General features: G+C 38.0%; 1 protein-coding gene across 1 annotated transcript; it reads right to left on the minus strand.

The window, feature by feature from the left end:
* Positions 1-75,764: 75,764 nt before the first annotated feature.
* Positions 75,765-236,809, minus strand: LOC128648123 (cubilin-like). The gene is made up of 21 exons (XM_053700786.1): positions 236,635-236,809; positions 215,574-215,692; positions 211,415-211,508; positions 194,689-194,829; positions 193,189-193,286; positions 191,728-191,863; positions 178,919-179,116; positions 169,942-170,163; positions 160,217-160,357; positions 154,363-154,599; positions 153,211-153,396; positions 152,577-152,686; positions 142,096-142,196; positions 137,087-137,364; positions 131,071-131,234; positions 124,809-124,995; positions 112,730-112,948; positions 105,715-105,855; positions 86,014-86,250; positions 85,658-85,840; positions 75,765-76,044 (listed from the first exon to the last, which is right to left on the minus strand). The coding sequence occupies exons 1-21, from the start codon at positions 236,762-236,764 to the stop codon at positions 76,040-76,042; spliced, it is 3,327 nt and encodes a 1,108-aa protein (XP_053556761.1). The 5' UTR covers positions 236,765-236,809; the 3' UTR covers positions 75,765-76,039.
* Positions 236,810-288,358: the final 51,549 nt, after the last annotated feature.

Raw genomic sequence — 288,358 nt, forward strand, 5'->3', positions numbered from 1 at the left:
CTCTGGTATTTAGAGTTAAAAAAAGACCATCTAACGATGCTCCTAACGCGTGTATTTCACACGCGGAATCCTGCCCGCGTTAGACAGTCTCCCATAGAGATCAATGGAAAAGCAAAATAAATAGCTTTTTTCACCTAACACTCGATCTCGCGAGAAATACGCACAGCTCGGTCATATGACGCATACCACATCATGGACAACAATAACACGCCGCAAATGTCACAACAACAATCACTCAACAAAGCACACAAGCATTACACATTCACAAGCGGGGGGATTTTTAATAAAACTTAATACAGGGAATACGCATATACTTTAAGATGCGGAAATACGCTAAATAACAACAAGGAAAAAAAAAATACATACACTAGCAAAATAATCGCATTCAATATCACTATATATTAGGACAAACATACATATACAACACTTCACTAATAACACACCATCGCAAATTCACATTTAAACAGAATACTATTGGTCAATGTTATAGAAAACGAGCACTATGACATCATCGCATTCTACACATTCCACAAATACTAACTCAAAATGAGCATGCGCAAATTCACACACCTAATACACATTGCACAAATACTAATTGCTAATAAAGCACACATGAACACCATTTACAACGCAAATAGGTACATCATTAAACATTTACACAGGGTATATAAGCACCACACAAGCATGGCTTCTTTGACTGTGTTGCTGGTGGGTCTTTGGAGATTGGAGGTTTAATATTAGAGAGTTTGTGCATTATTGTGAGTGAGTTAGTGTGAGAGAGTCAGTTGTTAGTGTTATCGTGAGTGAGTTAGTGGGAGTGGGAGTTAGTGGGAGTGGGAGAGAGTCAGTTAGTGGGAGCGTGAGTGAGTTAGTGGTAGTGGGAGTTGTTAGTGAAAGTTAGTGGTAGTGTGAGAGAGTGAGTTAGTGCTAGTGTGAGTTATTGAGAGTTAGTGGGAGTGTGAGTTAGTGAGAATTAGTAGTAGTGTGAGTTAGTGAGAATTAGTAGTAGTGTGAGATAGTGAGAATTAGTAGTAGTGTGAGTTAGTGAGAATTAGTAGTAGTGTGAGTTAGCGAGCGAGTGATTTTTCTGTACACTTAACACATTTACACGCAAACACATTCAATACATACATACACTTATCAATAACACTACATATACTCCATACCCCATACCCCCTCATACTACACTCCATACCCCATTCCCTGTAGTCCCATTCCCTTTCATCCCATTTACTCTTATCCCATACCCCATCCCATACCCATCCCCTAGTTACATTTAGTTTACATATACTCCTTTTAGTCTTCTTCTTTTTGTTTATTTAAATACTCCTTACCCTCTTTGTTTTTTTAGATCCCTCTCACACTTTCAGCACTTATTTTGTCTTTTTAGTTCTTTATTTTGAACCCCTTTCATTTCATCACACTCACTTTTTGTTTGATTATTTGGGGTTTAGTTTAGGGAACAGATGGAGGGCAGGCAGGGGAGAGGTAGAGGGGGGAGGAGAGGGAGGGGGAGAGGAACAGGGCAGGAAGGGGGGCAGGAAGCGGGGTTGGAAGCGGTGGGTGGACCCAGCCACTTGGTTCAAGATGAACAAGTGGCTGGGCCCAGTGGCGGACAGAGTAGGGCTTCACAGTCCGGGAAACAGAGGGCATCGTCACAGGGGAAGGCCAAGGCGACTAGGGAGGCGAGGTTTTCGATGGAGGAGAAGGAGGCCCTTGTCGAGGCCTATATGGCCAGGTATAGGAGGCTGCAGCACCAGAAGACCACCCCGACTGAGAAGAGGAAGCTCTGGCATGAGATAAGGAATGCAGTTAATGCAGTGGGTGGCCGGAACAATGATATGGACCTGGAGGCCCGACATGCCGCAGGAACCGGTGGCGGCCCTGCCCTGGAAATCGAGTACTGCAGATGGGAGGAAATGTTGCGGCCCAGCATCTCCGAGGTGGATGTAGTCGGTATCGGAGGAATTGATACCGGGAACCTGCCATTCTCATCTGACGGTAAGCTCATTTAAGAATAAATTCACATACGAATGTATTTCAAGGGACACTATACGCAAACCTTTACTTTCATGATTAAGGTAGCGAATACAATTTTACAAAACATTCAAATGTACTTATATTACCTAATTTGAATCATTCTTGAGATATATTTTAATGAAGAAATAGCCATGCACACGGTGAACCAATCACAGGAGGCAGCTATATTCAGCTAACAATCAGCATCTTCTAAGCATATTTAGATATGCTTTTCAGCAAAGAATATCCAGAGAATGAATCTTAATTAGATAAGAAAAGTACATTAGAAAGTTGATTATAAATGTATGCTTCTAAATCATGAAAGATAAAACATTGGGTTTCATGTCCCTTTAAGGATCAGATTAATGCTATTACGCTGTTTACACGCATTCACAATTACTTTGTGGTTACATCAGTATCTAGGCTATAGGTTAGGTGTGCATTTAAACAGACTGAAAACAAACGCTAAAACATTCAGATTGACCAGAGATATCACAAACACGGTTTAGAAAATGCGGAAATCGTATTGATTGTTAGATTTCAAAGTGGATTAATGATTCTGCATTTGTAATTGTATCGTAAGCCAAGTCATTTAAAGCTTCATTTGGAAATATGCTAATATATACATTTATTTCTTTTTCAAATATACAGAGTCTGGGGAGGAGGCAGCACAAATACAGCCTCCTCCATCTCCCCGGGATGAGAGTGGTGGGGAGGAATTTCCACTTCGGAGGGAAGAGGCCCCCGTGACGAAGAGGGCACGGAAGCAGATGAAGTGGCCCCGGAAGCAGAGGAGGAGGCCGCGGAACCAGAGGCCCCTCAAGGACCCGCACACCGCCGTGCACGGGCACCCCGCCGTGCACGGGTACCCCGCCAAGCACAACAAGAGGAAATAGCGGAGGTGCGGGTTCTACTGGACTACATAGACCAGACGCGTAACTCCCGGATACAAAATATTGAAGGCTGAACTCGAATTCTTGATGGACAAAACCAAATAATTGAAGGACAAAACCAAATAATAAACATACTTAATAGAATAGAACAAGGGCAAAACAGAATCATTAATCTACACCAAGAGATGTTTAATTTTTTCCGGGAGGCGCATGCTGGTCTGCCTCCTGGTCCGCCTCCTGCTGCTGGGCCTCCTGCTGCTGGGCCTCCTGCTGCTTGGCCTCCTGCTGCTGGGCCATCTTCTCCTGTCGGCCCATCTTCTCCTGCCGGCCCATCTTCTCCTGCCGGGCCATCTTCTCCTGCCGGGCCATCTCCTCCTGCCGAGCCATCTTCTCCTCCTCAGCCATCTTCTCCTCCTCAGCCATCTTCTCCTCCTCACCTTGGTCATCCCAGTACTCTTCCTTCCACTCTTCCCACAACATCTCCAAGGAGAACTCGTCAGAGTCGGCAGTTGCCCCTCGCAGAGCCTCAGCCCCGTGGGAAGAGGGGAAGGAAGAGGAAGTAAGTATTTGTTTTCATGTTTAATGTTTTTTTTTTATTTAATGTGTAATGGATAGGTATGTGATGATGTGGTTTTCATACACTTGTGGACCACACTCTGTATATAATCTACTTCTATGGGACCGGGTCCATGGAGGCAGATTGTTTGCAGAGTGTGGGTTATAAGTGTGTGAAAACCACATCATCACATACCTATCCTTGTTCATGATATTGATTGGTTTCTGTGATGTGATGTCCAAACTGTTTCCCGAATCGCAAACAAAATTACCATTACAATTATCCATGATGGCATATTACTGTTTGAATGCCAATAACACAGCTTAAAGGGACAGTCAGAAAATTATTGATTACAAAGAAAACACTGTATTACGCATTATCAAGTTGGAAACAACAAAACATGGAGAAATACGTGTGACTTATGTGCTTACCCTTGTATCTATGACTATGAAAAATGAACACTTATTTGTTGTTCTGACATAACAACATTTTAGATATCAATGATCAATACATGGTAAATAATATGCTGTATGAGCACAAGGTTTAACATATACAAATGCTATCCAAATGCCCTCTAGTGGTCAAATTGTATAATGATTACATGCACTCTTCAAGCTCTAAGAAATGAGCACACGAACCTCATAGGTTTAGCTAGCAAATTAAAATAAACACAGACAAATGATTAATTGGTGAGAAACCTTTGATATCATTGATATTACAAAATTGACTTTTAGAATAATGCAAAACATTATTTGTTTTCTAAACTGTCCCTTTAACAAAATTACATATGCTAACATATATTTGAAGATTGTTGGTATATCTACATGTACTTGTTCAAACAATAAATATTGAAATCAGATTTATATTGACGTGTTAAATAAAGTCTATTTTCTTAAAGAGACATTATTGTGTTCATTTATTTTCAGAAAGACATTTGTTTTAACAATGAATATGGTTTAAAGTCCTTTTAGGAGTGGGGGGTGAAAATATGCTAACAATAATATATTTGGAGATTAACCAATGTGGAACTCATACATGATACAAAAATAAACATTTGCATTAAAGGGACAGTATACTATATTTTTAACAGAACTGTATGTAATAGACACTACTAGAAACAACAAGATTAACATATACTGATATCAATATTACAAAGCTTTAAACACTTTCAAAGAAAATAGGGTTATCTCTATTGAAAATATAGATGAACCCCCATTACAACCGTAAAACAAGACAATACCCCATCATTAACATATGAAAAGACCCTTTACACAAACAGGAGAAAGCTGGAGATGGTACTCACATGAAACTCAGAGGCTTGGCGAGGAGTCAGAAAATTACTTACATTTTCTTTGAACAGAAGCAAAATGAAACGTGTTTGTTAAACAATGGACTATCTAACTAGAGACAAAATAAAAAGTTTTGATTTATAATGTGAGTGTCTAATGAACCTTTAATAGAATATACGACGAAATTACATTTAGAAGAAGTCGGCATCATATATTTAGCATATGATAAAGATAAATGCATATTGATTACTTGATTCTAACACAATAGCGCATATTTATGAATTAGATATCTTTAACATTAAACACAACAGTCATTTTACATAAAAAGGAACATATTGTTGACAAACATATTAAACAACATGGACTATAGAGATTTGCACTTGCCTCGAAATATCTTATGCATGAAAACATTTTGCTTTTGTTCGTTTATTCAACCAGACATCCAGCAAAAGAGAATGTGGTGGTCTTTATCAGTTATGGTTCAACAATGTAACATGATGCAAACAATCCATATTCGCAATGTTTTTAAACTTGGCTTCATTCACAAACGTGTTTAACGTGCACAAACAAATATTGCGGGACTACGTAATACAATCAGACTTTTTTTTACCTTTGCATGTGACGTCTTAATTAACATAGTGCTTCCTTGATCACGTAAGAACGCAATCCAATAAAAGGCACATTCCTGATCACGTAAGAACGCAAACAAAAAAAAGGCGCATCCTTGATCGCGTAAAAACGCCATCCAATAAAAGGTGCATCCTTGATCGCGTAAAAACGCCATCCAATAAAAGGGGCATCTTTGATCGCGTAAAAACGCCATCCAATAAAAGGTGCATCCTTGATCGCGTAAAAACGTCAGTCAATACAAGGAATCATTGGACAGCCTGGCAGGTGACGTCTTAAGCAACATGGCGCATCCGCGATCGCAGAAAAACCGCAGCCAATACAAGGACTCAGTTGACAGCTTGGCATATCACTAAGAAACGTATTTATATTTTTGAAACTAGTATGTGTCTAGATTGATATCTAGGAATGTCACGAAATCATGATTCATCTTTTCGGACTTGACTGTCCCTTTAACTATAGCTATGGTGTATATCTTTAACATTTAAAAGATACACATGAGAAATACATATGCCATTGATGTTTTAAGATATGCTTAGATTGTTTGGGAATAACAATAATGACACATGTATTGATCAAACGGGTCATTTATTCAAGTTGAAATATGGTCAGACTACCTATAGCCATATATGAGAGGAGAAGTATTTTTTAAAAATATTTTGAAAAACATAATCCTCATATAAAATATGCGCATTACACACAGAGATTGATTTGGTTACACTTTTACAATAAGATAGAATAGAAAATGAAATACATGTGCTGTCAACATTACAATAAGATTGTTTATTATTAAGATTATATGTCCTTGTTCATGTAAAAAGGACAAAAACGCTTTAGAAATGGAAATACATTCATTAACAATTGTGCTCACCATCCCTTAAAGGGACATGATTTTTATTTATAAAAAGAGGATACACAGAGACAATACTATTTCAATAAAATGAACACTTTACAGGGATTATATCATTGTATCAATCATCAGATCATTTGTTAAAGGTGCATCAATTCATGCAGAGTTTATAAATACACACATGGATGTGAAATTTGAAATATATATATATAACAATCTTTATATACATATATAAAACAATTACTATGCTAATCATAATCATGCAATGATAAAGATTTTAGATAACAATATAAAGACAAAAATAAAAATTACATTGGAGATGTTAATCTTAAAGTCATTTAGAATTGTATTACATATATGATTCAGGAAACAACATTATTTTGGGTATGTCCCTTTAAGGATCAACCAGATAAAATAGAGATTTCAATCAATGACATGAATAAGGAGGACAAAGAATTGTGCAATGACATGTCTTTTATTAGTATGTCAGAAAACAACAACGTTTATAAATAATATGGTAAAGATCAGGAAAATGGAGACATATGACAAGGTAACAGAGTGCATCACAGTCCATGAAGAGAGTTGCCAAGGGCCACCATAGCCCCATTGTAGATATATGACAAGGTAACAGAGTGCATCACAGTCCATGAAGAGAGTTGCCAAGGGCCACCATAGCCCCATTGTAGATATATGACAAGGTAACAGAGTGCATCACAGTCCATGAAGAGAGTTGCCAAGGGCCACCAAAGCCCCATGGTAGATATATAACAAGGTAACAGAGTGCATCACAGTCCATGAAGAGAGTTGCCAAGGGCCACCATAGCCCCATTGTAGATATATGACAAGGTAACAGAGTGCATCACAGTCCATGAAGAGAGTTGCCAAGGGCCACCATAGCCCCATTGTAGATATATGACAAGGTAACAGAGTGCATCACAGTCCATGAAGAGAGTTGCCAAGGGCCAGCATAGCCCCATTTGAGCCATATGATAAGGTAACAGAGTGCATCACAGTCCATGAAGAGAGTTGCCAAGGGCCAGCATAGCCCCATTTGAGCCATATGATAAGGTAACAGAGTGCATCACAGTCCATGAAGAGAGTTGCCAAGGGCCACCATAGCCCCATTTGAGCCATATGATAAGGTAACAGAGTGCATCACAGTCCATGAAGAGAGTTGCCAAGGGCCACCATAGCCCCATTGTAGATATATGACAAGGTAACAGAGTGCATCACAGTCCATGAAGAGAGTTGCCAAGGGCCACCATAGCCCCATTGTAGATATATGACAAGGTAACAGAGTGCATCACAGTCCATGAAGAGAGTTGCCAAGGGCCAGCATAGCCCCATTTGAGCCATATGATAAGGTAACAGAGTGCATCACAGTCCATGAAGAGAGTTGCCAAGGGCCAGCATAGCCCCATTTGAGCCATATGATAAGGTAACAGAGTGCATCACAGTCCATGAAGAGAGTTGCCAAGGGCCAGCATAGCCCCATTTGAGCCATATGACAAGGTAAAAGAGTGCAACAGGCACAACAATAAACTTAAAAAAAGGCCAAATGGCAACAATAACAAAAACATCAACATGTGGACGGAGGATTCTTATCTGCGACCTTGGAGCATCTCCAGATCCTCCACTTACTGGTCATCCTCTTCATCGTCCTGTGCATGTCCAGCTCCAGATTCAGGCCTTGAATTTAATCGCATGATTTGACGCAGAGTCAAATCCTGAACCCGGAGCTGGGCCTGCATGGTGTCGTTCATCCCTCTCAGGACAGCTGCGTTCCTCAACACGGCCTGCTCTACTTGTGCTATACCTTCTAGCATGAGCCATGCTGAGTCACAGCCTAAAATAAAGAATAAATCAAATATTAAGGATAATTACACAACAGAAGAAAAAATAAGCAAAGATACATTGTCATCATAAAGACAAATCATTCTTTACATCAATTTGTTAAAATTGATTCTTTACACATTAGATATGTTATTCAAACAGACCGAAATCATTAAAGGGACAGTTTACTCAAACATGTTGTCCCCTTTAATTGGTTTTCGATGATCCACTTATACAGCTTGAGTGTATGTAATCTTGTTAAAGGATTTACATTGTACTTACATTAGCAATTTAAATATTTTAATTATACTGTGGTAGGCACACCTATCCTTAAACATTTTGGCGTTGAGGAAAAGCTGTGTAAACATATCAACCTGAAGAAATTACATTCCCACTGGGTTAGACAAGAGATAATGTATCAACATTTGTACATAAATTGTTGGATCCAAGTATTGGTGATTGGTATATGTAGTGATATCAAATTAAAGGGACCCTGAACCTAAATATTTAATTGACTGATTCAGATAGAGCATGACATTACAAATATTAAAAAATTACACATATTCTTTAAATGTTTGAATTCTCTAGCTAGATTTGGAATGCAAGAATGTAGGTTTATAGGGCAGGCCATATTTGTTTATCAACTTTGGTTGTCCCTGCTGGTTGATGGATACATTCATCCAACAATAAAGAAATGATGTCCACAATTATTTTCTATTTAAAATTAATTCTAGGCATTTCTTTGTTTCAATAAAGATAGCAAGAGAATGAAGAATAATTGATAAGAGTAGTAAATTATACATTTGATTAACATTGCATGCTCTATTTGAATCACAATAGAAACAATTTGCCTTCAGTGTACCTTTAAGTATCTTATAATGTGGATTTTGAATGATACTTACAGCTGTGCCTGGGAAGGACAATCTGACACCCAGGACAATGAAGGTTGAGACAGGGGGGAGGGATGGGATTGTATTGGGGAGGGATGGGATTGGGTTGGGGAGGGATGAGCTGCTGCTCCGGGGTAGGCCGTACAGCTGGGGAGTGGTGAGTTGGGGTCTGGGCAGCTGTACGGCCCATAATACGGGGAGAGCGGCGAAGGGGGACGAAGAGACGTTTTTTAGAAGGGACATGAAAGGACAAATGGGAAGAGCCGGCAGGGGTCTGGGCCTGGGCAGGGGTCTGGGCCTGGGCAGGAGTCTGGGCCTGGGCAGGGGTCTGGGCAGGGGTCTGGGCCTGGGCAGGGGCAGAAAACAGATGACCAGAGGTGGATAATCCATCTGAAATAAATAATACAAATATATTAACATCTCATACATCATGAAATCAAATCAACGCATTTAAAATTGATTATGTTTTCAATATACTTAGAAGTGTGTTTGAATTTCTAAACAATTATGAAATGAGGATATGGTATGCATATAGGCACTCAGATGAATATCAATGACTGTCTGTACAATTATAACATTATTATTGTGTTTTGGCCTGGAATATGCATGTGACATAATGATGGCATGAATTATAAATTTAAAAAAAAACAAAAACATCCAAGCATATTTTCATGCTGATATAGAAAGGGGGCAGTAGTGTATTTGAACAGACAAATAATATTCCTTTTTAAAGTGCAAAAGCTGTAGACTTTGAATGTCTTCAATAAAATGATTTCCAATAAAGCAACATGTTGGAAACATGATAGATATATTTCACATACCATCAGACTCCAAGGCAGCCTCTTCCTCCTCCGTCACACATGTTAAATCAATCTCTGTAAAACATAACATGTTGTGTACACGTTAAGATCAGATATTATAACATATGTTACTGTTGATCAAAGACACACATCAATGTTGCATTAAAGATATACACACCCAAAGTTGTGATTTACATCATTTTGATGGAGCATACAAATGACATTAGATTTGTTATTCTCAATTATTCAGATTTTCGATGTATTGTTTGTATTAATTTTAAAATCATAAAAGCATAGTACATAGAACATTTAAGATTTCTCATGTGTGTATCACTTGATGACTGTTGTCAAAAATGAACATGGAAACAAACATATGCTATACATCTTCTGAATAACAAAGGTGTAGACTAAGAAAGTTTTAATTATTAATCTTTCAATATTCCAAGAAAATTAATATATAATCAGAGGAGTAAATTATATGTTTGTTTCAAATGTTATGCTTCATCAGAATCATGCTCATAATATTGATTACCAATACTCCTTCAATGACATATAAATGAGTCAATGGACTTACCAGGAGACCGCAAAGGCGTCTCTGTGTCAGTGCTGGATTCCTCTGGGCTCCCCACACCAACTCTCTCTATGAATGATATAGATATATATTAGTGAACACATTTGGGATAGCACTAAATCACATCTGTAGCGAATTTTAAGAATAATCAACTTGAAAATGTGAAGAATAGAGCAGTCATTAAACAAAAAAATGCTTGATTGAATCAAGGGGATTCTGTTAAAAATGATGTATTGAACATATGTTTAATTTCTGACTATATTAGACATCAAACTCATCTCATACGATGCTATTGCATATCTAAATATACCCATTGATCAATGTTCTTAAAAGAATACACACAAACCATATTTTGAATAACAGCTGTTGACAAATATAAACAAAGACATGTGGCACATCGAGCCATTTGTGCAATGTACAGTAATCTTGTTTAGGACACAACACATATTGATCACAATACAAAACCAAATGGATTAGTACAAATATGTAATCATGGTGCTGTTAGAGTATGCTGATATCTATAAAGTAACTCCAACAGTGAATATGTGAATTATATATCAATATTGTCTAATCCAAAGAATGTAAAGATGAATGAATATATTGTTTATTAAAGGGACACTGACATGATATATTTCAATCATTTATTTCACTGTTCAAACTGTTCAAAATGATTTAACATTTACTCCTATTATAATTTGAATGTTGCTACATTTTAATCTTAAAGGCAGATAAGCAATATTGGATTCAATAAATATTGTTTGTTGAAGGTATCCACCAATCATCAATCAAAACCCAGGTTGGTCAACCAAAATTGAGCTGCAGATAAACGTACATTCTTGATTTTAAAATACATTTAGCAATAGAATATTTCACATATGATTATAGTATTATATTTAAATGTTGATTAATATTGCATGCTCTATCTGAATGACAACATTAATAATTTTAGCTCAGTATCCCTTTAATATAAAATTATATTGATTTGACAATGTTGGTGTTAATGAATTCTCTACTCCATATGTTGATGTAATGAATGGAATTGAGCATGCAATTCCAATCTAATATGTTATTTAAGGATATCCTAAGAATTATTTAATTTTCATCTATTAAAGGGACATGAAGCTCTAAATGTGTAATTGTATACATTTTTAAACTATGTACTACTGTTATCTGAACACATGATTTTAACTTTTGTAAATATGCCAATTTATGCATAGAAAAACAGCTGGATAATACCAGTAATGCATTGTTTAACATAAACCAAAATCCATTAATTTTTCTAAGAACTAAAACAATAGACTGAACCAATGTAGCTCATAAAATGTTTAAACAAAACAATAAAATCACGTTTAAAAAAATTCTATGTAAAATTTAGTTGTCATGTCCCTTAAATGACGTGATCAATTTCAAAAATGGAATCTATATTTTTAAAATCTAAACATATGCAAAATTGTGTGTATTTTTACAAAATGTATACAAATAAGATTAAGCAATACACAAGGGAAGAATATAAATTGGACATTCAGAGAATCTTACATTAAAATTAAGACATCCAGAATAGATGGGATATCTTAAATTCCAAACAAAATCAGAGTAGTCTTACAATGTAATCCTATTTTTTGGTTTTATTTATTCTTATTTGCAAAAAGTTTTAAAATCCATTTTGAAGATACATATAAATATTGAACAATGTGGATTTAGTATGTAATGTTCTGTCCATGTTTCTAAGACAAATGTCAATTAAAATGAGACATACCATACTGTGACAAGCCCTGCCTTGAGGATCCAGCACCAACATCCAGATCTGTAATATATTAAATGAGGATTGGATATCATTAATACAAATCATGCCATGTTTAAAATCTTTACATTATTAGCAAATCAATTAAAAAATATTAATCCTTTGGTAGTCCCATGAGTTAATTTTTTCCTCAATTCTATTCATGATAAATATATCCTGTACTCTTATTTTCAATCAGTTGTGTTGTTGACTGTAGCTTAAATTATTTTTTTGTGTTATTTCATTCTCATCAATTGATGGGCATATGTTATAATTTATTTGGATTCTTCTTTTTTTATTATGTATAATATTGAAAATAAGAATACTGTATTCTTCACATATATAATAATTCACATTTCATTTTGACCAACATGTGTAAAGCAATGCCACTTACAGCAAACCCATGTTAGCGTGTATGCGCAATTCCATTTTCGCGATCATTGCGCAATGATTCCAAGCGGAATTACGCATCCGTCATTTGACCAACGTGTATAAAGCAATGCCACTTACAGCAAACCCATGTTAACGTGTATGCACAATTCCATTTTCGCGATCATTGCGCAATGATTCCAAGCGGAATTACGCATCCGTCATTTGACCAACATGTATAAAGCAATGCCACTTACAGCAAACCCATGTTAACGTGTATGCGCAATTCCATTTTCACGATCATTGCGCAATGATTCCAAGTGGAATTACGCATCTGTCATTTGACCAACATGTATAAAGCAATGCCACTTACAGCAAACCCATGTTAACGTGTATGCGCAATTCCATTTTCGCGATCATTGCGCAATGATTCCAAGTGGAATTACGCATCCGTCATTTGACCAACATGTATAAAGCAATGCCACTTACAGCAAACCCATGTTAACGTGTATGCGCAATTCCATTTTCGTGATCATTGCGCAATGATTCCAAGCGGAATTACGCATCCGTCATTTGACCAACATGTATAAAGCAATGCCACTTACAGCAAACCCATGCTAACGTGTATGCGCAATTCCATTTTCGCGATCATTGCGCAATGATTCCAAGCGGAATTACGCATCCGTCATTTGACCAACATGTATAAAGCAATGCCACTTACAGCAAACCCATGTTAACGTATATGCGCAATTCCATTTTCGCGATCATTGCGCAATGATTCCAAGCGGAATTACGCATCCGTCATTTGACCAACATGTATAAAGCAATGCCACTTACAGCAAACCCATGTTAACGTGTATGCGCAATTCCATTTTCGCGATCATTGCGCAATGATTCCAAGAGGAATTACGCATCCGTCATTTGACCAACATGTATAAAGCAATGCCACTTACAGCTAACCCATGTTAACGTGTATGCGCAATTCCATTTTCGCTCTGTGACGCATATTCTGTAGAGCGCAAGAAACATCATTCCTATTTCATGTGTCACTAATCTAAAATCAGATATCTAAACATCATATGTAGTGTATGTTGTGAGATCTGTATAGGTTTAGTATCTGACTATATACACATTTTTAAAAAATAAATCAAATATTAAGATATTATATGAAGTTGGATAGTTACCTGGTTCAGATTCTCTTTCATCTCCTCCCAGGCCACCGGACGGAGAAGCAGCTGCCCTGGCCCCCGCGTCAGGACTTTCAGATCCCGCAGCTGGGAGGGAAGAAGAGGAGGCCGAGGATGGCGAGGATCTAAATCTTTTGGGGACCCGGAGATTGAGGAGCTCGCATAAAGTCACCTCATAAGGGAGTAGGTATAGTTTCCGCGGGGCCTTTCTTTGGCCCCCTCTTTTACTGGCTTGTACCCACTCCCTTATGAGGTTGACTTTTTTTGTTAAGCGCAACCTCATATCTCTGAATCTCCTCATGATTTGATCCTGGCTCCTCTGGACGTCACACACCAATCTAACCGCATTGGTGATAGACTCCCAGAGGGCCTTCTTAACAGGTGCATCTGTCGAACTCCTCTTGTTCCCAAACAGCTGGGGATAAAAGTCCTTGACGGCGTGGACCAGTGCAGCGCTCTCCTGCTTGGTGAACCTGGGAGGTTTCATGCCTGCCGAGATGTTTGTAGATAGATAGATAGAATAATATACCAGCAGGCATTAGAGAACTGACAAAGATGGCAACGTGTAATGGACTTTTATATGGTGAAGTAAACATGAGATGCACCATGGGACAAGTTATCTGTACATCTGATTGGATAAAAGTTTGAAATATTGTTAGAATGTCTGTGAGACCATCCTGACTCAAGTTGTGTTTGTGTGATGAACTCTGATTGGCCGTTCCTTAATGTTTCATATCTTAGCAACTTCCATACACATACCTCCTGGTGATGCTGTAACTTCATTTTTCATGTAGACTTATTTGTAACTCATGGGCCTGTCATGCGGATATGTGTGACGCAGATTTAATATCCGTGATCCGTTAAATATTAATGACTAAATTCTCTTTAAAATCTAATACTGTCACATTATTAAATGTTGTAGACATTTCTCGGTTTAATAACGGTCTGTTTCTTTAATACAAATACACATTTAATATTGTATGTCTTTATTGTTCATAAAATCAATTTCTTGACTTATTGTGAAGTATTGATATTGCTCTATTAAATGTATTTATAATGCACATTGATTGTGTGCTATTGCGTGACATTAGACTCTAATGTTTAAAGATGCTAATCTGGTGTTTCAAGATGCGTTTCCCACGCAATATTTCTGAATGTTCAAATTCAGGTTATAATGTCAGTAACTTGGATAATCTGTTTATAAATGTTAAATTACAGGTTTGTTTGTTATTAGTAAATAAACCTCGAGCTTGTATTTGTCTGAAGTGCTCATATATGTTATTGTGCAATGGCGTCTTTATTTTTAAATAGACATTACAAACAATTGTATCAAATGATCTGTAGAGATAGAAAATTGTTTAGACTTTAAAATGTAACTCAATTTATCTTAGTATTTAGATATCCTCAACAGAAGAAATTTAAATGCACATGGTTGAGCCAATCACATAAGGCATCTCTGTGCATCCACCAATCTTCATCTACTGAGCCTATCTCGATATGCTTTTCAAGCAAAGTATGTCAAGATAAGAAGAGAAGTAAATACACTCTTTAAATCTCTTAAAGGGACACTGTCCAAACAAATTTAGCGTTCGTGATTCAGATTGAGCATGAAATGTTAAGCAACTTTATAATTTAATCAGATTCTCAAATGTTAAGAATTATCTTGTTATCTTTCTTAGCAAATCAATAATGATATTTTAGATTACGGACAATTGTTTCCAAAAACCTGGGTTGTCCTTGATGATTGTTGGATAAATTAATCCAACCAAAAAAAGTTCTGTCCAGAGTACTGAAGCAAATAAATTATCTATTTAATGCCTTATTTTTAAAGTAATGATAGCAACATCACAAGGAGCATTCATAATATGAGACAATTTTTAAAGTTGCTTAAAATAGAATACTCATTCAGAATGTATAAATCATTAATTTTTTAACTGTCTCCCTTTAAGTATATTTTGAGTTCATGTCCCTTTAAAGAAACATTTCACAATAATGCTTGAAAAATCAGAAACCTAAGCACCTTCCTTTTGCTAAATTAGTATAACATATGAGTAAAGCAAATTTAGATTAACTTCTGGATTGTTTTACACACTGACTGAAATATATATTGTAAAGGAGGTATTTCGGAGTCTTCAGCTTAGAGGGACATTAAGCTATATGTTATGTATGCATTTTGGATAAGATTATAATATTTGAACAACTTAATATGTTTTGGTATTCAATCATTAGATTGTAATTATATATTCTTGTATTAAATACATATCTGCATCGGCTATTTTGATGCTGATTGTTGGTTGCACATAGATGCCTTATGTAATTGACTAAGATATGTGCATTGATGTATCTTTTTAAAAGTATATTTAAAGACTGAATGTAATTCTATAGTACTTTATAAATATGTTTAAATTCTTTTATGAATTATTGAAAAATCAATACACAATATACTTTGTGAATGTCCCTTTAAGGACCAAAACATTTTGAATGTTGATTTAACATTGTCAAAAGAAACTAAAGGGGAATGAAAATTATATATAGATATGTGATGTCTAACCCAAGAGGTAAGATTTTAAAAACTACATAATATTAATAACTATAGTTAAATGACTCCACTAGAAAATTAAATCGATTAACCTGGCATCCAATAACTAGCTTGTGAAAAATATCAAGTTAAATGACCTAACATTTATAAATGTAAAAATTAAAAGAATTTAGAAAATAATGTTTTGAGATACCTAAGGAAGATACAAGATCTTATAAAATTAATTTTACATTCAACAACACTGTCACTTTAATGTAATTGAACCACTTCCCCTTCTTAAAAGTGAAAAAAAATAATTTATGTCAAATTTTGACTACATATCCGAAATTATTTTAACATCTAAGAATTTCAAAAGAAAAGCATCGATGGATATCACTCCCCAATTAATTTAAAAAAATATAGTTTAATGTAATATTCTCTGAATCAGTGGATTTTCTAAAATTAATGCATTATTTGATCTTATGCATGTGCTTGTCAAATAGCCAACTACCAGTCATGGGAGTCAAATTGTTTTTTATTGACAGATTATCTGGATATTTATTATAATCTGGTCAAAAGAGTGTATTTAATACTAAAATGTTTATTATTACCATTTAAAAAATTAAAAGTTTCTGAAAGAAAAACAAAAAAATATTCCTGGAAGTCATCAGATGACAATCTGAAATAAAAAATAAAAATTTTAACAAAGTTAATACACACGTTGTCAAATATTCATAAAATACATTTACAATCATCTTGTGTCTATGCTCTAACTTTGTTCAACATTTTATCAAGATATTTATTAATTAAATTTAAAAAAAAATAAAACATACACCATTCTATTGTGTAATAAAAAATAAATTTAAATATCTTAATTTCTAATTCTACATAATAATGTATATCACATTTCAATAATATATATGTATGCTGAACATAAATGTAATATTTCATGTCCATTCAAATACCTCTATATCAACTATAATATGTATTCCTTTTTCTGATTGTGATCCCTAAATATCTAATTATGAAATAAGTATGACTAATGTATGTAAGCTACCAATATTCAACATTATTCCTGTGATTCTTAACTAGCATGCATTGGTACACCAACCTGGATAATGCATGGTCCTTGAAAGTCAATTCAGGGGTAAACAGTTGATCTTCAATAGGTGTGTTATTCACCATTTCCAAAATAGAGGACTGTGAAATACCATCTAAAAATTAGAAAATCATCTAAGTGTCTCCAATAGGATGCCTCCACAGCCTTATTCTATCAAATAGTTGGCACTTACCATGTGAACATGTCTTTGTATGGTTTTCAAGGTCAGCAGATTGGAAAGATAATGCCATACATGATCCCATTGGTAGACTTCAATTTCAATCTTGGCTTTTTCCACTGTCAGTCTGGGCAATCTTCACTGTCAGGCTTCTAATTCTTCCCTTTCAGTCTTTAGATTAAGTCAGCTCCCTAATGGCAGAAAAAGTTTATTAAAAATTACTACAAGTGTGTGAATCAGTTCTGTACCCCTCTCCCACCCCCCATTTCAGAATAAATTTCTGTCACTAGCTTACTAAGCGTGTGTAACATCTTGTGTTATGTTCTATCAAGTGTGAAGATGAGTCATATTAAGCAGGACGAACCTCTAATGTGTGACATTGAACCATAGTCATGCTAGAGGATAGTTATGCTAGATGATCCCTTTCTGAGTATTTACATTTTAAGTAATGTGTAAACTAAGTACTAGTTTAGAAAATGTATGCCATATGATGTATTTGTGTACAATTCATGCCAGCAACAGTCCATACATTTATACTTACCATCCTCTTTAAAAACCAGGTGGCAAAGACTCGCTACAGGACCCAATGCCCAGAGCATCACCTATATTAATAAATGAAACACTTTTTTAGCATTTGATGAACAATCCTAACATGTTTGCACAATTCTCTACTTGTCATTTCCCTAGAGTTCACATCTATTGACAATACTCCAGTCTAACTTCTATTATTTACCGTCAAAAGTGGCGGTTGATGATGTCTGCTCTGACATTGAGCCCCTCGTCCCGGAATGGCCCCTCTAGAACAGGATCATCCTCCTCATCTCTGAGGAGGTTTCGGTGCGCCGGGACGCCCTGCAGCATCCCAGCCCGCTGTGCAATATTATGCAGGACGCTACAGGCTACAACGATCTTAGCCACCTTCTTTGGGTTGTACTGGAGGGCTCCTCCTGACCTGTCCAGGCACCTGAACCTCATATTCAGGAGCCCGAACATCCGTTCAACCACCGCCCTGGTTCTCTTATGAGCCCTATTGTAGCGCTCCTCAGACACATCAGTCGGGCTACGCAAGGGGGTAATGAGCCAAGGCCGGCTCATGTACCCAGAATCACCTATAAATTATGAACAGAACATAATTCAAACAGAATCCTCAAAATAGTATTTTGAGTCCAATAAAAAGTTTTGTACATGATAATCCACTAACAAATGTTTATTTTTTTTAAAAATAATCTAGTTCAATATTATTCTCTATCTTCCCATTTCATCTAAGACATGCTACATATGCGTATTTCTCCTAAATCAAACCTTGTGTAAAATGCAAACTACATGGTTACATTGCATTCTCTATCTGAGCATTTAAGGTAAGACATGCTACATATCTGCATTGAACTAAAAGTAGACATTAGCGGAAAGAGACAATGACATGGTTAAATTGCATTAGCTAATATCTTGCCATTTCAGCTAAGACATGCTACATATGCGTATTTCTCCTAAACCAAACCTTGTGTAAAATGCAAACTACATGGTTACATTGCATTCTGTATCTGAGCATTTAAGGTAAGACATGCTACATATCTGCATTGAACTAAAAGTAGACATTAGCGGAAAGAGACAATGACATGGTTAAATTGCATGAGCTAATATCTTGCCATTTCAGCTAAGACATGCTACATATGCGTATTTCTCCTAAACCAAACCTTGTGTAAAATGCAAACTACATGGTTACATTGCATTCTCTATCTGAGAATTTAAGGTAAGACATGCTACGTATCTGCATTGAACTAAAAGTAGACATTAGCGGGGGAAAAAAATAAATGTTTAAATTGCATCCTATAGCTGAACATTACGCTAACATTTTAAAACTACAGTGGCAATTGTCAAACTAATTAACCATGTTGTGCACAAATACTCACCAACGAGATAACCAGGGGGCATTTGTCTTTCCTCAAACGGTCTCCACAGGGACGACAGAGAGAGGATGCGGGCATCATGACTAGCCCCTCCAAAATTCGCACACACATGCATAATCCTCATCTGTGTGTCACAAACATACTGCACGTTGAGGCTATGAAAATGTTTGCGATTTCTGAAGGGCAAGTCATCAATTGGAGCACGCAGCGCAATGTGGGTACAATCTATGGCTCCCAAGACATTGGGCAATTCAGCAATATCAAAGAATTCCCGCTTCAGGCGCCTCCAATCACCATCATTCTGTGGGAATCCTATGTATTGCTTACTGATACGTACCATGGCGTCCAGAAAGTTATCAAACACCACAGAGAATGTACCTTGAGCCAGGCCATGCATGTACAGTTCTCCGGATTGAAAACTCCCGGAGGCCAGGACGTATAGACAGCTTAGCATCTTACTCATGGCGGGAACAGCAGTCCTTATTCTTATACGTGGCTCCAAATGAGGTTTAAGAAGATCGTAAAGGCCAATGAGCTGTTCGCGATTGAGCCGATACTTATCATAAACCTCAAAGTCGCTCATGTTTTCCAAGGTGGGTCTCACCCTGTAGACACGAGGACCTCGAACCAGATGACCCCTTCGTCTCAGTCTGAGCCGCCGAGGCTGCCTGATTCGATCAACAGCTAGTTCGCCAATAGCAGCACCAGCAGCGTCTACCATGTCATCGTCATCCATCTTTCAAAACAGCGTAACAAGGTATGCACTTGATCTGATGTGGATCACAAATGATGCATTGGCCATGTTGTTTGGGGGATTTATAGTACAATTAGTCCAATGGTAGTGAGTTTGTAATGATTGCTAATTGTATTCACTTGTTTGTATGTGAGCGGCGCGAATGCTTTCACAGTGGGCGTTTTTTGGTTGTTTGCTGAAATGTTGTTTTCCAACAATGAATCTCAATGTGAAAGTGTCAAATATCACACATACAGTGCATGTTTGTAATGTTTGATCATATGCGTAATCAATATTTCTTAAACGCGATCTTATAGTAACAAGCACACGTCCAGGCTAACATGAATGAAAGTGCATAGTTGTGTATAATGTGCATCGAATGTGATCGATCAATGTTGCTGCAATATTGTTTGTAAACGATAAATTAACATCTGCCATCTGTAGTATTGTATATATAAGTGATTGCCGAGCTGTCAATATTGTACGCGTCCATTTAAAATCGCAATAATAATTCAGAACTTCCCGTCTGCCATCTGTAGTATTGTATATATAAGTGATTGCCGAGCTGTCAATATTGTACGCGTCCCTTTCAAATCGCAATAATAATTCCGAACTTCCCGTCTGCCATCTGTAGTATTGTATATATAAGTGATTGCCGAGATGTCAATATTGCATGCGTCCCATTCAAATCTCAATAATACTGAATAACTTCCGGCTGTCATCTGTAGTATTGTATATATAAGTGATTGCTGAGATGTCAATATTGTATGCGTCCCTTTAAAATCGCAATAATAATTCAGAACTTCCCGTCTGCCATCTGTAGTATTGTATATATAAGTGATTGCCGAGATGTCAATATTGTATGCGTCCCTTTAAAATCGCAATAATAATTCCGAACTTCCCGTCTGCCATCTGTAGTATTGTGTATATATAAGTGATTGCCGAGCTGTCAATATTGTATGCGTCCCATTCAAATCTCAATAATACTGAATAACTTCCGGCTGTCATCTGTAGTATTGTGTATATAAGTGATTGCCGAGATGTCAATATTGTATGCGTCCCTTTAAAATCGCAATAATAATTCCGAACTTCCGGCTGTCATCTGTAGTATTGTATATATAAGTGATTGCCGAGCTGTCAATATTGTATGCGTCCCATTCAAATGGCACTAATACTGAATAACTTCCGGCTGTCATCTGTAGTATTATATATATAAGTGATTTGCGATCTGACAATATTTATTAATTGTCCCATTCAAATCTCCCTAATAATGCTGTTCCAAACTGTTATTTACGTATATGTTGTATTGTAGTATTGAGTGTTAAAGTTCAGAAAGGGGCGGTACAGTGGTGAATCTGTGATGTGTATGGTTGAATCTTCTAATGACGTCATGATATTATTAACCTGCCTATGTAGTTCTGAAATCCTCATTGTGTTGTTGTATTGTGCTACATTGTTATTGTGTGCTGAATAAAATCTAAATGTGTGCTTTGTGGTTGCGTGATGGGTGATGCGTGTTTTGAGTGTCGGTAACTGAACTCTAAATACCGGAGTCCGTAAGAAACCCGCGTTAGGAGCCTCTAACGCTGGTTTTCACGGCTAACGCCAAACTCCAAATCTAGGCCATTGTGTGTTCTGTTGTAAAACTATCTCCCTTTTGAATGTAATAGATCACAGCTTTCATATTGTGACATTGCTTCAATAGTTTCACACACTTTGTTCAAGTCATAGCTTTTCTCTATAAACCTCTGTTTTAGTATGTTGGCCTGTTGTAAATATACTTCATTTTCTGTACAATTTCTTCTAATTCTGCATAACTGTCCTTTAGGTATATTAATGTGTCCATGTCCTATGATAGAAAAACAAAGTAGTGGAGCACCGGTAAAAATTAACAAAAAGTCTTAATTTCTCCAAAAACAGTAGATAAAACAAAGTGATAACAGTGGTGGTATTGTCCTGATAGGAGTCAGTGCATACAGCTGTATGAGCTGACTCCTATCAGTACAATACCATCACTGTTTTCACTTTGTTTTATCTACTTTTTTTAGAGAAATTAAGACCTTTTGTTCATTTTTACCGGTGCTCCGCTACTTCGTTTTTCTATGTATGTTTTTGGCCATACATAGCGAGCAAGCACGGTGGATTGGGGGATTCCCCTTACTATTCCCCGGAGCCAGACATGGCCTGACTGCATCACAAGCTGTACCCAATAAGAAGCCAAGAAACAGATGACACGTCCCCCTCCTCAAAACGTCTGAAAGGGGTTGGATTGGATTGGCTGGAAGGGATGTCCGGAAACCTGAGCAGGCACAACGGAGAAAAGTTTACTCAAGCCATGGCACCTGTTGCAGAGGGAGTCACCGGACAAAGCCTTCTTCCCCAGGATCGGACCGAGCGCAGGAGAGGGGGTAAGAGTAGGAATACTCGTTACTACACGCAGCACAGAGGCAGTGCTGTAGAGGAAATTTGGGACTGTTTGTGTTCGCTAGCATTTAAGCAGCGGTGTTACACTACATAATATCACACACAGCACTATACATACAGAGGGGAGATTCCACACTTCATGCATGTCCTATGATGACAGCTGTTAACGTTGATGTAATTATTTACATGGACTTGTATAAAGAAATTCTTTGTTTTCAACTTTTCCTGTTCTATATATATTTCAAGGTCGAGAAATTATTTTTTCTTTACTCCATTTCCATGTGCATTGAATATTCCAATCGTTATTATTCAAGTATTTAAGGTAAGTTTCTAAATCTTCAACTTCCCCCTTCCAGATAAATATATTATCTATATGTGAAAAAAATAAGATAAAAATCAGATGCGCCCTCAAAATAAACCAAAATATACTTGGTATTAGTTGCCAAATAAAATATCTAGACTTAAATGTGTAGTGTTACCAAATCAATTTCAGATTATGATATTACACATAATAATGTTATTGTGATGCAAACAATTTTAAGTTAAAAATAGAACCGTCTCAATGAGAAAGATATTAAAATACAAAAATAAAATGATAGAACCATCTCTATGAAAAAAGATGCAAAAGTCCACACTAAAGGAGATGTGTCACAATCCTCCAGGCAGCAAACTCATTCCAGATCGATATTGGCGGTCGCAAGTTCTGTTAGAAAGGAGAAGAGAAGAGGCGCCAAATAGTGTGTACCGTTATGCTATAAGAGGCCAAAACCCCATATATAAATCTTACTTACAAGATTTTCAGCACTTGAGAAGTGCCAAATAAGCCTTCTGAACAATTAGCAGCCGTCCAGCTAGCTGTATTAGCAAATATAACCTCCAGTTGCGGGCTGTATGTAAAATAGAAAAACACAGAAGCGCCACAATAGTGTGTATCAGTGAGAACAATAACTTGTGCGCAAAGTATGAAATATACTCACAAGATATAAAGCACTTGATAAGTGCCACAAAAACCTCCTGGACACTTTGCAGCTGTCCAGATCACTGTGTCCTCAAGCAATCCTCTGTGCATTCAAATCCAAATGAACAAGATGTCACCGAAAAAGCCACAGGATTCACTCACCAAAAACATCAAATGATTGTGGTAGATAAAAGCTAAAAAGCTGTGTTACTAAATATATAAAAAATGTTTATTAAAAACAATTGTTATCACAGCGCGTTTCCCATTTTCTAAGACCGTTTCATCAGGTGTAAATTATAAAACAAAGTAACACAGCTTATAAAGCCCATGTCGGCGTCTAACTCGACAAAGAGTGCATGCATGAACAACCTCAACACTGAATAGCCAATCATCAACAATCAACATACCGGCTTCTTGTTGATAGGTTACTAACCAAGGGGCTTGGTTGACCCAGCCTTACTTTTCGTCCAATGGGCCGAGTTGCTGGTGGTATTGTATACCAGATTGACAAAATAATAATAGCGCCCAAATGTAAACAATATTGTGTATTGATAGATAAATAGACCATTGATAGATTTTCATTATAATATAATTTGTTACCTGCAGGACTGTATACCAACAAAACTAGTTATAGCGATCCTGTCGATATTGTTACTGATTAGATATCTGTTTGTTGTTCAAACATTTACATAGATACATCAGGCAGATATCCTGAGGTCTAGATTTCTAGAAAAAAGGTTATCCTAGTGATTTGGTGGAAGAAGGGTTTAGAAAAGCCAGAAATACAGATAGGTCTTTATCAATAAGAATAATGTGGCTTTTATCTACCACAATCATTTGATGTTTTTGGTGAGTGAATCCTGTGGCTTTTTCAGTGACATCTTGTTCATTTGGATTTGAATGCACAGAGGATTGCTTGAGGATACAGTGATCTGGACAGCTGCAAAGTGTCCAGGAGGTTTTTGTGGCACTTATCAAGTGCTTTATATCTTGTGAGTATATTTCATACTTTGCGCACAAGTTATTGTTCTCACTGATACACACTATTGTGGCGCTTCTGTGTTTTTCTATTTTACATACAGCCCGCAACTGGAGGTTATATTTGCTAATACAGCTAGCTGGACGGCTGCTAATTGTTCAGAAGGCTTATGTGGCACTTCTCAAGTGCAGAAAATCTTGTAAGTAAGATTTATATATGGGGTTTTGGCCTCTTATAGCATAACGGTACACACTATTTGGCGCCTCTTCTCTTCTCCTTTCTATATTATCTATATACCTACAGTGTAGCCCCAAGTTCTGCCCCAGTCATGTTCACCATAAACATAAAGGTATTCCCATACTGACATGAACATATTCACTGTAAGAAAACCTGGTATCCATCACAGTTCCACTTACCTGTAAAAAATGTTCATTATCAAACCAAAATGTGTTTGTGTCTAAAATAAGTTCTATACCCTCCAGCAGATATTCCAACTGCTCAGTATCAACCTTTGTTCTTATGTTCTTAAGATCTGTTTTACTACATTTCTTCCTTTTTCTTTCTGTATATTAGTATAAAGTGATGTAACATATCCCATAATTAGAATATAGTTTTGTATACATTCTACCCCTTCCAACAGGTTAATTACACTGATAGTGTCCTTTAAAGTCCTTTAAATATGCTTTAGCTGTTATTACGAATGGTTGTAAAATTCGATCAATATAGCTAGATAGATTACTTGACAAAGAGACTATTCCCGACACAATTGGTCTTTCTGGGGGGTTATTGCAATCTTTGCAAATTTTAGGGAGAATGTAAAAGGTTGGTAATTTTGGATATTTATTATTTAGATATTGATATTCCTCTTTATTAAGATATTTTTTCTTTTAATACTTTATTTTTTTAGATAATTTTCAAATTTTTTAAAAAGAAAATTTTTAAATTAAATTAAAAACACTTGATTTACTGACAATATACCACTCTGGCTTCACTATATAGATTAATTAATCTTCCTATGGTATGGTGGAAAAAATCAACTTGATGAATTTTTGACAACTTTGAATAGTAACAATTTAAATATTAAATTAACTTATGAAGACAGTCAGGATAAAATAACTTTTTTGGATTTGACAATTTACAAAAATCCAGAAGGTACAGTCCGTACAGATGTTTATAGAAAGAGTACAGCTACTAATAGCATCCTCCACAGTTCCAGTGCACATGCACCTAACACCATAAAGGTTATCCCAATAGGAGAATGATTAAGAATAAGAAGGAACTGTTCTACTGATCAAAGTTTTGTATGGAGATCTAAAGCATTGAAAAGCAGATTTGGTGAAAGAGGATACCGTAAAAGATCCATAAAGAAAGCATAATATAGAGAAAGAAGTACTACACACGAAATGATTTATTAATGAAAAAATAAAAATCTGCAGATAACCAGACCAGACTTATTGTAACATATAGCCCTCAGATAAAAGATGTAATCAACATCTAACAAGACAACTGGCACATTTTAAAATCTGACCCCATCCTCGCAGACATAACAGGTGACAGAATTCAAGTGGGCTACAGGAGGACACATAGGGGCCTATTTATCAAAGGTCTTGCGGACCTGATCCGACAGTGCGGATCAGGTCCGCAAGACCTCGCTGAATGCGGAGAGCAATACGCTCTCTGCATTTAACTTTGCACCAGCAGTTCACAAGAGCTGCTGGTGCAACGCCGCCCCCTGCTGACTCGCGGCCAATCAGTCGCCATCAGGGAGGTGTCAATCAACCCGATCGTACTCGATCGGGTTGATTTCCGGCGATTCCTGTCCGCCTCATCAGAGCAGGCGGACAGGGTTATGGAACAGCGGTCTTTAGACCGCTGCTTCATAACTGCTGTTTCTGGTGAGTCTGAAGACTCGCCAGAAACACGGGCCCACAAGCTCCGTTCGGAGCTTGATAAATGGGCCCCATAGCCTCAAAGATCTGGTTAGCACAAGACATTTTTAGGTCCCAAAACTAACACCAAACTCACTAAAGGATGTTTTTGTTGTGGATAATGTACTACCTGCAACCATATAATGAAGACAAAACCCATTACAGATAGATTTGGCCAAACACACAATATTAAGGCTCACATCAATTGTAATACTGAAGGGATTATTTACTGCCTACAGTGCAAAAGTAACCAATTTACAAGAAAGATGAGAAAGAGAATACAAGAGCACCCAAGGAACATGAGAAACGCAACCAGGGATGTTAAAGAAGGAAAAAATATAACTTCAGTAGCAAATAATTTCTTGAAATTTCATCAGTCTAAACAATCTGATTTAAGATACCTTGGAATTTGAAAAATCCAGCCAGTATTAGAGTCGGGAATTTAGAAAAATAATTACTTCAAGCAGAATGTAGATGGATTTATTTGCTGAATTCAGTCCAACCATTTGGACTTAATGAACATAACAATTTCAAGCCTTTTTTGGGGAAATATTATAAGAATATAAGTGGAAACCAACATATATGAAGTAAAATATTGTGGATGTGTTACAAACTCAAGTACATTTGTTATAATATGTGACAATAATTTGGAGAAGTTACTGATCATTTAATAGAAGCAAGTATATTTAATTTTATTCACAAGAATATTGGCAACATTAGTAAGCACTATATCATACAATCAAGATTACAATGATAATATGATTGTCATTGTAACCATTATGTCTTACACATGTCAATCACACGTGGGTGTATCACCCTCATCAGACACAACATTTTAGTTTCCCTTTTTTTAATGCTCAAATCACTTTTATTTATATACAAAAAAAGTTTCTTCATTTATCTTGTATCAACAAGAACAAAATGCCACTGAATTGGTATTAGTATTAATGAACATCACTATCAGAATTTGTTTTCACCACAATTCATCACTCATTTTATTTTCCCCCAAAAAAGTATCCAGTATCTCACAATAATGTCACTATCATATGTTTCTAAATTTTAATATCCAACTACAATATTTTTTGCAAATATCAAGCCCATTCAAGGGTTAGTAGGATATACAATTATTTCTCTGCTTATTTTTTCAATACTACCTGGGATGTCCAACATCCAGACTGGATTGTGTTAAAAGACAATATCATCATTATGAGTGTCATTTTCGGACTTTGCAGTAAAAAGATGCCTGAGCCACTGGCTCACACCCTTTGAGAAAGCCGGCAAAATATAATAGGGTTCTAGCGGGAGCTGATGGGGGCTCTCAAATTTTAAATTACCTTTCAAGCATCTAATATCTGACGATTTAATAATTTAGCCTCTAAAGATTAATAAGCATATAGGCTGAGCGATGTGGATGAATTTATGCCTGCAGTTTAAATTACTCTATATATGAGGAGCTCCTCTTTCATAAGCAGTCATAGCCGTGTGCCTTATGTTTACTGAAGCACTTAATGTTAAAGTGATTGTAAATCCTTGCGTTTGTGAAACGCTAGGATTTATAATTGGAACAAATAAAGGGGACTTTTATTCATGAAGTATAAAATACTTAATGCTGAAATCTCCTTTATTTGTTGGAAGCGTTCGCCGCACTGAGCTGCTCAGGCTTGGCGCAGGCTGGCCCGCACGGCTGTTTGCTAAGAGGTGGAAGCGTCACCTCTAAGCAAAATAGTGTTCTGCCGTGGGCTACTTGAGCAACTCAGTGTGGCAAAGCTTCCAACAAATAAAGGAGCTTTCAGCATTAAGTATTTTATCCTTCATGAATGAAAATCCCCTTTGTCTTCCAATTGTAGCGTTTTACAAATGCAAGGCTTTACAATCTCTTTAATAATTGTTAGCAAGTGCTAATATAGTAGATATCTATTGGCTTTTTTACATGTGAATAGCTACTGAAAATGAATTTGCCTACTATAGATTTATACTATTGGATAACAAGGGGTAGCTGCTGAGATTCTTAAGCAGCTTTGTTACATTTGTATCTATTAACATTTGGGCATATAGCCAAACCAGCTAAAGTAGCAGAGGAAACTATTTGTAAGCATGTTACAATATTTGTTATTAGCTCTGTAAGCTTACAGCTGATGATTATTACTTGGTAACATAAACCTAAAGATATTATTAGATATGTAACAGCGGTTGATGTTTAATTCAACCTTGGCTGATTTGTAAGACTTCGCAAATCTATTTATCCAATTTGTTGAGCCCGATTCTATTTGTATGTATGCAAGAGCATTCAGGCACATACATTTAAAGGGGCTCTTTCTATCTATTAAGGTACTTAAAGGGACACTGAACCCAAATTTTTTCTTCCGTGATTCAGATAAAGCATGTCATTTTAAGCAACTTTCTAATTTACTCCTATTATCACATTTTCTTAATTCTCTTAATTCTTAATGCTGTATATCTGTATCCTTTGTAGTGGACTCAAAACCACTATTCGAGTTTATCCTGAAAATCATATTTTTACTTTATCAAAATGGCAAATAATCATGTTATATGTGTGAACACCGCATGGAACAAAAAAATTAAAAACGGCTGTTCAAAAAAACTGTTATTTGAAACAGGCCAAAATGGGTAGAGGTCAAACGGAAATTCACTTATACTGATTCTTTTAATGTGGGTTTTGTATGGGGACTTCTCAGAGACTGAACAAAGTTTAAAACCACAAACTATGCATTTAGCATAACTTATATAAATTAAATAAACCTGTAGATACATGTGTGACAAAACCGTATATACAAACAGACCCAGAAACTTATACATTGGATCCATATGGGGCAAACATAAAACACATAAATCTTGGGGGGGGGGGGGGTTGTATCTTGTGTCTAAAGGTAATTTATTTGGTGTTTTAGGGCTGGGGTATCCTTTTGTAGCTTATCAACTTAGAAAGTTATTTTTTGTTATTTGCACACATCTGCAAAAGAGGCAGTATCATCATTACACTAATATTCTAATACACTTTGTTTGTTCTGGTTTCTTATTTGGAGTATTACTGAATGGAAGCAATAATCAATTCTTGAATAGTTGAATTCTGCCACTATACTGTACCTTAGCAGGAAGGTTACTATAAACCCTGATATTTTTTAATTAAATAATTTCAATACAGTATACATTAGTTGTAACAATGTTATACCTTGTTGCAAACACTGCTCCTTGTAGTGCTTAACAATGTATAATATTTTTAAAAACATTATTAAAAACGCTGCGGTCATGCAGTGCTCAGGACAAATGCACGCTACTGTGCTTACCTATGTATAATCTTCAGAAAGGATATCTAGATAACTAAAGAAAAATGATAACAAAAGTAAAATGTAAGTCAAATTGCATGATTTATCTGAATCACAAACCTTTAATTTTTACTTTTATGTCCCTTTAAGAGAGAATAACTCATCTTCATTTTCTTTGATTGAGATGTTAAATTCTAGAATAAATGTAAGCACATGTAGACATTTGTTTAAATCATATTGGTCATTATACACATTATGCAGCTGCCTATGAGCAATTTACTGTTAGGCAGCAATACACATTAGTTGTAATATTTCACAATGTTTTCCAGTGGGTTTTAACACCTACTTAGTCATTAGATTATGCTGCTGTAATGCTAACAGCCAGTACCGCTGTTATAATGCTCCCTCAGGGTCCTTATTGCCTGCAATTGGAAGGAGTTGACATCACATCTAACAAAAGCATTTTATTTTAATACGGGCTCCTTTTTGCAACAAGATTGGAATCTAGAAACATGTATTGGCTGTGCAATAAAACATTCTTAACAAGTCATCTAGTGTTAATAAAAAAAGTGTGATGTAATGGCGCCCTCTAGTGGAAAAATTAAGAATAGTAACTCCAAAGTTTTTTGTTTTATATAACAGAAATGGAGGTAGAAAATGTGATATTAAGGGCTAGATTATGAGTGGCACGCTCACTGTTGCATGAGAGCTATATAGGGTAGTTTATGCACACAACGGAAATATCGTGTGTATTACGAGTTTAAAGTAAATGCATTCACTTGAGCGCATCAAATTTAATGCGGGTTAGTGGGACTTCAGATCTCTGGTTTACTATTACGCTAGAAAAAAAGTTACACAAAACACATCAAAAATATATACAGTATCTCACAAAAGTGAGTACACCCCTCACATTTTTGTAAATATTTTATTATATCTTTTCATGTAACAACACTGAAGAAATTACACTTTGCTACAATGTAAAGTAGTGAGTGTACAGCCTGTATAACAGTGTAAAGTTGCTGTCCCCTCAAAATAACTCAACACACAGCCATTAATGTCTAAACCGTTGACAACAAAAGTGAGTACACCCCTAAGTGGAAATGTCCAAATTGGGCCCAAAGTGTCAATATTTTGTGTGGCCACCATTATTTTCCAGCACTGCCTGGAAAATAATTGGGCATGGAGTTCACCAGAGCTTCACAGGTTGCTGGAGTCCTCTTCCATTCCTCCATGACGACATCATGGAGCTGGTGGATGTTATAGACCTTGCGCTCCCCCAACTTCCGTTTGAGGATGCCTCACAGATGCTCAAAAGTTGGAATACTGCTCTGCGGCTCAGTCTCCGAAGGGAGGGGATCATTCTCTTTTTCAGTTTGTCACAGTACATGTTGGCATTCATGGTTCCCTTAATGAACTGTAGCTCCCCAGTGCCGGCAGCACTCATGCAGGCCCAGACCATGACACTCCCACCACCAGCCTTGACTGTAGGCAAGACACACTTGTCTTTGTATTCCTCACCTGGTTGCCGCCACACACGCTTGACACCATCTGAACCAAATAAGTTTATCTTGTCTCATCGGACCACAGGACATGGTTCCAGTAATCCATGTCCTTAGTCTGCTTGTCTTCAGCAAACTGTGGGCTTTCTTGTGAATCATCTTTAGAAGAGGCTTCCTTCTGGGATGACAGCCATGCTGACCAATTTGATGCAGTGTGCGGTGTATGGTCTGAGCACTGACAGCCTGACCCCACACCCCTTCATCCTCTGCAGCAATGCTGGCAGCACTAACATGTCTATTTCCCAGACATTTTCTCGATATGATGCTTCTTTGATCGACCATGGCAAGGCCTGTTCTGAGTGAAACCTGTCCTGTGAAACCGCTGTGTGGTCTTGCCCACGGTGATGCAGCTCAGTTTCAGGGTCTTGGCAATTTTCTTATAGCCTAGGCCATCTTTATGTAGATCAATAATTCTTTTTTTCAGATCCTCAGAGAGTTCTTTGCCATGAGGTGCCATGTTGAACTCCCAGTGACCAGTATGAGAGAGTGTGAGAGCGATAACACCAAATTTAACACACCTGCTCCCCATTCACACCTGAGACCTTGTAACACTAACGAGTCACATGACACCGGGGAGGGAAAATGGCTAATTGGGCCCAATTTGGATATTTCCACTTAGGGGTGTACTTACTTTTGCTGCCAACGGTTTAGACATTAATGGCTGTGTGTGGAGTTATTTTGAGGGGACAGCAAATTTATACTGTTACACAGGCTGTACACTCACTACTTTACATTGTAGCAAAGTGTCATTTCTTCAGTGTTATCACATGAAAAGATATAAAATATTTACAAAAACGTGAGGGGTGTACTCACTTTTGTGAGATACTGTATATACATACACGTCTAAATATGTATATGTTAAGTATAAGTATTTGTGTTTAACTGTATATGTACTGTACATATTTCACATTCCAATGTTCTTCACTTACAGGATAATGTCCTTAATATTGTAAATATATATATATATATATATATATATATATCTGTATATACCTATACCTGCATATCTATTCCTATAGATATATAGGTATAGATATGTATTTTACATGAACAGTATCATATATATATATATATATATATATATATATATATATATATATATATTTAATAACAAAAAGTACATTATTTTCTATGTGAAGAACATAGGAATCTAAAATATGCGTAACGGGCATCAAGGTTCGCAGCTTAGGACTACTGCAGTAAGGTTAGCGCACATGAAGAATTGCCTTCTTCAATGCGCGTTATTGAAATATTAAATATAAACTATTTAAAAATATTAATAAAAATTATTTTAAATGATTATACATACTGTAAATAATATAGATATACAGTATTCTACGGATTGTTTAGAATATTTTACAGTATGTAAAATAATTTAAAATATTTTTTATTAATATTTTTTAATAGTTTGTTTAATATTTCAGTTATGTGCATTGAAGATAACGTAAGTCCTAAGTTGCGACCCCCGATGCTCATTGCCCATTTCTTTCATATAGGTAGCAAGAGTCCATGAGGTAGTGACGTATGGGACATACATTCCTACCAGGAGGGGGCAAAGTTTCCCAAACTTCAAATGCCTATAAATACACCTCCCACCTCACTCATACCTCTGTTTAAAAAACTTTGCCTCCTTAGGAGGTGGTGAAACATGATGTGCTTGATTTCTTCAATGAAAGGCGCTTCTAAGCATATTGAAGCCCAGTTCCTCTCTAAGTACAGTGTTTGTCTGAGGGATGTGAAGGGAGTATTGTCTGATACTATGTTTTCGCCTATGAGAGAACTTTTCATAAGGCTCTCTGTAAATCGGTCGCAGGGATTTATCTGCTGCCTCCCTTTTATAGATCGACAATTTACTCTTGTACCATTACCTCTGCTGATATGTTTCAGTAATGGTTTGACTGTCTGCTATATGTAGATGGGTGTCTTAAAGGTAAGTATGCAAATGTATCTTTTTTTTAACAAAGACACTCTCAGCTATAGATTAGGCACTTTTTAAGTAAAGTTGTTATATATTGTTTATATATATATATATATATATATATGCCTTGAGTCAGTTGTTTAGTGGTCCTTATATATTATAGCTGCAAAACAGGTTTATTTGAGTTTGAAACATATCTTTGTATGTCTTAGCATGTCTTGACATGTTTGGGGATAATACTACGTCCCCAAATTGCCCTGTGTTTTTCAGTTTTTTGTTAGAAAGCTATATGCAGCACTTGTTATATCACTGCTTTTTTCAATGCTTACTTTTTTATATATATTAGATATATTAGCACTGTTCCCACTCTCTCAAGCCTGCTATATATAGAAGCATAGATATAAAATTGCAAACTATTTATATATTTTTTTCTATTTTTTGTTTTTTTCAACTATGTCTCAAACTGAACCTGCCTCAGAAGTTACCATAGAAAATAAGCTGCTTGAACATATCTCTACAAAAAGATAAGTGTGTTTGTTAAAGGCTGATCTGATAAGACATGGTTGGAGGATCAATTTACCAAAGAGTTTCTTGATTCCTCAGACAAAGGTCACCTTCTTACGTTTCCAGATAGATCCATGACTCTTTCTCTAACAGACAAGAGAAAAATGAAATTGGTATTAGCTTGTCTAAACCTGCTGTCTCTATCATTCCCTTCAGTGGCTATCTGCATGGAAGTTTTAGGTCTCATGATTGCAGCATCGGATGCAATCCCCTTTGCTCGTTTTCATATGAGACCTCTACAGCTTTGCATGTTGCACAAGTGGTGCAGGGATTATACTCGGATATCACAGTTGATATATTTAAATCCCAACACTCAACTCTCTCTGACTTAGTGGTTAAACCTTCACCTTATTGTTTAAGGGGCCTCCTTTGTTCGTCCTTCCTGGACTGTGATGACAACAGATGCAAGTCTTACAGGTTGGGGAGCTGTCTGGGGGTCTCTGACAGCACACAGGGTTTGGAATCCTCAAGAGGCGACATTACCAATCAATATTTTAGAACTCTGTGCTATTTTTAGAGCTCTTCAGGCTTGGCCTCTATTGAAGGGAGAACTTTACATACTTTTCAAACAGACAATATCACAACAGTGGCATATGTCAATCATCAAGGGGGACTCGCAGTCCTTTAGCAATGAAAGAAGTTTCTCTAATACTTTATTGGGCGGAATCCAACTCTTGTCAAAGCTCTGCGATTCATATAACAGGTGTAGACAATTGGGAAGCGGATTATCTCAGCTGTCATTCTCTACATCTGGGGGAGTGGTCTCTCCATCCAGAAGTGTTTTTTCAACTTGTACAGATGTGGGGTCTTCCAGAAATATATCTGATGGCCTCTCGTCTGAACAAGAAACTTCCCAGATACCTTTCCAGCTCCAGGGATCCTCTGGCAAAAAAATGATGGATGCTCTAGCAGTTTTCTGGTTTTACCAACCTGCTTAGATTTTTCCGCCTCTGGTTCTTCTTCCAAAGATGATCTCCAAGATCATAATAGAACAATCTTATGTGTTTCTGATAGTACCAGCATGGCCTCACAAGTTTTGGTTTGCGGACCTTGTCCGAATGTTCAGTTGCCAGCTGTCAGGGATTTATCTCTTTTCACGCTGTACCTTTAAGAAAGTGAACTCACTAGCCCTATTTAAGGCTCCTCCCAACAGAACTCATTGCTTGGTAATTTGTTGCTCAGTGACAAGCTGCTTCTGAAGAGACCTAGCCGTTTATACAACTTTGTATTTCAACTTATTGCTTTCTAAACTCACCCTGAGTTTCTGCCTACTTGAATCAACCTGCAGATGCTCTTTTGTGCCTGAAGATTTTCACCGTTTATTCAGTCAGAGATTTCTCAGTCTCTCTCCTGTATTGAAGTTACTCCCTGCAGCGTGTGACGTCACGCCCGACATTCTCCCGCCGCGTTTCTCTGCCAGGCTCACTGTGATACCGCTGGGACTTGTTGCTGTCTGGTAACAGTATTACTCTGCTCAATTGCCATCTCCTGTAATACCGGTCTGTATATATTGCATTGTATGAACTGTGTGTATTGCTGCAACTTCATTACACTTACGCTTTCTATATATTATCTGTGAAACTCTCACTTGCTGGAGATTCATATTCGCTTCAGATATCAAACATGCATTAAACTTTTACTGCTACTTACCAACTTGCATACAAATAACTGTGACAAAGATTCATACTGCTACCATCTTTCATTAACGGACTGCCTAAGCATACTTCAATCTTTGTAACAATTAACCTCCATTCTGCTTGAAATGAACTGTTTGCTTTAACTTCAACTTTATCTGTTTCATGAGATAAACACAGCTTCTTATACTCTGATTGAACAAGTTTGGAAATAACTAATATTCATTATCAAAGTATGGTTTACAAAATGCCCACAGCTTGATTTATTTAGATAACAAAGTACTGTGTGAATTTCAGTGTGTTTGCTAAAGCCTGCTGCATAAACTATTTTCACTGCTTGTGGGTGTGTATCAAGGCACCTGCACTAATTAACTCTTTCACTACTGTTGAAATTACATTCCTATAAGACTTACTCTCTTTTCTGCTGCAAGCAGTTATTGTTGCGTGAAGGTTCCGTATTCACTCAGCTACCCTGCTGTAGTGACCCTCAGATCAATGAGCATATCAGGGTTCCCTTAAGTTAAATCTGTGGGAATCCGAGGTAAGGTGTGAGACTGAGTGGTCCTGCATAAAGCAGTAAGCTGTAATAGTAGTGTTCTCTAAAACAACTAAACATATCTTAACATATTACCAAGCCTTAAAAAAGGAATACTACTAACAGCTAAAATCATGGATGTAAGTGAACTGTCCAGGAGAGTTGGTTCTTTAGCTCAGAGTATGGATCACATGATTCAAGGCTTAAGGGATATACAACTAGAGAATCAGAATATAATTTTTTTTATTAATGATCATCTTGCTAACAAAACTCCTAATGTTGAGTCAACCCCAGAACCCATTGTTAGTCCACCTGAAAAGTTCTCTGGGGACAGATCTATGTTCAGGGATTTCAGGAATTCCTGCACTCTGCTTTTTACTTTGAAACCTAAGTCATACCCAACTGACAGGATTAGAGTTCTAACTGTAATTTCATTTCTCAGAGGTGAGGCCAGGTCTTGGGCCAATGCTTTTTATGAAAAAAATGATCCTATCCTAAATTCCCTAGAAGATTTTTTTTCTGCTATGTCTCTCTTATATGAAGATCACAATAGAAAAAATACTGCTGAAACTGCCATTAGGTCTTTAAGGCAGGGCAAAAGAATGGTAGAAGACTACATTACTGAATTCAAAAGATGGGCTCCTGATACCCTGTGGAATATTCCTGCTCTACGCAATCAGTTCCGTCTGGGACTCAATGATGCAGTTAAGGATGAGTTGGCAAGGGGTGTGATTCCAGAGGACTTGGATGCCTTGATGACTCTCTCTATTGGCATAGATTGTCGACTTAGGGAAAGGAAGTCAGAAAGATCTTATTCGGAGAATACCACCAGAAGAACCCCCAATTATTATCACTCAACTCCTTCCACAGCAATCACTAGACCCATAGAAGAACCCATGGATGAAGAGAAAGCCTGAAGAGAAAGCTAGGCGCAAGCTACTAAACTTATGTCTATACTGTGCTGAAAAGAACCATGCAGTTAGGCACTGTCCCTCTCTGATTCGACAAAAGAAGGGTAAGACTTCATTCAATGACCATACAGTTAATTTGGTTGACAGCATAAAATCTCATCTATCTATTTATGTCTCCTTACAGTGGTCCCATCAGAAGATAAACGTTCAGGCCATAATTGACTCTGGGGCTTCTGGGAATTTTGCTGATAACACTTTTGTTGTTAATAATCACATTCCACTAATAAAAAAGAGTGTTGCACTAGCTATTCGTCTGGTTGACGGTTCATTCTTTAGCTCTGGTCCCATAACTCACCACACTATCCCACTCAAAGTGGTTACCCCTTCAGGACACACAGAGCTTATTTCTTTTGATGTTCTTCCATCTTCTGTTTATCCACTAATCCTTGGACTGAATTGGTTAATAAAGCATAATCCCACTATATCATGGTCCACAGCATCAGTAGTTTTTGATTCAAATCACTGTAAACAATCCTGTTTTGGGGTACACACACTTTGTCATATCACTGAACATAAGTTACCAGAATGCTATAGTAAATTTGCTGATGTTTTTGATAAAAAGGAGGCTGAGTCCTTACCTCCACACAGAGACTATGACTGTCCTATTGATCTTATACCTGGAAGCTCCATACCATATGGTCATATATATCCGTTGTCACAGCCAGAGTTAAATCATTTAAAAGAATATTTAGATGATAACTTGAAAAAAGGCTTTATTAGACCTTCCACCTCCTCTGCAGCTGCAGCAATGTTCTTTGTAAAAAACAAGGATGGCAGTCTTAGGCCTATCATCGATTATAGGCAGTTGAACAAATGCACAAAAAAGAACAGATACCCCCTGCCCCTCATACCTGAACTTATTGAACGTTTACAAGGTGCCACAGTTTTTACTAAACTTGACCTCAGAGGTGCTTACAATTTGATTAGGATGAGGGCAGGGGATGAATGGTTAACTGCATTCCGTACTAGATACGGTTTGTATGAATACACTGTAATGCCCTTCGGGTTGTGCAATGCCCCAGCGACATTTCAATGTTTTATAAATGATGTCTTTCATGATTTGTTAGATGTCTGTATTGTCGTATACTTGGATGACATCTTGGTTTATTCAAATTCTCTACAGGCTCATATTGTACATGTCAAACAAGTATTAACACGTTTAAGGGCACACCATCTCTATGCAAAGCTTGAAAAGTGTATTTTTAATACAAACACCATATCATTCCTTGGTTACTGCATCTCACCAGCTGGAATTTCAATGGAGTCAAGCAAAGTGGAAGCTATCACTAACTGGCCTATTCCACGTAATAAAAAAGATGTTCAAAGATTCCTTGGCTTTGCGAACTTTTATAGAAAGTTCATTAAAGATTTTTCTCTTATTGTCAGACCTCTCACTACGCTAACACGTAAGCAAGTTAAGTTTGTTTGGAATCAAGATGCTGATCATTCCTTTAATATTCTAAAAACTAAATTTGTCTCAGCCCCTATTTTACAATTTCCAGATCCCACATGTCAATTTACGCTGGAAGTCGATGCTTCTGAGTTTGCTGTGGGGGCTGTTTTATCTCAAAGACGTTCTGAAAAAGAACCTTTGCATCCTGTCTCCTATTATTCTAGAACTATGAGTTCAGCAGAGATTAATTATGGAATCGGTGATAAGGAACTTCTTGCAATCAAATCAGCTTTGGAGTTTTGGCGACACCTCCTAGAGGGTGCAACATATCCAATCACCATCTATACTGATCACCGTAATTTAGAATATTTAAAATCAAACAAGACCCTTACTGCTCGCCAGGTTCGATGGAGTTTGTTCTTTTCTCGTTTTGATTACGTTATAACTTATAGACCAGGATCCAAAAATATGAAAGCTGATGCTCTTTCTAGAAAAGACCCTCGTCCTACTGATGTGGTTTCTCCTTCATCTATCATACCTCCGGATAGAATTATTTGTCTAACAACTGATTTTAAAACCATTTTACAAGAACATTTAAAGGATGATTCATCTTTGGATCATTTGGATGTACTAAAACATTTGGACAACTTATACTACCATGGCACTCTGTTATATATACCTCCTTCTCTCAGGAATGAGATACTTACCTCTGCCCACGACTCTATGTTGGCTGGTCATCCTGGAGTTCATAGAACTGCTCATTTGATTAAAAGGAATTACTGGTGGCCCAAGATGCATGATACTATTAAACAGTATATTGAATCCTGTATGGTATGTACAAGTAAGAAACATCAGCATAAGAGTCCCTATGGTTACCTTCTCTCTTTACCAGTACCAGACAGACCTTGGGCAGCGATTGCTATGGATTTTATCGTTGATCTACCTTCATCAGCTAATTATAACACCATATTAGTAGTAGTGGACTTATTTTCTAAAATGGCACATTTCCTACCACATAGAGGATTGCCTACATCTTCAGAAACTGCTTCACTTTTTTTGAATCACATTGTAAAACTACATGGTCTACCTGAGACAATTACCACAGATAGAGGTACGCAATTCACTTCAAGGTTTTGGAATCAACTGTGCTCCTCTCTTAACATTACCAAACGTTTGAGTACCGCTTATCATCCACAAACGAATGGTCAAACAGAAAGAACAAATCAAACATTAGAGCAGTACCTTCGTTGCTACTGCACTCAACAACAAGATAACTGGCATTCTCTACTTGCTACTGCAGAATTTGCCCATAATAATGCCGTAAATTCATCAACTAAAATGACACCATTTTACATCAACTACGGATTTCATCCCTCATATTACCCAAATCGGATCAACAATTCCGACATGCCTATAGTTAATGATGTTGTTAACACCATTGCCACCAATTTCACAACATTGAAACAAGTCTTACTAGAAGCTCAGGCTGTTCAGAAACACCATTATGATTTACGTAGATCCAAGCCCCCAGATTACAAGATTGGCGACAAAGTCTGGTTAAGCACTAAACATTTACGGTTACAAGTTCCATCTAAAAAACTCGCTTCTCTATATTTAGGGCCTTATCCAATACAAAAGGTCATCAATGTTAATGCTGTAACACTTAAGCTACCAGACTCTCTAAAAATACATCCCACATTCCACGTTTCTCTTTTGAAACCGTACAGTACAATCAGAGACACGACTCAGAATGACACGGTGGATCCTTCAGTTATTGATGGCATGGAGTATGAGATTGAGTCTATCCTAGACTCTCGTTACCATCATAATCAACTTCAATATCTTGTCAGTTGGAAAGGGTTTGGTCCTGAGGAGGACTCTTGGGAGCCTTCCACTAATGTCTCTGCACCACGTCTTGTCTCCTTGTTCCATCGTAGAAATCCTGATCGTCCTGGTCCTTGATCCGCGGAGCGGCTCCTTGGGGGGGGGTGTCCTGTCAGGGATTTATCTCTTTTCACGCTGTACCTTTAAGAAAGTGAACTCACTAGCCCTATTTAAGGCTCCTCCCAACAGAACTCATTGCTTGGTAATTTGTTGCTCAGTGACAAGCTGCTTCTGAAGAGACCTAGCCGTTTATACAACTTTGTATTTCAACTTATTGCTTTCTAAACTCACCCTGAGTTTCTGCCTACTTGAATCAACCTGCAGATGCTCTTTTGTGTCTGAAGATTTTCAGCGTTTATTCAGTCAGAGATTTCTCAGTCTCTCTCCTGTATTGAAGTTACTCCCTGCAGCGTGTGACGTCACGCCCGACATTCTCCCGCCGCGGTTCTCTGCCAGGCTCACTGTGATACCGCTGGGACTTGTTGCTGTCTGGTAACAGTATTACTCTGCTCAATTGCCATCTCCTGTAATACCGGTCTGTATATATTGCATTGTATGAACTGTGTGTATTGCTGCAACTTCATTACACTTACGCTTGCTATATATTATCTGTGAAACTCTCACTTGCTGGAGATTCATATTCGCTTCAGATATCAAACATGCATTAAACTTTTACTGCTACTTACCAACTTGCATACAAATAACTGTGACAAAGATTCATACTGCTACCATCTTTCATTAACGGACTGCCTAAGCATACTTCAATCTTTGTAACAATTAACCTCCATTCTGCTTGAAATGAACTGTTTGCTTTAACTTCAACTTTATCTGTTTCATGAGATAAACACAGCTTCTTATACTCTGATTGAACAAGTTTGGAAATAACTAATATTCATTATCAAAGTATGGTTTACAAAATGCCCACAGCTTGATTTATTTAGATAACAAAGTACTGTGTGAATTTCAGTGTGTTTGCTAAAGCCTGCTGCATAAACTATTTTCACTGCTTGTGGGTGTGTATCAAGGCACCTGCACTAATTAACTCTTTCACTACTGTTGAAATTACATTCCTATAAGACTTACTCTCTTTTCTGCTGCAAGCAGTTATTGTTGCGTGAAGGTTCCGTATTCACTCAGCTACCCTGCTGTAGTGACCCTCAGATCAATGAGCATATCAGGGTTCCCTTAAGTTAAATCTGTGGGAATCCGAGGTAAGGTGTGAGACTGAGTGGTCCTGCATAAAGCAGTAAGCTGTAATAGTAGTGTTCTCTAAAACAACTAAACATATCTTAACACCAGCCTTGGTTACTTCCTATAAGACCAGACCTTCTGTCTCAAGGCCCAGTTTTCCATCAGGATCTCAAATTTCTAAATTTGAAGGCATGGAAATTGAACGTGTAGTTCTTAGTCATAGAGGTTTCTCTGACTAAGTAATTAACACTATGATACAGGCTTGTAAGTCTGTTTCAAGGAATATTTATCATAGGGTTTGGAAAACCTATATTTCATGGTGTTCCACTCATGATTATTCTTGGCATTCTTTTAGAATTCCTAAGATTCTACAGTTTATTCAGGATGGTTTGGATAAAGGTTTGTCTGCAAATACTTTGAAAGGACAAATCTCTGCTCTTTCTGTCTTATTTCATAGAAAGATTGCTAAGCTTCCTGATATTCACTGTTTTGTTCAGACTTTGATTCGTATCAAACCTGTTATTAAATCAATTTCTCCTCCTTGGAGTCTCAATTTGGTTTTTAAAGATTTTGCAGGCTCCTCCTTTTGAGCCTGTGCATTCTTTGGATATTAAACTACTTTCTTGAAAAGTGTTATTTCTTTTGGCTATCTCTTCTGCTAGAAGAGTTTCTGAATAGTCTGCTCTCTCTTGTGAGTCTTCTTATCTGATTTTTGATCCAGATAAAACAGTTTTTTGGACTTAGTATAATTTTTTTCCTAAAGTTGTGAATTCTAACAACATCAATAGGGAAATTATTGTTCCTTCCTTGTGTCCTAATCTTCGAATACTCTTGAAAGGTCTTTACATTCTTTGGATGTGGTAAGAGGTTTGAAATATTATGTTGAGGCTACTAAAGATTTCAGAAAGACTTCTAGTCTATTTATTTTTTCTGGTTCCAGAAAAGGTCAGAAAGCCTCTGCCATTTCCTTGGCATCTTGGTTGAAACTTTTAATTCAAAGCTTATTTGGAGGCGGGGCAGCCTCCGCAAATTACAGCTCATTCTACTAGATTAGTCGCCACGTCTTGGGCTTTCAAGCATGAAGCTTCAGTTGATCAAATTTGCAAAGTAGCAACTTGGTCTTCTTTGCATACATTTACTACATTTTACCATTTTGATGTGTTTGCTTCTTCGGAAGCAGCCTTTGGTAGAAAGGTTCTTCAGGCAGGTTTGATTCTAGTGCCTAAACCTAATTATTTTTTGGATTTAATTTCTTAGCGTGAATAGCTGTTTTTATTTTCTCTCTCCCTCCCTAGTGACTCGTTGACTTCCACATCTTGGGTATTATACCCCAAATGTCACTAGCTCATGGACTCTTGCCACCTATATGAAAGAAAACATAATTTATGATAAATTAATTTCTGTCATGGTGGCAAGAGTCCATGAGTCCATGAGACCACCCAATTTTGGGGGGGTTATAATTTTTTTTATATAAAGCACTTTATCCTGTTCCTCTTTTTTATGCTTTTACTCCTTTTACGCCTCACTAACTTGGCTATATGTTAAACTGAGGTATGAGTGAGGTGGGAGGTGGATTTATAGGCATTTGAGGTTTGGGAAACTTTGCCCCCTCCTGGTAGGAATGTATATCCCATACGTCACTGGCTCATGGACTCTTGCCACCATGAAAGAAATTAATTTATCAGGTAAGTTCTTACATAAATTGTTATTTTACATTCCTATGTGCTTCACATAGAAAATTATGTACTTTTTATTATTATTATTATTATTATATATACAGTATATATATATATATATATATATATATATATGATACTGTTCATATAAAATAGATATCTTTAGCTATATGTCTGTAGGAATAGATATACAGGTATAGGTATCTATAGATATATTGGCACCCTTTGTAAATATGAGTAAAGAAGGCTGTGAAAATGTGTCTTTATTGTTTAACCTTTTTGATCTTTTGTTCAAAAATACTCTGCTCTCATGGATGTCAATTGCAAACACAGCACAGGTTTATCAAAAAAATAAATAAATATATGTGTGGCACAATTATTGGCACCTTTTAGTCAATACTTTGTGTTACCTCCCTTTGCCAAGATAACATCTTTGAGTCTTCTCTGATGCAGTTGGAGAATACATGGCAAGGGATCTGAGACTATTCCTCCACACAGAGTCTCTCTAGATCCTTCAAATTTCGAGGTAGATGCTGGTGGACTCTCTTTTTCAGCTCACCCCACAGGTTGTCTATGGGGTTAAAGTCAGGGGATTGGGATGGCCATGGTCAGATGTTCATTTCATATCTGTTGATATTTGATAGAGTCCAGGATGTTTCCTAACAAAATTTCCAGGTCCTCTGGCAGAAAAACAGCACCAAAATAGAGCCACTGCCTTATTTAACCGTGGGCATGAGGTACTTTTCCATATGGCTACCTTGGGTGTTTATTGTCAAAAAGCTCTATTTTGGTTTCATCTGACCATAGAACCCAATCCAATTTGTAGTTCCTTTAGTGTCTGGCAAACTCAAGATGCTTGAGTTTGTTTTGGATGAGAGTATAGGCTTTTGCTCTTGAAACCCTTCCAAACAACTTGTGGTTATGTAGGTAATGTTGGATTGTAATTTTGGAGACTTTCTGACCCCAAGATGCAACTGACTTCTGCAATTTTCCAGCTGTGATCCTTGGAGATATTTTGGCCACTCGAACAATCCTCTTCACAGTGTGTTGATAATATAGACACATACACATATCCTCTTCCAGGTTGATTCATAACATTTTCAGATAAAGAAAAAGTACAAGGACTATTGAAGGATTTAAAGGGACATTTAGCACCTGATAAAAAAATGCTAAAACCTACTTTATCTTGTTAATAAAAATAATATAATCACTGCTGTCTATTTTATCTGTTCCTCTTACTCCAAACTGTTGCCAAAGATTGTTTTGAAGTACAGTGTTGATCCAGTGCTTGATTCTACTATGTAAGCTGCCATATTGTAAAATACCTTACAGGGGCACAGTAGTCACAGGCTCATGATGCAGTCACATGACACGCACAGCATATTACTTAGAGAATCAAATCTGTTTGCAGTGTGTGAGCTGCAGTCTTTGAACATAAATATTTACAAAAAGTATCAAAAAGAATAAAAGTCAGATGCGCCTGAATGTGCACGTGTTAGTGCCAAAAATGATTACTAATCTAAATGTATAAGAAAAATAAATAAAAAAATAAATAAAAACTAGAGTGTTACTAAAAATATGTAAATATCGCTACAACCCCAGTGATTATGCCTAATAAAAACTATATAATATAAAAACAATATACATCTATAAACAGTTCATAATGTCAATTTTTTTTGCAAACAACAGTATAAATGATTGCAAACAAAAGTTACATCCTAGTGTCAAGATGAAATGAAAGAAATGACATAAAAATATATATAGTTCACGAATGACCTTTACAGTCCACACTATATCAAGAGGTAAAGTTCCCCAGGCAGCAATGCTTCTCCCAAAGGTTTGAAGGCAAATCAAACTAGACGAATCTATAGAAACAAAATAAAAGAAGAGGCGCCACAATAGTGTGTATCATCCAGATATTCATACAACGCATCCCCCGTATGATGTTTACTTACAAGATCCAAAGCATTTGATAAGTGCCACAAAAGCCTCCTGGACCATCAGCAGCTGTCCAGATCGCTGAGCACAAACACAATCCCCAGAACTGTATCTACAACGATAGAGGAAAACAAAAGGACACCACCATAGTGTGTATCAGTAAATAAGGGAACCACACACACAGCGATAATACCGTACTTACAAAATATAAAGCACTTGAAAAGTGCCACAACTGCCTTCTGGACAATTATCAGCTGTCCAGCTCACTGCGCCCGCTAACAACGGAGAGATATTTTCATGTGGAAGCACGGGTATATGATTCACCCGTCCCGGTGTCCGTTGTTATCCTAACAGCGAGCTTCAGTGCTGCTAAATATTACAGTTGAGTGACTGAAACTCAGTATCCCAGCAACAGTCGTGGATATAGTTCAAAAGTACAGATAAGCCATGATGTATACTTATAAAAGATTTATTTAAAATCAATAATACCACAACGTGTTTCCCGGTAACTAGTACCGCTAGTTACACCTGATGAAGCGTATGTTACACCTGATGAAGCGGTACTAGTTACCGGGAAACGCGTTGTGGTATTATTGATTTTAAATAAATCTTTTATAAGTATACATCATGGCTTATCTGTACTTTTGAACTATATATATACACGACTGTTGCCGGGATACTGAGTTTCAGTCACTCAACTGTAATATTTAGCCGCACTGAAGCTCGCTGTTAGGATAACAACGGACACTGGGACGGGTGAATCATAGACCGGAGCTTCCACATGAAAATATCTCTCCGTTGTTAGCGGGCACAGTGAGCTGGACAGCTGAATAATTGTCCAGAAGGCGGTTGTGGCACTTTTCAAGTGCTTTATATTTTGTAAGTACGGTATTATCGCTGTGTGTGTGGTTCCCTTATTTACTGATACACACTATGGTGGTGTCCTTTTGTTTTCCTCTATCGTTGTAGATACAGTTCTGGGGATTGCGTTTGTGCTCAGCGATCTGGACAGCTGCTGATGGTCCAGGAGGCTTTTGTGGCACTTATCAAGTGCTTTGGATCTTGTAAGTAAACTTCATACGGGGGGCGTGTCTCTGGGCAGCACCTTGAATGGAAGCAATATCAGTTGCTCTGAGTGAAGCATCAACAGTTTGCCTTCTATTGTTGCTTATGAGGACCATCCAACTACCTCACCCTGATATCTAAAACCTACTCATCAAGCTGATTTGATTGATATCAAAATATTGGGGCTACCACACTGAGCTACCGATCCAGAACGTTGAGGCCTAAGGCAGTCACTGGAGTGAGAGGCCCTCAACACCCCCCCCGGTATCTTGCAAGCCGGGTATGCAGTGCAAAGACACTGTCAACTTTAGAAACATGGAATCTGAAGCAGCACTTCTAATTGAAGAGATATGCGATCTCTTAAACGAACACTTTCTGCAGCTAACGAAGAAGATGAAGGTGGCATGGGCATATAAGAGAAATAACCCCATTGCTGAACCTGATCTAACAGTGGCAGAAGGGGTTAGGGACCACGGACTCTCCAAGCGGTGGGCTGATCTGAGCCTGACCAGTACACAACTAAGCAACAGTCTCAGTGACAAGCCGAAGGGCGACAATGAGGACATGGAGGTAATTAAAGCATGCAGCCTACCCACAATTGGGCCTAAGGCGGACCCCGACTCCACTGACAGTGAGGTAGATGTCGGAGAGCTAGGAGCACCCCGGGCTCTTCAGAACACTCCACTACCTACAGGCGGCTATCCGGACCTTCAGTCGCATCCCTCAAAAGGAAGCAACTCTGGCCCCTACAGCGGTGTGTCAGCAGAGAGCGGGTACGTGCTTGCTGGGTTTCTCCCCACACAAGATGGCGCCGTACCACCACTGTGTACTCTGGTACCCCTGACTGCTGGAGAACGAATCCCTTACCGGCTCAAACTCAGGGATGGGCGACATCGGCTAGTAGCCAGAGAAATCCACACAGTATGGCCTATCCGGAGGAAATCTCCCAATCCGACAGCCCAGAGCAGACACGAGAAGAAGAGGGCAGTGTTCGGTCTGCAGCCATCGCCTGGAGGTTCGTATGGTTGCTGGATCTGTCTTCCTTGCAGATGTGGGAGTCGCACCTTACACAGCGGAGTGCTGTCAGTCCCCAGGTACACTCTCTGTTTTTCGGGCACCCGAGGTGCAGTACATACTTTCCGTACCGGCATTGGTTAGGAGAAATTGGCAGGTGGGGATTGCAGGAGATGAAGCCTCTGACCGATGGCTATTAACCCATTCGCTAGATTCTTTTGACTTTCAATAACGGGACACTGCTGAACTGTTCCCCTAAAGCCAAAGGATGATCCTGTCCTCCGTTTTATCTGTTTGCCCCCCTTAGAGGCCGTGTACGCCATCAGTTTTAATTAACACTTACCTAGCCCTACTGCGTCTTTTTTGCACTTGTTCAGATGCAGCATGTATAGGTCGAGGGGTCATTACTTACTAGGACATTGCAGTATTACATATAATCTCACTCGAGAAATGCTTGCAAAACCTTAGGTCAGATGTAAATGGTTGTTCTTTATTGATAATGTTTTGTGCTATATGCTACTTTAGATGTCACAGTTTCTACTTTTCCATACCAGCCCCTTAACAATATGTATTTTGGGGTCATATAAAAGGCCCTAACTAATGTTTTACTAGTTCCTCAGCACACATGTTAGATATCCCCTATAACATGTTTTGCAGCTACTCAGGAGAGCCCAAGCTGCCAGATATTAGTTGGTATGTTTTTCGATAGTGCAGATCCAACAGGTTCCTATAAGCAATGTGTTTTATGTGTTGGTATTATGAACGTTAAACTCATAATCTGAGCCCAAAAGTAGCACAGCGATTCTCGTCCCTCACAGTCCCGACACCCTAATCCCACCTGATAGTCAGTGGTCCAAAAGTGGCCAATATGTTTCTTAATGGGGAGAAAGTGTGTCATGAAGTTTTATTACACAATAGGCGAGACACCACAATGTTCTCCCAAACAAGGAAAACATCATAAAATAGAAAAAGGAGGAACTTCATGTACAACTGGTGTGATATATCATTTGGTAATATATTTGTTGTATGTACACTCAGTATGTAATGCATTTCTATTAATCAAATACTGTTTACTTGTAAGAGCGAGATGCTTGTTCATGTACTTCCTTTTTCCTAAAAACTGAGGTTTTCACAGTGAGACCCAAAAGTGGTCTCTTCAATTCATTACACCTTCTTCTTTATATGTTAAACCTATGAGGCCCAAGAGAGGCCTTCTAAGATCATTCTGGAGGGTTTCCCTGTGGTCAGGTACTGTGAATGAGTACTCTGTTTTATGTGATGTATTGTAACTTTCTTTGCATGTTTGTTTACTGATTTGTAAGCCTGATTTTAATACCTCAATAAAAACAAAATTAAAAAAAAAAAAAAAAAAAAACTTCATACGGGGGATGCGTTGTATGAATATCTGGATGATACACACTATTGTGGCGCCTCTTCTTTTATTTTGTTTCTATAAATATTTATTTGTCACTCACAGTATAAATGTATTAGCCTTCCCTATCTATTTATATACACACATATTATGCAGCACAATTTAAATAAAATGCTTTATAAGCACTGTTTATGTTTTTAACGCCTCACAGTTACTCTTCAAACTGCCCACAAGTTTTATGCTCTAAGCAAAAGCCGTTTGCAGTGAATGGCTTCAGGCACTATTGTCGTAAATCATTTGTAAACTGAGGGAGGGGGAGAGGGAGGCTCTCAGACAAGCTATATATACTACATGCAGAAGATTTCTGCTTCTCATGACCTCTCCTGCTTATGTAAAGCACTTGTGCCAAGTAACTGATCACTTAGTAATGATCACACTGGTTAATAAAACAGACGATCATTACTAACTGATCAGTTAGCTGGCAAAATAATAATGTATGTTCAGACACTGTAGCTCACACGCTGCAAAAACAGATGTGATTCTCTAAGTAATATGCTGTGCGTGTCATATGACTGCATCATGAGCCTGTGACTACTGTTCCCCTGAAACGTACGTTACAATTTGGCAGCTTACATAGGAAATAAAGCACTGGATCAACACTGTACTTCAAAACAATCTCCTTCAACAGTTTGGGGTAAGAGGAACAGATAAAATAGACAGCAGTGATTATTTTATTTTTATTAATAAGAAAAAGTAGGTTTTAGGGATTATTAGAAGACAGGTGTTAAGTGTCCCTTTAAGTATCATTAATCTACTATTCTCTTACAGATTATGACACTTAAAGTGACAGCAGTCTAGTCAAAATTAAACTTTCATGATTCAGATAAGGCATGCAATTTTAAACAACTTTCCAATTCACTTTTATCATCAAATTTGCTTTGCTCTCTTGGTATTCTTTGTGGATTTTTTTAATTTCACTGTCTAAAGGATTATGTTTTGCCCCAAGGAAAACGTCACTCTTTTTGACACTCTCTTAGATCTTGGCAAATTTGTATCCAATATTACACTGAAAAGATACTTCAGGAAGTCAAATTTAGCGAATGTCAGTCTGAAACTTTTTACCACTAACGCTAACATCAGCTTAAATAGTGAACAAATTTACAACTTGAAAATCTGTGTAACTTAGTTGCATTATTATTATTGGAAAGTGGAAACGAGATATAATGAAGATATTCTTTGTATAACTTACAAACAACCAAGGGAGAAAAAGGCATCATTTTACCCTGTACAAATGAGAGGTGACTTAGTACAGGCCTTTCATACTATTGTTAAGAGAGAGTTAGTGAACTTAAATAGACAGGTCTCCAACAGGCAAAAAGATGTTGCTACCAATTTGAGTAGCAATTTAAGGAAAGCATTAGAAATGTTACAAATAAATACGTGTTTAGTTATTCTCAATTCAGATAAACGTGGTTCAATCATTATATGCAGATCAATACTTAAGTGATGCATATTGGCAACTTTATGACAGTGACAAATGAAAAGCTGACTTTTAATCCAACAAGGACTTTCTAAAAAATTACAAAAGCTTTTAACTAAAGCAGTTTTCAAACACTTACCAAACATTCGCAAAAATCCTATTCAACCCCCTTCGAGACCTATTATATCAGGTATTGCACACTAGGAGAATAATTAGGAGCTTATATAGAAATTGTATTGCAATCTGTAGTTTCTGCTTGCCTGGGTTACATTAGGGACACAAAACGTCTATTGAGAATGCTACGATATTTAAAAATAGCTAGCCGTTGTATTCTGGTAACCATAGATGTGTCCTCACTGTATTCCAGTATACCCCATGTTTAAAGGGACAGTAAAGTCAATATAAAAATAAAATGTACCAAAAGAACAAAGCAAATTTGATAATAGAAGTAAGTTAGAAAGTTGTTTAAAACTGCATGCTCTATCTGAATGATGACATTTTTTATTTGACTTTACTGTCCCTTTAAGGTTTGGAATCTTTGTCGGTTATGCTGACAATTTTCACTAACTATGATGACAAATTCATACAGCTCATACTGGACTCAGTAGAGTTTTGTTAACTCACAATTGTATTTTCTATTCAAAGTACAGTATTATTTACAGAAATGCGGTATGGCTATAGGGGCAGAATTTGTACCTTCATATGCCACTATTATCTCAGTCATTATGAGTTTGAGATAATTTTCACACACAATAATCTATTCAGGGAATTCTTAAGAGTCTTTTTCAGGTATATTGATGATCTGCTAGTTGTTTGGACTGGAACAATCGATAAACTGAGAAGCTTCATAGTGTATATTAATGAAAATAATAGATATTTTCATTTTACTTATGAATCTCCAACAGTCAAATTCCCGTTTGTTCAATTTTGTTAAAGTTTGACATTTTGAAGGAGGACATTATATCAGATACATATTGAAAGCCTATTGCTGGCAATACCATTCTAAGAGCAAATTCCCATCATCTCCCTCACTTGAAAAAAGCTATAACAAAAAGCTAATACATGAGGTTAAGGTAAAACTTTACTAGTCTTGAGGATTATAACCTACAGGCATTTGATCTAACAGACAGATTCATTGCTAGAGGTTATGGTAGGAAGCAATTAATGACAACATCTCATGAAGTAGCTAACATGGACAGATCAATCCTTTTAGAAGACAAATGCAAAGTTGCGAGCACATTCTCTGATAAAATAATTTGTTTCTTTACCAGCCATAGTAAACAGTACAACCAAATAAATAGAGACATAATCCCATTTTAGAGAAAGATCATCTGTTAGATAAAGATTTGATCAACAACATAAGATTTGTGTCCACTAAAGCTAAGACGATAGTGAAAAGGCTGAGTAGAGATTTTAGCAGAAGATCATCTAAGCCGACATCTTGGTTCACTCCTAAAAGTGGTTTTTTTTTTAATATATGGAGATTTAGACCTTGCCAGTCTTGCAAATTTGCAATCATTGGAGATAGATTCCGTTCCCCACAAATTGACCTGTAATACAAGTCATGTTGTTAATCTCACCACGTGCAATTGCTGTGGAAAACAATAATCCATGAGAGCAGAGTATTTTTGTGTATTTTTTGAACAAAAGATCAAAAGGTTAAAAAATAAAGACACATTTTCATAGCCTCCTTTGCTCATATTTACCAAGGGTGCCAATATTAGAGGTGGGCACTGTATGTATATACCGTGAACTCTTGCACATACTCAGTAGAAGCTAGGGCCCCAGAAAATGTGCAGATAAAAAGATTTTCATCATTTAAATGGCATGCTCTGAACCATCAAACTTTAATTTTGACTTTTGTGATCCTTTAATGAGCAATTTCTTTCATGTAATTAGCAAGAGTCCATGAGCTAGTGACGTATGGGATATACATTCCTACCAGGAGGAGCAAAGTTTCCCAAACCTTAAAATGTCTATAAATACACCCCTCACACAAACTTTGCCTCCCATGGAGGTGGTGAAGTAAGTTTGTGCTTGATTCTACGTTGATATGCGCTTCGCAGCAGGCTGGAGCCCGGTTTTCCTCTCAGAGTGCAGTGAATGTCAGAGGGATGTGAGAGAGTATTGCCTATTTGAATACAATGGTCTTCCTCTAGTGGATCTATTTCATAGGTTCTCTGTTATCGGTCGTAGAGATTTCTTCTCCTACCTCCCTTTTCAGATCGACGATATACTCTTATATACCATTACCTCTACTGATTCTCGTTTCAGTACGGGTTTGGCTATCTACTTTATGTTGATGAGTGTCTTAGGGTAAGTAAGTCTTATTTCTATTTATGACACTCAAAGCTATGGTTTGGGCACTTTATATGTAAAGTTCTAAATATATGTCTTTAAACTTATATTTCCCATGATTCAGGATAATCAGTATTCCTTCATTCAGACTGTCAGTTTCTTTTTTTGGGAAAATGCATATAAATTTATTTTCTCTTACCTTAATTTTCAATTTAACTTTTTTAAAAAAAAAAATTTGCGGGCTGTTAGGCTCGCGGGTGCAGAAAATGCTTCTATTTATTGCGTCATTTTTGTCGCGAGATTTTTTGGCGCAAAATTTTTTCGGCATTTCCGGCATCATAGTTGGCACCGGATGTTTAAACGTAATTGCGTCATTTTTGACGCATGTGTATTGCAGACTTTTTTTGGCGCCAAAAATTATGGGCGTCATTCTTGGCGCCAAAATGTGTGGGCGTTATACTTGGCGCCAAAAATATGGGCGTCATTCCTGGCGCCAGTTTTTTTCACACTATTTCAGTCTCACTATTCAGTTGCTTCTGGTTCTCTAGAAGCTTGTTTCATTTTGCATTTTTTTCCCATTCCTGAAACTGCCATTTAAGGAATTTGATAATTTTGCTTTATATGTTGTTTTTTTCTTTTACATATTGCAAGTTTTCACTACCTGACCCTGGATCAGAATCTACTTCTGGAAAGACGCTGCCTGATGTTGGTTCTACCAAAGCTAAGTGCATTTGTTGTAAACTTTTGGTAACTGTTCCTCCGGCTGTTGTTTGTGATACTTGTCATGATAAGCTTTCAAACGCAGATAGTATTTCCATTAGTAATAATCCATTACCTGTTGTTGTTCCTTCAACCGCTAATGTTCAGGATGTTCCTGTTAACGTTAAAGAATTTGTTTCTAAATCTATTCGGAAGGCTCTGTCTGTTATTCCTCCTTCTGCTAAACGTAAGAGGTCTTTTAAAACTTCACATATTTCAGATGAATTTTTAAATGACCGCCATCATTCTGACTTATCTATTTCTGATGTGGATCTATCTGATTCAGAAGATTCTACCTCAGATATTGACACTGATAAATCTTCATATTTATTTAAGATGGAATTTATTCGTTCTTTACTTAAAGAAGTGTTGATTGCTTTAGATATGGAGGAGTCTAGTCCTCTTGATATTAAAACTACTAAGCGTTTAAATGCAGTTTTTAAACCTTCTGGGGTTATTCCAGAAGTTTTTCCAGTTCCTGATGCTATTTCAGAATTAATTTCTAGGGAATGGAATAGTCTGGGTACTTATTTTACTCCTTCTCCAAGGTTTAAAAAATTGTACCCTTTGCCATCTGACAGATTAGAGTTTTGGGAAAAAATTCCCAAAGTTGATGGGGCTATTTCTACTCTTGCTAAACGTACTACTATTCCTACGGCAGATAGTGCTTCGTTTAAAGATCCTTTAGATAGGAAGCTTGAATCCTTTCTAAGGAAGGCTTATTTATGTTCAGGTAATCTTCTTAGACCTGCTATTTCTTTGGCTGATGTTGCTGCAGCTTCAACTTTCTGGTTGGAGGCTTTAGCGCAACAAGTGTCAGACCATAATGTTTATAGCATTATTAAACTCCTTCAACATGCTAATAACTTTATGTGTGATGCCATTTTCGATATCATTAGAATTGATGTCAGGTACATGTCTTTAGCTATTTTAGCTAGAAGAGCTTTATGGCTTAAGTCTTGGAATGCAGATATGACTTCTAAGTCAACATTGCTTTCTCTTTCTTTCCAAGGTAATAAATTGTTTGGTTCTCAGTTAGACTCAATAATTTCAACTGTTACTGGGGGGGGAAGGGAGCCTTTTTACCTCAGGATAAAAAATCTAAAGGTAAATATAGGGCTGCTAATCGTTTTCGTTCCTTTCTTCAGAATAAGGAACAAAAGCCTGACCCTTCCTCTAAAGGAACAGTTTCCATTTGGAAACCTTCTCCAGTCTGGAATAAATCCAAGCCTTTTAGAAAGTCAAAACCAGCTCCCAAATCCGCATGAAGGTGCGGCCCTCATTCCAGCTCAGCTGGTAGGGGGCAGGTTACGATTTTTCAAAGATGTTTGGATCAATTCGATTCAAAGTCTTTGGATTCAGAACATTGTTTCACAAGGGTACAGAATAGGTTTCAAGGTAAGACCGCCTGTGAGAAGATTTTTTCTTTCACGCGTTCCAGTAAACCCAGTGAAGGCTCAAGTGTTTCTGAAATGTGTTTCAGATCTGGAGTCAGCTGGGGTAATTATACTAGTTCCAGTTCTGGAACGGGGCCTGGGATTTTATTCAAATCTGTTCATTGTTCCAAAGAAAGAGAATTCTTTCAGACCGGTTCTGGATTTAAAAATATTGAATCGTTATGTAAGGATACCAACATTCAAAATGGTGACTATAAGGACTATTCTGCCTTTTGTTCAGCAAGGGAATTATATGTCCACAATAGACTTATAGGATGCATATCTTCATATTCCAATTCATCCGGATCACTATCAGTTCCTGAGATTCTCTTTTCTAGACAAGCATTACCAGTTTGTTGCTCTTCCTTTTGGTCTAGCTACAGCCCCAAGGATCTTTTCGAAGGTTCTCGGTGCCCTTCTCTCTGTAATCAGGGAGCAGGGTATTGCGGTATTTCCTTATTTGGACGATATCTTGGTACTTGCTCAGTCTTTACATTCTGCAGAATCTCACTCAAATCAACTTGTGTTGTTTCTTCAAAGACATGGTTGGAGGATCAATTTACCAAAGAGTTCCTTGATTCCTCAGACAAGGGTAACCTTTTTAGGTTTCCAAATAGATTCAGTGTCCATGACTTTGTCTCTTATAGAAAAGAGACGTCTGAAATTGGTTTCAGCTTGTCGAAACCTTCAGTCTCAATCTTTCCCTTCGGTAGCTTTATGCATGGAAATTTTAGGTCTCATGACTGCTGCATCGGATGCAATCCCTTTTTCTCGTTTTCACATGAGACCTCTCCAGCTTTGTATGCTGAATCAATGGTGCAGGGATTATACAAAGATATCACAATTAATATCCTTAAATCCCAATGTTCGTTCTTCTCTGACTTGGTGGTTGGATCACCATCGTTTAGTGCAAGGGGCCTCTTTTGTTCGTCCAACCTGGACTGTGATCTCAACAGATGCAAGTCTTCTAGGTTGGGGAGCTGTATGGGGATCTCTGACAGCGCAGGGGGTTTGGGAATCTTAGGAGGTGAGATTACCAATCAATATTTTGGAACTCCGTGCAATTTTCAGAGCTCTTCAGTTCTGGCCTCTTCTGAAGAGAGAATTGTTTATTTGTTTTCAGACAGACAATGTCACAACTGTGGCATATGTCAATCATCAAGGGGGGACTCACAGTCCTCAGGCTATGAAAGAAGTATCTTGGATACTTGTATGGGCGGAATCCAGCTCCTGTCTAATTTCTGCGGTTCACATCCCAGGTATAGACAATTGGGAAGCGGATTATTTCAGTCGCCAGACGTTACATCCGGGCGAATGGTCTCTTCACCCAGAGGTTTTTCTTCAGATTGTACAAATCTGGGGGCTTCCAGAAATAGATCTGATGGCCTCTCATCTAAACAAGAAACTTCCCAGGTATCTGTCCAGATCCAGGGATCCTCAGGCGGAAGCGGTGGACGCGTTGTCACTTCCTTGGAATTATCAACCTGCTTATATCTTTCCACCTCTAGTTCTTCTTCCAAGAGTGATTTCCAAAATCCTAATGGAGCGTTCGTTTGTACTGCTGGTGGCTCCAGCATGGCCGCACAGGTTTTGGTATGCGGATCTCGTTCGGATGGCAAGTTGCCAAACTTGGACACTTCCGTTAAGGCCAGACCTTCTATCTCAAGGCCCTTTTTTCCATCAGGATCTCAAATCATTAAATTTGAAGGTATGGAGATTGAACGCTTAATTCTTAGTCATAGAGGTTTCTCTGATTCAGTGATTAATACTATGTTACAGGCTCGTAAATCTGTGTCTAGGAAGATCTATTACCGAGTCTGGAAGACTTACATTTCTTGGTGTTCTTCACATAAATTCTCTTGGCATTCTTTTAGAATTCCTAGAATTTTACAATTTCTTCAAGATGGTTTGGATAAGGGTTTGTCTGCAAGTTCCTTGAAAGGACAAATCTCTTCTCTTTCGGTTCTTTTTCACAGAAAGATTGCAAATCATCCTGATATTCATTGTTTTGTACAGGCTTTGGATCGAATCAAGCCTGTCATTAAGTCAATTTTACCTAAAGTTGTGAATTCTAACAACATTAGTAGAGAAATTGTTGTCCCTTCATTGTGTCCTAATTCTAAGAATTCTCTGGAGAGATCTTTGCATTCTTTGAATGTAGTTAGAGATTTGAAATATTATGTTGAAGCAACTAAAGATTTCAGGAAGACTTCTAGTCTATTTGTTATCTTTTCTGGTTCTAGGAAAGGTCAGAAGGCTTCTGCCATTTCTTTGGCGTCTTGGTTAAAGTCTTTGATTTATCATGCTTATGTGGAGTTGGGTAAATCCCCGCCTCAAAGGATTACGGCTCATTCTACTAGGTCAGTTTCTACTTGCTGGGCTTTTAGGAATGAAGCTTCTGTTGATCAGATTTGCAAAGCAGCAACTTGGTCTTCTTTGCATACTTTTACTAAATTCTACCATTTTGATGTTTTCTCTTCTTCTGAAGCAGTTTTTGGTAGAAAAGTACTTCAGGCAGCCGTTTCAGTTTGATTCTTCTGCTTATAATTTCAGTTTTTTTCATTATAAGATTAAAACTTTTTGATTTGGGTTGTGGATTATTTTTTCAATCCTAACCTAAGTTACAATTACACCTAAACCTACACTATAATTAAATTAATTTCCTAAACTAACTACAATTAATTACAATTAAATTAAATAAACTAAAGTACGGGAAAAAAAACACACTAAATTACAGAAAATAATAAAATAATTACAAGAATTTTAAACTAATTACACCTAATCTAATCCCCCTAATAAAATAAAAATGCCCCCCCCAAATAATAAAAATCCCTACCCTATACTAAATTACAAATAGCCCTTAAAAGGGCCTTTTGCGGGGCATTACCCCAAAGTAATCAGCTCTTTTATCTGTAAAAAAAAATACAATACCCCCCCAACATTAAAACCCCCACCCACACACTCAACCCTACTCTAAAACCCACCCAATCCCCCCTTAATAAAACCTAACACTAACCCCTTGAAGATCACCCTACCTTGAGACGTCTTCACCCAACCAGGCAGAAGTGGTCCTCCAGACGGCCAGAAGTCTTCATCCGATCCGGGCAGAAGAGGACCTCCAGACGGGCAGAAGTCTTCATCCAGGCGGCATCTTCTATCTTCATCCATCCGGAGTGGGTCCATCTTCAAGCCATCTGACGCGGAGCATCTTCTTCCATCCGACGACTAACACTAAATGACGGTACCTTTAAGTGACGTCATCCAAGATGGCGTCCCTTCAATTCCGATTGGCTGATAGACTTCTATTAGCCAATCGGAATTAAGGTAGAAAAAATCCTATTGGCTGATCCAATCAGCCAATAGGATTGAGCTTGCATTCTATTGGCTGATTGGGTTTTAGAGTAGGGTGGGTGGTGGGTTTTAATGTTGGGGGGTATTGTATTTTCTTTTACAGGTAAAAGAGCTGATTACTTTGGGGCAATGCCTCGCAAAAGGCCCATTTAAGGGCTATTTGTAATTTAGTATAGGGTAGGGATTTTTATTATTTTGGGGGGCTTTTTTATTTTATTAGGGGGATTAGATTAGGTGTAATTAGTTTAAAATTCTTGTAATTATTTTATTATTTTCTGTAATTTAGTGTGTTTTTTTCCCCGTACTTTAGTTTATTTAATTTAATTGTAATTAATTGTAGTTAGTTTAGGTAATTAATTTAATTATAGTGTAGTGTTAGGTGTAATTGTAACTTAGGTTAGGATTTATTTTACAGGTATATTTGTATTTATTTTAAATAGGAAGTTATTAAATAATTAATAACTATTTAATAACTATTGTACCTAGTTAAAATAAATACAAAGTTGCCTGTAAAATAAAAATAAACCCTAAGATAGCTACAATGTAACTATTAGTTATATTGTAGCTATCTTATGGTTTATTTTATAGGTAAGTATTTCGTTTTAAATATGAATAATTTATTTAATAATAGTAATTTTATTTAGATGTATTTAAATTATATTTAAGTTAGGGGGTGTTAGGGTTAGGGTTAGACTTAGATTTAGGGGTTAATAACTTTATTATAGTGGCGGCGACATTGGGGGCGGCAGAGTAGGGGTTAATAAATAAAAAAGTAGGTGTCTGCGATGTTGGGGGCAGCAGATTAGGGGTTCATAGGGATAATGTAGGTGGCGGCGGTGTCCGGAGCGGCAGATTAGGGGTTAATAATAAAATGCAGGTGTTGGCGATGTCGGGGGCGGCAGATTAGGGGTTAATAAGTGTAAGATTAGGGGTGTTTAGACTCGGGGTTCATGTTAGGGTGTTAGGTGTAGACATAAAAAGTATTTTCCCATAGGAATCAATGGGGCTGCGTTAGAAGCTGAACGCTGCTTTTTTGCAGGTGTTAGGTTTTTTTTCAGCCGATTCTCCCCCATTGATTCCTATGGGGAAATCGTGCACGAGCACGTTTTGCCAGCTCACCGCTACCGTTAGCAGCGCTGGAATTGAGTTGAGATGTGGAGCTACATTTTGCTCTCCGCTCACTTTTTTTGCGGCTAATGCCGGGTTTAAAAAAAAAACTGTAATACCAGCGTTGTCTGTAGGTGAGCGGTGAGCTGAAACTGCTCGTTAACACCGCAAGCCTTACCAACAAAAACTCGTAATCTAGCTGTATGTTTGCCATTTGGAGTTTAAATCATAGCAAAGGTTGAAGTAAAAATAATATCTTATTTAGTGACTTTATTGTTACCTTTTACAACTGGCCATAGTAAATTTGAATAAATTATTTTAGGTGGATTTTGAATAGTTATTATCTGTCTAGTTAAACATTAAAGGGACTTGATACCCAAATGTTAAAACACATGAAAGTGATGCAGCATAGCTGTAAAAAGCTGAATAGAAAATATCACCTGCACATCTCAATGTAAAAAAGGAAAATAATTTACCTCAAATTTCCTAAGAATTCACACCCTACTGTAAAGAGAATTTAAGCAGCCAGTCAGGATGCTAGACCCAGGACTTGCAAGGGAGTGAGCATCTGTCAGTAAATAAAATACATTTGTAACTGTTATGTCCTGTATACTTTACCTAGCCACCTAGATGTACTGGACATTGAATGCCCCCAATCTATTACATATATAAGTTGACACATTCCATACAGCGAATCATGTCTGCTCGACTGTTGTTAAATCTACCCCTTTTGTTTGTTGGCAGCCAAGGGGTTAACATTTAATACAAATGATAAAGTGTAATAAGTGATGACACTGCCCTAGCTGTATGCCAGTAATATTATTTATGTGAATATAATGAATTGGGTTCATAACAATATAGATAAAGGATTTTGATGTTCTGGAATGAATGTATATTCTACATATGTTGTGGGGAAGGAAGTTACCGTATTCCAGGTGAATGAAGATGAATAGATCAAATCAGACAGTGATGTAATAGTGCTTTTTTTGTAAAGGGTGAAGGCTGATTTATTTACCTGTACAAGTCCTCTAATCTATGGGTCCTAACTCACCAGAGGTACTGAATTGTGACTGTGAGCACACTCTGTTTTGCTTTTTATTGCCTATATGCAAAAGCAAGCAACGTACGTTAGTGGCAGTTGCAAGTGTCATTTGCTACTTGGAACAATAGACACTACGCAATACACTATGCAAACCTCTAATATGCTTATTTTATTAAAGTTTACCATTAATGAGATATAAAAATGTAAATAGAAAATATGCTATTATGTTAGAACATTTTATTATTGCACTGTTGCCTGTATATAACTGTGTGTTTTAAAATCATTCACTGCTGGGAGCTAGCTGAGCACATCAGGTGAGCCAATGACAAGAGACAAATGTGTGCAGGCACCAATCACCAGCTAGCTCCCAGTAGTGTATAGGATTGGCAGGTGTCCAGCATTCAACAAGATAGCCCAGTATTTTATCAGGCTGTCCAGTAAAAGCTTCACAAAAATACTGGATACTTACACGTCTCTGAGTGTAACTTAAATATAAAAAGCCTCCTATGCCTCAATGTGTTACAAATATGGAGCAGGAAGATATGAGGGGCAATCAAGGGGGTCAAATCACTTCTGTTTATGTGTGTCAGCCAAAGATGTGAAATTATGTATTTATATGTTACTGGCAGCTAAGGGGTAAAAAGATTGCTCAGTTGTGAAAAAATATGCATGGTGGGATTAAGAGTGGGGGCTCAGGTGGAGTATTGGGTGGGCATTGTGTGACCTTACCTATCATCATGACCTCTCACCAACATATTGTCATGTATTTTTGTGGAGGACAGCTGGCAGCGGATACCAGGAGAACAATGTGCATTTGAAAATAGAAAAGAAATTAAAACCTTAACAAAGGGGGGGCGTGTCTAACCACCGACTGTGATGGCTGCATTCTAACTAGGGCTCTACAGAAGAGCATTTAAAACTGCTGTTTTTCACTCTTATATATCACATAACAAGCTTGATTTGAGATAATTAGTGCTTGTGGAACAGTATTGGTCATTATTTGCTGTTTAATCTTTGCCCAGCAGTCCAGAATTTATGAGGTACGCAAGCAGAGGCCTGTTGAACCTCATCCACCCCTCCATATTTCTGACGCTATCAGATATTACCAGCCAGTTGTGCTGAAGAATAAAATACACTCTACACATCATTCTACCACAAGGGTAAGAAGACAAATTGTGCCTTGACCTTTCCTGCAATATACTGTATACAACAGTGCATCTACAAGTTTTGCGTAATAAAGCCCTACTACTATCACTAAAGAAGTGGTGAGAACAATATGGCGGCGGCAAATAATTGGCGTGAGTCCAGTGGAGGCTCCTCTATATGTGCACTGTCGCACGTGAACCCCCAGGGGGCAGAGGAGGGGGGAAAAATGAGAAGAAAAAAAAATTAGAAAAAAAAAAATTATGAAAAATTTTATTTTTATTTTTTATTTATATTATTTTATATTATATTTATTAATAAATGTATTATTTTCCTGTGTGCTGTCTGTGTCTGTGAGACTGTGCAGTGTAACTATCATCATGCATATTAGGCTGAAACCTGAAAGTGGAAAGGGCTGTTTTGCCTATACTTCTATGTATCGCACATGCTGTGCAGTGCGATACATAGAAGTATAGGCAAAAGCACTTTCCACTTTAAAACTGCATTGACTGCAGCGCCACCTACAGGTCAGCCCATAGCCTTCCTGTTCGCACAGCTCTTAGTGTGCGGGAGCCAGCTGTCACGTGACACTCGCACACTAAGAGCTGAGCTGACTATGTGTGTGGGAGGAGTCTGGAGAGGAGGCAGGGGCGTAACAGTTACGCCGTAACTACACAACTACTTGCAGTCAGAATGCAGTCGCCATTGCTGAGACCGGACCGGGCCCATATGATAGTTGCACTTGCAGTACTTGTGTGAGGAGTGGACAGTGGACCTTAGGTAGGATAACTGAGTCTGAGGGAATATTGGGTTAAATTTAATCCACAGCACGTCCCGACCTGCCGACCACCACTTGCTAACATCCTCTAACATCCTCTTCCTCCCACTACTAACCCTCTGAAGAACCGCTAGTGCCTTTTGGTGTATTATAATATTACTCATCACTACTAGCATTAAATACATGAGTTACTTGAGTAGCTTACCAGATTGGCTTATAACATTGATCACGTGAGCACTCCATATTTCTATTGCTAGTTGCCTAAAAGTGTGCAACCTTAAATAATTTAAGGTTGCACACTTTTAGGCAACTAGCAATAGCGGTTTCCCAATTGTCTGGTTTAAACGCCTATGGCTCACTGGTTTGTGTAATATGTTGCCATGGCTCTTTAACTAACTCAGTCTCAGTCTGCGCTATGTAAGCGCTGTGTTGACGCTGGTCACCTAGGCAACGGTTATGCTGTGACGTTTCTTTTGGCTCCTCCCCCCAACTTCCGGGGTTTCGGTGTTGCTGCCGCCATGTTGCGAATGCGATGTCGTGTGCATTGGATACGCATTCCCAACGAGTTTGTTTGGCGATTCTTCTGGCAAATGGCAATAATCTGATTTAGCTAGCCAGGTAAGAAGCCATCTAAGAGGCTCGATATGTTATAAGTGGCATCTTGCCAGGTTACATTGTGATATGTTTTGCACGGGTTGTTGTATTAACATGAGATCAAATGAATAATAAACTGCCTGGTATCATATAACATAATATCAGCATACAAAATTCTACACTTGCTTTATTACTATAGAAAATATACAATATTGTGGTGAGGGCTGCAAGCTGTGTCTTAATATATATTATAGACTGAGAGTTATAAAAAAATGTTGTAAGCCCCTTAAGGACACAGCTTCCGTTTGCTCTAATGGCTCCATGGGGGGTGTTCACAAAAGAGAACGCACATGGTGCATGTGTGCAAGAACATTAGTGAGCCTAGGGGTATGTGTAAGAGTGTGAAGGGTGTTTGTAGGGTAGGAGACTGTCTGAGTTTATGTGTGTAAAGATAGCTGAGTGTCTGGGGGTGTGCTTAAGAGTAAGAGAGTGCATAATGTGAGTGTGTGTGAATAGAGTTATGTGTAAGGCAGCATTTAAGTGTAAAGATTGTACCTTAGGGTGGAAGAGTGCCTGGTTGATCTGCATTAGAGCATAAGAACACTAAATCAGCAGCTTAAGTGTGAAAAGAGCTTGTATAAGTTAGACCGTTTCTGGGGGGTGGGGTGAAAGTTTGGTGTGCATCTGTTGGCAGTAATTGTACTTTATTTATTAATGCATTACATTTGGTAAAGTGTTTCAGGGTCTACTCCTGTATATGTTGCAACCTTTTGGTGTATTATACTCATCACTAGCATTAAATACGTGAGTAGGTTATCAGATTGGCTGATTGTTTTGAAGAAAAGACTAGTGAGTGCAAGTTCTTGTTACCTTTATTCAATATTTACTAGCACCCTGGCATTTTGACTTTGAAGTGAGAGTGCTCTTCTGTGGGTTAAATATATATATATATATCCTTATACTGCCCCAGTGACAGGACTCTTATACCCAGCATATATATATATATATATATATCATATATTTTATATATATATATATATATATATATATATGGTAACTGCAGGGTGTATGTGGTGCTCTTGTGTTTCAATATACACAGGTTAGTTATTTACATACCTCACACACAGACTTTAACAACACACAGTAATTCACATAACACACTGCCCTCATCTTGTACATCAGGATGTGTTAAGGTAACTGGCAGAGAGTGTGTGTGTGTGTGTGTGTATGTATGTATATATATATATATATATATATATATATATATATACACACACACACACACACATTAAAATGGGCGGAGCCATCTGAGGGGCGGGGCTTGTGCTCCCCCATCTTCAAAAGTCACCAGCCGCCACTGCGTGAGTCGATGTTACAACTACTTGACAGACGCTTTGAGGAACTTGAGAGGAGCCTAATTAGTGTCCTATCATATGCTTGTGATCACTCACCTCATGTAGAGGGAAAGCGGAGTCCACAGATACAGGGAGTTTCGTCAGACTCATCGCCCGGTGTGGAGGCTATTTAGGGCAAGCAGTTGCAGTTGGCTGTGGAGTCCATTTATGTCTACCCAGAACTTTCTGTTTCCCTTCATGAGGAGAATCCCCTTTACCTACCTGTCGCTACTTGGGTGAGTCAATTACCCTGTTTTCTAGTCTCAGATGGAGGAGATGGGACCGGCCCCTTGAGAGAGGCCATGGAGACCCTGCATGCAGTCAAGGGGGTTCTGATTATTAAAACGGCAAGACACCCGACTTTCCAGCATGTCAAGCTCCTACCTGAAGATGTGCTATACTTGCTTGTGAAATACTGGGGACACTTACAGCAGCTGCTGGTTAACTCCTTCAACAGAGCAGGAGTAGGCTGAATTTACATCTTCAAAGTTTGATAGAGCCGCAAGTCCTTTGTTTCTTTATTTTTTTATTATTCTTTTTTTAAGCCATTTGACTCTTGCAATATGTTTGTATAGCCTTTGACTGGATGTGTCTGGCTTTGAAGGTGATGATTGTCGTTTTTATAGTGGGACACTGAGTTGGAGATCTGAACCAGAGTTAACAGCTACCGCACTCCCATTACTGAAGTCCATTACATTTATCTCCTAGTGCGCTAAATGCATATGACTATAACGTTTTTATGTGGATATCAGTGAATGTTTACAGAATATTATTGTTTAATAAGTTAGCATAACTTTTTACAGAGTTGTTTAGTGCAAAGGTTATTTGTTGATTATCTATCCCTCTGAATTTAGTACCTTTTAACTTTTGAATTTCTGACAGTGTTAATGATATCCTCCATGTTCTGTTATCGGCAGAAGGATCTCAGTATCACAGGTAGCCTGGCATTGTTTTATATTCTTGAAGGGAATTAGGGACTTATTTAGAATGTGGAGACACATAATTATTAGTCAGTACTGCCTACATTTACCTAAAAAAGCTTTCTCCCTATTCAGTGTTCCATTCAGTTCAAGCTATCTCTCCAGCCATAAGACGGACTAAAAAGTATTTCTTCACATGGTCTCCTGTCAATGCCGGAAATCTCCACTAGAGGGGAGTAGAACTCTAAAAAATAATCAAATAAGCCCTTCATAACATTACTCACTGAAGGGATAGTTTTAAAGATAGTGTGAAATCCCCACAATAGAGTGTGAAATAGCCCCTCCTGATTTATTTTCTATAGAGTACAAACAGGACCACATATAACTATATCTATAGACTGCTAAGGACTCAAGAGTGATATTACAGTTTTGTAGCTGATATATTGAGGGGTACTTATCAAGCCGTCTATTTTACCTGCCTTCGCCGGTCCAATACGCCCGCCTAAGCTCGCCTACCATCGCCGCCGCGGACCTGAATATGTTCGCCTAAGTTATCAAAAAAGCTGTCAAAAAGCCGTGCACCAAGTACCGGGCGATGAGCAGCGGACTGTGATAGTTAGCACACATCCGATCTCGCTGCTCTTCGGCTTTTTGACAGCTTTATTGACAAGCTGTCACTAAGCACCCACACTAACTATACTGTTCTACCCCCTATACCGGCGCCCCCGGAGCCCCCCGCAACTGAATAAAGTTATTAACCCCTAAACCGCCGCTCCTAGACCCCGCCACAACTCTTATAAATGTATTAACCCCTTAACCTCCGCTCCCGGACACCGCCGCCACCTACATTATACCTAGTAACCCCTATCCTGCCCCCCCATACCACCGCCACCTAGAATTAAGTTATTAACCCCTATCCTGCCGATCCCGTACTTCGCTGCACCTAAATAAATAGTTTAACCCCTAAACTGCCGCTCCCGGACCCCGCCACAACCTTTCTTAAACTTATTAACCCCTAATCTGCCCCCCTACACCGTTGCCACCTATAATAAAGTTATTAACCCCTATCCTGCCCCCCCTACACCGCCGCCACTGTAATGAAATTATTAACCCCTAAACCTAAGTCTAACACTAACCCTAACACCCCCCTAACTTAAATATTAATTAAATACATCTAAATAATATTTATCTTATTAACTAAGTTAATCCTATTTAAAACTAAATACCTTTAAAATAAACCCTAATATAGCTACAATATAAATAATAATTATATTGTAGCTATCTTAGGATTTATTTTTATTTTACAGGCAACTTTCAATTTATTTTAACTAGGTACAATAGCTATTAAATAGTTATTAACTATTTAATAGCTACCTAGTTAAAATAAAGAGAAATTTACCTGTAAAATAAATCCTAACCTAAGTTACAATTACACCTAACACTACACTATACTTTAATAAATGAATCCTATTTAAAACTAAATACTTACCTGTAAAATGTAATAATTACATTGTAGCTATTTTAGGATTTATATTTATTTTACAGGTAACTTTGTATTTATTTTATCTAGTTAGAATAGTTATTAAATAGTTATTAACTATTTAATAACTACCTAGCTAAAAGAAATACAAAATTACCTGTAAAATAAATCCTAACCTAAGTTACAATTAAACCTAACACTACACTATCATTGAATAAATTACCTACAAATAACTACAATTAAATACAATTAAATAAACTAACTAAAGTACAAAAAATAAAAAAAGCTAAGTTCCAGAAAATAAAAAAAATAAGTTACAAACATTTAAAAAATATTACAACAATTTTAAGCTACTTACACCTAATCTAAGCCCCCTAATAAAATAACAAAGCCCCCCAAAATAAAAAAATGCCCTACCCTATTCTAAATTAAAAAAAGTTACCAGCTCTTTTACCTTACCAGCCCTTAAAAGGGCCTTTTGTGGGGCATGCCCCAAAGAATTCTGTTCTTTTGCCTGTAAAAGAAAAATACAACCCCCCCAACATTAAAACCCACCACCCACGTACCCCTAATCTAACCCAAACCCCCCTTAAATAAACCTAACACTACCCTGCTGAAGTTCATCCTACCTTGAGTCGTGTTCAGCCAGCCGACCACCGGTGGAACCGAAGAGGAGATCCGGAGCGGCAGAAGTCATCATCCAAGGGGCGCTGAAGAAATCTTCCATCCGATGAAGTCATCATCCAGGCGGCGCTGAAGAGATCTTCCAACCGGGCGTTGTCATCTTCCAAGCGGCATCTTCAATCTTCTTTCTTCCAGATCCATCTTCATCCTGCCGACGCGGAACATCCTTCTTCCCCGACGGCCGACGACTGAATGAAGGTTCCTTTAAGGGACGTCATCCAAGATGGCGTCCCTTCAATTCCGATTGGCTGATAGGATTCTATCAGCTAATCGGAATTAAGGTAGGAAAAATCTGATTGGCTGATGCTATCAGCCAATCAGATTGAAGTTCAATCCGATTGGCTGATCCAATCAGCCAATCAGATTGAGCTTGCATTCTATTGGCTGTTCCGATCAGCCAATAGAATGCGAGCTCAATCTGATTGGCCGCCGGGGAAGAAGGATGTTCGGTGTCGGCGGGATGAAGATGGATCCGGAAGAAAGAAGATTGAAGATGCCGCTTGGAAGATGACATCGCCCGGTTGGAAGATCTCTTTAGCGCCGCCTGGATGATGACTTCATCGGATGGAAGATTTCTTCAGCGCCCCTTGGATGATGACTTCTGCCGCTCCGGATCTCCTCTTCGGTTCCATCGGTGGTCGGCTGGCTGAACACGACTCAAGGTAGGATGATCTTCAGGGGGGTAGTGTTTGCTTTATTTAAGGGTGGTTTGGGTTAGATTAGGGGTATGTGGGTGGTGGGTTTTAATGTTGGGGGGGGGGTTGTATTTTTCTTTTACAGGCAAAAGAGCTGTTTTCTTTGGGGCATGCCCCGCAAAAGGCCCTTTTAAGGGCTGGTAAGGTAAAAGAGCTGGTAACTTTTTCATTTAGAATAGGGTAGGGCATTTTCTTATTTTGGGGGGCTTTGTTATTTTATTAGGGGGCTTAGATTAGGTGTAAGTAGCTTAAAATTGTTGTAATATTTGTTAAATGTTTGTAACTTATTTTTTTTTATTTTTTGTAACTTAGCTTTTTTTATTTTTTGTACTTTAGTTAGTTTATTTAATTGTATTTAATTGTAGTTATTTGTAGGTAATTAATTTAATTAATTTAATGATAGTGTAGTGTTAGGTTTAATTGTAACTTAGGTTAGGATTTATTTTACAGGTAATTTTGTATTTCTTTTAGCTAGGTAATTATTAAATAGTTAATAACTATTTAATAACTATTCTAACTAGCTAAAATAAATACAAAGTTACCTGTAAAATAAATATAAATCCTAAAATAGCTACAATGTAATTATTAATTACATTGTAGCTATCTTAGGGTTTATTTTACAGGTATTTAGTTTTAAATAGGAATAATTTATTAAAGTATAGTGTAGTGTTAGGTGTAATTGTAACTTAGGTTAGGATTTATTTTACAGGTAAATTTCTCTTTATTTTAACAAGTTAGCTATTAAATAGTTAATAACTATTTAATAGCTATTGTACCTAGTTAAAATAAATTGAAAGTTGCCTGTAAAATAAAAATAAATCCTAAGATAGCTACAATATAATTATTATTTATATTGTAGCTATATTAGGGTTTATTTTAAAGGTAAGTATTTAGTTTTAAATAGGATTAGCTTAGTTAATAAGATAAATATTATTTAGATGTATTTAATTAATATTTAAGTTAGGGGGTGTTAGGGTTAGGGTTAGACTTAGGTTTAGGGGTTAATAATTTTATTACAGTTGGCGGCGGTGTAGGGGGGCAGGATAGGGGTTAATAAATGTATTATAGGTGGCGACGGTGTAGGGGGGCAGATTAGGGGTTAATAAGTTTAATATAGGTGGCGGCGGGGTCCGGGAGCGGCGGTTTAGGGGTTAAACTATTTAGTTGCGGCGGGGTCCGGGATCGGCAGGATAGGGGTTAATAACTTAATTCTAGGTGGCGGCGGTATAGGGGGGGCAGGGTAGGGGTTACTAGGTATAATGTAGGTGGCGGCGGGGTCCAGGAGCGGCGGTTTAGGGGTTAATACATATATTATAGTCGCGGCGGGGACAGGGAGTGGCGGTTTAGGGGTTAATAAGTTTATTATAGTGGCGGCACGGTCCGGGAGTGGCGGTTTAGGGGTTAATAAGTTTATAGTTGTGGCGGGGTCCGGGAGCGGCGGTTTAGGGGTTACTAGGTATAATGTAGCTTGCGGTGGGCTCCGGGAGCGGCGGTTTAGGGGTTAACATATTTATTATAGTGGCGGTGGGCTCCGGGAGCGGCGGTTTAGGGGTTAATAAGTTTATTATAGTTGCGGCAGGGTCTGGGAGCGGCAGTTTAGGGGTTACTAGGTATAATGTAGCTTGCGGTGGGCTCCGGGAGCGGCGGTTTATGGGTTAACATATTTATTATAGTGGTTGTGGGCTCCGGGAGCAGCGGTTTAGGGGGTAATACATTTATTTAGTTGCGGCGGTGTAGGGGGGGCAGATTAGGGGTGTTTAGACTCGGGGTACATGTTAGGGTGTTAGGTGTAGACAGCTCCCATAGGAATGAATGGGATGTCTGGCAGCAGCGAACATGAACTTTCGCTATGGTCAGACTCCCATTGATTCCTATGGGATCCGCCGCCTCCAGGGCGGCGGTTTGAAAACCAGGTACGCTGGGCCGGAAAAGTGCCGAGCGTACCTGCTAGTTTTTTGATAACTAGCAAAAGTAGTCAGATTGTGCCGAACTTGTGTGCGGAACATCGGGAGTGACGTAAGAATCGATCTGTGTCGGACTGAGTCCGGCGGATCGAAGCTTACGTCACAAAATTCTACTTTTGCCGGTATCTAGGGCTTGATAACTAAGGCGAATCAGCCTCGCCTCAAATACGCTGCGGAATTCCAGCGTATTTGAGGTAGACACGTTGATAACTACCCCTCATTGGCTATTAATGAGTACCCATGGTTCTGATTTTATGGCATAGATTTGCCTATCACAGTTTATAGCCATGTATATATTCTCTACCTGTGAACCAAAAATGACTAATACATTACTAGTGCCATATATAATTGTACAGTATAGTTTGCTTTATCAGAATATGCGCTATTGTTAATTTTCTTTTATACCTTGGAAAATTTATATATGCGAACAGCTATTGATATGTGGTTTCATGAATATGTGTGTATACAAGCTTACATTTATATGTGTTGCGCCAATATTATATATCCTTCCACATAAGTAGATGGGTATAATGTGGTTATCTAGTGGTTCTTGTTTCCTAAGTTTATAGTTTAGTTATTTATATCTATCATCTGCAATGCTGTGTATAAGAATGATGTATTTATGTTCTCTTATTTCTTACCTAGTTTATGGGCCCAAAAGTGGCCCTATATTGCAGGACAAATTATGATGGTTCAGGTTTACTCTGTTCTTTCAAATAAAAAAAGGTAAAATGAGGTTAATTATCCGGGACCCAAGAGTGGTTCCTTTGATTTCAGGCTAGCCTCTGCAACGTTAATAATTTTATGTTAATATGAGGTCCAAAAGTGGCTTTATCTATCATAGTGGGGGCTTATAGCGCTTGTGGCAACTATATATGTATACAAATGTTCAAGATAACGGTCATGTTAATGTGTAATGTTTATTCTGTCAGATCTACCTTACTTATACTTCTGGAAACATTTCTTTTGTTTTATGATGATACATATTATATGTATGCCTTGCAATATACCTCAATAAAAATATTTAAAACCTTAACAAAGTTTGTAATGGCAGGTTAAGAAGAGAAAGGGACTTGTCCAATTCTGCAACATCCCTAAATAACATTACTTAAGAATGATTCAATCTTTATTAGAATTTGAATCATTTCTAGATTCAGAACTAGTAAGACTATTGCACTATATAGCGATACTATTTTATTGTACTAATATTCTATGTTAAAATAAAGCCATTTGACAGATTACTCTCTTCCTTATGGTCCTATTTTGGTATTGGCTAAATAAATGATACTTTAGTTTGAAAATGGAACTTATTTTAAAACAAGTAAGCTGAGATTGTTTTGAAAACCACTTCCATGGTTGCTGGTTTGGCATTCTGTATTGCTAGGTGATGCATTACATCTGCAATTTATATTTGGTGAAAAATCCTTTAATAGATTTACTCTTGAGGGCTGATTTAACAATGTGCAGGTGGACATGATCCACCACACATCGATAAATGCAGACAGCATTCGCTGTCGGCATTTATCATTGCACAAGCATTTCTAGTAAAATGCTTGTGCAATGCTGTCCCCTGCACATTCACAGCCAATCGGCTGCTACAAGGGGGTGTCAATCAACCCGATCGTATCCGATCGGGCTGATTGCTGTCTGTCCCCCCAGAGGTGGCGGACGAGTTAAGGAGCAGTGGTCTTAAAGGGACATTTAACACCTGCTGAAAATGGCTAAAACCTACTTTATCTTATTAATAAAAATAAAATAATCACTGCTGTCTATTTTATTTGTTCCTCTTACCCCAAACTGATGACGAAGATTGTTTTGAAGTACAGTGTTGATCTAGTGCTTGATTCTACTATGTAAGCTGCCATATTGGAACATACCTTACAGGGGCACAGTAGTCACATGCTCATGATACAGTGACATGACACACACAGCATATTATTTGTTACATATAACTTAGAGAATCACATCTGTTTGAGCTGCATTGTCTGAAGATATTTATTTGTCACTCATAGTCTAAATGTATAAGCTTTCCCCAACTATTTATATTCACACATTTATGTAGCACAATTTAAATAAAATGCTTCATAAGCAATTTACTCTTGCCCACAAGTTTTATGCTCTAGTCTAATCAAAAGCCCTTTGCCGTTTTCAGACACTATTATAAATCATGAGGGAGAGGGTGGCTCTCAGACACGCTGGATATACTCTGTGGCCGTGCAGAAGATTTCTGCCTCTCATGAACTCTCCTGCTTATGTAAAGCTCTTGTACCAGCTAACTGATCAGTTAGTAATGATAATCTGTTTTATTTACCAGTGTGAACTGCTCCTGTCACACCCTCTGCCAAGACACAGTCACTAGAGCAGAACTGTGTCTGTGATCATCAGAGGGTGTGACTAGGGTTGCCACCTGTCCCTTAAAATACAGAACACTTATAAGTTATACATGTTGCAGGGTGTGCAGGGAGGAAAATGAATGAACAGAAACACAATACATGTTCCTCCCTGCACACCCTGCAGCATGTGTAACTCATAAGTGTCCAGGAAAACATGGCTGAGGTGGCAACCCTAGGTGTGACAGGAGCAGATCACACTGGTAAATAAAACAGACGATCATTACTAACTGATCAGTTAGCTGGCTCGAACAAGTGCTTTACATAAGCAGCGCAGGAGAGGTCATAAGAAGCATAAATCTTCTGCAGCGTGTCTGAGAGCCTCCCTCTCTCCCTCACGGAGCTTACAAATGATTTGCGACAATAGTGCCTGAAAACTGCACACAGCGTTTTTTAGCTTAGAGCATATATCTTGTGGGCAGTAAGAGTAAAACTGTGGGGGCATTAAAAACACTAACAGTGCTTATAAAGCATTTTATTTCAAATGTGCTGCATAATGTGTGTGAATATAAACAGAGGGAGAAAGCTAATTCATTTACACTGTGACAAATAAATATGTATCTTCAGAGACTGCAGCTCACACGCTGCAGATGCTGTGGGTGTCATGTGACTGCATTATGAGCATGTGACTACTGTGCCCCTGAAACGTGCGTTACAATATGGCAGCTTATATAGGAAATCAAGCACTGGATCAACACTGTACTTCAAAACAATCTCCTTCAACAGTTTGGGGTAAGAGGAACAGAAAAAATAGACAGCAGTAATTATTTTATTTTTATTAATAAGAAAAAGTAGGTTTTAGGGATTATTAGAATGCAGGTGTTAAGTGTCCCTTTAAGACTGCTGCTTCTTAACTCCTGTTTTCGGCGAGCCTGAAGGCTCGCGCAGAAGCAGGTGCATACGTGGCATGATAAATCGACCCCGCCAGATAGATTTAGATTGTAGGCTAAATGTATTTATAAAACCCCAAATTTTCTTTCATGATTTAGATAGAACGTGCAATTTTAATTGACTTTCCATTTAACTTCTGTTATCTTATTTACTTCGTTTTCTTGGTATCCTTTGTTTAAAAACATACCTAGGTAGTCTCAGGAGCAATGCACTCTCATTGGCACTGCTAACTTCCATAAGTGCATTATTGCTCCTTCAACAAAAGCTATCAAGTAAATGAAGCACATTAGATAATAGAAGTGCATTGTATAGTTGTTTAAACTTGTATGTTCTATTTGATTTATGAGAGAACAAATATGATGTTTCTTTTGAACATCTAATTAACCCAATAAGAATCATGCTTGGAAATTCCTGTATTTCATCCTCAGTTTTTGTATTAAAGATCAATTTTGAGTCTCTGACATATCTCATTCTATCTCCAGTGAAGGGGTGACATGGCTCTATTGCATTTTTTTGTCTGGTTCCAGTCATTAGAGCAGCCTGACCCACACTATGTAGTAGGAAAATAATCATCAGAAAGCTGCAAACTCGCAATCAGTAGGAGATTCAGGGTCAGGTGTGAATATGAGGCTAATGTAGGGACTGCAGGGCCAAAAGTCTGATTGGTTGTAGGCTTTTGGCTGACAGAGGAGCTGCAGGTTTATTAAGGTCTGCTCTAAGGTCCTATGTGACTTATAGCAAGGATGCAAGGACAGAGTTCTGGTCAGATGTAGGTGTGCAGCTGATGGAGGAGCCTGAGAGAGGCTACACGTAATAGTCCATAAGAAGTCTCATAGATAACACATTAGGGAAATCCATCCAATTAACCCATCCACTGCCAGCACAGTGTTGCATTGAAGGCATTCTGACAGCAGTACAGTTAATAACAAATTGTAAGTCTTAGAGTCAGCACATTCTGGTTTATAGTTGTGCTAATGGAGGGTAAAAATATATAGATCTCATGGCTACAAGGACAAATGAAAAAAGGTAGTCAAGGTCTATGTTGAAGCAGGGAATCACATATTTTTTGTTGTAGATTCAGCTTGTGAAAGGATAGTTATGCTAAATGTATCACCCTCTGATGGCAAAATCACTGCCTGACTCTATGAGGCAGAATTATCAAGCCATCAACTATGCTGACCAATACACTCACCTAACATCGCGGCCGCGGACCTGAATACGATCTCCATATTTATAAAAAAAAGCAGGGCAAAAAGTCACGCACCAAGTACGGGTGATTGAGCTTGCATTCTATTGGCTGATTGGAATAGCCAATAGAATGCAAGCTCAATCGTATTGGCTGATTGGATCAGCCAATAGGATGAAAGCTCTATCCTTTTGGCTGATTGCAACTGCCAATAGGATTTTTCCCCTTTAATTGCTATTGGCTGATAGAACTCTATCAGCCAATCGGAATGTAAGGGATGCCATCTTGGATGACGTACCTTAAAGGGAAACTTCATTCTTCGTTGACCATCGTAAGAAGAGGACGCTCTGCGCCGGATGTCTTGAAGATGGAGCCGCTCCGCGCCGGATGGATGAAGATAGAAGATGCCGTCTGGATGAAGACTTCTGCCCGCTTGGATGAAGACTTCGGCCCTGCTTGGATGAAGACTTCTGCTGGCTTCGATGAGGACTTTTGCCGCTTGAATGACGATGGATGTCCGGTCTTCGAAAACTGTAAGTGGATCGTTAGTGTTAGTTTTTTTTAAGGGTTTATTGGGTGGGTTTTATTTTTAGCTTAGGGTTTGGGCAATGAAGAGAGCTAAATGCCCTTTTAAGGGCAATGCCCATACAAATGCCCTTTTCAGGGTAATGGGGAGCTTACGTTTTTTAGATAGGGTTTTATTTGGGGGGGTTGGTTGGTTGGTTTTTTTACAAGTAAAAGAGCTGATTTCTTTGGGGCAATGCCCTGCAAAATGCCCTTTTGAGGGCCATTGGTAGGTTAGTGTAGGCTAGGGTTTTTTTTTTATTTTGGGGAGTCTTTTTTATTTTTATAGGGCTCTTAGATTAGGAGTAATTGTTTTTTATTTTTGATACTGTGGTTTTTTTATTTTTTTTGTAACTTAGTGTTTTTTTTTTTTAACTTAGTTGTTATTTTTTTGTAATTTAGTGATTTTTAATAGTAGATTTAAATAACTTGAGTAGGGTTAGGTTTTTAAATATGTGTTCTAGTTAATTTAATTGGTAGCTTAATGTAATTTTAGTACAATAGTTAGGGTAGGGTAATTAATAGTTTAATATAGTTTAATAGTTAGGGTAGGTTAATTAATAGTTTAATATAGTTTATTTTAATTCTAAAGGTAAGTTTAAATGTATTATAAGATAGGGATGAGGTAATTATAATGTAAAGTTAGCGGATTGTTAGGTTTAGGGGTTAATAACTTAATTTAGTTTATGGCGATGTGGGGGGCTGGCGGTTTAGGGGTTAATACATTTATTTAGTGGCGGTGGGGTCCAGGAGCGACGGGATAGGGGTTAATAGCTTTATTAAGGTTACAGCGGGATAGGGGTTAAACATTTCAGTATAGTGGCGGTGTTTAGTGACAGGATATAAATAAAGTTGGGAAAAAGCCGAATAGCAGCGAAATCGATGACTGTTAGTTAACAACAGTCCGCTGCTCATCGCCCCCTACTCGGTGCGCGGCTTTTTGCCGGCTTTTTTTAATAAATATGGAGATCGTATTCAGGTCCACGGCCGCGATGTTAGGCGAGCTTATTGGTCCCGGCGAATGCAGCATAGTTGACGACTTGACAATTCGGCCTCATAGGTTTCTATAAATGTGAATTGGAACCTATAGTTGAATACTACACTGATTCAGTTAGTTTAAAAAAACAAAATATTGTGTAGACAAATTGTCTTTCATAATGGGCATTATCAAAGCAATAATAATAATAAAACAGTCATGATTTATTTAATAACAGAAGTCAAATACTGTTTGAACTTTCTTTTTTAATAGTTTCAGCAAAAATAATTCAATTAAAAAGTAAATTATAATAGATAGATGTTTAAAAAAAGAATTCCAAGAGAGTGTAATGTATAAATATATCAGTCCAATCACATCGGCTCGTCTTTCTTTGCATCTTCTTAACACATAATCATCCTGAAGATTCCTCTCAGTAGGATTTGTTGGAAACCAATGAAAGTACAGGAACCAAACGAGCATTAACATGAAGAGGAAATCTCTGAACTGCCAAAATGTTGTCATTAAACTATGGATTGAAAGAAAAATAAAATAACCTTAGTATAAACATGAATACCAAAAAGTGTATGCATTTTTATCAGGCAATTTGTAAAATAAAATATATAAATATGTTCCTCCTTGTCTTTTATATAATAATTAATTGGTCTCTATAGCTAGGATCATTTCCCTTTTATTACAAGAATAGGAAAAAAACAAAACACATATATATATATATATAAAATAACCAACAAGACACTTTTGTGTTTACTCATTGATTATATTGTCACTTTTAATATTCTAAAAGCATTTTCTTCATTATTTTCAATCATTAATTGAGAAAGCATTTTATCTCATCTTCTAAAATGGTGTTTTAAAGGGACAGTCAAATCCAAAATAAACTTTCATGATTCAGTTAGGGCATGTAATTTTAAACAACTTTGCAATGTACTTTTATCACCAATTTTTCATTTTTTTGGGGGGATTCTTAGTTGAAAGCTAAACCTAGGTAGGCTTATATGCTAATTTCTTAGACCTTGAAGATCCCTCTTATCTAAATGCATTTTGACAGTTTTTCACCACTTGAGGGCATTGGTTCATGTGTGTCATATAGATAACATTGAGCTCACGCACTTCAAGTTACCTAGGTGTCAGCACTGATTGGCTAAAATGCAAGTCTGTCAAAAGAACTGAAATAAGGGGGCAGGTTGCAGAGGCTTAGATATAAGGTAATCACATAGGTAAAAAGTATATTAATATAACTGTGTTGGTTATGCAAAACTGGGGAATGGGTAATAAAGGAATTATCTATCTTTTTAAACAACAAAAATGCTGTTGTTGACTGTCCCTTTTAACAATTCTTAAGTTATAAATCTTGAAATTGCGATGTGAAAAGGATTCCTCCATTGCAATAATGAAGCCGGAATTTTTTTGTCAGAACTGTAAAACTGCACTGCCAAGAACACAGCTTGTCTTTGTGCAATTTCTGTTACTCTAAAAAAATGTCGACTCAAGGTTCTGCATATTGTAAGCCACAATTTTTAAAACCTTGACTCTTGCCCTTTCTTTTTTTTAATTTTTTTTTTTTTTTAAACAGCATCTCTGTTGCCAACAAACAGGACGAAAGGCAAATGGTGAAATCCCACTCACTTAGACGCCATTCTAATTGAAATCCCATTTATGAAAATGACAGTTCTGAAACTGACAATAACAACGTGTGTGTGGATTAGAAACAGGTTAGTAACCATGGTTACTGATTAGTTGATTATTTTTAGTTGTGCTCTAATTCAGCTATAATAACCTGGCCTGTTGGGGGTACTTGAGGACCGCGGTTGAGAAACACTGATAAACCATGTATACAAATGCATCTCTAAAATGTCACCTGTGCCCATTTCAGAGTGACTTGCACATGTGCAACATAAGATAATTATTCTAAGCCACCCTGGGAAATGTCCAAATATGTCAAAAAGGCGATTCAGGATGTCATCAAGTGCTTTTAGGTGTCATATTGGGTAAGTGTAAAATGTTCTGAAAAAACTGTATTGTTAGTATTGAGAAAATGGATTGTGTTTTCCAACAGCTTTTTTGGTTCCAAGAAATAACTGAAATCTCAAGATTGTGATTAGCCTCAAAATGAAATGCTGTTTAATGGATATTTCATTAAAATGTTCACTAAAGATTCAAAAACCTCCAAAAGGGACATTAAGCAAATGTATTTATTTTTTTTTGCCATAAATTGGGCATGTCCCATATTCCCTAGAGAGGCCAAAAAGCAAAATCTGTCAGCTAGGTTTTGAAATGGTTGCAAATTGGCTAAACCAGCTACTTGCTTTGCAGCATTTTGAAACCTAGGTTACAGAATGTGCTTTTTGGCCTCTCTAGTGTATTTAATGTTCCTTTAATAATATTTATTGTTGTATTAATAATTTTCTAAAATGTCGTTTCCTTTTTATTAAGATTATGCTTTATATATTTAAATGATATCAAACAAGGAGCTATGCAAACCAAATGATCGACTGGCAGATAAACAAACATGGTAATGTCTGTGTAGAAACGGCATGGTGGCTCTCTAGCTTAGGGCAATCTCTCCTTGCTATATCCTTTAAATATTTGTTTTTTATAGCTGGATGGGCAGCACAAGGTACTTACATTTTCCTGCCCCTTATTATTTGACAACCATTAGCCATATACATATATACTGTGAACTCTTGCACATGCTCAGTAGGTTTGTATAAAATGATTGCGCACATTTTAATAATGGAAGTTAGATCAGTCCTGTGAGAACCAACATCACAACATTTATTCAATGGATCAGTTGTGCTGTTCTATGGGAGAAGACTACTGAGTGTAGGGGTTGGCGCTTTAGCCACACTCACATCAGCTGCCGCGGTGTTACAGTAGGAAGCATTACAAGGTATGGCAGCTCAGATCAGTGGAGTGTGCCTGGATTTAAAGTCCACTTATCTCCTACTTTAAATAGAACTGAGGTGTTTTTCTCTTGAGTTTGTGTTGATGGTGTGTTTTACATGACCAATGTTAAGTTGCCTTGTTTCAGTTGTCACTCCTGCTGTATGTATAAGTACTGTAAGAAGGGACAACCATTCCTTTTTTAATCAGGAGCTTTAAGTTTTGATGTGCCCCAAAGCACTGAGACGACATATATACTCAGACTCCATGACATTATTTAAACTTTCCAGAGGTTCATTAAGTATTATTCTTTGGGTGCTGTAAATAATCTTTTCTGCCCACCTTCATATTATGTTAGGGCTTACACGACTCCCACAGATGTTCTTAGACTTCATTTATTTTTATATCTCAGCAGCTACGGAATGGTTAAAAACGCTTACAGGACTCGCCATGTTCCTTCCATTCTTTATGTGTACGTGCTCACTTCCATATCATAATATATGTGCTAAACAAATTGCCCTGTTTATTTTTGTTGGTTTAAGTATCTATGTTTTATAAGACCAATGTGGAGTGGCTTGCTATTTATATTGCCACTTCTGTTGTAGGCACTGTGAGACGGGACAACAATTCTTAATCAGGACAGAGCGTGTCAAGGTTTGTCATGTCTTACTATATGGCACTAGGACAACATATTTGCTCAAAAATCATCTACAATTATTTCAATCTCTCCAGGACTAACTTGATATTATGCTTTGGGTGATGGACATAGTCTCTTCTGCCCATGTGCTTATTATGCTGATCCTTTAACAATTACCATAGATATAGATATTTTATTAGGACTAGACAATTACCACCCTCATCTCATGGGCCATAGCACTGCCATTTAAATAACTAGATCCCTGGTTTTTGTCTGTAAGTAGACTTTATGAAATAATTTATGGATTTATCTAAGATGCGGAATGAAACACAATAGTTATAAAGTACACTATACTGTAACTCTTCCATTTTAAGTGTTTATATATCTGGATACATATTACATAGCAGTATGTGTCCTGATGCAAACCCAACTGTTCCTCTTTAGTTTAGTTAAATTTAGTTAAGTTAGATTATTAAACAACAAAACCCCAACAATGTGGATAAACAATTTATACATGGTAGTCTTTTTTTGTGTTGGAAGCATCTTAAAATTGTTATCTTTGCCTAGATATTACTAAAATTAAAATTTTGACTTTAGTGTCCCTTTAAAGGAATATGACACCCCAAATTTTTTTATTTGTGATTCAGGCAGAGCATATAATTTAAAAAAAGTTTGCAATTTATTTTTATTATGAAATTTGATTTGTTTCTATGATATTCTGTGATGAAGAGCTACCTAGGTAGGCATCTAGAGCACTACATGGCAGGAAATAGTGCTGCCATCTAGTGCTCTTACAAATGGATAACATTCTTGCAAAACCGCTGCCATATAGTGCTCCAGAAATGGGCCAACAAAAGATACCAAGAGAACGAAGAAAAATTGATAATATAAGTAAATTAGTAAGTTGGTTAAAATTACATGCTCTATCTGAATCATGAAAGAAACATTTTGGGTTTCATATCCCTTTAAGGAAATGTAGCTACCAGAAAAACATGTACAAACTCAGTCTACACGCAGCATAAGCCTGTTTAGCTTTGTTTAGATGTGACCAGGCTTTGTGACATTCCTCAACCATGTACTATATACACTGAGTTCAGATAACGCGCCACTTGAAAACAAGTATTGTTCTTTCCTCTTTATGTTTTATTTGAGTTGTTGTTTCAACAATATCCCTAAACTCTTTTTTAATTGAAACCATTTATATTATTGAAACGTTTGTTTTGTTTGTATAAAGTAGAAGGTCATATATAGAGGATTGTGTAAACCTGAAAGTCTAAACAAATTTAATGAAAGATAGAGAATGTGTCGCATTTGGAAACTTGCATGGGCCTTAACAAACATTTATTCAGATTTTTTTTTGTGTGTAAAAGGACACATGGTAAATATTCCAATGTTTGTAGCCATAGCAACCATCTAACACATTTTGGACCAGATTACAAGTGGAGCGCTAAATATTGCTTTTGTGGAAGCGATATTTGCGCTCCACTGAGTAATCCCAGTGCACGCTAATGTGCGCTGGTATTACAAGTTGACAGCAATGTAAACACGAGCTCGCGTTCGCATTGCTGGGAAGCATAGTGCTCATGAGAGCGTACTTGCATAGACTCTAATGGGAGCCTCGTGTGTGACGGCATGAGAAACTCCCACAGCGAAGGGGGTAAGTAGCGCAGTGATGGCAGCAAAGTTTAAATATATATGTATATGCTTATATACATATATATTTATGTGTATATGCACATACTAACACATATATATATATATATATATATATATATATATATATATAAAAGCATATACATATATATTTATGTGTTAATATGTGTATATGCACATACTAACACATATATATATATATATAAGCATATACATATATATTTGCAGGGAACACACAGTTACCATAGACCGCAATGTAAAGGCACTTTTAGCCCCTCCAAAAGAAAACTAGCACTTAAGTTTGGGGGACATTTATAAAATTAACCAGAGATTTGATCTCTGGTTAATTTTATAAGCACTAATTGCTCCCGCAAGCTCGCGGTAGCAATAACCAGCCACTTGTAATGGCTGGTTATTTATCTGCTCCTGCAACCGTTTGCACTCCACTTGTAATCTAGCCCTTTGTGTGTGAAAACTTTCTCAGAACATAAGACAATTCTATTGCAATAGTCACTGGCTTTTGTTGGCTTTGATTTATCAATTTGGATCAATTGTTAGTAGAGGAGCTACCCATCTAACAGAGGTTTTTAATAACATGGTGTGCTGCATACTCATGTATGCTTGTAAGCTATTGCAGAAGTGCCACTTGAATTAGAGGAATATAAGTAAAAATCCGGAGAGCTAACAAAAAATGATACAATTGGTTGGTTCAAGCACATAGTATCTTTGCTGCATTCTGTTAAATAAGTGGCATCTTGGAACTCCAAGTAAACTAACCAATATTGATTTAAAGTCAAAACATTTATCTTTGGCATCCTGTTGAGATACTTTACTGCAAGACTCTAACTTTTTATGAGAAAAAAAATGAAATCTTTGGGGACCTTACATTTGCTAGTGTTTAAATATTAGCTTTTATTCAGAAAACATAAACTGCTTAAAGGAACACTGAACTTTTAGCATATATCACCAAAAAAAACACTGCATTGTGAAAGAAATGTTTTAAAATCATTATCATTTTCTTAGAACAATTTGGAGGGCTTTTATAAATCAAGAGCAGTTCAGAAGACAAAGCCTTGAAATACCTGGTCTGAACTTGTGCTCTGAGCTAACCAATCGCTGTGTATATTGTTTCAGGATAAGTATGACCATACTTAATAGGATATAAAAGTGCAAAAAGAAAATGGTCTATAATGATAGTGCAAAGGGATTAAACATAGGGGTCGATTTATCAAGCTGCGGCAGACAGGGATGCACATACTGTACGTGCCCGTCTGCCACAGCTCGCCTCTGGCGGGCTGAATTCCGCTGCCGGAATTCAGCATTGCACAAAAGCGCTATTTTGCGCTCGCATAAATCCGGCCCCCTGCTCGCGCACAGCCAATCATGTGCAGGCAGGAGCTGTCAATCTCCCCGGTCGGACGAGACCGTGGAGATTGATATTCGCCATCTAAGAGGTGGCAAAAGGTTAGGAAAGCAGCGCTCTGATGACCTCTGCTTGTTAAATATGGACTGCAGGTTCTCTTGTGAGAACCTGCAGTCGTAAGGGGTGCAAAGCCTGCCGAAGGATTTGATAAATCAACCCCATAGATTTAAACATAGAAACATAGATATTGACGGCAGATAAGAGCCATAGGCCCAGCAAGTCTGTCCGATATTTTCTAAAAGTATAAACTTTATAGGATAGCCTTATGCTTGTCCCAGGCATTCTTAAAGTCCCCCACAGTGTTTTCCATTACTAGCTTTTGTGGAAGATTATTTCATGAATCAATCACCCTTTTTGTAAAGAAGTGCTTCCTCAAATTACTCCTGAATCTACTACCCTTCAGCTTGAGATCATGACCCCTTGTTCTTGAATTTTCACTTTTATGTAAAATACTCACTGGCTCAGTTTTACTAAGCCCTTTAATAAACTTAAAAGTTACTATAATATCACATCTTTCCCTTCTCTCCTCTAAGCTATACATATTAAGGTCATTGAGCCTCTCCTGGTACGTTTTTTTATTTTTTAGACCATGTACCATTTTGGTAGCCCTCCTCTGCACAGATTCAAGTTTATTTGTTTATATCCTTCTGAAGATATGGCCTCCAGAACTGCACACAATACTCAAGATGAGGCCTAACTAAGGATCTATAAAGTGGCATAAGAACCTTACTAATTCTGCTGCAAATACCTCTACTACTACATCCAAGCATTCTACTGACCTAACTCGCTGCAGTGCTACATTGTTTGCTAAATTTTAAATCACCTGAAATAATAATCTCTAAGTCCTGTTCCTCATTTGTAACAGTCAGTAAAGTGTCATTGAGTTTGTAATTAACGTTTTGATTTTTCTTCCCTAAATGCATAATATTATACTTTGCTGTGTTAAACTTTAGATCCCAGTCATTTGTCCAATCCTCCAATTGTTGTATATCACTTCTCATTTTGTCTACCCCTGGAACATCTACTCTATTACAAATTTTTGTATCATCTGCAAACAGACATACTTTCCCCTGTAGCCCTTTGCTGATATCTCTGATAAATATGTTATACAAAAAAGGCCCCAGAACTGACCCCTGGGGAACACTCTAGTAACAGCCCCCTCTGCTGAATGAACTCCATTTACTAAGACACTTTGTTTTCTGTCCTTAAGTCAGCATTCTACCCAGTTCTCAATTTTTGAGTCTAGACCAAGGAGATACAGTTTGTGAATTAGTCTGTTGTGTGGGACAGTGTCAAATGCTTTGCTGAAATCTAGATATGCTACATCAACTGTTTCACCCTGGTCTAATACTTTTGTTTCATAATCAAATAAGTAAATTAGATTAGTCTGACATGATCTCCCTGAAGTAAAACCATGTTGATTTCGGTCCTCTAAATGGTTTGTTTATATGTAAGTCATAATTATTTCTTTTTAAAGTCAGCTTCAGAGCAGCAGTGCACCACTAGGACCCAATGACACGAGACAAATGTGTGTAGCCACCAATCACCAGCTCACAAGTCCATGTACAATGCCTTGCAAAAGTATTCACCCCTTTGACTTTTTCCCTATTTTGTTACATTACAGCCTTAAGTTCAATGTTTTATTAATCTGAATGTTATGTGATGGATCTGAACACAATAGTCTAAGTTGGTGAAGTGAAATGAGAAAAATATACACATAAAACAATTTTTTAGAAATAGAAAATTGGCATGTGCGTATGTATTCACCCTTTGTTATGAAGCCCATAGAAAGCTTTGGTGCAACCAATTACCTTCAGAAGTCACATAATTAGTGAAATGATGTCCACCTGTGTGCAATCTAAGTGTCACATGATCTGTCATTACATGTGTCTACACCTTTTTTGAAAGGCCCCAGAGGCTGCAACACCTAAGCAAGAGGCACCACTAACCAAACACTGCCATGAAGACCAAGGAACTCTCCAAACAAGCAAGGGACAATGTTGTTGAGAAGTACAAGTCAGGGTTAGGTTATAAAAAAATATCCAAATCTTTGATGATCCCCAGGAGCACCATCAAATCTATCATAACCAAATGGAAAGAACATGGCACAACAGCAAACCTGCCAAGAGACGGCCGCCCACCAAAACTCACGGACCGGGCAAGAAGGGCATTAATCAGAAAGGCAGCACAGAGACCTAGGGTAACCCTGGAGGAGTTGCAGAGTTCCACAGCAGAGACTGGAGTATCTGTACATATGACAACAATAAGCCGTACGCTCCATAGAGTTGGGCTTTATGGCAGAGTGGCCAGAAGAAAGCCATTACGTTCAGCAAAAAACAAAATGGCACGTTTTGAGTTTGCGAAAAGCATGTGGGAGACTCCCAAAATGTATGGAGGAAGGTGCTCTGGTCTGATGAGACTAAAATTGAACTTTTCGGCCATCAAAGAAAACGCTATGTCTGGCGCAAACCCAACACATCAAATCACCCAAAGAACACCATCCCCACAGTGAAACATGGTGGTGGCAGCATCATGCTGTGGAGATGTTTTTCAGCAGCCTCAGAGTTGAGGGAAAGATGGATAGTGCTAAATACAGGGATATTCTTGAGCAAAACCTGTACCACTCTGTGCGTGATTTGAGGCTAGGATGGAGGTTCACCTTCCAGCAGGACAATGACCCCAAACACACTGCTAAAGCAACACTTGAGTGGTTTAAGGGGAAACATGTAAATGTGTTGGAATGGCCTAGTCAAAGCCCAGACCTCAATCCAATAGAAAATCTGTGGTCAGACTTAAAGATTGCTGTTCACAAGCGCAAACCATCCAACTTGAAGGAGCTGGAGCAGTTTTGCAAGGAGGAATGGGCAAAAATCCCAGTGGTAAGATGTGGCAAGCTCATAGAGACTTATCCAAAGTGACTTCGAGGTGTGATTGCCGCAAAAGGTGGCTCTACAAAATATTAACTTTAGGGTGGTGAATAGTTATGCACATTGACTTTTCTGTTATTTTGTCCTATTTGTTGTTTGCTTCACAATAAAAAAAAAGACATCTTCAAAGTTGTGGGCAAGTTCTGTAAATTAAATGATGCAAATCCTCAAACAATCCATGTTAATTCCAGGTTGTGAGGCAACAAAACACGAAAAATGCCAAGGGGGGTGAATACTTTTGGAAGGCATTGTATATGTGTACAGTGTGTACATATGCTTTTCAACTGAGAAAAAAACAAAACATAAAAGTTAAATTTTGACTTTCCTATCCATTTAAACATGATGGAGGAGCTGCAGCCTTTTCGTAGTGAGTGAATCTAAAATAACATTCAGATGTATTTTACAGCAAATGCATGAAAAAGTAGTGATTAATTTATGACAATGTTGTTTTATTTTCCCTAATTTAACATTTTTATAAAGAGATTAAATAGAAGTTGTTTTTTAATGTGTCTTTGACCATACCAGCAAACCAAACTCCACATAATGTATATTTGATGTAGACAAAAGACGACGTCTTTTTAAATTGCTCTTTACTTACCTATTAGATCACTATCCCATGGTACTGATGACCGCAGGGGCAAATTTGTGACATCTGTTAAATTAGTTGTCCAGTAACCACGGAAGCCCTTGCTGTTCCTTTCATAATTGCTAGCAAATTTAATAACAGCAATGTTTCCAGTTGTATTCAATGTGGATGGAATAGAAGTTCCACAGAATTGACCTGTAGTGGTGAAAAGGTTGAACTATTACATGTAAAGTCAAAATCAATTTAATGTCTCAAAAACGTTCTCTATATTCAGCGCAAAAGAGATAAATCTTTTCCCATACCAGAAAGTGAAATCAAAGCAATACCAAGGGGCATACTATAGTCTATCTATAAATATGAATACACACCCAGTTTAGAAGATCCAGCTTTGTCTCCATCAAAGACTTCCACATAGTCTTGACATGCTCCTAATAAATTGGCAGGCTGCAGATTAAATTCTGTGAAGACAATATGTAGTTGTTCTTTTTCACTGGCTGTGATTCTCCACGTGCATGAATGGCTGTTAGGATATGAACCATTGTCCCAGTTAGGTGACATAAAATCTCCATTATCAGTATTGAAATGACCTCCACAAAGTGATATGCCTGTAAACAAAAGTAAAATGATTAGAAAAGAAGCACAAACAACCACTTCTATTAACTTAACCGTTAAATAATAAAATATAATCATCAAAAAGATTAAATGTGTGGAGTCTTCTTTTATGATCAAAGCACCCATGAAACCATTTTCTTTATTCAACTATTGTGGAATATTTCTCCTTATATATAGAGAAGTGTTGCTATTGAATTGACTTTAAAGAGAAGCTGAAACAGCCAATATTCACTTTAAATTTTACTTTAAAGGGACAGTCTACTCCAGAATGTTTATTGTTTAAAAAGATAATCTCTTTATTACCCATTCCCCAGTTTTGAATAACCAACACAGTTATATTAATACACTTTTTACCTCTGTGATTATTGATTACCTTTTATCTAAGCCTCTGCAGACTGCCTCCTTATCTCAGTACTTTTCACAGACTTGTATTTTAGCCAATCAGTGCCCTCTCATAATAAACTCTACTGGCGTGAGCACAATGTTATCTATATGTTGCACATGAACTAGCGCCGTCTAACTGTGAAAAACAGTTGAATGCATTCAGATAAGAGATGGCCTTCAATGACTTAGAATGTAGCATATGAGCCTACCTAGGTTTAGCTTTTAACAAAGAATACCAAGAGAACAAAGCAAATTTGATGATAAAAGTACATTGGAAAGTTGTTTAAAATTGCATGCCCCATCTGAATCACGTGAAAGTTTAATTCTGGCTAGACTGTCCCTTTAAATTAATATGTAATAAATACAAAAACTAAATTTACTTACTTCATAATAAGCTTGGTTTGGGAACAAACAGAATATTTTACCCTGGAAAACACCTTACAAGATTTTCCTTGTAATATGTAAGGTGTAGGCTGTAGGTGGAGTTTAGGAAACATGAGTTTAAGTCAAGGTAGCTCTTTAAACCAGAGTCATTTTTTTTTTTTGGGGGTGCATGCCTGGGCAGGTTCTAGGAGCATTCCACAAAATATGGGCAGTTGTACGCTCTGCTGAACTTTTTAAATTGTTTATTTATCAATTTTTCCAACAATACATCAAAAGGAGAAAGAAAAACAGAACTCATATACAGCAAAAAAAGGAAAAGCAAAAAACAAAAAAAAAAAAAAAAAAAAAAAAGAAAATACACAAATAAACCATCCTATACATAGGAGCCTATATTATAAAGACATATTTCCATGTCACATTGTAACTCTCCTGGAGACGCAGCTCCACATCAAAAAAAGAGATAAAATAAAATATACCAAGAGGCCATTCTACTACTGGGCCCTTATCTTAGCTTGTTTCACCCTTCCTCTACTCTAACTTAGATCGGCTCTTTGTTAAAGTTTCTTCAGTGTACGGAAACAGAAAAGACAAAGGAAAAAAGAGAGGAAAGAAAAGAAAGAAAAAAAAAAAAAAAAAAAAAAAAGGAATAATTTTAGGGAGTTTGGCCTCTCCTTGTCTATTAATATCCTTTGGGGTATTATATTTTTGACCTTCAGATACTATTGAACCAATATAATTATTCTTCCTTCTGCTTTTGGAAATAGTCGCCAGCATTTTTGCTGATCTCGGAGAGAAAGTACCGAATATAGCTTTATTTTTAAGCTCTTCTTGTAGCTGATTTTGTATTAAAAATATCTCTCTCTCTTTCTTTGCCTCCTGATAGATAGTCCAATTCTCTCTACTTGAATTGTCAATATATCTCCTAAATTTATTTTTCAGTGCATTAGTTAATTGAAGATCCCTTGCTTTAAGCTTTCTTTTCCGTTTGACCATAAAGGCCTTTATCTCGCCCCTGAGACACGCCTTTGCAGCCTCCCAATATATTTCAATCTTGTGGAGATAGTCCTTATTCAGTGAGGCATAATCCCTCCATTTTGGATAAGTCAGTTCCTAAAATAAATATTTGAGTGCAAAAAGGAGGGGAAATTTTTTTTACCACAGAGGTTTTCTCTATTGTTCCTCAGCTGGACAGACAAAGAAATAATGGCATGATCTGATAGGACTATATTTTTGATATCTGTCTTAATTTCTAATTGTAGGAGTTTTTCAGACACCAGAAACATATCTATCCTAGAGAATGTACGGAAGGTCTTGGATTCACATGTGAACATTCTCTCGTCTGGGTGTTGTATTCTCCAGATGTCCCTGAGCCCAAGACCTTTCATAAAAGACTTCAAAATCTTAGCTTCCTTCTTAGATCTATAAGAGCCGCTTGACCTTAGTCTATCCAGCTGAGGGACACATACACTATTAAAATCACCTCCTATAATTATTTGAGAGTCCACTGCCTCAATTAGTTTTACATATAGCTTATCCCAAAAGTCTGGCCGACATTCATTTGGTGCATAAAGATTACATAACGTATAGTGGCATTTATTGATCTCTATTTCTAAAATGAGATATCTTCCATCCGTATCTCTATATTGGGATATTAACTGAAATTCTAAATCCTTGCTAAACATACATACTACTCCTCTCTTTCTTTTAACTGCCGGTGCTGCATATATCTCCCCGACCCAACCCATCCTTAGTTTCTCTGTTTCTTGCAGGCTCAGATGGGTTTCCTGCAGGAAAACGATATCTGGCTTATAACTTTTTAGATGTTGAATTATTTTTTTCCTTTTAACGGGTGAAGAAAACCCCCCGACATTCCAGGATAATAAATTAAGTGATTTTTTCATTTCTGATAGTGTTAGTTTTTAAAAAACTTTGGACCTCCCAAGGCAGGGTGGATCGAAGGGGGAGAGGGTGGGGGCGCCGAGGAGGAGAGCAGACAGAGAGAAAAGAAAAAAAAAAAAAAAAAAAAAAGAGAGAAGGAAAGAAAAAAAAACAGAAAAAGGGGGGGTTGAGCGGTACAGAGCAGCCCAACCAATATCCATCTGAATACACCAGATGATAACAGTTATACACATATTTAATTTAAGCTTTTCTCATTTTTCCAAAAATTGCTTGACCTCCTCCACTGTTGTTAATGTAAATATATTGTTATCCATAAAGATTTTAATTTTTGCCGGATAAATCATTGTGGCTTTATGTCCTGCATTAATCAATTGCGTGCACCAAGGAGACATCAGTCTCCTTTTATTTAAAGTCTCAGCAGAGAAGTCTTGGAATAAATATATACGCTCTTTATTAACCTCTACTATGCTTTTTTTTTCTATAGTATGATAAGATTCTCTGTTTATCCTGGAAGTTTAGAAGCTTCGCTAAAACTGGTCTTTTGTAATTTGGAATATTATCTTTCTTTACTCCCAGTCTGTGAACCCTCTCTACGACTATCTCTGTATTATTTGGTGGCATGTCTAGTAAATCTGGTAATGTAGTTTGAATAAAGGTCATTAGGTCAGCAAATTCTGTAGTCTCCGGGAGACCCACTATTTTCAGATTGTTTCTGCATGACCTATCTTCTAGATCGTCCAGTCGTGCTTGCAGCGTATCAATAGTCTTAGTGTGTGTATTTACCAGAGACTGTTGGGTATGTTGTCGGTCCTCAACGTCAGAGATCCTGTTCTCTATCTCCCCTAGTCTGCTTGATATCTGTTTAAGTTCGCTTGTCAGAGACGCTAATTCTGTCTTAGCCTCTCCAAATTATGGTAAAAAGAGGTCTGAGATTTGTTTCACTAAGTTGTTTGTGTCTATCATCGTGTTTGGAGCTGGGGTAGAGTCCCCTATACTTATCTCTGAGCTTCCTACACTTGACCTGGGTTTCCTATCTTTTGTTTTTGGTGGCATTATACCTGTATCAGCTCTACTGATTCCCAAAAATTTATCCATAAAAGGATTGGGTGTAAGAACAAAGAAAAAAAAGGCTGTAACAACAGCGTGACCTTACGTGAATCTTTAAAGGTGTAAAAAATGTGGTTATCAACTGTCTTCAAAAAAAAGGTGAGCTGCCCAGTGTGGCAGATTTTTTTTTTTTTTTATTAAATACGTATGAGGGTTACGTGTGGTGTGTGTCTTTATAGCTTATGTGTGTGTGTAATCTAACAATCCTATAATCTTGCCCGATTATATGAGCTCAGTAGTACCTATTAAGTAACGCTCTGCTGAACTAATGCTTCTTTGATAGCCTGGTCTATAAAGCAACTTAATGGCTCAGTGGGAAAAGTATGATTTTTTCCATACCAAAAGTCAGAAAAGGAAGATGGCAAGTCCAAATTTCAAACCAGTAATATTACAGCTAAATAATATAATGATTTGGTATTCCTTAGGATAATGGGGCAATCAGACATGAACTCCTTGCCTGCTGTGCCTAGAGGGATATAGCACCTCCAATGACCAGGCCTAAATAGGCTGGCATGTAGTTCTGTGGTGATCTGTAAAAATCTTTTGTTCATAAGAGAAGTGTGGTATTTCGGGCGGGACTTTTTTTACATAAAGTTTTCTTCTGTGAAAGGCTCATTACGAGCAAAAAGATGCAGCACCCTGAATGAGTACTACCCCATAGATCAGGCTACTGTGCACTGTTTACCCCCCAGTTGAGGGGGTTCTCTCCATTCTACTAAATAATATAATAATGCCCTTGTCTAAAGCTTTGTGCTTACTTCCATCAGTCCTCAAACAGCTGAGGTCTGAGTTACCATTTTCAATTATTAAAATCTCCCTTTTTTTAACAGAACATAAATTTGGTTGAATTCTATCCACCGGTTTGAGTTGAGCTGGAAGCTACAGTGTGGGTATTAAAGTTAAAGAGACCATATCTTAATTTGCAAGTTTTGAGAAGTAATGTGTTAAACATAGACAACAAGGAGAAAAACTTAATGAAGAATAAAAAATAAAGATAATAATCAAGTAGCTATACATATAGGGGCCTATTTATCAAGCTCTGTATGGAGCTTGATGCCCCGTGTTTCTGGCGAGCCTTCAGGCTCACCAGAAACACAAGTTATGAAGCAGCGGTCTAAAGACAGCTGCTCCATAACCTGTCTCCCTGCTCTGAGGAGGCGGACAGACATCGCCGGAAATCAACCCGATCCAATACGATCGGGTTGATTGACACCCCCTGCTAGCGGCCGATTGGCCTCAAATCTGCAGGGGGTGGTATTGCACCAGCAGTTCAAAATATCGGATCATGTCCGCTTGTACATTAGTAAATAGGCTCTTCAATGTAAACTTTGTGTGATTTGTTTTGGCTCAAAGTCTTTGTAAATAGGCAACATATATAAGAGATCATGTTAAAATGGTTTTAGAAGCAAAGAGTGAGCATGTGATTGTAGTCTCTTTGGAGCAGGGCCCTCCTCTTTGTTTAGTCTGTTTTGTGTATCTTAAAGAGACATAATACGCATATGCTAAATCACTTGAAACTAATGCAGTATAACTATAAAAAGCTGACAGGAAAATATCTCCTGAGCATCTCTATGTAAAAAAGGAAGATATTTTACCTCACAATCTCCTCAGCTCAGCAGAGTTAGTTCTGTGCAAAAAGTTATACTTCACCTGCTCCCAGCTGCAGGTAAAAATAAAAAAAAAAATGAAGAAATGAACAGCAGCCAATCAGCATCAGCAGTGCTGAGGTCATGAACTCTTACTGTGATCTCATGAGATTTGACTTAACTCTCATGGGATTTCATAGTAAGCTTCCTTTACCTGATTGGTGAAATAATATGAGAGTTCACGAGGCTCATCCTTTCAGCTGTCCCAGGACAGACACACTAATATGCTGCTTAGAAATCCTTTACAATGGGAGGTGGCTACTGAGGAACTTTTGAGGTAAAATATCTTTCTTTTTTACATAGAGATGTTCAGGTGATATTTTCTAGTCAGCTTTTTACAGCTATGCTGCATCACTTTCAAGTGTTTAAACATTTGGGTATTATGGCCCTTTAATTCTTTTAACTGTGACACAGTATCATTGGCCTAGATTTAATAAAACCAGTTCATGAAACTAATATCTCACGAAAAAAGTTGCTGCAAATAAAAATTTGTACTCGCCCCTTGTCACGTCCGCAAGTTAATCATTCTCCATTATAAAAAGTGGAGCATCATGAATCGTATAGAAATAAAAAATGAGACAACCTTATCAGGTATGAAATTTTGAGAAACGACCACAAGATGAGATTCACAAGCTGGGCCTAAGTGTATGTGAAAATCGTGACCATGTTTCCTAAATGTTGCAACTATGATTTTCCTGCATTGCTAGAGGTTGCCAATTGATGTAATGGATTGGACACCTCACACACTATATATGTTAATGGTAAGAACGCCCGCTAACAAATCTATGGATATTGGTGAAGTGGCGTTAAATTCATTTCGAACATGATCTCACCTTTACAGTGAGGTTCATCAACACCATCACAAGTGTTTATGAATTGAGGCAATTGTGTACCCCCACTTATGTGTCCAGGGCCAGGTAGTTTGTTGTAACTTTACAAATAAATAATAATTACTATAATAACAACAATAATCTAAAATGCACTTACTTGTTTACACTGACTGCTTTCTCAAATATACTATGGCAATATTGTACCCACTGGCAGTGGCGTTGCCAGGGAGGGTACTAGACCCCAAGCATAATAGCTGCTCCCTTTGCTTTTGCCACCACTTTTCTGCATATGGCTGTCCCAGCCCTGCCCATGCCACACCCATGCTATGCCCATAGGGTGCCCTGTCCACACACATAGTGCCCTGCTGCTCCAGCCCTGCCCACTTTACACCTTGTGCTGCCCCTCCAATGTGGCCCAATCCCCAAAATGCTGGTGGACCTACAACAAGTGCTCTCCTATTATTACTTTCTCATGACTACACTGCCCACTGGAATTGATGTTTTAGACATAGAAATTGAAATACACATGGTGCATTTCATTGCTTGACAAATCTTAAAGGGACAGTCTACTTGAAACTTGTTATTGTTTAAAAAGATAGAACATCCCTTCTATTTCCCATTCCCCAGTTTTGAATAACCAACACTGTTATATTAATACACTTTTTTAACTCTGCTATTACCTTGTATCTAAGCCTCTGCAGACTGCCCCCTTATCTCAGTGCTTTTAACTATTGCATTTCAACCAATTTGTGCTGCATCATGCATAACTCCACAGGAGTGAGCACAATGATATATATGGCACACATGAACTAGCACTGTCTAGCTGTAAAAAGCTAATAAAATGCCCTGAGATATGAGGTGGCCTTCAAGGGCTTAGAAATCAGCATATGAGCCTACCTATGTTTAGCTTTTAACAAAGAATACTAAAAAAAAAAAAAAAAATTATGATAAAAGTAAATTGAAAAGTTGTTTAAAATTGCGTGCTCTATCTGAACCATGATCTGTTTATATCTAATTGACGCAATAAAGGTTTGAGTCTAACCCACTGTCGTTATGCTCTTAGCATAAAAGTATTTGTTCATAATGACCATTAGCTAACTCCTAATTAATTATAAACCTTCAAAACTGCTATGTCCCAAAGGGGTATTTTTAATTATTTAGAAAAGCTTTTCAAGATTATATTTTCTGAAAAAGTCACCATTAAAGTCTAGGTGGATTTTTGGTAGACAAATCATTTCATAAGCTTTATTAAAAGATTAGAATAAACCTCTTTGCTATTTCTAGACCCAATGGAACATGGTTTAAACTTAATATGAATGTTTAAATAAGATAATTATTATTCTTTAAGGTAAATATATTTTACAGACATATTGTGTTAATTAGAGAAGACAATGCTGTGTTGCACCAGTTAGCAGGGCTAACATATTACTGCCTTGTATGTAAAAATGAAAGCTTTTGTAAATGTCAAATTAGTCAATTTATAAACCAACAAATAATTTCTATCAAAAACTATTAATTAGCCATAACATTTTTAGATCAATATGATCAAATCAAAAGGACAGTCTAGCCAAAATTAAACTTTTATGATTTAGATAGGACATGCAATTTTAAATAACTTTCCAATTTACTTTTAGCATCAAATTTGCTTTGTTTTCTTGGTATTCTTTTGTGAATGCTAAACCTAGGTAGGCTCATATGCTAATTTATAAGCCCTTGAAGGTCGCCTCTTATCTCAGGCCATTTTTATAGTTTTTACAGCTAGACAGGGCTAGTTCATGTGTGCCAAATAGATAACATTGTGCTCACTCCCATGGAGTTAACTAGGAGTCAGCACTGATTGGCTAAATTGCAAGTCTGTCAAAAGAACTGAAATAAGGGGGCAGTCTGCGGAAGCTTAGATACAAGGTAATCACAGAGGTAAATTATTAATATAACCGTGTTAGTTATGCAAAACTGGTGAATGGGTAATAAAACAGAATTTATGCTTACCTGATAAATTACTTTCTCCAACGGTGTGTCCGGTCCACGGCGTCATCCTTACTTGTGGGATATTCTCTTCCCCAACAGGAAATGGCAAAGAGTCCCAGCAAAGCTGGTCACATGATCCCTCCTAGGCTCCGCCCACCCCAGTCATTCGACCGACGGACAGGAGGAAATATATATAGGAGAAACCATATGGTACCGTGGTGACTGTAGTTAGAGAAAATAATTCATCAGACCTGATTAAAAAACCAGGGCGGGCCGTGGACCGGACACACCGTTGGAGAAAGTAATTTATCAGGTAAGCATAAATTCTGTTTTCTCCAACATTGGTGTGTCCGGTCCACGGCGTCATCCTTACTTGTGGGAACCAATACCAAAGCTTTAGGACACGGATGAAGGGAGGGAGCAAATCAGGTCACCTAAACGGAAGGCACCACAGCTTGCAAAACCTTTCTCCCAAAAATAGCCTCCGAAGAAGCAAAAGTATCAAATTTGTAAAATTTAGCAAAAGTGTGCAGTGAAGACCAAGTCGCTGCCTTACATATCTGGTCAACAGAAGCCTCGTTCTTGAAGGCCCATGTGGAAGCCACAGCCCTAGTGGAGTGAGCTGTGATTCTTTCAGGAGGCTGCCGTCCGGCAGTCTCATAAGCCAATCGGATAATGCTTTTAAGCCAAAAGGAAAGAGAGGTAGAACTCGCTTTTAGACCTCTCCTTTTACCAGAATAAACAACAAACAAGGAAGATGTTTGTCTGAAATCTTTAGTAGCCTCTAAATAGAACTTTAGAGCACGGACAACGTCCAAATTGTGTAACAAACGTTCCTTCTTTGAAACTGGATTCGGACACAAAGAAGGTACAACTATCTCCTGGTTAATATTTTTGTTAGAAACAACTTTAGGAAGAAAACCAGGCTTAGTACGCAAAACCACCTTATCTGCATGGAACACCAGATAAGGAGGAGAACACTGCAGAGCAGATAACTCTGAAACTCTTCTAGCAGAAGAAATAGCAACCAAAAACAAAACTTTCCAAGATAGTAACTTAATATCTATGGAATGTAAGGGTTCAAACGGAACCCCTTGAAGAACTGAAAGAACTAGATTTAGACTCCAGGGAGGAGTCAAAGGTCTGTAAACAGGCTTGATCCTAACCAGAGCCTGAACAAAAGCTTGAACATCTGGCACAGCTGCCAGTCTTTTGTGTAGTAAGACCGATAAAGCAGAGATCTGTCCCTTTAGAGAACTTGCAGATAATCCTTTCTCCAAACCTTCTTGAAGAAAGGAGAGAATCTTAGGAATTTTTATCTTATTCCATGGGAATCCTTTGGATTCACACCAACAGATATATTTTTTCCATATTTTATGGTAAATTTTTCTAGTTACAGGTTTTCTGGCCTGAACCAGAGTATCTATCACCGAATCTGAAAACCCACGCTTTGATAGAATCAAGCGTTCAATCTCCAAGCCGTCAGTTGGAGGGAGACCAGATTTGGGTGTTCGAATGGACCTTGAACAAGAAGGTCCTGTCTCAAAGGTAGCTTCCATGGTGGAGCCTATGACATATTCACCAGGTCTGCATACCAAGTCCTGCGTGGCCACGCAGGAGCTATCAAGATCACCGAGGCCCTCTCCTGATTGATCCTGGCTATCAGCCTGGGAATGAGAGGAAACGGTGGGAATACGTAAGCTAGGTTGAAAGTCCAAGGTGCTACTAGTGCATCTACTAGAGTCGCCTTGGGATCCCTGGATCTGGACCCGTAGCAAGGAACCTTGAAGTTCTGACGAGACGCCATCAGATCCATGTCTGGAATGCCCCATAATTGAGTTATTTGGGCAAAGATTTCCGGATGGAGTTCCCACTCCCCCGGATGAAATGTCTGACGACTCAGAAAATCCGCTTCCCAATTTTCCACTCCTGGGATGTGGATCGCAGACAAGTGGCAGGAGTGATCCTCCGCCCATTGAATTATTTTGGTCACTTCTTTCATCGCCAGGGAACTCTTTGTTCCCCCTTGATGATTGATATAAGCAACAGTCGTCATGTTGTCTGATTGGAACCTTATGAATTTGGCCTTTGCTAGTTGAGGCCAAGCTCTGAGAGCATTGAATATCGCTCTCAGTTCCAGAATGTTTATCGGGAGAAGACTCCTCCCGAGACCATAGACCCTGAGCTTTCAGGGATTCCCAGACCGCACCCCAGCCCACTAAACTGGCGTCGGTCGTGACAATGACCCACTCTGGCCTGCGGAAGCTCATTCCCTGAGACAGATGGTCCAGGGTCAGCCACCAACGGAGTGAATCTCTGGTCTTTTGATCTACTTGAATCATTGGAGACAAGTCTGTATAATCCCCATTCCACTGTTTGAGCATGCACAGTTGTAATGGTCTTAGATGAATTCGTGCAAAAGGAACTATGTCCATTGTTGCAACCATCAATCCTATTACTTCCATGCACTGCGCTATGGAAGGACGAGGAACAGAATGAAGCACTTGACAAGAGCTTAGAAGTTTTGATTTTCTGACCTCTGTCAGAAAAATCCTCATTTCTAAGGAATCTATTATTGTTCCCAAGAAGGGAACTCTTGTTGACGGGGACAGAGAACTCTTTTCTTTGTTCACCTTCCATCCGTGAGATGTGAGAAAGGCTAGAACGATGTCCGTATGAGCCTTTGCCTTTGACAGGGACGACGCTTGTATTAGAATGTCGTCCAAGTAAGGTACTACTGCAATGCCCCTTGGTCTTAGAACCGCTAGAAGGGACCCTAGCACCTTTGTGAAAATCCTTGGAGTAGTGGCTAATCCGAATGGAAGAGCCACAAACTGGTAATGTTTGTCCAGAAAAGCGAACCTTAGGAACTGATGATGTTCCTTGTGGATAGGGATATGTAGGTACGCATCCTTTAGATCCACGGTAGTCATAAATTGACTTTCCTGGATGGTGGGTAGAATCGTTCGAATGGTTTCCATTTTGAACGATGGTACCCTGAGAAATTTGTTTAGGATCTTCAAATCCAAAATTGGTCTGAACGTTCCCTCTTTTTTGGGAACTACGAACAGATTGGAATAAAATCCCATTCCTTGTTCCTTTATTGGAACTGGGTGTATCACTCCCATATTTAACAGGTCTTCTACACAATGTAAGAATGCCTGTCTCTTTATTTGGTTTGAGGATAAGTGAGACTTGTGGAACCTTCCCCTTGGGGGTAGTTCCTTGAATTCCAGGAGATAACCTTGAGAAACTATTTCTAGCGCCCAAGGATCCTGAACAGCAAAGAGAGAAAGTCTGCCCCCCACCAGATCCGGTCCCGGATCGGGGGCTACTCCTTCATGCTGTTTTGTTAGCAGTGGCAGGCTTCTTGGCCTGCTTACCCTTGTTCCAGCCTTGCATTGGTTTCCAGGCTGGTTTGGGTTGTGAGGCATTACCCTCTTGCTTAGAGGATGCAGAATTAGAGGCTGGTCCATTTCTGCGAAAGGGACGAAAATTAGGTTTATTTTTAGCCTTAAAAGACCTATCCTGTGGAAGGGCGTGGCCCTTTCCCCCAGTGATGTCTGAAATAATCTCTTTCAAATCAGGTCCAAATAAAGTTTTACCTTTGAAAGGAATGTTAAGCAATTTTGTCTTGGATGACACATCCGCTGACCAAGACTTTAGCCAAAGCGCTCTGCGCGCCACGATAGCAAACCCTGAATTTTTCGCCGCTAATTTTGCTAATTGCAAAGCGGCATCTAAAATAAAAGAGTTAGCCAATTTAAGTGCGTGAACTCTGTCCATAACCTCCTCATATGGAGTTTCTCTACTGAGCGACTTTTCTAGTTCCTCGAACCAGAACCACGCTGCCGTAGTGACAGGAACAATGCATGAAATTGGTTGTAGAAGGTAGCCTTGCTGTACAAAAATCTTTTTAAGCAAACCTTCCAATTTTTTATCCATAGGATCTTTGAAAGCACAACTATCTTCGATAGGAATAGTAGTGCGTTTGTTTAGAGTAGAAACTGCCCCCTCGACCTTGGGGACTGTCTGCCATAAGTCCTTTCTGGGGTCGACCATAGGAAATAATTTCTTAAATATAGGGGGAGGAACAAAAGGTATGCCGGGCTTTTCCCACTCTTTATTTACTATGTCCGCCACCCGCTTGGGTATAGGAAAAGCGTCGGGGGGCACCGGAACCTCTAGGAACCTGTCCATCTTGCATAATTTCTCTGGAATGACCAAATTGTCACAATCATCCAGAGTAGATAACACCTCCTTAAGCAGTGCGCGGAGATGTTCTAATTTAAATTTAAATGTCACAACATCAGGTTCAGCTTGATGAGAAATTTTTCCTGAATCTGAAATTTCTCCCTCAGACAAAACCTCCCTCATGGCCCCTTCAGATTGGTGTGAGGGTATGACAGAACAATTATCATCAGCGTCCTCTTGCTCTTCAGTGTTTAAAACAGAGCAATCGCGCTTTCTCTGATAAGTAGGCATTTTGGATAAAAGATTTGCTATGGAGTTATCCATTACAGCCGTTAATTGTTGCATGGTAATAAGTATTGGCGCACTAGATGTACTAGGGGCCTCCTGCATGATCAAAACTGGTGTAGACACAGTAGGAGATGATGTAGTATCATGTTTACTCCCCTCATTTGAGGAATCATATTGGGCAATATCATTATTTGTGGCAGTACTGTCCTTACTTTGTTTGGACGCTATGGCACAATTATCACATAAATTTAAATGGGGAGACACATTGGCTTTCATACATATAGAACATAGCTTATCTGAAGGTACAGACATGTTAAACAGGCTTAAACTTGTCAACAAAGCACAAAAAACGTTTTAAAATAAAACCGTTACTGTCACTTTAAATTTCAAACAGAAAACACTTTATTACTGAATATGTGAAAAAGTATGAAGGAATTGTTCAAAAATTACCAAAATTTCACCACAGTGTCTTAAAGCCTTAAAAGTATTGCACACCAAATTTCAGAGCTTTAACCCTTAAAATAACGGAACCGGAGCCGTTTTTCAATTTAACCCCTATACAGTCCCAGATATAGTCTTTGCTAAGACCCAACCAAGCCCTGAGGGGAATACGATACCAAATGACGCCTTCTAAAAGCTTTTTCAGAGATTCTTAGATCCTCACACATGCATCTGCATGCCCTGCTCTCAAAAAAACAACTGCGCATTAATGGCGCGAAAATGAGGCTCAGTCTATGACTAGAAAGGCCCCCTGACTGAAAAAGGTGTCCAATACAGTGCCTGCCATTTTATAAACGTTCCCAAAGATTATAAATGCCAATTATTAGCCTAAATCTGAATAATATGCACAAATAAAGCAATCGATTTAGCCCATAAAAATGTCTACCAGTTTTTTAGCCCATAATAAGCCCTTTATTCTGTTTGTTTTTGACTAAGAAAATGGCTTACCGGTCCCCATGAGGGGAAATGACAGCCTTCCAGCATTACATGGTCTTGTTAGAAATATGGCTAGTCATACCTTAAGCAGAAAAGTCTGCTAACTGTTTCCCCCAACTGAAGTTACTTCATCTCAACAGTCCTATGTGGAAACAGCAACCGATTTTAGTTACTGTCTGCTAAAATCATCTTCCTCTTACAAACAGAAATCTTCATCCTTTTCTGTTTCAGAGTAAATAGTACATACCAGCACTATTTTAAAATAACAAACACTTGATAGAAGAATAAAAACTACATTTAAACACCAAAAAACTCTTAACCATCTCCGTGGAGATGTTGCCTGTGCAACGGCAAAGAGAATGACTGGGGTGGGCAGAGCCTAGGAGGGATCATGTGACCAGCTTTGCTGGGACTCTTTGCCATTTCCTGTTGGGGAAGAGAATATCCCACAAGTAAGGATGACGCCGTGGACCGGACACACCAATGTTCGAGAAAGGGATTATCTATCTTTTTAAACGAAAATTCTGGAGTAGACTGTCCATTTAATGGAACATGAGGCCCAACATTTTTCTTTCATGATTCAGATAGTGCATACAAATTTAGATAACTTTCCAATTTACTTTGAAGATCAAATTTGCTTAATTTTCTTAGTATAATTTTTGAAGCAGCAGCAATGCACTATTAGGAGTTAGCTGAACACATCAGTTGAGTAAATGAGAAGAGGCATATACAGTATGTGCAGCCACCATTCAGCAACTAACTCCTGGTAGTCCATTGCTGCTCCTGAGCCTACCGAAGTATGCTTTTCAACTAATTTAAGCAAATTAGATAATATAAATAAATTGGTAAGTTGTTTAAAATTGTATGATCTATTTGAATAATTAAAGATTAGGTTTAACTCTATTGTTCCTTTAATGGAATTAAATCAGATAAAATAAATAAATTGTAAAGTTGTATACAATTGCATGATCCATCTGAATCATTAAAGTTTAATTTTCATTTTTCTGTCCCTTTAATGAAACACTATCATGCTGTTATGAACATATGGAACTTTAGAATATTAAAATCAGTGTTTTTTGCAGCTTACAAAAAAAAGGTATCAGGAAATGTTTATTTTGTCATATTTTTTTTTAAAAAAGATGTCTCATACTGATTGAGGTTTGTTTCTGTCCACCAATGTAAATGTGGGAATTATCCTTATCAATTATCTGTCAATAGGGATGAGTTAAATTTTCTTTTAATTACAGTATCAATATAACCCGGTTTACAATTTTCATGCAAATTTATGTTTTAAACATGTTTATCTATTGTTTTGTATGCTATTACTTAATAGTATTTCTTAGTTTAATGGCCATTCATTTTCCAGTAGGTGGCAGTACTAGCCTTTTAACCGGACAAATCTCTTGGTACGCTAGGAACCAGTATTTCTTCTGTGTTCCACAGAGCTTTAGTATCTTAATTTAGCATTTATATTATTTATATTATTTCCAACATTTGTTAAATATACTCTTAGAATTATAAATGTTTGCTGAAAGCTGGTATGTGAAAGGGAAACTATACTCTTTACATTACAGACTTGTACTGATTTGTACTGTAGCTCATTACAGTACAAGTACAATGCATATATAAATTGGTAATTTATGGATATAGGCCTTTGTGCAAGAGAATAAAATACATGTACACACACACACACACACACACACATATATATATATATATATATATATATATATACACTGTATATACACACACATACACACACACACACACACACACATATATATATATATATATATATATATATATACACTGTATATACACACACACACACACATATATATATATATACACTGTATATACACACACATACACACACACACACACACACACACATATATATATATATATATATATATACACTGTATATACACACACATACACACACACATATATATATATATATATATATATATATATATACACACACACACACACACACATATATATATATATACACTGTATATACACACACATACACACACACACACACACACACACATATATATATATATATATACACTGTATATACACACACATACACACACACACACACACACACACACACATATATATATATATATACACTGTATATACACACACATACACACACACACACATATATATATATATATATATATATATATATATACACACACACACACACATATATATATATATATATATATATATATATATATATATATATATATATATATATATATATACATATACACACACACATACACACATATACACACATACATATACAACCACACACCACCAGCAAAAAGATTACGACTTGCTGAATGCTCAGATAATGGTTAGCATTTTTTAGCAATAAAGTATTTTTTAATTAAGGTATGTACATTGTTTTTTTAGATATAATTATATTGTACATTTAATAGACTACAGTATAGTGTAAATATAACTTTTATATGCACTGGGAAACCAAAATAATTGTGTGACTCACTTTATTGCGGTGGTCTTGAACCGAACCCGCAATATCCCCGAGGTACGCCTACATCTATATTTCTCTGTCTCTCTAATCTAAGATACTTTTTGAAGTGAAACATCATTTTTTTCTATATACTATTTTGCATTGTTACTACTATGTGCAAGCAACTCTGTTTAAAGCCTTTCTCCTATTTTAACGTTACAGGTGCTGACTGGTAAAGCTTTACGTCTTCATACTGGGAACAACCATCTTGGTATTCTTGCACTGTGTGACAAAAGCAGTGAGCAGTATAGATCAGTATCGGCGCTGGCTTTTTTATAGCTGTATTGTGCACTTTGGGTTAAGTCGCATGACAGCTCTGTATTGTGTGCAGTAACCAAAAGTGAACAATACAGGTGTTTAAAAAGCTGGTAACATCACTGATCTTTAAATATTTACCACTTATATCAGTGGGTGCAAGAACATGTGAACTACAAGACATTGGTGCCAATTATAAAAGTGTGGAGCTTCACCAGCTAGAACCTATAAAGGGTTAAATACAGCCCTGAAGAGAGCTGCAGGCACATAAAGGTAAAAACAATAGCATGGTGAGTAGTAACCATTCTGTTGAAGTTTTTTTCCATCAGTTTAATGTTCACTTAAAGGGACACTGAACCCAATTTTTTTCTTTCTTGATTCGGATAGAGCATGACATTTTAAGCAACTTTCTAATTTACTCCTATTATCAAATTTTCTTCATTCTCTTGGTATCTTTATTTGAAATGCAAGAATGTAAGTTTAGATGCCGGACCATTTTTGGTGCACAACCTGGGTTGTCCTTGCTGATTGGTGGATACATTCATCCACCAATAAAAAAGTGCTGTCCAAAGTACTGAACCAAAAAAAAGCTTAGATGCCTTCTTTTTCAACTAAAGATAGCAAGAGAATGAAGAAAAATTGATGATAGGAATAAATTAGAACGTTGCTTAAAATTGCATGGTCTATCTGAATCATGAAAGAACAAATTTGGGTTCAGTGTCCCTTTAAGGTAAGGCCAACAAGACCAATGGATATTGTTGGTTCTAGGTAGCGCTTTGGAGAATTTCTGCAGCACCACAGTTCCATCTGCCCTGATTTTGCACTTACTTACATGTCATGTGCTCTATCACAGACAAGGGAAGAATGGCGAGAAATGAAGACCGGAAAAGATGAAAAAACGAAGAGGTCCACCACCAGTATCGCAGTGCACCCTTTTTATCTAGCTTTGTAGTAACCTTCATTAGCTAACACTCTTTTTATGCTGGTACCTGGTTTGCTCATGGCCTTGGAATCCATAGTATATGCAATAAAGGGGGGGGGGGTGGCACAAAGGTATTTGGTAATGTACACACTAAACTTTGGTTATAGGTAGAAAGGTTATAAATAGAGAGCTCTTAAAATAGATTATAGAAATTGCATATCCAGGTTAGGTACACTATAGAAACGCTGTCTGCACAATGAAATAATTCTTCAGTTCTTCACCCTAACACTGATGGTCATCTGATGCTCTAATTATCTATACATAAAAGAAATGTAAAAATAACCTGGTCTAAATGACTTTAAATAAATATTGCAGAGGAAAAGATTCAGGAGAGTCTAAATATGGTTAAGAGGGTCACACTATCTAGTGATTTAGGAAAAAACAATTTAGAATTGTCAGCAATAATTATTTAAGGAAAGCTAGAGTTACTAAATGGAAGAAATATATTTTAGATCAATGTCCCAAATACTCTTCTGCAGGTCCAAATAAAATACATTATATTTGGGAATGAGCCAAGATTTATCAATTTTTCGGGTGATAAAGTTTCATATTTTATCTCTAAGACTGTAAACTATGAAATTAAATGAACATTAAAGTCATAATTAGACATTCATGATTAGACAGAGCATACAATTGTAACAACTTTTCAATTTACTTCTATTATTTCATTTGCTTCCTTCTCTTGTTATCCTTTGCTGAAAGGTTTATTTAGGTAAGCTCAGAAGCAGCAAATGTCCTAGGTTCTAGCTGCTGATTGGTTCCTGCATATATATACCGATTGCCATTGGCTCACCCATGTGTTCAATTAGAAACCAGTAGTGCATTGCTGCTCCTTTAACAAATGATACCAAGAAAATGAAACAAATTTGATAATAGAAGTAAAATAGAAAGTTGTTTAAAATTGTATTCTCTGTCTGAATCGTGAAATGTTTATTTAATGTCCCTTTAAGCTTACAAAGTTAGATATTTTACCGTTTAATAGCCAATTAAGAGCTAAAAGATTATTATTTTTATAATTTTGTAGTATTTTTTAAACAAAACTGGATTTAAAAACATTTTTATTTAATGTAATTAAAAAAGAAATAAGAATTGAACAATTTTATATCCTAGCATAAATTCAAAGATTTTTTTCCTAAGCTAGATTCCAAAACTAAGGGAAAACTTATTTTGCTAATTTAGATGATTTCCCTTATATATTTTTATCTCTTTTTCTGGTGAAATTATAAAGAATTTTATACTATTTGATTGTGATGTATTTTATACTCTATATATCTTCTCTTCTGAAATCCATTAAATTAAATAAATAAAAAAAAGATGTAAAATGATATATTAAGAATGTTTATGAGAAAAATACATAATTGCCTGAATTTATCCATACCCTCATTCTGTTTATGGACTACAACAAATCATTTTATGAGTTACAGACTTATGGGCCAAATTATTAAGATCCGAAAGGAGCTTGATGACCCTGTTTTTGCGCGAACCTTCGGGATCGCCGGAAACAGCATTTATGAAGCAGCGGTCTTAAGACTGGTCCGCTGCCTCTGAGGCTGCGGTCTGCAATCCGCCTGATCCAATACGATCAGGCTGATTAACACCCCCTGCTAGCGGCCGATTGGCCGCAAATCTGCAGGGGCCGGCATTGCACTAGCAGTTCTGGTGAACTGCTTGTGCAATGTTAAATGCCAACAGCATTCAGCGATGTCTGTCAGACATGATACGCCCATGGGGCCAATTAATAGATTGGCCCCATGGGCTGTCCTAGGGAACACTATCGGGTCAAGTTAAGCAGGACCCCCTCCTTGCTAATTGAGCAACCTCTGTTCAGTCCAGATAAGGATATACTGTATCTCAGTATACTCAGATCCTGGCCTCTTTGGGTTTCTGCAAGAAAAGGTTTGAGAACACAGCTTTACAGAATGTTATTTCAGACTGCTGATGGAGATTTTATTCTTTGTTAAAGGGGGTCTGGAAAACATCTTCTGAAACAACAACAAAAACTCTTTTATTAAACCAATTTAACTTACTTGGAATAGCAAAAGTATCCACAGCTTCCCATGTGATAGAAAATCCAGTATCCACCACTCTGTTATTACTTGTAAAATTTACAGACACAGTGTTGCTGAAGCTAACAATGTCGGATGGAGTATTACTTCCACAATGTGTTCCTAGGAAATTGAGAGACATAATGAGAAAGTGAGCATTTTAAATAATGGTGAAAAATGCAATATGGAGGCAAATGACTGGAAAAAAAAATCCATTGTGAAAGTTTATGTGCCCTTAATTTAAATCATGCAATTTAAGGATAATATAAAGTTCAAGATGAGGTCTCTGGGCTGGTGAGATTATTAAAGAATCGTCGTCAGTGCTTCCATTTAACTGGTGGAATGATCTAAAGCCACTATTTACCCTGAAAACAGGTTGTGTCTCGCTAAGGGGCGTATACTGCATTTACGTATAGGGAGGAGATGCATACATTGCAAAAGTGCACAATAAAATTTGTATTTTAAACATCATACAAAACAAATAATTGAACCATTCACACGAAAATAAACAGAAAAAAAAATTGTATTGTTAAGGTGCATCAAAAATTGTAACATAATTCTTCACCAAAAATGTAAAATTTGTATGTAAATTACACAGAAATAAATCATATTAAATATTAATTGCCAGATTCATCCATCCTTTATGTCTCCACATTTTTCAGGACTTTTCTGAACTGGACTCTTAGACCTACAGTTTTGCTTTGCATTCTGCATGTCCCAGCTACTACACATATAACAGAGTCATTGCTGCAGAGTTTGTAGTAATCAGAGAATGTGCTATTTCTAGCAGTAAAGTGTTGGAGGTATCTAGTATAACTTGATTACTACAGTAGGTATTCTCCTCTGCACCATGCAAACTTGTTCCTCAAGGAACCTGTTAACATTAATGCATATTTAGGATGTTAAATTGTTTTAACACAAAATATAAATGTTGCAAACAGACATTCTAGACGCTGCCCTTTCATATTAAAGTGGAAGCAGCTCACAATTAACTAACGACTAGATTAAGCGTTTTGTGGTATGGGTGAAAAAGCAGCGTTAAGGCTCATAACGCTGCTTTTTCACTACCGCTGCTATTACGAGTCTTGTCAAAAAAGCTGTACTGCACACTTTTTTGGCCGTACCGCAAATTAACTTACGTAATTTGCGTAAAGTCTTTTTTCAATGGGACTTCCATAGCGCCAATATTACAAGCTTTTTCTGGGAGGCAAAAAAGTGAGCGGTACAGCCTATCCCGCAAGATTCAGAACGCAATCTAAAGTCTGTAGTTATGAGTTTTACGCTACAAAGCTGTAGCATAAAACTCATAACTAAAGTGCTAAAAAGTACACTAACACCCATAAACTACCTATTAAACCCTAAACCGCCGCCCTCCCGCAACCCCTAATCTGCCGCTCCGGACATCACCGCCACTATAATAAACATATTAACCCTTAAACCACCGTACTCCCGCATCGCAAACACTTCTTAAATATTATTAACCCCTAATCCCCTAACATCGCCGCCACCTACCTACATTTATTAACCCCTAATCTGCCGCCCCCAACGTCACCGCCACTATACTAAATGTATTAACCCCTAAACCTGTCTAACCATAACCCTAACACCCCCTAACTTAAATATAATTAAAATAAATCTAAATAAAACCTACTAAGATGGCGTCCCTTGAATTCAGATTGGCTGATAGAATTCTATCAGCCAATCAGAATTAAAGGTGAAAAAATCCTATTGGCTGATCCAATCGGCCAATAGGATTGAGCTCACATTCTATTGGCTTTTCCAATCAGCCAATAGAATGCAAGCTCAATCCTATTGGCTGATTGGATCAGCCAATAGGATTGAAGCTCAATCCTATTGGCTGATTGCATCAGCCAATAGGATTTTTTCACCTTTAATTCCGATTAGCTATTCTATTCTATCAGCCAATCGGAATTCAAGTTACGGCATCTTGGATGACGTCATTTAAAGGAACCTTCATTCGGAAAGAAGATTTTGATTGAAGAGGATGCTCCGCGCCGGATGTCTTGAAGATGGACCCGCTCCACTCCGGATGGATGAAGATAGAAGATTACGTCTGGATGAAGACTTCTGCCCGTCTAGAGGACCACTTCTGCCGGCTTGGATGAAGACTTCTCCCGGCTTCGTTGAGGACTTCTTGCCACTTGGATGAAAACTTCTTCCGGCTTCGTTGAGGATGGATGTTCGGTCTTCAAAACTGTAAGTGGATCTTCGGGGGTTAGTGCTAGGTTTTTTAAGGGTTTATTGGGTGGGTTTTATTTTTAGGTTAGCGTTTGGACAGAAAAAGAGCTAAATGCCCTTTTAAAGGCAATGCCCATCCAAATGCCCTTTTCAGGGAAATGGGGAGCTTAGGTTTTTTTAGTTAGGATTTTATTTGGGGGGTTGCTTGTGTGGGTGGTGGGTTTTACTGTTGGGGGGTTGTTTGTATTTTTTTTTTTACAGGTAAAAGAGCTGATTTCTTTGGGGCAATGCCCCGCAAAAGGCCCTTTTAAGGGCTATTGGTAGTTTAGTTTAGGCTAGGGTTTTTTTATTTTGGGGGGCTTTTTTATTTTGATAGGGCTATTAGATTAGGTGTAATTAGTTTAAATATCTGATATTTTGTTTTTTATTTTGTGTTATTTAGTTTTTTTTGTTGTAATTTAGGTAATTGTATTTAATAAATATAATTTATTTAATTGTAGTGTAAGGTTAGGTGTTAGTGTAACTTTTATTTTACAGGTAAATTTGTATTTATTTTAGCTAGGTAGTTAGTAAATAGTTAATAACTATTTAGTAAATATTCTATCTAGTTAAAATAAATACAAACTTGCCTGTAAAATAAAAATAAACCCTAGGCTAGATACAATGTAACTATTAGTTATATTGTAGCTATCTTAGGGTTTATGTTATAGGTAAGTATTTAGTTTTAAATAGGAATTATTTAGTTAATGATAGGAATTTTTATTTAGATTTATTTTAATTATATTTAAGTTAGTGGGTGTTAGGGTTAAGGTTAGACTTAGGTTTAGGGGTTAATAAATTTAGTATAGTGGCGGCCACGTTGGGGGCGGCAGATTAGGAGTTAATAAATGTAGGTAGGTGGTGGCGATGTTAGGGGCGGCAGATTAGGGGTTAATAATATTTAACTAGTGTTTGCGACGCGGGAGTGCGGCGGTTTAGGGGTTAATATGTTTATGTTGGGGCGGCAGATTAGGGGTTAATAAGTGTAGCTAGGTTGTGGGGACATTGGGGGCGGCAGATTAGGGGTTAATAAGTATAATGTAGGTGTCGGCGATGTTGGGGGCAGCAGATTAGGGGTTAATAAGTATAATGTAGGTGGCGATGTCGAGCGGCAGATTAGGGGTTAATAAGTATAATGTAGGTGTCGGCGATGCCGGAGGTGGCAGATTAGGGGTTAATAAGTGTAAGATTAGGGGTGTTTATACTCTGGGTTCATGTTAGGGTGTTAGGTGTAAACATAAATTTTGTTTCCCCATAGGAATCAATGGGGCTGCGTTACAAAGCTTTACTTTGCATTTTTGCAGGTGTTAGGCTTTTTTCAGCCGGCTCTCCCCATTGATGTCTATGGGGAAATCGTGCACGAGCACGTAAAACCAGCTCACCGTGGCTTTCAGCAACGCTAGTATTGGAGTGTGGTATGTAGCTCAATTTTGCTCTATGCTCACTTCTTGCCTGATAACGCAGAGTTTATGAAAACCTGTAATACCAGGGCTGTAGGGAAGTGAGCGGTGACAATAACGTGCAAGTTAGCACCGCACCCATCTTACCGCAAAACTCATAATCTAGCCGTAAGGTTTTAGACCCTTTTCTTTTTCTTTTATGTAGTTACTAACTTGCAGACTTAGCAAGGTTAGTACATGTTTTCTAAATGATAGGTCTATATTCTTGAGTCACATCTTTTGCCTTTGTAAATAGAGTATTTAACTACTTATGCAGGAAGGACAAGAGGCATCCTCCAATTAACCTATAATGTAAAGATATCAATCCTTTCTGTCTGCCATCTGCACCACTGTTCTCATTTTCTAGTTGTTGACCTTCAGTTACTTGTCATTTTTAGCACTAGTACATGGCAATTCAGTTGTGATGACATAAACCCGTTCTATGCACTGTAGAAAAAATATTCTTATTGTGATCCCCATATAATTCACAGTGAGATGTGATTCCTCATTTGAAAAAGGAGATTAAGCCCTGCTAAATGCACTTGCAGCACCACCTACTAGGGCCGTAGGGCGTTTTGGTTGAGGAGGAGGGGAGCTATAGTTCCTCTTTCAAATGATGGTGTCACTTGTTCCCATAGGACCCTGTTGATTATCGTGAAAACCAACATCACTGCAAACCAGAGACAATTCTATGTAGAGGAGTAATACAGCATCAATCTCACCCTCTGCTTTTCTTAAAGGGGAAGGAGACTTCTCATTAGAAAATGTCCTCATATGGGTTTAAAAAATGATTCAGTAGCAAAACAGCTAAGAAAAAGGTTCTGTATGCTTGATAAGTCATTTAATTTGTATTGTAGCATGGTCAGTAAAACAAAAATATCTTGGATTTTTTTCTGACTCATTAGGGGCACTGATGATTATTTAATTGTAATCATATTATTTTATGAAGATTATAGGTGTTTTTATTATAGAGCAATATCAATGCATTATAGATCAGGGTCCCTATTTTAACTAAATAAGAACAAATTATTTTGCTTGATGACTTTATACACATCAGAACAGACAAAGGGGGATATTTATCAAGCCGTCAACCGTAAATATGCCGGAATTCTGCAGCGTAATTGTGGCGAGCTTGATTCAACCTATTTATCAAAGCCTACAGACCGGCAAAATTTGAAATCTGTGACGTAACATACGACCCGCTGGTCTCAATCCGACACAGATCAATGCTTACGTCATTACAGATGTTCCAAATACACATTGGGCTCTATTTGAGAACTTTTCCAAGTTATCAAATTTCTAAAAGGTACACTAGCGGCTATTCCAGCCCAGCGTACCTAGTTTTCAATCCGCCACCCTGGAGGCCGCGGATGCCATAGGAATCAATGGGAGTCTGAAAGCAGCGAAAGCTTATGTTCGATGCTGCCAGACATCCCATTGATTTCTATGGTAGAAAACAAGTAATGTTTACACCTAACACCCTAACATATACCCCGAGTCTAAACACCCCTGATCTGCCGCCCCAACATCGCCGCCACCTACATAATATTATTAACCCCTATTCCGCCGCTCCCAGAACCCCACTGCCACCCAAATAAACGTATTAACCCCTAAACCTCTGGCCTCCCACATCACCACCATTAACTATAGCGATTAACCCCTAAACCACCAGCCCACACATTGCCATAAACTAAATTAAGCTATTAACCCCTAAACCTAACAACCCACTAACTTTACATTAAAATTACAACATCCCTATCTTAAAATAAATTAAAACTTACCTTTAGAATTAAATTAAACTATATTAAACTATTAATTAACCTACCCTAACTATTATACTACAATTACATTAAACTACCAATTAAATTAACTATATACATATTAAAAAACCATAACCCTACTCAAATTATTTAAATATACTATTTAACCCTTATTAAATTACAAAATAAAAAAACGCTGTTACAAAAACAAACAAACCACAGTATCAAAAATAAAAACGAATTACACCTAATCTAATAGCCCTATCAAAATAAAAAAGCCCCCCCAAAATAATAAAAACCCTAGCCTACAATAAACTACCAATGGCCCTTTTGCCCTAAAGAAATCAGCTCTTTTAGCTGTAAAAAAATAATAATACAAACACCCCCCAACAATAAAACCCACCACCCACCTCTTAAACCCCCCAAATAAAAAGCCTATCTAAAAAAACCTAAGCTCCCCATTGCCATGAAAAGGGCATTTGTATGGGCATTGCCCTTAAAAGGGCATTTAGCTCTTTTACCTGCCCAGACCCTACTCTAAAAATAAAACCCACCCAAAAAACCCTTAAATAAACGTAACACTAACCCCTGACGATCCACGAACAGTTTTTGAAGTTCTGCTTGAAGGATCCATCCAGCCGGTAAGAAGTCTTCATCCATGCGGCCTCTCCTATCTTCATTCATCCGGCGCGGAGCTCCTCTTCAATACGGTCACCGCCGTAAACTGGAACTTGAATGCAAGTGACATCATCCAAGGTGGCGTCCCTTGCATTCCTATTGGCTGAAAGGTTCCAATCAGCCAATAGGATTAGAGCAGCTCAAATCCTATTGGCTGTTCCGATGTTAGGCGAGCGTATTGGTGCCGGAGAATGCAACATAGTTGAGGCTTTGATAAATAGGCCCCATAGGAATGGCGGAATGTTTAGGCACAAACATTTGACATTCAAATTTCAAAAAGAAAAATCAAATTTAACATTCAAATGTGAAATGTAATATACTTCAGTATCTATTATATTTAATAACTGAAGGGAATATTTGAATGCTAAGATTTATTCTATAGAAACATTTGAATGGAAAACAAAATACCAAGAAAAACATTTGTTTAGCATTTTTTCTATTATGGATATGAAAGAGCAGCAGTTAAAATGTTAAAAATATTTTTTTTTTGCATGAAAACAATTAAGTAAAAACTGTTTAAATTGAATGTGGAAATAACAGGAAAATCATGACGGTGTGTATCTGGGCCCTGGGACTCATTGTTCATTGGCTGATAGGTACAGCACTCTCAAAAACTTTTTTGGGTTTATTCAGCACAGGAATATAAATTTTGAAAAAACAAATAAAGCGAAACAAAGCTCTATAATATATGCTGGAAAATTCTCTTTGATAATATATTTTGAAATATTCTCTTTTAGACAGAGCAGATATTTTTGAGTATCATGTCCCTTTAATTGTTGTAAAAAAATATTCTGGCACTCGCCCATGCCTGTGTTGGGAAGCTGATATATGTCACTTTAGAAATGTGCATATTAGACATATTCTGTTGTATAATATACTTACCAAGACTGCTAAGGACATCAGAAACAACCACTTTATCATTGCTACATCCACTACTGTCCTCCAATGAGAAACTATCAAAATGCACATGGACTACTTTGTCTTCTGGGACTACAATATTCCAAGTACAGGTAACATCATTCGTATAGGTAGCAGGATATCTGATTGATGTGAAGCTACCTTTCCTGCCATCGAAATCCTTGGCACTGCCACAGCCAGATGCTGCAAGTAGAGTGAATGAGTAAATTAGTATTAGCAGAATACAAACAAGGAGACTCACAGCTGCTTTCTTGTAGATGGTCAGTCTACTCCCGAATTTTTATTGTTTAAAAAGATAGAGAATCCCTTTATTGCCCCTTCCCCAGTTTTGCACAACCAACACGGTTATATAAATACACTTTTTACCTCTGTGATTACCTTGTATCTAAGCCTCTGCAGACTGCCCCCCAATTTCAGTTCTTTTGACAGACTTGTATTTTATGTGAAGTTAAGTCAAAAAAGATAGAATTACTTAAAAAGGATGCATCTAGGTAGCACTTCTATCTCCCCTTATGTATTAAGGACATCATATTTTTAAGGGGTAATGGTCTAGGTATAAATTAAAATGTAACTTTTAATGGTGAAGGTAAAAACAACAAAATGACACATTAAAAACACAAATAGAGTTCAGACATGCATAATTAGTATAATTGTAGCACTGGGGGGGATTGAGGTCTTGGTTATAGTAGACTGTTTAAATACAGTTTAGTGAGGTTGTATTAACCAATCAATATACGATTAATAGTTGTATTCCTATATTAAACTAGTATATGAGGTCTACGGATAGCCTCCAAAAACAGTACTGGATTACATATCACCTTTAATCCCTCTAGCACTGTTTTAGCGTAATTATTAATATGATCATGGGTTTGGGATATTTGTCAGTTTTTGTCCTCTAAACACATATCTTTCCTCATCTATATAGAAGGGCTCATTCTAAGCACCCAAACTATGGGATCTATTTAAATTTCACTGAACCTAGGACTGTCAATATCTATGAAAAATATGATAACCTATTCAGTGTGTACATACCGATTCATATGATATTAATATTAAGATCTATATGGATAATAGAAAATACCCACAATGAATGGTCAATCAATAATAATTTTTCTGAGCATAATCTTTACGATTATAATAATTGAAGTGTACAGTATGATTATCAATAGAATTGGGTATGATATATGACATAAGCCTAAGGGGCCTATTTATCATATGTCTATCGGACCTAATCCGACACTGCGGATCAGGTCTGACAGACATCGCTGAATGCGGAGAGCAACGCCGCCCCCTGCAGACTCGCGGCCGCCAGCAGGGGGTGTCAACCAACCCGATCGTACTCGATCGGGTTGATTTCCGGCGATTCCTGTCCGCCTTATCAGAGCAGGCGGACAGGGTTATGGAGCAGCGGTCTTTGTGACTGCTGCTCCATAACTTGAGTTTCTGGCGAGTCTGAAGACTCGCCAGAAACACAGGCCTTCAAGCTCCATTCGGAGCTTGATAGATAGGCCCCTAAATCTCAATACAGTGAATTAAGTAGGACAACATCAATTAAATCCTAAAACTGTCAATATCTATTTATAAATTATGAGATTCCATTTATTGTATTTATATCATGATTAAGATCTTTGTGGATGTCAATAAATACCCACAATAATTGGTTGAATAATAATTTTTCTGATCAAAAACCTGAAGTGTATGATATGAGAAAAAATAGAGTTGGGCATGATGTATGATATAATCTTAAATTTCAATTTAGTGCATTTAATACCAAATACAATTTACTATATGTCAGCCCAAAAATTGTTCACAAAATTGTGTATATCTTACTCTGGTAATGGAGATGAATATCCAAACGACTAATAGACTAACATTATGTTCAAACTAGTACTGTTATTCAGATTATCCCAAGATTGTCTCAATACAATTATTCAGTACTAATACCAACCTCTGATAGGTCCTCAGATTATCCAATGTGAAAACCGTACAAACAAGTGTCAATCAAACCCAGGATGACACGGATTGGATCTGGATTAAACAAGGGGTAGCGTTTAGGCGATATACACCTGCAGATGCCGGCGCTCGTCAACTTTTGAAAAAGCCGTAACTCAAATGGCGAAACATGTCAAGGGAGGGTTGTTGATTGTCCAACACCTTACTTATTTTAATGTAGCAATTAGATCAGACGCATAATACAATTTAAAAACTATTGATACAAGCATATGGGGATGGGGAACAATGTACTTTAGCCAATAATATAATTTCAGTAGTGCCGTATCTAATGATTTAGAGGATGAATGTGGTATAACCGATAGAGGATACACGCTAACAGCAGCTTTTGGAAAGCTGTATCATTTTAGCTCCCAACATATGTTGTAACAGCCTGAAATATCTACAGGAACTCAGTAGTTTATAACTTGCAATGCGTATGCTTTAAATAATCTAGATAACTGACGCATTTACATGGTGAAAAATGTACTTCAGCACTCTTAATCTAGATGATTTTTGAAAAAAATCATTATTTATTTTATAAAGAATTATAGAATGCTAATACACATACAAAAATATATCCACATAGCATCATAAACAATTCCTATAGTGACACATTCTGTTGGAGTGTGGATAGTGGTGAACAGGAATGTTAATTTACTGTGAATTTAAGAGAGAAACCACGCACTGATTGGGATCAGTACACATTTATTACCATTTACTTAGTTACATTATATCCAACGAAGTGATATTTAATTAATTTATTCGCAGTGTTTATGGTATGAGCATATGAAAATATGTGTGCTTATGATTTGAATACAAAGTAGGTATATAATAATCTGGTGGTTGACGCTATTTTAAACCTAATACCAGTCAAATCAACCAATCCTGAGGGTTCATTTCCTAAATGTACATATATATATATATATATATATATATATATATATCTCCTCAATGCTTAAATTCAAGATATTTAAACAGATTTAAAGGGGTGTCGAGTTCCAAAATATCTACAATTAATTTATGTATATTATTTAAATCAGTGAATAATACTGAATATAAGATTTAAATAGACTAACAAACATCCATTTGTGCTTATTTTTAGTACAATATTATTAGAACAGACAGTACTTTGAGACACTATAAGCCCTCAAATCCACAAATTCCGACTTCCACCTAATATTAATCTCTAACTCCAAACGTGTGTGCAAATTAACTATTATACACATTGAGATCTTGCAATATTTGAGTACATAAATTGTATCCCTAATAAAGGTTATATCATTGAAAAACTGTGAATAATAAAGAAACTGAGTATAATGGGCATCTACTCAATTACTCAATAAAGATAATTTTTTTGGAGGCTATCCGTAGACCTCATATACTAGTTTAATATAGGAATACAACTATTAATCTTATATTGATTGGTTAATACAACCTCACTAAACTGTATTTAAACAGTTCTACTATAACCAAGACCTCAATCCCCCCAGTGCTACAATTATACTAATTATGCATGTCTGAACTCTATTTGTATTTTTAATGTGTCATTTTGTTGTTTTTAACTTTCACCATTAAAAGTTACATTTTAATTTATACCTAGACCATTACCCCTTAGAAATATGATATCCTTAATACATAAGGGGAGATAGAAGTGCTACCTAGATGCATCCTTTTTTAGTCATTCTTTTTTTACTTAACTTCACAAAGTTTATATATGCATTAGCACTCTAGCCGGAAGGTATATTATTATATTCAACCAAATAAGGCATCACCAAGCCATTAGTGTAGTGCTGTTGCAGCTTTTTGTCAGTATACTTGCATTTTAGCCAATCAGTGCTGACTCCGAGGTAACTCCACATGCACGAGCACAATGTTGTATATATGGCACACGTGAATTAAACTGTCAAAATTAGCAAATGAGCCTACCTAGGTTTAGCTTTCAACAAAGAATACCAAGTGAACAAAGAAAATTTGACGATAAAAAGAAATTGGAAAGTTGATTAAAATTACTTTCCCTATCTGAAACATGAAAGATTAATTTTGACTAGACTGCCCCTTTAAAACTTTGTAAATAAATACTCATTTGTCATATTGGTTCTACCACAGCCACTGTTTTGATCCCACACCCTATAAAGAGAGATGTTACTCATCTAAATACTTTAAAAATTGGCCACTGCAGAGGATATAAGATAAAGAACACTCAAGATTATTTTAAGGGAAGTGTCTAAGGACTGTGTGTGAAATCAGCAAATAGGTCTATTAAATCTTAAATGTATATGAAACCCACATTTTCCTTTCATGTTTCAGACAGAGCATACAATTTTAAACAACTTTACAATTTACTTCTATTGTCAATTTTTCTTGATTTTCTTGCTATCCTTTATTGAAGGAGCAGCAACGCATTACTACTGGGATGTAGCTGTACACATCAGGTGAACCAATCACAAAAGATGTATCCTTAGCTGAAAACCAAACCTAAGGAGCAGCAGTTCATTACTGGGAGCTGCTTGGTGGAACCACATATATGCCTCTTGTTACTGGCTCACCTAATATGTTGGGCTAGCTCCAGATAATGCACTGTTGCTCCTGAGCCTACTTAGGTATGCTTTTCAACAAAGGATACACCTTTTGTGATAGGCTCACCTGATGTGTTCAGCTACCTCCCAGTAGCTCCTGATATTCTCAAGATGTATAAAATAAATAAATAAAAAACCAGGGAGGATGCAAATAATGACACAGAAGAACTGCAAATAAACTACAGCTATGCAGGGACATAGTCATTTAATGCCACTCAGAACTTGCCTGTCCGCTGACAAGGGAATACACTTAAACACAGAGCACTGCATTGCCTTTTCTAATTGACTGTGTCAGACCTGTTCTATTTTTATCATGTGTACGCACTAGAGAAGAAGTTGTTTCTCCCCCCTTATGATTCATAGCACAGTAAGCAAAGCAGTGATTCATTTATAGACTTGGGATTTCATAGTAATAATTCCCAAAATGAAGTTTGTCCTTAAGAGACTTTACTACAAGTTAACTTATACTGCGTAGAAAATCTATGGAAACAATTAAAATATGATAACACTGGAATTAGCATAAAAATGTAAAAGCGCATGATGAAAACTGGAAAAGTAATTTAGCTCTGGTTTCGTTTTTATATTTTTAACCCCTAAATACTAGTCATTCTCGTGAACTGGCCTTGGGAACTGTTAAAGGAACATTAATTATTTTACATATGCATCCGCAATTAAGCTCTGCATTGCAAAAGATCTGCATTAAAATAAAAATTTGGGGGCTGATTTAACAAAGTGCAGGCAGACAGGGTTTGCATCCACAAACTTGTCCACCTTGGTATCGCAGAAAGCAGGCAGCAATATGCTGCCCACATTTAACATTGCACAAGCGTCTGAATGGAGCATGAGTAGGGGCTGTCAATCAACTCGGCAAATGTATCCGGGGTGATTTTAATCCGCCAGCTAAGAGCTGGCCTAAAGGTTTGGAAGCAGTGATCTTATGACCGCTGCTTCTTAAAGGACCAGTCAACACAGTAAATCTGCATAATCAACAAATGCAAGATAACAAGACAATGTAATAGCACTTAGTCTGAACTTCAAATGAGTAGTAGATTTTTTTTCTGACAATTTTAAAAGTTATGTCTCTTTCCACTCCCCCTGTACCATGTGACAGCCATCAGCCAATCACAAATGCATACACGTACCATGTGACAGCCATCAGCCATTCACAAATGCATACACAGTTATTCTTGCACATGCTCAGTAGGAGCTGGTGACTCAAAAAGTTTAAATATTAAAAGACTGTGCACATTTAGTTAATGGAAGTAAATTGTAAAGTTGTTTAAAATGGCATGCTCTATCTGAATCATTAAATTTTAATTTTGATTGAGTGTCCCTTTAACTTAGGGCTGCAGGCTCACTCATGCGAGCCTACAGTGAAGAGCCTCAAAATCTGCATACACATTGATAAATGGAGCCCTTTAAGTCATTTTGTTGGTTCTGAGCACTCTAAGGATAATCCCATTGAAAAGTCTCTTGATAATGTTTATTTTATTTCCTCTTATGTGGCCAAACATAAGGTCAAATTTAAACAAGCTCCTGTATTGATCTAAGCAACCGCTGTGTAGCATGTTGTAGGGTCAAGTAGGCAGTATGACATCCAACTTTATTGTGGGGAAAATACAATTTCAATGGTAATTATCAGGAAAAGCAGGCAAAATATAGAATAAAAATACATTGCTTATTTTTCGCTATTTTAATTAATCATTTTTTGGGGGATTTGAGTTTGAGGTTAATGTTTCTTTAAGTGTCTTAGCTGTTCTACACTTAGAGGAAAGATAACTGTTGAATAACTAGGTTGCACTCAGATTGTTTACTGTTAAAAAGTATTAATAGTTAGTGTGCTAGTGATATGGGGTTTGGATCAGTTTCTAGGGGTGTGACTTTAGCTATGGAGTGACCAGGTGTAGCCTGGCAATAATTACATAAGTCAGGAACATTTGGATTTGTATGCTAATCCTAGAAACTGTACAAGCAACAATAGCTGAGAAGCGTACACCTCTGGGTGGAACAGGAAAATGGCCCCTTCCTGTCAAGGCAGAACCCTATGAAGGGCAATGCCATCTATCATTACTAAATATGATATGCTCTGTCTATAGGATGCAGCTAGGGTTGACACCTTTTCTGGACAAAAAATACCAGATATGCTCATTAGCATACATTTGCATATGTACTTATACAGCATAAATAAGGCGCTAAATCTGATTTTATATGATCGTTGGTTATAATATTCTAAAATACTTGGTAGAAGTTACTATATTTAATTTTATTTTCGACTTAAAAATACCAGTCATGTCGGTAGAATAGCGGCTGGGTGGCAACACTATATGCAGCAGATTTCCGAGCTTGTATTTTATGTTTATTAAGTTCATATGTGTGCTCATCAATGGGTTAAAACATTTCTGGATAGCTTAGTTCCAAGACCGATAATTTAGAACTAGGGATCCCTCTCAATGGAATACTCATTGTGTGCATATTGTAGCAGGAAGTGTGAGTTGGTACCTGCTGAATTTTATATTCTTACAAATATTTATTGTTTTTTTTTATTAGGAACATAGCTGCAGATAAACATACAACCTATAGGAGGGTTTTTAGCACTATACATATTAATATTTGTCTTAAAGTGCCCTCCTTTGAAATAAGCAAATTTAAGACATTTATGAGTAATAAATTAGCTTCTCTTCAAAATGTTAAAAGAATCAAGGCAATACATGAGAAATGGATTCCTAGATTTAGTTTAACAATCCATTCTACAGCTGGTGGGTGGTATTGGGAAGTTTGAAAGCCGATTTAGTTATGTAATTTTTTTTAAGCTTAAATGAGATATATGGATAGACCACATGGTTTAATACAAGGTAATACTGTTATTTTGTCTTGCAAGAGCTCTGAATCTTACATTAAATACAAGTGACACTTTGGAGCCCATTTATCAAGCTCCGAACGGAGCTTGTGGGCCCGTGTTTCTAAAGACCGCTGCTCCATAACCCTGTCTGCCTGCTCTGAGCAGACGGACAGGAATCGCTGCAATTCAACCCGATCGAATACGATCGGGTTGATTTACACCTCCCTGCTGGCGGCCGATTGGCCGCGAGTCAGCAGGGGGCGGCGTTGCACCAGCAGCTCTTGTAAGCTGCTGGTGCAATGCTGAATACGGAGAGCGTATTGCTCTCCGCATTCAGCGATGTCTTGCGGACCTGATCCACACTGTCGGATCAAATCCGCAAGACCTTTGATAAATAGGCCCCTTTAAATCAGCTCAAAAACCTATAAGTATCAGTCTATTTTATGTAAAGTTTTAAGTAGCCAAAAAGCCAACAGGAATGTCCAGTTGAACTCTTTATAAAATGCATAGCCTCTATTTCACTGCATAATCTGTTTTCATTCTTTCTCTACTTCCATTTCACAAAACTGAATAATTATATAGATTTCAGAGTTATAAATAAAGGCCTTTTTCATGGAACAAGTAATTGGTTAACAACTTAAAGCTGTTCTGCAGCAATGGAAGTAAATTAGGCTGTGACAGTTAAAGCTAACAATTCCTACAGACAGGGCCGTTGTGAAAATAAAAAGAACCCCTTTAAAAAAATTAAAGCCCAACCCTATTTGCAATTGAACCAAATATATATATAGTCCCCAAGAAAGCAAGCACTCGCTGGATTTATACACAGAAAAAACAGTGACGTTTCAGGGATCAATCAAGGGGTGATTGGTTCAATTGCATATAGGGTTGGGCTTTAATTTTTTTCCAGGGCTGTTTTTTATTTTTTTATTTATGATTGATCCCCGAAACGTCACTGTTTTTTCTGTGTGCCATTAAAGCACCTTTTGTATAAATCCAGCAAGTGCTTGCTTTCTTGGGGCCTGTACTATTTTTTGCCTGCACCCTGGTAGCTGAATTTCGAGGTTGGAGTGCGCTCTCTTGTGGATTATATGTATATATTTATTTAATTTTATATATATATATATAAAGAATCACAGAGGGATGACTCAAAATTCACATTTTAATTATGTAGAGTGACAGCGTAAAATCAAAAAAGGCATAGAGCACAAAAATAGTTCAGACCACAGGCGGTTTGTTACAGAGCTAAAGACACCACTACCCCCCTTACATTATACAGCCGGGGTGCAGTGTTTAACAATCCGAATGGCTGAGTTGAATACTTTGGACACTCTCCTATAACGGCAACCACATTGTCGCGGCATTACTCTGCATAGCAGTTTTATTACTCAGTGTGACTTCTGTTGCTTTGTGAGTGATCGAGAGCGTCTACACGGATGACTGACTTAAATATTGCTATATATACAGTATATATATATATATATATATATATATATACTGTATATATGTGTGTGTGTATATATTTGGATTCAGGAGAAGAACTTTAAATATAAAGATGACAGTGATGTCTCTTTGTAGTGTAATTCACAGAAGCAACATGTCTCTGATCTCCTGAGTAAAATCAATATTGCCTTCTTTTGTGAGACAATATTTGCTATCAGGAAATCTTGCAGGGCATCTTCTTCTACGCTTTCTACAGTTATTTGTACAATTAACAAATTTATTTTCTGAACTCTGCACAAGGGGCCACAGTATTAAACTTTCATGATTCAGATACAGCAGCAGTTTTAAACAACTTTCCAATTCACTTCCATTATCAAAATGTGCTTTTTATAGGCACTTTTTTGAGGCACCAGCTCCTACTGCACATGTGCAAGAATTCACAGTATGTACATGTATGCATTTTCTGATTGGCTGATGACTACAACATTATGCAGGGGAAAGGAAAATGGAACTAACTGAAATTTGTCAGAAAAAATCTACTACTCATTTGAATTTCATACTAAGTGCTTTTGCGTTGTCTTTTTATTATGAATTTGTTAAGTATGCAATTGTACTGAATTTATTGGTCTTTTAAGATAGCCAACTGTCCTTATTTTCCTGGGACAGTCCTAAATTTTGAACTTCTGTCCTGTGGTGTAAATGTATGGTGTGTGGCAGAAATTATGCCTCACAATACTAATCATAAAGCAATAATATTCCAACACTCAGGTAGTATTTGCAGAGGAGATTCTCCCCTTAATACTAAAGTCTAGATACTCTTTAATAGAGATAGTATAATAGACAACATTGATTCTCTAGAAGTGACCCATACTTGTACATAGTAACCCTGACGCGTTTCACATATTACTTGTAAAATTGTAGCTGCAGCAATGTTGACAGTTATTTATAGCCCCTCATATTCTAATACTTTTATTTAATTGTGTAGGTTACAATAAAGTGTTTTCTATTAGCTCATGATCCATCTTTTCCCAAATGATACAATTTGTGTGGTCTATCACTTTATGAAAGGCTACACCAATCCCAGGATTTGGGTGGGTCTACTATAATACATCATTTATTAAACTGCTAGCATTGGTGGAAAAGCTTACAGGGATACACCCTCCCACGATAATGTATAAAAAGTGTCTGGAAATGATTGGTGATGACTGTCACACTTACTTGTCTTCCTATTCAAAAAGTTGTCCCACAAAAATATGTAAATTATTTTTACTCTGCATTATTGCAAACTGCGATACTCATGTGCAATACTGTAGCAATTACTATTTCTAATCATACAGAGGCTGCTCCACTGTGTTTCTTTAAAATGTTTTCTAATCATGGAATATAAAACTTATTAAAGGGCCATTATCTAATCTAATAAAACAACTGTGCAATATATATATACATTTTTTATCAAGCCTGTAAAATTTATGTGAAATTTATATTGAATGTTATATTCCCTCCAGAGAGACTAGAATTCCTCCATTATACTTATAGGGACTTGGAACCTATTTTTTTCTTTCATGATTTAGATAAAACATACAATTTTAAACAACTTTCTAATGTGCTTCTATTATCTAATTTACTTCATTCTCTTGGTATCCTTTCTTGAAGGAGCAGCAATGCACTACTGGTAGTTAGCTGAAAGCCAATCAGAATAGGCATTTATGTACAGCCACTAAAGCCTACCTAGGTATACTTTTCAACAAAGGATACAAAGAGAATGAAACACATTAGATAATAGAAATAAGTTGGAAAGTTCTTTAAAATGACATGCTTTACCCGCATCATGAAAGACAAAATTTTGGTTTTATCTCTCTTTAAAGTTACAAAAACGTGCAAGGAAAAAAATGCTTTTCATTATTTCATTATTAACCTTTCAAAAGCAGCTATTGCAGATGACAAAACAAAGGTAAATGGTGTATTTGTAAACAATTTAATACACCAGCAGGTAAAATGGACTATTTGGAATACATTAAAGGGGGAGAATATGCAGTAGAATATCCCTTTAAATATACTAAACTATAATTAAATTGAGTTTTCTTCTTTTTACCAGCTTATTTGCAGACCACTTTTCACTTAAAGGGACAGTCTAGGCCAAAATAAACTTTCATGATTCAGATAGAGCATGCAATTTTAAACAATTTTCCAATTTACTATTATCACCAATTTTGCTTTGTTCTCTTGGTATTCTTAGTTGAAAGCTTAACCTAGGAGGTTCATATGCTAATTTCTTAGACCTTGAAGCCCACCTCTTTCATATTGCATTTGAACAGTTTTTCACCACTAGAGGGTGTTAGTTCACGTATTTCATATAGATAACACTGTGCTCGTGCACGAGAAGTTATCTGGGAGCAGGTACTGATTGGCTAGACTGCAAGTCTGTCAAAAGAACTGAAAAAAGGGGCAGTTTGCAGAGGCTTAGATACAAGATAATCACAGAGGTTAAAAGTATATTATTATAACTGTGTTAGTTATGCAAAACTGGGAAATGGGTAATAAAGGGATTATCTATCTTTTAAAACAATAAAAATTCTGGTGTAGACTGTCCCTTTAAAGTGGATGTAAATTTTGATGCTAAAGTTCCCGGTTTTTAAATTTTTTATTAAAAACAGGGGCACTTTAATTCATCAAAATTTACATTCCACTCGTGTTGTGAAAAAAAACAACTTACCTTTTAATCTACACAGCAGCTCCAGCTTTCTCCAGTCGTTGCAAGCCATTTCTGACATCAGAAATGATGGATAGTTCATCCTCCAATCATGGCTTCCCCCGGGGGAATCAGTGTCTGATTCAACGCCGTGATTGGAGGAAGCCGGATTCCTCATTTTAGACTCAGGAAGAGGCTTTGTGGAGAAAGCTGGATCGGCTGTCAAGTTTAAAAGGTAAGTTTTTTTTCACAACAGGAGTGAAATGTAAATTTTGATGAATTAAAGTGCCCCTGTTTTTAATCAAAATTTACATTCACTTTAATCTTTTAAATATACATTGGGGGCCAAACATTTAACATGTAATACAATGAATGATACATTTAGTTAAATGCTTTGCCCGATGTTTCTTAGAGCTAAGGACATAACCAAAAGGCTTGATTTGATTTTAGATTTTAGTAAAATGTAATATATATATAAATAAAAATGTAGAATTGTAACATACGTACAGTAAACATCATAAATATCCTTCCTAATAATGTGCTCGATCCAATCAATGTGAGCTGATGCGCGTGTGAAGACACTGGGCTTTTTATCCATAATACAACCAACAACTCCAAAGCTGGTAATTCCATGAACTTCCCAGATTGAATTGTTAGCAGTTGATGGGCACACCAATGGCCCGCCTGAGTCTCCCTATGGATAAATAAACAACACAATAGAAATAATGGAATATTAGTAGTGTATGAACAGTACTAAAATGGTATTTGTTTCTATTTAAGAATGTTTTGTCATATTTATTAGAAGTGGGTGAATGTCTGTGTTTTGACATTTGAACAATAAACTTAAGCTTCTTTTTGATAAGAAGTTTACCATTTGGATATTTCAATGGAACAAGCGTCAAGATTTGAGCATTTTATTTGAATATTGATACCAATAGTCCAATAATTAATGCTTGTAAATATCTAATGATTGACAGATATAAAAGATTTGATTGGAACCAACAAAATTAGCCAACAGATGTTTGGAAACAACTAATATTCATCTATATCAGATCATCTAAATACTACATAGTCTGTTTTCTGAGATGCATTCATTTATTTGAGTTTGGACTAGATTAATGTAGGCGGACACCTTCTGTAATTACCCAAGTTTACTTCTTATGCTGACAAAGGCTGCCATTAAGCTTCATATCTTGGATGAAGAGTAGTACTGGTATGATGGGGTCATCAGTTAGAAATTAATTATTCCTGATTTTATTATTTAAAGGGAAATATTAATCAATAAAAATTATCCTTTATCACTGGTAGAAGTGTGATATTACTGGGGTTTTCTTTACTTAGAGATAAACTCATAAGAGTAATTAAAGTAGCATAAAGGAATCCATGTTTATTTTTTATTTATTTATTTAAAAAAAAAATATATATTAGATTTTATAATGGCATACAATATATGATGAAGTATTCAACAGGGGAAAATGGCAGACATAAGTCAAAACATAATACAAATTAGCAGAGAGTCCATACAACGTTTGTAGACATCTAAGATGTCTGTATACGGGATGTGACATAAAAACACTCGGGTAGATTACAAGTCTTGCATTATGAGCGGTGCGGTGCTAACGTGCAGTTTATTGTCACCGCTCACTTCCCTACGGCGCTGGTATTACGGGTTTTTACAAACCCGGCATTAACAGGCAAGAAGTGAGCGTAGAGCAAAATTGCGCTCCACACTGCACTCCAATACCAGCGCTGCTTAAGTGAGCGGTGAGCTGGTTATACGTGCTCGTGCATGATTTCCCCATAGACATCAATGGGGAGAGCCGGCTGAGAAAAAGTCTAACACCTGCAAAAAAGCAGCGTAAAGCTCAGTAACTCAGCCCCATTGATTCCTATGGGAAAACTAAAATTATGTTTACACCTAACACCCTAACATGAACCCCAAGTCTAAACACCCCTAATCTTACACTTATTAACCCCTAATCTGCCGCCCCCGACATCGCCGACACCTGCATTAAACTTATTAAACCCTAATCTGCCACTCCGGACATCGCTGCCACCTACATTATACTTATGAACCCCTAATCTGCTGCCCCCAACATCGCCGACACCTACGTTATATTTATTAACCCCTAATCTCCCTCCCCCAATGTCGCCGCAACATACCTACATTTATTAACCCCTAATCTGCTGCCCCCAACGTCACCGCCACTATTCTAAATTTATTACCCCTAAACCTAAGTCTAACCCTAACCCTAACACCCCCTAACTTAAATATAATTTAAATAAATCTAAATAAAATTCCTATCATTACCTAAATTATTCCTATTTAAAACTAAATACTTATCTATAAAATAAACCTTAAACTAGCTACAATATAACTAATAGTTACATTGTAACTAGCTTAGAGTTTATTTTTATTTTACAGGCAAGTTTGTATTTATTTTAACTAGGTAGAATAGTTACTAAATAGTTATTAACTATTTACTGACTACCTAGCTAAAATAAATACAAATTTACCTGTAAAATAAAACCTAACCTAAATTACACTAACACCTAACACTACACTACAATTAAATAACTTACATAAATTAAATACAATTAAATACAATTAGCTAAATTACAAATAAACAAACACTAAATTACAGAAAATAAAAAACAAATTACAAGAGATTTAAACTAATTACACCTAATCTAAGAGCCCTATCAAAATAAAAAAGCCCCCCAAAATAAAAAAAACCCTAGCCTAAACTAAACTATCAATAGCCCTTAAAAGGGCCTTTTGCGGGGCATTGCCCCAAAGAAATCAGCTCTTTTGCCTATAAAAAAAATACAAACACCCCCCAACAGTAAAACCCACCACCCACACAACCAAACCCCCAAATAAAAGCCTAACTAAAAAACCTAAGCACCCCATTGCCCTGAAAAGGGCATTTAGATGGGCATTGCTCTTAAAAGGGCATTTAGCTCTACTGCTGCCCAAAGCCCTAACCTAAAAATAAAACCCACCCAATACACCCTTAAAAATTCCTAACACTAACCCCCGAAGATTCACTTACCGGGAGAAGTCTTCATCCAAGCGGCAAGATGTCCTCAATGAAGCCGGCAGAAGTGGTCCTCCAGATGGGCAGAAGTGGTCCTCCAGATGGGCAGAAGTCTTCACCCAGACGGCATCTTCTATCTTCATCTTTCCGACGCGGAGCGGTTCCATCTTCAAGACATCCGGCGTGGAGCATCCTCTACCTCTGACGTCTGCTTGCTGAATGAAGGTACCTTTAATTGACGTCATCCAAGATGGCATCCCTTAGATTCCGATTGGCTGATAGAATTCTATCAGCCAATTGGAATTAAGGTTGAAAAAATCCTATTGGCTGATCCAATCAGCCAATAGGACTGAGCTTGCATTCTATTGGCTGATTGGAGCAGCCAATAGAATGCGAGCTCAATCCTATTGGCTGATTGAAGATTGAAGATTCACTTACCGGGAGAAGTCTTCATCCAAGCGGCAAGATGTCCTCAACGAAGCCGGCAGAAGTGGTCCTCCAGATGGGCAGAAGTGGTCCTCCAGACGGGCAGAAGTCTTCACCCAGACGGCATCTTCTATCTTCATCTTTCCGACGCGGAGCTGCTCCATCTTCAAGACATCCGGCGCGGAGCATCCTCTACCTCCGACGTCTGCTTGCTGAATGAAGGTACCTTTAATTGACGTCATCCAAGATGGCATCCCTTAGATTCCGATTGGCTGATAGAATTCTATCAGCCAATTGGAATTAAGGTTGAAAAAATCCCAATAGAATGCGAGCTCAATCCTATTGGCTGATTGTATCAGCCAATAGGATTGAAGTTCAATCCTATTGGCTGATTGCATCAATCAATAGGATTTTTTCAACCTTAATTCCGATTGGCTGATAGAATTCTATCAGCCAATCGGAATCTAAGGGACGCCATCTTGGATGACATCACTTAAAGGTACCTTCATTCAGCAAGAAGACGTCAGAAGAAGAGGATGCTCCGCACCGGATGTCTTGAAGATGGAGCCGCTCCGCATCGGAAGGATGAAGATAGAAGACTTTTGCCCGTCTAGAGGACCACTTCTGCTGGCTTCGTTGAGGACATCTTGCCGCTTGGATGAAGACTCCTCCCGGGAAGTGAATCTTCGGGGGTTAGTGTTAGGATTTTTTAAGGGTGTATTGGGTGGGTTTTATTTTTAAGTTAGGCTTTGGACAGCAATAGAGCTAAATGCCCTTTTAAGGGCAATGCCCATCCAAATGCCCTTTTTAGGGCAATGGGGAGCTTAGTTTTTTTTTAGTTAGGGTTTTATTTGGGGGGTTGGTTGTGTGGGTGGTGGGTTTTACTGTTGGGGGGGAGTTGTTTCTATATCTTTTTCAGGTAAAAGAGCTGATTTCTTTGGGGCAATGCCCGGCAAAAGGTCCTTTTATGGGCTATTGAAAGTTTAGTTTAGGCTAGGTTTTTTTTTTTATTTTGGGGGGGCTTTTTTATTTTTATAGGGTTCTTAGATTAGGTGTAATTAGTTTACATATCTTGTAATTTGTTTTTTATTTTTTTGTAATTTAGCTAATTGTATTTAATTTATTTAATTGTATTTAATATATGTAAGTTATTTAATTGTAGTGTAGTGTTAGGTGTTAGTGTAACTTAGGTTAGGTTTTATTTTACAGGTAAATTTGTATTTATTTTAGCTAGGTAGTTATTAAATAGTTAATAACTATTTAGTAACTATTCTACTTAGTTAAAATAAATACAAACTTGCCTGTAAAATAAAAATAAACCCTAAGCTAGCTACAATGTAACTATTAGTTATATTGTAGCTAGCTTAGGGTTTATTTTATAGGTAAGTATTTAGTTTTAAAAAGGAATAATTTAGGTAATGATAGAAATTTTATTTAGATATATTTTAATTATATTTAAGTTAGGGGGTGTTAGGTTTAGGGTTAGACTTAGGTTTAAAGGGTTAATAAATATAGAATAGTGGCGGCGACGTTGTGGACGGCAGATTAGGGGTTAATAAGTATAATGTAGGTGGCGGATGTTAGGGGCAGCAGATTAGGGGTTAATAATATTTAACTAGTGTTTGCGGTTTAGGGGTTAATATGTTTATTCTAGTGGCGGCGATGTCCAGAGCGGCAGATTAGGGGTTAATCATTTTATTTTAGTGTTTGCGATGCAGGAGGGCCTCGGTTTAGGGGTTAATAGGTAGTTTATGGGTGTTAGTGTACTTTTTAGCACTTTAGTTATGAGTTTTATGCTACAGCATTGTAGTGTAAAACTCATAACTACTAACTTTAAAATGCGTTAGGAATCTTAGCGGTAGAGGGTGTACCGCTCACTTTTTGGCCTCCCAGGACAAACTCGTAATACTGGCGCTATGGAAGTCCCATAGAAAAAATCCTTTATGAAATTTATGTAAGTTGGTTTGCAGTAAGGCCAAAAAAGTGTGCGGTACACCTATACCTGCAAGACTCATAATAGCAGCGGGCGTAAAAAAGCAGCGTTAGGACCTGTTAACGCTGCTTTTTCACCTTACCGCAAAACTCGTAATCTAGGTGACTGTTTGAATATCTCAAGATATTATATGTAAAGTATGTTATAAGTATTGTTTTTTTAATGTCTGTGTATAGAAAGGAGTTTTTTCACCCTAATTTAGAAGTTTATTTAATAAAATCAATTAGTCTATGAAAAGAGTGCTGCCCTCAATATGTTTGTTTTGTGTAAAGTGATATTTCTCCAAATGAAGTGAGTGTGATACGGTATCTCTCCAGCATGTGATGGGTGGTGAATTGTTTTTTTTTCCAGTTCATGGGTATCATTTTTTCACAGAGTTGGAATTAATTTTTAAAGTGTATATTTGGAAACAACGTGATGAAGCATTGTTATTGTATGTTGGTAGACGTTCATAAATTGAGCAATGAATAATAAAGTATCCCTTCATTTCTGGCAATCATTTAGTTCCAAAACATTCTAGATTTAGAGATGTTTTTAAATTGCAGTTCTGTTCTAATATATCTGAACTAAACAAATGACAGAATCCTGAATTTACACACGTCTAGTGTGTCACTATACTCAATATAGAGGGTGCTTTATTCCTTATCGTTTTACTCACATAACTTATTTTGTGACCAGTTTAAAAATACATCTAGAAATGAAGAGAGGACCATGCTAATGTTTATTTTCCTACTAATTTTGAATTCTCTTCTCTGCATGTGGTACTGGGAAGAATCTGACAAGTGATAGTCAGGAAAAAAGTACTATTTTTGCAGACTCTAAAATGACCACATCTTGTATCCTGTCCACTTTTTCCTGCTAACGATTACGCAGTATATAAGTCTAAAGTATATAAAACATAATGGCCCATATTTATCAAGCTCCGAACGGAGCTTGAAGGGCCGTGTTTCTGGCGAGTCTTCAGACTCGCCAGAAACACAAGTTATGAAGCAGCGGTCTAAAGACCGCTGCTCCATAACCCTGTCCGCCTGCTCAGTGCTCTGAGCAGGCGGACAGGAATCGCCGGAAATCAACCCGATCGAGTACGATCGGGTTGATTGACAGCTCCCTGCTGGCGGCTGATTGGCCGCGAGTCAGCAGGGGGCGGCGTTGCTGCTGGTGCAATGTTAAATGCGGAGAGTGTATTGCTCTCCGCATTTAGCGAGGTCTTGCGGACCTGATCCGCACTGTTGGATCGGGTCCACAAGACCTTTGATAAATAGGGGCGAATGAGTCTAATTTTAACTTAACATGTAAAAAAAATACCTACCTGGCACACAGCTTTCAAGTCATCTGGAAGATCATAGCCTGCACAGATCATTGAATCCTTTATTTGAAACCACCAATATTGGGGTTTTTTGCATGTATCATATGGAATAACTGGTAAAGCAACCTGATTTAAGGCTTCAGCTGCTTTAGGAGCCATAGAATTTCCTTAAAAAAAAAAAAGAAGTAAATAATAATTTGCCTGAGAAAACACATAAAGCTTTGAGTGATTTCACAAATCATACTCTACTGCATAGTTTTTATTTTTCTAATTTGCATATATTATTTTAATTGTAAACTCTCTGGAGCTGGAAAATAGTCAAGGAATACCATACGTCTTTTATGTCTGAGTTTATTTTTATTTTATACAAGCTGTTCCCTCAGGCATGATGCCTGAGGAAATAGGTTGCATGCCAAGAAACGCATTGTAGTAACGCTCAGTATTGTTTTAGCATAGAGATCAGTGTCTCTTTTTTTACTTTGTTTTTATTAAACGCAAGTGCGTCATATTTTATTTCTTTGGAGCTATGGCAGAGACCAGAACAGTCCGAGTTTCTTACGCTGGAGCTTCAGTGAGCTTGGTTACTGGGAATACCCAGACTGCTTAAAGGGCCATAATACCCAAATGTTTAAACACTTGAAATTGATGCAGCTTAGCTATAAAAAGCTGACTAGAAAATATTACCTGAACATTTCTATGTAAAAAAGAAAGATATTTTACCTCAAAAGTTCCTCAGTAGCCACATCCCATTGTAAAGGATTTCTAAGCAGCATATCAGTATGTCTGTCCTGGGACAGCTGAAGGAATGAGCCTTGTGCACTCTCATGTTATTTCCCTATTCAGTGTAACAATGAAATCTCATGAGAATTAAGTAAAATCTCATGAGATCACAGTAAAAGAGTTCATGACCTCAGCACTGCTGATGCTGATTGGCTGCTGTTCATTTCTTCATTTTACCTGCAGGTGGGAGCAGGTGAAGTATAACTTTTTACACAGAACTTACTCTGCTGAGCTGAGGAAATTGTGAGGTAAAATATCTTCCTTTTTTACATAGAAATGCTCAGGTGATATTTTCGTGTCAGCTTTTTACAGTTATACTGCATCAGTTTCAAGTGATTTAGCATATGAGTATTATGTCCCTTTAAGTCAGTACAAAGGAGTGCAGCTATACTTGTACATGACTTATAGAGATGTATATTGAGACCTAGCGATTCATACAAGAAGGTGTCTTTGCTTAGATACTCTGGGGTATAGAAGACTCTATCCAGAAGAGCAGCTATTTGAAGATCAGAAGACACAGAGACTCTTATAACATATTAATTGATTTAATCATCTTTTAGTGAATATAATTTTGTCTAACAATTATTTTGTTATTTAGATTATTAAAGTGACATGAAACACAAAATAGTTCTTTCATGATTCAGATAGAGTATACAATTTTAAACAACTTTCTAATTTATTTTTATTATCAAAATGTCTTTGTTCTATTAGTATCTTTTGTTAAAAAGCAGGGACGTAAGCTAAGGAGTGTGCACGTGTCTGAAACACTATATGGCAGCAGTTCTGCAAAAATATTAACCCCTTAATGACAACTGACGTACCAGGTACGTCATGCATTAACAAGCAGTTAATGACAATGGACGTACCTGGTACGTCAGTTGTCTAACAGAGTGCTGGAAGTGATCACAATCGCTTCCAGCAGCTCTGAGGGTATTGCAGTGATGCCTCAATATGGAGGCATCCTGCAATACCCCTTTACAAGCCTCCGATGCAGAGAGAGCCACTCTGTGGCCCTCTCTGCACCGGTAGTGATGGTGCCGTTGTCCGGGTGGGAGGGAGCGTGCGTGCGCGTGCACGAGGGTGCGCGCGCGTGCACGTGAACATAGTGTGCACGCACAAGGTGCGTGTGCACGAGGCGCGTGTGCATGAGGCGCGTGTGCACGTGCACGTGCACACGCGCATTAGCTACACTGACACCAATGAGGGCAAAAAGCCAGGGAAAGGTAAAAATTTTTTTTTTTTAAATATAAATGGATCTGGGAGGGGGAGGGGGGTGGGGTTATTGTGGGGGTATTGTGGAGGGGCTGCTACACTACAGAAAGAGTTAATTGAAAAATAAAATAAAAATACTTTGTTTTTTGGGGCCAAAGTGGGTACTGGCAGACAGCTGCCAGTACCCAAGATGGCGGTAATTAGGTAGGGGAGAGGGTTAGAGAGCTGGAGGGGGTATCAGGGAGGTTGGGGCTAAGGCAGGGGTCCATCCCAGCTAAAAGATTTTATTATTTTTATTTAAAAAAAAACCAAAACCTCTTATTTAGTACTGGCAGACTTTCTGCCAGTACTTAAGATGGCGGTAACAATTGTGGGGTGGGGGAGGGAAGAGAGCTGTTTGGGAGGGATCAGGGGGTGGGATGTGTAAGGTGGGAGGCTGATCTCTAAAATTAACCCTGCAAGCTCCCTAAAAGCTACCTAATTTAACCACTTCACTGCTGGGCATAATTCACGTGTGGTGCGCAGCAGCATTTAGCGGCCTTCTAATTACCAAAAAGCAACGCCAAAGCCATATAAGTCTGCTATTTCTGAACAAAGGGTATCCCAGAGAAGCTTTTACAACAATTTATGCCATAATAGCACAAGCTGTTTGTAAATTATTTCAGTGAGAAACCTAAAATTGTGAAAAATGTAAAGTTTTTTTTTTATTTGCTCGCATTTGACGGTGAAATGGTGGCATAAAATATACCAAAATGGGCCTAGATCAATACTTGGGGTTGTCTGCTATATTACACTAAAGCTAAAATTAACCCTACAAGCTCCCTACAAGCTCCCTAATTAACCCCTTCACTCCTGGGCATAAAACACGTGTGGTGCGCAGCGGCATTTAGCTGCCTTCTAATTACCAAAAAGCAACCCCAAAGCCATATAAGTCTGTTATTTCTGAAAAAAGGGGATCCCAGAGAAGCATTTACAACCATTTGTGCCATAATTGCAGAAGCTGTTTGTAAATAATTTCAGTGGGAAACCTAAAGTTTGTGACAAAATTTGTGAAATATTTAACTTTTTTTTTTTATCGCATTTGGCGGTGAAATGGTGGCATGAAATATACCAAAATGGGCCTAGATCAATACTTTGGGTTGTCTTCTAAAACAAAATATATATACATGTCAAGGGATATTCAGGTATTCCTGACAGATATCAGGGTTCCAATGTAACTAGCGCTAATTTTGAAAAAAAGTGGTTTGTAAATAGCAAAGTGCTACTTGTATTTATGGCCCTATAACTTGCAAAAAAAGCAGAGAACATTTAAACATTGTGTATTTCTAAACTCAGGATAAAATTTATAAACTATTTAGCATGGGTGTTTTTTGGTGGTTGTAGATGTGTAACAGATTTTGGGGGTCAAAGTTAGAAAAAGTGTGTTTTTTTCAATTTTTTCCTCATATTTTATCTTTTTTTTTAGTAAATTATAAGATATAATGAAAATAATGGCATCTTTAGAAAGTCCATTTAATGGCGAGAAAAACGGTATATAATATGTGTGGGTACAGTAAATGAGTAAGAGGAAAATTACAGCTAAGCACAAACACCGCAGAAATGTAAAAATAGCCATTGTCATTAAGGGTAAGAAAATTGAAAAATGGTCCGGTCATTAAGGGGTTAACCATTTGCAAGAGCACTAGATGGCAGCACTATTTCCTGCCATGTAGTGCTCCGGATGCCTACCTAGGTATCTCTTCAACAAAGAATACCATGGGAAAGAAGCAAATGTGTTTATGTTGATGCCTTGGGCAAGATTACATATGCGGCGACGCCGGTTTTACGTGGTTTTGCTATCACATATACGTGTATATTTCACCCGTCGTCTGCAATTTTTACTCCCATAAGCTAACATAGAACCGCGTCGCAAATCAGTATCACATATTCAGCACAAGGATTTACTCGGCAAAAATTGAAAAATTTTACTACATTTTCACCTCGCCACACATAGGCAGGCGCAGCAAGCCTTGCGCTAAAAATGTGAGCACCGTAACTCCCTGAAAATATTAACTAACACCTAACGCATGCGCAATATCTATCTACCTGTCAACCGCCAACCCCCATCGCAATAACTAATAAAACTATTAACCTCTAATCCACAGTTAACCCACATAGCAATAAACCTAATAAATGTATTAACCCCTAATCCGCCATTCACCCACATCGCAATAAACCTAATAATTGTATTAAGCCCTAATCCGCCATTCACCCACATAGCAATAAACCTAATACATCTATTAACTCCTAAACCGCCAAACCCCACAACCCAATTAACCTAATTAAGCTATTAACTCCTAAACCGCCAGTGTTAGTTTTTTTTATTTTGAGGGGTTTGGTGGGTGGGGTTTTTTACTGTTAGGGGGGCTTAGAATTTTTTTAATGCAAAAGAGCTGTTCAACTTAGGGCAATGCCTTACAAAAAGCCCTTTTAAGGGCTATTGGTAGTTTAGTATTAGGGGTTGTTTTTTTTTGGGGGGGGGTTATTTTCAAAGGGATAAGGTTTAATTTTTGATAATTTGGTTTATTATTTTCTGTAATGTTAGACTTTTTTATTTTTGTAATTTTAGATTATTTTAATTTAATCTTAGTTTTTTTTTAAAGTACTGTTAGGATTTTTTATTTTAATTGTAATTTAGTATTTTATTATTTTATGTAATTTGGGGTTAATTTAGGGGGTGTTAGGTTAGGGGGCTTAGTAATTAAATAAGGTCTATTGCGATGTAGGGGTTGGCCGGGTTAGGGGTTAATACTTTTATTAGGTGGATTGCGATGTGGGTGAATGGCGGATTAGGGGTTAATAGTTTAATTAGGCATATTGCATTGTGGGGGTTGTTTGTTTAGGGTTTAATACATTTATTATTAGTTCTGATATGAGGGTGATGGCGAATATAGGGGTTTTGATGTGTGCTTTTTTTTTTGGGAGGCGTGTTGGACTTTTACGGGAGATTTGATTTTTTTTTTTTTTTTTTTCTTAGGTGCCGGCAGTTTAGAAAGTGCCGTAAGTCACCGGTGACTCGAGAAATGTGTATTTACGCACATTTCTGGACAACATCGCTAGTTTATCCGACTTACGGCACTATGTGATTCCCCGATGTGCCAGGTGAAATTACGGGTGACGCAGGTTTCAGCAGTTACTTTGAAGCCTGCGCCGTATATGTAATCTCGCCCCTCGTTTGAGAAGGTAAACATGTCTAGCATTTGCTCCAATGTGATTTAAGGTAGAACAATGATCAAATTGTACAAATATAACAATATGTATCCTGTATCAGTTTACATCATTAGCCTAATTTTATAAGAGGGTGCTAAGGTTCTGCAAACACAAATATGAGATAAAGAATGCTTTGTTAAATCTAGGCTAATGTATTCCTACATGCATTAGCTATAGGTAGATTTATGTGTCGTAATCAGCATTTGTCTGTTTTTCTCTGTTTCTCTTAGAGATGACAAACAGATCTAACAAGAAAGATGCACACTCAATAAACAAAAAAACAAAAAAAACAACAACAAAGAAATAACGTCAATTATTTTTTGGTACTATGATGCAGTATTTTTAACATAAAGATAGAATAAGAAAGAATATAGTTCTGCAGTTATGAAAATAACCATAATTTAACAAAAACTATTTTTAATAGGGGCCTGGATAACAAAATTATATATAATTATATTATCCTTTGAGGGGAATGGTTTTGGAAAAGCTATGATACCACAACCTAACAATATAATGCAACATGTCAAAATAGCTTTACTCAAAGGCAACATTAATTTGAATATTCACACAAGCTGGGAAATTCGGATCTAACTGGGCTTTTTAGATGACTTTTCATTTCAATTAGAATGTTACTGTTGTTATTTTTGCGAACACATTGCTATTGATTTATATATAAATCACCTGTTACAGAATTAATTAAAACCGTACAAACTAAACTAAAATTTAGTATTTACAATAAACTATGGCAACTATTTTCTATATATATTGGCAAACTTGCCTGTTTCATCCCCCCATCCGGTGGCATGGCAACGATAACCGGCTGCTGGGACTTGACCTTTGGGAGGTAGACAGGCAAAATCAATATAATTGCTGGCTGCCACTTCCCCATCCAGCTTCACCAATGCAATGTCATACTCCAAAGTAAGGACATCAGGATAGACAAACCCTTCATGGCGGTAAATTCCAAGAATCTTGAAGCATTGCTGGTTTGGTTCCACATAGGTGAGGTTGTGCTTTCCTAGACACATTTGCCAGCGGAATAATTCATTTGCATAGCTTTAAAAACAAAAGTTAATGAACAACATTGGCTATGAATAGTCATATCTAAAACTTAAAACAAGTAGAACAGCATGTCCGTGGTCATCTGTTAGAGATATATGGTGCTCAACAAAACCAATCCGTTTTTCGGTATCAGAGTGCTATAACGTATTATAAAATATTTGCTATTAGCCTCTTGCTACTGTTTTAGGAAACTCCATGTCACTAATATGTGCCTGTCACGTAGTCTTGTCTGCAGGAAACCCATGTGACATGAAATCTATCAAACGCTAAACCTAGTTTTGCTAGAGAAATGAATCTCACTACCGTTCTTTGTTTCTGCCCAGCCTCTGCTAGTGATGCAGTGTGGTGTGAGTAACAATGGCCAATTACATATATTTCTCTTATTTAGGAAGGTTTCTAATATATAAGCAGTCTCATGTAATAAAAGCTCACTTCTCTTCTTTCAGTCTGTAAGGGAAGTCTTGCTATTAGTCACAAAAGAGCAGCCCTTATCGGGGTTAACTGCTGACTAAATATTTTTGGTCTTTATTATTATTTGGGCTAAATTTTCACATCACACGTTTATGCACAAATGTTATTACATTTGTAACGTTGCTAATTAAATACACAATGAGTTTGATTTGACTGTATCATCATCCCGACTTATCATTGATTTCATTTATTTATGTAATGGAAGCCAAAAAACCAAAGGGACAGAACACGTTTAAAAAAAGAATACATTTAATACATGTTATTTATTTATTTACTGCTTGAAACAAAGTTAAGACAAATCTGTTTTGAAAATTACAACTAGGGCTTAAAGGGACAGGAACCCCATTTTTTTCATGGTTCAGAAAGAACATACAACTTTAAACAACGTTCCAATATACTTCTGTTACTTCTTGCTTCATTCTCTTCGTATTCTTTGTTGAAGGAGCAGCAATGCACTACTGGTGGGAGCTGGATGAACACATCAGGGGAGCTAATAATAAGAGACATATATGGGCAGGCATCAATCAGCAGCTAGATCCCAGTAGTTCATTGTTGCTCCTGAATCTACTGAGTTATGCTTTTCCACAAAGAATACAAAGAGACCTAAGCAAATGATATAATAGAAGTACATTGACAGGTTGTTTAAAATGGCATGCTCTGTCTAGATCTTGAAAGTAAATTTTGTCTTTGCTGTCCCTTTAAGGAATGATTGCCGCAGGGAGATAAACAGATCTCCCACTGCCTTATCATATAACATGCCTCACAAGCAAAAAGCAAACATTTGTTTTACTACAGAAACATCCATTTTACATAAAAACAAAAATGTGCAATACATTTTATATGCAAGAAGGATACAAATATGTGAGTGTCTCTTTAAGGTGCTACTTTCTCAGGCACAGCAGAAGTTAACTTCTTATTAAAACACATAGGGCCTGATTTTCTAAAGCTCTTTGGTCTGGAAAAAATCTGTAAGAAGTCTTATCACTAGTTTAAGATCCCCAAGTGAATGCTCTGAAGCCGTACTCCTTAAACTGAGAGTCAGGACCTCCCAGGGGATCAGAGCCGTGCTCTTTAAACTGGGGGTCAGGATCTCCCAGGGGGTTACTTAAAATCCAAGGGAATGCTCTGAAGCCGTACTCCTTAAACTGAGGGTCAGGACCTCCCAGGGGATCAGAGCCGTGCTCTTTAAACTGGGGGTCAGGATCTCCCAGGGGGTTACTTAAAATCCAAGGGAATGCTCTGAAGCCGTGCTCCTTAAACTGGGGGGTCAGGACCTCCCAGGGGGTTGCTTACATTTTTTAGGGGACCCAACAAGGTTTGATAATGTTCTGTGCACAGGTAGACAGGATAGGAAGAGGGGTCACTGGTACAATTGTAGGCTAAGTTGAAATTACTAACTAAAACAACAGCAGTGAAACAATTTGAGTATATACTATCCTGTATTTACCATTTGATATACCCTGCAGTATTACGCTATGTGGCGGTTGTACTATCTTTTCTAGAGTCACCTGTGAGAGAAGAGGCACCTTGAAATAATATTCTTTAGGTCCCTTGTTTCTTACACCCAGACTAGAGTTTCACCGGACAACTCTGAGGATCCGGTCTGCCTAGTTTGCACTACGTTACAGTGCTGCATCAAATGTGAGTGAATATTATCCATTATCTGTTATTTGATTTATTCTGCAGAATTACGTTATGTGGCGCCTTCTCCATCTTTTTTAGAGTTATTCTGATGTGGACGGCCTTATACCCTGAGGAGAGCAGCCCATTTGTGCTATTCCACATACGAATTTACTTGGACTCTATATGTATGGTATCAGTTATACGTACTCTATGGTACAATATTAACCATTGCTGCTTCCTTATATGGTTGCTTGTATACATTGATTTATACTTTTGATTACACTGTATACCTCTCATATAAATGTATTCAAGTGATAGCACCCTTATTTACACCTTTAAGTGTTATAGTGTATAAAACCTATGTATGAATTGCAGTGTGTAATTACTGACATTAATGTTTAATTGCTTATTTGACTTTATTGGTTCTTAAAAACTACCATGTCTTGTCATCTGTTGGTGTGAGTTTAATATCAGGTGGGATGTAAAGGGTTAAGTTTTAGATTTTAAAGTGTGGAGATTGCTCAGACTACTAGTGTCTATGATTACAGCTTCATAGCTGAAACGCGTAGGACCTGTCTGCCTACCCTTGTCCTGTTGACAACATTTGTTTGTGTGTTTCCTCGTTTTATCATTTTGGATGAATAATACATTTTGGATTTTTTTATTTTTGGATCCGGGACTCCTGTTCTTTGTTTTTTGCTATGTCTAAATATGTGTATGTATGTATGTATGTATGTATATATATATATATTATTATTATAATTTATTTGTATAGTGGCGCCAAATTCCGTAGCGCTGGGCCAAATTCCATAGCGCTGGTGTGTGTCTGTACAGATGTATATTTACTGTACATATTTCACATTCCAATGTTCTTCACTTACAGCATATTTCTATATATATTGATATATACCTATACCTCTATATCTATTCCAATAGATATATATGTATAGATATTTATACATATATATTATTATTAAATGATCAGATATGTATAGAAATATATATTTAATAATAAGATTTCATTGTTTTCTATGTGTAATGCGCATCAGGGTTTGTGATTTAGGTTCTCTGTGCTTTTGCCAACTTCAATGCATGTTATTGAAATATTTAATATAACATATTAAAAAATATTTATAAAATTAATCAAAATTATTTATTGATTCTTTGGATTATTTAGATTTTTTTTACAGAATCTAAGATAATTTTTATTAATATTATTTATTTTTGTATAATCAATATTTCGATAATGCGCATTGAAGTTAGCAATTCATGTGCGCTAACCCGACACTGCATTAGACCTAAATTGTGAACCCCAATGTGCGTTAGGCATATTTTTCATTTCTATATTCTTCACATAGAAAATAATGTACTTTTTATTATTGAATATATATTTCTATATATATGTGATAATGTTAATGTAAAATAGATATTTATACCTATGTATCTATAGAAAAAGATATACAGTTATATGTGTATATATATATATATATGTATGTATTTACATTACAAATTGCATTGTTCTGTATGTAAAGAACATTGGAATATGAAATATTCCTAATTCCTGTTGGGTTAGCATACGAGCGATAGGTGTTTTTTCTTCTGCACTCTCAATTGATGTCTATGGGGTGAATAGGTTAACGCAGTGGCGAAAGTTTATGCTCAAACAAAAATGCTAAATAGTGCACAACTTGTAGTCTGGCCCCTAGTCATCCAATCACAAGAAACAAATTTGTGCAGGCACCAATGACCAGCTAGATCCCATTAATGTAGGATTTTTTTTTTTAAACAATGGATACCAAAGAAAAAAAGTACATTTGAAAATAAAATTGAATTTTATAGTTTCTTAAAATAACATGCTCTATCTGAATCATGCAAGTTTAAAGGGATAGTAAACACCAAAAATGTTATTGTTTAAAAAGATAGATAATCCCTTTATTTACCATTCCCAAGTTTTGCATAACCAACACTGTTATAGAAATATTTTTTTTACCTCTGTAATTACCTTGTAGCTAAGCTTCTGCTGACTGCTTCCTTATATCAGATCTTTTGACAGACTTGCATTTCAGGCAATTAGTGCTGACTCTTAAATAACTCCACGCGCATGAGCACAATGTTATTTATATAAAACACATAAACTAACACCCTCTAGCTGTGAAAAACTGTCAAATGCTTTCAGATAAGAGGTGGCCTCCTAGGGCTTAGAAATTAGCATATGAGCCTACCTAGGTTTAGCGTTCAACTAAGAATACAAAGAGAACTCAAATTTGATGATACAATTCTTTTTATAAAGTTGTTTAAAATTATAGCCCTATCTGAATCATGAAAGTTTAATTTGGACTTTATTATCCCTTTAATTTTTACTTTTCTATGCCATTACTTAAAAAATAAATTGAAAAGGTTTTTTTTTTTTTAAATATTATGCTCTATCTAAAATGCTAAAGTTCAATTCATATCCATTTCAAAGTAAAAGTTTTTTTTCTATTATCAGTCAAACCCTCCTACAAATATGTATATATAAGAGCAATGTTGTAATGTAAAATCATTATATTAAGATTATAACATAAGTAATTATTTAGACAAAGGTTTGATAAAAAAACAAAAACACAAAACTATAGTGTTAGTTACACTTACTTTATAAAGCAATGGGCTGCTGTGAGAACCCAGTTCTTGTGTATAAGGGTACCGCCACAGGTGTGGAAGAAAATAGTTTCATTCCGAGAGCTTGGCCAAACCTTAAATCAAATAATATCAAGCAAATAGAGATGGTTATTTTGTAACTGCAAATAATCATACTGTAGGTATCTTACATACTAAAGCAGGAGTATATTTAGGCTTCCTATTGCCCTAGGCCTATACTAATGGGCTGTCTGCTTCTAACCTGTTTCTTGTCTACTTTCTCCCTTTCATCCACTTGAGCTCTAATTTAGATAAGTCTAATCCTTCCCACACCAACGAGGGACAGTAGTCACAATATCTTGATAGGGTCAAGATAAATATTTTGAACAGATTAGGCAACAAAACACAGGCCTAGTTATCTGTTTGCTACTGCTTTATACATTTTTATCTTAGGCCTAGGCTAATATGATCTGTTTATAAATATAAAGACAATATATGCATTAGAAGTTCCAAATATCAAACAAACTGTTTTATTGGCAATTAGAACCTAACATTATGATATTGGTCTACAAGGTTCAAAGTGTGATTTGAACTATATTCTTAACTTTTTAGTAATGAAGGAAAACATCCTGGACTCTATCACAACCTATCAACGATTTGCTTCTGAAAATGTTTTTTGCTTTCCGACCGATAAGGAACTGAGCTACTCAAGTGATCAAAATGCTATATTATATAATTTGTTAAAAACTCACCACAGCAAACATGTTTTCAACAGGAAATAGAAACTGGGAGTTCTCCCAGAACTGACACATATAATAGCTCATTCACACCTCTTAAGGTTATGAAAAAGTCCAAACTCATTCACGAAAGTGCATACATTACTGAACTTGTAAACTGGAATGAGCATTTGTGACTGTGAGTTCAATAATGTATGCACTGTCATGAACGAGTTTGGACTTAGCAGGCATGGAGGCTTGTACCTTATAAAAAGCCATTCACAAATCGTCATGCGTAGTATATTGTCTGTCCAGGAAAGGACCCTAAGGTTGGGAAGTGACAATAAGAACACAGTCCCAGCACAGATGATAAAACCCAAGACATGACCAAAATAGTAGTGGGAGCAAGCAGAAGCAGAGTCAATAGCCAGGCAAAAGGTCAGTACCGAGCGGGCAAAATACAGTACAGAATTTGTAGGGAAAGAGTAAAAGAGTTCAGGCAAAAGGTCAAAACACTGCCAGGTAAAGGCAGTTAGAATGATCCAAAGACTATGGCCAGGACATGAGTGCTCCACGGTGCTAACATAGCCTTCTCCTCAAAGTTCCCCTTTGGGGAACCTTACGAGGACAATGAGGAAAGAGTCTTTGGAAAAAAAAATCAATCAAAACAGGGGCATGGAGATCTCATGCAGGAATCCAGCACCTCTCAGAAATGGGATACCCCTTCCAGTCTACAAGATATTGTGGTTGTCGATTATGAGAGTTTAGTATTTTGGAAATTTCAGGTTCCCCATCAACAAAAACTGGAGCAGGAGACTGTGTCTGTTTGGTGTACTGGTTGTATATAGCGGATTTTATTATGGACACATGAAACACTGGATGTATCCAGAGAGAGGAAGGCAACTTGAGCTTCCTTTCAAAATATGTAATTATGTGATGAAATCCATACTCAACTGTGCCCACGGTGGTTTGGATTTTGATGAGGAATCTTATTGGCAAAAAAATAAGTACAAGCTGAGACATATAGAAGCCTATTTATCAAAGGTCTTGTGGACTTGATCCGACAGTGCGGATCAGGTCCGCAAGACCTCGCTGAATGCGGAGAGCAATACGCTCTCTGTATTCAGAATTACACCAGCAGCTCACAAGAGCTGCTGATGCAACGCCACCCCCTGCAGACTCGCGGCCAATGGGTCACCAGCAGGGAGGTGTCAATCAACCCGATCGTACTCAATCGGGTTGAATTGTGGCGATTCCTGTCCGCCTGCTCAGAGCAGGTGGACAGGGTTATGGAGCAGCAGTCTTTAGACCGCTGCTTCATAACGAAAGCACGGAGCTTGTTAAATGGGCCTAATTGTCTTACATCAAGGGGCATTTTAGGCCACCAGACTTAAGGCTAAAGTTGTTGGAGCATCTTTTCAATACCAGGGTGACCAGATAGTGTACTGTCAAGAGCCCATTAGAGTCTTTCTCAGGTTTGATGGAACAAATAGCATGTTAGTGGGGGCAGCAGGTGGTCTTTGGTTGATTTGTGCATCCTGTAGTTGTTTAAGCAAGGAAGTGGACATAGCTGGAATAACCTCTTGTGGTTTGATGATGACATCCATAGGTTCTTCTCTAGGCTCATCAGGAGAATATTGTCTTATTCTTAGAGCCTGGTATGCATGATAGGTTATAACTGAACTGAGAAAAGAACAGTAACCATCAGGATTAATGGGCTATGAGGCATTTGGCAGTCTGTAGGTATATGGGATTCTTGCGATCGGTCAAGACTAAGAATGGCATGGAAGTGCCCTTGAGTAAGTGTCTCCATTCAGCTAGGACCAATTTGATGCTAGTAGTTCTCTATTATTAACATTGTAATTGTTTTCAGATTTTTAGAATTTCTTTGAGAAGACTGCTACAGGGTGTATTCTTCCAGATTTATGATTTCTCTGAGGGAGGACTGCACCTGCAGCCACATCTGAAGCATCAACCTCCAAAATGTACAGAAGGGAAGGACCCAAATGTTGCAGAATTGAGGAAGTACTGAAAAGCCACTTAAGTTTCTGAAATGCATCCATGGCTTTATTGAACCATGTCTTACAGGAGATGGATTTCATGGTAAGGGCCACATTGGGTGTGGTGATGGAAGAGAAACCCCAGATGAAGTGCCTGTAGTAGTTCGCAAAACCAAGGAAGTGTTGAATACCTTTCAGGGAGGTAGGCTGAGGTCATTGCTGGATTGCGGCTAATTTTAAGCGATCAATGTCAAACCCAGAGGATGAGATGATATAACCCAGAAAGGGAATTGAAGATATGTGAAAAAGCAGTTTTTCCAACTTGACATAGGGACTGTTCTCCTTGAGTCTCTGTAGTGCCATTTTGATGTTCATTCAGGTTCTTAGATTAAATAAGTTTATCATCTAAGTAAATTATAATGAATTTGTTTATAAAGTCTCAAAATACTTTGTTAACAAAGTGCTCAAACACAGCTGGAGCATTACAGAGTTCAAAGGACATTACTTGGTATTCAAAATGCCTGTCAGGAATCAGACTGAGACGAGAAGTGCAAAAATAATTACACCTTTAATAATAGCAAAAAATAATAAAAAGTCCACAAGTCAAATAACAAGCCGGGAGTCAAACCCAGAGCTGGTAGTCAGACGAGCCGAGTCAGGAGCCAAAGCGAATAGTCAGACGAGCCAGAGTCAGGAACAAGCCAGGGATCAGGAACCAGGAAGGACATCAGGCAGCCAGGTATTACACAGGAACTCTCACAAACAGGTCTGAGACCACGCAAAAGCATAGCATACTGAACAGAGGCCCTTTAAAAAATAAGTGATGACATCACAATTCTGAGACTGCATCCTGTCTCACATGGATGATGCACACCAGTCTGGCCATAAAAGGAAGTGCAGGAAAGGAGCAGCATCCCCCACAATGCACCATAGTCAGGAAGAGAGGTGAGTAAAATGGCTGCCAGCAGCACATGGCAAACACAACAGGGAAGAATCCCTGACAGTACCCTCCCCTCAACGACCCCTCCCCCGCGGGAGGACAAAAGGCTTATTGGGGAAACGGGCATGGAAGGCACGGAGGAGGGCGGGAGCATGAACATCAGAGGAGGGGGCCCAAGAACGCTCCTCCGGACCGTAGCCCCTCCAGTGAATCAAATACTGTACACGGCCCCTGGACATATGACAGTCAATAATGCTGCTGACCTCATACTCCTCATTGTTGTCAACAAAGATAGGACAGGGATGAGGCAACACAGTGGTAAACCGATTACAAACCAATGGTTTCAAGAGGGAGACATGAAAAACATTGGAGATGCGCATAGCAGGAGGAAGGTGAAGAGCGTAGGCCACAGGATTAACCCGTCGGAGTATTCGAAAAGGACCAACATAACGGGGAGCCAATTTATTGGAAGGCACACAAAGGTTCAAGTTGCGGGAGGACAGCCAAACTCTCTCACCAACCTGGTAGGAAGGTGCGGGCAGACGCCTACGATCAGCCTGGAACTTTTGGCACTGCATAGAACGATGAAGGCAATCCTGAATCTGCACCCATGTGCATGGTTGAAACCCATTATTTGCCATGAATGGGGATAACTTGGAGGAAGCATTAATAGCACTATTATGAGCAAACTCTGCCCAAGGTAACAGTTCAGACCAATTATTGTGGTGATCTGAGACATAACAACAGAGCAACTGTTCCAGAGCTTGATTAGACCGTTCTGCAGCCCCATTGGATTGAGGGTGATATGCCAAGGAGAAGGAAAGCTGGATCCCCATTTGAGCACAAAAGGAACGCCAAAATCTGGAGACAAACTGGCTACACCGGTCCGACACTATCTCCTTGGGTAACCCATGTAAACGGAAGACCTCCCGGGCAAAAATTGAAGCAAGCTCCTGAGTGGTAGGCAGCTTCATCAAGGGAAGCAATGTGACATTTTAGAAAAACGGTCAACCACCATAAGGATAACAGTATTGCCATTGGAAACAGGGAGCTCTACGATGAAGTCCATGGAAAGATGTTTCCAAGAACGCTCACCATTAGCAATAGGTTGAAAAAGACCAACAGGAAGACGTCGAGGAGTCTTATTCTGTGCACAAACTGAGCAGGAGGCAACATACGCAGCAACATCAGAACGAAGACCTGGCCACCAGAATGGTCGAGTGACAGACCAAATCATTTGGTTCTTGCCTGGGTGACCTGCGGCTTTAGGATAGTGGTAAGTGTGCAAAAGTTTAGTTTGAAGATTCTCAGGAACAAAACACTTACCACTAGGTTTCTCAGGAGGTGCATTGGTTTGTGCAGCCAGGATCTCCTCCCCCAAGGGAGAAGTCAAATTAGTACGTATGGTAGCCAAAATATGGTCAGGAGGTATAACAGGAGTAGGTACAGACTCCTCCTTGGACAGAGGTGAAAATTGTCTTACTTCCAGGCAGGTAGGAGACCACATAATTAAACCGAGACAAAAATAGCGCCCATCTGGCCTGTCGGGGTGACAAACGCTTTGCTTCAGATAAATAAGTTAAATTCTTGGGGTGAGTAAGAATGAGCACTGGCACGCTAGTACCCTATGCCTCCATTACTTAAGTGCCAAAATTATGGCCAGTAATTCCCTGTCACCAATTTCATAATTGCACTCCGCTGGAGACAATTTCTTAGAGAAGAAACCACACGGATGCAAGGAACCGTCAGGCGTAGGACGTTGAGACAAGAGGGCACCTACTTAAGTCTCAGACGCATCGACCTCAAGAACGAAAGGCAGGATGGCGTTAGGATGAGCCAGAACGGGAGCGGCAGCAAAGGCAGTCTTAAGACTATCAAAGGCCTTAATGGCAGTAGGTGACCAATGGAGTGGATCATTCTCTTTACGGGTCATGTCTGTGATAGGTTTGACCAAGGAAGAAAAGTTTTTAATAAACTTTCTATAGTAATTGATGAACCCCAAAAAACATTGAATAGACCGAAGACCAACTGGGCGAGGTCACTGCAGAACTGCAGATAACTTGTCAGGATCCATGGAGAACCCTGCAACGGAGATAACATAACCTAGGAAGGTTACTTGAGTCTGATGGAACTCACATTTCTCGAGTTTGCAAAACAGGCCGTTCTCATGTAGTTTCTGAAGTACCCCTGTAACATCAGAACGATGAGCCTCAAGTGTGGATGAGTGGATGAGGATGTCGTCTAAGTATACCACAACACACTGTTGCAACATATCTCGTAGGACATCATTAATAAATTCCTGAAAAACAGCAGGAGCATTACATAGGCCAAAGGGCATTGCAAGATACTCATAATGCCTGCTCCTGGTGTTCAATGCTGTTTTCCATTCATGGCCCTCCTTAATCCTAACGAGATTGTACGCTCCTCTCAAATCAAGTTTAGTAAAGACTGTAGCTCCCTTGAGGTGGTCAAAGAGTTCCATAATAAGCGGAATAGGGTAAGCATTCTTAATGGTAAGATGATTAAGACCCCTATAATCGATACATGGTCTTAACTTGCCATCCTTTTTCTTCACAAAGAAGAAGCCAGCCCCTGCAGGAGAGCAGGATTTGCGGATGATCCCCCGCGACAGAGCATCGGCAACATACTCCTCCATAGCACAATTCTCTGCAACAGACAGAGGGTACACCAGGCCCCGAGGAGGAATGACTCCGGGTTGCAGGTCTATGGCACAATCGTAAGACCGGTGAGGAGGCAACGTACCGGCACGCACCTTGTCAAACACGTCTAGGAACTCTCGGTACTCCTCTGGCAATTGAGATACCGAAGAAGTGCACAAGACTTTAACTGATTTCCGAAGACAAGTGGAAATACATTGCAGGGACCACGACAAAATTTTGGACCTGCGCCAGTCAAGACTGGGATTGTGCTTTTGGAGCCAGGGATAACCCAGAACAAACGAAAAATGTGGAGAGTTTATCACCTGGAACTGGAGGGTTTCAAAATGGAAAGCCCCAACAGCCATGGACAATGGAGCAGTTTCGTGAGTAACGAGTGTGGGCTGAAGGGGCCTGCCATCAATGGCCTCAATAGCAAGCAGAACGGACCAAGGCAAAACAGGAATGGAGTGCTTTGATACAAAAGCACTGTCAATGAAATAGCCCGCAGCACCGGAGTCAACAAGAGCCTGAGTGACTATGGAGGAGTCCACCCAGGAAAGGACAACCGTGACCAAAGGTTTCTCCTTAAGCGGTTCCGGGGACAAGGATACACCACCCAAGGTCTGCCCCCAACAGGACCTTAGGTGTGAGCATTTCCCGGCCATGTAGGATAAGACTTCAAAAGGTGACCCTGTAACCCACAATAGAGGCAGAGCCCCTCCCTCCTCCTAAAGACGCGTGAATCCCAGCTGCATCGGCTCAGCAGTACCTGGTGACCAGGAGGCATGGGAGGAGAGGGAGGCATGGGTGGTAACGAACACGTAGGAGACAATGGAACAGGAGGCTTCCGCAAGCACTCCTTGAAAGAGGGCCTCTCTCTGAGTCTGATGTCAATTAGGATAAAAAAAGACACCAATGCCTCGAGATCCTCAGGTAAATCTCTGGCAGCAACTTTGCCTTTAATCGCATCAGAGAGCCCATGAAAGAAGGCGGCAACAAGGGCTTCATTGTTCCAACCTACCTCTGCGGCAAGCATTTGGAACTAAACAGCATACTGAGCAACAGATCTTGTACCTTGCTGAATGGACATGAGTCATTTAGCAGCAGAGGAGGAGTGAGCCGGAACATCAAATCCCCTTCGAAAGGAGGCCACAAATTAAGGGTAATTTGAAATCATAGGTTTATTAGTCTCCCACAAGGGATTAGCCCAGGCAAGAGCTGTGTCAGAGAGTAACGAGATGAGAAATCCCACCTTAGCTCTGTCAGAGGAAAACGCCTGAGGTAACATCTCAAAGTAAATGCCCACCTGGTTCAAAAACCCTCTGCACTGAATAGGATCGCCTCCATATCACTGAGGTAGAGGTGCAGAACCGGACATGCTCCTGGTAGGCATAGGTGCAGCAGCGGAAACAGGAGCAGCCATAACTTGCGGGACACTTTGGTCCAAATGTGCAGTGCGAGTCAGCAGGGTTTGCAGGGCTAGAGCAAATTGATCCAAGCGGTGATCCTGTTCATCCATCCTGGAAATGATGGCAGGTAAAGGTGGATTATTAGCACCATCAGGATTCATGGCCTTTGCGTAATGTCAGGGTGCCAGGAATCAGACTGAGACGATAAGTGCAAAAATAATCACACCTTTATTAAAAGCAAAAATAATAAAAAGTCCACAAGTCAAATAACAAGCCAGGAGTCAAAACCAGAGCTGGTAGTCAGACGAGCCGAGTCAGGAGCCAAAGCGAATAGTCAGACAAGCCGGAATCAGGAACAAGGAAAACAGCAGAGTCAGGAGCAAGCCATGGATCAGGAACCAGGAAGGACGTCAGGCAGCCAGGTAATACACAGGAACTCTCACAAACAGGTCTGAGACAACACAAAGGCAAAGCATACTGAACAGAGGCCCTTTAAATAATAAGTGATGACATCACAAACCTGAGACTGCATCCTGTCTCACATGGATGATGCACACCAGTCTGGCCATAAAAGGAAGTGCAGGAAATGAGCAGCATCCCCCACAATGCACCATAGTCAGGAAGAGAGGTGAGTAAAATGGCTGCCAGCAGCACATGGCAAATACAACAGGGAAAAAACCCTGACAATGCCCTAGGCGAGTATTGAAAGTGGTTTTCCTCTCATCTCCTTCCTTAATGCATATTCGATTATAAGATCAAAGTAAGTCTATTGTGGTATATATAGTGGCATCTCTTTGGTGATTAAAAAACCTCAAGGATGAGTGGAAGGGGGTAAGATTCCTTGATTTGGTTCAATTCCCGGTAGTCTATGCAGGGTCTGAGACCCTCATCCTTCTCAACAAAGAAGAACCCAACCCCACCAGGACGGATAAACCCTCGCTCAAGATTTTCAGCAATGTACTCCTCCAATGCTTTGAATACAGAGTGAGAAATGGCAAAGCTCTTCTCCTTAGGAATAGGTGCTCCAGGAAACAGGTTGATAGCACAGTCCCATTCTTAAAGTGCAGGAAGGATCTCTGCATTCTGTTTGGAAAATACATCTTGGAAATCCAAGTAAATGTCTGAAAATGTTGAGTAGTGTGGTTCTTTTTTTCTAGGACGTGACAATGGTTAAAACAAGCAGTACCCCAAGAAGATAACTCTCCTTGAGTAAGGACCAGGAAAAAACAGGGTTGTGTTTTTGAAGCCAGGGGAGGCACAAGATTACTGGAACATGGGGTGATGAGACCAGATCTAAAGTTAGAGTTTATATGTGGAGAACTCTCAGTGTTCTAATAAGAGGTTTGGTCTGTAGAGTAATCAAACCTGACCCTAACGCCTGAGCAGAAATAGTTGTAATGTGAGAGGGTTGAGCCTTTCCAATATGGATGAATGAAGCTTTAGATTATCAATACCATGTATATTAACAAACCTCTAGAATTTCTCCAGTGGACATTTCAGTGTGTTTAACATATTTTCAAGCAAATAGAGAAAAAGGTATTTTTAAGAAGATCCGAAAACCTTTTTGCGAGTGCGGAAATCAGCTAAAAAACGTGCTATTATGATCGCGCTGAAATGAAAAGTAGCCTTTTCGGCCCAAAAAAAGAGCTGAAAATGCTGCTCCTGATAGATTATAATCAAGGCCCCTGTTTATTGACATGTGAACTAAGTATTTGCATCAAATTTAAAAAGAAGAAAATAAATGACACTTGAAACAGGAAACAATGGTCAAGTTGATAAATCCACAAATCTTACTAAAAGCTGCTAGCAACATGTTTTGGGAGAGACTGGAATGCCATTGTAAAATTACCCTATGGAAGGGATAGGAGTTGCCATTGTACATATGCATTTAAAAAATATATGGAAGCTATGCTACTGCAAAAATTTCTAATGGACAGGATTTTTTCAAATTTTAAAAACATCAAGCAAATTACTTCCTATTATTATTATTATTATTACTACTATTAATATAATTTATTTGCATAGCACCACAAAAATTTGTAGTGCTGGGTACTAAGGTAGGGGGATACAAAAACAAAGATTTGTGGTAAGATACTAATATATAACAGACTAATGAAAATTAATTCAGCCCTGCTTTAAAGAGCTTATAGTCTACAGGATGAGTGTGCAGAGACAGGAATCCTATAGGAATTCTGATAGACTGGAATATCAAGCAAGCATTAGAAACAAGAATACTTGTGATAAAACAAATACCTGCTGTGTAACTAAAAGCTAAAGATATATACAAAAAAGAAAAAATAAATACATACATCAACTTCATAAAATGTGTACAATTTAAATTATATGTAATGTATAGAAATATTTTATTAATTAAAATATATGCACTATATAGAGAATTATATAGTACAGTAAAAAAAAAAAATTCTTATTAACAATACTGCAATAACACTAACACAATCATCTACTCTCACACACACATTTCTATGTTTAATGACAGCAAAGTCATTGTCTAAAGAAGTTTTACTGTTAAGGTTTATTGAATAATATTAGTATTTATAAATTTACAAATAAAGCTATTATATTGTGAAAACTGGAAGCACATTCTGTATATTAGCTAACAGAAATCCACTCAGTCATGGGGCCAATAAAACAATATTTCTCCAGTGTAAACAACATTTGTATCCATATTATTGTTAATCCATACTTGAGGTTATATGGTTAATCTAAGCCTAGATAATGGTCAGCAGTTTTATCGATAGCAAGCATTTTACCTGCATAGACACCTGCCAGGGCCAGGTGTGAGGGCTGGCTGGCTCGCCATTGACAATTCTTGAGTTAATTTGAGGAGGAAAAGTTGGTTGTCCACATTTACTTGGCCATTCTGTAAAGAATGATACACATTATAGTGAAATTAAATATTACTTGTCAGAAGCAATTACGTTCTTACTAAGCGGGGTATCTGTTGTGTACATTTTATAACTAAAATTATCCAAAATAACTTAAATGATCCATAAACCAATATTTTGAGTCTATCTAATATGTTTATGGTGATCATCCTAATTTCGGAACCTTCAGATGATTTGTACTGGAATGTTTTCTGAGCATGATACTTTAAACAGAAATTATACTTTTGTTGTTTTCTCATTGCGTATAATGAGCATAACTATATAAACATAAGGGAGAAATACAATTCGAGTAAGCAAGAAGAAATACTTCTTGTATCTGTAGCATAAAAGACAGAATTTAATAGAAAGTGAGTATAAGCTGTTAAATATATTTGTTTCAAAGTTCTACAGTAATAACATAACATTATTTTTTTCACCAAGCTTTTCAGCAGTACTCAGAGCTGTAAAATCACTAGTAAAAGTCTGTACTAATGTCTGTAAGTTGGATGAATTTGGTTACCTATTGGAATGCTGTCCCAAGGATTTGGGAGTGCTGGAGGCTCTGTTGGAGCTGCTGCCAGTGGGTCAGTACTCCAGTACGCACGGAATCCCTTTGCTTCTGTAAAAACATCACTGTGGAATCTGATAATCAGGAGGTTGCCCTGGGTAGTAATTGAGTCTGGGATTTTAGTTCCACAGAAGGGACCTACATCATGAAAAAATATAATAAAAACATTAGAAGCAGTGATTTTTCAAATAGATATCCTAAAAACTATAACACTTCACTCATACAATCGTACAATTTATCTGATATGAGGCACTATAGATAGCTCAGGGTACTCTAACCATATTGTGACCCCGCGCTAAGAATAGCGCACAAACTGGTATTACAATCAGTGGTGAAATAATGTTACTAGAGAATGCAGCCAACATTTTTTCCTCTTGCCATATACTTCCAATGGATAGCATGGACTGTGCTAACATCATTCATATTACAAGTGGTGAGTTATGAGATCTGCATAAGCACAACACATGTTAGTGCTGAAAGATATTCCATGCCTGGAGACCTGAAGTAAAGTGTTAGGGCTAAGATAAAAGTATAACAAAACATATGTATTATATATTAAATAAAGAATTTCACAGACATATATACATATTAAATGTAATATATATGTTTTTTTAATCAATAACAATGTTTTAACAGTGATTTAAAGGGATATGGCATATGAAAAGGAGTATCTGTATATGCATGTGTATGGATTTGTATGTGTGTAGGTATATAAGTGTATGCATATGTGTGTACAAATGTATTAGTAGGAAGTATAGATTGATACTGCTGTGTTAGTTTCAGTTTCAGTTTCAAAGGCCATTATAAGGAAAACAATTATATGCTCTAATTCTTTAGAGCATTTCATTTTATTACTTGCGATCCTGAATGGAAACTACTGCTGACCCAATCAGCAATGGCAGTCACACCGTTGGGTCATGCAACTACTGCTGCTGATTGGGCTAAAAAACATCCAGTATTCCCTAGGCTGTTAAATAGTCTTCAATATTGTATACAATAATACATTTTGTTTATGAAAAACCAGAAATAAATAGAAGAAGCATGCGTGAATTTCACTGTGACAAGACATTGATTAGAACAAAGAACTCATCTTGCAAATCTCACCATATTTTAACACTGGTTGATTCCCCTCTTCATATGCAGCTACATTGTCATAGCACACTCTAGTAAGCAAGTCTGGATCTTCCAAATCAAAGTGAGTAAATTTGAGAGTCACTTTTTTACCGTGAGGCACCTCTATGCGCCATACACACAAACTGTTGGCTGCATAGGTATTAGGCCACTTAGGGGATTTTATCACCCCATTTTCCTCATGTGAACCCCCTCCACATGACTGGATTTCTAGGAAAAAAATAAATACATAATTATTTTTGTTATAATCATAACCAAAATAACGTTTGATATAAATATTATTGGCAAAGAAAGATTTTTCATTAAACATGCCATTATGTATCTGTCAAAACAAGTGTTGGATATGGAACTTTATTTTGCACATTAAGAACTTTGAACTGGTAATGTGAATGTAGACATATTCTTTTATCATATCTTGTGTGGATAAGTATGAACCATTAAAATATACGTAAAACACCTATACGGTAGTGCTTTTCGTATGAAGGCTCACACTATACCCTAGTCTGTTGAGTGTTGCACTATTATTATTCTCTTATTTTGAGCTTCAAAGAATATTTGACAAAGATTCCATTGTGGTGGAATAAATCATACTACATTTATTTTGTTTTACTGGGAAGGGTTGGCATGAAAGTCTTTGTGAACTTGCTGCAAGAATACTTCTCATCGGTCTTAAAAATATATCCGCTAGATTTAGAGTTCTGCGGCCAAAGGGGTGTGTTAGCTACGCATGCTTTTTTTTCCCCGCACCTTTTAAATACCACTGGTATTTAGAGTTCACAGAAGGGCTGCGTTAGGCTCCAAAAAGGGAGCGTAGAGCATAATTTACCGCCACTGCAACTCTAAATATCAGCGGTGCTTACGGACACGGCCAGCTTAAAAAACGTGCTCGTGCACGATTTCCCCATAGGAAACAATGGGGCCGTTTGAGCTGAAAAAAAGTCTAACACCTGCAAAAAAGCAGCGTTCAGCTCCTAACGCAGCCCCATTGTTTCCTATGGGGAAACACTTCCTAAGTCTGCACCTAACACCCTAACATGTACCCCGAGTCTAAACACCCTTAACCTTACACTTATTAACCCCTAATCTGCCGCCCCCGCTATCGCTGACCCCTGCATATTATTATTAACCCCTAATCAACTGCTCCTACATTATCCCTTTGTACCCCTAATCTGCTGCCCCTAACACCGCCGACCCCTATAGTATATTTATTAACCCCTAATCTGCCGCCCCCAACGTCGCCGCTACCTACCTACAATTATTAACCCCTAATCTGCTGACCGGACCTCACCGCTACTATAATAAAGTTATTAACCCCTAATCCGCCTCACTCCCACCTCAATAACCCTATAATAAATAGTATTAACCCCTAATCTGCCCTCCCTAACATCACCGACACCTAACTTCAAGTATTAACCCCTAATCTGCCGACCGGACCTCGCCACTACTCTAATAAATGTATTAACCCCTAAAGCTAAGTCTAACCCTAACCCTAACACCCCCCTAAGTTAAATATAATTTTTATCTAACGAAATATATTAACTCTTATTAAATAAATTATTCCTATTTAAAGCTAAATACTTACCTGTAAAATAAACCCTAATATAGCTACAATATAAATTATAATTATATTGTAGCTATTTTAGGAATAATATTTATTTTACAGGCAACTTTTTATTTATTTTAACCAGGTACAATAGCTATTAAATAGTTAATAACTATTTAATAGCTACCTAGTTAAAATAATTACAAAATTACCTGTAAAATAAATCCTAACCTAAGTTACAATTAAACCTAACACTACACTATCAATAGATTAATTACATACAAATACCTACAAATAAATACAATTAAATAAACTAACTAAAGTACAAAAAATAAAAAAGCTAAGTTACAAAAAATAAAAAAATAATTTACAAACATTCGAAAAATATTACAACAATTTTAAGCTAATTACACCTACTCTAAGCCCCCTAATAAAATAACAAAGCCCCCGAAATAAAAAAATGCCCTACCCTATTCTAAAATAAAAATAGAAAAGCTCTTTTACCTTACCAGCCCTTAAAAGGGCCTTTTGCGGGGCATGCCCCAAAGAATTCTGCTCTTTTGCCTGTAAAAAAAACATACAATACCCCCCCAACATTACAACCCACCACCCACATACCCCTAATCTAACCCAAACCCCCCTTATATAAACCTAACACTAAGCCCCTGAAGATGTTCCTACCTTGTCTTCACCACGCCGGGTATCACCGATCCGTCCAGAGGAGGCTCCGAAGTCTTCATCCAAGCCCAAGCGGGGGCTGAAGAGATCCATCATCGGGCTGAAGAGGTCCATCATCGGGCTGAAGAGGTCCATCATCGGGCTGAAGTCTTGATCCAAGCGGGGGCTGAAGAGATCCATCATCCGGCTGAAGTCTTCTATCAAGCGGCATCTTCAATCTTCTTTCTTCCGGATCCATCTTCATCCCGCCGACGCGGAACATCCATCCTGGCCGACGACTTCCCGACGAATGACGGTTCCTTTAAATGACGTCATCCAAGATGGCGTCCCTCGAATTCCGATTGGCTGATAGGATTCTATCAGCCAATCGGAATTAAGGTAGGAAAATTCTGATTGGCTGATGAAATCAGCCAATCAGATTGAGCTCGCATTCTATTGGCTGTTCCGATCAGCCAATAGAATGCAAGCTCAATCTGATTGGCTGATTGAATCAGCCAATCAGATTGAACTTGAATCTTATTGGCTGATTCCATTTTAAATTTTCCTACCTTAATTCCGATTGGCTGATAGAATCCTATCAGCAAATCGGAATTCGAGGGACGCCATCTTGGATGACGTCATTTAAAGGAACCGTCGTGCATCGGGAAGTCGTCGGCCAGGATGGATGTTCCGCGTCGGCGGGATGAAGATGGATCCGGAAGAAAGAAGATTGAAGATGCCTCTTGATAGAAGACTTCAGCCGGATGATGGATCTCTTCAGCCCCCGCTTGGATCAAGACTTCAGCCCGATGATGGACTTCTTCAGCCCGATGATGGACTTCTTCAGCCTGATGATGGAGCTCTTCAGCCCGATGATGGACCTCTTCAGCCCGATGATGGACCTCTTCAGCCCGATGATGGACCTTTTCAGCCCCCGCTTGGGCTTGGATGAAGACTTCGGAGCCTCCTCTGGACAGATCGGTGATACCCGGCGTGGTGAAGACAAGGTAGGAAGATCTTCAGGGGCTTAGTGTTAGGTTTATTTAAGGGGGGTTTGGGTTAGATTAGGGGTATGTGGGTGGTGGGTTGTAATGTTGGGGGGGTATTGTATGTTTTTTTTACAGGCAAAAGAGCAGAATTCTTTGGGGCATGCCCCGCAAAAGGCCCTTTTAAGGGCTGGTAAGGTAAAAGAGCTTTTCTATTTTTATTTTAGAATAGGGTAGGGCATTTTTTTATTTTGGGGGCTTTGTTATTTTATTAGGGGGCTTAGAGTAGGTGTAATTAGTTTAAAATTGTTGTATTATTTTTTTTTCGAATGTTTGTAAATTATTTTTTTATTTTTTGTAACTTAGCTTTTTTTATTTTTTGTACTTTAGTTAGTTTATTTAATTGTATTTATTTGTAGGTATTTGTATGCAATTAATTTATTGATAGTGTAGTGTTAGGCTTAATTGTAGATAATTGTAGGTATTTTATTTGATTAATTTATTGATAGTGTAGTGTTAGGTTTAATTGTAACTTAGGTTAAGAATTATTTTACAGGTAATTTTGTAATTATTTTAACTAGGTAGCTATTAAATAGTTATTAACTATTTAATAGCTATTGTACCTGGTTAAAATAAATAAAAAGTTGCCTGTAAAATAAATATTAATCCTAAAATAGCTACAATATAATTATAATTTATATTGTAGCTATATTAGGGTTTATTTTACAGGTAAGTATTTAGCTTTAAATAGGAATAATTTATTTAATAAGAGTTAATTTATTTCGTTAGATGAAAATTATATTTAACTTAGGAGGGTGTTAGTGTTAGGGTTAGACTTAGCTTTATGGGTTAATAAATTTAATAGAGTAGCGGCGAAGTCCGGTCAGCAGATTAGGGGTTAATACTATTTATTATAGGGTTATTAAGGTGGGAGTGAGGCGGATTAGGGGTTAATAACTTTATTAGAGTAGTGGTGAGGTCCGGTCGGCAGATTAGGGGTTAATAATTGTAGGTAGGTGGCGGCAACGTTGGGGGCGGCAGATTAGGGGTTAATAAATATAATATAGGGGTCGGCGGTGTTAGGGGCAGCAGATTAGGGGTACATAGGGATAACGTAGGTTGCAGCGGTGTGCGGTCGGCAGATTAGGGGTTAAAATTTTTTATTAGAGCGGCAGCGATGTTGGGGGGCCTCGGTTTAGGGGTACATAGGTAGTTTATGGGTGTTAGTGTACTTTAGAGCACAGTAGTTAAGAGCATTATGAACCGGCGTTAGCCCAGAAAGCTCTTAACTCCTGCCTTTTTGCTGCGGCTGGAGTCTTGTCGTTAGATTTCTAACGCTCACTTCAGCCAAGACTCTAAATACCGGCGTTAGAAAGATCCCATTGAAAAGATAGGATACGCAATTGGCGTAGGGGGATCTGCGGTATGGAAAAGTCGCGGCTGCAAAGTGAGCGTTAGACCCTTTCCTGACTGACTCTAAATACCAGCGGGCGGCCAAAACCAGCGTTAGGAGCCCCTAACGCTGGTTTTGACGGCTAACGCAGAACTCTAAATCTAGCGGTATATATTTTAGCCCATCTAAGTCAATCATGAAATTTTACCTAAAGGGAGCTTTTACTTACTTTTATAAATAATTTAGGAATGACAAACATAACAAATCTGTGGGGTAGATCATAGTCCAGTTATACATTTATTAGCAACAATAAACATATAAAGAACATTGTTTTTACTACATATTTTTTAATTTAACAGCTAGAGTATGACATAGAGTATGAAGTCCTAAAATAATAATTATTGTATTATTTTATATCATATATTTTATTGTATATATATATATATATATATATATATATATATATATATATATATATATATATATATACACACACACATATAAATATTATATATATATATATATATATTATTGTAAATTTAAGATTCCATATTAATGATTCATTTTAACTAATGAACATTTTGATTTCTTATGGGGGTGACAACTCACACAGTGTATGCATGCTCTTACCCCTGTCAAACTCCCTCAGCATTGTACAAATTAATCATTCTAAATAGAATTTCAGAATATGTTGTAAATGTTAACACTAACCCATTTCTCCAATTTTGTTGGATACCTAGGGACCCGATTTATCATTTGTCGGAAGGACATGATCCGCTGTGCAATGCAGCCCCCTACAGATTTACGGCCAATCAGCTGCTAGCAGGGTGTGTGAAGCAACCCGATCATATACGATTGGGCGGATTGATGTCCGTTGCATAGAGGAGGCATACGAGTTAAGGAGCATTCAGGTCCAATTGGCCCTAATAAATCGGCCCCCTAGTGTTTTTATTATCTCAGAAACAAGAATCTTTCATTTCTCCCATCAAGAACACAAACAAAATGAGGCTAGCGGATGCAGCTAGGTGATCTTTATTTGATCATTACTTGACAGCTTTAAGGACCTGAAACTCATTATTTAATGGTGAGAACCCCTCTCTTTCAAATGAGATGCTTTTTATTATTATTTTTTTTTAAATGTAGCCACTTTCTTTTCAAACCTCTTTATATAAATCAAGTTTCTAAAAACAAAATGCAAAAGGTACCACACATCTTCATCTCTTGTTTTAGTCCTTCATGGCATTATACCTTCAATGTCATCTGGATGGACAGCTTCCCATTTTGCCTCAAACCCAATCTCCGTTCTCCGACTATCTGTTGCAAACTTCACAGAAAGCTTGTTGCTAGAACTGATGATAACAGGAGGCTTTGTAAATCCACAGTAGCTCCCTAAGATTAGGAAAAAATATATATATTGTGTTACTGAAATAATATTTACTTATGTTTATTAATATTTAAATCAATTCATGTATCAATTTAATATGCTTAATTACTCAGCATAAAGTAATAAACACTTTTGAATGTCTAGCTAACACATTTTCAAAATAAATATATTTCTACTAGTTATCAAAAATGATTAATTAATAAGACAGATTATAAAAAACATACAGTGCTCTGCATAACAAAATACATAACCCCTGTTTTTAATGTTAAATATATGGTAAACCAAGACAAAAGCTTCATTTTAAAATAAGTAAATACATACATGAGTAAGGATAAAATAAAAGGATAAAATAAAAAAATAATAATGGTTGAGTGGATGAATCCCAGTGGAGGTGTCTAGGGGCTTGGTGATCTAAAGCTCTCCACTCAGGTTAGATAATGTAATAAATGTTATTAGTGTGACAAATGGTTGACTGGATGAAGCCCAGTGGGAGTGTCTAGGGACTTGATGATCTAAAGCTCTCCGCTTGGTGAGATGATCTAAGAAGTCTCGTCAGTACGGTGCGGTACCTCAAAGAATTTTAGAAACAATATTTTTACCTAGAGAGATGTTTACCTCAGGGTTCTGTAAGTGAATGGGATACTCATATATTACAATATAAGGTGTAAAAAAATTCTAAAGATCTTGTGTGATTTTGATGATCAAATCCTAGGTGTTCTGAGGCAGAATTTATTAATAGTAATTAATTTCCTGTGTAATTTTGAACTAAAATGTGATTATACAACTGCTAACATATATATTACTTCTAATTACTCTTAATATCATACGCCTAGATTTAGAGTTCTGCGTTAGCCGTCCAAACCAGCGTTAAGGGGTCCTAACGCTGGTTTTGGCCGCCCGCTGGTATTTAGAGTCAGTCAGGAAAGGGTCTAACGCTCACTTTCCAGCCGCGACTTTTCCATACCGCAGATCCCCTTGCGCCATTTGCGTATCCTATCTTTTCAATGGGATCTTTCTAACGCTGGTATTTAGAGTCTTGGCTGAAGTGAGCATTAGACTCTCTAACGACAAAACTCCAGCCGCAGAAAAAAGTTAGGATTTAAGAGCTTTATGGGCTAACGCTGGTTCATAAAGCTCTTAACTCCTGTGCTCTAAAGTACACTAACACCCATAAACTACCTATGTACCCCTAAACCGAGGCCTCCCCACATCGCCCCCACTATAATTAAATTTTTTAACCCCTAATCTGCCGACCGCACACCGTCGCAACCTACATTATCCCTATGTACCCCTAATGTGCTGCCCCTAACATCACCGACCCCTACATAATATTTATTAACCCCTAATCTGCCCCCCCCCAACGTCGCCGCTACCTACCTACACTTATTAACCCATAATCTGCCGACCGGACCTCGCCGCCACTATAATAAATGTATTAACCCCTAAACCGCCTCACTCCGCCTCAAAAACCCTATAATAAATAGTATTAACCCCTAATCTGCCCTCCCTAACATCGTCGACACCTAACTTCAAGTATTAACCCCTAATCTGCCGACCGGACCTCGACGCTACTCTAATAAATGTATTAACCCCTAAAGCTAAGTCTAACCCTAACCCTAACACCCCCTAAATTATTTCTTATTAAATAAATTAATCCTATTTAAAGCTAAATACTTACCTGTAAAATAAACCCTAATATAGCTACAATATAACGAATAATTATATTGTAGCTATTTTAGGATTTATATTTATTTTACAGGCAACTTTGTATTTATTTTAACTAGGCACAATAGCTATTAAATAGTTAATAACTATTTAATAGCTACCTAGTTAAAATAATTACAAAATTACCTGTAAAATAAATCCTAACCTAAGTTACAATTAAACCTAACACTACACTATCAATAAATTAATTAAATAAACTACCTACAATTATCTACAATTAAATCAACTAATTCAATCAGCCATTCAGATTTTTCCTACCTTAATTCCGATTGGCTGATAGAATCCTATCAGCCAATCGGAATTCGAGGGACGCCATCTTGGATGACGTCCCTTAAAGGAACCTTCATTCGTTGGGAGTCGCCGGAAGAAGAGGATGGATACGCGTTGGCTGCTTCAAGATGGTCCCGCTCCGCGCCGGATGGATGAAGATAGAAAACGCCGCCTGGATGAAGATGTCTACCGGTCTGGATGTCCTCTTCTTGCCCGATAGGATGAAGACTTCGGAGCCTCTTCTGGACCTCTTCTTGCCGGATAGGATGAAGACTTCGGACCCTCTTCTGGACAGATCGGTGATACCCGGCGTGGTGAAGACAAGGTAGGGAGATCTTCAGGGGCTTAGTGTTAGGTTTTTTAAGGGGGGGTTTGGGTTAGATTAGAGGTATGTGGGTGGTGGGTTGTAATGTTGGGGGGGGTATTGTATGTTTTTTTAAAATGCAAAAGAGCTGTTTACTTTGGGGCATGCCCCACAAAAGGCCCTTTTAAGGGCTGGTAAGGTAAAAGAGCTGTTAAATTTTTATTTTAGAATAGGGTAGGGCATTTTTTTATTTTGGGGGATTTGTTATTTTTTTAGGGGGCTTAGAGTAGGTGTAATTATTTTAAAATTCTTGTAATCTTTTTTTATTTTTTGTAAATTAGTGTTTGTTTTTTTTGTAATTTAGTTTAGTTGATTTAATTGTAGATAATTGTAGGTAGTTTATTTAATTAATTTATTGATAGTGTAGTGTTAGGTTTAATTGTAACTTAGGTTAGAATTTATTTTACAGGTAATTTTGTAATAATTTTAACTAGGTAGCTATTAAATAGTTATTAACTATTTAATAGCTATTGTACCTGGTTAAAATAAATACAAAGTTGCCTGTAAAATAAATATAAATCCTAAAATAGCTACAATATAATTATTCGTTATATTGTAGCTATATTAGGGTTTATTTTACAGGTAAGTATTTAGCTTTAAACAGGAATAATTTATTTAATAAGATTTATTTTATTTTGTTAGATTAAAATTATATTTAATTTAGGGGGGTGTTAGACTTAGCTTTAGGGGTTAATACATTTATTAGAGTAGCGGCGAGGTCCGGTTGGCAGATTAGGGGTTAATAAGTGTAGGTAGGTAGCGGCAACGTTGGGGGGGGCAGATTAGGGGTTAATAAATATAATATAGGGGTCGGCGATGTTAGGGGCAGCAGATTATGGGTACATAACTATAATGTAGGTTGCGGCGGTGTACGGAGCGGCAGATTAGGGGTTAAAAATAAAATGCAGGGGTCAGCAATAGCGGGGGCGGCAGATTAGGGGTTAATAAGTGCAAGGTTAGGGGTGTTTAGACTCGGGGTACATGTTAGGGTGTTAGGTGCAGATTTAGGAAGTGTTTCCCCATAGGAAACAATGGGGCTGCGTTAGGAGCTGAATGCTGCTTTTTTGCAGGTGTTAGGTTTTTTTTCAGCTCAAACTGCCCCATTGTTTCCTATGGGGGAATCGTGCACAAGCACATTTTTGAAGCTGGCCGCGTCCGTAAGCACCGCTGGTATTTAGAGTTGAAGTGGCGGTAAATTATGCTCTTCGCTCCCTTTTTGGAGCCTAACGCAGCCCTTCAGAGAACTCTAAATACCAGCGGTATTTAAAAGGTGCGGGGGAAAAAATACACGCGTAGCTAACGCACCCCTTTGGCCGCAAAACTCTAAATCTAGCCGATTGTTAATTGGTGTGTTCGTTGAGTGGCAAAGATGCTAGGAAGGTTTTTAAGTTGTTCGTTATATTCTCTGAATAAAAAGACACTAGATATTTTAACAGAGCTTACACTTACGTTTCTTGGGTGACAATTTCAATGAAGTTTGGGATATCTACTGTTTATATGTGACCTGTTTATAACAATGTTTTTGTATTTATCACTATTGCTTATGTATGCTTTCCATGTCTGATAAAATAAAGTTATAAGAAAAATTGATTTTAATCTGATTTTATCTTTAGCTTAAAGGGTCATTTGTGCTGTAAAATTGCTTTTTTCGTTAATGGCCCAGATTACAAGTGGCACGCTAGCGTGGGAATGCAATATGCAATATCGCTGGACTGTGCTAACATTAGCGTAAGACCTATACTTTAAGTTGATATCATGAACTCACTAACCCACTCATATTAAAAGTTGAAAGTTATAATTTGCACTCAAGCCAAAACCTGTAGCTGTGCTACAATATTTAGCATGACTTGAGACCTGAAGTAAGCTGTAAGGGTTAAAAAAAAAGTTGCAAAGAACACATCAAAACACATTAAAATAAACTATTACACTCATATATACACTTTATAACAAAATATATATTTTAAATATTAATGAAAATATTTTAAAAGGGTTAAAAGAGATATGGCATATGTCAAGGTGGTTGACTGGGAAGGACTACAATGTGTGTGTGTGTGTGTATATATATATATATATATATATATTAATATAACACACAGAAAAAGTCCAGCACTCACTCACAAGCTTTCAACTAAGATAAAAAGCAGCAATGGAAGAGTTATTTACCGCATCTGGCCAAATGGGAAAAGCCCAGGTAGCTGTTTAGGGACCCAGGTTTTTTGGAAGAGACCTTGGCGAGGTACCTGGGCTTTTCCCATTTGGCCAGATGCGGTAACTAACTCTTGCATTGCTGCTTTTTATCTTAGTTGAGAGCTTGTGAGTGAGTGCTGGACTTTTTATGTGTGTTATATTAAAGTATTATTTTTTTGTTATTTTTTTTTATTTAGTTTTGTTTGTTGTTTTTATTTTCCCTGTTTGGGCCTTGCAGCCAGGCAGGTCTAGGGTTAACTGCCTGTGACTCTGGTGACAGTGCAGCTTGCTGGTTTGCACCCAGGGCTGTGCATGTTGCAGGGTCATAGGATGTGTACCCGGTCCGGCCTGAGAGTGCTGACCCCACCTGTGTTTTGTATATATATATATATATATATATATATATATATATATTATCAGCACACTTTCAAACTTCATTAGTAAACCATTCATAATATTTCCATTAATGCTCATTTTTCATCCTTTTAATACATTTATTATCCAACGTTTTGGCCCTAGTTTGGACCTTTGTGAAGGTATATATATGTCTAAATATTTTATGTATATGTATATATTTATATATATATATATATATGTGTATATATATATATATATATATATATATATATGTGTGTGTGTGTGTGTATTAATGTGTATGTATGTAAATATGTATTTGCATTCATGCATACATATTTACACATATAAACACATAAATACACACACATATACAGTATATGTATATAAACTGTATATATATATATATATATATATATATATATAGATAGATAGATAGATAGATAGATAGATAGATAGATATAGATATACATACACATTTTTGAGCCCTTCCCAACCAAATACCTTTAAACAGGCAAAATAATTTGTATTCAGGTTTAATGTTTTTTTTAATATAAATACTTTAAATTCCTATGTTCTTCAAGTAGAAAAACAAGTTATTTTTATTTTAAAATATATCTCTGTATATACAATATATATATATATCTATTTATATCTGTATTTATTCATATAGATATATAGGTATGGATATATATTTTACAAAAAAATATTATATATATATCTATATCTATATCATTTATAGCTTTATTTGTGCACACAATCTAATGCACTTACAAGAGTTAAATATTAAAAGCCTTGTTAAAAAAGTCCTGGTATACTTCACAGTTCTTGTTCCACAGGAATCCGCAGGTAGCGACCTCTGCTCCTCTTGCGTCTCTGTGTATACCAATAGTAAAACCTACACAGAGACACAAGAGGAGCAGAGGTCGCTGTGGATTCCTGTGGAACAAGAACTGTGAAGTATACCAGGACTTTTTTAACAAGGCTTTTAATATTTTAACTCTTGTAAGTGCATTAGATTGTGTGCACAAATAAAGCTATAAATGATTTAACTTGAATCTGGGATGCGCTTTGTGCTTTTATCGTTTTAGTGCATTCAAAACCTGATCACTCCTTTGTGCTCAGTGAATCTGGAAGCTGCACAAAGGATTTGTCACCAAGGGAGAAACTAATCCATACAGAGGAACTGTGAATTTACTAGAAAGTATCTACTATTACTCCCAGAGTCATGAATGTGAGTTAATGAAGTGGTTGTTATCCTATGTAACTGTATTTCTAGTATTACAAATACTATCATTATCATCTTTACTATTATTATTACTACTGGTATTGTCTCTCTTTGGACGTACTAAAGTTTTATCAGCTATTGTTTAGCAGGTATTGTGCTTATTTATGAACTGGTAATATTATCATTATTTATATAACGTCACCAATAATATAATTGGAAATTTATACATTAGGATACTAAGTAACGACAGCATAAATCTATAACTGAACACAGTGTGAAAATTTGGAAAAGGGGTAATCATTTTATTGTGTACGTGTCTGTGCGCAGCTTATTGATTTGTTTGTGTTATATATATATATATAAATATATAAATATATTTAGCAGAGACACACTGTTGCAAAACTGTGTATATGAGCCATAAGAAATGTAATCACTTAACCTTTTAGCTGTGTGCAACTCAAACAGTCTGTTGTTTTACAAATGGGTTTATAATCTCACATGTATTGTTGCCACAACCTGATTAATTGCAGGAATTAAATTGTTATATAAATAAATAATATATTTATATATAAATTGAAAAATATATATATTTAAAAATACAAAAGAACAACCTTTTTAGTGGTGAATATCTGATCTTAACATTTTAGTTTGTCTATACTGTACGTTCTCCATCACAAGTCTTTTCTGTGTTTAGAAGGAAAATATGTTTACATATGTGAGGTTATAGTGTTTTTTTAATCAAATCAGTTTCAATTAACACTGACTTTAAACACGGACTCCTAGAAGTAGGTTTCATTGTTTAATTTCTGACTATTAAAGCAAAGTAAAACATTTATATGTACATAAAACAAAGACCTAGATTTGGAGTTTGGCGTTAGCCGTGAAAACCAGCGTTAGAGGCTCCTAACGCTGGTTTTAGGCTACCGCCGGTATTTGGAGTCACTCAAAATAGGGTCTAACGCTCACTTTTCAGCCGCGACTTTTCCATACCGCAGATCCCCTTACGTAAATTGCGTATCCTATCTTTTCAATGGGATCTTTCTAACTCCGGTATTTCGAGTCGTTTCTGAAGTGAGCGTTAGACATCTAACGACAAAACTCCAGCCGCAGGAAAAAAGTCAGTAGTTAAGAGCTTTCTGGGCTAACGCCGGTTTATAAAGCTCTTAACTACTGTACTCTAAAGTACACTAACACCCATAAACTACCTATGTACCCCTAAACCGAGACCCCCCCACATCGCCGACACTCGAATACATTTTTTTAACCCCTAATCTGCCAACCGCCACCTACGTTATCCTTATGTACCCCTAATCTGCTGCCCCTAACACCGCCGACCCCTGTATTATATTTATTAACCCCTCCACCTGCCCACACTTATTAACCCCTAATCTGCCGAGCGGACCTGAGCGCTACTATAATAAAGTTATTAACCCCTAATCCGCCTCACTAACCCTATAATAAATAGTATTAACCCCTAATCTGCCCTCCCTAACATCGCCGACACCTAACTTCAATTATTAACCCCTAATCTGCCGACCGGAGCTCACCGCTATTCTAATAAATGTATTAACCCCTAAAACTAAGTCTAACCCTAACACTAACACCCCCCTAAGTTAAATATAATTTAAATCTAACGAAATTAATTATCTCTTATTAAATAAATTATTCCTATTTAAAGCTAAATACTTACCTGTAAAATAAATCCTAATATAGCTACAATATAAATTATAATTATATTATAGCTATTTTAGGATTAATATTTATTTTACAGGTAACTTTGTATTTATTTTAACCAGGTACAATAGCTATTAAATAGTTAAGAACTATTTAATAGCTAAAATAGTTAAAATAATTACAAATTTACCTGTAAAAGAAATCCTAACCTAAGTTACAATTAAACCTAACACTATGCTATCAATAAATTAATTAAATAAACTACCTACAATTACCTACAATTAACCTAACACTACACTATCAATAAATTAATTAAATACAATTCCTACAAATAAATACAATTAAATAAACTTGCTAAAGTACAAAAAATAAAAAAGAACTAAGTTACAAAAAATAAAAAAATATTTACAAACATAAGAAAAATATTACAACAATTTTAAACTAATTACACCTACTCTAAGCCCCCTAATAAAATAACAAAGCCCCCCAAAATAAAAAAATGCCCTACCCTATTCTAAATAACTAAAGTTCAAAGCTCTTTTACCTTACCAGCCCTGAACAGGGCCCTTTGCGGGGCATGCCCCAAGAGATTCAGCTCTTTTGCCTGTAAAAGAAAAAATACAATACCCAAGCCCCCCAACATTACAACCCACCACCCACATACCCCTAATCTAACCCAAACCCCCCTTAAATAAACCTAACACTAAGCCCCTGAAGATCTTCCTACCTTATCTTCACCTCACCGGGTTCAACGATCTGTCCAGAAGAGCTCCTCCGATGTCCTGATCCAAGCCCAAGCGGGGGGCTGAAGAGGTCCATGATCCGGATGAAGTCTTCATCCAAGCGGGAGCTGAAGAGGTCCATGATCCGGATGAAGTCTTCTATCAACGGCATCTTCAATCTTCTTTCTTCCGGATTCATCTTGCAGACCTCCGACGCGGAACATCCTGCTGGCCCGACGGACTAACGACGAATGACGGTTCCTTTAAGGGACGTCATCCAAGATGGCGTCCCTCGAATTCCGATTGGCTGATAGGATTCTATCAGCCAATCGGAATTAAGGTAGGAATATTCTGATTGGCTGATGGAATCAGCCAATCAGATTCAAGTTCTATCCGATTGGCTGATTCAATCAGCCAATCAGATTGAGCTCGCAATCTATTGGCTGTTCCGATCAGCCAATAGAATGCGAGCTCAATCTGATTGGCTGATTGGATCCATCCTGCCTGACACCCCCTAACTTGATCTAATCCTTTCGGGCCATCCTGACTTCTTATCTTGGCTTCATGGTATCAAATTAAAAAAAGAAAATGTTGAGGTATGAATTAAAAATGGTTCCTATTATTAAGTGCCCAGTACAGTTGATCTGCACTAATACTAATTTAATATTTAAGTATTGTAACAATAGATATTTATTCATTTGGAAATAAATGCCAGTTCTGAAACTTCCCCCCCCCCCTCGTAACGTAGCTCAGGTTATTTAGGTGTCAGATACCCTTTGCCATTTTTATGCCAACACCCCTGCCCCTGGCATAGACACTAATTACCCAAGCAGAGTATACATATCTTCAAGAAAATGCTAAAAATCTTTACATTTTCTGAAAGGCTGAATTGAAACTGATGTTCAAATTTACAACACAGGTCATAAGAAAATGAGAAGTGAATTGCATCAGTTAAGAATCCGACCCTTGTCAAAACCTTATCAAGGAGATAGACTTTTAGTAAAGTGTCACTTACAACTATAAGGCTTCTTTAATAATTTTCAATATTTAAAGACCATTAATTACCTATTAAGTCAACGGTATCCGAAACTTCCACCTTGTCAGTTGCACATGCTCCAATTTCCCCATCTACTGAGAACTCTGTAAATAACAGTTTAACAAGCCAGCCCTCAGCCACAGTGATGTTCCAGTGGCAGTGTGTATTTATAGGATAGGTATCCGGATAATTCTTTGAATGGATTAACCCTTTACGACCATGTTGCAAAGCATTGCTGTCACAGCCAGAATCTAGAAAGAGGATAGAAAAAACCGTGTTAAAATACCTAATAACTTTACATTATATTAGGATCAATGTTTTGTAATGTTAAAATAATAGAATATGTTTATTTGAAATGACACCAATCCCATATTATAGGAACTGAACAAAATATGATCTAGGCTTCACAGGTTTAACCTTTGACACATATCTGTGCATAAATGGCTTTGAACTGTAAAACATTAAAGTGTTTGCTAACAAAATTACAGTTGCTAGCTTTGTCTACCCCAGTAACCATTCCGTATTGGTTTTCTATGAACACGGTGACAATGTGTTCTAAACATTTTCTAACTCACCCAACATGTTGGTTTTGTGGAGATAGCAGTAAAATCTGCAAAGTGTTTACTGCCTCTTTAAGGGATAAATTAGAAATTGAACTATTCAGTCTAACATAATATATATATATATATATATATATATATATATATATATATATACAGTATATATATATATATATATCAGAAGAGAGAGAACAGCACCCCTGAGATAGAACAAAAGCTAGAATAACTTCCATGCCTGTTCATTTCTATTGCAACTCAGGGTGCACGTTCTTTTAGCACACTATGCCTTTTCACAGAGAAAAAATATCCCGTAGCATATCAGTCTGACCCTGCCCAATGACAGTCCAGCACCGAAATACCAGGCATGGAAGTTATTCTAGCTTTTGTTCTATCTCAGCAGTGCTGTTCTCTCTCTTCTGATATTTATGCAAATTGCTCTTGGGTCTCCCTAAGAGTAATGGGGGAAACCAGACGTGGACTCCTTGCACACATGCCCTTAGAGAGATACAACTGCACCTCACTGACGAGGCACATAGAAGGCCGAAACGATCGTCTGGGGTTGTTGTTTCTCTTGTTCAGAGAAGAATTGCCTGGTATTTTGGTGCTGGACTGTCATTGGGCAGGGTCAGACTGATATGCTACAGGATATTTTTTCTCTGTGAAAAGGCATAGTGTGCTAAAAGAACGTGCACCCTGAGTTGCAATAGAAATTAACAGGCATGGAAGTTATTCTAGCTTTTGTTCTATCTCAGGGGTGCTGTTCTCTCTCTTCTGAGATATATATATATATATATATATATATTGCAACATTTTATACAAAACTATTCCTGCTTCTAAATGTATTTTTTCCAATATATGCTTCTTTAACAAACCACTGGAGGATATAGTAATGCTAACTTGTGGGTATGCCCTGTGTGCACCAGTGGTCTCATGGTACTGGCCCCGGGGCCATATGCGGCCCTCAATATAGTTTCATCTGCCCCTCTCTTGTATAATATGTAAACCATTAATTTGGGCTGTCAATTTTTTTTAGGATTCTATGAGGTATAACTAGTTGATGTTCTATGTAGGCACTCACAAGATAAATATAAATACTCCCACCATGCACTGCTTGGATAAATGTAGCTTTTTACATTTTTATACAGTTCCAGAATGATCACTTCACTTGGCACTCACAAGATAAATATAGACAACTGTGTATTTCTATTGTGGGCTACAACTCCCACCATGGGTAAATGTCACTTCCATTTCCTAGAATACCCATTTCCGGAACACTTACTCAGTTCAAACAGCCCCCATAATAGAACACTTGTCCAGTGGCCCCCAGATACATTGAGCTTGATACCCATGGTGTCAACACGAGTGATAGTCAAACATTGTATTGTGACTATGCACCAAAAATCATCTTTGAGTCAAGCTCCAGCAACATCTATGAGGAACCAATACTGAATTAAATTCCAGTGGTATTATTTGAAATTAAAATATATTGCATATTTGTTAAAAAATAGCCCTATTTTTGTTACAATTTCATCTCTCTTTAACGCTAGGTATTTTCCGTTAACACTAGTCCTTAGGGTATTTTTAACAGCAGAAATTGTAGCCATTATGTAGTAAAGCCACACAAAAGCTAATACAATTGATCAAAGCATATACCAATGTTAAAAGCTTTTGCAGAAGTTGAAAACATAAAAACAGGGCATCAATGAGAGAAAGCCTCTTAACTATTGACTATACTTCAGTGCGCTTCATCTGGATCCAGCTAATGGAAGCTTTTTTCTATGTGCTTTTTTATCTCTCAATTGAACAAAACAGCAGGTATCAGACATGAACTCTTTGATTGGTACAATATATAGGTCTGGTATACACTTTCAAAAGAATTATGTGCAAGTGCGTCACAAAGGCTCTGTGCTACAGAAAGGCATCTGAAATATCTATGGATGTCTAGAAATTGTAGGAAATAACAAAAGTGGATACTAATTAACCACAGATAGGTTACTAAGAAATGATTCCATGAAAAATACTTAAAGGGACAGTCTAGTCCAAAATAAACTTTCCTGATTCAGATAGGGCATGTAATTTTAAACAATTTTCCAATTTACTTTTATAACCAATTTTGCTTTATTCTCTTGGTATTCTTAGTTGAAAGCTAAACCTAGGAGGTTCATATGCTAATTTCTAAGCCTTTGAAGGCCGCCTCTTCTCTCAGGGCATTTTGACAGTTGTTCACCACTAGAGGGTGTTAGTTCATGTGTGTCATATAGATAACACTGTGCTCACGCACGTGAAGTTCCAGGGAGCCAGCACTGATTGGCTAAAATGGAAGTCTGTCAAAAGAACTGAAATAAGGGGGCAGTTTGCAGAGGCTTAGATACAAGATAATCACAGAGATAAAAAGTGTATTTATATAACTGTGTTGGTTATGCAAAACTAGGGAATGGATAATAAAGGGATTATCTATCTTTTAAAGCAATACAAATTCTGGTGTAGACTGTCCCTTTAAAATATAATACAATTGGTATGGAGTATTTAAAGGACTTGCTAATGCAAAACGTTTGGAATGGCTGTCATAAGGCCTCACCCATCCCCAGTGGTTACTGCTCTCAAGCTACAATGCTTGTGGCTCCAATAGGAATTTAACACATTTGCATGGGTTAAACACATAATGGTTTATCACAATACATTTTTTATATGATTATTGATTCAGATGAGCCCTTTACAATTTCAACACTTTCACAATGAGATATTTTCATTGTTTATCAGAATCAATTTCTGCATTATTGTCTTGGTTAAAAATACCCTTATGCTTAACACATCCCAGTCCTTTTTAGCTGATTACCTTTCAAATTCTTGATATTTCATGACACATTTACAGGGTCCTTTTTCACTTAACAAATTCCACAGCTAAACGGACTTGATAAACCCCAGACAACACTTTTCACATTATTTACAAAGAGATAAAAACAAACACTCAGGAACTTTTTACATTATTAACAAGTACCCTAAAAAAGTGTGGACCATTAGTTTTGCATATAGGCAAAACACACTGGCCTAGATTTGGAGTTTGGCGGTAGCCGTGAAAACCAGCGTTAGAGGCTCCTAACGCTGGTTTTAGGCTACCGCCGGTATTTGGAGTCAGTCAAAAAAGGGTCTAACGCTCACTTTTCAGCCGCGACTTTTCCATACCGCAGATCCCCTTACGTCAATTGCGTATCCTATCTTTTCAATTGGATCTTTCTAACTCCGGTATTTAGAGTCGTGGCTGAAGTGAGCGTTAGAAAAAAACGACAAAACTCCAGCCGCAGAAAAAAGTCAGTAGTTAAGAGCTTTCTGGGCTAACGCCGGTTTATAAAGCTCTTAACTACTGTGCTCTAAAGTACACTAACACCCATAAACTACCTATGTACCCCTAAACCGATGTCCCCCCACTTCGCCGCCACTCTATTCAATTTTTTTAACCCCTAATCTGCCGACCGCCACCTACGTTATACTTATGTACCCCTAATCTGCTGCCCCTAACACCGCCGACCCCTATATTATATTTATTAACCCCTAATCTGCCCCCCACAACGTCGCCTCCACCTGCCTACACTTATTAACCCCTAATCTGCCGAGCGGACCGCACCGCTATTATAATAAAGTTATTAACCCTTAATCCACCTCACTAACCCTAAAATAAATAGTATTAACCCCTAATCTGCCCTCCCTAACATCGCCGACACCTAACTTCAAACATTAACCCCTAATCTGCCGACTGGAGCTCACCGCTATTCAAATAAATTTATTAACCCCTAAAGCTAAGTCTAACCCTAACACTAACACCCCCCTAAGTTAAATATAATTTAAATCTAACGAAATAAATTAACTCTTATTAAATAAATAATTCCTATTTAAAGCTAAATACTTACCTGTAAAATAAATCCTAATATAGCTACAATATAAATTATAATTATATTATAGCTATTTTAGGATTTATATTTATTTTACAGGTAACTTTGTATTTATTTTAACCAGGTACAATAGCTAAAATAGTTAAAATAATTACAAAATTACCTGTAAAATAAATCCTAACCTAAGTTACAATTAAACCTAACACTACACTATCAATAAATTAATTAAATAAAATACCTACAATTAAACCTAACACTACACTATCAATACATTAATTAAATACAATATCTACAAATAAATACAATGAAATAAACTAACTAAAGTACAAAAAATAAAAAAGAACTAAGTTACAAAAAATAAAAAAATATTTACAAACATCAGAAAAATATTACAACAATTTTAAACTAATTACACCTACTCTAAGCCCCCTAATAAAATAACAAAGACCCCCAAAATAAAAAAATGCCCTACCCTATTCTAAATTACTAAAGTTAAAAGCTCTTTTACCTTACCAGCCCTGAACAGGGCCCTTTGCGGGGCATGCCCCAAAGAATTCAGCTCTTTTGCCTGTAAAAAAAACACATACAATACCCCCCCCCCCCAACATTACAACCCACCACCCACATACCCCTAATCTAACCCAAACCCCCCTTAAATAAACCTAACACTAAGCCCCTGAAGATCTTCCTACCTTATCTTCACCATACCAGGTTCACTGATCGATCCAGAAGAGCTCCTCCGATGTCCTGATCCAAGCCCAAGCAGGGGGCTGAAGATGTCCATGATCCGGCTGAAGTCTTCATCCAAGCGGGAGCTGAAGAGGTCCATGATCCGGCTGAAGTCATCATCCAAGCGGGAGCTGGAGAGGTCCATGATCCGGCTGAAGTCTTCTATCAACGGCATCTTCAATCTTCTTTCTTCCGGATCCATCTTGTAGACCTCCGACGCGGAACATCCTGCTGGCCCGACGGACTACCGACGAATGAAGGCTCCTTTAAGGGACGTCATCCAAGACATAGGATTCTATCAGCCAATCGGAATTAAGGTAGGAATTCCGAATCAGCCAATCAGAATCAAGTTCAATCCGATTGGCTGATCCAATCAGCCAATAGAATGCAAGCTCAATCTGATAGGCTGATCGGATCGGCCAATCGGATTGAACTTGATTCTGATTGGCTGATTCCATCAGCCAATCAGAATTTTCCTACCTTAATTCCGATTGGCTGATAGAATCCTATCAGCCAATCGGAATTCGAGGGATGCCATCTTTGATGACGTCCCTTAAAGGAGCCTTCATTCGTCGGTAGTCCGTCGGGCCAGCAGGATGCTCCGCGTCGGAGGTCTACAAGATGGATCCGGAAGAAAGAAGATTGAAGATGCCGTTGATAGAAGACTTCAGCCGGATCATGGACCTCTTCAGCTCCCGCTTGGATGATGACTTCAGCCGGATCATGGACCTCTTCAGCTCCTGCTTGGATGAAGACTTCAGCCGGATCATGGACATCTTCAGCCCCCTGCTTGGGCTTGGATCAGGACATCGGAGGAGCTCTTCTGGATTGATCTGTGAACCTGGTATGGTGAAGATAAGGTAGGAAGATCTTCAGGGGCTTAGTGTTAGGTTTATTTAAGGGGGGTTTGGGATAGATTAGGGGTATGTGGGTGGTGGGTTGTAATGTTGGGGGGGGGGTATTGTATGTGTTTTTTTTTACAGGCAAAAGAGCTGAATTCTTTGGGGCATGCCCCGCAAAGGGCCCTGTTCAGGGCTGGTAAGGTAAAAGAGCTTTGAACTTTAGTAATTTAGAATAGGGTAGGGCATTTTTTTATTTTGGGGGTCTTTGTTATTTTATTAGGGGGCTTAGAGTAGGTGTAATTAGTTTAAAATTGTAATATTTTTCTGATGTTTGTAAATATTTTTTTATTTTTTGTAACTTAGTTCTTTTTTATTTTTTGTACTTTAGTTAGTTTATTTCATTGTATTTATTTGTAGATATTGTATTTAATTAATGTATTGACAGTGTAGTGTTAGGTTTAATTGTAGGTAATTGTAGGTATTTTATTTAATTAATTTATTGATAGTGTAGTGTTAGGTTTAATTGTAACTTAGGTTAGGATTTATTTTACAGGTAATTTTGTAATTATTTTAACTATTTTAGCTATTGTACCTGGTTAAAATAAATACAAAGTTACCTGTAAAATAAATATAAATCCTAAAATAGATATAATATAATTATAATTTATATTGTAGCTGTATTAGGATTTATTTTACAGGTAAGTATTTAGCTTTAAATAGGAATAATTTATTTAATAAGAGTTAATTTATTTCGTTAGATTTAAATTATATTTAACTTAGGGGGGTGTTAGTGTTAGGGTTAGACTTAGCTTTAGGGGTTAATAAATTTATTTGAATAGCGGTGAGCTCCAGTCGGCAGATTAGGGGTTAATGTTTGAAGTTAGGTGTCGGCGATGTTAGGGAGGGCAGATTAGGGGTTAATACTATTTAGGGTTAGTGAGGCGGATTAGGGGTTAATAACTTTATTATAATAGCGGTGCGGTCCGCTCGGCAGATTAGGGGTTAATAAGTGTAGGCAGGTGGAGGCGACGTTGTGGGGGGCAGATTAGGGGTTAATAAATATAATATAGGGGTCGGCGGTGTTAGCGACATCAGATTAGGGGTACATATCGATAATGTAAGTAGCGGCGGTTTACGGAGCGGCAGATTAGGGGTTAATAATAATATGCAGGGGTCAGCGATAGCGGGGGCGGCAGATTAGGGGTTAATAAGTGTAAGGTTAGGGGTGTTTAGACTCGGGGTACATGTTACAGTGTTAGGTGCAGACGTAGGAAGTGTTTCCCCATAGCAAACAATGGGGCTGCGTTAGGAGCTGAACGCGGCTTTTTTGCAGGTGTTAGGTTTTTTTTCAGCTCAAACAGCCCCATTGTTTCCTATGGGGGAATCGTGCACGAGCACGTTTTTGAGGCTGGCCGCGTCCGTAAGCAACTCTGGTATCGAGAGTTGCAGTGGCGTTAAATATGCTCTACGCTCCTTTTTTGGAGCCTAACGCAGCCATTCTGTGGACTCTCAATAACAGAGTTATTTTAAAGGTGCGGCCAGAAAAAAGCCAGCGTTAGCTATGCGGGTCGTTACCGACAAAACTCTAAATCTAGCCGACTGACTTTATCTCCATCATACTAGATGATAGGAATTAACATCACAAAAAAGATGCCAACGATACCTGTTTATTTAAAGTAAAAAGATATCTACTGAAAATAAGCCAGAGATTGTAATCAACTCCATAGTTATCTAGGATTAGTAATGCAAACATTCCACCCACTAATGAATAGGAGAACCTAAAGAAGTGTATGTAGAAGTCACTATATGATATTTAATAAACCCAAGTCTATTAAAAAAAGTAGTTGTGTTTTTAAATTTTGAGACAGATGTGTTTTATGTTAACAACTCCACTAGTGAGTACATAAGGCCTCAGAGATACAAATAATAACCAGCACATTACCCTAATAAAAAATAGCCAAATCCCTCACCGAACAAACACCACATGACCACTATACCCAAAATGCATCCCTTGTAAACACATATCTCTATGGTTTAACAAGCATATCTCTATGGTTTAACAAGCATATCTCTATGGTTTAGCAAGCATATCTCTATGGTTTAACAAGCATATCTCTATGGTTTAACAAGCATATCTCTATGGTTTAACAAGCATGTCTCTATGGTTTAACAAGCATATCTCTATGGTTTAACAAGCATATCTCTATGGTTTAACAAGCATATCTCTATGGTTTAACAAGCATATCTCTATGGTTTAACAAGCATATCTCTATGGTTTAACAAGTTAATTGCACACATATCACCTATTAGTATTATCTAATAAAACGTATCATTCAACATGCAGATCATTCAACCTGCGATTTAATTGTTAAGCCCACAAAATCATCATTTTCTTTGTCATTCTTGTAATTTAGTGTTTTTGATTTTGATATTAAAAGATTAAAGAGACAAAAACAATTTTGTAATTTGTTTTTAGGACTGAGTTACTTTATTAGCTAAGAGGAACTATCAATGAAGTTGAAATGTAAATGCCTGGCTGTATGTTTACTTTAATATTGTTCATATACATGTTATCCCTATTATATACTTACTGTAATCGTCTCCTGCCATCACACCAGTAGTTCACAAACTTTTTCTTATGGCTTTTTTGTGTGTTACAAGTTGTAACTGTAATAACTGTGACCTACTTGTTATATTGTGTATGAGTTTTATTGTAAAATGCTCTTTTAGTTAACAATATTGACATTAAAATGAACTGCTGAATATGTATGTCATTGACTGGAGGAAAAAGGGAGGAAAAGGAGTTTTCTAGAAGGTCTCAAGGTCCACATTTGACTTTAGCCACTAAAACAGTTCTCCATAACCCTGGTGCCAAGATGAAAACCAATACTGGAGACAATACTGATTCATAAGGAGGGGGGTAGCAACTCTATATTTAAAAAGTAATAAATATATTTGAAATAAAAGTCCAGATTAGAGTTTACAAACCTATGAAAGAAGGAGGAACAGTTGGAGGAACAGTTGGAGAAACGGTTGAAGGAACAGTTGGGGGAACTCCCCCGCTGAAGGCGCTATATGCAGCACGGAATCCTCTCCCACTGACTTGGCTGTCTGACCTGAAACGCACAATCAGTTTAGAGCCAGAGGAAATCTGGGGATCTGGAATATTTGCTCCACAAAAATGTCCTGTAAAACAGAATGTTTATTTTCATTAAATACAGTTGTTACTGAAACAGTGTAAAGACAATTTTATGAGTTTTTAATTTCATTAATTTTTTATAGAAAATTTCAATCCTATGTTTTATATCAACGTAATTGCTTCTGCTGGCAGTTCTGTACGTAAGACTTTAGTTTTCATTCTCAATTCCCTTTGATCATAATTAATGCTGATACACAGAGGTGCCTATTTCAGGATAAAGCCTGAATCTGTTTATTTTGAGAAATGTTTCTTAACGTACAGATCTTATGAAGTATAAATTATTAAAATAGCTTAAAATCAGTTCCCCATAGACCGCTATGTAAAGGCACTTTTCAGCGCCCTTTTCCACCTGCACACTTTAACCCCTAAAAACTGCTTAGTGCAGTTTTTTTTAAACTGCTACATTTTATTTTCAAACTAATGGGATCTCACGTGTTATTTTGGGGGCAATCGGGGGATATTTAAAAAATTAACCAGAGATTTGACCACTGGTTAATTTTTTGAGTGTTAATTAGTACCGCGCTCGCAGTAGCAATAACCAGCCACTTGTAATGGCTGGTGATTTATCGCTTGCCCATAAACGGGCGAGTTAGACAGTTTACAGGCACGCAATAAGTTAGTGCTCCACTTGTAATCTAGCCCTAAATCGGTTGCAATCTGTTTGTCAATTGATTTTCAGCTCCTAATATGCTTTTTTTTTTACACCGGCCTCCATGTAATTAGCAGTAGACACTGCTTTAGAGCCCTTGAGAGGCAGGCTTGCTCATACAACTGCTGCTTTTTAAAGGGACATTAAACACTATATAAATGCTAGATAGAATTATGCATTCAAAGAAAAGATTCGTCTGAGAATAACATGCAGATGTATTTTTTAAAATTCGATTAGCTGTTTAAATATTGACAAAATAAGTGTAAAGTTTTAGTGTCTATAAAACAATGGGAGCTGTCATGTTGTAACTCAGGTTACCTTCCCTGCTGTGGCCAATTAAGGGTAAAAAACCTACATTACCCTTTAGTACATACTGACATAGGACCAGCTAAAGGCCTCTAGTTATCAAGCCGTCAACCTCAAATACGCTTGAATTCCGCAGTGTATTTGTGGCGAGGCTGATTTGCCTAAGTTATCAAGCCCTGCTGCCCGGCAAAAGTAGAATTTTGTGACGTAAGCTTCGATCTGCCGGACTCAGTCCGACACAGATCGATTCTTACGTCACTCCAGATGTTCCGAACACAAGTTCGGCACAATCTGACTACTTTTGCTAGTTATCAAAAAACTAGCAGGTACGCTCGGCACTTTTCCGGCCCAGCCCTGGAGGCGGCAGATCCCATAGGAATCAATGGGAGTCTGACCATAGCGAAAGTTCATGTTCGCTGCTGCCTGACATCCCATTGATTCCTATGGGAGATGTCTGCACCTAACACCCTAACATGTACCCCGAGTCTAAACACCCCTAATCTGTCCCCCCCCTACACCGCCGCAACTAAATAAATGTATTACCCCCTAAACCGCCGCTCCCGGACCCCGCCGCAATCTACATTATACATATTAACCCCTATCCTGCCCCCCCTACACCGCCGCCACCTATAATAAATTTATTAACCCCTATCCTGCCCCCCCTACACCGCCGCCACCTATAATACATTTATTAACCCCTATCCTGCCCCCCTACACCGCCGCCACCTATAATACATTTATTAACCCCTATCCTGCCCCCCCTACACTGCTGCCACCTATAATACATTTATTAACCCCTATCCTGCCCCCCCTACACCGCCGCCACCTATAATAAAATTATTAACCCCTATCCTGCCCCCCCCTACACCGCCGCCACCTATAATAAAATTATTAACCCCTAAACCTAAGTCTAACCCTAACCCGAATACCCCCCTAACTTAAATATTAATTAAATACATCTAAATATTATAACTCTTATTAAATAAATTATTCCTATTTAAAACTAAATACTTACCTGTAAAATAAACCATAATATAACTACAATATAAATAATAATTATATTGTAGCTATCTTAGGATTTATTTTTATTTTACAGGCAAATTTCAATTTATTTTAACTAGGTACAATAGCTATTAAATAGTTATAGTTAGTTAATCCAAGATGGCGTCCCTCGAATTCCGATTGGCTGATAGGATTCTATCAGCCAATCGGAATTAAGGTAGGAAAAATCTGATTGGCTGATTTAATCAGCCAATCAGATTGAGCTTGCATTCTATTGGCTGTTCCGATCAGCCAATAGAATGCGAGCTCAATCTAATTGGCTGATTGGATCAGCCAATCGGATTGAACTTCAATCATTTTTCCTACCTTAATTCCGATTGGCTGATAGAATCCTATCAGCCAATCAGAATTCGAGGGACGCCATCTTGGATGACGTCACTTATAGGAACCGTCATTCGTCGGGAAGTCGTCGGTGGAAGAAGAAGGCTCCGCGTCGGCTCGTCTGAAGATGGCTCCGCTCCGGATGGATGAAGATTGAAGACGCCGCCTGGATGATGACTTCAATCGGATGGAAGACTTCTTCAGCGCCCCTTGGATGATGACTTCAATCGGATGGAAGACTTCTTCAGCGCCCCTTGGATGATGACTTCAATCGGATGGAAGACTTCTTCAGCGCCCCTTGGATGATGACTTCGGCCGCTGCGGATGTCCTCTTCTGTTCCATCGGTGGTCGGCTGGCTGAAGACGGCTAAAGGTAGGATGATCTTCAGGGGGGGTAGTGTTAGGTTTATTTAAGGGGGGTTTGGGTTAGAGTAGTGGTATGTGGGTGGTGGGTTTTAATGTTGGGGGGGTTGTATTTTTATTTTACAGGCAAAAGAGCTGATTTCTTTGGGGCATGCCCCGCAAAAGGCCCTTTTAAGGGCTGGTAAGGTAATAGAGCTGTTTTAACTTTTTAATGTAGAATAGGGTAGGTCATTTTTTATTTTGGGGGGCTTTGTTATTTTATTAGGGGGCTTAGATTAGGTGTAAGTAGCTTAAAATTGTTGTAATATTTTTATAATTTTTGTAACTTATTTTTTTTAATTTTTTTTTTGTACTTTAGTTAGTTTATTTAATTGTATTTAATTGTAGTTATTTGTTGGTAATTTATTTAATTAATTTAATGATAGTGTAGTGTTAGGTTTAATTGTAACTTAGGTTAGGATTTATTTTACAGGTAATTTTGTATTTCTTTTAGCTAGGTAGTTATTAAATAGTTAATAACTATTTAATAACTATTCTAACTAGCTAAAATAAATACAAAGTTACCTGTAAAATAAATATAAATCCTAAAATAGCTACAATGTAATTATTAATTACATTGTAGCTATCTTAGGGTTTATTTTACAGGTAAGTATTTAGTTTTAAATAGAAATCATTTATTTAATGATAGTGTAGTGATAGGTGTAATTGTAACTTAGGTTAGTTTTTATTTTACAGGTAAATTTCTCTTTATTTTAACTAGGTAGTTATTAAATAGTTAATAACAATTTAATAGCTATTGTACCTAGTTAAAATAAATTGAAATTTGCCTGTAAAATAAAAATAAAAATAAAAATAAATTATAATTTATATTGTAGCTATCTTAGGGTTTATTTTAAAGGTAAGTATTTAGTTTTAAATAGGAATAATTTAGTTAATAAGAGTTATAATATTTAGATGTATTTAATTAGTATTTAAGTTAGGGGGGTGTTAGGGGGGTGTTAGCCTGTCAACACATTTTCTAGAAAAAAATCACCAAGTTAGTAAATTAAGATGACAAGTAATTGACCATGTTGGCCCACAAAGAAATGGTATGGACAGGGAAAGACTTTTAAATCAAAGAGAGTTGCAGTGGATCCCTAGGCTGGAGACTCTAAGACCTAAGGGTCTTAATAAAGATTATGATTTAACAGTGTTTCACTAAATTAGTGATTTTGGATCCTCTATGTACTAAATCTTTGTTTTAATAATATAGTATATTCAAAAAATATATAAAATATGTACTATTAGATGACATTACTGCATCTATTTTTTCTGTATACGCATTTTTTATCATGCTTTAAATTTTATGATATAATGTATTCATTACACAATGTTAAGATACTTACAGCCAGATTACGAGTTTGGCGTTATGAGTGAAAAAAGCATCGCTATGGCCCATAACGATGCTTTTTCCCTAACGCTGCTATTACAAGTCTTATAGGTATAGGTGTACCACACACCTTTTTGGCCGTCATGCAACGTCAGTACTGCACTTTTAAAAAAGTCCTTTTTCAATGAGACTTTCATAGCACCGGTATTACGAGTTTTGTGAGGAGGCCAAAAAGTGAGCGGTACAGAATAAAATGACAAGATCTGTAACGCCATCTAAAATCAGTAGTTATGAGTTTTAGGTTACAAAGCTGTAGCATAATAAAACTCATAACTAAAGTGATACAAAGTACACTAACACCCATAAACTACCTATTAACCCCTATACCGAGGCCCTCCCGCATCGCAAATAATAAAATACAATTATTAACCCCTAATCTGCCGCTCCGGACATCACCGCCACTTAAAAAATGTATTAACCCCTATTCCACCGCTCCCCAACATCATCACCCCTATAATAAAATTATTAACCCCTAAATCGCCGCCCTCTCGCATCAAAAACACTATTTAAATATAATTAACCCCTAATCTGCTGTCCGCCCACTCCGCCGCTATAATAAACCTATTAACCCCTAAACCTAACCCTAACGTATCCCTAACCCTAACACCCCCTAACTTAAATATAATTAAAAAAATCTAAATAAAACGACTATTATTACCTAAATAATTCCTATTTAAAACTAAATACAAACTTACCTGTAAAATAAACCCTAAAATAGCTACAATATAACTAATAGTTACATTGTAGTTAGCTTAGGTGTTATTTTTATTTCACAGGTAAGTTTGTATTTATTTTAACTAGGTAGACTAGTTAGTAAATAGTTATTAACTATTTACTAGCTATCTAGTTAAAATAAATACAAATTTACCTGTAAAATAAAACCTGAGTTACACTAACACCTAACATTACAATAAAATTAAATAAATTAAATTAACAAACTACAATTATCTAAATTACAAAAAAAAAATAAACACTGAATTACACAAAATAAAAAAAAGAAATTATCAAAAATAAAAACGAATTACTCCTAATCAAATAGCCCTATCAAAATAAAAAAGCCCCCCCCCCCCAAATAAAAAGAACCTTAGCCTACACTAAACTGCCAATGTCCCTTAAAAGGGCCTTTTGCAGGGCATTGCCCCAAAGAAATCAGCTCTTTTACCAGTAAAAAAAAAAATACAAACAACCCCCAACAGTAAAACCCACCACCCACACAACCAAACCCCCCAAATAAAATCCTATCTAAATAAACCTAAGGTCCCCATTGCCCTGAACAGGGCATTTGGATGGGCAATGACCTTAAAAGGGTATTTAGCTCTTTTACACTGCCCAAAACCCTAGGCTAAAAATAAAACCCACCCAATAAACCCTTAAAAAACCTAACACTAACCCCCGATGATCCACTTACAGTTTCTGAAGACTGTAAGACTTATCCAGGCGGCAGAAGTCCTCATCAAAGCGGGCAGAAGTCCTCCTCAAAGCGGGCAGAAGTCTTCATCCAAGCGGGCAGAAGTCTTCATCCAGAAGGCATCTTCTATCTTCATCCATTCGGCGCAGAGCGGGTCCATCTTCAAGACATCCGGCGCGGAGCATCCTCTTCTTACGATGGTTGCTGAAAAATGAATTTTCCCTTTAAATGACGTCATCCAAGATGGCGTCCCTTACATTCTCTCAGCCAACAGGAATAAAGGGGGGAAAAATCCTATTGGCTGTTGCAATCAGCCAATAGGATTAAGCTTGCATTCTATCAGCCAATTGGAATGTAAGGGACGCAATCTTGGATGACATAATTTAAAGGGAAACTTCATTCTTCAGCAACCATTGTAAGAAGAGGATGATCCGCGCCTGATGTCTTGAAGATTGACCCTCTCCACGCCGGATGGATGAAGATAGAAGATGCCGTCTGGATGAAGACTTCTGCCCGCTTGGATGAAGACTTCTGCCCGCTTTGAGGAGGGCTTCTGCCCGCTTCGATGAGGACTTCTGCGCCTGGATAAGTCTTACAGTCTTCAGAAACTGTAAGCTTAGATGAAGACTTCTGCCGGCTTCGAGAAGGACTTCTGCCCGCTTGGATGAAGACTTCTGCCGGCTTCGATGAGGACTTCTGCCGGCTGGATGAGGATGGATGTCCGGTGGATCGTCGGGGGTTAGTGTTTTTTTAAGGGTTTATTGGGTGGGTTTTATTTTTAGCCTAGGGTTTTGGGCAATGTAAAAGAGCTAAATGCCCTTTTAAGGGCAATGCCCATCCAAATGCCCTTTTCAGGGCAATGGGGAGCGTAGGCTTATTTAGATAGGGTTGTAAAGGCCATTCGCAGCTTAGTGTTGGCTAGGGTTTTTTTTTTATTTGGAGGGGGGGGGGCTTTTTTATTTTGATAGGGCTATTAGATTAGGAGTAATTCGTTTTTATTTTTGATAATTTCTTTTTTTTATTTTGTGTAATTTAGTGTTTATTTTTTGTAATTTAGATACTTGTATTTTGTTAATTTAATTTATTGTAATGTTAGGTGTTAGTGTAACTCAGGTTAGGCTTTATTTTACAGGTAATTTTGTATTTATTTTAACTAGGTAGTTATTAAATAGTTAATAACTATTTACTAAATAGTCTACCTAGTTAAAATAAATACAAACTTACCTGTGAAATAAAAATAACACCTAAGCTAACTACAATGTAACTATTAGTTATATTGTAGCTAGCTTAGGGTTTATTTTACAGGTATTTATTTTTAAATAGGAATTATTTAGTTATTAATAGTAAGTTTTATTTAGAATTATTATTATTATTATTTTTTTTTTTTTATATATTTTTATTGAGGTATAGTTTTGGCGGACAAATATATTATCATAACATTATAGAAGTATATTCCAAGTCAACAGGGTTTATCATAAGAGTTACATACTGAAGTTGCATATGCATATACAATAAACAATGTTTTCTAATTCCATTTCATGGAGCCAATAATATTTACAATTTAAGAAGAAACACACACATATTAAGGCTAGGCTCATGAGTATACCTATCAAGCAGTTAAGTTTTGGCAAAGAAACATAATATTACAGTATTATATAGGTAAATTCCAAGTTGACAAGATTTATCACGAGTTGTATAATAAAACTGCATATATAATAAACAATGTTTGCTATATCCACAACATGGAACCAAAAATGTTAACAGATGCTAAAAAAAATTCTACCGCACGCCAATAGAAATTTTAAACCTTCTTATTTATCTGGAAAGGCCACTCTTGGACCCCATACCATGTGTATTAAATGACGCTTACAGAAGGTTACTTTGACTTAGAAGAGATCACTTGTGGATCTCATTATCTGAACCTCATAATTTTAGTATTATTTTGCTATATGTTTATAATGAAGGGGGTATGAAAAATTATCCTTCTGGGAATATTGGTTTACTTGCTGTATTTGGTAACTTTTAAACTAGTAACAACTGGCAACATTTACAAAGGGCACTAGAAATGATATAGGAGTACCAGTTCCTGTCCATTAATGAATGGTTAGGCAGAGTATAGAGCTAACAAGGAACATATTTACAACTTTACAACTCTGGAGATCCCCTCAGGGAGTGTGAATAGGAGAGAAGATCTAAAATGGACTAAATTAGTCAAAAGAGGCTACCTGAAAGAGATGCTTATAGGAAATGTTGAGGTTCACCTTCATGTTCATAGCTAAATGGTATGTCTTTTAAGGAGAATTAATAATAAAGTAGGGCATAATGATTCACATCAGGAAAGAAGATATGACTACTAAAATGAATAATGTATGAAAGTTCAGAAGGAGTGAAACTGGTGATCAGGAGACAATAACATATTTACTTTAGATGCTAGACAGTTACCTAATAGATTGTGAGATATGCATGCAACTAATCCAGCCCAACTACCCCCTTAGATATAACACTATATGAACAGGTACCACATAGAAATTTGCGTGTAGCACAAGGAACAAAACAAGAGTATATGGCGCTCTCCTTTACTCCCTATGCTAAAAACATTAGTGCAGGGCCAGCTGACACAGCATGCGTAGCTGATATTTTAAGGGAGATAGACAAAAAGGTTAAGCTTATAACACTGAGCATATCAGGGAGAGACAACGTTAACACTATATAGGATTAGGTAGGTTGGGCTACAAGTTTGGAAGTTAGCTGCTTGAATGATTACGAAAAACAACAAGTAAATAAGTGATTAGATACAGTGAAATCCGGTATCCTCATCTCAAGTTCACAAACATCCGGCAAATTCAAAAACTGTGATAATAGTCAGTCTAGGGAATATTTTAAAGGTGAAATGTGTGAAACATAGTAGCCTCGCAGTAAAGTTCGTCCACCATATACATATATCTGGATGCCCAATCTGGGGTATTAAATGTCTAGAGATGTAACATGCTTCGCACCTACACCAATGAGCCCATAACGGACCATGCAAGAGAGAGCATAAACAGGCAGCCATCATCGCCTTGTCCCCCAAACAAGAGAGGTGAGCATGCCTCCAGGGTTCCATACAAAACAGTGCCATGTCATACAATGGTATAAGTGCGGTCCCTGCAAAGCTGTCGGTGGGTGTCCTAGGTCTTGGAGGAGTAAGCACAACTCCTGCATAGCTAGAGAGGGGTGATCAGGAAGTAATGATAGGTGCTTGGACTCACGGACCCGTGCTGGAGTTAAGTGCGCTGGCGGAGCGAAATCTGCGATTACACTATCCCGTGGGCCGCCAGCTGAGAGCTCTGCAACAGTAATGGGACAAGCCTGAACCAGGTAAGTAGGTTTCTCTATAGCGGTCTCCAGGTTCAGCGGTATCACTCCATACGGTTCCACGGACTTGAGATCCCAATCACTCACATTCTCTTCATGGGTATGGTGTAGGCGCCGGGGCCCCAAAACGCCATCCATCCCACTGTCTAGCTTGTCAAACTTAGCTGGAGTTAATTGTGAAGCCGAGTGAGCTCCATTACAATCAGGCACGGGGTAAAGCTTATCCGCCAATGTAGCATGATGTCTCATGAGCAAACTGCGCATTTGCGCAAAGAAGCTTGTCGGAATCTCCATATTAGATAGCAATCATCAGGCGTTAGACAGGAGCTTAGTAAGCGATGTTGCTCATACAGATGCGATGCCCAGCTAGTCAAATCAGGCACCTTAAGGTGCCGCTTAACGACAAGGCCCAGATGTGCCTCGCCGGGGGGCTGAAATGAAGGCCTCAGCCTTAAAGTTTGTTCCGGGAGCTCCAAGCTTCTTTAATCGCTACAATTAAGGGCTCATCTGAAGTAGGATCTATGATAAAACAAAGATGTGTTCAGGGAGCTAACAAATGAGCCCTCAGAAGTATTATATCAATCAAAAATTTCTTAAATGCTGGAGCAGAGTGGAATTGTGCGACCTATCATGGCCGCCACCCGGAAGTTCCCCCTATTTAGAATTATTTTAATTATGTTAAAGTTAGGGGGTGTTATGGTTAGGGTTAGATTTAGGGTTAGGTTTAGGGGTTAATATATTTATTTAGTGTTAGTGATGTGGGAGGCCAGAGGTTTAAAGGTTAATAACTTTAGTATAGTGGCGACGGCGACATTCGGGGCGGCAGATTAGGGGTTAATAAGTGTAGGTAGGTGGCGGCGACATTGGGGGCAGCAGATTAGGGGTTAATAAGTGTAATGTAGGTGTCAGCGATGTTGGGGGCGGCAGATTAGGGGTTTTTAGACTCTGGGTTTATGTTAGGGTGTTTAATCATACATTTTTTTTCCCAATAGACATCAGTGGGGCTGCGTTACGGAGCTTTACGCTCCGCGATTGCAGGTGTTAGGCTTTTTTTAGCCGGCTCTCCCCATTGATGTCTATGGGGAAATCATGCATGAGCACGTCAAAACACAGCTTGTATTTGGGTATGAGGTATGGAGCTCAATGCAACCATATCGCTCGCACAAGCCGTTTTTTTGCAAACCTGTAATAGCAGCGCTATGAAAGGTGAGCGGTTAAAATAACATACACGTTATTAGCGAGCCAGCCATAACGCAAAACTCGTAATCTGGCTGTTAGTTATTTATGTATAAAATGATTGTTGTCATAAGGAATGTATTATATATGACCGCAATTACTGGTTTCGTCCACTAGGTGGCAGGAGATAACCAAAAATGAAGGGATTGGCGCCAAAAATGCCTTTAAAAATGTATCCAAAGTGTATGCATAACATGTATGATTAAGGGGGAGACCCCGAAATGTTACTTTTGTTTTTTTAATCTGTTGCCAATAAAATAAGTGTTACTTTTTAAGGTGCTGTGGGCCGTCCTTGAGATTTGCATTACTTCTGGGGGATTTGCAGATACCCAGGTTTTCACGTGCACCAGAGACACTCACTGCTGTATCACCACTTGGAGTTTAGCTGTAGCCAATTAGGGACAGTTATAAATAGGTCTTTAGAATGTGCAGCCAATGGTTGTGTGGAATATAACAGTGTTCTGCACTTCCATTTCTAACAGGAACTGAAAAGTTCACAATTTCAGAATGGAATTACAGGAAAAGGGTCAAAATAAATATGAAAGTATATTGTAGAGTTTTTTTCTATACATACGATTTATACTTTTATATTGCCATCTCAAAGTGTTTAATGTCCCTTTAATTGCTCTGTCACCTCGGGACACTTTTGTTTGGGATGATTTGACGGGCAATCCTTGTGCAATAGTACATGCCGGCAGTGGACATATTGCGCAAACACAGGCGGGCAGGTTCCCAAATTCTAATCCTTGTCCGTTCATTTCTGTGTACATGGCGCCCATTGAAGTAATCACAATCCAAACAATAACACTATTTTTGTGTGTGTATATATAGAAGACACATTGGGGTAGATTTATTAAATGTCGAGCGGACAGGATTCGCTGCACAAGCTTTTCTGGTGGCTAGCAGGGGCTGTCAATCATTCCGATCAGATTGAAAGCCACCTTACCTTACGATCGCTGCTTCTTAACTTACATTTCAGGCCTGAAACGAGGGACCTATGAAGTAGCATCCGTTGCTTAATAAATGGAGCCCATTGAATTCAACAGCCAAAGGTATTTGATAACTGCTCAACACCCAATGATTGATCCATAACACACATCGACCACTGATCTGCGCATGCTAAGTCCCAGCTCACCGTAGTAATAAACAGCCACTTTTAATGGCTGGTTATTTATTGCGTGCCCGAAAACAGGCGAATTTTCCTGTTTATGGGCCCGCAATAAATTAGCGCTACACTTGTAATCTAGCACAAAATGTTTTTCATGGTTTGAAATACCACTGCTAAATTATGTAAAAAATTATATAATCTTTCTAAAAAAATGCAGTATTTAAAAATGTTTTTGTCTAAAAACTTGTAAAGTAAAAGCAATTTAAAGTGAAACTAATTTAACTAAGCCCCATTCTGCCACTAGCAGGAAGTACCTATTAGACTTTGAGAATTAGCAGACGAGTTTCTATCAGCCAATAAGCATTTGCAAGAAGTATCATGCATTGTGCATTATTTGGGAGGACACACGTTGTACTGCTATATAAGTTTCAATTTAACTATATCATACTTCACTTTTTCTTTTTTCAGACAAAAACATCATGTTTAAATTCTGCTATATAATATGGATATGCACTTTTAAATTATTGGTCATATTTTTTGCAATGGGAATTGAAAGCAAAAACATTTGAAGTTATGTGAAAATGTGTTTTTCTAAAGGATTGAAATTACCTTGAATTTGAAAAAACCTTAAAAACACAGGCAAATCATATCACCCAGCTCTTTTAATGGGTTGAACCAGACCACATTAAATGAAAATACTGATGCTTATTAATAATAAGTACATGCTGGTGTATATTATTACAATTATTATTATTAAAGGATTACTTTCTGTTATAATTTTTAAGCTAAACAACTAACATATTGAAGTTAATAAACATTAATTAAAACCTACTGACCTATATTTTCTCCAAAACGAAGTTTCATAACGTTCTAAAAGTTATATCTTTTATTCGCTGATGATGTCACGATATCCTGCCCACTATTTTCAGCACTGAGTGTTCAAAATACTTAAACCAATAACTTTGTGTTTAAAGCGCCATTTTGAAACTTAGGTATTGTAAACGGATTGGTACAGAGCGAAGGATACCCACGGAGTGGGTTTGGAAAACAATTCAATTTGCAGACAAGATTTCTGATATACGGTAGAGATATGTTAATGAAATGCTATTGATAAAAAGCGTATTTGGGGTAGTTAGTCAGTAACAGGCATAGAAAATATTTACTTACAGTGGCCCTTTAACGGGCTATTAAAATAATTTTAAATTACACATCCACAATCCATAAAATATGGATTTCATGTAAATATTGACAAATAGTAGATGCTTATTAAATGCAAATGCAATGCAGAAAGCAAAACGTATTCTAAGAAACCTGTGACTTATTATTCCCAGCGAGCTAAAAATGAATAATAACAAAACATACCCAATTTCTGTGATCCCTTAACATCTCCATCATATATTTCAACTGCATCCTTACAGCCAGCTGACCCTGCAGGTTCTAAGTCAAAGGAGGTGAAGGCCAATCTTATTTTTTGACCCGTGGGAACGGAAATCTTCCACTGTGCAGTAGACAAATACATTCTCATTAGACTGAAATAATAACATGGCGCTTACATATCAAATAATCACAATTAATCAGAAAAATATTTTTGCATTAAATAGCCACAATCAATTCTATTACAAACAGTCTATCTTATATTTGTGTTAATAGTAAATTGAATAATATTGCCTGTAGTTAAAATAAGAGGCAACAAAATAGTTTAGAGATCCAATCAAAATTCTTCTTTCATGATTCAGACAGAGCATTAAAGCATTTTTGAATATGCACGTTTATGCCCCTTTAAAGGGACATGAAACCCAAATTTTGTCTTTCATGTTGCAGATAGAGCATTTCAATGTTAAGAAACTTTCCAATTTACTTCTATTATATAATTTGCTTCATTCTTTTTGTATTCTTTTTTTAAAAGCATATTTAGGTAGGCTTAGGACCAGCAATGCACTATTGGGAACTTTTCATACAAGCAATGCCTTTGTTGTAATGTGTACATTGTAAGTGATTATTAAATTAATAGACTTGGATTCTATAATCGCACACCTTAATTAATCTGTATGTAATTGAAGCTTTATTTAATAAGAGCCAGGAAATTAAGTCACACCTGGCCCCAGATTCCCTGTAGTGTCTTGCAACATACATAACATATTATTATTCATTTTTCAGCATGCAATGTTTAATACAATGCAGCCTGTATTTTACTGGTGTGTTTGGTGTTTTTAAAAGGACATTAAACACTTCTTGCTTTTATGTAAAATTGTGCTTATCCCACACTCCCTAGAGAGGCCAAAAAGCAAATTGAATAATCTGCAAATAGCTGGTTTAGGCAATTTGCAGTAGTTTGAAAACCTAAGTTAGAGAATATTTTTCCTCTCTAGGGAGCATGGAAGGGAGCTCACAGTTTACATTAAAGCAAGAGGTTTTTATGGCCTTTCAAGGTTCAGGTCTACAGAGATATTTAAAACTCAGAACCCCCCCCCCATTTATCAAAGCACATATGGACAAGGTTCCCAACTACGGAGCTCTCTGACTGTCATTGCATTGAGTGGATGGTTACCGCTTCTTTACTTGCAGTAAGCAGGTTTGCATCAGCCTGTCCCGCAAGGACTTCAAAGCAGCTTCTACTGCATGTTAAATGGATCACTAAATGTTGAAATTAAGGTCCTACTATGGTGAAACATCTAACTCTGGGTATGTTATTCCAAATAAACATTAATTTACAATTAGCTATTCAAGCTTTAGTTCTACTGCCTAATTATGTATGCACAGTTATGCTAATTAGCATGTTTTTTTTGTTTTGTTTTTAAAGCAAGCTGGTAAGCCAATGTTTACCTGATAGATGGCATTATTCTTGTAAGTGTTTTCAGTGGTCACTGGTGTTCCAAAATCCCCTGTGTTACTTTGCAAATGTCCACCCCCTCCAGCAACCTCTGAAAAAAATAATTAATAACTATAATTATTCAATGCAACTTAAAGGACAAAATTAAGGCAAAATTAAATTTTGATGATTCAGATAGAGCATGCAATAAACAACTTTCCAATGTACCTCTATTATTACATTTGTTAAAAAGCATATCTATGTAGGTTTAGGATTAGCAATGCACTGCCAAGATATAGTTGGTGATTGGTTGCTCATATGCCTTGTGTCATTGGCTCACCAGATTTGTTCAGCTAGTTCTAAACACTATATTGCTGCTCTGCTTCTTATCTTAACTATAAGTTTAACTCTTTTGCATAACACAGAGTTATATGCAAGCAACAATACTGTAATAAAATGCTCTAACACATTAGAGCACTGTTTGCCCTTTTATATCTCATTATTATAAATAATTACATTTGTAAATAATGATTTGAAAAAGAGTAACATTTTGTAATGTTGTAGTGACCTATATAACAACTTCACTTAATAAAATCGCATTATATTATATATGATGTATGTATGAAATCTATTTGTAGACTTCACAAATGTGTATCCAATTAATTGTTTATGATTATATTGCAAATTCATATTAAATAGAGTAATAGTCAGATTAATAGATATAGCATGAAGCTATAAAGAGAATAAAGATTGACTGCACACCTAGCTACTAACTATAGCTTAAAGGGACATGTTAACCATATATTGAATTATTTGAAAGTTCTACAGCTTATCTATAAAGCACTGACAAGAAAGTATCACATAAGCATCTCTGTGTAAGATATGCAGATATTTTACCTTGAGATTTCTTCAGCTCACCAGAGTGAGTGTTATGTGAGCAGTTATTCATCAGCTACTCTATCTATTGGCATCGTCATGGTTAAAAAAACACCAAAGCCAATCAGTATCCTCACACTTTGCTTTACTGGGCTCTCATAGCATTACACCATAATATTACAAAATTTCATAGTAAACATTTTTAAACTGAGGAGTGAAATAAAGGGACTGTGCCTGCACATGCTAGATGCATGTTTCCTTGCAAGTCTCAGGACTAACATCCTGATTGGATGCTTAAAGTCACTTTACAATGGGATGTGGCTACCAAGAAAATTTTAGAGATAATTTATCTTCCTTTTTTATTTTTACAAAGAGATATTCATGTGATATTTCTAGTCAGCTTTTTACAGATATGTTGCATTACTTTCAAGTGATTCAGAATATTGATTACATGTCCCTTTAACAAATATTTTTCAGTTGCCCTATGTTTAATGCTTAAACGTCTATAATGAGAGAAATCTTTCTAATTCACGTTTATGGAATCACCTTTTGAGTTGTTAAACCAAGTGCTACGGTCTGATGAAGTAAAACTTGAGCTTCTCGACTACAGTAGCCAAAGGTAGGTTAACTGAACTTACCTGATATTTTACTTGGCTCAATAGCTTTATATTGAGCCTTAAATCCCTTATCTGTTGTTTTACTGTTGCTTGTGAAGGAAATGAGCAGACTGTTTCCAACTGAAACCAATGGCTGGGGCTTTGAATGCCCACAATATGTACCTAAGGTAAAAAAGTAAATTTTATTCCAAAGCAAATAGTCTAAAGTACTATCATAACAGTTAACAGTGGAGCAAGTCAGGCACATAAACATTTTAACACATTTTTAACATAGTAAAACCCATCTCTATATACCAACAAACACATAGGGGGCTATCTATCAAGGCTCCGAATGGAGCTTGACGCCCCGTGTTTCTGACAAGCCTGCAGGCTCGCCAGAAACAGCAGTTATGAAGCAGTGGTCTAAAGACCGCTGCTTCATAACCCTGTCTGCCTGCTCTGAGCAGGCGGATAGGAATCGCAGTATAAACACAATATTTTGTGGCAGCCGTTGGTCACGACGCAAGATGCCCCACACCATACTTAGTTAGACAACTGACTGCCTTTGGCCCTTTGACTTCTTACTTTAGAGATGTCTGACGAGATCCCCATTCCCCCCCTCCCTCCTTTCTCTCCCCTTCCCCCGAGAATATATTGTACTGTATCGACTACAAATTTGTTTTCATACGCTATAACTGACTATTTAATGTTCCCTTCCCTTTGAGTGGAAGGAATGTCTTATATGTTAATATTTCGAAAAGACTTGTAATCGGATCTTTGTGTCCGAACATTTGATATTTGTCTTTATGTGTAGGGGTCCTGCGAGTCCCCAAGTGTTACTTGTAACGTCTAAACCAAATAAAAATTCATCTTTAAAAAAAAAAAAAGTAGGGCACACTAAAAAAAGTTTTGGCTACGTTAAGATACTTTGGTTAAAATAACCATCCACTGCTGATAACAGATTGTGAGTTACTGTTTGCGGAGGTCACACAAAAGATAACGCACCTGCAATATTGAATGCGCTCCACTTCTATCTCTTTATGGTTAAGATTTATGGCTATATATGTGTGTGATAACTTGTTAACACAAATCATTATGTCCCCACTTATAAATCAGGAGCAAATTTAGTGACATTTAGATAAAACATTCTTTGGATAAAACTTTATAACATTATTGCACACAGCACAAAATTAATATGGCAAAAATATTTTTAGACTATTACATGGCATGAAAGGAACATTCTAGCAACACAACAGGACATAAAGCACAAATTTAAAAAAAAGTTTCCAATTGACTTCTATTATCAAATTTGCATTGTTCTCATGTTATTCTTTGTTGAAGAGATATCTAGATAGGTAGCGTGCACATTTCTGGAGCTATACATGACAGGAAATAGGGCTGCCATCTAGTGCTCTTGCTAATGTATAACGTTGCAAAACTGCTGCAGAAACGTGCACACTCCTGAACTTACCTTCCTGCTTTTCAACAAAGGATAACAAAAAACGAAGAAAATTTGATAGTTGAAGTAAATTGGAAAGTTGTTTAAACTGTATGTTCTATCTGAATCCTGAAATAAAGATTTTGGGTTTAACTAATTAGGGCATGCAGCTTTTGCACTACTCATGCTCCAGCTCAATGTATTTCATTAACCCCTGCAAAGGGGTTATATACATAGTTAAAATCTCACTTGTGAGCAGAAGAGAACTGCTGGTCTAAAGCAGGAAACAGTTATATGAACCAATCGGCAGAGGCAGACACAGGACTCCACCAATCAATTACTGGCTGTGTTCAACTTGGCAGTTGTAGTTCTTTGTGCTTCAAGCAGGATTTAAAGCATGCTTTTTACTCCTTTATGGGTATTAAACACTTATAGTTGGAGCCTCAATAGTGATAAAATGACACGCTCTAATGACATAAGGAATTACTCTTGTGCACTGGAATATGCTTTTTACTCCTTTATGGGTATTAAACACTTATAGTTGGAGCCTCAATAGTGATAAAATGACACGCTCTAATGAGATAAGGAATTACACTTGTGCACTGGAATATGCTTTTTACTCCTTTATGGGTATTAAACACTTATAGTTGGAGCCTCAATAGTGATAAAATGACACGCTCTAATGAGATAAGGAATGACTCTTGTGCACTGGAATATGCTTTTTACTCCTTTATGGGTATTAAACACTTATAGTTGGAGCCTCAATAGTGATAAAATGACACGCTCTAATGAGATAAGGAATTACACTTGTGCACTGGAATATGCTTTTTACTCCTTTATGGGTATTAAACACTTATAGTTGGAGCCTCAATAGTGATAAAATGACACGCTCTAATGAGATAAGGAATTACACTTGTGCACTGGAATATGCTTTTAAATAATTACAGGTGTCATGACTCATTGTAAGTAATGATTTGCTTTTCATTATAAATAATGACTGCTGGTTCTGAGCAGAAGCTGCCGCTGGTCCAATCAGCAGCGCTAGTTGCACATCTGATCTGTGTGATTAGCACTGCTGAATGGATCAGTGGTGAGTTCCGCTCAGGGCCAGCAGTGCTCCAAGTGCGCTGAGCGGCACTTGTAGTGTGTGTTTAATTCCTCTGCCGGGGTTAAACACACAGTTGTGTAGGATCAATAGTCTTATAATTACATGCTCTAATGGTTTCAAAACATATGTTCACTCTGATTTAACTTTCATTCTTGTCAAATGTGTGGATGTGCATCCCCGTCAGTAAATACAAGTCGTCCCTAGCAGCCAGTCAGCAACAGATAACGAAGTATCAGTGGTGGGAAAACATGTTTCCTGTGCATGCTTTAGTTTACATTATTATTATTATTATAGTTTATTTATGAAGCGCCAACATATTCCGCAGCGCTGTCCATGGATACAATTCATTTAAATAAACCAATAATATAAAACTTGTAAGAGACAGGACACAATTTACAAACACATACAGGAGGAATTGAGGGCCCTACATTAAACAGCTTTACATGCAAATATATTTTATAATACGTATAGGATGCTATTTAATATGCGTGATAGATTATTTGTGCACAATAGACAAACTACTAATTTAAAACTCAAATTTGATATATGCTCAGAGAATAAATTAAATACGCAATATTTACTATGACTCATTTCAGATGGATGAAATGAGAAAACAGCAACATTACTCATCCTTTGGCTGTATTTACGTATTCTTTAATAATTTGTACCGGCATTTAAACCTCACAGATATATTCTGTTTTTAACCTTTAAAACAACCTGCAGTTATATTTAATATAATGATACAAGCTTTACGCACATGCAGAGAGATTGGATGTTTTCCTCTGACTGTTGTTTCAGGTTCACAGTAACTAAGTCAGACGTGTTAACTCAGTCAGAAAGGATGTTAGTCAAGGAATCATTTTAAAAGGAGCAATGCTGTCACATTTATTCCCCATGGAAATGAAATTGGGCAACAGTCACAAAAGATTAAATTAAAACGTTACCTGTTATTTTGTTATAAGTTAGAACATTATTTGTAACTCCAATGAAAAAGTTAGAGATAATTATGTTTTTAGGTTAAAAGAAAGTATTTTAAACTGTATTATGTTTAAAAAAATAAATAAAAAAAATTCCTAAATAAAACTACATGTTGTTTGAGGAGGTAGCTTTATTTCCACCAGTTAAGCAATGTTAGGTGTCTTTATCAGCCAGTGAACAGTTAAAGGGACAGTAAAGTCAAAATTAAACTTTAACGATTCATACAGAACATATCATTTTAAACAAGGTTCCAATGTACTTCTGTTATCAAATTAGTTTTGTTCTCTTTTTTTATCTTTTATTGAAGAGTAAAACTTAGTGGACTCATAAGAGCTCAGGAGTGTGCACGTGTCTTTAATACTCTATTGCGGCAGTGCTTTGCAACATCATTTGTAGCTTTGTTATACAATGTTGCAAACACTGCTGCCACAGAGTAATAAAGACACGTGCACACTCCTGAACTCTTAAAGGGACATGAAAACCAAATTTTTTCTTTCATGATTTAGAATGAGCATGCAATTTTGAGTAACTTTCTAATTTATTTCTATTATCTAATTTGCTTTATTCTATTGATATCCTTTGCTGAAAATCATATCTAGATAGGCTCAGTAGCTACTTATTGGTTGCTGCACATAGATGCCACGTTCGATTGGCTCACCAATGTGCATGGCTATTTCTTCAACAAAGGATATCTAAAGAATGAAGAAAATTAGATAATAGAAGTAAAGTGGAATGTTGCTTAAAATGGTATTCTCTATTTGAATAATGAAAGAAAAATATTGGATTTAATGTCCCTTTAAGACCCTGCCTAGTTTTACTCTTCAATAAAAGATATCCAGAGTACAAAGAAAATTTGATAACAGAAGTAAATTGAAAAGTTGTTTATATTTGCATGCTCTTTTTGAATAATGAAAGTTTAATGCTGAGGTTTACCTTTTTCACACAAAAAAAGCTTTAGACATGAAAAAAACACAAGCTTACACACTTGTTGAAGAAATGGTTATGGTAGAAGCTATGCTAATGTTTGTAAGAATGGACAAATCCTGACAGATAATAAATGTATATAATCTTTTTGTTCCACTACTGTTTATTTTCTCACAGAAAGAACTAATCCATGTTGTGCAGCAGAACTCTCAGGCTCAGGAACAACAATGTGGTACACTGTCATACCTCCCAACATTTCAAAATTCAAAAGAGGGCCCCCCCCCCGCGGCAAAAAATTGAAATGTGGTGGGCGGGGCTTAAAAATCATAAGATTAAAGTAATATAAATAAAATTTCAAATAAAGTCATATATTTTAATACACTTACGGCTAGATTTGGAGTTTGGCTCCTAACGCTGGTTTTAGGCTACCGCCGGTATTTGGAGTCAGTCAGGAAAGGGTCTAACGCTCACTTTTCAGCCACGACTTTTCCATACCGCAGATCCCCTTACGTAAATTGCGTATCCTATCTTTTCAATGGGATCTTTCTAACTCCGGTATTTAGAGTCGTGTCTGAAGTGAGCGTTAGAAATCTAACGACAAAACTCCAGCCGCAGAAAAAAGTCAGTAGTTAAGAGCTTTCTGTGCTAACGCCGGTTCATAAAGCTCTTAACTACTGTGCTCTAAAGTACACTAACACCCATAAACTACCTATGTACCCCTAAACCGAGGTCCCCCCACATCGCCGCCACTCGATTACATTTTTTTAACCCCTAATCTGCCGACCGCCACCTACGTTATCCTTATGTACCCATAATCTGCTGCCCCTAACACCGCTGACCCCTATATTATATTTATTAACCCCTAATCTGCCCCCCACAACGTCGCCTCCACCTGCCTACACTTATTAACCCCTAATCTGCCGAGCGGACCGCACCGCTATTATAATAAAGTTATTAACCCCTAATCCGCCTCACTAACCCTATAATAAATAGTATTAACCCCTAATCTGCCCTCCCTAACATCGCCGACACCTAACTTCAAACATTAACCCCTAATCTGCCGACTGGAGCTCACCGCTATTCTAATAAATGTATTAACCCCTAAAGCTAAGTCTAACCCTAACACTAACACCCCCCTAAATTAAATATAATTTAAATCTAACGAAATAAATTAACTCTTATTAAATAAATTATTCCTATTTAAAGCTAAATACTTACCTGTAAAATAAATCCTAATATAGCTACAATATAAATTATATTTATATTATAGCTATTTTAGGATTTATATTTATTTTACAGGTAACTTTGTATTTATTTTAACCAGGTACAATAGCTAAAATAGTTAAAATAATTACAAAATTACCTGTAAAATAAATCCTAACCTAAATTACAATTAAACCTTACACTACACAGGGGGCGGAGCCTACAGCTGTAGAGACAGGACGTGTCTTGTGGGAGCTCCTGGTTCTACTATAGAGTTTTATGCTATATTTTGTTGATTTTCCTCTACAAAATTCCTCAACCTGTAGATGGGGGCCAGAGGATTACTACAAGATTCAAGAAATTGACAATCCTGGGGGAAACTCTCTGGATTGACCTCTCTGTTTAAGTTCTGCAGCTAGGCCTCAAGGCTGTCGCATTCATACAGTGTCTGACAGTTTTTGGAGCCGGGGCTTTTGCATATTCCCCCCCCTGGGAGACTGGGGTTACGAGTAGTACTATTTACTACACATCATTCATACATACATCTACCTGTTTAACAACATGGAACCTGACACAGCTATACCAATCGAGGAGATTTGTAATCTCTTAAATGAACATTTCTTACAGCTCATGGAAAAGATGGCGGCAGCATGGGCTTACGAAGAAAACCTTGCTAACACTGAGCCCGCTTTAATGAATACCAAACGAGCAGGGGACCCCAAGCCCTTCACACACTACGGGTATCTGAGCTCGCCTGCAACACAGCAAGACAGCGGAACCTTACTAAACAAGGTGCTGAAGATTGGTAAAGGGGACCCAGAGAGGACTGTCGCATGTATCTCCCCAACAGCCGGGCAAGGGTTGGATCCTGCTTTCACACACAGTGGAGAGACAGATACCACTAAATTTGGAGCGGTCCCTATAATGCAGAACCCCCCACCGACTACAGGCACTCACTCAGCACAGCAGCAACAGTTCGCAATGAGTGGTAACCCTACGCTGCATAGGGGGTCAGTTGCTGGGAGGAAGAGGACACTTGTGGGGACTATATCTGCGCAAGTTGGCACTGCTCCGTCACCTCAGATGCCCCGGCCTCAGACAGCCAGAATGAGAGTGACCCGCCGAGTTGCGCGGATAGTTTGGCAACACGGGTCAAGCTTTAAAGCAAATTGTACCTCTGTGACACCCCTCGGATTGAAGGTCCGGAGTGGTCGTGGAGACAAGCTAGCAGTATTTAGCCGGCAGGCAGTGTTCCGGGGGGGCCATTGGGGAGGCTGGATCAGTCCCTGGGGATGCCTGAGTCGCTCACTACACGGAGGTTTGCTGACAGCGACTAAGAACAAGTCTAAGAACACTTCTGGTAACAAAGACTCTGCACATGGAAGCCTGCTTTACAAAGCCGGTATAGGTTGAGGCCATTTATGCTATGGATTGTCCTTCGGGCTCTTACAGATCCCCCATATCGTAGGCCACAGGCTCTCAGCATCAAATGTTTATGTTTCTGGGTATGGACCGGTCTGACCATTGTCTGCAGGACTTTCTAACGATTAATCACTTGATATTCGTGCCTGGCATAATGTTAGTCTGTATTACCTTTTTTACAGCCTACAATATGTATTATACAATATACTGTTGACATACAGATATTTCATAACGCTTATTATGAACTGAAGGTTCACAATTTATTAGAGTTACACAAATGTTCTCAGCCTTTCCTATAATCCTCAGAGGTCTATGCATATCCATGTGCTTATTTCTGTACATTTTTAATGTTTGTGTCTGTTCCTAATTTCGTAATGTGTGCCATTATCCCTGTCAGCTTGAGGCAGTCAGTTCTGTCAACCTACTAACAGGACTATATGTTATTATTTATGATAGTTGGGTAACCCCCCCCCTTTTAAAATTCAGCAACGTGTAGTCAGTTATTATTTCTGCATAGGGTTCCAAACATAGCATATTTGCCTTGTTAATTGTCTGAGTTTACGGGTATGCCCTCCTACTTAGATCTCAGCTGAGATTATACCATCCTGCTACATTTCATCCTGTTGCGCACCTCTGGTTTCACATATCTTACTGCGCTATTAATCTCCATTATTACCACACAGTCACCAGTGTAAAGGTTTACTCAGAGCAGAGGGAAATGGACACCCATTCTTTTGTTATTACCTATTTAATCAGTATTGGGTGGTTTTAGTTCATGTTCATGTTTGTTCCATTCTTGTATCTGCACATTACAAGTGACACCAAACTGTTCTTATCATTGTATAAAATTTGTCTTCAATCTAACAGCATTAATTAATAAGAGGGTCCAAAAGTGGCCTATTCATATATTAGGAGATATATATCATTATAAAATATGAGGTTTCAATTAGTTTTGCCTACTCTTAACTTTTATGAAGTCATGATAATGTGTATATATATATTATGTTTCCAATGTGGGGTGAGCATTGTACCTACATATATACTTGCTCTCTTCCTTATATTTTGTGTTGTTTTTACTTCTGTGTTCGTATGGCAACCTTTTATCTGCTATGTAATTGTTTTTCATACCTCAATAAAAAAAATTTGGAAGAAAAAAAAAAAAAAACCTTACACTACACTATCAATAAATTAATTAAATAAAATACCTACAATTACCTACAATTAAACCTAACACTACACTATCAATAAATTAATTAAATACAATATCTACAAATAAATACAATGAAATAAACTAACTAAAGTACAAAAAATAAAAAAGAACTAAGTTACAAAAAATAAAAAAATATTTACAAACATCAGAAAAATATTACAACAATTTTAAACTAATTACACCTACTCTAAGCCCCCTAATAAAATAACAAAGACCCCCAAAATAAAAAAAATGCCCTACCCTATTCTAAATTACTAAAGTTCAAAGCTCTTTTACCTTACCAGCCCTGAACAGGGCCCTTTGCGGGGCATGCCCCAAAGAATTCAGCTCTTTTGCCTGAAAAAAAAACACATACAATACCCCCCCTCAACATTACAATCCACCACCCACATACCCCTAATCTAACCCAAACCCCCCTTAAATAAACCTAACACTAAGCCCCTGAAGATCTTCCTACCTTATCTTCACCATACCAGGTTCACCGATCGATCCAGAAGAGCTCCTCCGATGTCCTGATCCAAGCCCAAGCGGGGGGCTGAAGATGTCCATGATCCGGCTGAAGTCATCATCCAAGCGGGAGCTGAAGAGGTCCATGATCCGGCTGAAGTCATCATCCAAGCGGGAGCTGAAGAGATCCATGATCCGGCTGAAGTCTTCTATCAACGGCATCTTCAATCTTCTTTCTTCCGGATCCATCTTGCAGACCTCCGACGCGGAACATCCTGCTGGCCCGACGGACTACCGACGAATGAAGGCTCCTTTAAGGGACGTCATCCAAGATGGCGTCCCTCGAATTCCGATTGGCTGATAGGATTCTATCAGCCAATTGGAATTAAGGTAGGAAAATTCTGATTGGCTGATGGAATCAGCCAATCAGAATCAAGTTCAATCCGATTGGCCGATCCGATCAGCCAATCAGATTGAGCTCGCATTCTATTGGCTGATCGGAACAGCCAATAGAATGCAAGCTCAATCTGATTGGCTGATCGGATCAGCCAATCGGATTGAACTTGATTCTGATTGGCTGATTCCATCAGCCAATCATAATTTTCCTACCTTAATTCCGATTGGCTGATAGAATCCTATCAGCCAATCGGAATTCGAGGGACCCCATCTTGGATGACGTCCCTTAAAGGAGCCTTCATTCGTCGGTAGTCCTTCGGGCCAGCAGAATGTTCTGCGTCGGAGGTCTGCAAGATGGATCCGGAAGAAAGAAGATTGAAGATGCCGTTGATAGAAGACTTCAGCCGGATCATGGACCTCTTCAGCTCCCGCTTGGATGATGACTTCAGCCGGATCATGGACCTCTTCAGCTCCCGCTTGGATGATGACTTCAGCCAGATCATGGACATCTTCAGCCCCCGCTTGGGCTTGGATCAGGACATCGGAGGAGCTCTTCTGGATCGATCGGTGAACCTGGTATGGTGAAGATAAGGTAGGAAGATCTTCAGGGGCTTAGTGTTATGTTTATTTAAGGGGGGTTTGGGTTAGATTAGGGGTATGTGGGTGGTGGATTGTAATGTTGGGGGGGGGGTATTGTATGTGTTTTTTTTTCAGGCAAAAGAGCTGAATTCTTTGGGGCATGCCCCGCAAAGGGCCCTGTTCAGGGCTGGTAAGGTAAAAGAGCTTTGAACTTTAGTAATTTAGAATAGGGTAGGGCATTTTTTTATTTTGGGGGTCTTTGTTATTTTATTAGGGGGCTTAGAGTAGGTGTAATTAGTTTAAAATTGTTGTAATATTTTTCTGATGTTTGTAAATATTTTTTTATTTTTTGTAACTTAGTTCTTTTTTATTTTTTGTACTTTAGTTAGTTTATTTCATTGTATTTATTTGTAGATATTGTATTTAATTAATTTATTGATAGTGTAGTGTTAGGTTTAATTGTAGGTAATTGTAGGTATTTTATTTAATTAATTTATTGATAGTGTAGTGTTAGGTTTAATTGTAATTTAGGTTAGGATTTATTTTACAGGTAATTTTGTAATTATTTTAACTATTTTAGCTATTGTACCTGGATAAAATAAATACAAAGTTACCTGTAAAATAAATATAAATCCTAAAATAGCTATAATATAAATATAATTTATATTGTAGCTATATTAGGATTTATTTTACAGGTAAGTATTTAGCTTTAAATAGGAATAATTTATTTAATAAGAGTTAATTTATTTCGTTAGATTTAAATTATATTTAATTTAGGGGGGTGTTAGTGTTAGGGTTAGACTTAGCTTTAGGGGTTAATACATTTATTAGAATAGCGGTGAGCTCCAGTTGGCAGATTAGGGGTTAATGTTTGAAGTTAGGTGTCGGCGATGTTAGGGAGGGCAGATTAGGGGTTAATACTATTTATTATAGGGTTAGTGAGGCGGATTAGGGGTTAATAACTTTATTATAATAGCGGTGCGGTCCGCTCGGCAGATTAGGGGTTAATAAGTGTAGGCAGGTGGAGGCGACGTTGTGGGGGGCAGATTAGGGGTTAATAAATATAATATAGGGGTCGGTGGTGTTAGGGGCAGCAGATTAGGGGTACATAGGGATAATGTAAGTAGCGGCGGTTTACGGAGCGGCAGATTAGGGGTTAAAAATAATATGCAGGGGTCAGCGATAGCGGGGGCGGCAGAATAGGGGTTAATAAGTGTAAGGTTAGGGGTGCTTAGACTCGGGGTACATGTTAGAGTGTTAGGTGCAGACGTAGGAAGTGTTTCCCCATAGACAACAATGGGGCTGCGTTAGGAGCTGAACGCGGCTTTTTTGCAGGTGTTAGGTTTTTTTTCAGCTCAAACAGCCCCATTGTTTTCTATGGGGGAATCGTGCACGAGCACGTTTTTGAGGCTGGCCGCGTCCGTAAGCAACTCTGGTATCGAGAGTTGCAGTGCCGTTAAATATGCCTGTACGCTCCCTTTTTGGAGCCTAACGCAGCCATTCTGTGAACTCTCAATACCAGAGTTATTTAAAAGGTGCGGCCAGAAAAAAGCCAGCGTTAGCTACGCGGGTCGTTACCGACAAAACTCTAAATCTAGGCCTATGGCAGCAAATCAAACACAAGCTCAAACCACTGGTATGGCTATGTGAGCTATGTATTTAATTAGCCTTTGCAAAGACATTGCTAAATATTGTTATTGGACATTTAACAATAAATTCTTTAAAACTGCTCTCTGCATTCCCCATTAATATTCTAGATTCTGGCCTTTAAAGTCAGCAACAATGCACAGTAGCACACTACATAGCATACACTTACACATGCAGATACACACACACTACATAGCATACACTTACACATGCAGATACACACACACTACATAGCATACACTTATACATGCAGATACACAGACACTACATAGCGTACACTTATACATGCAGATACACACACACTACATAGCATACACTTATACATGCAGATACACACACACACACACATTACATAGCATACACTTATACATGCAGCATACACTTATACATGCAGATACACACACACTACATAGCATACACTTATACATGCAGATACACAGACACTACATAGCATACACTTATACATGCAGATACACACACATTACATAGCATTCAATTATACATGCAGCATACACTTATACATGCAGATACACACACATACTACATAGCATACACTTATACATGCAGATACACACACACTACATAGCATACACTTATACATGCAGATACACACACACACATTACATAGCATACACTTATACATGCAGCATACACTTATACATGCAGATACACACACACTACATAGCATACACTTATACATGCAGATACACACACACTACATAGCATACACTTATACATGCAGATACACACACACTACATAGCATACACTCACACATGCAGATACACACACACTACATAGCATACACTCACACATGCAGATACACACACTACATAGCATACACTTATACATGCAGATACACACACACACATTACATAGCATACACTTATACATGCAGCATACACTTATACATGCAGATACACAGACACTACATAGTATACACTACATAGCATACACTTATACATAGTATACACTACATAGCATACACTTATACATGCAGATACACACTTATACATGCAGATACACATACACACACTACATAGCTTACATTTATACATGCAGACACACACGCACTACATAGTATACACTACATAGCATACACTTATACATGCAGATACACACTTATACATGCAGATACACATACACACACTACATAGCTTATACATAGTATACACTACATAGCATACACTTATACATGCAGATACACACTTATACATGCAGATACACATACACACACTACATAGCTTACATTTATACATGCAGACACACACGCACTACATAAATCTAGGCCTATGGCAGCAAATCAAACACAAGCTCAAACCACTGGTATGGCTATGTGAGCTATGTATTTAATTAGCCTTTGCAAAGACATTGCTAAATATTGTTATCTTAATTGGACATTTAACAATAAATTCTTTAAAACTGCTCTCTGCAGTCCCCATTAATATTCTAGATTCTGGCCTTTAAAGTCAGCAACAATGCACAGTAGCACACTACATAGCATACACTTACACATGCAGATACACACACACTACATAGCATACACTTACACATGCAGATACACACACACTACATAGCATACACTTATACATGCAGATACACAGACACTACATAGCGTACACTTATACATGCAGATACACACACACTACATAGCATACACTTATACATGCAGATACACACACACACACATTACATAGCATACACTTATACATGCAGCATACACTTATACATGCAGATACACACACACTACATAGCATACACTTATACATGCAGATACACAGACACTACATAGCATACACTTATACATGCAGATACACACACATTACATAGCATACACTTATACATGCAGCATACACTTATACATGCAGATACACACACATACTACATAGCATACACTTATACATGCAGATACACACACACTACATAGCATACACTTATACATGCAGATACACACACACACATTACATAGCATACACTTATACATGCAGCATACACTTATACATGCAGATACACACACACTACATAGCATACACTTATACATGCAGATACACACACACTACATAGCATACACTTATACATGCAGATACACACACACTACATAGCATACACTCACACATGCAGATACACACACACTACATAGCATACACTCACACATGCAGATACACACACACTACATAGCATACACTTATACATGCAGATACACACACACACATTACATAGCATACACTTATACATGCAGCATACACTTATACATGCAGATACACAGACACTACATAGTATACACTACATAGCATACACTTATACATAGTATACACTACATAGCATACACTTATACATGCAGATACACACTTATACATGCAGATACACATACACACACTACATAGCTTACATTTATACATGCAGACACACACGCACTACATAGTATACACTACATAGCATACACTTATACATAGTATACACTACATAGCATACACTTATACATGCAGATACACACTTATACATGCAGATACACATACACACACTACATAGCTTACATTTATACATGCAGACACACACGCACTACATAGTATACACTACATAGCATACACTTATACATAGTATACACTACATAGCATACACTTATACATGCAGATACACACTTATACATGCAGATACACATACACACACTACATAGCTTACATTTATAAATGCAGACACACACACACACACACACACACACTACATAGCATAAACTTATACATACAGATACACACACACAGAGTTATGGATACAGATAGACACACACACTACATCACATATGGGTATCTGTAATTCATTGTATGGGGTCCTGGGGTTGGCAAGCACATTAGCTGGCAGTCTGCGGCTGCCACTGTTCGTTACCCTGGTATTAGCACTGCTCATTGTATAAAACTGAAGGCATGCTAGTATTATCACCAGGGGTTAGACATCATCACTACTAGAGGTAGGTTAGAGAGGTCACCATTACCCGTGGTCAGAGTGTATACAGCCTTCTTACTCATGCTTAACCCACACACCATTCCTTTTCCACAGGGAATCTAACAGGTAGCTAACCTTGTGAGAGCAAAGCCAGCTGCTTCTGAGTATGGGCCCAATAGAATTTAAAAAAATAATAATACATTTTTTGTTTTTTAATGCATGGGGCAAATCGGGACAGATGGCTAGCAACCCGGGACAGGGGGACAGACCCCTAAAATCAGGACTGTCCCGCGAAAATCTGGACAGTTGGGGGGTATGCACTGTTGCTTTTTATCTGTTTGCATCTTTTACAAACTGTATTATGGTTATGTTTATACTTTGGAAATATTTTGCTGCACCTTTATTATGGCAGCCACCTGGGAAGGAAATTTAGCAGGCCTATCCAAATCATTGCAGAGTCACTAACAGAAACTCTATCATTAATAAGGTGCTATGAAGAGCTCAAAGCAGTGCAGCGTTTTGTAGCTCTGTCTGTTATCTGTTTCACAAAGTGAAGCTGAGAATCACCTAAATCTCTCACAGAAATGCCCAACCACACCCCTAATGATTTAGCTTTGCCTCCAGATAGCCTTGAATCCAGCCATGACTTGCCAGACCCATATTGATGCTGCCCCCTCCTGGTTGCAGTGGTTTTACCCATCTTCCTGGCCCTTGATACTAGCCGGAAAATGTAAGCGGTATAGTTATGTGTCACCAATAAAAGTTGACTTCACAGATCATAGGTTGTAAATAAAATATATTACAGTAAAATTAGCAAAAATGTTTTGCTTTCTGTATTAAGTTTTGTTATTGTGCTGTGATTCATTTTGTACCCATATAATTGCTGAGTTATATATTGAGGATAGTTATGTAGGGCTAGGATGTTGAATGGTGGCGTAGATGTGAGCTCACCTGCGAGGTAATTTATATCATAACAATATGCAAATTATTACTGTCCATTTTAAAATGAAGTATTTTAAAGGGACATTCCGGCCACAATTTAAACGCACATAGACGAATTACATCTTTGAGAAGAAACATTTTTGCAATATACATGTAATGGCAAAAAAGTGTGTAGTAAAAGTTATCACTATGTTAGTGTTAGCATTTTTCTCTGCACGTACATTTTATACTGCAGCTGCTTAGAGCACCAGTGGGGCTTGTAATCATATCAGCAATTAACAAACTGAGTCATTACCAGATGGTACAAGCACCTTAAATACATATTTGAAACAGCTATAGCTTTTATCAGAAGCATTTTTGCTAATACATATAAATGGATTCCAATTTTGGCTGGAAAGTCCCTTTTAAAATGTACATTTTAGGCTGTGCATGGGAAAATCAAGAAATTTCCATTAAATCATTTAAAGCTATACAAGTGAATATTGAAACTAGCAGGAAAATATCATTGTATACATAGGAGTTCATTGCTTACTGGCTTATGAGATTAAAGGGACATGAACCCCAATATTTCTCTTTCCTTATTCAGGTAGAACATAAGTAGTATGAGTATGGAGGTTTTGTCAAACTAATTTTAATATCAAATTTATATCAAAATCACCTTTTTATATCAATTTTATATTAAATTGATATTAAAAAGTGGCGTGAAAGTGGGAATAGAAAGGGGCGGGGTTAGGGCGTGTCCACCTGTCAAAATGAGTTTGACATAACCTCCATACTCTTACTACTAACATACAAATTTAAACAACTTTCCAATTTACTTCTATTATCAATTTAGCTTAATTCTCTTGGTATATTTTATTTATGGAGCAGCAATGTACTACTGGGAGCTAGCAGAACACATCAATAAGCCTGATAGGAGGTTTATTTGTGCAGCCACCAATCTGCAGCTAGCTCCCAGCTCCTGAGCCTATCTAGGTATCCTTTTCAACAGTGGATACAAAGCAGAACAAGAGAGAATAAAGCAAAGTAGATAATTACAGTTAATTGGAAAGCTGTTTAAAATCTGAATCATGTGTGGAACTGGAGAATCTATACAGCTTTCCAGTTCCAAATTTTTCTTTCATGAATCAGATAGAGAATACCATTTTAAACAACTTTCTAATTCTCTTGGTATCCTTTGTTGAAGTATCAGCATTGGACTACTGGAAGTTAGCCTAAAACATTGGTAAGCCAATAACATGAGGCATATATGTACAGCCACCAATCAGCAGCTCCTGAGACTACCTAGGTATAATTTTCAACAAAGGATACCAATAGAATATAACAAATAATTTAATAGAAGAACATTGGAGAGTAGTTTAAAGACACATGCTCTTTCTGAATCATGTAAGAAATATTTTGGGTTTCATGCCCCTTTAAATGCCTTGCCCAACGCTTCCAAGAAAGGCTATAAAACAAATTGTGTAACCTATGGTCACTTCAAAATGCTGCAAATTATTAGAGAATAAAACAGTATTTAAATAGTTATATTATACACACCAAGAGTTCCAACATCATCTCCCACAACCACGTGATCTCCGCTGCACAAGAGGCTGCTTTCAAGGGAAAACTCATCAAATTGCAAATGTATAACCTGGGTAAAAGAATTCTCATGAGTTATTTTGTTGACATTATTATGTATTTCATCAATTACACATATGATACATTCCCAGGAACAGCACAGGCAAAAAAACTTCTGTTCTACAAAAAAGACTGTACAATGTTTTCATAGCAAACAGAGAACTACAGCTGTATAAATAAGGAAACCAACCACTGTGTAATTTTAACGGGATATAAACCCCTTTGATCGCTATCTGCAGGCGCATAATGAGCCCTTCTCGTCATGCAGGGGGGTCACCGATCAAACAATGTTTTTGGCGATCCCACTCACTAGAGACTGGGCCGGATCGTTGGTGGCCTAGTTGACGGCACTCCCAGACTTCAGGGGGTTAAACCCAAATACACCAAGTAGCTGCAAAGGAGCTGGATGGGTGGAGGATTTTCAAACCGCTCAATCTCAGTTCTCTTAGCAGCTACAAACCTCTAAGACCCTTCATTTAAAAGAGAATTGTTTGCTCTACTAGGTGATCTTAGAGTAGTGCCACACAACATATCTTTTAAAAATAAAGTAAAAAAAACACATAGTAATTTGCTTGGGAATATTACATTATATGCACAATAAAAAAATCTGGTATGTCTAGAGACGACCCCTAATAAAGTGTATTTTATAGTAGAGAGGTCTCTCTCTTAAATATAAATATCTGAATTGTGTCTGTATATTCAGGTGATACCTGTGGTAACAATGAACACCTTGCAAGAGAAAAGGTGATTTTATTTATGTACTGCACAATTAGGCCTCTATATCTATATTATAACCCCAAAAAAGCCCATATGGGCCCCTATTTCACATGTGGCTTCCCTTGATGACAATTTAGTCAGATCACAGTAACAGCAGTGGTCACCTGCCCATTTTCAATATTAGTTACTAAATCTAAGCAAAAATATACATTTTTTACAGTTTTTGCAGCAGCTATTTCACATGCCATGAAACATAAATCTAATAATGGTATATTGCGAATCTGAAAGACCTTTTTATCAATGAAAAAAAAACAACCAATTTATAATTTGTTTGGGTCACTCACTAAAAAAAGGTCTAATTGGCAAAGCACTGGGGTGTAAAAAGTTTGTAATATAAAACGTTTCATTATGTGTAGTTAAAAAAAACATTGGAAATATACTTTCATTATTTATTTTGTCCCCCTTTCCTGTAATTTAAAGGAGCAGAATGATGTATAATGATAACAGCAATACAAAAAAATAAATACAATAAAAAAAAAGCTTCTAAATACTTTGAAATAAGTATTTTTACTTTCTATCTGATGTCAGCAACGACAGCCCACAAAAAAGAACTGTTCACTAGAAATATATGCATCCAATCAGCTACATTTTGCATATTAGAATTTTGAGTGCGGGCTCCAGACCTCATGCACATTGGAGTCATTACATTTTTGACTCACTGATGATGCCACAACCAAGACTAGGTATTGGATTCGAGCATGCATATCTTTTCTTACAATCCAGATATGTAGCGCAATGCTTTTTATCCTAGGGGAAATTCATAACTGCGCTCGATACTAACTTAAAAATGCTGTTGCACCGCCTTGCAAGCTGCTACAAATACAGCTCTTCTGATTCTCTGAGGGCGCTGTACCTGGGACAGTGACGTAAACGATGATGTCACAAGCATACGCATGATATTTAAAGTGCCATACTCATACCCAGGTAAACCCATGAAAGGGCTTGTATAATGAGTCCAAGGGTGGGTTTGGAAATACAATCGATTTTATTAAAGAATTGCAAAAAAACAGGAAAGAAGTCATTAAAATTAAGTCATTATTAAAGATTTGTTATTAGAACTTACTTTTGGTTGATGTAAAAAAAAGGTATGCTTCATGTTCCTTTAACTATGAAAACTGTTGTTTTTCTTAAATGTAATGTGCCATATTAGAACTTAAGCTTTTCCCTTATCTATCTCTTCTGCTAATGACAATTATTGACAGATTAAGAACAGGCAATAAAGGAGTCTGTCCAAACACAGCTGTGTGGAACATGGCGGCACCCATTAATTTATAGCAATTAAAGTATTTTATAGATGCTAAACCTTTACAAAATTTTATTTTCAATATTAAAACAACCTATATAAGTGTAAAAATACATCTACACATTATTCTAAATGCATCATTACGTCTATCATGTATTTACTGTTTAACATCCCTTTGAGTTTAATTATGTAAATATTCTTTTTAAAGGGATACTAAGCCCTAATTTTTTCTTTCATGATTCAGATTGATCATGCAATTTCAAGCAACTTTCTTAATCTTAGATTCCTGCTTTTTCAAATAAAGATAGCAAGAGAATGAAGAAAAATTAATAATAGGAGTAAATGAGAAAGTTGCTTAAAATTGCATGCTCTATCTGAATCATGAAAGCAAACTTTTTGTTTTAGTGTCCCTTTAAGTTTAGTTATATTTATTTGAGCCTGCAACATTCTACACAGTGGTTTGGCAGTCACAGAGTATAAAATCATTTTTACATGACTTAGTTCATCAGAGGTCACTATGTAGCCTCTCAGTGCAATTTATCTGTCCCTCCACTCCACCAAACAAAATATTGTTTTTGTTTAAACCCAAGATGCATCTTGCATCACTTTAATATTAAACCTGGAGAAAATTTAAAGTTGCAGTTACGCTTTACTGGCCGTGTACTAGATTACTGAATACAACTATATACACTATTTCAATACAAATGTAGAAAGATACAAGGAACAATAATACCTAACATACATAAAATAAATTAAAAAATTGCAATTTTAATTGTAATGAAACTAAAATATAGAGAAAAAATGTATCATTCCCCTTTCTGGTTTTTACGTGCAGTGAGAATCATTCCTTCAAATAAGCTCTCATGGCAATATTTCTGTGTAAGAAGCACATTTCCACCGGGGCATAGATGGGCTGCTTAGTGCTAAAACATTTATGTAGTAGACTAGTCTGGCACTTTTGTGGGTCTCACATAATACACTATATGGCCAAAGGTATGTGTTAAAAAAGTATTCTCCAGCTGTTTTAAAGCCTCAGACCTTTATTTCCATCCACCACCCCAGATTCTTACATCAGAATACCAGATAGTGAAGCGTGATTCCTCACTTCAGAGAACGTTTCTACTGCTCCAGAGTACAGTGCAGCTGATGCTTGGCTTGTGCACAGCTGCTTAGATATAGAAAACCATTTCATGAATCTACTGAGACACAGTTCTTGTGCTGATATTGCTTTCAGAAGTAGTGAGCGATGTGTTTGATACAACACATAGGCATTTTTTACTTGCTATGACCTTTAGCACTTGGAGGCCCCAATCTGTGAGTTTGCATGGTCTACCACTTTATTTCTGGTCCACAGTTCATTATAAACAGCAACTTCAATGAGGATTAAGTGCTCGTGTAGACAGGGAATCTGCCCATTCCCCAAAATTCATATATAGCATCAACGTAGTCCACAGCACTTATAGTAAAAGTATCTTTATTTCCAAACTACAATAAGCGACGTTTCGAGTCAGCAGACTCTTATTCATGAATAAGAGTCTGCTGACTCGAAACGTCGCTTATTGTAGTTTGGAAATAAAGATACTTTTACTTTAAGTGCTGTGGACTACGTTGATACTTTATTTCTGGTCTGTTGTTGTTCCTAGACACTTCTACTTCACAAAAATAGCATTTAAAGTTAATCAGGGCAGATCTAGTAGGTCGGAAAATTCACAACCTGATTTACTGAAAAGTTGGCATCCTATAAGAGGTTTAAAGACACTAAGCTGTTCATAATGACCCATTGTACTGCCAATGTTTGTCTATGGAGCTTTCATGGCTATGTACTGGAGTTTATGCACCTGTTAGCAATGGGTATGGCTGAAACATCTGAACTCAATAATTAGTAGAGGTGTCCATATACTTTTGGCCATATTGTGTATCTTTAGCTAAAGCATTGCTCATTACTTTTGGGGTTTGTTATCATTACTAAAATACTTACTAGGCCCATCTACAATGGATCACATTTGAAAATGTTGGACACCCTTGGTATAATGTAAATAAGGATTTAGATCTACTTACTTTATCCTCAGCAACTGTTATTTCCCACATACAGGTTTTACTGTTTTCATAATTGTTGGGGTAGTGCAAACTTGAAAAGCTTCCAGTTGGTCCAGACAAAACTTGTATAGTTCCACAACCTGTTCAGAATATACACAAATTAAAAAAGGCAAATTAGTGGGAACTAAAAGTTTAATCATGCATAGTGGAAATATGTACATTTAAATGGACCTTAAATTCAAAACTGTATCCATTAAAACAAACAAACATTACATTATACATTAATTATCTGTAATTCAGATAGAGCATGAGATTTTAAGCAACTTTCTAATTTACTCCTATTATCAATTTTTCATCGTTTTCTTGCTATCTTTATTTAAAAAGCAGGAATGTAAAGCTTAAGAGCTGGCCCATTTTTGTTTGAGAACATGGGTTATGCTTGCTTATTGGTTTGCTAAATGTAGCCACCAATAAGCAAGCGCTATCCAGGGTGCTGAGCACTGAGGACGCAATATACCGATGAACGTTATTTTAATAGCACTTTCAACTTGTAATACAAGCGAAAAATCTGATGCTCGCAAACACCTGCAATAAACCCCTTTTTGCTCTCGCGCATAACTGTTTTTTGCATGCTCTAGCTGAATCATAAATCTTTGATTTTGACTTTAATGTCCCTTTAATTTGTGCAACTTTATGAATGATAGCAGGTATATAACAGGTATAGCAGATATATAACAAAAATCTTAAAATATATTATGGGATTTAATATAGTTTATAATTGCTGATTCCCTTTTTTAACCTCAATCTAATGTTGCACAATCTGTATTAATAAATCTGTAATTTGCATTTTGAATTTGAATACAAATATAATAATAAAATGTAGCTGAAAATCTGTTATTTTATGTTTAGGAAAAAAAAACAATAGGGAGATATTGAATTTCAACTTTTTAACACTTCAGGATATTATGAATGCTACCAACTATTCCAATGTGTCAGTATATATCTTAAAGGGACAGGAAACCCACATTTTATCTTTTATGATTCAGATAAAGCATGCAATTTAAACAACTTTCTAATTGACTTCTATTCTTGTGATATCTCTTGCTGAAAAACATATCTAGATAGTCAGTAGCTGCTGATTGGTGGCTGCACATTGATGCCTCATGTGATTGGCTCACTCATCTGCATTGCTATTTCTGCACAAATTATATCAAAGAATGAAGATTAGATACTAGAAGTAAATTGGAATGTTGTTTAAAATTGTATTATCTTCCTGAATCATGATAGAAACATTTTGGGTTTGGTATCCCTTTAATGTTATAAAAGCACATTTGGGTATACTGCTCATAGGTCATATTAAATTAAATGAATATGTTTTTTAGCATCCCTACCCTCCCTTCAAAATCTTTTCTGTAGTGTAGGGCCACTCCCACTTCCTCTCCCTCCTCCCTCTGCCTCTGTTCCGCCCACCCGCCACCCTCCTTCCCTTCCTCACCTCCCACTGGCTCTGAAGGAGATTGTCACAGACAGTGACACAGACCATGTGACTGTTTGTAATGATCAGGCAGTCTGCACTCAAATGGTAATGGAGCACTGATCGTGTTCTGTTACCATATGAAGGCAGATCCCTGCAACAAAGTCTTGGTTGTCACTTGCTTTGTATGCTGAAGTTCAACTGCTCTTTGTCACTTGACAACCGAGACTGCTGGAGCTTCCTGTAGGTCCGATGTATATATACGTTATGTGGTACAATGGGCTATGTACCGCATGATGTAAATATAAGTCAGATTGGCGCAAAAGATTATACAAGCAGTTGCACAACCCCTAATAAAGATAATGACACAATACAATCTTAAGGAGTAACATTTAAACAAATTCAAATTTTAAATATTTTTTTTTAATTGTATTAAAATGATTCTCTTTATCTTCTGATATCAGCTTTTTAAAGACAATAGTCACTGTGCAAGAGTCTTATAAACTTCATTTAGTAATTACTTAAAGGATCACTAAAGACAGTAGAATATAATAATCGGTAAATGCATAATAAAAAGACAATGCAAAAGCACTTTGAATTTCAAATGAGTAGTAGATTTCATTCTAACAAATATTTTCCCTCCCACTGCATCATGTGACCGCAGTCAGCCAATCACAAAATGCATACAAGTAGATTCTATGAATCTTGCACATGCTCAGTAGGATCTGATGCCTCAGAAAGTGTGTATATATAAAGATTATGCACATTTGGAAAGTTGTTTAAAATTGTGTACTCTATCTATATCATGAAAGTTTAATTTTGACTTGAGTGTCCCTTTAATGGGACATGAGACCCAAACGTTGAAGCACTTGAAAGCGATTCAGCATAACTGTAAAAAGCTGACTAGAAAATGTCACCTGAATATCTCTATGTAAAAAAAGAGATATTTACCTCAACATTTCATAAATATTCACACCTCACTGTAAAGAGACTTTAGTCCCAGGATTTCCAAGGGAATGTGCATCTAGCATGTGCAGGGACAGTCATTTATTTTCCTATTCAATTTAAGGAAGTTTACTGTGAAATCTCACGAGATTTAAATTAAATCTCATGATATCACAGCAAAGCAATGCATGACCTCAGCACTGCTGATTGGCTATTTTTTTAAATTATAATTTTTTTTTCCCAACTTGTGCTTTACAGTATCTCTAACTGTCGACAGAGCACCTACTCTGCTGTGCTGAAGAAATTTTGAGGTAAAATATCTTCCCTTTTTACATAGAGATGTTCAGGTGATATTTTCATGTCAGCTTTTTACATCTATGGTGCATCACTTTCAAGTATTATGTCCCTTTAACTTGATGAAGTGATACCAGTTTATTTGACTAGATTACAAGTGGTGTGGTATTTGTTTTTTTGCAATCGCGAACACTCTGCTAGAGTTAAGCTTTTTGCGCAAGACGGGTTGCGTTCATATTACAAGTTTCAAAAAAACGTATTTTGCACTAGCGTTAATCAGAAAAGCGCGAAAAACTTTTCATGTGCATGTATTCCCACATAAATATGAATGGAGAAAAAAAGTGGGGAAAAAACTAACACCCGAGATCACGCAAAATCCATTGCATTGTCACATTCCCCATAGTTACTGGAGAAAAAAAATTGTTGAAAAATAAACCATTGCGCAAACAACATAGCATATTCGCAGAAGCAAATCTGAAATATTTACAGTAAATACATAGTTAAAATGTTTATTAAATATGATTATTGCGTAAATATGCTTGATCATGTTTTCATCTACATAATGGCAAAGGGATATATGTTTATATATGTGTATATATGACTGACATATATACACACAGGGGCGGACTGATCAGCCGGGCAAAAAGGACCTGCACTGAGGGCCCAGCAAGTAGGAGGCCCACAATGGCATCTCCATGGCTCCTGGTGTGCTGCCTAAGCTGAGGTTGACAGCTGCCCAGAGTGGGGGCCTTGTGCATGGATATGGGGTTTGTTACTCGGGGGACCTAAGAGTTTAGAGGGGTCCTGTTAGGGGTCTATCACTGTAAGGGCCATGGAGTGTTGGGCCTGACTCTGGAGGTTGGGGGCCCTGTCTCTGACCCTTGACGTTGGGGGTCTTGGCACTGGAAGTTGGGGGCCTGGTGGGGGCAGGGAGGCTACCATGTTCATTTGCATAAATTTGGGTCAGTGTGAGACAGTGAGGGTCCGTCCCTAATTTTTGCCCAGGGCCCTGATTGGTCTCAGTCCGCACCTGTATACACACATATATATATATAAACACATATAAATACATTAATATATATGTACATGAGTAAAAACAGATATACACTCACAGGCCACTTAATTAGGTACACCTTGCTAGTACCGGGTTGCACACACTTTTACCTTCAAAACTGCCTTAATTCTTCGTGGTATAGATTAAACAAGGTGTTGGAAACATTCCTCAGATATTTTGGTCCATATTGACATGATAGCATCACGCAGTTGATGCAGATTTGTCGGCTGCACATCCATGATGCGAATCTCCCGTTCCAACATATCCCAAAGGTGCTCTATTGGATTGAGATCTGGTGACTGTGGAGGCCATTGGAGTACAGTGAACTCATTGTCATGTTCAAGAAACCAGTTTGAGATAATTTGAGCTTTGTGACATGGTGCATTATCCTGCTAGAAGTTACGATCAGAAGATGGGTACACTGCAGTCATAAAGGGAAGGACATGGTCAGCAACAATACTCAGGTAGGCTGTGGAATTTAAACAATGCTCAATTGTTACTAAGGGGCCCAAAGTGTGCCAAGAAAATATCCCCCACACCATTACACCACCACCACCAGCCTGAACCATTGATACAAGGCAGGATGGATCCATGCTTTCATTTTGTTTACGCCAAATTCTGACCCTACCATCTGAATATCACAGTTGAAATCGAGCCTCATCAGACCAGGCAATGTTTTTCCAATCTTCTATTGTCCAATTTTGGTGAGCATGTGAGAATTGTAGCTTCAGTTTCCTGTTCTTAGTTGACAGGAGTGGCACCCGGTGTGGTCTTCTGCTGCTGTAGCCCATCTGCTTCAATGTCCGGCGTGCATTCAGAGATGCTATTCTGCATACCTTGGTTGTAACAAGTGGTTATTTGAGTTACTTATCATCTCAAACCAGTCTGCCCATTCTCCTCTGACCTCTGACATCAACAAGGCATTTTCGTCTACACAACTGCCGCTTCCTGAATATTTTCTCTTTTTCAGACCATTCTCTGTAATCCCTAGAGATGGTTGTGCATGAAAATCCCAGTAGATCAGCAGTTTTTGAAATACTCAGACCAGCCTGTCTGGCACAAACAACCATACCACGTTCAAAGTAACTTAAATCCCCTATTCTGATGCTCGGTATGAAGTTCAGCAAGTCGTCTTCAACATGTATAGATTCCTAAATGCATTGAGTGTCTGCCATGTGATTGGCTGATTAGCAATTTGTGTTACCAAGCAATTGAACAGGTGTATCTATTAAAGTGGCCGGTGAGTGTATTTAACCCCTTAACGACCGAGGATGTACCAGGTACGTCCTTTAAAAAACTATCCTCAACGACCTGACCTGGCACGTCCTCTGGGGTTTAAAGCGCTGGAAGCGATCGTAATTGCTTACAGCCGCTTCCAGGGTATTGTAGTGATGCCTTGATATTGAGGCATCACTGCAATCCCCTTTTTTATCCACTCTGTGGCCCTCTCTGCATCGGCCATCGATGGTGCCGATTGTTGGTGGGTGGGAGCAGCAGCAAGGAGGCGGTTGGGCAGCCCATCGATGTCCAGTTCCGTATCCTGTCACACCGATGTGTGCAAGTCGAACAGGGATTGCGGCGGGGTGGAAGGCGGGGGACGTGCGCTTGTGTGTGTGTGCGCAGCCGCCACATCTGCTGTAACACAAAGGAAGGAGGGAGATCCATCACTGCAGGAGGGAGAAGGAAGGAGAGGGAGGTTTGTGGAAGGGATTTGAGAGGGGAGGTTATTTAGGGGGCAGCTACACTACAGAAAATTGATAATTGTATAAAAAACAAAGCAAAACATTTATTTGGGCAAACTGGGTACTGGCAGACAGCTGCCAGTACCCAAGATGGCAGCAAATAGGTAGAGGGGGGAGGGTTAGAGAGACGTATGGGGGAATCCGGGAGGTTGGGGGCTAAGGAGGATCCATCACTGCAGGCTTATTCTAAAAAAAAAAAAAAAAAAAGGCTTTTATTTTAGTACTGTTAGACTTTCTGTCTGGCGGTGACAATTGTGAGGTGGGGGAGGGAAGAGAGCTGTTTGAGGGGGGTCAGGGAGGGATCAGGGGGTGGGATGCGTCAGGTGGGAGGCTGATCTCTACACTAAAGTTAAAATTAACCCTGCAAGCTACCTAATTAACTCCTGCTGGGCATAATACACGTATGGTGTGCAGCAGCATTTTGCAGCCTTCTAATTACCAAAAAGCAATGCCAAAGCCATATATATCTGCTATTTCTGAACAAAGTGGATCCTAGAGAAGAATAGAAGAATTTACAACCACTTGTGCCATGATTGCACTGTTGTAAATAATTTCAGTGAGAAACCTAAAATTGTGAAAAAAGTTAACAATTTTTTTTATTTGATCAGATTTGGCGGTGAAATGGTGACATGAAATATACCAAAATTGTCCTAGATCAATACTTTGGCATCTATTTATCAAGCCGTCAACTTACTTGCATTCGACGCCACCAATACACTATACCGCCACTCCCGGAGCCCACCGCAACTCTAATAAATGTATTAACCCCTAAACCGCCGCTCACAGACCCCGCCGCAACTAAATAAAGTGTTTAACCCCTAAACCGCAGCTCCCGGAGCCCATCGCCACCTACATTATACTTATTAACCCCTAATCTTACACTCCCTACACCGCCGCCACCTACATTATATTTATTAACCCCTAATCTGCCCCCCTACACTGCCGCCCCCAACGTCGCTGCCACTATATTAAATTTATTAACCCCTAAACCTAAGTCTAACCCTAACACCCCCTAACTTAATAATAATTAAAATAAATCTAAATAAATATTAATATCATTAACTAAATAATTCCTATTTAAAACTAAATACTTACCTGTAAAATAAACCCTAAGCTAGCTACAATATAACTAATAGTTACATTGTAGCTATCTTAGGGTTTATTTTTATTTTACAGCCAAGTTTGTATTTATTTTAACTAGGTACAATAGTTATTAAATAGTTATTAACTATTTAATAACTTCCTAGTTAAAATAAATACAAATATACCTGTAAAATAAAACCTAACCTAAGTTACAATTACACCTAACACTACACTATAATTAAATTAATTCCCTAAACTAAATACAATTAAATACAATTAAATAAACTTATCTAAAGTACAAAACCCCCCACTAAATTACAGAAAATAATAAACAAATTACAAGATTTTTAAACTAATCTAATCCCCCTAACAAAATAAAAAAGCCCCCCCCAAAATAAAAAAAGCCCTACCCTACACTAAATTACAAATAGCCCTTAAAAGGGCCTTTTTCGGGGTATTTCCCCAAAGTAATCAGCTCTTTTACCTGTAAAAAAAAATCACAACCCCCCCCAACATTAAAACCCACCACCCACACAACCAACCCTACTCTAAAACCCACCCAATCCCCCCTTAAAAAAACCTAACACTAACCCCTTGAAGATCACCCTACCGTGAGAAGTCTTCACCCAACCGGGCCAAAGTCCTCAACGAAGCCGGCAGAAGTGGTCCTCCAGACGGGCAGAAGAGGTCCTCCAGACGGGCAGAAGTCTTCATCCAGACGGCATCTTCTATCTTCATCCATCCGGCGCGGAGCGGCTCCATCTTCTAGACATCCGACACGGAGCATCCTCTTCATCCGACGTCTTCTTGAAAAATGACGGTTCCTTTAAGTGACGTCATCCAAGATGGCGTCCCTTCAATTCCAATTGGCTGATAGAATTCTATCAGCCAATCAGAATCAAGGTAGGAAAAATCCTTTTGGCTTATGCAATCAGCCAATAGGATTGAGCTCGCATTCTATTGTGTGATTGGAACAGTGCTTCAGGGGGGGGCAGATTAGGGGTTAATAAATATAATGTAGGTGGCGGTGGTGTAGGGGGGGCAGATTAGGGGTCTAGATCAATACTTTGGGTTGTCTACTAAAAAAAATATAAACATGTGAAGGGTTATTCAGGGTTTCCTGACAGATATCAGTGTTCCAATGTAAGTATCGCTAATTTTGAGAAAAAAAATGGTTTGAAAATAGCAAAGTGCTACTTGTATTTATTGCCATATAACTTGCAAAAAAAGCAAAGAACATGTAAACATTGCGTATTTCTAAACTCAGGAAAAAATTTAGAAACTTTTTAGCATGGGTGTTTTTTGGTGGTTGTAGATCTGTAGCAGATTTTGGGGGTCAAAGTTAGAAAAAGTGTGTTTTTTTTCCTCATATTTTATCATTTTTTTTATAGTAAGTTCTAAGATATGATGAAAATAATGGTATCTTAATGAAAGTCCATTTAATGGCGAGAAAAACGGTAGATAATATGTGTGAGTACAGTAAATAAGTAAGATGAAAAATTACAGTTAAACACAAACACTGCAGAAATGCAAAAATTGCCCTGGTCCCAAATGGTCAACAAATGGAAAAGTGGTCTGGTCACTAAGGGGTTAAATACATGTCCATCTTTAGAAATTTATATGTATGTGTCTCAATGTTAAACCCATTTGCCAGCCTTTTTTTTTTCTCTAACACCCGAGATCTCCTATCTTTGAGCCCTTATAACTTTTTTTGTGTGCAATATTTGTTTTAAATATTAGACAGTTTTAATATGAGTGTAAATGCACTTTGTAATGTATTTTTGAAGTGTTTTGTGCAACTTTTTTGTTTCGTAAAACAGTTAACCACAGCTCTGAGACCACGGTAAGGATTGAAGCATAAATGGTGATTGCACTACCGCAATCACAATTTTTTTTCACTTGTAATAACAGCGCAATAAAAATGGCTTATGTAGTGCACCACCTGTTTCTGATGACAGAATACCTTAGATGTTTGACTGTGTACAAAGCTACTCAGACAAACACAAAATGTCTTTGCTGTGTTTCCTACTACTAAACATAAACAATGGGATTCATTTGAACTCAACTGGAGCTTTTATTGTAAGATTTGTATAGGTTGAACTTGAATAAACTTCTGTCTTTTTTCAACCTCATCTACTATGATAGAATAAAAAGCCATGACTAAGCCTTGGCAAAGAGCACTTAAACTTCAAATACAAGTAAGAAAGTTGTTTTGCTTTGCGCATCTAGGATAAAGCACAACAAATGATGATAATTTTACTTAGAGCAGCCCACTAGCTTCCTCTTCTACTCCTTTCCTACAAGTGCCTATTAGTTCCCCCTCAGTAATGCCACTGCCCTCCACACCATGTTTACCGGGTGGCTATTGTGTTTGTGTTGAAGAAGAGTGTGTATGGTGTGTGTTGTAGGAGAGTGTGTGTGGTGTGTGTGTTATATAAGAGTGTGTGTGTTGTGTATGTGTTGTATAAGTGTGTGTGTGTTGTATGTCCGAGTGTTTGTAGTGTGTGAGTGTGTTGTAGGAGAGTGTGTGTTTTATATAAGAGTGTGTGTGTTGTATGTCCGAGTGTTTGTAGTGTGTGAGTGTGTTGTTGGAGAGTGTGTGTGATGTATGTTTTTCTATAAGAGTGTGTGTGGTACGTGTGTTACATAAGAGTGTGTGTGTTGTGTATGTGTTGTATGAGTGTGTGTTGTATGTCCGAGTGTGTGTAGTGTATGAGTGTGTTGTAGGAGAGTGTGTGTGTGTGTTATTACCTTTTACAACACTTTCAAGTTTGACTACAATCAGGACTAAAGTACGCACACATTTTAGTCACTTTCCCAAAAATGTCATTTATTTTTAAATAAAGATTTATTTGTTTAAATGTTAACTATGTACGTTTGTACACTTATACCTGGTATTATTACATTTATTTTTGCATGATCTGTTTTATTTATGCCAGCTGTCATTATTTGAGGTCAAAGTAACCAGTCATATGATTTGAGTTGGAAAATATTTAACAATTTTAAACCAAACTTTCAATCATAAAAGGGAGAATCTGGTACACAGGGAACATAGGTCCAAGTAACAGAGAATGCATACGATAAGATTACACAAGTTAAGATATTGTGTATATATGAGCCTGATAATCTCTGCTTTTCATGATAAAAATGTATCTGCTCCTTGACCTTTGGAATAATGAAAACAAGATCTATCTCTAAATTAATCAAAATCAGTTAGTTAATGTACTGTAGAGGTGCAAAATATGAAGTAATACACATAACACAATAAAATGATTTAAGGATAGAAAGCAAATTAAAAAAATAAAATAAAACATAAATAAAAAAGGTTTTTTTGTGGATAAAAAGTGAAAGAAATCCACAAATGAACCTAGAAAAGTATAACACAATGAAACTGCACAGATATTCTGGAATTACTTCAACATATTTGCAAATTTGTAAAACATGGAAGAATCGTTTGAAAAAACCATATGTGTCTTGTGTGTTTTTTTCTCTCCATGTCATTCTGAAACACTGAATAATCTGCTGTTTGATTCAGAAAAATAAACAGCATAAAATATATATATATATAATATAACAGAAAAAGCTGGTTAAAAACTATAAGAAACAGACTACCCAAGATGTTTTCATGGTTTTTTTTATGTACCTTCACAGAAGTAAAATGTATGAAGCCAATGTAAAACCTGACAGCTAGTTGATTAATTATGGACGATGAATAACAAATACGTTTTCTATTTTTTATTTAAAGGGTATGCTTGATGGAACAGCCAGAATTGTGGGCTGAGAAACGCGTTGCATGTTTCAAAATGAATAGCTTTTAACCTTTTATTTTGATAGTCGATTGGTTTGACTGGAATATCTTAAAGATCCTGCCTTTCCTGTAACCAGAGTCCAGCTAGCTAGATGGTACCCTTAGCACTTTTCTATAGTGCTCTAGCAGCTTGAGAGTTTATTACATGTTTTTTTCTTCTATAATTGAGATATACACAGTTATACTATGTGGTAACCTTTTGCTTTGTTTCTAAAGTGGACTGGAATAAAGGGGGGGGGCATGGTGTCAATTGCCCTTAAGGCTGCTGTTTGTGGTGGAATCAGGGCCAATGCAGGTGCAGTGCCCAGCAGTTCATGTTTCATAGGCATACTTTTGGGATGTACCTGGTGTACACAGTAAATCACCTAATAGGCAGAGCACAAAATCTTATAAACTTTTTATTTTAGTTTTTATCAGTGCTCACAGTGATCAAAAAGCATTGCATATACAGAGTGTGTGTATATATATATATATATATATATATATATATATATATATATATATATATATATATATATATATATATATATATATATATATATATTAAAAATAACATTTTAAATGAGTGGGCTGTTATACCTAGGCAATATTATTGCCCCCAGGGCCATAATTTGACAGTCCTCCCTTATTGTTTTAATATGACTGTCTCCCCTTTAATATGTTTTTAATGATCTATTTTATCTGTTGGAGTGTATTTATTTTTTGCAAATATCCCCTTTATAGTTTTTAGTAATTCAACACTGTACTTAAGAAAAGTTATGTATACAAAAGACTTTAGAATAAACAACCACTCAGTGGGAGTGAGAGATATCAATCCCTTTATAGGGTGTTCCTACAATAGCTTTACATAAATACATTTTATTAAACCAGGAAACAATTATGTTTATTTTCATATGAACTGGGTATGTTCAAAATTTTATAAACATTGATGGAATAGAAAAGTAAAAAAATATTTTGAAAAAAATGCTTGAAAAATATTCCTGGAGTTTACATGGTTTGATGCCAGAAGATGACCATACAATAAACAAGGTTTCTCACTGAGTTTATATTATTATTATTATACTTTATTTAGAAAGCACCAACATATTCCGCAGCGCTGTCCATGGATACAATGAGTTCAAATGGATTGGAATTGTAGCAAATTAGAAAGCCCCACAAAGAGAATGTAACACTTCACACTGCTGATTTTATGAATTAGAATGGATTGATGTATTGGAATAGCTCTTACATTCTAAAATAGAAATATTCAGCTAAAGGTAATACTAATCAAGTATGTGGAACATTCAGTTGTTTGCCAGGTCCTAACTTAACTTAGTGATGCATTTCTTATAATTATATACATCAAATTTGTTTTTGTAAATTTTGTAAACATTTTAAAAATTGTATGCACTGTCTACTCTAACCACGAAAGACAATTTTGTTTCTTGTGCCTTTAAACAGCTTTATAGTAATCGTTCTTCATGAAAAAAAATATTTTTAACTTGTCTAAATATATATTTTTTGTTGTTGAATTTCAGACATGACTTTCATGGTGACACTCATTTTGTCATAGGTGACCTGATTTGGAAAAGCCAATGAAATGCAGTTTCTTATCCTGGTGTTTTAACAATGTGTGCTTAGTTCTCACATCTTTAAAAGATACACTGGTATTTTGACCTTTTTCAATCCTATTTAACTTAATGGTATCATATTTAGGTGTAGTTTTTGCAGTCCCTTTTAACTCTTTTAACTGTGTTTCATCTCAAATAATACAGTGCATAATATAATTGGTATATAAACCTGCTATGGTTTAGTATTTAGTGTAAATCTAGAATAAAAGAAATGTCTTAGGGGAAATATTTGAGCAATTCAGAACTAGATCCTATCTAATTTGTTATAATGGAGCCACAATTAAAATATGAAGCAACAATTCATTTTTCATAAAAGATTCAGTTTAGATTTGTGACCCAATATGATCCATTAATGTTTGGTGACAGTGCAGATCACTAAATAGTAGTGGCATCTGATGGCTGGTCACTATGACCCACTGGTAGGGACTTCCTGAACAATGTCACTATAAACCTGGTACCTGTATTAAATTGTGTTAAGGAGGGGGAAGGAGGGAGGAGGGGTTTAATATGTCGGATAATTTGAGGAAAAGGGATCTGGGAGGGGGAGGGGGGTTTGGGTATTGAGGGGGGCAGCTACACTACAAAAAAAATTGTATTATATATATATATATATATATATATATATATATTTTAAATTTCCTATTTTGCAGCAAACTGGGTACTGGCATACAGCTACCAGTACCTAAGATGGCCGCAAATAAGTAGAGAGGGGAGGGTTAGAGAGCTGTTTGGGGGGATCAGGGAGGTTGGGAAGTAAGGGGGGATACTACCTTGCAAAAATATATAATAAAAAAAAATGTAAAAAAAAAACAAAAAATAACTTTTATTTTTCTACTGGCAGACTTTCTGCCAGTACTTAAGATGGGGGTGACCTTTGGGGGGTGGGGGAGGGAAGAGAGCTGTTTGAGAGGGATCAGGAGGGATCAGGGGGTGGGGTGTGTTAGGTGGGATGCTGATCTCTACTCTAAAGCTAAAATTAACGCTACAAGCTACCTAATTAACCCCTTCACTGTTGGGCATAATACAAGTGTGGTGCGGAGTGGCATTTAGCGGCCTTCTAATTATCTAAAAGCAATGCCAAAGCCATATATGTCTTCTATTTCTGAACAGGGGATCCCAGAGAAGCATTTACAACTATTTGTGCCATGATTGCACAAGCTGTTTGTAAATCATTTCAGTGAGAAACCTAAAATTGTGAAAAAGTTAACGATTTCTTTTTATTTGATAGCATTTGGCAGTGAAATGGTGGCATGAAATATACCAAAATGGGTCAACATCAATACTTTGGGTTGTCTACTAAAAAAATATATATAGTTTTGATAGGTAAAAAAAAAAAAGGCTCTATTTCTGTTAAAATGTAGTGATGGCAAAAATGCTAAAAATGCTCTGGTCTTTTGGGGAAGTTTTTGTCTGAAGTGCCTGGTCCTTAAGGGGTTAAAAAAAATGGCGCCCAAATTGCACTACATTTTGTTTGTTTTTAAATTGCTTACTTTAACATGACAGGGCAACTAGATAAATGTGCATTTCTGCACCATCTAAAGCTTCGTTTTTTATGACAAATGATAGGAACTGCTGTCTTTTTATGATATCCCTTAGGAGTTGATTGATATTACTCACACCAAAGATTTAATGATTGACATTCCATAAATAGCTCTATATAATTTGATTTTGGTACTCAAAGGGATTTGCTATATGAGAATTCAGGTTTTATTTGTTCTGTACGTCATATGTCATTATTGCTATTACAGATACTAATATGAAAAGATAGTGAAAACTTTTATGTCTATTTATGGATGGATGTTTTTTTTTTCACAGATGCATATTTCTAATACATTACAACATATGTTTTGCCAACTAAGGTATTGCCTTTCTATTAAAGGGACCATCTACTCTAGAATTGTTATTGTTTAAAAAGATAGATAATCCTTTTATTACCAATTTCTCCGTTTTGCATAACCAACACTGTTATATTAATATCATTTTTACCGCTGTGATTACCTTGTATCTAAGCCTCTGCAGATTTCCCCCTTATTTCAGTTATTTTGACAGACTTGCATTTTAGCCAATCAGTGCCCTCTCATAAGTAATTCCATGGGCATGATCACAATGTTTTCTATATGGAACACATGAACTCTCACCCTTTAGCTGTGAAAAACTGTCAAATACATTCAGATAAGAGGCGGCCTTCAAGGGCTTGGAAATTAGCATATGAGCCTACTTAGGTTTAGCTTTCAACTAAGAGTACTAAGAGAACAAACCACATTTGATTATATAAGTAAATTGGAAAGTTGTTTAAAATTACACAAACTATCTGAATCATGAACGTTTAATTTTGACTAGACTGTCCCTTTAAGCAAACAATCTATAATAATAGTAAATGCTTCCTATCTCATTTGCGACATAGTGCTGTGTAAGATGTTTCATTAACCACAATGTAAGTGTTAAAAATACAGCTACATTTTAAATATATATTAGCTCTAAAAAGGAGTGACAGTGGTAAATAGTTATTTATTTTTTAAGTGGAAGAAGAATAAGGAATATCTTTAAATCAAGGGTGGACCAAAGGAAAAAATGAGAATAGTGATGGCCACATAGCCATGTATACAACTAACAGTGACAACCTTAATGCAGAGCTAGATTCCCTATTAGGCAATATAGGTAAATCTCTTAGAAGACCATCTCTAAGAGGAGTATCTTCCTGACTGGTCAGGCAATTAAACTCTGTAATACTTTCAGGAAGACAGGTAGTGTCTAAATGTGGATAAATGATAGTGCATTTTACATCTAGGTAGAATATCAGTACGTTAATAATAATAATAATATATTCAAAAACAATAATCCCTAGCACTGATCATTTTCTCTGATCATGGCCGCGATCCGATATACGGTGCAGGTTTCGGCGCAAGCGTGGAAACCTGCGCCGCCCATAGTTTCAGCTCGCAACTCAAGCTATCACATATACGGCGCCGTCAGATGCTAAAGTGCCGTAAGTCTGACAAACCAGCGATGTCCAGAAATCTGCGTAAGTACAAATTTCTGGAGTCGCCAGTGACTTACGGCACTTTAGAAACTGCCGCCGCATAAAAAACCTGACTAAGTTATTAAATCTCCCGTTACTGTCTAACACGCCTCCCAAACATAGCCCGACATGTACACCCCTCTATCCTCAATCCCCCCTCTCACTCCTAACAATAAATATATTAACCCCTACATTATCTATATTACCCCCTAATCTGAGCCCCCTACACCGCCGCTAGCTACATTAAATGTTTTACCCCCTTATGTGAGCCCCCTACCCCGCTGCCACCTACATTAACTATGTTACCCCTAATCTAATCCCCCTATACCGCCGCCACCTATATTAAATTAATTAACCCCTAAAAGTCTAACCCTACAAATAGCCCTGAAAAGGGCTTTTTGCGTGGCATTGCCCCAAAGTAACCAGCTATATTGCCAGCCCTTGAAAGGGCTTTTTGCGGGGCATTGCCCCAAAGTAACCAGCTCTTTTGCCTGTAATCTAAATCCCCCTATACTGCCGCTACCTATAATAAATGTATTACCCCCTAATCTAATCCCCCTACACCGCCGCCACCTATATTAAATATATTACCCCCTAATCTAATCCCCCTACACCGCTACCACCTATATTAAATATATTAACCTCTAATCTAATCCCCCTATACCGCCACCACCTATATTAACCCCTAATCTAATCCCCCTACACCGCTGCCAGTATTTAAAACTAAATACTTACCTATAAAATAAACCCTAAAATAGCTACAATATAATTCATAATTATATTGTAGCTATTTTAGGGTTTATATTTATTTTACAGGTAAATTGGTATTTATTTTAACTAGGTACAATAGCTATTAAATAGTTAATAACTATTTAATAGCTACCTAGTTAAAATAATTACCAATTTACCTGTAAAATAAATCCTAACCTAAGTTACAAATACACCTACACTATCAATAAATGAAATAAACTACAAATATCTAAACTAAAATACAATTAAATACACTAAACTAAATTACAAAAAAACAAAACACTAAATTACAAAAAATAAAAAAAGATTACAAGATTTTTAAGCTAATTACACCTATTCTAAGCCCCCTAATAAAATAACAAAGCCCCCCAAAATAAAAAAAATTCCCTACCCTAATCTAAATTACAAGAGTAATCAGCTCTATTACCAGCCCTTAAAAGGGCCTTTTGTGGGGCATTGCCCCAAAGTAATCAGCTCTTTTGCCTGTAAAAAAACCAACAACCCCCCATTACAACCCACCACCCACATACCCCTACTCTAACCCACCCAATCCCCCCTTAAAAAACCTAAGTCTAACCCCCAAGTGCTCCTTACCTGTCCTGAAGACCGGTGGAGAAGGTCCTGTTCCAGGCAGCGACCTCTTCTTCTTCCAGGATCCAGCCGGCGCGGAGCGGAGGAGTTGAAGACTGATGACCGCGGAGCTGAAGACCGTCCATCTGGAACGGAAGACCGGCGATGCTGGAACTGAAGATCAGCGATGCTGGAACTGAAGACCGGAGCCGGAGCGTGGAGGATCCTCTTCATACGATCGCCGCCGTACACTGAATAGGAATTCAAGGTACGCGATTAAAAATGGCGTCCCTTGAATTCCTATTGGCTGATTTGAGCCTTCAAATTCAAATCAGCCAATCGGATGCAAGCTACTTTAATTCTATTGGCTGATTTGAATAGCCAATAGAATAAGAGCTACTGTAAGGGGGGATTGGGTGGGTTAGAGTAGGGGTATTTGGGTGGTGGGTTGTAATGGGGGATTGTTGTTTCTTTTACAGGCAAAAGAGCTGATTACTTTGGGGCAATGCCCCACAAAAGGCCCTTTTAAGGGCTGGTAATAGAGCTGATTACTTTTGTAATTTAGATTAGGGTAGGGAATTTTTTTTATTTTGGGGGGCTTTGTTATTTTATTAGGGGGCTTAGAATAGGTGTAATTAGCTTAAAAATCTTGTAATCTTTTTTTATTTTTTGTAATTTAGTGTTTTTTTTTGGTAATTTAGTTTAGTGTATTTAATTGTATTTTAGTTTAGATATTTGTAGTTTATTTCATTTATTGATAGTGTAGGTGTATTTGTAACTTAGGTTAGGATTTATTTTACAGGTAAATTGGTAATTATTTTAACTAGGTAGGTATTAAATAGTTATTAACTATTTAATAGCTATTGTACCTAGTTAAATAAATACCAAGTTACCTGTAAAATAAATATAAACCCTAAAATAGCTACAATGTAATTATGAATTATATTGTAGCTATCTTAGGGTTTATTTTATAGGTAAGTATTTAGTTTTAAATAGGAATAATTTAGTTAATATTATTAATATTATTTAGATTTATTTTAATAATAATTAAGTTAGGGGTGCTAGAGTTAGATAGGGTTAATATAGTTAATATATATAATATAATAACTATATTAAATATATTAACCCTATAGTTAATATAGGTGGCGGCGGTGTAGGGGGGTCAGATTAGGGGTTAATATATTTAATATAAGTGGCGGCGGTGTAGGGGGATTAGATTAGGGGGTAATACATTTATTATAGGTGGCCGCGGTATAGGAAGATTTAGATTAAAGGCAAAAGAGCTGATTACTTTGTGACAATGCCCCGCAAAAAGCCCTTTTAAGGGCTGGTAAAAGAGCTGATTACTTTGGGGCAATGCCCCACAAAAAGCCCTTTTAAGGGCTGGCAATAGAGCTGTTTACTTTGGGGCAATGCCACGCAAAAAGCCCTTTTCAGGGCTATTTGTAGGGTTAGACTTAGGTTTAGTGGTAGGGAAATTTTAGTATTTTAGGGGTTAATTAATTTAATATAGGTGGCGGCGGTATAGGGGGATTAGATTAGGGGTTAATTAATTTAATATAGGTGGCGGTTGTGTAGGGGGATTAGATTAGGGGTTAATAATTTTAATATGGGTGGCGGCGGTGTAGGGGGATTAGATTAGGGGGTAATACATTTATTATAGATGGCGGCAGTGTAGGGGGATTTAGATTACAGGCAAAAGAGCTGGTTACTTTGTGACAATGCCCCGCAAAAAGCCCTTTTAAGGGCTGGTAAAAGAGCTGGTTACTTTGGGGCAATGCCCCGCAAAAGGCCCCTTTAAGGGCTAGTAATAGAGCTGGTTACTTTGGGGCAATGCCACGCAAAAAGCCCTTTTCAGGGCAATTTTTATTTTAGTTTAGGGTAGGGACAGTTTAGTATTTTAGGGGGTAATAAATTTATTATAGGTGGCGGCGGTGTAGGGGGATTAGATTAGGGGTTAATACATTTAATATAGGTGGCGGCGGTGTAGGGGAATTAGATTAGGGGTTAATACATTTAAAATAGGTGGCGGCAGTGTAGGGGGATTAGATTAGGGGGTAATATAGTTAAAATAGGTGGCGGCGGGGTAGGGGGCTCACATTTTGGGGGTAATAATTTTAATATAGATGGCGGCGGTGTATGGGGATTACATTAGGGGTTAATAATTTTAATGTAGGTGGCGACGGTGTAGGGGGCTCACATTAGGGGGTTAGACATTTAATGTAGGTGGCGGCTGGGTCCAGGAGCGGCGGTTTAGGGGTTAAACACTTTATTAGGGATTGCGGCGGGGGATCGCGGTTGACAGGTAGATAGATATTGCGCATGCGTTAGGTTTTATTTTGCAGCTAGTTTAGGGAGTTACGGGGCTCCGATACACAGCGTAAGGCTTACTACGCCTGCAATTTGTGGCTAGGTGAAAATGGAGTAAGATTTCTCCATTTTCGCCACATAAGTCCTTACGCTGTATATTGGATACCAAACTGCGCTGGTTTGGTATACCTGTCTATGGGCCAAAAAACTACGGCCGAAGGCAGAAATATACGAGCGTAACTTCTATGTTACGCCGCATATGTGATACCAAACCAGCGCAAATTTTGGCATCGCTGGCTTTTGCGGGCGACGATTTATATCGGATCGCAGCCCATAAGAGGCAACCAAACTGCATGCACTGCCCCTGTGCTATTACGTCTCCTTTATTAAAGCAACATTAAACACTAAATAAATGCTAAATAGAATGATGCATTCAAATAAAAGATTAGTCTGAGAATAGCATGTAGATGACGTTTTTAAAGTTTCATTAGCTCTATAAATATTTGACAAAACAAATGTAAAGTTTTAGTGACTAAAAAACAATGGAAAGCTGCCATGTTGTAACTAAGGTTACTTTCACTGCTATGGCCAATTAGGGACAGTTATAAATAGGTCAGTAGAGTGTGCAGCCAGTGGCTGTGTGGAATATAACAGTGTTCTGCACTTCCATTTCTAACAGGAACTGAAAAGCTCAAAATTTCAGAATTCAATTGCAGGAAAAGGGGACAAAATAAATAATGAAAGTATATTGCAGACTATTTAATATTTATATGATTTATCATTTTATATTGCCATCTCAAAGTGTTTAATGCCTCTTTAAAAGCAGGGATTGTTAATATGGTTAAAATTACCAAATAAATTATTATTATTAATAATAATATTTAAATGATACTGCTAAAAGCTATTCTTCGCAGGAGAAAACATGCACTACATTGTCCCTTTAATGTCTGCTTAATCTGGTTTTAAATATAGTCATATAATTCAGTCTCAATCTAGAACAGTGTTTCTCAACTCTAGTCCGCAGAACCCAGGCCAGATACTCATTATATCTCAACTAGAGCACAGGTGAAATAATCAGCTGAAGGGTGAGAGCAGGTCAGTAACCATGGTTACTGATCAGCTGATTGTTTCACCTGTGCTCTAGTTAAGATATAATGAATATCTGGCCTGTTAAGGGTCCTGAGAACTGGAGTTGATAAACACTGATCTAGAAAAGATATAATTTTATAATGGAGAATGTTTTCCTTACTAGAACTATCATTTAGATCACAGTTATGAAAATGCAGAACAGATTCTATAAACAAAACCGGATTGAATCAGGTCAATAAATAACTAAAAAATATATAATTATTTAAAAATAAAAAAAATGCAATTTGGCCCTGCCAATAATAATTGAAATCTCTTTCTTAATTGCAGCCAATATCTTAGAACAACTTAGCTTTATTCTGAGGCTCATCTGACATGGCAGAGTTATCGCAGAAAACTCTTAGGGATCTCTGTTTTGGAGAATCCTTTATAGGGTCAGTTGATTAGCTAAGGTTCAACAAAGAATACTAAGAGAAATAAATAAATTGGATTTTTCTTTTGTTTAATGGTATGCTCTGTCTGAATCTTAAACGTTTAATTTTAATTATCCCATAAATACATCAAGTGTTCCAGTGGAGAATTAGGAAAATTCATTAACCAAGCTACAAAGCCTGTTAGAGACATTTTAAATTGTTAAAACGACAGTAAAGTCAAAACTTAACTTTTGTGATTCAGATAGAACATGCAAATTTAAACAACTTTCCAATGTACTTCTAGATAGGCTCAGGAGCAGCAATGTATTACAGGGAGCTGGCTGATAATTGGTGGCTGCCCTTATATGCCTCTTGCCATTGGCTCACACAATGGGCTCCATTTTCCAAGCAGTGATTGCTGTTTTGAAAACCCCAGCGGAGCCTGGAATGCTAAGTAGCTACAGTTGCAACGCTTTTGGTGGCGGATAGCTCTCATCTCAATCAGATTGTATAGTGATTATTGACAGCCCGCTCTTGCGCGTGATTGGCCGCGTGCAAGCAGCGTGCGGCATGGCAAAATCAGCGATTTGTGCAATTTTAACTGCGGGCAGCAAGGCTGGGCAAACAAGGTTCAAGACAGCAAACCTCGCCCGCCCGCCCTTTGATAAATGGAACCCAATGAGTTCCGCTAGCATCTAGTACTGCATTGCTGCTCCTGAGCCTGCCTATATGTTTTTCAACAAATGATACCAAGTAAATTAAGCAAATTTGATTTGGTTGTAAAAAGAATGAAGATAGTTTTGGAGTGTTATCCCCCTTATGAAATCAGAATTAAGAGGGGTGAAAAATCTAGGACCATTTTGTTCATTTGCATTCACCTCCTTCATATCATAAACCTTGACCCAGCTTTCTTTGGTTACTTACCACTAATATCTTCTGATGATTTTGACTCTCCAACAAAATGAAGCACTATAAAGGCAATGCAGACAGCAGTCACAAGAACAAAAAGTGTGATCAAAACCTTTTCCAAACTCGTAAGCTTTTTAGATTTCATCTTCTGTTCCAACCCTGGTGGAAATCCACAGAGAGTGGATCCACGTTCCTGAGACTTCGTATGGAAGAATGAATCGAAGGGGTAGAAACTACAACGTTTTGTGCATATATATCACATTATCAGAGTTATCTATATTGCAGTGAACCTTGATCAGAACACTTATAGTGTTAAGTACCAGGCTCTGAAATTTTACTACTTATGCACTTTTTTTTTCTTTTATAATGTTTCTTAAATATTTTTTACTTAAAGGGACATTCCAGCCAAAATTGGAATCCACATGGATGCATTTCAGTTTTTGATAGAAGCGTTTTTGTAATATAGATGCTTTAGCAAAAATGCTTCTAATAAAAGATATAGCTGTTTTAACCCCTTAAGGACCACAGCACTTTTCCATTTTCTGTCCGTTTGGGACCAAGGCTATTTTTACATTTCTGCAGCGTTTGTGTTTAGCTGTAATTTTCCTCTTACTCGCCATTAAATGGACTTTCTAAAGATACCATTATTTTCATCATATCTTATAATTTACTATAAAAATTTTTATAAAATATGAGGAAAAAATGGAACAAAACACACTTTTTCTAACTTTGACCCCCAAAATCTGTTACACATCTACAACCACCAAAAAACACCCATGCTAAATAGTTTCTAAATTTTGTCCTGAGTTTAGAAATACCCAATGTTTACATGTGCTTTGCTTTTTTTGCAAGTTATAGGGAAATAAATACAAGTAGCACTTTGCTATTTCCAAACCACTTTTTTTCAAAATTAGCGCTAGTTACATTGGGACACTGATATCTTTCAGGAATCCCTGAATATCCCTTGAAATGCATATATTTTTTTTAGAAGACATCCCAAAGTATTGATCTAGGCCCATTTTGGTATATTTCATGCCACCATTTCACTACCAAATGCGATCAAATAAAAAAAATTGTTCACTTTTTCACAAATTGTTTCACAAACTTTAGGTTTCTCACTGAAATTATTTACAAACAACTTGTGCAATTATGGCATACATGGTTGTATATGCTTCTCTGGGATCCCCTTTGTTCAGAAATTGCAGACATATATGTCTTTGGCATTGCTTTTTGGTATTTAGAAGGCCGCAAAATGCCACTGCACACCACACATGTATTATGCCCAGCATTGAAGGGGTTAATTAGGAAGCTTGTAGGGAGCTTTTAGGGTTAATTTTAGCTTTAGTATAATGTAGTAGACAACCCAAAGTATTGATCTAGGCCCATTTTGGTATATTTCATGCCACCATTTCACCGCCAAATGCAAACAAATAAAAATAAAGCGTTACATTTTTCACAATTTTAGGTTTCTCACTGAAATTATTTACAAACAGCTTGTGCAATTATGGCATAAATGGTTGTAAAAGCTTCTCTGGGATCCCCTTTGTTCAGAAATAGCAGACATATATGGCTTTGGCTTTGCTTTTTGGTAATTAGAAGGCAGCTAAATGCCGTTGCGCACCACACGTGTATAATGCCCAGCATTGAAGGGGTTAATTAGGGAGCTTGTAGGGAGCTTGCAGGGTTAATTTTAGCTTTAGTGTAGGTATCAACCTCCCACATGACACATCACACCCCCTGATCCCTCCCAAACAGCTCTCTTCCCTCCCCCACCCCACAATTGTCCCCGCCATCTTAAGTACTGGCAGTAAGTCTGCCAGTACTAAAATAAGAGTTTTTTGGGGATTTAAAAAAGAAAAAAAAAGATAATTCTGCTCTGTAGGATCCCCCCTTAGCCCCCAACTTCCCTGATCCCCCCCCCCCCCAAACAGCTCTCTAACCCCCCTCTCGGCCTTATTATGCGCCATATTGGGTACTGGCAGCTGTCTGCCAGTACCCAGTTTGAAATCAAATATGTTTTTTATAACATTTTATTATTTTATTATTTTAAAAATAGTATTTTCTGTAGTGTAGCTGCCCCCCCTCAACCCCCAACCTCCCACCCTCCCAGATTGTTAAAATTTGTAATGTTCCCACCCTCTCTCCCACCGAGTACCACCTTACAGTTATTCCATAGTGTAGGGTTCCCACCCGCCCGCGCGCACCCGCTCCCGTGCACGCGCGCTCACACGCTCACGTGCACGCGCGTGCACCCGCGCATGCGCGCGCACTCGATCCCGCCCCCCTTCCCCACCGATGGCCGCCCACCCGCCTCCCTGGATCAGCTCCCACCCACCAACGAACATGGCCATTGATGGCCGATGCAGAGAGGGCCACAGGGTGGCTCTCTCTTCATCGGACGGCTAAAAAATGTTATAGCAGGATGCCTCAATATCGAGGCATCACTGCTATAACATGAAAGCAGTTGGAAGTGATCAGGATCGTTTCCACTGCTTTCAAAGACCAACGACGTACGGGGTACGTCCTTGGTCATTAACTGCATTTTTTTGCAGGACGTACCCCATACGTCGTTGGTCGTTAAGGGGTTAAACACAGCACTTACTCAGAGAGCCTAAGGTGCTTGTACCATCTGGCAATGACTCAGTTTGTTAATTGCTGACATGATACAAGCCCCACTGGCTTTCTGAGCAGCTGCAGTATGTAAAATGCTGGCGCATTGAAAATATCTAGCTATGCTTCACATGCACGTGCAGAGAAAAATGTTAACACTAAAACAGTGATAACTTTTACTAGAAGCATGTTTGCCAATACATTTATATTACAAATATGTTTCTATCCAAAGATGTAATTCATCTATGTGCAAATTTTAACCAGAATATCCCTTTAAGAGTAATGTAACATTTGAATGTGTTAATCATCCATAAAACTAGTCATTTAATATAGATTACTGAAATCTTCCTCTTAACTTTCCATTAATTAATTAATATACATAACTATATAATTATTTATTTAAAATATTTTTTATAATTTTTATTAAGGTTCAGTTAGTGGCAATACAAACATTCCAGTACAAAGTATGCAAATGTACCTCAAATATTAATTGAACAGGTTTTATGCAGCATATTTATATAGCATTGATTAGGGATAAATGTTTGCCAAGTAAGTTATAAGTCTTCTAAATGAAATAGGAGGCCACTTTTGAACCTCTTAGTGTCAGAAAAAAAACAAAAAAAAAAAAAACAAAGCTACAGAAGACTGTCATGGACATTAGGGGACCACTCATGGATTCCAATAGTGAACCTCTTGTTTATAGAATATTCATAGTATGCTCATGAAATATATCCCTTTGTATGTTAAAATTTAATAATAAACATTTTTCCCATATTGAAACATAGCGGCCACTCTTGGACAACTGACAACCAAGCAAGAATCGGATGGGGAATATGAGGGAAAGAGAACGGAAGCGCCTTTTTTGGACCCAGTTTCTGAATTGACAGACATAATGATAGGGGAACCATCACTACCAACATTTCAAAATAAGCAGCTGAAGTAAATTATAAGTAAAAATATCACTGCAGGGTAGGGAGAGAGAGATGGATAAAATGAGAACGACAAGAAAAAAGGGGAGAGTGTAATAATAAATTATAGTTGTACATGACCATCTACAGCCAGAAAATAGATCAATTTATTATCAATGTTGGTACATTAGGATGCGTAACTTCTCTATGCCTGTATGCTTGTAATCCATTTAAAACTCATAAAAACAATAACAGAACCCCTGGAGGGTGTCAGAATTTAGTACAACCTTTAAACCCATACACAGGTTATTGCCTGTCGTTATTGGTGCCTGAGGACTTCCCAATAAGATGGTGATGCGCTATCTAGGGCGCAGACTAGCCAACATTAAAATAAAATGTATTCTAACAACCCCTCCAAAGTCTCTACTTTCTATATAAGGCAATATAAAACCTTATATTAGATAAGTGTTGCATTCTATGCTCATATATATAATCAAGGGTTAAACTTGAGCAACTTCTGTCTTTTCCTCATTCTAGATGCATAACAATAGAATCAGGATGCTATCAGGTGTTATGTATTACTGACTCCAGATAGAGAATAGAAACTATGATAGTATATCTCTATCTACTAATGTATTATAATAGGTTTAATAGGAGTTTGTAATAAATCAGCTTAAAGCCAGAGTTAAATAGATGTAAAGCATTATACACACATTTAATGTCTAACTATTTATAAACTTGCTCATGTGTGAGCAGCAAGTCATATATAAGGGTGTAGGAACAAGCTAGCCTTGTGGTGATATGTGAATATGCCTAACCATAGGCAGTATAGGAAAGAGTATTCTGGATTATCTAGATAGCCTAAGCGGCTGTTGAATGCTAGCTCGTCTCAGTGAATCATTAAGGCATTTTATTACTACAGATCATACTATTTTAGCTTAGGTTATGTAAAGAATATGAGTAACATAAATAATTGAGTGGCTGAGATAACACAAAAAAATGTGGGAAGCATAATGTACTTATTACACCTAAATCTAAAGAACATACATGAAACAGAAAACATAGGGGTATAACATCAAACATTATTTAAGTCTCAGACCAAAAGTCATCAGGTATATAAAGGCTTTTTAACTTGTACCCAGATCTATTTTTAATAAGAGTGGACTTCAGTGGAAGTGGGAGTTCACTATAGCTTCTTTCGAGTTCAGTATTCCCGGACATGAGTCATAGGTGGTAAGTCCTACTTCATACTTATTACACTCCATGTCTTTCATCATGAGAGACACTCACTGAAATGTAGGGCCCTGCACAAAGAAACCGCCTGCTCCATGATTTGACCTCCTGTGATCGTCCTGTTTCCTTATAGCTGCTGCCTCCATAAGCGGTAAATAACTCCACAACCTTTTTTTCCTTCTGCTCCGGTTACAGACAAATGAGGATGAATGCCCTTGCCTCCGCAAGACATAGTAGGGGACTCAAGTGTTATGGATCTTATGCGGGCCCATCTTCGTTTCTCGACGCCGGTCTCAGCTGTCGCTTGGGTATCACATGGAGATAAAGTCTCCCCTGCTGGATCCGGATGAGCTTCAACTTGCTCTGTATGATCAGTTCTGATCAGTGTCCCAAATACCAACTGGATTGCATTGAGGGTCAGGACCCCTGAGGCTATTTGGCTTTCCGGCTGTGATTTCAGGGTAAGTAGACATTTTTCATCGGCTGGGCTAGCGTCACTCATTATAGTTGTCTGTGGAGATGTAATGTCAAGCAGACTGAAACCTTACAGGTTAGGGAATAAGATCGCACTTGCAGACTTAAAGTAGAATAGAAATGTATCACCAGTGTATACAGGCTATTAACAGCATAGACTGTTTATGATAGGTGAAATAGGGTTAATCTTGTTTAAGAATAGAAGGTAGGATATAGGTCTCCTTCTAAGTATGTAATCAAATAATGAAAAGAGGTCAGCTGTATTTAACTTGACACAAGTTACATCGATATGTAAATGCTGCCTGAGAGTTATTCTGTTACACACAGAGGAATCAGCTATCACACAGTGATGGCGGAGAGGAGACTCAATCAATACCGCTGGTATGCAGGGAACCTGTCTCTCCAACAGAGCAGCTGGAATCCGTGACCGCTATAGAGCGGAGTTACGTGCAGCAGAGGGAGGAACGCAGGTACTGATTGACAGCGGCTTGCGCTGTGGAAATCCGTTGATGCGATGGAGGAGGCGGAACAGAGGATGATTGACAGCGGCTTGTTACCTGAGGCTCCGGTGCCGGTTAACGGCTACAATGGATATTTAGCGAGTATCAGCAACTCTGTGTAATTGATCTTGAACTGAAAGGAGAGAGTTCAATTTCCTGATGTGGTGGTGGCTCTGATCAAGATCTGAATGCTGGTTTTAGGGAGAGCTGTGAATAGCTCGTATTGAAAGAGAAAGTTACTTGATGAAAACAAGGTTTAATTCCTTTAGGGAAAGCAAGTACTCAGTTATTGTAATCCACTGTTCAGTATGATGAGAAACACAGTTAGGATGAAGGTCTTATTTGTAATTCAAACATAGGCTTAAAGGTAATCTCAAGAGCGAGTTTGCAGTGTTGCTGCTAGCTGCATTCTAGTTTAATTACTAAGCACCTGTTTGCAGTCAGGTGACGACTTAAGAACAGGTAGGATGTTCAGTAACAAGGAGAGAGTGAAAAGGTGGCCTGGAATCCTTACATACGCCCCCCCTCAAGGAAGCCGATCCTCGGCTTGATGTTTAGGACGGTGCGGATAGCGTCTGTGGAAGCGGGATACTAGGCGTGGGGTGTCAATATGGTTATAAGGTTCCCAGGTGTCATCATCCGGAGAGTATCCTTTCCATCTAACCAGGTATTGGAGTTGCCCATTACATATTCTGGAGTCCAGAAGGTCTTGCACCTCAAAGGAATCCGAAAGTAACGGTGTGGTAGCAGGTGGCAAAACACTAGAGGTAGGGGTTGAATCAGTGGTTGGTTTCAACAGGGAGACATGAAAAGTTGGATGTACAGGTATAGATGATGGCAGGTCCAAGGTGACGGCATTGCTGTTCACAACACGAGTAATGAGAAATGGACCGATAAATAACCCAGAGAGTTTCTTACAAGGAACTGCTAATTTGATATGTTTCGTGGAAAGCCAAACCCTGTCCCCAACTGCATAGGTAGGAGCAGGTCGGCGGTGTGAATCATAGTTTTTCTTCTGTAAGGATTGGGCATTTAGGATATTCCGTTTTAGGAAGTGGAAATTCTCTGCAATGGTTTGTAAGAGGTCATCGACTATCGGGGAGTCGACAGTTTGCGTCTCCTCTACTCCGAAGTTGGGATGGAAGGCGTAGTTGGCAAAGAAGGGTGATAGATTAGTTGAACTGTTTGTAGCATTGTTATAAGCAAACTCAGCCATGTATAGATAACGAGCCCAGTCAGTTTGCTGATAAGAACAATAACAGCGCAGATACTGTTCCAGCCATTGATTTAGTCTCTCGGTCTGACCGTTGCTTTGTGGGTGAAAAGCGGTACTCAGACGATGGTCAATTTGTAGATGTAGAGCAAGATGTTTCCAAAACTTCGAGGTAAATTGGGTGCCTCTGTCCGTTATTATGACAGTTGGAAGACCATGATATCTGACGACTGATTTCAGGAATAGTTGAGCTGTTTCATAGGAGGTAGGAAGTTTATAATAGGGGATAAATATCGCCATTTTAGTTAGGATATCCGTGATGACAAGGATGGTATTGAATCCAGTGCTTAATGGTAGTTCCACTAAGAAGTCCATGCCAATGTGAAGCCATGGCCTGTTCGGAATTTCGCTTGGCATGAGTGCACCGTAGGGTTTATTCCTATCTTTTTTAGAAGTGATACAGATGGTACAATCTTTTATGTAATCCTTTACAGTGGACATCATGTTAGGCCACCAATAAGATCTGTCGAGCAATTTTTTTGTTTTGGTTATGCCAGGATGTCCCAATAGGGGAGGATTATGATGTTGTCTAATAACATCCATCCTGAGGACTTCTGGTACATATATTTGCCTTCCATGGAAGTACAAGTTGTTCCGGTAGGTAACTTGGTTGTACGGGATTTCAGCGTCAGAGAGTAGGGATTGTTGTATCCGTGAGACAAAAGTAGGTAGAAGCCCTAGGAATCTATCAGGCGGTATGATCGAGGTAGATTCTCCTGTATTCAATGGCCTCGGATCTCTCCTGGAGAGGGCATCAGCCTTACCATTCTTATTGCCTGGTCTGTAGATAATTTGAAAATTGAATCTGCAGAAGTATAGGCTCCAACGGACTTGTCTACCTGAGAGTGTTTTGTTTGTTTGCAGAAATTCAAGATTACGATGATCAGTATAGATCAGAATGGGAAGGGTTGTGCCCTCCAACAGGTGTCTCCAGTTCTCAAAAGCTCTTTTAATAGCTAGCAACTCTTTATCCCCGATTGAATAATTCATTTCTGCTGGGGAGAGTAACTTAGAGTAAAAAGCTACAGGATGGATAAGTTGTTTAAGATCTTTCCGTTGTGATAAAACTGCCCCAATGGCATAGTCAGAGGAATCAACTTCAAGAGTGAACTGCAAAGAGGGGTCTGGAAACTGCAATATGGGAGCAGAAGTAAAGGACTCTTTGAGTGACTGGAAAGCTTGCGAGGCAGCATCATTCCAAATGAAAGGAACCGAAACACTAGTAAGCGAGGTAAGAGGTTTAACCTTATGTGAGAAGTTCCTAATAAACTTTCTATAGTAATTGCTGAATCCAAGGAAACGTTGCAAATCCTTCCTGTTAGTAGATTGTGGCCAGGATTTCACGGAGTCAACTTTGTTCTCTTGCATCTTGATGCCTTCAGGTCCAATGGAGTAACCGAGAAACTCAATCTCCGAGGTATGGAAGACACATTTCTCCAATTTAGCATAGAGCCGATGAACTTGGAGACGGGAGAGAATCCATCTCACATGTTTAATATGTTCATCTATATTGTTGGAGTAGATGAGTATGTCATCCAGGTACACTATGACGCAAACGTCAAGTAAATCATGGAAGATGTCATTCACGAAGTACTGGAACGTTGCAGGCGCGTTAGTGAGACCAAATGGCATAACCAGATATTCAAATAGACCGTAACGGGTTCGAAAAGCGGTTAACCACTCGTCGCCCTCCCTGATTCTGACAAGGTTGTAAGCCCCTCTTAGATCCAGTTTCGTGAAAATCGTTGCATGTTGCAATCTCTCAATCAATTCAGGGATGAGTGGCAATGGATATCGGTTCTTGACGGTAATCTTATTTAGTTCCCTAAAATCGATAATAGGGCGTAAAGATTGATCCTTATTTCTAACAAAGAAAAATCCAGAGGCAGCAGAAGAAACAGAAGGACGAATAAAACCCTTTTTTAGATTATCATCCAGATAGGTCTTCAGGTGGACAAGTTCTGGTTCTGACAATGGATAGAGACGACCAAATGGTGGAGACAAGCCTGGTTTTATATCGATAGGGCAGTCATAAGGGCGATGTGGGGGAAGTGTCTCCGCTTCCTTCTTGCTGAACACATCAGAGAATTCCAAGTAGACTTCGGGTATTTGAGGAGTTTCGGATAAGAGAAGTAATGAACCATGTTGAAAACAGGTCTGCTTGCAATAGGGTGAATCAAAATGCACTCGTAAAGAACTCCATGTGATGTGTGGTTCATGTAACTGGAGCCAACGTAAGCCTAGGACAATAGGGAAGAGAGGTGATGTGATTACATCAAAAGTGATGTATTCTTGATGTAACCCAATCGTAGTGACAAGAATAGGAATGGTATGATGCGTGATAGGACCAGATGAAATATCAGAACCATCAACAACTTTAATAGAAACAGGAGACAATTTTTTGCAGAGTGGAATTTTATTTTTCAATACAATGGAAGCATCAATGTAATTTTCTTGTGCTCCAGTGTCAATTATTGCCTCTATCTTCGCATGACGGTTGTCCCACTGCAAAGAGAGAGGTAAAAGACAGTGAACTGGAGAATCACGCAATATCAGTGAGCTTAAGCAAGAATGTGACTTACTGTTTTTGTTCTTGTGTAGTGAAGTACAGTCACGGATTGAGTGGGAGGGTGAACCACAGTACATGCATAAGCCATGGGACTTTCTCCGGAATCTTTCCTCCGAAGATAGTGGGCCTCTGAATACACCTATGTCCATAGTGTAAAGTCTATTTCAACTATGTAAGTGGAACGCAACTGCAGATCAATTATTGTTTTGTATCACCAGGGTTTTTGGGCTATTTAGGTGAGCATAGACCAGTAAACCTGTGGTGAATTAATATTAAGTTAGAGGTTCAATGCTGTTAGTACTATCACAACACAAATCCTTCTAAGCACAATATTTCCAATACTGTTAGACTGGCACAGTATGGAAAAAATAATGAAAAAATGATAGAAGAAAAATATGCTTCTAATTTAAAGACCTTGAGAGAACAAAAATTATTTTTTAAGCTTACATTAAATAAACATGTAATGCAGGAGAGAGTTGGTTAATCCTTGTAAGAAGTAAGCTTGGTTTGCAAGAGATATACTTTTAACAAGTCACAGAGAATGCTTCAGTTGTCTTGTAGCTGCAACTTTGTAACTGTGTTTATTGAGAGCAGCTGCTGCAGAGTAAGAGAGGAATTTGGCAAGATGCCCAGACTTGCAGTTGCAAAACCAAGTAACAGTTTTTATTTTGAAATAGTTAAATCCTCTTCAGTTCAATCTTGTAACTTAGAGCTCAAAGTCTTGTTCTTAAAGCAGCATATATATTATGAAGTGAGAAAGGAGACATTGATTCCCCAGTATGAAATAGTGTGCAGAGTTATTTAGAAAACTGCAGTGCCTGTCAGCTCCAGTTAAATTAAGAGTGATGCTGTAAGTGTACAATAACAATTCAGCAGTTAAGTTCTCAAATAGTATGCAAGGAATAAAATTAAGAGGTAACTTAGCTGTAAGTCCAAGGATGCAAACAGGATATTTCAGGGGATGTAATCCTTGTAGAAAATAGTACAGAGTAATCCAAGCAAACAGTCCTTTGTGAAAGCAGTTAGTTTGAGAAAAACAATGCAGCTCAGAGACTGTGTGTAAGCTGTTACTCCTGCTAATGAAAATAACTAAGCACCTGTTTGCTGACAGGTGGAGCCTTAAGTAACATGAAAGTGAGAGAACCATGTGATGAGAAGTGAGAGAAGTAAAACATGAAATGGAATCCTGACACATAGGTTCAGCTTTACTTGAAGTAGGATGAACAGGACCATGGTTCAACATGGCAGGTCTTCTAGAATTAGGTTCAACGTATTGGCGTTCAGATTTTCTTTCTCTGAGACGACGATCAAGCTGCATAGAAAGTCTGATGAGACCTTCCAAGGTATCTGGGAGCTCAGTGCGAGCTAATTCATCTTTGACTTGCTCCGCCAGGCCTAGGCGAAATTGATTTTTTAATGCAACGGTGTTCCATTGGCTATCGGTTGCATATTGCTTAAAATCAGTGATGTAAGATTCCACAGGCCTGTTACCTTGTTTTAGCTTTCAGAGTTTTGTCTCCGCAGTGAGCTGTACATTCGAGTCGGAGTACAGCTCATCCATAACAGCAAGAAATGATTGCAGGGAGGAGAGAATCGAACTGTTAGTTTCAAAGAGGGTATCAGCCCATTTACGGGGTTCTGCTCGCAGATAGGAGATCATAGTTAGAACCTTCACTCTATCATTTGGATAGGTGACAGGTTTTAGAGTGAAAGTCAGAAGGCAGGCATTTCTATACTGCCTATATAAAGCTCTATCCCCATAGAAAGGTTCAGGAGAGGAAATAAAAGGTTCAATTGAAGAATCAGATGTATGAGGTTTTGAAGCTGTGATATCCTGAATAACTTTCTTTAGTTTATCATTTTCAGTCTTTAACTCCCTCATACCCTGAGTGAGCTCATCCACCCTGTGGGAAAGGTTGTATACGATATTTGGCAAGTCTGCTGGATCCATGGAGGCTTAGTAATTCTGTAATGTCAAGCAGACTGAAACCTTACAGGTTAGGGAATAAGATCGCACTTGCAGACTTAAAATAGAATAGAAATGTATCACCAGTGTATACAGGCTATTAACAGCATAGACTGTTTATGATAGGTGAAATAGGGTTAATCTTGTTTAAGAATAGAAGGTAGGATATAGGTCTCCTTCTAAGTATGTAATCAAATAATGAAAAGAGGTCAGCTGTATTTAACTTGACACAAGTGGAGTCATATAAGGAAGACAGTTCAAATCAAATAAGATGCAATAATTCTCAGTATAGGAACCCGGAGTGCAATACTCAGGATCGATATGTAAATGCTGCCTGAGAGTTATTCTGTTACACACAGAGGAATCAGCTATCACACAGTGATGGCGGAGAGGAGACTCAATCAATACCGCTGGTATGCAGGGAACCTGTCTCTCCAACAGAGCAGCTGGAATCCGTGACCGCTATAGAGCGGAGTTACGTGCAGCAGAGGGAGGAACGCAGGTACTGATTGACAGCGGCTTGCGCTGTGGAAATCCGTTGATGCGATGGAGGAGGCGGAACAGAGGATGATTGACAGCGGCTTGTTACCTGAGGCTCCGGTGCCGGTTAACGGCTACAATGGATATTTAGCGAGTATCAGCAACTCTGTGTAATTGATCTTGAACTGAAAGGAGAGAGTTCAATTTCCTGATGTGGTGGCGGCTCTGATCAAGATCTGAATGCTGGTTTTAGGGAGAGCTGTGAATAGCTTGTATTGAAAGAGAAAGTTACTTGATGAAAACAAGGTTTAATTCCTTTAGGGAAAGCAAGTACTCAGTTATTGTAATCCACTGTTCAGTATGATGAGAAACACAGTTAGGATGAAGGTCTTATTTGTAATCCAAACATAGGCTTAAAGGTAATCTCAAGAGCGAGTTTGTAGTGTTGCTGCTAGCTGCATTCTAGTTTAATTACTAAGCACCTGTTTGCAGTCAGGTGACGACTTAAGAACAGGTAGGATGTTCAGTAACAAGGAGAGAGTGAAAAGGTGGCCTGGAATCCTTACAGGAGATTCTTTGTCAGATCGTGCTGCTAAGAGAAGCTTGGATAGCTCTTCCTCCAGGCTCCGAAATTGATCGTGTATGAGCTGGGCTATTCTATGCTCCCATTTGTCCAAGGCCTCAATTTCTCTCTTCCCCTATTTTTATATATACAGTATATATATGTTTTAGATGAAGTCGCTTTATAATACACTGACTCTGTTTGCAGCTGCCTTGCCAGTTTGGATGATTCCCTCTTTATAATAGAGAAGATAGTCTAGACTACTTAACCCGCTGTGCGGGGGAAGGTGTTAAGTAATTATAGAGAGGCCGCCGCCCTAGTTCTCAACCGTCCAGATCTGGGCTTCAGCGGTCATGAACTCTGCAAATTTTGATATCAGTCAGTTCTGTGTTTCTTGCTTAATTCAAGGCTGGTGTTTATTATAGTGGATGCTGCAGAGCAATTGCAATAATCGGCGGATTTAGCATTTCACGCTTGGAGCCACAGATATTGCGACCTAACATGGCCACTACCTAGACACGCCCCCCCATAACTAAATAATTTTAACTGTGTCATTTCTTCTAATAAATGATTGTTGTAACATTATTTTGTGTTTTTTTTATATGAGGGCATAAAGCTAACCTAATATTATGGTTATCATACTTATGCCATGTGATTGTTTTGTTTTCTTTGTATTTATTGTTTACAGAGTTTGCATAATCTCCTTTATGAATATTTTGTGTTAAGATTTAATTTAGCATCTTTTTCTCATAAATTGTTAAAGTCTGAACCAGTGATGTTCAGCTACCTAACATATGTGGTCTGCTGATCAATATTTTAGATATAGATATATATATAAATAAGTTAAATATACATTTATGGATATTACGATTAAAGACATCCGTAATAATATATTTTCTAAAAATGTCCAGTGAGCCAGATTGAGGAACACTCAACGTCAAAATTAAAATTTCATGATTCAGATAGAGCATACAGTTTTAAGAGACTTTCTAATTTTGCACACTTTCTAAGGCACCAGAAACTAATGAGCATGTGCAAAAGTTCAACGAGTATACATTTATGAGTCTGAGATTGGCTGATGGCTGTCACATGATACAGGGTGCTCGTAAATTGAAGTACATTTTTTTAATTTATCAGAAAAAATATGCTGCTCATTGAAAATTCAGAGTAAGTGCTATTGAACTGTCTTTTCATTATGCATTTTTTGAAGATGCAATTCGACTGTATTTAATAGCCCTTTAAGGTTGCACGGTACCCTGTGTCTGCTGTGGGCTCTTTTGAGTTGCGGCCCCCTTGTTTGCCCATCCAACATAAGTCTGCAAAATACATATTTTAGTTCTTTTTTTTCCTGGGCACCATAAAAACGATGGCACATATTCTTAGTTCTGCTTTTTATAAACGAATGCAGAGGGACGCCAGTTGACCTTTCCTGGTGTAAACCAATACAGAGAAAATCCATATTTTAGATACCACAGTTATTGTATTTTGACATTGACATATCAATCCCTCTATTAAGTTAAGTGGAAATGGAATAAAAATAAAAATCGAGAAAAATCTTTATCTGAGAAATAATGTGTTATTGTTAATATATTATAAGGGTCCTCCAGAATAAAAAAGGACAGTCATAAATTATCAATAAAATATTAACACATTTGCATAGATTCACTGAAACCTGTTTGTAAAACGAATATCTCACTAAAATAACCTTAAAACTTTGAAGCTAGAAAATGCCAGTATTATTAAAGGTTTACAACTATGTAAAAGTGAGTTCTGCTCTATTGTAATCAGAAGATGCATTTTTCTCACAACCGCTCACTTCTGGATGAATAGAAATAATTTAGAACATCTAAATCAAAAAGCACCTGGGGTGCGATCACATATGTTGCGCACAGGGGCGGAACTACAGGGGGTGCAGAGGTTACAACTATGACTGGGTCCCTGAGGGTGGGGGCCCAGCTTTTAAAAAAAAAAAAAAAAGTTGACCTGCCACTGCCTGCACTGATATCATGTGAGTGTGACATGATGCTTCACTAGTGGTCTCTGACTACAGGGGTTAGTGTTTCTGTTTTACCCATTGGTGTTTATATGTGTTTGTATGTATGTGACTGTGTGTATATTTATGCATGTATGTGTGTGTGTGTGTGTATGTGACTGTGTGTATATTTATGCATGTATGTGTGTGTGTGTATGTGACTGTGTGTGTATTTATGCATGTATGTGTGTGTGTGTGTGTATGTGACTGTGTGTATATTTATGCATGTATGTGTGTGTGTTTGTATGTATGTGACTGTGTGTATATTTATGCATGTATGTGTGTGTGTATGTATGTGACTGTGTGTGTATTTATGCATGTATGTGTGTGTGTGTGTGTGTGTGTGTATGTATGTATGTGACTGTGTGTATATTTATGCATGTATGTGTGTGTGTGTGTGTGTATGTTTGTGGAACCAGCAAATTACAGACCTTGTTACTACAGCATTGGGGGGCGGGAGGTAAACAGTGTCACTATATACAGTACGGGGGGGCTGGACCATGTCACTGACTTTATAAAGTACTGGGGCGGGTAGGGTTAGGCCAGCCATCTCACCAGCAGATTACAGACTGTGTCACTAACTCACTATATACAGTACTGGTGGGTTAAATAGTGTCACTATATACACTAATAGGGGGTCAGACCATCTCACAGACTGTGGGAACAGGGTACCTCCTTTTTCAGACATGTAATCTGATTCACATTTTTTATTTTCTGTGTTAAATGTAAAAAAAAAGTAAAAAAAAAAAAAAGTATCAAATTCACCTTTTGGTAGGGGGGTAGGTGGGGGCTTTTTAGATTCTTGCACCTGGGCCCTGTGGTTTCTAGTTACGCCTCTGGTTGCGCAATTTTCAGCGGAACTGCTGAAACCCACGTCGCCCGTAAGTTCACTTTGCACATCAGGTGAATCACATAACACACGCCGCCATATGATATACTGGCGTAAGTATGCCAAACTGGCGAGGTTCAGAAATGTGTGCAAATACACATTTCTGGCGTTGTCAGGGCCGGATTTACATCTCAGGTGCCAAAAACCTGAAGCGCCCCCCTACCACCCCCCCCCAAAAAAAGTGGAAAAAAATGAGGACTTTTTTTTATTATTATTTAGGACAACTAAAATTAATATTAGATGTAAAATTGCATTTTTCCTTTTATGGAGATACACAAATACACACACCAATTGCAATATTTGTTGTACTGGAAGCTACACCAAAAATCAATATTCACTAGACTCAAATGGCCATACAATTTCTATTATGTATAACAAAAACAAATCATGTTAAACTTTTAATGCAACATATTCTAAAGAAAACCCTATTTAAAGGGACATAAATTGTGACAGTTTGCTAGAGCATTTTAATATTGCACTAGTGCTTGCACAGAAGTGTGTTAGCCTCTTGCAAAAGAGTTAAACACATAGTCAATGTCAGTTCTGAGACAGCAATACACATCTGTGCGGACCCAGATGGGCTCATAGGACATGTTTATTGACAAGCCATTAGTGTATTACTTTTCTGGAGATGACTTTGACTATGTGCTTAACATTTTGTTGGAGTTAAACACAGTTTTGTGTAAACAATAGCAATATTAAAACTAGCAGCATGCAAGCTCATCAACAACCTGTGCAGCCAGTGGAAGAAAACATAAAATGTAGGTATTTTTTCCACTACATGAAAAAAATCTTGTGAACTCTGATATTTTTGGTACAAATACACACAGATGTTACATTTATTTTGTTCTGAAATATAAATATAATATGATGTTGCTCTCAAAGGAAAACATGGAATGTTGTAGATTATATGAAATCCAGGGGTCAACAAATGTGTTTAAAATTAGAAATTAGAAATTCAATTTACCACAATACAAAAATACCACACTTACTTGATAAAAGAACAGATTAACAATTTTTTATGTGATGTGTGTGTGTATATATATATATATATATATATATATATATATATATATACACACACATACATACATATACATACATATACATACATACAAACAAATATGCCATGTGAGTGGTTTACACACATACACATTTTACAGCCTTACAGTCTACAAACTTTGTTGTCAAAGTGCCCTAAAGGCTGTAAAATTTGTAAATCACAATTGGCCGCTTGTAATAAAAAGCAGAGCAGCTAGTCCCACATAACCTCCACACCTCCAAGGCCTTTATAGAACAAAAACATTCATCCTGAAGCAGAATTTAACCCCCTGGCTATAAAAATGCCCTACAGCACATAACAAGTGAATACACTGCAACCCTCTCTGGTAGCCAAGGGGTTAAAGTGCTCTGCTTGTTATGTTGTCATTCTAGGCAGCATTAGAAGCCTTGTACAGTCCTAACCTGTTGTTTTGAAGCTTTCATTCCTCAACAAAAAGTGTCTGCTACACATCAGCATGGAGCTTGGCTGTGTGAGGCAACAGAAGTACATAAAATAAAAGTGAAACTAAACATGCCTGGCGAAAATGGGAGGGGTTTACATTTAATATGTGCCCCTCTCTCCTTCATGGCTCCCTCAACTGCTGAAACATATTCCCAATAAACAATCGACTCTGTAAGCACAATTCTTACTAAAATTAATGCCCTCACCAAAAAAAATAAAAAAAATAAAATATTTTTTTTATTACTGACAGGCAGGCGCCCCTCACTGCAAGGCGCCTGTAGGCACATGCCTACTGTGCCTAATGGGAAATCCAGCCCTGGGCGTTGTCAGTAATTTACGCCAGTATATTGCATGTGTAAATTAAAAATAAAGAGTAGTTTGTTTTTTATGTTAAATTCGAAACCAAAAGAAATTACTAAACCGACACATTAAAACACCTTTCAAAACCCCTAAACCACCATCCCCCACTTCGAAAAAAGTAATTAAACTTATTAACCCCTAAACTGCCATCCCTCACATTGCAAAAACTAATTAAAGGGACATGAAACCCTAAAAAATTCTTTCATGATTCAGATAGAGAATACAATTTTAAGCAACTTTCTAATTTACTTCTATTTAATCTGTTTCATTCTCTTGGTATCATTTGTTGAAGGAGCAGCAATGCACTAATGGTTTCTAACTGAACAAATTGATGAGCCAATCACAATCAATATATATATGCAGCCATGAATCAACAGCTAGAACCTAGATTCTCTGCTGCTCCTGAGCTTGCCTAGATAAACCTTTCAGTAAAGGGTAACAAGAGAAGGAAGCAAATTAAATAATAGAAGTAAATTGGAAAATTATTTAAAACTGTATTCTCTATCTGAATCATGAAATAAAATTTTTGGGTTTCATGTCCCTTTAAACTTATTAACCCCTAAACCACCATTTCCCCACATTGCAAACACTAATTAAACTTATTAAACTCTAAACCTCCATCCCTCACATTGCAAAATCAAATTAAACTTGTTAACCCCCAAACACTAATTAAACTTATTAACCTCTAAACTGCCATCCCCCCACATCACAAAAACAAATTCAACTTATTAACCCCTAAACCTCCATCCCCCCACATCGCAAACACTAAATCAACTTATTAACCCATAAACCGCTATCCCCCCACATCGCAGAAATTAATTAAACTTATTAACCCCTAAACCTCCACCCCCACATCGCAAAACCACCCCCCCACATTGCAAAGTATTAAATTAATATCTAAACCCCCTAACCTAACACCCCCTAACTTAACCCCAATTTAAATACACCTACATTAAAGTAGGGGTTAATACATCTAGATAGTGTTTGCGATGGGGGTGTGGCGGTTTAGGGGTTAATGCGTTTAAAGTGAAGGTAAACTTACCTGGTCTTTAATCTACAATATCATTCTTTGTGCCAAAATAATATGAGTTTCATTCATCAATATTTTCCAATTTTTGTGTAAAATAAGTTATTGCCGTAATAAATTGATTTTTTATGCTGCCCGAATTCAACCCGTTTAAAAAAAAACAAAACTATCTTGGTCACGTTTTCTAACTAGCCAACCGAAAATCTGGCCGTTAGGCGGCCGTCAATGTGCGTCATCTGCCTCCATCTTATTCTGCGCATACGCTAATATTTTATCCCCATATTTTATTCTGAGCGCGCTCCCGTTTCGCGCATGCGCAGTCAATTTATTTTGAACCACCGCAAAACATCGGCTTTTACGGACGGCTCTTTCGCGCATAACATAGTACTGAATGAATAGATTTTAGCTATTCATTGAGTATTATGTTTCTAAATCATGCACATTGTAGACTGGTTTCGCTAGGAAGCGCATGCGCAGTAGACTTTGAGCGTGCTAATCGCGCATGCGCATTTCAAAGTATCATTGTGAACGGGCTTTTGAGATACGTATAGAGCGGGTGGGACCGCTCTATACGTCACAGCACAGAAACATAGGAAGTAGAGGTTGGGAGGAGTTATCATGGAAATGGTAGGAATATATATATACAAATAACTGCTTAAAAAAAAAATTTAAAAAAAAAATAAACTTAGCGATTATATTATTCTATTGATAAAGAATGCATTGATGTATTGTAATACAAAAAACTTTACCTTCACTTTAATTAAGGTTTGCGATGTGGGTAGGCTGACCATATTGCCGCTTTAAAAAGGGACACATATCAAAAATACATATGTCAGGGCTGTTTTAGGGCTATTTAAAGAAATGGTTTTGTATAAGAACCCTCACATATGTATTTTTCATATGTGTTCCTTCTTAAAGCGGCAATATGGTCAGCCTAGATGTGGGGGATGGCGGTTTATGGGTTAACAAGTTTAATTCCTTTTTACAATGTGGGAGGTAGCGGTTTAGGGGTTAATACACTTAATTAATGTCTGCAATATGGGGAGATGGTGGTTTAGGGGTTAATAAATTTACTTAGTGTTTACCATGTGGGGAGATGGCAGTTTATGGGTTAATACGTTTAATTAGTGTTTATTTTAGGTTTATCTGTTTAATATGTTCGGTTGAAATGTATGTGATTGCGCATGCATTAGGTGTTTGTTAAGCCTTCCAGGGAGTTACGCTGCTTTTTTTACTGTTGCTGCGCCTGCCATGAAAATGGAGTAAAACATATCCATTCTACGCGTGTCAATCCATGCGCTGCCTTTGTGATACTGATGCTAGTTCTATGTTAGTCTATGGGAGTAAAAACTGCGCACACCTTGAAAAATCTACGCGCCTAACTTCTCTGCTGCGCTGAATTTCAGATTGTTCTATTTGATAAAAATTTAGCTGGAGTGCTGATCCTGTTCGCCACAAAGACAGGCTCAGTGAAGCTAGCTGAAGAGAGCACTAATGAATTTAAAAACTGATCTCACCTTAACAACACCTAGGTAGCCTAAACATCCACCAATCTAGGCCATTGTACATCCAAGAAATAGGAAAAAAATAATATAAAGTTAAATCCAATGTTATATCATTAATATATTGAAGGGCTCCTTAAGGGATAAAAGAAGCCCACATATCAGTAAGATAGGATTAGTAATACTGTAACACCCATTAGGAAAACAGAACCAATTCTTATCTGCTAAAGATTTTATATAATTGACATATTTTTTATTCCCCAGGAAGTCATCTAAAAGCCAGAAAGTGTATATTTATTGATGTAAGACTTTAGTTAATACCAAACCTATGAAAACGTATACAATAGGGAGAAATATTCAAACACAAGGAACAGATGTGACGCAGGATAAAAAGGTCTTTTAGTTATAAAGCCTATAGATCACCCTGAACAGCTGCAACAGCTATGAGAAAACATAATGTGTCATTGAGGTCTATTCAAGTTTGTCAGAAGAGTTATGTGATTTACCTAAGCTCTTCATGGGGTTTTTAAGAGACAGGATACAGTAATACTGCAGGCACAGGCTAGAGACAAGATACACTAGTATGGCAGGCATAGGCTAGAGACAAGATACACTAGTATGGCAGGCATAGGCTAGAGACAAGATACACTAGTATGGCAGGCATAGGCTAGAGTCAGGATACGCTAGTACTGCAGGCACAGGCTAGAGACAAGATACACTAGTATGGCAGGCATAGGCTAGAGTCAGGATACGCTAGTACTGCAGGCACAGGCTAGAGACAGGATACAGTAAAATGCTCAAATTTATTAGTATACATTAAAAATAAAGCACAGACATGTAGCATGACAGACAGGGCAGATCGTCTGGCGTGTTTTGCGCCCTCTAGTGGCGCTTACTCATAGACTTTACCTATGCATAGATGGTGACTTATTTATACATATCCTTGTACAGAGGCGTAACTAGAAACCACAGGGCCCAGGTGCAAGAATCTAAGAAGGCCCCCCCCCAAAAAAAGGTGAATTTGATACATATCTTTCCTTTTTTAAAATAAAAAATGTGAATCAGATTACATGTCTGCAAAAGGAGGTACCCTGTGCCTACAGTCTGTGAGATGGTCTGACCCCATATTACTGTATATAGTGACACTGTTTAACCAACCAGTACTGTATATAGTGAGTTAGTGACACAGTCTGTAATCTGCCGGTGAGATGGCTGGCCTGACCCTACCCATCCCAGTACTTTATAAAGTGGCCGCAGTAGTCTGTGACATAGTTCAGCCCCCCCCCATACTGTATATAGTGGTACTGTATAGTGACACTGTTTACCCCCTGCTCCCCCATGCTGTATTAACAAGGTCTGTAATTTGCTGGTTCCACAAACATACACACACACATACATGCATAAATACAGGCACAGTCACATACATACATACATACACACATACACACACATACATGCATAAATACACACACACATACATACATACACACATACACACACACATACATGCATAAATACACACACAGTCACATACATACATAAACACATACAGACACATAAACACCAATGGGTAAAACAGAAACACTAACCTCTGTAGTCAGAGACAGAGACACTAGTGAAGCATCACGTCACACTCACATGATATCACTGCAGGCAGTGGCAGGTCAACGTTTTTTATTGAAAAACTTTTTTTTTTTTTAAAGCAGGGCCCCCCCCCTCAGGGGCCCGGTCGCAGTTGCGGACTCTGCACCCCTTGTAGTTCCGTCCCTGTCCTTGTAATTAATTAACCCATTAACAACTTAAAAATGGAGTTGAAAGCAAACTAATTGTACAACAATACAGACGTATCCATTGATACCATAACATAGTGTACAGAACCAGTAATGTTCTTCTTTAGACATTCGTTCGTTCGAATCGAATTTCGAATGTTTAACTAACATTCTAACATTCGATTTTCGAATGTTCGGTTTCGAATTATCGCTTACATTCGAAAATATTCGTTCTAAAAATAGAATGTTTGTTTGCCTTTGCATTATATTATATTCGAATTCGATATGTATATTTCACATTCGAATTCGAAATATAATATTCGAATTCGATTCAATAATATCACATTCTATATAGAAATGTAATATTCGAATCCGATAAGATATATCACATTCGAATTCGAAATATAATATTCGATTCAATATATCACATTCTATATAGAAATGTAATATTCGAATTCGATAGCATATATCATATTTGATTTCGAAATGTAATATTCGAATTCGATTGAATATATCACATTATATTTGTAATGTTATATTCAAATTCGATTTAAATTTCGAAATAGTCTTTTCTTTTGTAATGTACTATTCGAATTCGAATTAGTTTCGAAATCGAAAGTGACATTCAAAAACGGAAATACTCATTCAAAAAAGAAAGTTACATTCGAAATCGAATGTCACATTCGAAATCGAATGTCACATTCGAAAACGAATGTCACATTCGAAACCTGTAATAAAACATTCGAAAACAGAATTTTACAGAATATTCGTTCTTATCGACATTCGAATTTATAATTCGAATTTCAATAACATTCATTCTATATTCGAAATTCGAAAATTTACACATTCGCCCATCCCTACTCTTTGTCTGGCATCTCACTTGTTTCCACCTTATCTTCCTCTCTATTTTCCTTCCTCTCCCTCTTCATGTGTTTTTTTACAGGACACGTCGGGGGAGGACTTGGAGGAGAGTATTCCAATGGTACAACCCAAGACATGCAGAGCATTGTCAAAAACAAGAGAAGAAGGAGAAACAAGAGGAAAACAAAAAAAGAAGGGACATTATTTGATAACAATGTTACCACCTCTATTGAAGACTTTAGTATCATTAATCTATCCAAATACATTCTCACTGAAGAAGAAAATAAGGTTTTGTCCAAAGGGTTAGGTTTTGCCCCATCCAACAGGTTTTCTAGTTTAACACTCTTTTAGATATAAATACATTTGTACGAAAATTAGCATTGAAATGTTATTTTGCACTAACTAATAATGATACAGAATGTGCTGACTTATCTAATGAAATGTAGAAACTGAACGAGGGGTAAGAAACACATCTCATCTATCTTTTAGTGATGCATGTGCAGTAGCTACACTTGCTGACTTGTACAGTGGAGCACAAAACAACACTGCTCCTCAGGAGCAATTAATACCAAAAAAAGTCTAGATCAGAGTTCTACCCCATAAACTTTAGAGGTCCCATAATAAATGCCTTTTTAAATACTGCAGGCAGGCACAGGATGGAGACAGGATGCATTGGTACTGCAGGCACAGCCCAGAGACAGGATACACTGATAATACAGGCATCCCAGAGACAGGATACACTGATAATACAGGCACAGCCCGGAGAATGAATACTCTGGTACTGCAGGCACAGCCCAGAGACAGAATACACTGATAATACAGGCACAGCCCAGAGACAGGATACACTGATAATACAGGCACAGCCCAGAGACAGGATACACTGATAATACAGGCACAGCCCGGAGAATGAATACTCTGGTACTGCAGGCACAGCCCAGAGACAGAATACACTGATAATACAGGCACAGCCCAGAGACAGGATACACTGATAATACAGGCACAGCCCAGAGACAGGATACACTGATAATACAGGCACAGCCCGGAGAATGAATACTCTGGTACTGCAGGCACAGGATAGAAACAGGATACACTGGTACTGCAGGCACAGGCCTGAGACAGAATACACTGATACTACATGCAGAGCTCAGACACAGAATACACTGATACTGCAGGCAGAGCTCAGAGACAGAATACACTGATACTACAGGCAGAGCTCAGAGACAGAATACACTGATACTGCAGGAACAGCTCAGAGACAGAATACACTGATACTGCAGGCACAGAATGGAGACAGGATAAACTGGTACTGCAAACACAGGCCTGAGACAGGATAAACTGATACTACAGACACAGCTCGGTGACAGAATACACTGGTACTGTAGGCACAGGATGGAGACAGGATACACTGGTACTGCAGGCAAAGGCCTAGGACAGGATACACTGGTACTGCAGGCACAGGCCTAGGACAGGATACACTGGTAATTCAGACACAGGCATAGGATAAGATACACTGGTACTGCAGGCACAGGCAATATGGTACTGCAGGCACAGGCTAGAGACAGGATACACTGGTACTGCAGGCACAGCCCAGAGACAGGATACACTAATACTACAGGCACAGCCCGGAGACAGAATACAATGGTACTGCAGGAACAGGATGGAGACAGGATACACTGTTACTGCAGGCACAGCCCGGAGACAAAATACACTGGTACTACAGGCACAGCCCGGAGACAAAATACACTGGTACTGCAGGAACAGGATGGAGACAGGATACACTGTTACTGCAGGCACAGCCCGGAGACAAAATACACTGGTACTACAGGCACAGCCCGGAAACAAAATACACTGGTACTGCAGGAACAGCCCGGAGACAAAATACACTGGTACTGTAGGAACAGGATAGAGACAGTATACACTGTTACTGCAGGCACAGCCCAGAGACAGGATACACTGATACTACAGGCACAGCCCAGAGACAGAATACACTGGTACTGCAGGCAGAGCTCAGAGACAGAATACACTGATACTGTAGGAACAGGATAGAGACAGGATACACTGTTACTGCAGGCACAGCCCTGAGACAGAATACACTGGTACTGCAGGCAGAGCTCAGAGACAGAATACATTGATACTACAGGCAGAGCTCAGAGACAGAATACATTGATACTACATGCAGAGCTCAGAGACAGAATACACTGATACTGCAGGAACAGCTCAGAGACAGAATACACTGATAATGCAGGCACAGGATGGAGACAGGATAAACTGGTACTGCAAACACAGGCCTGAAACAGGATAAACTGATACTACAGTCACAGCTCGGAGACAGAATGCACTGGTACTGTAGGCACAGGATGAAGTCAGGATACACTGGTACTGCAGGCAAAGGCCTAGGACAGGATACGCTGGTACTGCAGGCACAGGCCTAGGACAGGATACACTGGTAATGCAGACACAGGCATAGGATAAGATACACTGGTACTGCAGGCACAGGCTAGAGACAGGATACACTGGTACTGCAGGCACAGCCCAGAGACAGGATACACTAATACTACAGGCACAGCCTGGTAAGTGGATCTTCGGGGGTTAGTGTTAGGATTTTTTAAGGGTGTATTGGGTGGGTTTTATTTTTAGGTTAGGGCTTTGGGCAGCAATAGAGCTAAATGCCCTTTTAAGGGCAATGCCCATTCAAATGCCTTTTTCAGGGCAATGGGGAGCTTAGTTTTTTTTAGTTAGGGTTTTATTTGGGGGGGTTGGTTGTGTGGGTGGTGGGTTTTACTGTTGGGGGGTTGTTTGTATTTTTTTTTACAGGTAAAAGAGCTGATTTCTTTGGGGCAATGCTCCGCAAAAGGCCCTTTTAAGGGCTATTGGTAGTTTAGATTATGGTTTTTTTTTATTTTGGGTGGGCTTTTTTTATTTTGATAGGGCTATTAGATTAGGTGTAATTAGTTTAAAGATCTTGTAATTTGTTTTTTATTTTCTGTAATTTAGTGTTTGTTTTTTGTTTGTAATTTAGCTAATTGTTTTGAATTTAGTTAATTGTCTTTAATTTAGGGAATTTATTTAATTGTAGGGTTAGGTTAGGTGTTGGTGTAAGACAGGTTAGGTTTTATTTTACAGGTACATTTGTATTTATTTTAGCTAGTGTTAGGTGTTGTTTTCAGGAGGGGGGTGTCAGTTAAGAACTGGGCATCGGGCACACCATACCAGCTGGAAATTAGTACTTATCTGTTCAGGATATCCAGGAGAATAGATTTCAGACCACGCAGCTATGATTCCAAAAGCTATTCTGTTTAGTGCAAGTTGAAAGGCACTTTTTATAGCCAAGAGTTACAGCACATAGTGTTAACAAGTGACGTATTCATAATTACATCATCTTACATAGTATTTCTGCAAGAACAAAGAAACTCATTTAAAATATAATTGGAAGAAAAGGAGTGTTAGGGAGTCATTTCTACAGAAATACCTAACTTCAGATAACAGTAACTGGGCCTCCTAGCCCAGCACAAATCAAAGCCGTTTGACATCTTGTAGAGATAACAATGCATGCAAGCACATCGTCAGGGTCATTCTCAGGGCTATTCTAACTATGCAAGTCTCCCTAACATCAGCATATTTCTCACTACATAATAAACCACTATAATAAAAGATTCATTAAACAAGATGGATGCCTAAGACAAAATGGCGGCGAAGAACAAGATGGCGCTAGTTATGCTAACAATTCCTAACAGCCAGGTAGTTAGTAAATAGTTAATAACTATTTAGTAACTATTCTACCTAGTTAAAATAAATACAAACTTACCTGTGAAATAAAATTAAAACCTAAGATAGCTACAATGTAACTATTAGTTACATTGTAGCTAGCTTAGGGTTTATTTTACAGGTAAGTATTTAGTTTTAAATAGGAATAATTTAGGTAATAATTGTAGGTTTTATTTAGATTTATTTTAATTATATTTAAGTTAGGGGGTGTTAGGGTTAGGGTTAGACTTAGATTTAGGGGTTAATAAATTTAATATAGTGGCGGCGACGTTAGGGACAGCAGATTAAGGGTTAATAAATGTAGACAGGTGGCGACGATGTTAGGGACAGCAGATTAGGGGTTAATACTATATAACTAATGTTTGCGAGGTGGGAGTATTCTAGTGGCGGCAATGTCCGGAGCGGCAGATTAGGGGTTAATAATTTTATTTTGGTGTTTGCGATGCGGGAGGGCATCGGTTTAGGGGTTAATAGGTAGTTTATGGGTGTTAGTGTACTTTTTAGCACTTTAGGTATGAGTTTTATGCTACAGCGTTGTAGTGTAAAACTCATAACTACTGACTTTAAAATGCGGTACGAATCTTGACGGGGTAGGGTGTACCGCTGACTTTTTGGCCTCCAATGACAAGCTCGTAATACCGGCGCTATGGAAGTCCCATAGAAAAAAGACTATACGCAATTTGCGTATGTGGATTTGCGGTAAGGCCAAAGTCTATGGAGATTTTTTATGTTACCACCAGTTTTCACACTTTACAACCTCAATGGAAACAAGGCCATATTTGGCTGACACAGGAATCAATTAAGTGACAAGGATATTACTTAGTATTAACCTATAAATATGAAGCTTTTCTCGCCTGCAGAAATGTATCTCCTGCCTGCATAAAAAAACATTTGCATCCTGCAGAAAAACCTTTCCCTTTTAACCACATGAATTATTCAATGACATTTTTTTTTGCATGTATTTGTTCATCCGTTTATTTGTTGTAAATTTGTTGTTTAAATTCTTCCAACTTTCTATTTACATATTTTTTCTTCCAACTTTCTGTTTACATATTTTTTTTTATAATATTAATAACAATTATTCATTGACAAAGTTCACTGACAACAAGTTTTTTTTATTTATTAAATATTTAAAGCATCACTTTTGGTACCCAAGATGGGCAAATAAATGCATTGCTCTAAAATAACCAGCTTTGGTCACCTGCATCAAACAATGATTTCTTTCATGTAATTAGCAAGAGTCCATGAGCTAGTGACGTATGGGATATACATTCCTACCAGGAGAGGCAAAGTTTCCCAAACCTCAAAATGCCTATAAATACACCCCTCACCACACCCACAAATCAGTTTTACAAACTGAAGTAAGTTTGTGCTAGATTCTACGTTGATATGCGCTCCGCAGCAGGTTGGAGCCCGGTTTTCCTCTCAGCGTGCAGTGAATGTCAGAGGGATGTGAGGAGAGTATTGCCTATTTGAATTCAATGATCTCCTTCTACGGGGTCTATTTCATAGGTTCTCTGTTATCGGTCGTAGAGATTCATCTCTTACCTCCCTTTTCAGATCGACGATATACTCTTATTTATATACCATTACCTCTGCTGATTTTCGTTTCAGTACTGGTTTGGCTACAACATGTAGATGAGTGTCCTGGGGTAAGTAAATCTTATTTTCTGTGACACTCTAAGCTATGGTTGGGCACTTTTTTATAAAGTTCTAAATATATGTATTCAAACATTTATTTGCCTTGACTCAGGATGTTCAACATTCCTTATTTCAGACAGTCAGTTTCATATTTGGGATAATGCATATGAATAAATCAATTTTTTTCTTACCTTAAAAATTTGACTTTTTCCCTGTGTGCTGTTAGGCTCGCAGGGGCTGAAAATGCTTCATTTTATTGCGTCATTCTTGGCGCGGACTTTTTTGGCGGAATTTTTTTTTCTTCTGTTTCCGGCGTCATACGTGTCGCCGGAAGTTGCGTCATTTTTTACGTTCTTTTGCGCCAAAAGTGTCGGCGTTCCGGATGTGGCGTCATTTTTGGCGCCAAAAGCATTTAGGCGCCAAATAATGTGGGCGTAATTTTTGGCGCTAAAAAAATATGGGCGTCGCTATTGTCTCTACATTATTTAAGTCTCATTTTTTATTGCTTCTGGTTGCTAGAAGCTTGTTCACTGGCATTTTTTTCCCATTCCTGAAACTGTCATTTAAGGAATTTGATCAATTTTGCTTTATATGTTGTTTTTTCTATTACATATTGCAAGATGTCCCACGTTGAAACTGAGTCAGAAGATACTTCTGGAAAATCGCTGCCTGGGGCTGGAGCTACCAAAGCTAAGTGTATCTACTGTAAACTTATGGTATCTGTTCCTCCAGCTGTTGTTTGTACTGTTTTGTCATGACAAACTGTTAATGCAGATAATATTTCCTTTAGTACTGTTACATTACCTGTTGCTGTTCTGTCAACATCTAATACTCAGAGTGTTCCTGATAACATAAGAGATTTTGTTTCTAAATCCATTAAGAAGGCTATGTCTGTTATTCCTCCTTCTAGTAAACGTAAAAAGTCTTTTAAAACTTCTCATTTTTCAGATGAATTTTTAAATGAACATCGTCATTCTGATTCTGATAATGGTTCTTCTGGTTCAGAGGATTCTGTCTCAGAGGTTGATGCTGATAAATCTTCATATTTATTTAAAATGAAATTTATTCGTTCTTTACTTAAAGAAGTCCTAATTGCATTAGAAATTGAGGATTCTGGTCCTCTTGATACTATCTAAACGTTTAGATAAGGTTTTTAAATCTCCTGTAGTTATTCCAGAAGTTTTTCCTGTCCCTAGTGCTATTTCTGAAGTAATTTCCAGGGAATGGAATAATTTGGGTAATTCATTTACTCCTTCTAAACGTTTTAAGCAATTATATCCTGTGCCATCTGACAGATTAGAGTTTTGGGACAAAATCCCTAAAGTTGATGGGGCTGTCTCTACTCTTGTTAAGCATACTACTATTCCTACAGCAGATGGTACTTCCTTAAGGATCCTTTAGATAGGAAAATTGAATCCTTTCTAAGAAAAGCTTACTTGTGTTCAGGTAATCTTCTTAGACCTGCTATATCTTTAGCGGATGTTGCTGCAGCTTCATCTTTTGGTTAGAAGCTTTAGCGCAACAAGTAACAGATCATAATTCTCATAGCATTTTTATTCTTCAACATGCTAATAATTTTATTTGTAATGCCATCTTTGATATCATTAGAGTTGATGTCAGGTATATGTCTCTAGCTATTTTAGCTAGAAGAGCTTTATGGCTTAAGATTTGGAATGCTGTTATGTCTTCTAAGTCTACTCTGCTTTCCCTTTCTTTCCAGGGTAATAATCGTTTTCGTTCCTTTTGTCACAACAAGGAACAAAAACCTGATCCTTCATCCTCAGGAGCGGTATCAGTTTGGAAACCATCTCCAGTCTGGAATAAATCCTTAGAAAGTCAAAGCCAGCTCCTAAGTCCACATGAATGTGCGGCCCTCATTCCAGCTCAGCTGGTAGGGGGCAGATTACGTTTTTTCTAAGAAATTTGGATCAATTCCGTTCACAATCTTTGGATTCAGAACATTGTTTTAGAAGGGTACAGAATTGGCTTCAAGATAAGGCCTCCTGCAAAGAGATTTTTTCTTTCCCGTGTCCCAGTAAACCCAGCGAAGGCTCAAGCATTTCTGAAATGTTTTTCAGATCTAGAGTTGACTGGAGTAATGTTGCCAGTTCCAGTTCTGGAACAGGGACTGGGGTTTTATTCAAATCTCTTCATTGTACCAAAGAAGGAAAATTCCTTCAGACCAGTTCTGGATCTAAAAATATTGAATCGTTATGTAAGGATACCAACATTCAAAATGGTAACTGTAAGGACTATCCTGCCTTTTGTTCAACAAGGGCATTATATGTCTACTATATATTTACAGGATGCATATTGGCCTAGCTACAGCTCCAAGAATTTTTACGAAGGTTCTCGGTGCCCTTCTGTCTGTAATCAGAGAACAGGGTATTGTGGTATTCCTTATTTGGACGATATCTTGGTACTTGCTCAGTCTTCACATTTAGCAGAATCTCATTCGAATCGACTTGTGTTGTTTCTTCAACATCATGGTTGGAGGATCAATTTACCAAAAAGTTAATTGATTCCTCAGACTTAGGTAACCTTTTTAGGTTTTCAGATAGATTCAGTATCCATGACTCTATCTTTGATAGACATGAGACGTCTAAAGTTGATATCAGCTTGTCGAAACCTTCAGTCACAATCTTTCCCTTCGGTAGCCTTATGCATGGAAATTCTAGGTCTTATGACTGCGGCATCGGACGCGATCCCCTTTGCTCATTTTCACATGCGGCCTCTTCAGCTCTGTATGCTGAACCAGTGGTGCAGGGATTACACAAAGATATCTCAATTAATATCTTTAAAACCGATTGTACGACACTCTCTGACGTGGTGGACAGATCACCATCGTTTAGTTCAGGGGGCTTCTTTTGTTCTTCCGACCTGGACTGTAATTTCAACAGATGCAAGTCCTACAGGTTGGGGAGCTGTGTGGGGGTCTCTGACAGCACAAGGGGTTTGGGAATCTCAGGAGGTGAGATTACCGATCAATATTTTGGAACTCCGTGCAATTTTCAGAGCTCTTCAGTCTTAGCCTCTTCTAAAGAGAGAATCATTCATTTGTTTTCAGACAGACAATGTCACAACTGTGGCATACATCAATCATCAAGGAGGGACTCTCAGTCCTCTGGCTATGAAAGAAGTATCTCGAATTCTGGTATGGGCGGAATCCAGCTCCTGTCTAGTTTCTGCGGTTCATATCCCAGGTATAGACAATTGGGAAGCGGATTATCTCAGTCGCCACACGTTTCATCCGGGCGAATGGTCTCTTCTCCCAGAGGTATTTCTTCAGATTGTTCAAATATGGGGTCTTCCAGAAATAGATCTGATGGCTTCTCATCTAAACAAGAAACTTCCCAGGTATCTGTCCAGATCCAGGGATCCTCAAGCGGAAGCAGTGGATGCGTTGTCACTTCCTTGGAAGTATCATCCTGCCTATATCTTTCCGCCTCTAGTTCTTCTTCCAAGAGTAAGCTCCAAGATTCTGAAGGAATGCTCATTTGTTCTGCTGGTGGCTCCAGCATGGCCTCTCAGGTTTTTGGTATGCGGATCCTGTCCGGATGGCCTCTTGCCAACCGTGGACTCTTCCGTTAAGACCAGACCTTCTGTCACAAGGTCCTTTTTTTCATCAGGATCTCAAATCCTTAAATTTAAAGGTATGGAGATTGAACGCTTGATTCTTAGTCAAAGAGGATTCTCTGACTCTGTGATTAATACTATGTTACAGTCTCGTAAATCCGTATCTAGAGAGCTATATTATAGAGTCTGGAAGACTTATATTTCTTGGTGTCTTTCTCATCATTTTTCCTGGCATTCTTTTAGAATTCTGAGAATTTTACAGTTTCTTCAGGATGGTTTGGATAAAGGTTTGTCTGCAAGTTCCTTGAAAAGACAAATCTCTGCTCTTTCTGTTCTTTTTCACAGAAAGATTGTTAATCTTCCTGATATTCATTGTTCTGTACAAGCTTTGGTTCGTATAAAACCTGTCATTAAGTCAATTTCTCCTCCTTGGAGTTTGAATTTGGTTCTGGGGGCTCTTCAAGCTCCTCCGTTTGAACCTATGCATTCTTTGGACATTAAATTACTTTCTTGAAAAGTTTTGTTCCTTTTGGCCATCTCTTCTGCCAGAAGAGTTTCTGAATTATCTGCTCTTTCTTGTGAGGCTCCTTTTCTGTTTTTTCATCAGGATAAGGCGGTGTTGCGAACTTCTTTTAAATTTTTACCTAAGGTTGTGAATTCTAACAACATTAGTAGAGAAATTGTGGTTCCTTCATTATGTCCTAATCCTAAGAATTCTAAGGAGAAATCATTGCTTTTTTTGGATGTAGTTAGAGCTTTGAAATATTATGTTGAAGCTACTAAGAATTTCAGAAAGACTTCTAGTCTATTTGTTATCTTTTCCGGTTCTAGGAAAGGTCAGAAGGCTTCTGCCATTTCTTTGGCATCTTGGTTGAAATCTTTAATTCATCATGCTTATGTCGAGTCGGGTAAAACTCCGCCTCAAAGGATTACAGCTCATTCTACTAGGTCAGTTTCTACTTCCTGGGCGTTTAGGAATGAAGCTTCGGTTGTTCAGATTTGCAAAGCAGCAACTTGGTCTTCTTTGCATACTTTTACTAAATTCTACCATTTTGATGTGTTTTCTTCTTCTGAAGCAGTTTTTGGTAGAAAAGTACTTCAGGCAGCTGTTTCAGTTTGATTCTTCTGCTTATAATTTCAGTTTTTTTCATTATAAGTTTTAAACTTTGTTTGGGTGTGGATTATTTTCAGCGGAATTGGCTGTCTTTATTTTATCCCTCCCTCTCTAGTGACTCTTGCGTGGAAGATCCACATCTTGGGTAGTCATTATCCCATACGTCACTAGCTCATGGACTCTTGCTAATTACATGAAAGAAAACATAATTTATGTAAGAACTTACCTGATAAATTCATTTCTTTCATATTAGCAAGAGTCCATGAGGCCCACCCTTTTTTGTGGTGGTTATGATTTTTTTGTATAAAGCACAATTATTCCAATTCCTTATATTTATGCTTCGCACTTTTTTCTTATCACCCCACTTCTTGGCTATTCGTTAAACTGATTTGTGGGTGTGGTGAGGGGTGTATTTATAGGCATTTTGAGGTTTGGGAAACTTTGCCCCTCCTGGTAGGAATGTATATCCTATACGTCACTAGCTCATGGACTCTTGCTAATATGAAAGAAATTAATTTATCAGGTAAGTTCTTACATAAATTATGTTTTTTTGCTTGTATTGACTGTGCCACTGCACTGTTTCTAACACATAGCACTTATGTATAGAGTTTAGTTTATCTTGATGTTTTAATTGCATTCAGGCCAAAGACACATTGACATATCTAGCACAGGTATGATATATTGCTGTGCTTCAGTTTTTTTTTTTTTTTACCTTTTTACTCAGTTTGTAGCCCAGATATTGATATACAATGAAAATTAAGTGATTCTATCTGACCATCGATGAAATGTGAAACAACACAATGCATGTAAATAAAAATGGAACATTTACAATCATTTTACTTTCCTATATCTAAATGAAGGTATTCTGCCATGTACAGTCTGGAGCCTATAAAATATTTCTTATACCAATTGGTATATTTAGTGTTTATGCTGTCATAAGCACTGGAAAGTCTTCTGTCTTCTGATCCCCTCCAAGCACAATAAGTTTAGCTCATATTTGCCTCCTATATGCACAAACCTAATGGGCATCAGCAGAAATAAACCTCTGCTCATAGCAGCTTTAAGTTTAATAACCTGATCATACTTACACATCTATTATTTAGTGACAGTATGCTATATGGCGATTAGGGATGGGCGAATGTGTTTATGTTCGAATTCGAATGTTAGAACGAATGTTATTGTAGAAATTCAATTACATAATCGAATGTTGATAAGAACGAATATTCATACAAATTCTATTATCGAATGTTATTTACAGTTTTTGAATGTGACATTCAAATTAGAATGTAACATTCGAAAATTACATTTATAAAACACAGTTGTAGGCTAGAAATACTATTTTGAATTTGAATGTCACATTCAAATTTGAAATATTTCATTTCGAAATTGAATGTGATATAAAATACATAGCTAAACGCTCTATTATTCGAACAAATATTTTCGAATGTTATTCAAAAACGAAAATTCAAAAATAGAATGTTAGAATGTTATATAAACATTCAAAATTCGATTAGAACGAACGAATGTATCAAAATTCTTTTAAATTTCGAATTTTTAGAAACAATCGCCCATCCCTAATGGCAATCACTCCTGGTGGCTATGAGTATCAGATATGGAGTTTCTGATACAAAATGGTATTCTCTGTTATAGAACATTAAAGGGATATTGAACCCAATTTTTTTTCTTTCGTGATTCAGATAGAACATGCAATTTTATGCAACTTTCTAATTTACTCCTATTATCATTTTTTTGTGTTATCTTGGTATCTTTATTTGAAAAAGCAGGAATGTATGCTTTCGAGTCGGCCCATCTTTGGTTCAGAACCTGGGTAGCGCTTGCTGATTGGTGGCTAAATGCAGCCACCAATCAGCAAGCTTACCTTCCTGCTTTTTCAAATAAAGATACCAAGAGAACAAAGAAAAATGGTAACAGTAGTAAATTATAAAGTTGCTTTAACCCTAACAGCTAATGATCTGATCCCTGTATGTCCTTCCCACACTATACAATATTTTCTTTATATATATATATATATATATATATATATATATATATATATATATATATATATATATATATATATATATATATATATATATATATATATTTATATTTACTTTCTGTCTATCTAAACAACTTAGCAGTACAATTTCTTTTTCTGTAATCAGGCTCTGAAAATGAAGAGTGTTTTCAATGCTGAGGATTGTAAGGGCTACAAATGCCTAACCCAGCCATATATCTGTCCTTAAATAGCCTCAGCTGAGATTATCAGAAAATAAACTGCAAAACAAAATGAAATATTTTCTAACAAAATGACAGTGACACTGTGACATTAAAGGGACACTAAACACCATTTTTTCTTTAATGATTCAGATAGAGCATGCAATTTTAAGCAACTTACTAAAGAGCCGGACAATTTTTTGTTCAGAACCTGGGTTATGCTTGCTTATCGGTTTGCTAAATGTAGCCACCAATAAGCAAGCGCTATCCAGGGTGCTGAACCTAAAATGGTCTGGCTCCTATGATTTAAATTCCTGCTTTTTAAATAAAGATAGCAAGATAACGAAGAAAAATACAGGGAGTGCAGAATTATTAGGCAAATGAGTATTTTGACCACATCATCCTCTTTATGCATGTTGTCTTACTCTAAGCTGTATAGGCTCGAAAGCCTACTACCAATTAAGCATATTAGGTGATGTGCATCTCTGTAATGAGAAGGGGTGTGGTCTAATGACATCAACACCCTATATCAGGTGTGCATAATTATTAGGCAACTTCCTTTCCTTTGGCAAAATGGGTCAAAAGAAGGACTTGACAGGCTCAGAAAAGTCAAAAATAGTGAGATATCTTGCAGAGGGATGCAGCACTCTTAAAATTGCAAAGCTTCTGAAGCGTGATCATCGAACAATCAAGCGTTTCATTCAAAATAGTCAACAGGGTCGCAAGAAGCGTGTGGAAAAACCAAGGCGCAAAATAACTGCCCATGAACTGAGAAAAGTCAAGCGTGCAGCTGCCAAGATGCCACTTGCCACCAGTTTGGCCATATTTCAGAGCTGCAACATCACTGGAGTGCCCAAAAGCACAAGGTGTGCAATACTCAGAGACATGGCCAAGGTAAGAAAGGCTGAAAGACGACCACCACTGAACAAGACACACAAGCTAAAACGTCAAGACTGGGCCAAGAAATATCTCAAGACTGATTTTTCTAAAGTTTTATGGACTGATGAAATGAGAGTGAGTCTTGATGGGCCAGATGGATGGGCCCGTGGCTGGATTGGTAAAGGGCAGAGAGCTCCTGTCCGACTCAGACGCCAGCAAGGTGGAGGTGGAGTACTGGTTTGGGCTGGTATCATCAAAGATGAGCTTGTGGGGCCTTTTTCGGGTTGAGGATGGAGTCAAGCTCAACTCCCAGTCCTACTGCCAGTTTCTGGAAGACACCTTCTTCAAGCAGTGGTACAGGAAGAAGTCTGCATCCTTCAAGAAAAACATGATTTTCATGCAGGACAATGCTCCATCACACGCGTCCAAGTACTCCACAGCGTGGCTGGCAAGAAAGGGTATAAAAGAAGAAAATCTAATGACATGGCCTCCTTGTTCACCTGATCTGAACCCCATTGAGAACCTGTGGTCCATCATCAAATGTGAGATTTACAAGGAGGGAAAACAGTACACCTCTCTGAACAGTGTCTGGGAGGCTGTGGTTGCTGCTGCACGCAATGTTGATGGTAAACAGATCAAAACACTGACAGAATCCATGGATGGCAGGCTTTTGAGTGTCCTTGCAAAGAAAGGTGGCTTTATTGGTCACTGATTTGTTTTTGTTTTGTTTTTGAATGTCAGAAATGTATATTTGTGAATGTTGAGATGTTATATTGGTTTCACTGGTAAAAATAAATAATTGAAATGGGTATATATTTGTTTTTTGTTAAGTTGCCTAATAATTATGCACAGTAATAGTCACCTGCACACACAGATATCCCCCTAAAATAGCTATAACTAAAAACAAACTAAAAACTACTTCCAAAACTATTCAGCTTTGATATTAATGAGTTTTTTGGGTTCATTGAGAACATGGTTGTTGTTCAATAATAAAATTAATCCTCAAAAATACAACTTGCCTAATAATTCTGCACTCCCTGTAGATAGTAGGAATAAATTAGAAAGTTGCTTAAAATTGTATGCTCTATCTGAATCATGAAAAAAAAATGGGTTTAGTATCCCTTTAAGAAGTCCTGTTAAGTTTAAATAAGGCAAATGGTGGGTGGAGTTTCACTATCGGAAAACCCCCCAATTACAACAAACAAGGTGTTAATTAACTACATTTTTTCCCATAGGGCTAGATTACACAACAGTGGTAAAAATAGGTTTGGTACAGGAAAAAGTAGATTTGGTTTCGTTTAAGGGACAGTCTACTCCAGAATTTTTATGGTTTAGAAAGATAGATAATCCATTTATTACCCATTCCCCAGTTTGGCATAACCAAATCTGTTATAATAATATACTTTTTACCTCTGTGATTACCTTGTATCTAAGCCTCTGCATACTGCCCCCCTTATCTCTGTTATTTTGACAGTCTTGCATTTTAGCCAATCAGTGCTGACTCCTAAGTAACTCCACATGAGTGAGCACAATGTTATCTATATGACACAAATGAACTTGCGCTATCTAGCTGTATAAAACTGTCAAAATGCCCTGAGATAAGAGGCGGCCTTCAAGGACTTAGAAATTAGCACAGTAGCCTACCTAGGTTTAGCTTTTAATAAAGAATACCAAGGAAACAAAGCAAATTTGATGATAAAAGTAAATTGGAAAGTTGTTTACAATTGCATGCCCTATCTGAATCATGAAAGTTTAATTTTGACTAGTCTGTCCCTTTAAGTAGGAAGTCAATTTTCATTTGCATATTACCTGACGCTTGTAGGTAAAATCCTTTGCTCTTGCTTCCTACAAGTGGTCATAGGTAGTGACCGCTTGCTAGATAATACAAAGTTGTAGGGATTTGTAGTTTCAAATAGCTTCATGTCACATATTTTTCTTTTGTAACCAGCTTCAGTTGCTACAAGTCCATGTGTTGGAGTCGGAGTGGGGAAGCTACAGGAGAAAGTAGCTTTAGCAGTTTTAAATGAGATTGATTTTCCGTTCCCTTGATTTTTTTGTACGTTACAAGAAATAATGCATGCATTTATTAAAAAACAACAGTTAGGATTTTATCTTAGGCGATAGACTGGTAGAGCTTGATGCTCTTGCTCAGAACTGTAACATACATCCCAAATTTCGATTCGATCTACTCAGACTTTCTTCTATACTAAAATCATGGGGTTTTCTTCAGGCTCCCCTCAGATCACTGACTCCTTGGGAGGGGCGATTGTCCGCGAACACACAGCATATATTCCCCTTGTCCTTCTACTACCAAATTCTCCTAGATGCCTCTGAACTTGTTAAAACAAGGCATATGGAGGAGTGGGAAAGAGAATGGGGTATGACATTATCCATAGAAGTATGGGCGGATGCGATTCTACACACGAAGTCCTCCATTCACTGTATCACACTCTTTGAGCTGTTTTATAAGCTTCTAACTAGATGGCATTATGTGTCAGCCAAATTGCATAAAATGTTTTCCAACAGCTCACCCCTCTGTTGGAGAGGCTGCCAGATGGTGGGTGACCCTCATCATATTTGGTGGGCATGTCCTGCAATAGTCCCATTGTGGTGCAGGGTGGATTATGCTGCCGTCTGGGACTAGTCAGCTCCCTACCTTCGGAGACGGCTCTTGTTCATGCAGGTCTAGGTTCTTCTCCCGTGCTGAACTGCATTTTGATTATAACAATCATGATGGCCGTCAAATTATCTATTGCAAGGAATTGGAAGAAGCCTGACTGCCCTTCTTGGCAAGGTGTGGTTCACCTCATTTCATATTTTCGCTCTATGGAAAGCTATGTCTACATCTCCCGTCCACAAACTGATCTATATGCTGTGACATGGGAGCCTTGGGACCTGCTGGGGGAGAAATTGATTCTTCTGATCTGAAAAGAAGGCAGATAGCTCTTGAATTAATTATATTTGGCCTGGCAGAGACTTGCTACAGTCTCCTCCCTTATACTACATTCCCCTTCCTGTCCCTATATGATAGGCCTTCTACATGACAATCCCCCTCCCTCCCCCCCCAATTTTTTTTTCTTTTTTCCCTCTCTTCATCTCCTCTCCCTCTCTCTTGTCCTCCCCTCCCCATTCTCCTCTCATTTCTGGCTGATGACCTAGCAAAAGGATCTTTTTCCATTAGTAATCCTGCTCAAATTTAGTTCTATATGTAATATCCTAGACTCTATTCGAACACCCACATAAGGTTCCACAAACCAACTAGTATGGTTAATTTCTCACAGTTTGTAGTTTATTGGTTTATGGTGTGAGCCCCTGTCTGCCATTCTTGCTGCCTACCTATGGTAGGCTCATGTCGTACCTTGGCTCTCCGTTTACCATGTTTTCAAAGTTGAATTAACTGTGTTTTTTTACACTGTACTGTATAGCTATTTACTTCTCAATAAAAATTATTTAAAAAAAAAAAAAAAAAACAGTTAGGGGGGACATAACAAAGCCGAGGCCATGTTAAGTTGCATTTTTGAGGCGCTGGAAGGAACTCAAATATTCAGCCGATTACCTCCTGGAATTTACAGTTTCTCTCTTATTCGAGGGTACCATCAGACTCCTGAAACCAAGCTGCTCAGATACACATGAGTATTTCTATGGAGACCTATGATCTTCGAGCCCAGATCCAGACCAAAGAGATTTTTGGCGGCAGCCTAACAAGAATATCGCCATCCCCCCGAGCACTGGGGTTAAAAGGCTCATTATGGCTACTTCTAATGGGGAGGAATTTCACCCAATACTTCACACCCTCCTTGCTAATTTCGAGGAACAAATGAGTCGTAGCTTCGATGACTTGATCTTACTCTTAATCTTGCTGATACAGAGAGGAGATTTGGAGAGTCCTTTGTCAAATGCTGCAGTTTACATATACTCGACAGAGGGACGAGAGGAACAAGGTATAACTACTGTAGCAAGCAACTTACCTATCTCATCAAACTCCCTAGAAATGCTACACATGGACACAGTGTTGCTAGATCAGCAATGGGAGCTGATTACAATTACGCTACCAGCACATTACAACCAGTTAGCCAACCCTACATCGGATCAATATACCTGGACTGTGGAGAGAGGTATGCCCTCTGTGGTTCTTTGGAGGGATGCGGCCAACCCACTGGAGAGCTGTCTGAGCACCCCCCCCGCCAATCTAACTTAAATTAATGGCACCCTATAACAACGTGAGACATGTGGAAGTTGCAAGTATGGTCGGAGCAGCTCTAACCGCAGCCCTTGCCGGTAGCCCTATCTTCGAGACGACGTGCCTTGATGCAAAACTGTTACTTCCACATCAGAATTAATTGGGAACATTCCTTACCCAAAGGCCCTGGTGCCTACACCCAGGACAGCTATTCTGTTGCAACAGATAAACTCTCAAAACTTCTTTACTCAAAGAGGAGTGGGGTAAGACTCACACTTTTTAAAGACAAGCGAGAAGTGGTCAACTAGTTATATAGTTAAACTGTTCCCTTATGTTTAATCATCTTTATAGTTCATAAAGTTGTCACTTGAAAACTTTTATATCTTTGGACTCTTACATGTTGCCTATACAATATTGTTTAACTCTTATACTAATGATATGGGAGACTTTGACATATAGATAGATCTAGCATCTAGATTATCCCTATATTATCTCATGTAATCAAAATGTTTGTGTTAGCAATGTGATATTCCACAGTACTTGGCAAAAAGCTTGTTTTCTCCTCTACCCATCTAGGCTAGAGTCATAGATCACCATGCCGGTTTACTATATGGTTCTTTCCTTTATGCTACCATACTCTATAGTGCTCTATATATTTGAACATGTTGACAACCATGGGTGGGCTTCTAATAGCAATACAGAAAGAAGATACATTCCTTATATAGTAGTTTGAGCTCTCTGTGTACTTATAATAAGCCCTCTCTATCAGAGCTAACTTAACTCATATTATTTTCGCTATCAGGCTTAAATTTCTAATTCCTTAAACAAGTGGCTCCTGGTAATGCAGTGAATCCCCTTATCGGTAGCTTAAGGCTTATTGGTACTATTAGAAAAGTGATCACTTCACTACTGTATAAAATGGTTTCTAAACCTCCAAAACTGCCTCTTAGCTGGATCCACAGCTCCCAGAAATGGCGAGGGTAGACACTGACTTTTTAAGTCCGTAATCCATCCAATCTGCTGTCAGGATGCACCGGCACGTAATGGGAGTGTTACAGTGATCTCATAGACCAAACCATGTTGATAGGTCCAAGCACTGAGGCTCGAGCCGGTAAGGAATTCAATTGGATAAAAAACAGAAACTGAGGTTTCTGAAGCCTGTACCTTGTAATTCATTGCTTGTCTTACTTAGATCAGTGTTTACTATTTAATTGAATTGTTATCTTTACGGTTGTATGGCAATCATTGTCTATTGTATTCTTTGCAAAACCTCAATAAAAGAATATTAAAAATAAAACAAACAAAAAAAACAACAGTTACACATGCAATACCACCTTATTATATAAATAAATACAATTTTCCTATTTTTTTTCCTAATTTTAAAAACCTAAAACTAATTAACAAATAATTTATGCACATATCACACAAATATATATATAAATATACATATATATATATATATACAGGGAGTGCAGAATTATTAGGCAAGTTATATTTTTGAGGATTAATTTTATTATTGAACAACAACCATGTTCTCAATGAACCCAAAAAACTCATTAATATCAAAGCTGAATAGTTTTGGAAGTAGTTTTTAGTTTGTTTTTAGTTATAGCTATTTTAGGGGGATATCTGTGTGTGCAGGTGACTATTACTGTGCATAATTATTAGGCAACTTAACAAAAAACAAATATATACCCATTTCAATTATTTATTTTTACCAGTGAAACCAATATAACATCTCAACATTCACAAATATACATTTCTGACATTCAAAAACAAAACAAAAACAAATCAGTGACCAATAAAGCCACCTTTCTTTGCAAGGACACTCAAAAGCCTGCCATCCATGGATTCTGTCAGTGTTTTGATCTGTTCACCATCAACAGCAACCACAGCCTCCCAGACACTGTTCAGAGAGGTGTTCTGTTTTCCCTCCTTGTAAATCTCACATTTGATGATGGACCACAGGTTCTCAATGGGGTTCAGATCAGGTGAACAAGGAGGCCATGTCATTAGATTTTCTTCTTTTATACCCTTTCTTGCCAGCCATGCTGTGGAGTACTTGGACGCGTGTGATGGAGCATTGTCCTGCATGAAAATCATGTTTTTCTTGAAGGATGCAGACTTCTTCCTGTACCACTGCTTGAAGAAGGTGTCTTCCAGAAACTGGCAGTAGGACTGGGAGTTGAGCTTGACTCCATCCTCAACCCGAAAAGGCCCCACAAGCTCATCTTTGATGATACCAGCCCAAACCAGTACTCCACCTCCACCTTGCTGGCGTCTGAGTCGGACAGGAGCTCTCTGCCCTTTACCAATCCAGCCACGGGCCCATCCATCTGGCCCATCAAGACTCACTCTCATTTCATCAGTCCATAAAACTTTAGAAAAATCAGTCTTGAGATATTTCTTGGCCCAGTCTTGACGTTTTAGCTTGTGTGTCTTGTTCAGTGGTGGTCGTCTTTCAGCCTTTCTTACCTTGGCCATGTCTCTGAGTATTGCACACCTTGTGCTTTTGGGCACTCCAGTGATGTTGCAGCTCTGAAATATGGCCAAACTGGTGGCAAGTGGCATCTTGGCAGCTGCACGCTTGACTTTTCTCAGTTCATGGGCAGTTATTTTGCGCCTTGGTTTTTCCACACGCTTCTTGCGACCCTGTTGACTATTTTGAATGAAACGCTTGATTGTTCGATGATCACGCTTCAGAAGCTTTGCAATTTTAAGAGTGCTGCATCCCTCTGCAAGATATCTCACTATTTTTGACTTTTCTGAGCCTGTCAAGTCCTTCTTTTGACCCATTTTGCCAAAGGAAAGGAAGTTGCCTAATAATTATGCACACCTGATATAGGGTGTTGATGTCATTAGACCACACCCCTTCTCATTACAGAGATGCACATCACCTAATATGCTTAATTGGTAGTAGGCTTTCGAGCCTATACAGCTTGGAGTAAGACAACATGCATAAAGAGGATGATGTGGTCAAAATACTCATTTGCCTAATAATTCTGCACTCCCTGTATATATATATATATATATATATATATATATATAAAAGTACGTTGCAAAGATTAATATTCATATATTGTATTATTTTAAAACCATAAGTATATTTTACCAATGCTCTGGTATTACTGCTAAGTCCATTATAGTATACATCTATTAAATTATTTTTGATATATATACTAAAGGAAAGATTAATAAACATAAGTATTTAAAAAAAACAAAAACAACAATGCATATGCAATATTTTATATAGTTTCTCCACACAAACATTCCACTTGAAAAGAGACGAAACAACAGCTTATAAATTTGTAGCAAGCGCAATAAATTGTTGTAAGTAATATATATTGTTGTACCATGTATAGGAATATTTGCACTTATGAAAATAAAAAATATGTATGTACATATCAAAATATATGCAAGCATATATCTACATATTTCAAACTACACCTATGCCTAGGACTGCAATTTACGGTATATTACATATATCAATACATTGGAAAATAGAATTATATTTAAAAATATTATTTGCTTACATTTATAAATGTCTGAAAATGTAATCTTTGATTTGTGACCTATATAAATAATATAAATAAAATAATGAATTTAAACTAGTTCAGTGTGTGTGCCAGATATTATCTGAGGCCTACAATAAGAATATATATATAAAAAAATCTCCAACCCTCTAATAACTCACAAATAACTATCCAACCCACCAAATTCCTACCAGTGCAACTAGCTCCCGTGTCTTTTTTCTCTAGAGGCGATCACAGGTAAAGAGCTCAGGCACAAACCGAGTAAGGTAGGGTTACCATGGAAATGTACTTGTCATGGTGTTTTTTTCGTCAAATCCGACATTGGTTGGCAGCACAAAAAAGAGCGACTGTGCGCACCACGCTATTTTTTTGAATGGAAACCTGGTACTAAAATGGAGCCGTAAATTACTTTAAGCTGTTGGCCACTTGGGCAGCTTATGGCTCCATTTTTAACGACTCAATGGAAGCAAGTCCAAAATCTTGCTACTCTACAAGAGCTCTTGCTACCATTTGTAGCAAGTAAAGTGTGATAGCTGATGATTCGCTACTTGGGGGAATGTAAGGTAGCAGAGTCTCCTGTAATGGAGTTAAGGGCCTGGGCATGACAGAGTAGTGAAAATCCCAGTGTAGTGTAAGTAGCAACAATGTTGCAAAGTTAGGGGAGGTCCCAGTCTTACCAGGTTATAAGGAAGGTTCTGGAATATTCCTGCCTCTTCTTCCTGGGATTTTCAAGGAGAAAGTTTGCTGTGCTCAACTTGCAGAGATGTCTAGGTCCAAGAGGAGTTCCACTTTGCCTCAGCGATTCAGGGACATGGCAGGGGTGACCACACGCAGATCGGCACCTAGGAGACAGGAAGAAGAAAATGAGGATGTGATCCCTCCAACACCTCAGAAAGACAGGCCTGTATTGTCAGTTCTGGGCCCTAGTCCCAGTATGCCTGCGACTATAGCAGGCCCTAGCACCATACCACCAGGTCCACCACCCTCAGCTCCACCGGCTATTGCTGGGCCCTCTGGGCCTGTTGCTGGGATGGCTTCAGGCTCAGAGGGCACAGCGGTGGAGCGGATTCCCCCGAATTTAGAGCAGGCCTTAGAGGCCGGTGTGGGGGCTCTTACGGCCTCCGGTATGACACCGGAGGCCGCGGCTGCTGTTGTAGGCCTCTTCAAGGCTTTAACTGCGGCTGTACTACCGGCGGCGGCCTTGCTGCCGGGGGCCAGAATTTTGCTAATCCAGCCCTGGGGCCGGGTAGGCCGGAGACCAGCGTGGCAGTGGTGGGTCAGTCGGTTGCTCCTAGTGCTACTGCAGGCTCCGATTGCGGCCTGCCGCTGGCCACGCCCACTTCCGGTCTGGCGCTTTCGGTGCCTGTAGCGTGTGACGTCACTTCCGGGAGTGGCGCGCACAGGCAGGGAGCGTCTGGAGCGGCAAGAGGTCGGGGAGCAACCAGGAAGGGGCCAAGCCGGGTACTTATCGGAGGTGAGTGGGGAGTGCCCGGGCTGGCCAGCTCCGCTGCGCAACGCTCTGCAAAAAGTGTGAGGGGTGCGAGAGCAGCATGGATGAGCAGGGGTCGTGAAAACTATAGAGGATGCTTCAGAGGGAGCAGGGTGATCCGAGCAAGGGGTGTGAATATGCATAGTGCTCGTGAGGTGCAGTTTGATACTGACAGTCAAGGTGTGCATGAGGGCCACAGGGGCCTAACAGTGACGGATGTCTCTGGGGCAAGCAGGAGTAGTGAGATTACTCAGGGGCCACTGGCAGGAAGGGACAGAGATTCTGCTACCATGAATGTGCCTGAGTGGGAGAGGGCTGGTGATTTGGCTGACATTAGTGGGGTAGTTGATGCTGCGATCCCAAGGGCATCTACCCCCTTGGTGGGGCACAGTGGGAGTTCAGCTATGGTCAGCCTGGGTACTCCCCTCTCCTTTCTTTCTCCTTCATAGGGTGCTGGACCAGTTTCTTCATCTGCAGGAATGGCCAGTGAGGTGGAGTGAGCAGAAAATGTGCAAGCGGGAGAAGGACCCTCAGGAGCAGCGACAGCAGCTGTGGCGCCCTCAACTTCGGTGGCTGGTGAGAACCAATTGTCATTGCGATCACACACACTTAGCGCTAGCTCTAGCACTGATTCAGATGGGGGTAGGAAGATGGATCTGAACAGTAAGGGGCAGAGGCGCATGTTTAAGGTGCTTAAGCTGTTAGTGGCAGAGCGAACACAGAGTAGGAGCTCAGGCCTGTTAGACCAGTCGCGGGCGGCGGCAGAGCAGGGCACAATGTCAGCTTTAGCGGGCATACCACCAGGGGTAGCGGGCGCAGGGCAACAGCGGGGAAGCATACCTAGCGCCAGGCAGGTGGCTTTGCAGGGGGACTCATATCCCTGTAAAATTCACTGCCTGCATGCTCACCTGAAGGCCAAGACAGTTCAAAAAATTAGGGATCACAAATATGTGAACGTTTTTGAGCTGTCATTGGAGGCCCAGAGAGAGAAAGAGAGGAGCGAGGACGGCACCGGGCCTAAGAAATTCCAGCGGCCAGACACGTTTGACGAATGGAGGCGCTGCTTCCGGGTCTTTTCGTCCTGCTATATAGAGCAGAGGCCTGAGGCCGCTGGGGATGTTATCAAGTATGCTGAGATCATTGAACAAATCTATAATAGGTTCGGCGAGGGTATGTGGCGGACCTACGATAGCGAGTTTCGCAGAAAGATGGTCGACAATCCGGTCCTTAACTTTGGGGTTAAGGATCTGGATTTGTGGTCCATGCTCACCCCAGAGAGGGGCGGCGGCCTTCCAAGCCGCACGGCTATGCAGAAGGTCCAGAGCTTGGTTAAACGTCGTGGCAGGGAATGTTGGCACTTCAATGAAAAGCAATGTGATAAAGGGGCATCCTGTTCCTTTTGTCACGCCTGCATGTACTGCGGCGGGCAACATCCAGGCTCTGACTGCCCAAAAAGAAGGGAAGGGGCGCCGGAAGAGGAGCAAGAGGGGACGTTGGACAAAAGGGCGCCAACCCCCCTGAGGCTGGGCGCAATTAGACATTGGCTGGCGGCCTACCCTGATAGGGAGGCTGCAAGCCTTCTGCTAAGGGGGATTTCGGAGGGGTTCCGAATCCCAACACAGGGGAAGGTGATAGGCTCAGTTTCGCACAGGAACCTGAAGTCTGCCTATGAGATGCCGCAGGAGGTTAGGACGAAGCTGCTAAAGGAGCTCTCCCTTGGAAGGTTCGCGGGCCCATTTGATAGTCCACCCATTCAGGGGTTGGTGATATCACCGTTGGGGGTAGTCCCTAAGAAGGACCCGGGGAAGTTTCGCCTTATTCAGCATTTGTCCTACCCAAAGGGCGGTTCAGTTAACGGTGCAATTGACCCGGCGATCAGCTCGGTGTCTTATCAGTCGTTCGATCAAGCCCTTGAGATCGTTAGGGCAGCCGGACCATGTTTCGGTTGCTGCCAATACACCCCACTTCGTTTAGGCTGATGGGTTGCAAGTTTGAGGGGTGTTATTATGTCGACAAATGCTTACCCATGGGCTGCTCAGTCTCGTGCTCATATTTCAAGGCATTTAGTACGTTCCTCCACTGGGCCATTGCGACGGCAGCGCGTAATGGGGCGGTGGCGCACTACCTCGACGACTTTCTGCTGTTTGGCAGGGCCAACACGCAGGAATGTGCTCAACTCATGGCAGTAATGCGAGGGTTGATGGCCGAATTTGGGGTACCGCTGGCGGAGGATAAGACACAGGGACCCTGTACAAGGCTCACATTCTTAGGAATTGAGATTGACACTGCTGCAAGGCTATGTCGTCTCCCAGAAGACAAGGTAGGCGCCATGCTTGCGGCGGTCCGCAAGACATGGGCGGCAACAACAGTGCAGTTAAAAGAACTGCAATCACTGCTAGGTCTCCTCAACTTCGCGTGTAAGGTGATACCCATGGGACACACATTTAATAGGAGGATGTTGGTCAAGTTGACCGCTCCTCTGCACGCACGGCTCATAAAGGTGTCAGACGAGATGTGGGAGGACCTCCTGGTTTGGGAAAGGTTTCTCACAGACTTTAACGGGACGCTTTTATGGAGGGCGCCGCGGGTATCAAGCCAGGCAGCTCACCTCTTCACTGACGCATCCGGGGGTGTGTGGCTATGGGGCTTACCTCGATGGTCAGTGGAGTGCGGAACCATGGCCTTTGTCATGGGTGCAGACAGGGATGACTAGGAACCTGACACTGTTGGAACTCTTTGGTGGCGATGGAATTGTGGGGACGGGTGCTACAGGACAGGTTCATTGTGTTTTGGACGGACAACGCTAGCGTTGTGTTCGTAATCAATAGGATATCTGCGTCCTCACTGGTGGCCGTACGTTATATACGGCACCTGGTGCTTCAGTGCTTGCAGCATAACATTCAGTTTGTGGCGCGGCATGTCCTAGGGGTGAATAACACCTTGGCGGATGCTCTATCAAGGTTTCAATGGGAGCAGTTCCGTAAGCTGGCACCAAATGCTGCAGCACAAGGCTTACCCTGTCCTTCTTCTGTTTGGCAGGTGGCGGGGATTGGAATTCCATTCGACACTTAGTGCAGGCATCGTTGGCTCCGAGCACCTGGAGAGCTTACGCACAGCATTGGGGTGAGTGGGTAGAATATTGCTCAGCGCATGCCGTAAGCTTAAGGGAAGTCCCGCGGGAATTGTTTCTCAGTTGGCTTGCCCGCTGGCAGCGACGGGGGACATCCAAAGGGGCAATCTCTATAAAAATAGCTGCCATATTCTTTTTCTGCAACCTGTTGGACTACCCCAACGTGACAAAAAGTTTCTTGGTGAGGCAGATAATAAAGGGGTGGGGCAGGCTAGAATGGCAGTTGCGGGATGTGAGAGAGCCAGTAACCTCACACCGGCTGCTTGGGCTGATAAGGGCATTAGACTCAGTTTGCAATGATGCATATGAGAAAGCCTTGTTTGAATGCGCCTTCACGGTAGCATTCTTCGCGGCACTAAGGCCTGGGGAGTTAGTAGCTGCCTCTAAGCAGGCAGTTAAGTCTGGGATATAGATGGCCCATGTTAAATGGGCCGGGGATAACATGATACTGTTCATCCCTCATTCCAAGACGGACCAGGACAGAAAGGGGGCGTGGGTGACCCTAGCCCCCTCAGGTTCGGAGGCATGCCTGGTGCGGGCAACCAAGGCCTACATATCGCTGCGTACGCAGGACAGGCCGCAGCTCTTGGTGCATGCGGACGGGTCTAACCTGTTTAGGTACCAGTTTGCCGCAGTCTTGAAGAGAGCGGTGATTGCAGCTGGCTTGGAGAAATGTAGGATTACTCCGCATTCTTTCTGCATAGGGGCAGCGACCAGCGCGGCTGCGTTGGGATGGGAGGCGCAGAGTATCCAGAGGTTAGGCAGATGGAAGTCAAATTGCTACAAGGGTTACGTGCGACCCCCTACTGAGGCTTAGGGGAGACTGGGGGGTGGGCTAATCGCTAGTTAACGCGTAGCCCGGTTGTGTTGGGCGTTGCAGTTCTTAATCACTTTTATCTGTTTTAGGTGTAGCGGGGGGCCCTACCCGCATTTGGATCGTGGGGCACTCCTACGTTCACTGGGTGGCCCTGCGGGTGCTCTCCCATCCCGACGGGCAACAACTGGGGATAGCAGTGTCAAAGGCTTCAGTGAGATGGTTGGGACGCAGAGGCTTACAGTGGAATGGTTTACCTCCCTTCCTTCAAGATGCCAGGCACAGATGGGGGCAGCCCCACATCATCATTTTGCACATGGGGGGGCAATGATCTTGGTTGCGCACCGGCTTTGGACCTCATCAACATCATGAGGTCCGATGTCCGGTGGATTTGCGCGACATTCTCGGGGGTGAAGTTGGCTTGGTCCAACATAATCCCCCGGTTGTGTTGGCGATATTTTCCCACGCCCAAAACAGCGTATAGGGTGAGAAAGAAGGTCAACAGGGAGCTGGGTAGAGCGGTGGTGGCTATGGGAGGTTTTTTGGTCCGCCATGAACAGATTTCTGCAGATAAAAAGCAGTTGTATCGCCCTGATGGAGTGCATCTGACTGACGAAGGGCTGTTAATCTTCATGGCAGACCTCAAGAGGTCCTTAGTTACCCATATTTGATTTGTGGCGGCAAGAGTCTGTTTTTGCAGAGAAATCCTGTCTCTTGTGGTGGGAGGTTGTGGCCTTAAACATCTGAGGGCAGAGTCTGTAGGGATGACAGTCGGGCTAATGGGCGGGGGAGATGTCCTCAGGTCGTGACTGGCTGAAGATCCCTTAGGGCGTCTGCGCCTCCTAGAAGGAATGGGGTGGAGCCACGTTTTGCGGCCCCCCTTGGCAAATTTTCCAATTTTTTATAACATCTGGGCCGCGACCTCTAGTCATATGGAGCTGTTATATTATTATTAGGCCTTGAATGCCGCCACAGGTTAAAAGTTCAGTTACGACTTCCGTTGAAGTCAAGTTATTAGTTAAATAAATGCGACCATTTTACATGGTCTTAAACCCAGCTCTCTGTTGTCTGTGTCTTTATTATTATTATTTCAAGTAGTGATAAGTAAGTAAGGTTTTAGGGGGTTGTAGCTACCAAAGTGCAGCATCAGCCCTTAGGTGAATGTAAGGTAGCAGAGTCTCCTGTAATGGAGTTAAAGGCCTGGGCATGACAGAGTAGTGAAAATCCCAGTGTAGTGTAAGTAGCAACAATGTTGCAAAGTTAGGGGAGGTCCCAGTCTTACCAGGTTATAAAGAAGGTTCTGGAATATTCCTGCCTCTTCTTCCTGGAATTTTCAAGGAGAAAGTTTCCCTCCCTCCCAACCCCTGTGTTTATGGTTATATCATAATGAGTAGTGGCGTCATTCAGGCAAATGGCTTCCTTATGGTTGCTGGCTCTCTAGCAGGTCTAAGGCAGGGATAGGGTTAGTTGGCCTAATCGATGTAAGCCCTTAGCGGTAACTTTAGCTGCTTCCTGGAGGTTATTGCTGCAAGGCTTTGTTCCACCAGTGCCTTATAGGTCGAAGCAGAGGCAAATTTTTATCTCCTAGTGGCGGGAGGTCGTGGCCTTAAACATCTGAGGGCAGAGTCTATAGGGGTGACAGTCGGGCTAATGGGCGGGTCTGCTGGCTAAAGATCCCTTAGGGCGTCTGCGCCTCCTAGAAGGAATGGGGTGGAGCCACGTTTTGCTGCCCCCCTTGGCGAATTTTCCAATTCCATAACATCTGGGCCGCGACCTCTAGTCATATGGAGCTGTTATATTATTATTAGGCCTCGAATGCCGCCACAGGTTAAAAGTTCAGTTACGACTTCCGTTGAAGTCAAGTTATTTATTTAAGGTTAAATAAACGCGACCATTTTACATGGTCTTAAACCCAGCTCTCTGTTGTCTGTGTCTTTATTATTATTTCAAGTAGTGATAAGTAAGTAAGGTTTTAGGGGGTTGTTACTACCAAAGTGCAGCATCAGCCCTTATAGATAGTGCTAGTAAAAAGCTCTTGCTACATGTAGCTAATGTTGTGTAATATAGCCCACAGTATATTAATGTATTACAAGGTGTTTACTTTTCCTTTAAAACAGTAAATTCAAGTTCATGTAGAAAAAAAAAACGGGGATGGGGGGATAATCATCATGTAGTGTTGCTGAGGTAATTAATTAAAGCAAGGCAGCTGTAACTGTGCACACAAGGCAGTCATTCTGCAAGATTGTTAAATAGAGCAGCAGGATACAGGTTATTTTTGGGTGTACAGCATTTTCAAGGCATATATAATTATCCATATAACTGTTTTTTCTAATTTATTATTTGAGTATTATAAGACTCAACATATTTTTGTTCTGTATACATTTGCATATTATTTAGGAAAAAAAACACAACTTTTTTTTTTTTTTATCTCAGACTATGTAAATATAGTTTCCACTGTTAGAATATTATTTTATGGAGAATTTGGAAAATTCTGGATTAAGGAGAATTTGGAAAATGTTTTCTCTATTATTTTCTTTTTCAGAATATTTTGCAGCAACAGAAGCACTGTATTCTATATGGTCTGAGAGGTATCTGGACATGTGATAACATAAATAAACCAACATTTGTTAATAATTTATCATGGCCGGAAGGAAAAGATGGCACCATTTCAAAATGTTTGAATTTGTAAACCAAAACATAGTACAGCAGCTAAGATTTTTTAAACCAATTTCAAAGGTATTCTAATCAAAAAGAACAGCTGCCAATTGAAGTAGAAAAAAATGTTTGAATTAAAAAAAGATAAAATAGCAAACTGCATCTAAAACACTTGAAAGGCAAATGAAAAACTGTAAGAAACAGAGCATTCAAGTACGTTCTTGCAA

The sequence above is a fragment of the Bombina bombina genome, chromosome 2, assembly GCF_027579735.1.
Source record: "Bombina bombina isolate aBomBom1 chromosome 2, aBomBom1.pri, whole genome shotgun sequence".
Lineage (NCBI taxonomy): Eukaryota > Metazoa > Chordata > Amphibia > Anura > Bombinatoridae > Bombina > Bombina bombina.

Coding starts and splice junctions, on each gene's coding strand:
- LOC128648123 (XM_053700786.1), bottom strand. CDS start 236,764: ATGAAATCTAAAAAGCTTACGAGTTTGGAAAAGGTTTTGATCACACTT. Junction 194,830..211,414: donor AGATGATGTTGGAACTCTTG/GTGTGTATAATA, acceptor TTTTTACCTTAG/GTACATATTGTGGGCATTCA. Junction 124,996..131,070: donor ACTTGAAAGCTGTGTGCCAG/GTAGGTATTTTT, acceptor ATTTATCCATAG/GGAGACTCAGGCGGGCCATT.